This window comes from Phacochoerus africanus, chromosome 11 (assembly GCF_016906955.1).
Source record: "Phacochoerus africanus isolate WHEZ1 chromosome 11, ROS_Pafr_v1, whole genome shotgun sequence".
NCBI classification, from domain to species: Eukaryota; Metazoa; Chordata; class Mammalia; order Artiodactyla; family Suidae; genus Phacochoerus; species Phacochoerus africanus.
In genome coordinates this window covers 127,639,820-127,928,177 of record NC_062554.1, presented here as the reverse complement: position 1 = coordinate 127,928,177, position 288,358 = coordinate 127,639,820, and the positions used below count along the sequence as shown (strand labels likewise).

Below are 288,358 nucleotides of genomic sequence, written 5' to 3'. Positions count from 1 at the left end.
CTTTGTGCATTAATAACTAAAGCACCCGACACTTAACTATATGGCAGGCACGGATCAATTTTATACACACACACACACACACACAGACATATATAAAACTTATTTAAGCCTTCCCCAAACAGCTATTACTATATAAAGAGTTTTTACTGTTAGTAGCCCAATTTTACAGATGTAGAAATTGAGGTCCAGAGAGATGAAATGACTTATCCTAGTAAGTGGCAGATCTTCTATGGATAGAATGTCTGATAGGTCTGCAAGGCAGCAGGGTACAACCCAGGAAAAGGGAATCTAAGCAAATTCCTTTTCCTTCTATAGAGCAAGTTCACCCAGACACCAAAATAAATCATGAAAACATAGGAAAAAACAGATGTCATGATCCAAACACTAGGCTAGGGAAACTAATATGGAATTATTTTATAATGCGTGTGAAACATATGGAACAAGTTACAAAATGGGATCATTATGGTGTTCTTTACTTCTCTTTCTTTCTTTCTTTCTTTTTTTCTTTCTTTCTTTCTTTCTTTTCTTCTTCCTTCCTTCCTTCCTTCCTTCCTTCCTTCCTTCCTTCCTTCCTTCCTTCCTTCCTTTCTTTCAAGTATGATTGGCTTCAGGAACCAGGGTATAGTATAGAAGAAAGGAAAATGCAGGAAGGAGAGAAATTCTCCTGTCCTCTGCAGTAGCAGAGACAGGGCTACTATGATAGTTTCCTTATCATTATATACCTTTAAAAAATGTCCTTTCCCGGTGAGAAGTAACTCACGATATCCTTATGGGAATGGAAACAACCCAGCAAGCTCTAAATGGTTTTTGTGCAGAAAGGATAGGCTCACAGGTGGGGATCACTTGCTGGCAATTATTTGCAAGTCATTCACAGCAAATGTCCTTGATACGAGCCGCACTAATTTGGAATAATGCTTCAAGGGTTCTGTGGAGGTTTATCATCAGAAAAAAGACTTGCCATTGACCACGTGTAAGCAACTTTTCAGGGAATAACATTAACACATTTCTTCGAATATAATCTCTACACAGTTTATAGAAGCACAATCTCGCCTTGCTTTGAGCAGAATAGTGAAATTGCATTGCATTTTGTGAATGTTGGCCATAATTATGTAAAATCTTTGGGAAATACATTAAGGATGAGTGTATGTGAGAGGGCTTTCATATTTGCCGTCTCTATTTTAAAACGACTCGTGTAATGTTTGGGTAGTGAGGTAGTTTTGAATTCCAGACCCTCAGACGACAGCTTCTGATTGCCCTCTGCCCTTCCCAAACCTTGCCTGCAGTGTGGACTCCACCTGGACCTGGAAACTACAGGCTCTCTCCTGTGCTCCTAAGCTGTCCACCCAGGCAGCTCCATCTACACATTTAGACTGGAAAACATAAAAATAAATAAGAAGGTAAGCGTATACATCCTCAGGTTCTGAGTGGAAATTTATATCCTGATCTGACTTCATTTAAGATGTGTTGAAATAAAGTTAGACTTTTTTTTTTTTTTAAACTCCCCTTTTACATGAATGTCTGGGGTTCTTTGAAGTCCCAGAGGGGACCGACAGTTCGATTTAGTTGTTTTTATGAGACCTTGTAAGCGCTTATCTTCCTGTACCATTTTGTTCTGGGCACTCTCGAGAGTAGAAACTCAGCTCTTGTTGGCTTTTGGTGTCTGTGGGGAATGAGCCCTGTCCTATATCACTAAAAGGTTCAGTGGAAATAAAGAGGTGTTTAATTTTATTTATTTATTTATTTTGTCTTTTGTCTTTTTAGGGCCACACCCATGGCATGTGGAGCTTCCCAGGCTAGGGGTCTAATTGGAGCTGTTGCCGCCTACGCCGGAGCCACAGCAACGCGGGATCCAAGCCGCGTCTACGACCTACAGCACAGTTCACGGCAACACCAGATCCTTAACCCCCTGAGCAAGGCCAGGGATTGAACCCGCAACCTCATGGTTCCTAGTTGGATTCCTTTCTGTTGTGCCATAATGAGAACTCCAAAGAGGTGTTTTAAAGTAATGATTTCAAACGGTGGTGGGGCATTGGCCCAAAGGGTCACTTTCCAATATAAAATATAAACTAATTTGGTATGGCTCAACAGGAAAATAAGAGTCGGGGAATGCTGAGATCAGGCTTCTTTGATATTTCCTCAGTTGAGCATATAGGCTTGAGAGAAGACGCTGGATTTATAATTGTGTTTCCACTAGGCAATATCACAATAATCTACAGTCTAACGTTACAAGAGGGCTGAGGCAGTGGTCAAGGCAAACTCGTTAAGTTGCTCTGCAGTCAATCAGCTCTGTGACCTTGGGTAAATCACTTCACTCTTCTGGTCTTAGGTTTCGGGTTTCCTCTGTAATTATTTTCTTCCACGTACAAGGAGAAATTAGTAAATTTACAGATAGAATTTCCTTCCTTCCTTCATCGAACACTTCCATTGATCATCTACTTTCGTGCCAGACTAATTGCTGGGTGCCCATGTGTTAGGGCCAAACAAAACTGTACTTGGTTGATGTGGTCTTAGAGTTTTACATTCTAGTGGGAAGAGATATACATTATCTAAAAGTCATAAAACGAAAAAATATAAATGTAATAACTTTAAAGGGGAAAAATGCTTTGAGTCATGTAAGCATTTACAAAGGGGCTTTGAGGGAGTTCCTGTTGTGGCACAGTGGAAACGAATCCAACCAGTATCCATGAGGATGTGGGGTCAATCTTTGGCTTCGCTCAGTGGGTTTGGAATCCAGTGTTGCCGTGAGCTATAGCGTACATCACAGACGTGGCTTGGATCCCACGTTGCTGTGACTGTGGTGTAGGCTGGCCGCTGTAGCTCTGATTCAGCCCCTAGCCTGGGAAATTCCATGTGCCACAGGTACGGCTCTAAAAAGCAAAAAAGTAAAAAAATAAAAAATAAAAAAAATTTCAAAAGGGGGCTTTGAGCTCATCTGCCATGAGTATTACATTTTGTGCAAGTGATCATGTAGGACAAAAAAAGCTGTTTATGACAAGACTTTTTTCCCTCAAAAATAGTTATATTGAGCCACTCGGAGAAAATTTTATATCCTTATTTCATGATATAGAGAAAAAATTTAGTAGTTTCTATAAGAATTCCATGTAGGTAGAAATCCAATTTTGTAGAGAAAAGCCAAGCTTCTAAGAATGAAGTATGGATGGACCTCTGCTGTGTGAGCGAGAAAATGCGGTGCATTTGTGAGCAAGCTGAAAGATGTAGGATAAGGAGAGGGAGTTGATGGAGCGCAGGAGCAAGATGACAGACATGAGGCAGTGTGAGGTGTGCCCCTTTCAGGATCCCCTAAGCCTTAAAGCTACTCGGCTCACATAGTGCTTCAGTGGAAATTGATGTAGGGGTTGGGGTTTTGCAACTCTAGGTTGTGGGCCAAGAGACAGAGATGCTTAACGATGAAAACTGCCAGGAATCTGCAGAAGGCAAGGCTGGGGGTCCTTGGGCTCTCAAAAGGTATGGCACTGATTTTAAGATTAAGTTAAGATTTCTGTGAAACACGTGGGTCCCGAAAACACCAGACTACTACTACATGTTAAATTATATGTTATATTAAATAGAAGCATGCCAAAGAGAAAATTGGCTTTGATTTTTAGCTACTAAAATGTATCTGATATCTCTAGTGACTATTCCAATTGTCTGAGCCTCATCTCCATGTGGGCTTCAATTCACTCATGACATCCTCTGTGATGTGCAAATTTCTTTCTATAGCTACGGGTGGAAACCTGCTCTCTTATCAAGAATTCGCTTGTCCCTAGAAGTTAAGGGCTTAACACCTCTGAGATCATCCTTTATGGAGGGTGGTAACAGATAAATTAATCCCAAGTTGACCCTCAGGTGGATAGTTCTAAGATGTGTTAATATACTTTTTATAACCCCCCTTCAAGATCAAGCCCCAGTTGACCGTAGAAATAACTTCAAAAATTAGCTTTTCCCTCTTCCTTACCTCTTCCCATTCCCTCTCTCCTGCTTCTTGGAATTGCTCCTCGACTGGACTACCTGGATACAGGTCCTCATCTCAGGATCTGCTTTTGAGGGGAACCTAAAAGATGACAAATTGTAAAAATCTGTGCATATTTAAAAAGAAGCTGTAGAGCTGCAGCTATATAACTTTCCATTCCTGGATTGGTTTACTTCTTTGGAATTCACAAAGTTATATTATTATTGCATTTCAGTCTTGAATTTCTTCTGAAAGTAAGAATTATTATTATTATTCCCATTGTACAGATGGAGAAATTAGAGCTCAAAAGGAAGAAGTGAAAAGTGATTTGTTCAACCAATGTCACGTGGATATTGCCCACATGAAGCTAAAATTGGTTATTCTTCAGTCAATACAAACTTCATGGAACTCCTACCGTGCGTCGGGCCCCGGGCTAGCTATAGGATCTTGTTGTTCCTCTTTCGCCTGGGCCTTCTCTCCAGATCTCTGTAAGGTCTCTTTTCTCCTTAGGCTGCTCTAGGCTGGATCCGAAAGAGAGGGGCCCTCTAGGCTCCAATGCCTCCAGCCTCTGGAAGGATACTCAGGTCAGGATGCTCAGATTGCCTTCTTCTTGGAGTTGGCCTTTTGCCCCAGGGGGCCAGAGACCCTATCCCTTCATCCCCCACCTCAGAGGTTCCTTTACCTCCTTTTTTAAAAAATTTATTTCATTTTTTTGTCTTTTTAGGGCCGTACCCAGAGGCACCTGGGGTACAGCCACAGCAATGCCAGGTCCGAACTGCATCTGCAGCCTACTCCGAAGCTCACAGCAATGCTGGATCCTTAACCCACTGAGCAAAGCCAGGGATCAAACCTGCATCCTCATGGATGCTAGTCAGATTTATTTCCACTGAGCCATGTCGGGAACTCCCCTTCCCCTACTTTATTTCACTCCTCACCCTGGGGCTCTTCCACCCAAATGGCCCAGGACCAACAATTCTGTTTCGATGGTGTTTCTTCCCTGACCTCTCTGCTTGGTTAAGTGCTGAAAGGCTGTGATTAAAATTATTTTGCCGGATTTATTTCAAGGCTGTGCAGGCTGCGGTTGCCCCTCTGTGTTTATAAGAGTGTTGATTCTTACATAAGCTGCGAGTGAATATTAAATTATTCTTTTCCCACAGGCAACAATGAATCAAGTACAAATGGTTTGATTTCTGAAAAAATCCATAAAGCTGACTTAAGTAAATGATACTGATCTGGATTAATAATACTGGACTATCAACCCACAGATTAATATGATGCCTTGATTTAGAATTGAGCAGTAAAAAGTATAAAAACAAAGTCTTTTAAAACATCTATATTGTTTTGCTAACTATATTATGAAAGAATACTGCAAATGGCACTAGAAGTTTGCCTTATTTTTGACCAAACATGACGTAAAATAGCCCACGTATAAAAACCTGTCATGTGGACATATATCTTAAAATATGCCTCTGATATTAGCAGAGCAATTAAAACAGAGCTTTGGTTTCAGGCTCCATGATATTTAAGAGAAAAAATACTTAAACTAAAAAATACTTTAAGCTTCATCTTGGCTCAGTGGAAATGAATCTGATTAGCATCCATGAGGACACAGGTTTGATCCCTGGCTTCACGCAGTGAGTTAAGGATCTGGCATTGCCTTGAGCTGTGGTGTAGCTAAGATTCTGAGTTGCTGTGGCTGCGGTGTAGGCTGGCAGCTACACCATACACCACAGTGCCTGTGGGTATGGTCCTCAAAAGAAAATAAAAAAGTAAGCTAAAAATTTTCAAGGTACTCATCCCATTTATATAATTTTGAGAGTCCGAAACCCCACTTTCCTAAATGATTAGTGTTCTTACTGATTGTTTTCCAAAATTTATGATGCTATTTTACAAAGTTTATGTTTATTACTTTGTGTAAAGCTTTTTTTTTTCCACTAGCAAAGAACAAAAGAAAACCATAAAAAGCAAACTAAAACTCTGGGGTTTATTATTAGGCCAGTATCCTTATAGAGAGAAAACTATTGTGTACTAAAGTGTTATAACTATATCCAATCACTTGCGATGGAACATATGGAAGATAATATGAGAAAAGGAATGTATCTATATGTATAGCTGAGTCACTTTGCTGTACAGCAGACATTGATAGAACATTATAAATCAACTATAACAAAAATTTTTGAAAAGTATGTCGATTCTTTATATTAATATCTTGTGTCAAAATATCACCATATACCACTTAAGGACTTTATGTGGTATAGAATTTAATGTAGAATAGTAAAGGGAAATAAATGATTGCAGATGTAATATATCATATATATAGTTATATATATCTATATTTCTATATAAAACTATATATATAATTATATACCCACATATACGTACACCATTGTCTTACCCCAGACTACCTTGAAAACTAGTCTTGACACAAGGCTGTGGTGCTAATGCTTTATTGGAAAGAGGATCCCAGGGTAACTAGAGTGAGAGAAAAGGCAAGAGTGGCAGAAAACAATGGGAAGCAAATGAAAGATGATGTGTTACTGTGCTGACAATTGCTTCACAAAGAGTCACAAAGAGATGTAGCCATTCCATCAGCTGTGTACCTGCTGGCCATGTGTGATCTTGTCTGGACAGACGGCATGACAAAACCTTATGTCTAAACAGCTCATATTGGGAAAGAAGTGAGGAGACATTTATCTACCAGCTCTCTTCCATCCTCTAGTTCCTATCAATCACAGTTTGCCTCCTGAGTGTTGATCCATTTACACTTAGAAAGTTCTATCACCTAGTCCCTTCAGCAGCTTTGGGAAAGCCATGTGATAGGTGTTTCTAGGAATGGTGGGAAGAACCAGGGACTCCAGACATGTGGCTTGTTTGGCCTCAGGTATAAAACCATTCACCCACAAGTATATCTCAAGGTCAGCTGCTGAGACAGAGGAAATGTCTGAGGGCCTGGGAGACTGAGGTCAAGAGAGTATATGTAAGAGCCTAAGATGTGACAATACAACATCAGTCAATCCATCCATCAATCAATATCCGGATGTAGCAAAAGTACCAACATAATAGCTAATTCTCATATCTCTGCATTAAAGGAGGTAGAAGAAGTATACATAAGCTCGTATAGAGTAGGATATAAAAATATGCTGAACTTTGGAGTGGGTGTTTGTATTTCCTGAGTTCCAAGTAAGAGTCTGAAAACAGAGTAATGAAGATGTGTTTGAGAGACCTGGTTTAGGAAGCTAAAGAAAACCATCTTTACCTGCCCCCCCCCACCTTTTGACTTTGGGTTATCCATGTGCAATTAAACTGTGTTTGTCTGGAAATAGATAGGAAAGTCTTCCAAACAATGCCAAGAATCAGATGCCTCGTTAGAGCTGTCTTCCCAGAGCAAACGAAAGAGTTAGATCTGTGGATTTCAAAGGGCTTCCCTCCAGGCTGCCTATAGAGTAAACAAGAAGAGGTAAGAAGCCAGAAATGCAGGTGGAGAAGTTGAATCAATAAACTTGAAATTCAGAAAACTGCAGTGTGAGTAACTGTCTTTCAGATAAACAAGGTTGAGAAGTATAAGTGCTTAATATAAATACGTTTTCTGGATGCTATAGGAAGAGATCTAATAGGAAAACATGCATTCTAGAAATCAACAATGTGAGGGATCAAAATAAAATTATTAAGGCCAATATCCTTCTAAAGAAAGCTATTATATACTAAAGTGTCATGAGGGAGTTGATTTTAAAAGTAAGGGGCAATTAACTTTGGGATGGAATACTGAAATGACTCGAGTTCCATATAAAGGATAAAGAATGGAAGAAAGCAAACCCTTGAAACGCATACATTTTCAGGAGATAAAATATCTTGAGGAACCTTTTAACTCTGTGATACTCTAGAAAGAGCCAATAGTTTCTGGGTTATATATTCTAGTGGCAAATCGCTTCTTATAATTTGTTAATGTAGGCCCTAAATATATACATTTGGAGAGCGTGTTGAAGATCTAGAGCGTGCTCTACGGAAATGAAACCTCTACGTCTGAAGATGCGGAATAGTGGCTTGTGGGATAAATCATGCCTACAGATTTTTTCAGGGTATTTTCAAAATCAGGAAGTATTACAAACAATTTTAATATGTGGCCATGCTAGGTGCTCAGTCCTTCACAGAAAATATTGGCTGGCAGTGAGGAGAAAGTATACCCTTGATCAGTATCTCTCCTGTTAACCTCATTTTCACCACTCTATTCTATTGAATCAAATCCGTTGATTCCTGTAGACAATTGCATTTTTTTTGTCTTTTTGCCTTTTCTAGGGCTGCTCCTGTAGCATATGGAGGTTCCCAGGCTAGGGGTCTAATTGGAGCTGTTGCTGCTGGCCTGCGGCACAGCCACAGCAACATGGGATCCAAGCTGCGTCTGTGACCTACACCACAGCTCATGGCAACGCCGGATCCTTGACCCACTGAGCAAGGCCAGGGATCAAACCTGCAACCTCATGGTTCCTAGTCGGATTCATTAACCACTGCGCCACGACAGGAACTCCCAACAGTTGCATTTGTGACTGCATTCCTCTTCACACAACCACCTTCAAGAAAATTACTCCATATTTAATTTTCTGAGGAACTTCCATACTGTTTTCCATAGTGGTTCAGAAATCCCACTCTTGGGCATCTGTCCAGACAAAACTATAATTCAAAAAGACACATGCACCCCTATGTTAATTGCAGCACTATTCACAATAGCCAAGACATGGGAACAAGGTAAATATCCATCAATAGATGAATAGATTAAGAAGATGTAGTACAAATATACAATGGAATGCTTCTCATCCATAAAAAAGAAAGAAAGAATGCCATTTGCAGCAACGCGGATGCAAGTAGAGATTCTCATTCTAAGTTAAGTCAGAAGAGAAAGGCAAATACCATGTGATATCACTTATAAGTGGAATCTAAAATATAGCACAGATGAACCTACTTACAAGAGGGAAATAGACACGTAGACATAAAGAGCAGACTTGTGGTTGCCAAGGGGGAGGTAGGAGGGAGTGGCGTGGACTGGGAGTTTAGGATTGGTAGATGCCAATTATTACATTTAGAGTGGATAAGCAATGGGGTCTTCTCATACAGCACAGGGAACAAAACCAGTCTCTTGGGATAGAGCATGATGGAAGACAACATAAGAAAAGGAATGTCGGAGTTCCTGGTGTGGCTCAGCAGAAACAAACCTGACTAGTATCCATGAGGATGTGGGTTTGATCCCTGGCCTTGCTTAGTGGGTTAAGGATCCAGCATTGCCATGAGCTGTGGCGTAGCTTGCAGATGCGGCTTGGATCCCACATTGTGGTGACTGTGGCATAGGCCAGCAGCTGCATCTCTGATTCAACCCCTAGCCTGGGAACTTCTATATGCCATGGGTGCAGCCCCAAGGAGGAGGAGAAGGGGGAGGAGAAGAAGAAGAAGTAAAGGAATCGTATAGTGCATATATATGTCTATAACTCTGTCACTTTGCTGTAGAAGCAGAAATTGGCACAACGTTGTAAATCAACTATACTTTACAAAAAAAAAAGAAAAGAGAATTAGTTCAGAGAGATGTCATCCAAGTATTCATGTTATAAACTTGTTGTTAGGGAGTGCTAACTTTGGATGCAGCATGGTTGGTGGCTTTGTTTGGCTCACGTGCTCCTCATGGGTGTCTCTGGCCAAACCTCCAAGTTCGCCTCTGTCACAGGTGCCGTGTTTGTGTGTTGCCTGTGCTTTCTTGGGACACTTTTCACCCACTTCAGCTTGGGATTTTGCTTCCATCTTCTGGTACTGAAAGCCAGTTCTAGTTTCACAGGTTGAGGTATCTTGATGTTGTTGTAGGTTTATCCACATGACTGAATATGACTGGTTTCTTATTTCAATATTCTTGCGGTAGATAGACTGTACAAATGGCCCCAACTGTCCATGCCCCTCTATATCTATATCCCTTGGCAGCAAATCCCCCATACCCCTAAACATACACACTGACCCTTGCCTTAGCCTTGTGTCTTGCTTTGGCCAATGTGGTCCAAGTTGACCCAAACAGTCATTAAAAGGCATCTGTGCATTTGCACTTCCTCTCTTGCCTTTGCTTGCCTTGAAAACATATTTAAGCTGGCCAGAGAGCATTCTTGAGCCAACCTACTGAAAGAATGTGAAAGATAGGTACAAGTGAAGATAAAAGGAGAAGTGCTCAGTTGTCCGAGCTGAGTCTTATATTAACCTGCAGAAAGTTGACCCTCAAACATGTTAGAGAGCCCAGCCAGTATCCCATCACACCTACCTACATGCAACTGATGCTCAGATAAGACCAGAATTGTCATGCTGACCTATTAAATACTCAGCAATAATGAATGCCTATTAGTTTAAGCCATTGAGTTTTGGAGTAAGTGCATTATGAAGCAATGACTGACAGAAACCATGTCCCAATTAGTGAGATTTTGGTTGCATTTACCATATAGTTTTCTCCTGAGAAATGAACCTATGGGAGGAGCTTTGGCAGTCACACACTGCCAGGAAAATAGTCTTAGAATATTTTTAAGTTTCTCAGAAGCAAAAGAATAGAAAATAATTGAAGGGTTACTTTGAGGTAGGTTGTTTCCATTTGGAAGAGTATAAACATATCTAAAAATTGAACATCTTCTGGGGACATTCAAACCCAGTGTTTGTGTTGCAAATGGCATTCCAAACCCATTTCCACATAGGTAAGGAGATCTTGCGCTGGCATGCAGAAACTATTTCCCAACTAAACCATTGCATTCACTGTTACTTTGAGGTCTCTATGCAGAAATGTGATTGGAAATAAGTGCATTAGGGACCTCAGAAGGTTTGGCAGTGCATTTTAGATGCTAAGCCACACAAGTTAGGAATCTGGGATGGAAATCTCCTAAGAATAACCATTCTCATGAAATTTCCAATCTCTCTCTTTTTTTTTTTTTTTGGCAGAATTTTAAATTCTGTGGAAATGGCTCACGTTGCAAGACTTTAGTGTGGTGCTGGTCAGCACCAGGAAGAAGAGTGGCCCAGGAAAGGAAAACCACACCAATGTGGCTGCATGTTTTCACGCCTTTGAAAAGGTTTGGGTTTGGCTCAAACCAAGAAACAGCACTTGGGGTTTTTATTTTGTGCCAACTCCTTCAAATACCATTCACCTGACTCATGGAGCTTTGAACATCAGGAGGAAACAAGCCCTCAACCACCATTAATACCTCCTTATCTTTCAACCCCTTACTAACTACCATTTGTCATTCCCAGCATGACTTTCATTCCAGCAGCTTCCACCTTCTCCATCCTCCAGGTCACCCTTCAGCTTTCTCACATACAAATATGAGGGGTCAGCAAATGCTCATGGGTTAGGACTTTTTCATCAACTGGTCTAGTTCTAGGATGCTAATTTAAAGGGAGCTTAATGTCTAGACTTTAGAATCATTTACAGCACTGAATTACTTGACCTCTAGTAATATGGTAATATCTGGATTTGAAATGCAGAAACTCTTTCCCACGAAGTTAAAACAGGATAAGGATAATCTGATTTAGTTTATTTTTCAAGTTGCCCGTGGTTGGGTACTTCATCAGATTATAGCATCAGATGGTACTAATGCAGCCAAGGTCAGGGGTTCACATCTCTGTCTGGTCCAATTAGCATTATTATTTTTCCCATTCCTCTTCCGTCCCCCTCCGTCTCAGCCAAGCCTCCCACAAATTAGTGCAACTGTACAAAGGAATGTCCAGGAGAGAGCGTAGATTCAGTGAAACCTCACTCTTATTTCTGGAAAAACCACTAACAGTTTGTGTGCTATTGCTGCGTATGTGTACATGTAATAAGTTTGCACATGGCGAGGGTTGTTCTGATATGTGCAGCCATAAATATAAGTGTCTGTCTATCAAACCTCTCTCATATGATTTGAAAGTATGCATTGTTTTAGTCAGATGGAAGGATTATGTTACTTGAATACTTGTGTTTAATGTACATTATCACATTTATTATCATATCAAAACCAGATGGTTAAAATTTGGGCTAGAAATTCCATAATACGGATTGTATTACCTCAGGGTCACCCTACCACCTAATGCTCACTGCTCAGCTGTATTTTGTTATGGCTCTAATAGAGCAATAATGTGTTTCTACAAGTCTTAGTCTGGTATTAGATGACATGTGGGCTAATTTTGGTGAGTTGAGCAGACTGGTAGGGGGTTATACAAACCAGAGCAAAATTTGCTTTCCCAACAATAAGAAAATATGTGAAGAATTATTGCTGATAGTCAAAGTATCTTTCTCTCTCACTCACTTACTCACTCTCTCTGACTTTTGCTCATCCTCTCTCTCCTTACCTCCTCTTTTCTCTCACTTACTCCCTCTTTCATTCTTTATTTTGGCTCCTTTATTTAAAATTTGTTGTCATTTTTACTGTCTCCAAAATGCCCCTCAAACTCTCTCCAGAAACAGAATCTACCTCTAATTACTAATGTTCTTATCTCAGCAAAAGCTATTTGAAACTTTCCTCTTATTTGCCTTTCTTACATTGCTCCTGTACTGATAAAATTAAAACAAGCAAGCTCAGAAAAGTAATAGCATTCTTGATTTTTAAAATTATAATCAATGCTATTTAGATAAGGTTTGCAAAAAAAGAAATAAGAGCCTATGTGGAACCAAGCCAACGATTCATCTGTTTGCATTAATAGGTTCCAGCAATGGTACTACAGGCACGGAAAGCCTGTTCGCCACTGCACTTAGCAAGCACATGAGCTTAAAAATAAACTTTGACAATGTAGATCTCTTTGTCCTTTCAGGAATGGAAAACATTATGTACTTCAAAGCATACTAAGCCCGATTTTAAAATATAGTTGGGATATTGTTACTGTGGCAATTGGGAGTGTCTTTGGGCTGCACACAGTACATGGATGCTTCGGGTGCAGTAGTACTTGAGCCACAAACTAGTGAGAATAAATGACGCTGGCAATTTTGATCTGCTCATTCACAAAGAAGAGGCTTCTGTGTTTTAAGTTCTCTGGAACAACTGGGATATAGTTCCTCCTTTCGATCAGGGAATTTCTTCTTGAACCAAACTCTGCAAACACAGAGTGTTTGAGTGGCACATTTCACTTGCATACAGCAGCATTTGTTCATTTTTGGGTGCTTTTGGACAGGAAATTGATCTACAGGGTAACGTTCACACAGAAAAAGGAAACAGTATGGGACGATGGCTTGTTAGTACAAGTGACTCTGTTTGGGAAATTACGGACAAGAAATCTTGGAGGAAGAACAGCGTTAAAGATCAAAAGCATGATGACTCCTGATGAAAACATCCCCAAATGATGAACCCACGAGCAAAAAGGAACTTCTACTGTAAGTGTGTTAGCAATGTCTTATTATTTTTGAAATTTCTAGAGTATGTGGAGGAGATTTCCAAGCACGTATTAAATGTAGGGAGTCTTCATTACAGACAAGTCTATAATTAAACTCATTGGGTGGTTCTAACAGAGGGTTAGTTACTGGAATTTTTTCCATGACCTTGCAACACAGATAAATTGCATGTTAACGTGGGCATGTTTTATGCAATAGGCATGTTATATCAGGCATTTGTTGTGTGACGTACTACTTCTGGCAATGCAAAATTGATCAACATTAAGTACAAATTCCATTACATTTGGATTCTAGTCATTTAAACGATGTTTACTTTGGTCTCATGTTATGGTTAATCTTGTAATCAAATTTTTCATAAGTAGCTTGATACACATTATCTGTAATTTACTTAGATATTAGCTCTTTCCTTCATGAATCTAATTTGTAGAGTAGGAAAGCGGCAGCTTAGAATATTGGAAATGGAGAAGAAAAGGTATGATAGTTTAAAACTTGGGAGCTAATGCCTTTTTAAATTTTTATATTTCCATAACTTATTTGATAAGTAATTTTGTTTGAAAATTGTTTAGATGCCTCTGTGTTAGACTTCTGACTCCATAAGAATATTGTTATGGTCTTGGAAAATGTGAATCAATTTATCCGAGCATAACTCCATGTAAATATTAAATATAGCTAAGTCCATCTTTAGTGCCTGGCACAGAGTCCATACTTAGATGATAGTTTTTGAATAGTTTCATATGCTGCTGTTGGATAATAGAACAGGTATTCATTTTGTATAGTAATCATTTTCATATCAGGATTTTACTTTATGAATTGATCCATGAATGTGATTGAACTGTTTAACCAAGAACTGTATAATAATAGGGTTACATTGCTTTGCTATTTTTGATAAGGGATTTCTTTAAAAATCAAATTTCTAAATTTCTAATTGATTTCTATTCTTGGTTATTTTTCTTTTGAAGGACAAAAAAGGTTGTCCAACTTAATTGTTTATCTGAAGGGATATCAGCACGTTTTGGAGCAATTCATTATATAAAATATCAGCTTATTTCCAATTGGTGTGTAATTTTCAGGTGCTGGGGTTTAAGGCATTGAGACTTGGAATTAACAATTTTGGAGCCCCCTCTGCTGAGGGTTGGTGGGTAGGTCAAGACACTGATCAAGTCCTCACATGGGGGAGATCTTTTTTTTTTTAGGTGTAAAGGGTCATGAAAATAACCTAAGAGCTGAGTGGATGAAGAGATTCTTGGAGTCAAACCAAGTGTTTTTCTGGAGTGACGGAAGAGAAGTAAAACACAGAGAAAGGCAGTGAGTGGGAGAGAGCTGGAGAGATAAGGGAAACTCATTACAGATGCCATCTCTAGCTCATACATGCGATCACTGTTCTAGTACTCTGTTTTTTTTCTAGATCATTTGCTGTAGATACTTGTTAAACTAAACACATGTCCTTCTATTACTACAAGCAGGAAACAAGAATGCTGTACACATGATTTTATTGCATCTTATTAGACGTGATGGTGGGATCTTCTGGGCAGGAGATGATGGAAGCTATAACTAAGCAACAATTATCAACAGTGCTAAAGACTTCTGCATAATCGTATATAACATTTGGATAAGCTCAAATTATCCCATTAACGTGTTCAGTTCAGTCTCTTACTTGGAGGTGTATTTTACAAGTGATATATCCAGGCAGATCTATCAGAATGTAACTATAATTATAGTAAGATATTCTATAGGAATCACTTGGAAGTTCTTTTAAGAATTAGAAGATTGGGTGATATTATCTACCTGAACACCTTTTCAGGCTAAAACCACCTAGATTTGTTATGCAGAATTCTGAGACCTCAATCAAGAAATGATGTAACTTTAGATAATTCTCAGGTCTTCCTTTTCAAGGAAAGATATGGCATTTGGTTATAATCTGAAACCTGTGTGTGGTAGAGTGATTTTGAGGATTATCTTCAAAAGGAAATAATAGGCTTAGAAGCCCCTCCCCCTCCCCAGGATCGGGATGTTGTTATTTATGGCAAATGGTAACTTGAATTTTAATGGCACATTATAATTTTTTCCTAGTTAGTTGTTTGACCTGAGAAAGCTCTCTTGCCAGGACTGTCCAAAGATGTGCTGTATCAGGAGAAATCAACCACTGGTAGATGGAGAGGTTCAGTGTGGAAGGAAAGCAAGTAGTTTGAATCAGACCAATGTATATTGAAATTCCAGATTCCTCACTAATAAACTGCGTGACTGTGAGCAGATTACTTAAGCTCTAAGCATCTGGTTTCCTGTGTATAAAATGAGGTTAATAATTATTCCCTTTTAGAATTATTATAAAGGTTAAATGAAATAGTTTATGTCAACTGCTTGCCCTGTAAGATAGTTAAACTCCATGAACTTTAGAGATCTTTTTAATTTTGTCATTCTGGTAATTCTAGATGTTTAACATAACCTAAATTTCTTGCTTGTGCTAAATGCTATCCAAAGGTGGAAGTCAGTAGAAATATCTCTTCTCCACCTGACAGGCTCTACATACAAGGAAATTGTAAAGCAAAGCTGTTAACAAGTGCAGTGCAAGAATAAGGCAATTGGAAAGAGTGACTTGAAAATTATGCAGTCTTATGTTTGTGTGTGGTGTTTTAGATGTGTTAGGTAGTCTAAATCAATTTGACTGGCTGTTCTACAGTCTTCAGTGCCCGAAGAGAGTAGAAATGCTAAGTTGGTCTTTGTTAATTAATTTCCCCTTTCATCCTGTGTCTAATCATCTTAGGAAACCCACCATAGCCAGCAAAGTCATTCTCAGCAGAAATGGTTTTGGAGAGTGTAAGGACTGAAATTGTTAATCTTCAGAATCGTTCCTATGACATCTTTTTTTTTTAATGATTTTTATTGTTTCCATTTCAGTTGGTTTACAGTGTTCTGTCAATTTCCTACTGTACAGCAAAGGACCCAGTCATGCATAGGTACATACATTCTTTTCCTCACATTATCCTCCATCATGATCCATCATAAGTGAGTAGATATAGTTCCCAGGGATAGGCATCAGGACTCTGACATCTTTCTACGGTGCCTGTAAAAGCCAAAGTTTTAAGTGGATGGTATATTTTCATGAGTTAATTTATTGTGCTCATTTGTTACAACGGCAAGTGCAAAGCACCTGGCAGAACCACCATTGTTATACTACTGCTTAAACTAGCTTAGCTACTGTTTACACATCACAGACATGAAAGAACAATTTAGCTATTAGATTTCCTGTCTGGAAAGTTACTTTCTACTTGGGAGAGTGTTAGCCGCAGCTATTAAAGAAAATATTGTCTTGCATCTCCCTAGTGCCATTTTCTTTTAAAATGTTTCTACATGTATAATTTCATGTTTTCCTCACTTTTAAAGTAGAGAGGGCTGCTACATGTACTTTATTTACTGTATAATATGAATAATAAAACAGAGATTAGGCAGAATTGTCCAAGGAGAAGGCTAAATATAAAGTGAGATTTTGCATCTAGTATAATTTGTCTAATGGTTTTATGACTATCTCTGATTTTTATCCAGAAATATATGATTCATCTGCTTCTCTCATGCCTTAATAGGAACCTTAAACTTGAGCTCTAATTAACACCTTGTTTTATGCCTCTACAGAGGTCCAGGCAATCAGACATACAAAAAGAGATACTGCACCTAGGTTCAGCCCCAGTTAGGTGTGCAGAAAACCTGCATCCCAGATTTCCTGTCTCCTCTGCTACCCATATATCCAAAACACTTCTACAAAGTAGAAGTGCTTATGTTTGATCATTAAGTTTTTTATTTTACAGAGGAGTTAAGGCCACAGTCGTGCTCTTGGCCACCTTCCTTGTCTAAAATGCCATAAATCTGGACAATTTTGTTTTATGTAATTTATGTGATTTTATTTGTCTTATATTTATATTGTTATTTATTTATATTATTTATATATATGACATATACACGCATTTATAACCAATTAGGAAAGTGATAACATCACGTAAAACTCTGCTCCATAGCTCCTTGAAGGCTGATAAACCTCTTCTTGTAGGCATAAATTGTGAGACTGAGGGCAGGGTTATATCTGTTGATTTGTGTCTAGTATCAGAAGTCTTCCTTGGTATGACTGAAGATGTTAGCCTGCGAGAACCACAATTTACAGGTGCAAGAGAAAACCAGCCAACTGTATATCAGCAGGGGCCAAATATCTCACACAAATTATCCATTAGGCAACTTAAGTGTGTTGATTTTTTTTAATCACCAACTCTGTGTGCAATATTCTCTTAGCTAAGTTCTTAATTTTCTTTTCATTTGAAAGGTTAACGTTGCCTCTTGTTCTGTATGATACTTTCCTCAGTTGATGGCATTTCATGAAAATTTCCGTTCCCACAAGCAATGTTTGAGAAGTCTAGTTACTCTGCCTCCTTGTCAGCACTTGGCATCATCAGTCAGTTTCACTGTTTGGTTGTTTTTACTTCCTCTCCATTCTAATAGGTGGATCATGGCATCTCATTACGGTTTTAAGATGGTGAGCATCTTTTCACGTGCTTATTTATGATCTGAATGTCTTGTTGGGTGAAATGTCTGTTCAAATCTTTTGTTCATTTTTTTATTTGGATATTTGTTTTCTTATTGTTGGTGTTGAGAGTTCCTTTAAAATTATCAATTAGATTCATACCTAATTACTTCATTTGTTGAAGCTATTCTAGATGACACTTTAAAAATTCTGTGTCTAATTTTTGTTGCTGGTATATAAAAGTATGTTAGATTGTTTTTATGTATTGACGTTTATCTTGTGAGTTTTCTAAGCTCATTTCCTAGTTCTAAGAGCTTTATATGGAAGTTATTTAGATTTTTCATGTAGGTCACATAGCCTATGAATAGAGACAGTTTTATTTCATTCTTTCCAGTACATGTGCCTTTTAGTTCCTTTCCTCACCCTATTGTGTTGGCTAAGGCTTTCAGTACTATTTTCAATAGGAGTGGTGAGAACAAACATCTTCGATTTGTTCCTGATCTTAGGTGGAAAAGACTGACTCTTCACCATTTGATAGGGTGTTTGTAAATACCCCTTTATCAGATTAAGAAAGTTTTCTTCAATTATAATTACTACAGTGTGTGATATAATTCGCTAAGAGGTTTTATTATGGCCGAATTTTAATTTTTTCAAATCCTCATTCTGCATCTATTGATGTGGTCATGTGGGTCAAACAAAAAGGTTTTTTTTAAATGTAGTCTGTAATCATATTGTTGGTTATATTAATTTTTTTGAGATTATCCTATATGTAACCTGAATTAAAGAAATGACTAATTATGATATATTCTAATTTTATCATCTCCTGTGACCTTGAAAAGCAGGATTTTTAAGAGGGAAAAAATGAGATGCAGAAGATATGGAAGAAGTATAAACTTTTTAGTATTGAACTTGAATTGGAAATATCAGTATTAACTCATAAGGTACTTAATATACATACATATGTACTGTACATAGGATATATATATATATGCAATTGAGAACATATGTAATAGGGTAGGTATGTAATATGATTGGTATCATGTAGATGTAAATCTAAATATATTACCCAACTATGTCCACTGGAAAGGCCTAGAAAAAATCGCTAAGCTCTCAGTAACAATGAGAATCTTAAGTACAAAAGTTGTGGTCTTAACATATCATTTTCCCAACAAAAGAAGCCAAGAGACCTTTGAGAAATGTGTGGTGGGTCCAAGTACAGGTCAGGATATGTAGAAGAGGAACATGAACGTAGATATTTTATCACATCCTGTAATGAAGATGCTCTCAAGGCTGATAGATCTGTACCTTGGTTCACGAATGTGGAACCAATTTTCAAAGGCTACTATTAGCTAAAAATGAGACAGTTTGAACAGGATAATAATTCCAATGGGAAAAAAAAATAATTGCAATGAACTGAAATCCACCTAATGTTTAAATCCATGAGTTCATAATGATAAGAAAAAAATTACCTGGGAATTCAGGGAATGCCTTTTCAAAGTGACAGCTGAAATCGAAAGATAAGTAGGGAGGAGTTCCCGTTGTGGCTCAGTGGAAACGAATCTGACTAGCATCCATGAGGACACAGCTTTGATCCCTGGCCTCACTCAACAGGTTAAGGATATGGCGTTGACGTGAGCTATGGTGTGGGTCATAGACACAGCTCGGATCTTGTGTTGCTGTGGCTGTGGTGTAGGCTGGCGAACTACAGCTCTGATTAGACCCCTAGCCTGGGAACCTACATATGCTGCAGGTGTGGCCCTAAAAAGACAAAAAAAAAAAAAAGTAAGGTAAGTAGGAAACAGCTGGTGAAGACAGTGGAAAGAATATATGTGTACAGCCAAAGAATGTGTAGCAGGAAGACAATGAATGAAAGTGGGAGGTTCAAAAGGAGATCGAAGGGGTTAAAAATGAGATTGGCAGGGCCAAGCATTCAGGGCCATGTAGTCATGCTAAGGATTTGGTCTTTCATTTTAAAAGCAATAGAGACTTCTTGAAAAGTTTTATGTAGGGAAGGGACTTTTTCAGATTTGTGGTTTTAAAAGATTGGGCTCTCTGGGCTCTGGTCAACTCTGTATTATGAAGACATCTTTCTTTATAACCTCTCTTTGACAAAGAGAATTCCCGCTGTATTATCCATCTGTGCATAACTGATCTTGTCAGTTCAGTGACTCTTTAATGAATCTCCTTTTAATATCTGCCCCCGGCCAAAGTTTCAATGAAGAATCAAGAGAAAAATTAAATGGAGATAGAAATAAATACACACACACACACACACACACACACAAATATACACAGAGAGAGAGAGAGAAAGAGGATGTGTGTTACGGGCCGCCGCAAGTAAGAGATGAAGGTGGCTGGGTCTGGCAAACACCTGTGGAGTGCACTGCTCTTTCAACATGAAAAAGAAAAAAGAAAAGGCAGTCTAAGAAATGCCTGTTACTCTTTGGAATAATTCTGTAATCTTCTATGTCCTAAGTATTTGATAGTACAAGCCCTTTTATCCTTATTCCACCATTATCAGTAACTGGTTTTCTCCAACAGAGCCTGGACTGCATGTAATAATTTTTATGATAGAGGAGTTCCCGTCATGGCGCAGTGGTTAACGAATCCGACTAGGAACCATGAGGTTGCGGGTTTGATCCCTGTCCTTGCTCAGTGGGTTAACGATCCGGCGTTGCCGTGAGCTGTGGTGTAGGTTGCAGAGGCGGCTCGGATCCCGCGTTGCTGTGGCTCTGGCGTAGGCTGGTGGCTACAGCTCCGATTCAACCCCTAGCCTGGGAACCTCCATAAGCCGCGGGAGCGGCCCAAGAAATAGCAAAAAGACAAAAAAAAAAATTATGATAGAAAAGAAACAAACTCACAGATACAGAGAACAAACGAGTGGTTACCAGTGGGGAGAGGAAATGGAGGAGGGGCGATATACAGGTAAAGAATTAAGAGGTACCAACTGTTACATACAAACTATTACGTAAAAACAAGCTACAAGGATGTATTGTACAATACAGGGAATGTAGCCAATATTGTATAACTATAAATGGAATATAACTTTTAAAATTATGAATCACTATATTATATACCTGCAACTTATATAATATTCTCCATTATACTTCAATTTAAAAGAAAAATCAAAATATCAGGAAGACCTTTTCTGTCTGATAAAGTGATATCACTTTGCTTCTTCTGAACAAATAAAATTACTGAACAGATAAAATTGCTTACTTTTACAGTTTGTTTTTTACCTTTTCTGAAATAACCTATAGACTTTTTAAAAAGCAGGTCACAATGAGAGACTTTGCATTTCTTAACTGAGTTCGCATAAGAAAAAAAAACCCTATTTTTATGTAAAAAGAGCTCTTTCTCCCCCTTGAGAAACGCCCAAGAGCCGGCTCGGATAAGTCGTCCAGTATGACAATGTCAGTTGTTAATGGCTAGTACCTGTTAGTTGTCATATCTGTTCTAATTGGTCAGTGTTGATGCATTAATGTTTATTAAATATCAAAAACTGTTTTTGAATATTAAAATGTTTAAAATTGTCATTTGGAACACATCGCAATTAATTCACCTTCTATATGGTTGAAATTAGAGGTTGAGGATAGGCAACATTCAGACATACCACATGCACTCTTTTTAGGGGCCAGGGAAGGAAGATCATTAAAGAGATTTATTTCGTGGTGTTTTAGGTCATCTTGTCTTGCATTGTCAGTTTTCCAGAGTGCTTGGTTATTTTGCCTCTCATGGAGGACACGCCAGCTGGTTTGCCTCTGTTATGCTCTCCTTCCTTTCTTTGAAACGACATTATTGTTTTGCTTGTAAAAAGGAGACTACACTTTTTGACCATGTTTTATTAAGAAAAAAAAGCTAGAGGATTTAGTTCAACATGATTCATCATAAATCCGTTAGTCAAAGTTCACAGTTTGACTGTCTTTTCCTCCCTTGTTGAATGAATGTGCACTTTCTATCATCTGCGCTCATTCTTTGGTAGTTCATTAGGTGTCATTCCGAAGGGTGATGTTTGGACATTTTCAGTAGGGGCATTCTTTAAGGATGATTTTGGGCTATGAACCCCATTGATACTATTTGGGACTTATTTATTGAATCAGTGTTTTGAGCTTGGAAGTATTATTAATAATCAAAGATAAGGTCTGACTACAAAGACTTCTAGGCTACCTTTCTTGAATGTCTTGTAAATTGGCTAAAACCCGGTGACAACACCTATTTTCTTGTGGGGCTCGTATATCATCTCAGAAGCCAATTTCAAAAGGAGGTTTCCAAAAATATTTTCAAAACCAATACCTTTAGATCTCAATAGTTTCCCAGTGTGATTATTTCAGGACAGTAATCATCTGGATGTGTGAATTCCAAAAATTTCCCTCTATACTTTATTCTTTGTTCCCACCACATATACGCAGGCAAATAACTGGGATTAAAGAACCTCCAACTAAAATGTCATACATAAAATATCACCTCTTAATTTCATTTTATAAGTCTCCCGGTCTAGCTAACTCTAATCTTCCTGTATAATCAAACACATTTCAGTAATGATGAGAAGTTTTACTCCTTTCAATAGTTTTAAATGATCCAAGTTAAAAAAAAATTGCAGAGTATATACTTTTCATTGATAGATGATGGTTGGATATTGGATATTAAGAACATTCTTTAACTTTATAGTAATTGTCATCTATCTTTGGACAGTGAGAAAATTTTGCTTGTGGTAGTCATGTGACATACTTACAATTCTCAGCCTGTAAATAAACCTCAATGTTTAAGAAATATGCTTTGCTTTTTCTATAAAGTGAACTTAACTTTTATTTCAAGTTCCCTATTTTGCTTGGTAGAACTTTCATCTTAGATCCATGTGGGGTTTCTTCCATTGTTTCAGTCAATTTGGGATCTTCTCAGATTCTAGATTTGTGTCTAGGTTTGGGCGCTTTTAGAGATCCAAGTCCTTCGCATGGATATTTTGACATTTGCCTTGGTAACACTGGCTGTGCCATATCTGATTGGAGTCCTCAAAAATTGTATCCTTCTTGTCCTAAACATCAGGACTCAACAAGCCCCTCTCAGAGGACATGAGAGTTGCGTGGCTTGTTCCCTTGTTCTGTTCTGTGTCCACAGGGGCTCTTCGATGGCATCTCGGTCCCATTTTGGCTGGACACCTTGTGCAGCCTTGCTGCTCAGATGCTATCACGCCAAGCAGGGCACAGTGCATTTTAAAGAATTAGCAATGTCTTACTGAGATCTGCCTAGCAAGTTCCAGGCCACAGGCTCCTCTGGGATTCCCCACACCTGTCTGAGGTGGTGCATTCTCTCCCTGCCTGACTTGGCCTAGGTCAGGGGAGGGTACAGGGTCCTTTCTCAAGGATTCTGGAGCATCTAATCTGTCTTCCTGTCTCTGATTTTTATCTCCTTTTCCCAACCCAGATTATCTTTATGTTCCCTGAAGTAGAAAAGAAAAAAACTTAACATTCATACACCATGATTTTTCCAACTTTAATGTATATATAAAGCATTTGGCTTTTGAAACTCAGAAATCAGTGATTTGTTTCTTTATTCTTTCCTTCCAAGAGGATGTAAGTCTAGAATTGCTCTTATCAATGAGGGTAGATTTGCATGAGTAAAAAAGGATTTACTGGGACTGAAGAGAGAGAGCCAATTATATAATATCCAAGTATGCATAGTATAGTTGTTTACATATGACTTTCCACAGCCTATACATTTTTTCACTAAAGGAAGTGATGCTAAAATGTGAGACTTCTATTTTAATGGAGTTATTGCTACTATGAAACAGCTGTGTAAATCCCTTTCAAATGACCAGTCTTGTGTTTTAGAAACTTTCTCTAAGGCTTAGTTTATTTTTTGTTGTTGCTTTTTTTTTTTTTTCTTGTACAGTTAAATTACAAAAGAAATTTATTCTTGGAAATACATGGGCTCTTTGGGCTCTGGCCAACTCTCTATTATGAAGACGTCTTTCTTTGTACCTCTCTTTGACAAAGAGAATTCCTGCTGTATTATCCAGCTGTGCATAACTGATCTTGTCAGTTCAGTGACTTTTTAATGAATCTCCTTTTAATATCTGCCCCCGGTCATAAGTATGTCACTTCAGTATTATTTTATAGCTTGAATTGAGTTACACTGAAGCATTTTGAGAATGGAAAGACATGGCAGTATTTTACTTTAAATAACTCCATAACAATTATGGTCAAGAGTTGAGTGCCCTAGTTAGTGAGCCTGGGCATGTTGCAAACAGATTTATCATCTAAGGATACATATAACAGCTAAAGTCTATCGATCAGCAGATGTCTTTAGTAAGCACCAGATTCCTAGATTTGTTTTGACATTGACCTTGACTAACAATGGGAATGGTGTGAAACAATTATACATTAAAAAAATAATTTTTAGTTTATAAGATGCTCTTTCCCAGGTGAGAAAACTTGGGTGAGGGATGTTGCTCAAAGCCAGCTTGATCTATTATAGTGATTATGCACGATCCCAGGTAGCTGGCCCTCAGTTTTACATTATGCTCTGTTTTGTTTCCCATCACTACATCCTCCTAGCTTTGATGTCTTGTTATTACGACACAGAAGAGAAGGGACAAATCTGCATACCCAGCACTGGGGACTTTCCCTGCCACTGCAAGGAAGTCCACCTGGGGGCAGAAAGCAAAGCTGTTGCAGAAGTAAAGAATCCAGCAGGAGAAAGGAAGTGTGTCCCCTTTTGTGGATGGGTACATTTATTTTGCTCCTGGCAAATAGCGGTGGCATGAAGTACCTGAGGCAGATGTAGCAACAGGATGAGGAAAGTGCGTCTCCCAGACACAGCCCTGCCCTGACACCCTGTGGACCCATAAGCCACATGGACTAAAGCACTCTCTGGTTGGGACCAGTCTTTGATAGAGGACTTTCAGGGTGGAGCCAAGGCTGGGGCCGTGTCAGGTGTCCACACAGCATCCATGGCATCTTCTCACAGTCAGTTCACAATGTTAAGAAGCCCAGTGTTGCAGGTGCCTAGTCCACTTGCCCAGAGAGTATCCTGGCATTTGAGACTGCATAAACCTATGCATTCTTCCAGGTTTATTGATACTGCCTTCATGCAAAAACACCTGGGCTAGGACAGGTTCTGTAGCAATAGACGTTTTGAAGACGACTTGCAGTTTTCTGCCCTAAAATTTTTCTCACACTATTCCTATGACTTCTCAAAATCTTACCTATACACTAAATACCACCTCTTTCATAAAGCTTTTCATTTCAGTGAAATTCCCACTGAACAAATGTTACTTAAATGTTAGAGAGGCCTAAATGAGAAAAAAAAAAAAAGAAAGAAACCTTCAGTGATTCATGAATGGTTTTCACTGTATAGGAAACCATCTGGCTGATTATCAGATATGTATTAGTGATATATGAAAGTACAGCTAATTGCTCCACCATTGTTTTTATAGCCATCCCCTCACCAGAGCTAATAAATTAACAGCCTACAGATTAGACTCCTACAGCATCGTTCTTGCTCAAACATACATATCTACAGAAATTTATCTTTTTACTGAAATAAAATTATATATACTCATTACATTGCAGGTGTGTATTTAGCTTAATAATATGTCCTGCACATAAATTGGTTACAAGCCAGTGTGTCTAGTGGGGAAGAGCCAAGGCTTCAGGGTCACACTACCTGGGTCCAAACCCAAGCCCAGGGGCTCAATAATCGTGTAACTTTGGAAACATTATTTAACCTCTTAGTTTTCTCATTTGTTAAATGAAAAAAATTATTTGAACCTCACAGGGTGGCTGCGAAGTTTAAATAAGTTACTGCACAGAAAGTGCTTAGAAAAGCAGACTCAATGCATATAGTTACACGTTCCCTGTATAGGTCAGAAAATAGGCATATCTCTGCAAATATAATTTTATGGAAACAAGCTTATCATAATGCTTTCATTTCAGTATAACGTTTCCTTTTTCTTTCTCCTTTTAGCCCCTACTCTCTTTCTTCTTCCCCGCATATTTGCCTCTCCTGCTCAAACCACTTGAAGTCATATAAACATCAGCAAGTGTAAACTCCCTTAACTAGTGTAGTCTCACATGAATTCTTCTGTAAATTCCCTGACAGTTATTGAAACAGATATCACATATATACATATGTACATGTGCACATATGTACACATATGTGTATATGTTTTTGTTATTGTTGGCTCTGCAAAAGTGAGACTGTATTATATAGATTTTTTTTTTTGCCTCTTACTTTTCTCACACACTAGTTACTTTTGGAACCCCCTCCAGGTTAGCAGATATGATCAATAATATTATGTTCTGTGGACTCCCTAAATTTTCTGAATTATGTGAATAATATTTTGTTCTATGGATCACCACAATTTACCTCTTTGTGTACATATTTTTGCCACTACAGAGTAGTGTAATAAACATCTGGGCTCACATATCTTATTTACTAGGGGTTATATTGCTATGGGATATATACCCAGGAGAGAGATTGCTGGGTCAAAAAGTTTATGTACTTTGAATTTTAATAAATCTTGCCAGATTGCTTTCTAAAGAAGCTGTACCCATTTGCACTGCTGCCAGCAGGGTAGAAAATACTTTTTTCCACATGTTCCCACTGACAATATCATCACTACTTAAAATATTTGCCTGTCCCATAGGTTAAAGTAATGCCTTATTGTTAATTCGGTTTCAATTTCCTATTAGTGAATTAAAAAATATATTTATGTTTATTTATCGGCCATTTGGGTTTGCTCATCTGTAAATTCCTAATTTATATCTGTTGCTCATTTTCCTCTTAGGCTGTTGCCTGTTTCTTGTCAATTTGTAAAGCTCTTGATATAATTATAGCTGTTAAACTCTTATCTGTCATCTACATTGCAAACATGTTTTCTATTCTTTGTTTACTGTCTTTATTTATAGTATTTTCTGCTACACAATTCTTTCTTTGCTTCTGTGTCTTCCCAAGAAGTCCTAATAAAATATTAAAATTGTGGTTATATCTTACACCTTAATGTACCTTTTTTTTTTTTTTTAATAAATGACATGAGATAAGATTAGTCTAATTAGTTTTTTCAGGATGGATACCCAGTTTTGGGAGAAATTTTGTTCAACAGGTTATTTTTTCTACCCCAAGTTGAACTACACCCTTATCAAATATTAAGATTAGTATGATTCAGGGAATTCCCACTGTGGCTCAGCAGGTTAAGGACCTGACGTTTCTGTGAGGATGCGGGTTCGATCCCTGGCCTTGCTTAGTGGGTTAAGGATCCAGTGTTGCCTTGGCTTGGCATTCACCTCAGCTACAGCTCCAATTTGATCCCTGGCCCAGAAACTTCCATATACCCTGGGTGTGGCTGTAAAAAGAAAAAAAAAAAAAGATTAATATAATTCACAGATTTCATAGGTTCCATGAGTCAATTGTTTATATTGTTGTTTCAAAGGGAATATTTTCTCCTTTTTCTTTTTCTAAGGACATATGCTACTAGAGAAGAGGAAAAAATCTATTGATTTCAGTATTTACCTGGTATATGGTCATTCCATAAATTCTCTTATCGATGCTCCTAGCTTTTCATTTTTTAAAATTCTCTTGGATTTTTAAGTATATGATCATATCCTCAGCAAAATAGAGAGTTTTAATCTCTTCATTCTCAATATGTATACCAACTGTTTACATTTCTATCTCATTGTTTTCATTAGAATTTCAAGACTAAAATTGAATAAATGTAGTGATAACATCTCTGCTTGATTCCTGAGTTTTACTGGATTCTTCCTATTATTTTGACATTGTGGATACTTTTGACTCTTGGTTTTAGTAGGTATTTCAGTGATTCCCTTTTCCTGTCTTACCTAAAGATTATTACTGTGATTAGTTGTTAAATATTATCAAATATCACTTCAACATGACATTTGAAAATAATTCAAATATGGTCATATGAGTTGTTTCCCTTCAATTTTATTAAACACTAAATTATGATGATAGGTTTTCTAATTCAAAGCTTTTCCAGTACAACTAGTATAAATCCTACTCATTTTGAGGTTTTTGTTGATATATAGCTGTATTTGTTGAAATTTTATTTTGACTATTTACAGTTACTTTCCTAAGTGGAAGTGATCTATTTCAATGAAGCTTTGATATGTAATTTATGCTAACTTTATATAAAATTGGGACACTGCCCATATTTTCTGTGGTTTGGAATAATATAAATTATATTCTATGAGGAGTTCCCATTGTGGCCCAGTGCAGTGGGTTAAAGGATCTGGCGTTTAGGTTGCAGCTGCAGCTCAGATTCAGTCCCTGGCCCAGGAACTTCCATATGCCACATATACACTCAGTGCAGGCATTAAAAAAAGAGAGAGAGAAATTTGCCAATGAAGATTTCCTTCCTTTTCTTTGCTTAATGTTAATAACTTTTATATTTTACTAAAAATAATCCCTTCACCCTGGCTTTTCAAATTAATTGCTATATATTAGTGTGCAATATGTCTTATAAATTCTTTCAATTCCTTCTGCATTTGTGGTTGTCTCATGTCTCATTCCTAAGAAAAGTAATTTAAAATTTTTCTCTTTTTTCCCTAACCAAGCTTGCTACAGGTTACACAATTTAATGTGTTTTTTTTAAGCATCTTTTAGAATTATGTCTTCACTTTATTTTTTCTTAATGTCTGTACCTTTTATTTCAGCATCATCTTAATTCCCTTTTCCTACTTTCTCTTGGTCTGTTTTGTCATTGTCATCCTAATTCTTAGCAGATAAACGAAGTTATTTTAGTTCTTCCTTAACAGCAGAGACATTTCAACTATTCATTTTCCTTTGGGTAAAACTTTCCCTCTTTCCCATAAAGTTTTTGCATTTTTCAAGATTATGGTATATCAGCTTTGAACTGTAATAAGTGTACAGTCCAAAGGCTTTTGACAAATGCATTCACCATGTTACACTCATATGAAGATACACAGTTGAACCCTGAACAATGTGGTTTTGAACTGTGCGGGTCCACTTAAACACAAATTTTTAAAAATACATATGTAGTAGGCCCTCCATATCAATGGATGTGGAACCCGTGGATACAGAGGGCCGACTATGGTCCTTGAGCATCTGTGGATTTAATATCCAGAAGATGACTTTAGAGCATTTCCATTACCCGGAAAGCTCAATCATGTCCTTTTGCAGTACATTCCTTCCAACACCTCGGCAACCACTGGTCTGATTTCTGTCACTATAACCTGGTCTTGCTGTTGTGGAACTTCATAGAAATTGAATAATTTAATAATTCGTTTTAATGTCTGATGTATTTCATTAGAATAATGTTTTAAAATTCATCCCTATTTTTCCATATACCATTATTCAATACTTTTCATTGCTGAGTAGCAATCCACTGTATAGAGACAGACTATCATTTGTTTACATTCCTCCCTGCTGATGCGTATTTGTATTCTTTCCATTTTCTTTACTAGTATGCATGAAGCTGCTATGAATATTTTGTACACGTCTTTTTCTGGCCCTGTTTATTTATTTTTCTTGATTAAATACCAGGCATGGAATTGCTGGGTCCTGTCGTAAGTTTATACTTTATAAGTAACGACCAGTTTTTTGAAGGTTTTTTTTAAAAGTCATTTTACAATATTGCTAGAATGTGTGAAAGTTCTGGTTGTTTTGGATGCTTGCAAATATTTTGTGCTGTCAGTCTCTGTAATTCAAGCCACTCCAGTGTTTGTGAAATGGTATCTCACTGTGGTTTTAATTTGCAGTTCCTTGCTGACCAATGAGGTTGAAAAAAAATTAAGCACTTTTTATTTGCTTCATTCTATCTCTTCTTCTATGAGGTAGTGGTTGGAGTCCTTCTGCCAATTTGGGGGAAAGTGTGTTTTTTTGTTTTTTTAAACTTTAATTTGGAGTAATTTTGATTTACGTAAACGTTGCAAAGATACCATAGAATTCCGCAGTAGCCTGGTCCCTTCCCCCAGCATTCCTGAATGTTGACATCTTACATCACCACGGTTTATTCGTCAAAACTCAAAAGTTAACTTCAGGAGTTCGCATTGGGGCGCAGTGGTTAGCGAATCCGACTAGGAACCATGATGTTTGGGGTTTGATCCCTGGCCTCGCTCAGCAGGTTAAGAATCCAGCGTTTTTTTTGACTTATTTTTGTTAATGTGGTGTATGATGCTGATTGATTTGCGTATGTTGAACCATCCTTGTGAACCTGGGATGAACCCAACCTGGTCATTGTGTATAATTCTTTTGATATGTTGTTGGATTCGGTTGGCTAAGATTTTGTTGAGAATTTTTGCATCTATATTCATCAATGATATTGGGCGATGGTTTTCTTTTTTGGTGGTATCTCTGTCTGGTTTTGGAATGAGGGTGATGGTGGCATCATAGAATGTCTTTGGGAGTATTCCTTCTTCTTCAACCTTTTGAAAGAGTTTAAGGAGGATGGGCACCAATTCCTCTTCATATGTTTGATAGAATTCACCTGTGAAGCCATCTGGTCCTGGACTTTTATTTGTAGGGAGTGATTTTATGACCTCTTCAATTTCATTTCTAGTGATTGGTCTGTTCAGTTGGTCTGTTTCTACTTGATTCAGTTTTGGCAGGCTGTAAGATTCTAGAAAATTGTCCATTTCTTCCAGATTGTCAAACTTGTTGCCGTAGAGTTGTTCATAGTATTCTCTTACGGTTTTTTGTATTTCTGCTGTATCCGTTGTGATTTCTCCTTTTTCATTTATAATTTTGGTGATTTGGGTTCTTTCTCTCCTCTTTTTCGTGAGTCTGGCCAGGGGTTTGTCCATTTTGTTCACCTTTTCAACGAACCAGCTCTTGGTTTTATTAATTTTCTCTATTGTTTTTTGAGTCTCTATTTTATTGATTTCTTCTTTGATCTTTATAATTTCCTTCCTTCTGCTGACTTTAGAACTTTTTTGTTCTTCTTTGTCTAATTCATTTAGGTGGAGGGTTAAGTTGTCCATTTGGGATCTTTCTTCTTTTTTGAGAAAGGCCTGTATTGCTATAAATTTCCCTCCGAGCACTGCTTTCACAGCATCCCATAGATTTTGAGTGGTTGTGTCTTCATTATCATTTGTTTCAAGGTAGTTTTTAATTTCCTTCTTGATTTCCTCATTGACCCATTGGTTTTTTAGTAGCATGTTGTTTAGTCTCCATGCAGTAGGTTTTTTCTCTTTCCTTTTCCCATGGTTGATTTCTAATTTCATGGCATTGTGGTCAGAGAAGATACTTGAGATAATTTCTATGCTCCTAAATTTATTGACATTAGCTTTGTGTCCCAGTATGTGGTCGATTCTTGAGAATGTTCCATGAGCATTTGAGAAGAATGTGTATTCTGCTTTTTTTGGATGTAGTGTCCTGAAGATATCAATTAAGTCTATCTTTTCTAGTCAAAAATCACATGATCATCTCAATAGACGCAGAAAAAGCATTTGACAAAGTCCAACATCCATTCATGATCAAAAGTCTCACCAAAGTGGGTATAGAGGGAACATTCCTGAATATAATCAAAGCCATTTATGATAAACCCACAGCAAATATAATCCTCAATGGGGAAAAACTGAAAGCCTTCTCACTCAAATCTGGAACAAGACAGGGATGCCCACTCTCACCACTGCTCTTCAACATAGTTTTGGAAGTCCTAGCCACAGCAATTAGACAAACCAAAGAAATAAAAGGCATCCATATAGGAAGAGAAGAGATAAAACTGTCACTGTATGCAGATGACATGATACTATACATAGAAAACCCTAAGGACTCAACCCCAAAACTCCTTGAACTGATTAATAAATTCAGCAAAGTAGCAGGATATAAGATTAACATTCACAAGTCAGTTGCATTTCTGTATACCAGCAATGAAATATTAGAAAAGGAATACAAAAATACAATACCTTTTAAGATTGTACCTCACAATATCAAATACCTCGGAATACACCTGACCAAGGAGGTAAAGGACCTATATGCCGAGAACTATAAAACTTTAATCAAAGAAATCAAAGAAGATGTAAAGAAATGGAAAGATATTCCATGTTCCTGGATTGGGAAAATCAATATTGTAAAAATGGCCATACTACCCAAAGCAATCTACAGATTCAATGCAATCCCTATCAAATTACCCAGGACATTTTTCACAGAACTAGAACAAACAATCCAAACATTTATATGGAACCACAAAAGACCCAGAATCGCCAAAGCAATCCTGAGAAACAAAAACCAAGCAGGAGGCATAACTCTCCCAGACTTCGAGAAATACTACAAAGCCACAGTCATCAAAACAGTGTGGTACTGATATCAAAACAGACAGACAGACCAATGGAACAGAAGAGAGAATCTGGAAATAAACCCTGACACCTATGGTCAATTAATCTTTGACAAGGGAGGCAAGAACATAAAATGGGAAAAAGAAGCATTGCTGGGAAACCTGGACAGCTGCATGCAAAGCAATGAAACTAGAACACACCCTCACACCATGCACAAAAATAAACTCCAAATGGCTGAAAGACTTAAATATACGACAGGACACCATCAGACTCCTAGGAGAGAACATAGGCAAAACACTCTCTGACATCAACATCATGAATATTGTCTCAGGTCAGTCTCCCAAAGCGATAGAAATTAGAGCCAAAATAAACCCATGGGACCTCATCAAACTGAAAAGCTTTTGCACAGCAAAGGAAACCCAAAAGAAAACAAAAAGACAACTTTCAGAATGGGAGAAAATAGTTTTCAAATGATGCAACTGACAAGGGCTTAATCTCTAGAATATATAAACAACTTATACAACCCAACAGCAAAAAAGCCAATCAATCAATGGAAAAATGGGCAAAAGACCTGAATAGACATTTCTCCAAAGAAGATATACAGATGGCCAACAAACACATGAAAAAATGCTCAACATCGCTGGTTATAAGAGAAATGCAAATCAAAACTACCATGAGATATCACCTCACACCAGTCAGAATGGCCATCATTAATAAATCCACAAATAACAAGTGTTGGAGGGGCTGTGGAGAAAAGGGAACCCTCCTGCACTGTTGGTGGGAATGGAAACTGGTACACCCACTATGGAGAACAGTTTGGAGATACCTTAGAAATCTATACATAGAACTTCCATATGACCCTGCAATCCCACTCTTGGGCATCTATCCGGACAAAACTCTACTTAAAAGAGACACGTGCACCCGCATGTTCATTGCAGCACTATTCACAATATCCAGGACATAGAAACAACCCAAATGTCCATCGACAGATGATTGGATTCGGAAGAGGTGATATATATACACAATGGAATACTACTCAGCCATAAAAAAGAATGACATCATGCCATTTGCAGCAACATGGATGGAGCTAGAGAATCTCATATTGAGTGAAATGAGCCTGAAAGACAAAGACAAATACCATATGATATCACTTATAACTGGAATCTAATATCCAGCACAAATGAACATCTCCTTAGAAAAGAAAATCATGGACTTGGAGAAAAGACTTGTGGCTGCCTGATGGGAGGGGGAGGGGGTGGGAGGGATCGGGAGCTTGGGCTTATCAGACACAACTTAGAATAGATTTACAAGGAGATCCTGCTGAATAGCATTGAGAACTATGTCTAGATACTCATGTTGCAACAGAAGAAAGGGTGGGGGGAAAAATGTAATTGTAATGTATACATGTAAGGATAACCTGACCCCCTTGCTGTATAGTGGGAACATAAATAAAAAAAAAAAAAAAAAAAAAGAATCCAGCGTTGCCCTGAGCTGTGCTATAGATCGCAGATGTGGCTCGGAACCTATGGAACCTACGTTGCTGTGGCTGAGTCAAAGGCCAGAAGCAACAGCACGGATTAGACCCCTAGCCTGGGAACCTCCATATGCTGTGGGAGCGGCCGTAGAAAAGGCAAAAAGGCAAAAAGACAAAAAGACCAAAAAAAAAAAAAGGTTAACATCAATACAACCCTGTTAGCCACACTGCAGACTTTATTCAAAGTAATCAGTTGCCACAATTTTTTTTGTTTTGTTTTTTTGTTTTTTGTTTTTTGCTGTTTCTAGGGTCGCACGAGTGGCATATGGAGGTTCTAGGGCTGCAATCAGAGCTGTTGCCACTGGCCTTTGCCAGAGCCACAGCAACTCGGTATTCGAGCCTCGTCTGCGACCTACACCACGGCTCATGGCAACGCGGGGTCCTCAACCCACTGAGTGAGGCCACAACCTCATGGTTCCCAGTCGGATTCAACCACTGAGCCATGACGGGAACTCCCAGTTGCCACAATTAACAAACCTATATCCATACGTTATTATTGTGAAAGGCCATACTTTATTCAGGTTTCTCTAGTTTTGTCCCACTGTATTTTTCTGTTCCGGAACTAAATCCAGAAGACCACATTGCGTTTAGTTGTCGTATCTCTCTAGTTGCCTTTGCTGTGTGGCAGGTTTTCAATCATTTTTTTCTGTCTTTGTTTTTCATGACCTTGATGATTCAAAAGGTGCTGCTGGTCATGTATTTTGTAGGATGTTCCTGAGTTGGAGCTCAACTGATGTTTGCTCAGGTTGAAACTAGAGTTGTGGGTTTTTGGCAAAGGATATCATCGGATGAAGCTCCCTTCTCATCACGTCGTGTCTAATGATACATGATCTCCATGTGGTTTACTGGTGACGTTAATGTCGATCACTTGGTCACGTTAGTCTGTCAAGTTTCCCCTGTAAGTTTCCTGCTTTCCTTTTCCAAACTCTGTTTTTCAGAATCCATTCCCCAAGTCTGTCTCACACTCAACAGGAGGGGAAATGAAATGCTACCTCCTGGAAGAGGAAGTATCAATGTACATTATTTGAAATTTTCTTAAAGAAAGAGTTGTTGCTTCTCCCCCATTTATTATTGACTTAATCATTTATTCATATCTGTATGGATTTATAAATATTTGATTTCTTTGGATTATAATATAATCTGCTGTTGTTATTGTATTTGCTCAAGTTATTCCAGCTTCGGCCACTGAAAACTCTGTTAAACTGACTCCTGCTTTGTTTGAATATGCAACATTCTTTTTCTTTCTTTTTTTCTTTCTCTCCTTGTTAGCGTTTTTCTTTTAGCACTTTCTTATTTTCGGGCAAAAATGCTCCAGGCTTATCTTGTATTTTCCCTGAACCAGCCTAAATCCAGCCTTCTCTCCAAGGAACCCTGGCTCCTTTTATGGGACAGGGGTATTAGAAAGCATGATTTGAACAAATATGTATCCATATATTTATACCCACCTATTAGTATATACTTTAAAATATATGTGAATTCAGGAGTGCCCATCATGGTGCAGCAGAAACAAATCCGACTAGTATCTGTAAGGATGCAGGTTCGACCCCTGGCCTCGTTCAGTGGGTTAAGGATCTGGCGTTGCCATGAACTATGATTTAGGTTGCAGATGTGGCTCAGATCCTGCATTGCTGTGACTGTGGTGTAGGCCAGCAGCTATAGCTCTGATTCAAAATCCTAGCCTGGAAACTTCCATATGCCACAGGTGTGGCCCTAAAAAGCACAAAAATTAAAAATTCAAAAAGTAAAATATACGTTCATATTGACATTGATTATTCTAATCTAACTTCACAAGGTTCATTCTAATCCCCACCTCCACCCCTCTCACTTGCTTATTTGTAACTTCTTTCTTGGACAGTGGAAAACTAGATCCTGTTATCACAACTTATTTGCTTGTTTGTTCAACTATAATATACATGTAGTTTCAGAATTACTAATCTACAGCCCTGTGGGAAAAAAATTTGCCAACCACAGTTAGTATTTGCTTACAAATAATTTTGTTTTTGTATTTACAATATCTAGTAAACACACCGTTTTTCAAAGTTACTTAGGTCAACCATTTTTTTCACATCCCCTTTAGGGATGTTATGTCATATATATTTAATACACTTAGACTCATTTGTCATAGTCTGCATTCTGTCCTGTCATCTCTTGACATCTGGTTGAGTTTTTAATATTTGCATATGGTAAAGTTACTTTTTGTATTATACGGTTCAGTGGGGATTTGACCGATGCATAGCGTCATGGATCCATCACCCAATACCATGCAAAACAGTTCCGTCATCCTAAAATTCCTTTATGTAGTGTCAGTGTCAATTTCTTCTCAATTTCCCGACTCCTGGAAACCACTATCTGTTTTCCATTCCTACAGTTTTACTTTCTTTATGTCATGTAATTGAAAACTTACCTGTGTAGCCTTTTGGTCTGGCTTCTTTTCCTTAGCAAAATACTCCTAAGCTTCACTCGTATCATCGTATGGATTGCCTGAGTAGTAATTCATTACAGAGATATACCAGTTTGTTTATCCATTATGACGTCTTGGCGGTTTCCAGGTTTTGATGGTAACAAATAAAGCTGCTATAGACATTGGCGTATAGGTTTTTGTCTGAACCTAAATTTTCTACTCACTGATATAAATACTTAGGAGCAGCACTGATTTCTAAAGGGCAGATGAGACTGAGATAAAGCAAAAAGCTTAACTCTTAGGAATAGGTGAGGTACTGGAGGGGTGTTATAGGGAAGGAACATTGGAAGACCAACTTCTTGACAGACTTTTCCTCAGAGAAAGAACGATTTGTGATCAAAACTGCTTACTATTATAAGATGTTTTAATTTTTGCCAGATTGAGGATATAAAATGCTATTTCACTACCAAAAAATACCTCTATAAGAAAATGTTAAACTACTTTTTAAAGTGGCTGTGCATTCTGCTTCCCATAAGCAGTGGGTAAGTTTCCATTGCTCTGCATCTTCATCAGCATTTGGTGTTGTCAGCTTTTTGACTGTTTTACAGAACTTTGTATATTCTAGATGCTAGTCCTTTGTCAGATACATGCATAGCAAATATTTTTCCTAGTTCAATTCCTGTCTCTTCATTTTCTTAGCAATGTCTTTTGATAGTGAATTTTCAATTTTCATGAATTCCAGTTTATTAGAATTTTTATGGTTAGTGCTTTCTGGCAACTATGTAAGAAAGCTTTGCCTACTTCAAGTTTGTGAATACTCGCCTATGTTTTATTCCAGAGATTTTATAATTTTAACTTTTACTTTTGGTCTGTAATCCATCTGAAATTACTTTTTTGTGTATGGTAAGATAAGCGTCATGATGAGGTTCCTTTGTTTCCCATGTGGATTTCAGTTGTTCCAGGACCATTTGTTGAAATGATATTCCTTTCTTCAATTGAAATACTTTGGGGCCTTTGCTGAAAACCAGTTGTCTTCATAAGTATGGATCTATATCTAGACTTTCTATTCTGTTCCATTGATCTGTTTTGCTGTATCTACATCGATATCACATTATCTTAATAAAAATAGCTTTATGGAAAATCTTTCAACATTAGTGTAAGTCCTACAGTTTTGTTCTTCTTCAACATTGTTTTAACTATCTTGTAGTTTCAGATTTTTAGACTCAGTTTATCAGTTTCTTCAAAATACCTGTTTAGGTTTTCAGTTGCTTTGTCTTGAATCTGTGGATATTTTGAGGGAGAATTGGCATCTTTGCAAAATAGAATCTTTGAACATACTATACCTGTTCGTTTACTTAAATTGTCTTTATTTTTTTTAAACAGTATTTTGTAATATTTATTGTATAGACCTTGAGACTCTTCCATTAAATTTATCCATTAGTATTTCATGTTTTTGATGTTTTGGTATATGGTATCATTTCCTTAATTTCATTTTCCAGTTGTTTGTGGCTAATATACAAGAGTTCCACTGACTTTGTGTAGTAACCATATACCCTGCAAACTTAGTAAATTCATTTATTTGTTCTCATGTTTGCTTTGTAAATGTTTAAGATTTACTAAATGGAAAATAATATCGTCTGTGAAGAGAGGTTATTTTACTTTGTCCTTTCCATTTCTTTTCTTTTCTTTTCTTTTGTCTTTTTGCTATTTCTTGGGCCGCTCCCGTGGCATATGGAGGTTCCCAGGCTAGGGGTCGAATTGGAGCTGTAGCCACCGGCCTACGCCAGAGCCACAGCAACGCGGGATCCGAGCCGCGTCTGCAACCTACACCACAGCTCATGGCAATGCCGGATCGTCAACCCACTGAGCAAGGGCAGGGATCAAACCTGCAACCTCATGGTTCCTAGTCGGATTCATTAACCACTGCGCCATGACGGGAACTCCTGTCCTTTCCATTTCTTATATTTTTTTATTCTTTTTCTTGCCTGTTGCACTTGATAGAACACCAGTTTGATACTGAGTAGATGTCGTGAGAATGTATATCCTTACTTTGTTCTTGATCTTCTGAGGGCAAAACATTCAATATTTCATCATTAAATATGCTAGCAACTGTAGAATTTATGTGGGTTTTTTTTTTTTTTTGTAGCCAGCTTTTATGAGGTTGAGAAGGTTATCTTTTATTCTCAAGTTGCTGAGAACTTTTTCTTTTTATGATGAATGGTTGTAGAATTTTGTTAAATGGTTTTTCTCTATTTACTCTAAGAATCATATTTTAATTTTCTCTTTTACTATTTTAATGTAGTGAATTATGCTGACATTTTCAAATAGTAAGCCAATCTCATGTTGCTAAGATAAACTCCAGTTGCTTGTGATGAATTGATTTTTTTATATAAATCTAGATTTGATTTACCAATTTTAAGTATTTCCAGGGCCAAGTTCCTGAGGAATATTGGTTTATAGTTCTCTCTTTTTTTGTAATAACATTGCCAAATGTTCATATCACTTGTGATTATTGACCTTGTAAAATGTTATAAAGTATTCCATTCTCCACTATATTTGGAAAGAATTGTTTCTTCTTTAAATGTTTGGGTCAATTCACCAATGAAGTTACCCAAACCTAGAGTTTTCTTTGTAGGCATGTTTTAAATTATGAGTTCAGTTATTTAACAGTTAATATTTAATATTTAGATGTTAATGTTATGATAGTCTATTATTTTCTTAAGTCAGTTTTGATAATTTGTATCATTCAGGGTATCTGTCAGTTTCATCTGAGTTATCAAATTTATTGGGCATCATATTTTTTTTTTAATATGCCCTATTTCCTTTTTAAGGTTTGTAGAATCTGTAGTGATCTCTTTCATTGAAGATATTGGGCGATCGTGTTTTTCTTTTTTCTTTCCTTTTCTTTTTTTTTGAGATACGCACGTTGGCAGGAGATAGCTGTGCATGTACTATAGCCAACAGTTAGGTTGTCAGTCCTCTTTCAAGACATGAGAGGAAAGCTTCTAGCCCTCCATTCTCCTTGTTCTTCTAACCTCAAAGTTAGAGGAAACCCAATCCACCTGTATCGCTTCTGTAAATCTTAAAGATCCAGGGATCCGCCTCATTTAGTTCCTTGTCCTTGGGGCCCATCAGTGATGTCCTCTGAGTCAGGCCCCCGATTGAAGAAGATTTACAACTCATGCCCTCTAAGTATGTTTTGCATGCTGGTACCAATGCCTGCTGGCCCTTTAGGAAATGTGTGCTAGCTTAAGAGTTGAAAGTGGGTGGGGTTGGTATGTGTGAAGGTGAGAACCCCTTCCGTTTCAGGGTCCACATTTTATTCTTTAAATTTGTTTGTGAACCTTGTCTAGAAGGCTCTATCTGCATATTCACACACATTTCTAGTACTATAGACAAGCTCCAGAAACATTTCGCATTTTTATCTCCCTGTATCTCATTTTGTACCCAAAGAATTTGCAAAAGGATATAGAAACCAAATCAATTAATCATACTCCTAGAATAGGGAACTCTTTTCCTTTTTCCTCAATAAATTTTAAAGACATATATTTATTCAAAAATTGTAATCAAGGGGCAGGGTTACCTAACATTTTCTTAACTTGACCCTTCTTTAACATCGCTAAAACCATTGAGAAATGTTCTATTCTACGCACTTCTGCTTTCCGAATGCCACTTTTTTGCTTCTGTTTCTCTTCTCTCTCTCTTCAGTTATAAGGGCATTTATATGAAAATGGTATCTTAAGATAGCTTATCAATATGTTATGATTATTTTCACCTGCAGCAGAGAACACTCTCACATCTTTTATTGTTGCCATGGAAGCAATTATGCTATCAAAGAAGAGAATGAAGTTTCAGTTAGGGTAGAGGTTAAGTTGGACAATGTTGAAAAAAATGAAAAGGTGCCTGTTTGGCCCCAAAGGAAAACGAAGTATAAATTCAATAGTAATTAGTCATTTTGTTTTAGGATAACCTGTTAAGAATGTAAAATCAAATTTGGTGCCACCTCTGTACATTTCGTCCATATAGTAAAGCTAAAGATTGCCATTCTGTGTCTTGATTGGTCTTTAATCTTTGTCAACTGCATTGGGTCACACACAAAGTTATTCTAACTTGGGAGTTCCCATCGTGGCACAGTGGTTAACGAATCCGACTAGGAAACATGAGGTTGCGGGTTCGGTCCCTGCCCTTTCTCAGTGGGTTAACGATCCGGCGTTGCCATGAGCTGTGGTGTAGGTTGCAGATGCGGCTCAGATCCAGTGTTGCTGTGGCTCTGGTGTAGGCCGGTGGCTATGGCTCCGATTCAACCCCTAGCCTGGAAACCTCCATATGCCGCGGGAGTGGCCCAAGAAATAGCAAAAAAAAAAAAAAAAAAAAAAAGACAAAGTTATTCTAACTTGAATATACTTCTGTTTTAACAAGCTAACCCATAACTTAGACAGTGATTTCTCCAAAAGGCAGAAACAATTCCATCTGTTCATAAAACTTCTCATACAAAAACAAAATTAATCTTGAAAAATGAAGAGTGGTTTCATTAGCTGTTTGTCACAGAAGCCACTGAGTTATACAATAATATTCTTAGAGTCTCTATTGGGAGGCTCTGTTTTCTAGTTTTCCAATAAAGCTCATCATAAATACTTGTTATGTTTCCATTATTTTCCAAACTAAAAAAATATGGTCAAAGAAAGTAGTATTGGATATTGAAGAGAAGTAACCTGAAGGTAAGTTATTTTGAAAATTGATGGAGACAGTCAATTTAAATGGAAAGGTAAATTACAAAATTTAACTTGAAGTTGAGGCATAGTAGGGAAATTTTATGACCTCGAGATATTTTAGGAGTTCCTATTGTGGCTTAGTGGTAACAATCCCAATTCATCTTCATGAGGACGCAGGTTTGATCTCTGTCCTTGCTCAGTGGGTTAAGGATCCTTGGTGGCTGTGGCTGTGGTGTAGGCTGGCAGCTGTAGCTCTGATTTGACCCCCAGCCTCCAAACTTCCATATGCCTCACCTGCTGAAAATATTCTCTTTCTATAAGTATTTTTTCTCCTTTTAGGCTATGGATAATTCACTGCTTGGATTCTTTCCATTGCTTTCTAATAATTTTTAATTTATCCTCTGGAGAGCTCAGCTACTCTGAGCCTTTTGAGACTGGGGTATTTTGGACCCAGTGTCAAGAGGAGGAATGAGTGAAGGCTTTTTCTGTTGTTGTTTATTTCCTCACAGAAGAGTTGATTTTCTATAGCACATTGCAATTAACTTGGGACTGAGCAGTCTGCTGTGCCACTTTGCAGAGCATTACTGCGCGTCATTCTTTGGGCAGTTTTAGAAATGGGGAAGGAGAAGCATGGTGTAAATGAAGGCACTCTGAGGAGTGCTCAGTCTATTCCAATTCCTGTGTTAAATACTTTATATTACAGTCAGGTAGTGGTCCCAGGCTTGGGAGCCAGATAGTCTGGGGTTGAATCTGAACTCCCCACTTACTGCTATGGGGTGTTGGGCAAGTTATTCAGCCTATCTCTGCCTTTGCTCTTAACCATTAGGAAAATAGTCCTCTGTCCGCCTGTAAGGCTTGTTGCAAGGCACATAATCAGGGCTACATATTTGCAGTTATCTTTAATTTTTAAATCTGTAACGTACTATTATCACTTCCATTTTACAGGTGACACAGCAGGTGGTTAGAGAGGTTACACAGTTTGCCCTGAGTCACACTCTTAGTTCAATGGCAAGATCGGAATCTGAACCTAGGCCTGTTTGCCTTTAAAGACATTATTATCATCATACCAGATACGACTCTGCTTCTAAGTAACTGCATGATACTGGAAAACCTTTCAACCCCAGTTAACCCTTCAAAGCCTCCCTCTACGCAACTGTATGACTAATGGGACTCCTGAGGCTTAATGTAAACAAAAAGACTGACCCCCTTAGTGGGGGTTTCTGCTTATGAAGCGGAGAAGTCATTATCCCTAGAAGTGAACTGCCCTTATGTAGTAGGAAGATGTTTGGGGTTTCAGATCCAGTGTGGCTACTTGCTAGCTGTGAGGTCTTAGGCAGACAAACCCGTTTTCTCATGTCTAACTGGGATTCAGCCACTATCAATTCTCAGTGCCTGCCACTACTACACTCGGTGGGAATAATATCCACCAGACAAGTCAAACTCTAAAGGCTGTTGGAAGATCAAATAAAAAATTTGAAGAGTTCCCGTTGTGGCTCAGCAGAAACGAATCTGACTAGTTGGTATCTGTGAGGATGCAGGTTCCATCCCTGGCCTCGCTCAGTGCGTTAAGGATCTGGCGTTGCTGTGAGCTGTGGTGTAGGTTGCAGACTCGGCTTGGATCTGGCAGTGACTGTGATGTAGGACAGCGGCTATAGTGCCTTTTTGACCTCTAGCCTGGGAACCTCCATATGCCATGAATGTAGCCCTAAAAAGACCAAAAAACAAACAAAAAACCGCAAAGCTGCTGATAGCACAGCATTTGTGCTCTGCGGGCAGCAAGGAGCTGTGTTCTGCATGGACCATTCTGCAGTCGCTTTTCACTCAAGAGTCAGGTAAGCGAAGCAGGTCTGAACAAAGCAGGGACCTCTGGCCCAGGACTTTGCACGCTTATGTTTCACTTCTCTTTTCATCTACCATCTCATTTCTCACTGGACCAGGAAAAACCATTAGAGGTTCAGCGGTCAATGTTTTAGGAACCAATTACTCAGAAAATTATGCCCCATTCCCTTTTTCTATTTTATTATATATTTTTGGAGTGGCTCTCCTACTTCTCAGGGATTTATTTTGAGGAAGTTATTTTTCTCACTAACCCTCAGTTTTTTTGTTTTTGTTTTTTTGAATCTGTGAACTGAGTAAAACAAAAACTCTTTCCAAAAGTTAAATATTATAGTGCTTTTAAAGTGCTTGACAGTGCCTGGCTCACAGTGTGTGCTAACTAGTTAGTGAGCTGCTGAGAAGAGCCCTGGAGATATGCGATGAGATAAAACTTGAGTGTATAAGTCTTGTTTCTTGTAACTCTGATCCAAAGTGATAAAAAAAGGCCAACTTGTTTTTGTTTTTGTTTTTTTTTCCTAAAATACAATTTGGAATATTTCTGTAGTTCATATTGTCTCTGCCTAAAATTAATCTGAATAATCAAGCAAATCATTATAGTTAAATTTTGATATTATTATTTTGCTGAAAATGTTGGGTTTTAAACTCAGGCCTTTTTTTTTTCAAAACTGTGATGACTTCTTAAGTTCAGATATGCCTGGGAAGATGCAGGATGTCTACCACCGATGATTTTCAGATGAATCAAGGAGTTTACAAATCTATTCTGTGGTGTGTGTAACTTCATCAGGAAGGCTACAGCCTGTTAAACATGGTTTTGTCTAGAATTATCAAATTTGAGCCTTTTCAAACACATGCTAAAATGGTCTTTTTCCTGAAGGCATTCAGTTTCACAAACACTGTTTGTGAAGAAAGTCGTAGAGAGGATATAAGAACAAAGGAACAAGTACTGAATAAATCATTTAATTGTATTTGTGGACATGCCTTACCCAAAGAGGATATTTTATGGCAGGCACTGTTTTAGGAAAAAAGAAAAAATGGATAGGAAAAGAATTTTGAGAAGTTCTTGTAGAAGCTAAAGTTTTATAAGATGGGTCAGTGATGGAGTAAAAAGGGCCTAATGATTTATGAAAACAAAAAAGAGCACATTTGTGTCCACTTTAACCTTGAGAAAGGAGAGATGCTAAACTTAGAGTTGCCTTTTATTTCTTACTTTACCAAATCCTCTTGGTTGATTTTACCCTACTTATTCTATCATGAATTTATGATGGGTCTTGCCATTTCCTATATGGAGTCACCTCCACAAAAATTTTCCCAAAACAGGAGTCCCCATCATGGCTCAGTGGTTAACGAACCCGACTAGTGTCCATGAGGACAAGGGTTTGATCCTTGGCCTCCCTCAGTGGGTTAAGGATCTGGCGTTGCGGTGAGCTGTAGTGTAGGTTGCAGATGCACTTGGATCCCGTGTTGCTGTTGCTGTGGCTGTGACATCGGCCATCAGCTGCAGTTTGGTTTCAACCCCTAGCCTGGGAACCTCCATATGCTACAGGTGTGGCCCTAAAAAGACAAAAGACAAAAAAAAAAAAAATCCCACAACGAATGCTGACTTCTCACCTCAAATATTTACTTTTCCTGAATTCACAATGGCTCCCACTTAACCAATGGACAAAATACAAACTCAACTTTCCATTCTAGGTTTTCTTCTTGAATCTAATATATTCCCTTTTATTATATCATAAATACTTACTGTGCATCCAGTGCGTTTCGCATGCTCTCCTAGGTACCCATGATCATGCAGTAAACCAGTGTGTGCCCTTATAGGGCTGACAAAATCCATATTGGAATTCCTCCTTAAAATGTTAAGTCACTTCATAGCCATTAAGTTGGCCATTATAAACAAACCAACAAACAAAGACAATAAGTTTTGGAGAGGTTGTGGACAATTTGGTATCTTTGTGCACTGTTAGTGGGAATGCAAATGTGGTAGCTGTTGTGAGAAACAGCACAGCATTTCCTCGAAAAGTTAAACTTAGAAAAAAACCTACATGAGCCAGCAATTCCACTTTTGGGCATATATTCCAAAGAATTGAAAACAGGGATTTGAGTAGATATGTGTATTCCACGTTCGTAGCAGCATTATTCACAATAGCTAAAAGGAAAGCAACCCAAGTGCCCATGTGTGGGTTAATGATAAACAAAATAGATGTACACACACACACACACACACACACACACACAATGGAATATTATTCAGCATTAAAAAGGAGGGAAATTATGACACATGCTACGACATGGATGAATCTTGAAGGCATTATGCTAAGTAAAAAAACCACCTACAAAAGACAAATGCTCTCTGAGTCTAATTATACGAGGTAGTAGAATAGTCCCATTCAGCGAGACATAAAGGGAGAGTGGTTTCCAGAGGCTAGGAAAGAAGGGACTGGAGAGTATATGTCTGTATAAAATAGATGATCAACAAGGACCTACTGAATAGCACAGAAAAATCTACTCAATCGTTTGTAATAATCTGTATGGGAAAAAAGAATGGATATATGTATCACTGATTCACTTTGCTATACACCTGAGACTAATACAACATTTTAAGTCAACTATACTCCAATAAAAATTTTAAAAAGTTGAAAAGTTAAGTGTACAGAGTTTCGGTTTGGGAAGATAAAAATGTTCTGGAGATGAATGGTGGTGATGGCTGCACAACAATGGGAATGTATTTAATACCACTAAACTATACAGTTTACAAATTGTTAAAACAGTAAATATTGTGCCTATTTTACCACAATAAAAATAAAATAAATATTGGGTAATAACTACCAAGTCACATACTCCCCTAAAATTGAGTTAGTGAGGTGGAGGGCAAACTCAAGAAATCCATAGGTGATGCCAAAAAAATTATCATGATGAAAAAGATGAGAGAAAAGAGAAATACAAGAATTCCCAAAAATATGTAGGGAAGGATAAACAAAGATAATAAGAAGTAATAGAAGAAAATTTTACTAAATTAAGGAAGGCTACCAGTTTGCAAAATGTACAGGCTCTTTAAGTACAGGAAATATTTAATACAGAAAAACACATGTTTTGGTGCAGTTTTTCCCATAGTATATTCAGGAAAATACTTATCCTATATAATAATCTGGGTGGAAAGAAAGGGTGACTGCATATTAATACAATTTATAACTAGCATATATATTATCCTTCTCTTAGATATGTGTAAAACTTAGCAGCCCTGGGAATTTCTATGGTTGAAAAAAACTGTTAGTTTTTATGTAATCCAGCATTTTCCTAATTATTTGAACAAAACATCAATTCATATCATAAAACACACTTTAGAAAGGTCAGTATAATTGAAAGTACATAGGATTTTTTAGTTGGAAGACCTGGGTTTGAATTTTTCTGTTTCAATTTTCTCAATTATGAAGTGAGCATAATACTTCATAAAGTTGAACACTAGAAGTTATGGTTGCTTAGCAGAGTAACCTATTAGTCAATCTAATGAATTGATTAACTAGATACCACACCTATTGGCATACATATATAGTAAAAGGTAGTATTCTGAAAGAGTAGGACTGACTGCAAAAGGACACAAGTTGATGAGGAGATATGAATATTGGGCCATAATTGGGGATCTTGATTGACCAGAGTGGTGATGTTCAAAAACTAGTTACCTGGGAGTTAGTTATCTAGTGTGTGTGTGTGTGTGTGTGTGTGTGTGTGTGTGTGTGTGTGTGTGTGTGTGTTGATGGTGAGTTGGCAAGAGGTTGTTAGCAGATGAACAGTTAAAAACAAATTTGAGATTACCTAAACTATTACATAGTAACAACTCCTTCCAATAAAATAAACCTTAGTGATCTCATATAAAACCCAATACTGCCTAGCAGAATAATTTGTCTGGGTCTTTATACCATTGCTTATGTCCCTGTATGAGCTGCTGGAAGGATATAACCTCTTTCCGAATATGACAATTTTCCTCTGCAAACTAAAATTCAAAGAGAACTGTAATCTTGCTTGTTGCTGTTCATCAAAGGATGACCTTGTGAGTAATACTTGAGATAAGAAATTTTAAGGATTATGCAAATCTTGGGTTTTTCCCAAGTGCATATAAAATAACTCAAATATGCATATAACCTTTGCTTAATTTGAGAGACTGTATTTGAAATTCTGTCCTTGAGTTAGTATCTGAAAGTCTGTTCTTCAATCTATGTATATTTTGACCTCGAATAATTTTTTTAATTAAAAAGTGCCCTTGAATAGTTATCCAAAGTAATCTACATGTTATGTTCCCAGTAGGTTTTCCTGGGCTCTCACCTATAAATAAATTTCCCATTCTGTTGTCTGTCATTTCGTCATGCTAGCAAATGCATGACTTCTATAAGAATGCTGAAGTGTGTTTCATGACTACGTCCCTTGATGCTAATAACGGTACAGTCAGTTTGTAGTAATTACCTTGTTAAAGGATTCACCATGGGCATCACACAAAAGTCCATTATATTGTAAAAATAGCTCCAGAATGTAACAAGTAGAATTCTATAGCTTTCCCTGTGATGGATTACACATTTTAGTAGAAGTAATCATGGGAAAATCTAGTATGCAAGAATTGGTTATAATACAGGAGTGATTCACAGATATTTAGATCTTAAGCTGCATACTCAGACTTGCACATTCTCGTTCATAGCCAGGAAAATAGAGCCTAATAGAACTGTCCCTCGGGGTGAATAGAAATCTCTGTTAGCAAATGGTTCTGATTTGGAAAATATGGCCTCAGAAATATAACAGCTCTAAGTTTTGTAGAGATGGCCCTTGGTATTAAAGAAAAGAATATATCTAAGAAAAAACTTAAAGGATTAAGTATATACATACTCATGCATTTTAATTTTTAGTGCTCTATCAGTTTAATATTTTCCAGGTGTTGTGAATATGGTTGGGAACTGTATTTGACTAAGGTCAAATTTGATGTACAAGAATATGGAATTTAGGAAGAATTCATTTTCTGATATAGAATACGTATTCTGATGCTTGCGTTTTCAACTTTGAAAGGTCACAGGCAAATAACTACATTTAGCACAGTTAGAAGAACGCTGTCCCTAGAGTAAACAGATTCAGCTTGTGCTGAATTATTACTGTATTCATAGTGTTGCCAGAATTCGGCTCTCTGCCTGCCAGTGCTGAATTGAAACGTGGAGATAGAGTTTGGGGTAAAGGAGAAAAAAAAATAGCCTATCGCTTTGCCAGGCAAGAGAGAGTCACAGCAGACTCATGCCTTAAAGACTGTGCCCCTTATTAGAAAGAATTGCAAGGAGTTTTATAGTAAAAAGTATAGTAAAAAGGTTTTCAGATAGGAACCCGGATTGGGACAAACATCCATTCTTCTTTTGGGGGAATCTTAGACATCAAAGCTGGAGTCAGGAGATCTCCCCCTGATCTTAGTGGCGGTCTTCTGGGTTATTGTGTAGAATAACAGTACTTGCGGAAAGGGCATATTGATCAGAGATTAGAACAAACTAGGAACGTTCTTGAAAAACATCACGTGCTAATTATCTTTAACCCACAGGCAGTTATGCTCAGGGTGCCTAATCTTTAGCCAAAGGGCAATTGTGTTTAAGGTAATTTTAGCTAATGGACAATTAAGTCAGGGAGAAGGACAAGGAAGGACTCTAGGCTGTTCAATTTTAAAGTATTCATTTCTAAAAGAAGCATAAGGAATAAAACTTTTCTCTTAGGTGTATAAGATGTCCCTCTTATTATGTGTATTCCTTGAGAGGGAACCAGGACCCTGCCCCAAGGCTGTGCTGCTCTTGCTTGGCTGGTCCTCCCTTCCCTGATCAGCAGCTGTCTGGAGCTGTCCCTAAGGAACTCAGGGAAGGCCATGGTGGCAGAACGAGGCCCGTTTCCTAAAAACAAGAAATGGGGGACACAGAAGGGCTCATGTGCCCAGGAGCCCCGTAGGGCCGTGTCTGGTTTCAGTAGTCTCTGGTCAGTTTTCTTGGGCTTTTTAAACCTGTACTCTTTCATATAAAATTTTTTTATGTCCTCCTCTTATATTATAGAAAATTTTAAAATATATACATTACGGGACTTAAATATTAAGATAATGGTAAAACATTTTACATCAAAAGATGTATTTCTTGACTTTACCATGTGATATGAATTTAAGACTTGACTTTGCTTGCTTGTTACAAGCTTTTCTATCCAGTTGAAGTGTGAGTAGAGTTTAGATCAATTTCAGTGTTAAGTTTTTGGGAAAAGAGAAACTAATTTCTCTACAGTGATTTTCTACTAATTGTCTAAGGTGATCAAATTGCATTTGATTTTAAAACTTCTTAGAGCCTGGAACAGGTTGAAAATAAATAAGAATATGGTTCCTTGTAACCTTCAAAATGGGAAATTTCGGGAGTTCCTAGTGTCCATGAAGATACAGGTTCAATCCCTGGCCCCCCTCAGTGGGTTAAGGATCCATCATTGCCGTGAGCTGTGGTGTAGGTCACAGACGCGGCTTGGACCCCGAGTTGCTATGGCTGTGGCATAGGCTGGCAGCTGTAGCTCCAATTTGACTCCTAGTCTGGGAACTTCTATATGCCATGGGTGTGGCCCTAAAAGGCAAAAAGGAAAAAAAAAAAAAAAAGGAAATTTCAGCATCATGACAGGAAAATATTGTCTGGATTCAATTTACAGAAAAGTTAAACAGTATTTTCCTTGAAAAGATTTTTCACAGACTATGGACAGATATATGAGCCCCAATTCCCACTGTGATAGTTGATTGGACACCGTTCATAAAAATAATACCATATTGAACTGTTACCACATGCCCATTGTGCTAAGCATTTTGCATTGATTTTGAAAGATACAGGACTTTTGCTTCTTTGGATTTTATAATTTGTCAAAACAACAGAATGAAGTAGTCAGGATTATTACCTTCATTTTAGAGATGTGGCTGAGCAGGGTAGAGGACCTGGACTTGGAGAGTAAATAGCTGCCCAAGGTCACACCCCCAGCAAATGGTAGAACCTAGATTTGAATGTAGAGCTCTTTGATTCCTTGGCTCCTGATCTTGATCATAACTTCACAATATACAAGATCAATACTCTTAAGCAATGGTGTGGTCTTTGCTCACTCTATTCATTGAAATATCTCGGGAAAATATCTCTGGCAAATTGGCCAAGATCTTTTGAAAACTGTTGTTTCCATTTTGGAGCAGACTTTCTCCCTTGCTTTAACAATGCAGAAAGGAAAGCTTTTATGTCACAGATCCAATCAAGCACATTTTCTTTAACAATCTCTACACAGAGGTAAATATCAAGATAATCTTTATCTATATTGGCAGGGGAATTTTGTGAACAGTGGTTGATCTGTATCAAGGAAAATAAATATGCTGATGTTTCATACACTGTGCGGATTTTAGAGGCCAATGTTTGTAGGTGAAAATGCAGAGAAATCCCCACATTGAATTTTCTTCATTTGAATTTTACAGGGAATATTGGTCAAAAATCCAGAATTTCTGGAGGAAAGTCCATGAACGTTCCAATAATATTTTTTTCCAATTCAGTTTATTCGCTTTAAATCATTTGACAAACCTTCAAAGATAGTGCCAGGCTTTCACAGTGATCTCCCTGGCTTGAGAAAATAGTACTTCTTCATCCACACCAGGAATGAGGAAATAGCTGAGCATAAAGATTCTTCAGCAAACACATCACTGCTACTTGCAAGAAGTGAAACTTTTTTCTTGTGTATGAATTTGGTATCGACTCCAAGGCATCCGTTTTGCCCTTAACCGAGAGTAGAAGTAGTTAGCATTCTGGAAAGTCTTTTGTTTCCTCTCCAAGCAAAGTGTGGAGATCCGCATTCACTCTGTGTGTGTTTTTAATGGTCAGTGATTAAAAGGGAACTTTTTATGAAATTTCAGGAGACTTTGTGGTTTCCAATATATTCCTCACACTGGCTGTATGTATGGCAGAGAATCATGCTTTGTAACAAAACAGTAACAAATAAAACACAATCCCTTCCATTCTTGGTTTTTAAAAAGGCTTGCATGATTTTCAATTCAAATTCTTCTCAAGGCAAATGGGTCCTGCTGTTTTAGAAGAATGATATCCAGAGTAAATTGTGTTGTCCCCTTGGCAAGGGTTGTGACTCACCATTAAGCACTCAACCAAAGGGACAGATGAGACTGCAATCCACCTCCCTGGTTCACTAGACCCCCTGCCCTGCCTGGCCAAGCTGTGTCATCCAGGAAGAATTCCTCCAAGCCTGGAGATGCAGTCAAGTTTTATGTGTATCAATAGTTTACACCTTCTTACTGCTGAGTAGTATTCCCTGATGTACCAGAGTTTGTTTAACCATTATCCTATTAAAAGCATCTGAGTTGCTTCCACTGTTTGGCTATTATGGTTTAGATTTTTTTTTTTTTTTTAGTTACAGTTGCTTTACAATGTGGTGTTACTTTCAGATGTACAGCAAAGTGATTCAGTTACACACACACACACATATTCTTTTTCAAATTCTTTTCACTTATAGGTTATTACAAAATATTGAGTATAGTTCCCTATGCTATACAGTAGCTCCTTGTTAGTTATTTAATTTATATATAGTAGTATGTATCTGTTAACCCCAAACTCCTAATTTATCCCTCGCTGCTCCTTTCCCTTTTGGTAACCATAAGTTTGTTTCCTATGTCTGTAGGTCTATTTTTGCTTTGTACAAGATTCATTTGTATCTTTTTTTTTTTTTTTAGATTCCTCATGTAGGTGGTATCCTATGATATTTGTCTTTGTCCGGCTCACCTCACTTAGTATAATAATCTCTAGGTCCATCCATGTTGCTCCAGATGGCATTATTTCATTCTTTTTGATGGCTGAGTAATTCTCCATTGTATATATGTGTACTACATCTTCTTTATCCTTTCATCTATTGATGGACATTTAGGTTGCTTCCATGCCTTGGATATTGTGAATATGCTGCAATAAACACTGAAGTGCATGTATCTTTTAAAACTATGGTTTCCTCTGGATATATGTGTGGGACTGGGATTGCAGGATCATACAGTAACTCTAATTTTAGTTTTTAAAGGAACCTCCGTATGGTTTTCCATAGTGGCTACACTGATTTATATTCCCACCAACAATGTAAGAGGGTCCCCTTATCCACACCCTCTCTGGCATTTATCATTTGTAGACCTTTTGATAATGGCCATTCTGACCAGTATGAGGTGATACCTCATTGTAGTTTTGATTTGCATTTCTCTAATAATTAGTGATAACTGAACATCTTTCCATGTGTGTTTGGCTGTTATGAATAAAGCTACTAGGAATACTATATGTAGATTTTTGTGTTCACATAAAATTTTCATTTCTCTGATACCAAAGAGCACAATTGCTCTGTCAATGATAATTACATGTTTTGTTTTATAAGAAACTGCTGAACCATTGTCTCAGAGTGGCTGTAGCATTTTATATTCCATCAGCAATATATGAGTGATCCAGTTTCTCAGCATCCTTGCCAGCATTTGAGGTTGTGACTCAGTTTTATTTTAGCTGTCCTGGTGGGGGTATAGTGATTTCTCAGTGTGTTCTTGTGTATTAATTTGCATTCTTCTAATAGTCTACAATAGTAATCATATTTCACGTGTTTATTTGCCATTTACCTCCTCTTCGGTGAAAGGTCTCTTCATGTCTTATGCCCATTTTCAAATTGGATTGTTTTAAACTGTTTGTCTAAGAGAATTTTATATATCTAGATAACAGTCTATTTGTAGGTATTTGGTATTTTGGTATGTAAAAAAATACAAACTGTAGTTTGTCTTTTCGTCCTTTCAACAGAATCTTTGTAGAACAAATGTTCTTAATTTTGATGGGGTCTAAGTTACCAATTTTTATTTTTATGGATTATGTCTTTGATGTCTAGTCTAAGAACTTTGTGCATATCCTAGGTACCAAAGAGCCGATATTTTTCTAAAAGCTGTATAGCTTTATGTTTTACTTTGAAGTCCATTTTAATTTTGAGTTAGTTTTTGAATACGGTGTGATATTTAGGTTTAGGTTTTTGTTTGTTTGTTTGTTTGTTTGTTTTGCCTGTGGAAGCAGCATTTGATGAAAAGGTTATCCTGCTTCCCTTAAATTATTTTTACATCTTTGCAAAAAATCAGTGGGGCATATCTGTGTTAGTCTGTTTCTGGTTTATATCTTCTGTTCACTGAATCTCTGTGTTTGTTCCTCAGTTAATACCACACTGTCTTTATGACTATAGCTTTATACTACACCTTAATATCAGAGTGATTCCTTCCACTTTATTCTTACTTCTCAAGGTTGTTTTAGCTGTTCTAGAGCCTGTGCCTTTCCATATAAATTCTGGAATAAACTTGTCTATGGCTATATAAGCCTTGCAGAGATTTTTATAGGAATTTTATTAAGCCTGTAGCTCAATTTGGGGGAGAACTGACATTTTTACTGTGTTGAATATTCCAATTCATGAACTTTCATTTTTTTTGTCCTCTTTGATTTCTCTCATTAGCATTTTGTAATTTTCAGCATATAGATCCTTCACGTATTTTTTGTGTAAATCTAAGCATTTCATTTGCTTTGGAGCCAGAATAAGAGGTGCTGTATTTTGATTTGTTTCTACATGTTAATATATAGAAATATGACTGATTTTTATATGTTGGGATAATATTTTTTAAAAGTTGTTCATAGTTCAAAGATCTATTGTAGTATTATGTTATAATTTTTCATTAGGTAATTCACTCAATAGATTTTTGCTGGGAGCTTTCTGTGTGCCAAGAACTGTTCTAAGTGATGAGGATAGAACACTAAAAAGAGTAGATAAATTTTCTGTACCATGGGACTTAGATTCTAACTGGGGAGTAGGAGGGGAGAGAGAGAAAAAGAGGGCAAGAGTGAGAAAGAGAGAGAGAGAGAGAGAGGGAAACGAAAGTGAATGCATCATGTTCAAGATGTTGATAAGTTTTATTATGAAAAATAGCACAATGATATAGGGACCGCATAATTTGTCTTCTGAGCTAGAACACCTTTGAGGGTGACAGATGGCACTGACCGAGTGTCATACATAAGCAAGAGGTGTAAACTTGGATTTTCCCAGCAAACTGCAGTATATGGACATTTTACTTAGAGTCACGGAGAGTGGTCACTGGGATTGGGCATTGTTATTGCTGACGCCTTCCAGGCAAAATCCAGCACGAGCACATCTGTAGTTGAATACAGTTGAGTTTATTAACACATAGCAATGAGGGAGATTTCGCACCTTGGGGACCTGCAGAATGTCTCAGCACGAGGTTGGTAAGAGGGGCTTATTATGGGATTTGCAGGTGTGCCAGGTGATTTGGGAGAACTTTCAAGGAAGTGAGGTTTTGCTCTTGACTGAGTATTGTCAGAAAGTCAAAGCAATTCTGTGATTTGCTTGATAATCATAATTTTATATGTGAGGTGGAGGGATCAAAGAGGAGCTGTGGCTGAAACTGATAAAAATGGCGCAGCCACTCATTAGCAGGAGCAAGGAGGAATATTTGACAGCCTCTTCCCCCACCCGCTCTTTGCCTCTCCCTCTCTCCCCTCACACACAATTACAGAGTGATCCATCACATTACAGAGTAGCATTATCTACTGTTGATGCTCTGTAACATTGTTGATAATTTAAAAGAAGAATACATTTGCCTGGCTGTTAGAACTAGGACAGCTCCAAGCTGGTAGTAAACAAGGTGTCTTTTTCTTTCCTACAATTTTATATAATATAGTCAGGACCAGCCCTTCTAACAAGAAGACACTTGACCAGGAACCTAGCAGATGTGTGAGACAGTCCTGGCAGGTCTGGGGCACAGCACTCAGGCTGGAGAGCAGCTGACGCAAAGGCTCTGAAGTGGGCATGTGCTGGGCATGTTTGGGAACAGGAGGGCCAGCATGTGGCTAAAGTTTTAAGAAGGAAATGTTAGGAAATTGTGTCGGGAAGATAGTCGTGGCCTAGATCATGCAGGGTCTTGCAGGTAAGTAATTGGAAGAGCTCTTGCTTTAACTCTGAATGAGGTAAGAAACCTTTGGATGGCTTTAGTAGATTTAATAACATAAAAAAGCCTATGTTATTTTAAATATGTAAATTGAAAATTAATATAAATGAGAAGTAATGTAATTCCAAATAAAGATGATAGATGCGATAATAAAAAAAAAGGGAATATAGGGTAATGGCATTAAGGATGCAGTAGAGAAGGAAGTTATTTACATAGGAGGGCCCTAGAACAACTCACTGGGAAATGATATTTGAACAAACCCTGGAATACTATGGAAGAGTCTGCATTCCAAAGAGAGTATATCCATGTCCTGATGTGAGAAAACCTGGCAGGTTTGAAACATGGCATAAAAGCAAATGAAACTAGAGAACCATGAATAAGGGAGAGTGCTGAGAGGTGATATGCTGAGCAGTTCCCAGTGTAGGGAGAAGCCGTTGGGAGGTTTTAAGAAGACAAATGATGTAATCTGACTGAAGTTTTAAACAGATCACACTGAGTATGGAGCAGAAAATGGCCTGGAAGGGTTGCAGTGAAAAGCTATTGTAAGAAGGTATCAGGAATCGATTAATCAATTGGCAAATGTCCAGCTGAGTGGGGAGAGCCTAGATCTGGGTCAGGTGGTAGATTTAGATTCAAGATAAATTTTGGAACTTCAGCTTTCAAAACTTGCTTTTAGGTTCAGTGGTTCCCAACTGGGAATGATTTCCCCCCAGGGGATATATGAAAATATCTGGGAATCTTTTTGGTTTCGATGACTGGAGAGGTGCTACTAATAAGCAGAGGCCAAGGATGCTGCTACACGTCCCACCCTGACCAGGACGCCACTCCCACAACAAGAAGGATTCAACCCGAAATCTCCATGGTGCCAAGATATCCTGAATTAGATGTTGTGGCAGAGGAATCAGTGATGATTCCTGGGTTTGTGGCATTGGCCGTGAATGATGTTCATTAGTCATTACTTCTGTGATGACAAAGAAGGCAGGAGGAACAGTTTTGTGTCGTGACTGTCATGGAGAATTAAGTCGTGTGCTATAGATGAGGCTACATGTAGGTATTTCCCTGAGTTTTTGTCATGATTCTAGATTCCTCTCTTTTCTGTATATGGTAGTTAGGTTAAAGTTGGCTGGATTGATGCGGGAAATGAATGTGAGCTTCATCCCCAGAGGGATGTGAGCTTCTCAGGTTTTTCATTTGCAGGGTTTTTTGGTGTTTGCATTTCTAGGTTCAGCCATTTGATGATGAACTTGAGGCTCCCACCTATAAAATGGGGGCATGGAGAACAAATTTGTGGACACCTGGAAAACTAACCTCCTCTCAGGCAAGATGCTACCTGTCTCCTGAAATTCTCATGGCATGATAGTGATAATGACTCTTGTCTTTCCCAGGTATTCTGGATAATAGGTAGGAAGGTATCAGAAATCGATTAATCAGTTGGCAAATGTTTGAGGCCCTGGCATATAAGGACAAGTGGAAAGTGTGTTGAATGAGCAGTGAATGCACAAATGAAGCAGCAAGCAGGCAGGGAGAGATAAAATGGACAAGATGAGTTATAATAGCTTGTGGAAGCTGTTAAATGCACTTTTTTGAACAGAAAATTCACCTGAAGAAGTGATGTTTCCATGCTCGAACTCAAATCACAGTTGCAACTAGGAAATTCTAGGAAACCAAAAACAGAAAAATAAATGAATACTTTGGAATTCCCATCGTGGCTCAGCGGAAACGATTTTGACTAGTATCCATAAGGATGCAAGTTTAATCCCTGGCCTTGCTCAGTGGGTTAAGGATCCAGCCTTCTGTGAGCTGTGGTGTGGGTTGAAGATGTGGCTTGGATCCTGCATTGCTGTGCTGTGGCATAGGCTGGTAGCTACAGCTCCAATTCGACCTCTACCCTGGTGCAGCCCTAAAAAAAACAAAAGCAAAAACTCTCTTCTTCATTGTGTTTCTAGCTTACAAAGGTAGAAAGAAAGTATTAGGTATTTGCGAACTAAGTACTACTACCCTGGCTATTGTGCTTTAATTCCTTTTTTATTGCTACTTTTCAAAGCTGTCTTTCCTTAGAAAATAAAAATGGCTCTCCACCTTAAATAGACAATAGCAGAGATACCATAAAATCTATAATTTTTGAGCTGCAGCTGTGTATTTTGAGCTTTTCAATTTCTGTTAATATTAGTTCCAGATTGAAGAACTCTTTAGTGAAATTTCCCTTAATTCAGAGTTGTCATCGTCACTGTCCTTGGTGTAGGAGAATTGGACAGTTAAGCTGTTAAAGGGGATTGTGAGTCTTTCTCCTCCAAGTCAGAAAAGCTTATACACATACAGCTCCTTATTTTTAGCTCTGACTGCCAGAGCCCCCAGGCCAATTTGAGAAAGTTTTGAGAGGTCTCAAAAGTGGCTTTGTTTTCAGCACCATCCCTCTACCAGAAAACAGCAATTCATCACATGAATATAAAATGTGCTATATTCTTTTCTGTGTAACTTAGCTTCCCCAGGAATGTACCAAATGCCCATTGGAGATGGTTGGTTTTCCCATAGGCTGCATTGCACACCCAGTGTTCTGAGATTTGCAGCGGCCAAGAAGGCACCAACCATGAGTTATTGTGCATGAGGAAAAGCCTGCAGGTTTTGTGTCAAGGTCACTAGCATGTCTTTCTATAAATAGCAAGCGATAATGCACACCGCAAAAATATAGGAAGACAAAGAAACTATTGCCTGGGGACATTTTTTGAGTTATAAGAGAAGACTATGGGGCCTTTAGCCATGCAAACCAATCAAGCTTTGTTCAGAAAGATGATTGTGTATATGTACTTTAAACCATTTTTCATTTTTTCTAGTCTGTTCTTCCCACTAGATCTGTTTTCACTTGTCTTTACCAAATACTATGAGTGTTCATAAAACCATATCTTGAAAGCACTAATTTGAATTTTGAGCACACGATTTAAGTAGAAGAGCACTCTTTTAAATAATGAACATAGAATTGAAACTTCATGGTAATTGGATTGATGAACTGCATATTTCAGCCTATTATATGAATGTCGTAATTTATCATTAAATCTGAAATACATTACAAGCCTGCAAGTTTGACCTTGAATAATTAGGTCACCTCACGTTAAGGAATGTCCATGGCTCTCTGGCTCTTCAAGAATGGTACCATCATTCCCGAGTAAACAGCAGAGCGAGGCTTAAGATTTATCAGTGTCTGGGTGTCTTTATACCACCTTCAGACATGTGTTTTATATTTCCCAATCACAGTCTGTGATTAAAACCCTACGTCTTCAGAATATCTCCCACTTTCAGAGAGAATAAGACTCATAGCATTTCCACGGTGGTGAAAAAGGACTAACAGGTGAATATTGGACTGCTCACTGGATTTCCAGATACAAAAAGGCATCCCTAAAGAACTGCTCCCATCCTTGCAGGCCTATTCTCAGGAGCTGGGGAGGGGCAGCAGAAGGAAGGGACGTGTGCTTCCAGTTACTGTCTGAAGAGCTTTGATTTTATTACGAGGAGGTGAAACTGGCCCCTAGAATGCCCTCTGCTACAGTGGATTCCCATGGAAATCTAAATCAGTGACCATACAGTGCATGGTCCTTGAAGGATTCCTGTCTAGTCGCACAGCAAATTCCTGGAAATTTCTGTTTTATATGCAGTGGTGCACGAGTTACAAATCCTAAAACATACATTTAAAGCCTAAGGCCACCTCAAACACTCTGTGTTTAATTTCTTAAAATGTGTCATATTACCTGAAGGAGTGGGTTTAAAAATACTAAAACAAACATGGAAAGCTGGAAGCTTAAGGATATCTAGAAAGGTTGTTTCATAGAAACTATATTTATTACTATATTTATCCAAAGTGCTAAGGATGAAGTGCTGACATAATGACCCTTGGAAAGTTTTTTTTTTATTTTTTATATTAAAGTATAGTTGATTTACAATGTTGTGCCAATTTCTGCTGTACAGCAAAGTGGTTCGTCACACACATACACACACACACACAATTTTTTTGGTATTATTTTCCATCATGATTGATCCCAGGAGATGGGATGTAGTTCCCTTTGTTATACAGTAGGACCTTGTTTATCCATTCTAAATTCAGTAGTTTTCTCCCAAAAGTTTATTTAGAGAAAGAGAAGCAGGTGACGACGATACCATAGTTCGCAAATGTTTTAGTGCATAAAACATTTGGAAACAAGGAGCATCCACATTATGACTGTAAAGCAGAATGTGCCTTAAATGCTCATTCAGGCTGTGGAGACAAGAGAACCAGATCCAACTCCTGCCCCTTACCCTCCCAGAGACTCAGAAGTGGAACAGGAACAATATTAGCAGTTGTCTAATTTGTTTGTCGGAAGGACTAAATGTAAACAGCTTATCCCTTGTCCAGCCCAGAGTGGGTGATGACCAAGTTCATTATTTGTCTGCACTGCTCCTTTTTCGATTTCTGCACTGCTGCTCATTTCCTAACCTGCTCTTGGCCAGCTCTCTGCATTTGGCTGTTGGGTTAGTCCATGGTCAGATGAGGTCTGTGCTTGGGGCAAGAGCAAACCAGAGGTACAAATATTTTTTGGAGTGAATCTGAGCTTGTGTGTTTAAGCATAGAAATATCACAGATTTGTGACCATTCTTTCCCTTACTCTTTGGCTCAGTATTCTCATTTTGAATTACACAGGGTGGGTGACATGAGAGATGAAAAATGATCTTTTAAGTGATGATAACCCTGGCTGAGTGTGTGACAGAGATCCTGCAAGTGCAAAGGGAGTGGACTGGAGGTCAGGGCAGAGAGTAGTCTCCACGGGATGACATGGCTCCGGGTGCGACAGCCGAGGCAGGACCCGCAGAGGTGACCAGGGACAAAGATGGTTCCTGTCTTGTTCTCTCTTTCTATGTTAGGGCCAGTGATTTTGTGGAATAGAAGCCTCATGGAACTGCTTTTAGGTCTTGGCTCTGCTACCAAAGTTCCTTTAGCCCTGCTAGCCCATGACTTCTATTTTCTATTTGTCATGATACCAAATTTCAGATTAGTGACAGCCAGGAAGGACAGAGAGACTAGGCAGGAGCAGTCTGACTAGAGTGGACAGAGGAAGCAGGAGAGGAGACAGAAGAAGGGGAGACACACAGGCCAGGAGAAGGCTAGGGGGTGACAACAGGAATGGCATAAAGAGATGCAGAGAGGGGCAGGAGAGGAGAGGCAGTGAGTTCAAAGGAAGGAAAGAGAAGCCATGGAGCAAGAGAACACAGGCTGAGGACACAGAGGCGGCAGACCTGCTGTCATACTTGGCTCTTCCTGGCAACCTAACCTTGGGCAAGCTGCTCTGTCTCGCCAAGCCCAGGGCAACTTTCAAGGATGCTGTCACATGTCCCCCAGGGAGGGTTCAAGAAGTCAGTCAGACCATAAATGTGTACTGGTTTGATTCTAATAAATAACATTGGCAATGATGGTGAAGTGATGCCATCTCACCTCGCCATCATTGACCATCATGGTGACGGCGATGCCCTGATGGTGATGACGATGGAGGGCAAAGTTAACAAAGTTTAGGAAGCAAGAGAAATAAACAGATGCAGAAGAAGGCTGGGGACTGGGAGTTGAATATGAGAATAAAAAGGAGAACATGAACGTGAAAGACACTGATGCCAGGTGGACTCTGCTGAAGCTTTGCCCCAGCCCTCCTCCAGGGATACCATCCCTTTCTCTTCCCCATGGCCCTGCCCCTCCAGCAGGTGAGTGCCTGTTATTTACCTGCTCACTGGCTGCCACAGGTACTCACTCCTCACATTTGTGATATTTGCTGCCTTCTTTCCCTTCCAGGAGGGACAGAATTGCATCTTAGAAGCTGAAATTTAACTAAAGGCAGAACCCAGAACCATTAGTTATGCACATTGGGAAAGACTGTATGCTCCCTCCGACTCTATATATCTTTTCGGAAAATGCCAAGAGCAAAGAAATTATTCTTGATTCCTCTTTCTCTCATTCTCAGTAAGTCCTGTGAATTTTATCTCCAAAACATGTACTGAATTCCCACACTTGATACCACTTTAGCCATCATTAATGGCTCAATCAATAGATTTTCTATAATAAGCTTTGTTTCCACTTTTGCCTCCCTCAGTCTTTCTCCGAAGATAAAATCATCCCCCCCCCAATTAAATCCATCCAGTGGCCTCTCTTTGCGCATGTGTAGCATCCCAACCCTTTCTCCTTGTCTATGGAGCCCGACATAATCGCCTCCCTGGACCTTTACAACGTCTGTTCCACTTTTCTTGCCATTTACCCTCAAGCCACACGGAAGATGTTTTTCTCCCTGTTTCTTGAACTTGCCACATTTTGATTTTTCCCCCTTTAGGGCCTTTCAAATGGCTGTGTCTTTTCTTTCTTATCTTCATATGCCAGACTCCTTCTTGTCATCCCGATTTTAGCTCAAAAGTCACTCTCCGGAGCAGCTTTAGATTGCCACATAAAAGTGCCATTCTCACTTCTCTTTTTCTGGTGCGTGTGTATGTGTGTGTGCATATGTGTGTGTGTGTGTGTGTGTGTCCCCTTTTCCCTGGAATTTCAGCTCCAAGAGTAAAGAGGTCATGTCTGTCTTGTTTACAGAATCTTTCCTGGTGCCAAGAGTTATGTCTAGTATATAATAAGAACTCAGTACGTAATCTGTTAAATTAATGATTCAGCCTCTGAATACAGAAGCCTTGCCAGTATTTGAAATTCTTTACAGGTAATCAGCTTTCCCATCAAGCTATTAACCCAGAAAGCCTTAACATCCTTCTTCTAACTTGATAAATTCATGATGAGTAAAATTTACTCAGTACTGATAAAAAAAATGATATGAAATACTATTTAGAAAAAAATTAAGGTGATTTTATTTTATGTTTTAATTTCAGCGTACAAACAACTCAAGGCAATCTACCTGCCTTGGCATGAAGTAAGGATTAAGATTGTTAAGGAAAGGAAAAATATATCATTTGTTTTATGACTTTCAAAACAGACTCTTGCCACAGATCAGTGGCTTTAAAAGCCCAAGAATGTTGAAAGACAAAGGATTTTCTGAATGTCTGTATCTCCTATTTAACAGTCCCAAATGCCAGGCCTGGGCAAACTAAATCAGAATTTTATTTATTTATTTATTTATTTATTTATTTATTTATTTATTTATTTATTATTTATTTTGCTTTTTAGGGCTGCACCCACAACATATGGAGGTTCCCAGGCTAGCGGTTGAAAAGGAGCTACAGCTGCCGGCCTACTGTGTCTTCAACCTACACCACGGCTCACGGCAACGCCAGATCCTTAACCAACTGAGTGAGGCCAGGGATCGAACCTGCAACCTCATGGTTCCTAATCGGATTTGTTTCCGCTGCGCCATGACAGGAACTCCCCAGAATTTTATTTCTAGGAAGTCTGTGATAGACAAAAGATGAAGTAAAAGAAAAGTCCATCAAATATAGCCCTAGAGAAAGGGGAAGAAAGATGGAAAGAAGATAAGGGAGGTCGGAAGTCAGAAGGGCATCCTTCTCTCCCCTTTTGGGCTGAACCTCAGGGCTGCAGGGTGTGTGTTGCAGAAGCCTAGGGAGCACCCGTGGCGAGACATTCTCTGGCCCCTGTTCCCTTTTTGTGATGAGCTCCTCACACACAGAAGTGCGGAGGCAACATGGAGAGGCGGGCTTGGGACCCCGCACAGCTGACAGGACAAACCAGCATGGCCAGCATGCCTTGGGACTCTGCAGTCTAGATCCTTAGAGGTTGCAGGAGACAGCCTGGCTTCACTTTCCCTGTGGCTTGGGTTCTGAGGTCAGAGCCAGCAGGCCCTCCCAGGGCCTGGAGACTTGGCAAAGACTCCCGGGGTTGCCGTGCCAGCCAGCAAGAGCTGAGGTGAGGCTGAGTAAGCAGGCATCACCTGGGCCCCAACTGACAGAGAGAACAGAAACTCTAGGTGTCCCGACCAGGGGAGTCAAGAGATGATTGATAGCAGCAGAATGCTCTGGAAGAGACAGGCCTAATGATACGTCAGGGGGCTAATTTACGAAAGAATAGCACAATGTTCTCAGGGGCCTCCTAACTCTCAACACCAAGAGAAGATGTAAACAACTTCCTGAGCCCCAGACACCACGTCTGAACGAAGCTAGAGGATCAGCGTCCGAAGGACAGAGCGAATGTTCCCGAAGGAGCAGAAATACCTAGGTGTCTGGTGTAAACTGCTGGCTCAGATGGACTTTGAAACTGACTTGAACTCAAATTCTTCCTTCTTCCCTCCCTTCTTTCCTCCCTCCCTTCCTTTTTCCAATCATGCCACAGAGCAGGTAAGGGACTTGAGGAAGATCAGAACTGTTTTGGACAAAATTATGAATCTACGTTTTTCTTTACATACCTGAGTGTTGTGTAAGTTGCTTTTGTAACTCAGTCTACCATATGCTGAACTGAAACGCATTCATCATTCTGATGCCCTAGCTGTTCGCTGAATACAAATTACCTTCTCTAGAGACAGGAGACTAATAATACTCGCACAGAATCTGAATTCTTAAGTTTATCACTACTCGTGTGAATATAAAAATATGAAAGAATAAATTTAGAAAGACATGGCGATTTAAGCTAAATATTAAGAATCTATGGTTGTGCAACTAGAAGATGATATATATGTGTGTATGTATATATAACTTTACAAAATTCTAAATAAATTTTCTGATTACAGAAGACATGACTATAAGGAAAATTTGGATCATGCAACCATAATTTTTAAAATTTATTTTTATTGTTATTTCTCCCAACACACTTCCCCCCCCCCCCACTGGGGACCCAGGTACACATACATGTATACATAATTTTTTCTCTCATTGTCGTGCTGTGTTGTAAGTATCTAGACATAGCTCTTAGTGCTACACAGCAGTATCTCATGGTAAATCCGTTCCAAAGGCAATAGTTTGCATCCGTTAATGCCAGGCTCCCAATCCCTCCCACTGGCTTCCCCTTCCCCTGGGCAACCACAAGTCTGTTCTCCAAGTCCATGATTTTCTTTTCTGTGGAAAGGTTTATTTGTGCCTTATATTAGATTCCAGATGTGAGGATATCATATGGTATTTGTCTTTCTCTTTCTGACTTATTTCACTCAGTATAAGAGTCTCTAGTTCCATTCATGTTGCTGCAAATGGCATTATTTCATTCTTTTTATGGCTGAGTAGTATTCCATTGTGTATATATACCACATCTTGCTAATCCAATGGTCGGTTGATGGACAGTTGGGTTGTTTCCATGTCTTAGCTATTGTGAACTGAGCTGCAGTGAACATGCGGGTACATGTGTCTTTTTCAAGGAAAGTTTTGTCTGGATATATGCCCAAGAGTGGGATGGCTGGGTCATATGGTAGTTCTAAATATAGACTTTTAAGGTACCTCCATACCGTTCTCCATAGTGGTTATACCAGCTTACATTCACACCAACAATGCAGGAGGGTTCCCTTTTCCCAGCACCCCCTCCAGCACTTGTTATTTGTGGACTTATTAATTAGTGCCATTCTGACTGGTGTGAGGTGATATCTCATGGTAGTTTTGATTTGCATTTCTCTAATAATCAGGGATGTTGAACATTTTTTCTGCGTTTTTTGTGGTTCCATATAAATTTTTGGATTGTTTGTTGTAGTTCTGTGAAAAATGTCATGGTAATTCGATAGGGATTGCATTGAATCTGTACATTGCTTTGGATAGTATGGCCATTTTTACAATATTAATTTTTCCAACACAGGAGTATGGAATATCTTTCCATTTCTTTACATCTTCTTTAATTTCCTTGATTAAAGTTTTATAGTTCTCGGCATATAAGTCCTTTCCTTCCTTGGTCAGGTGTATTCCCAGGTATTTGATTTTTTGGGGTGCAATTTAAAAGGTATTGTATTTTTGTATTCATGTTCTAATATTTCATTGATAGTATACAGAAATGCGACTGATTTCTGAATGTTAATCTTATATCCTGCTACTTTGCTGAATTTGTAGATCAGCTCAAGCAGTTTTTGGGTTGAGTCCTTAGGGTTTTCTATGTATAGTATCATGTCATCTGCATACAACCATATATTAATAGAAATAAATCTAGTACAAAATTGGTAACGTTGTAAATTCTGTTTTTACCTTCTTTTTAAAAATTGACATTATATCTGCCCTTTGTTTGTTTTTGCTTTTTTTAGGGCTACGCCTGTGGTGTAGGGAAGTTCCCAGGTTAGGAGCCACTGCCTCAGCAATGCAGGATCCGAATCACGTCTGGGACCTTTATACCACAGCTCATGGCAATACTGGATGCTTAACCCACTGAGCAAGGACAGGGTTCAAACCTGCATTCTCATGGATACTAGTCAGGTTTGTAACCCACCGAGCCACAAAGGGAATTCCATAGTTGCTGATTATATATCATGCTATGTACCATGCTCAATTTCTAAGCCCTTTAAATATTCATTTAATCACATTGAGAATATTTTCCCATGCCATTAAAATATCTTCAAAAAGTTTTTAATGTGTTTGTAATATTAAAATGCATATATTAACATTTATTAGACTCTAATGATGAGTGATAATCTTATTAGAACATTCCTTCTGTTTGAAGTAATTCTTTTTATATGTAAAACTGTGTATACTGCCCAATCATTACCAATATGGTAACATGTTAACTAACTTGTATGAGAGTGAAAGTTTACTATTAACTGATTCATCTGTCATCTGTTACCACCTTCAGACCAATATGGCCTTTGCTCATTCTCAAAATATTTTGAAGCATCTGTTTTAAATGTTCATGTTAAATGAATGAGATTTGACATACTTTACATTTTTGAGATTAGTTATAAATGTGAGTCTCTTCAGTATTTTTATAGTTCGTTTTTTAAATTAAGTTTTAATGTCCCTTTTAAGAAAAAAAATCCCTCCAGAGAACAAATATTTCTCTTTTTTGGTTTAGTTTTTTGTTTTGTTTTGCTTTTTTCTCAGAGAACAAGTTTTGTAATTGTATTATGGACAGGGGATTTTTGTGATTTCAAAATATTTTATGCAGCTTAAAAATTTATGATAGTCTGTCAAATATGCAAATAGCTTTGTGGATTAAAAGTTAATTAATTCACTGGTGCTAACTCTTGAGGCCTTCAAAGAATATTTTAAAAGTTAGTTTGTATAACTAAATGGATTTTAAAGGAAAGTGAGTTTCTTTAAAAAATATTCCGGAAGTACTCTTTCTCTAATAAAAAATAGTTGGCCTTGTAATTAGTTTTAAGTAGTTAACTAACAGTGGCTCAGGCTATTTCTTTGGGAACATATTATTTATGAAATAGTCAAGGGGTAGTTGAGATAAAGAAGGGTTTATTAGTATTTGTTTTATTTTTAAAAGAAAATAATCTTAAAGTTATGGAGCTTTAATTAAACACCGACTTTAAACTCTAAAAATTATTAATAAATTATTAAGCAGTTTGAAGTAATTTTACAATATAATAGATGCTAACAATTTTCAACACAACATTATGATTTTAATAGTAATATTATCTCTTTCTGTTCTAGCCAATGTATGGCTTTCATTAAATACTACACAGTTCTCTGACTGAATTAATTGTCTAAGCCTGTTCAAAAGGCCAGAAATTACCCTCGGGGAATCAAAACATTATGCTGGAAACCAAAGACACAGATAAGAGTGTGAACTTCAATTTAAAGGGAAGAGAGGAGTCTTGGGCAATAAACAAAGACACTCTATATTGGCTTTAATAGCTACAACCGTTTTTCGAACTACCACTTCAGATCAGTTTGAGATAAAACAAGATACATGATAAGCTCGTGAGCCAAACTCACTGAATTTTGTGGCTAGTGCCATGGCAATTCTATAACATTAGTTATTTACATGTGGGTGGAACACAGTGGGAAAATGAATATGGTATCAAGTTCTAAAAAGGCTTAACTCTAAGAAGGAAGGTAGGACAGATACTGAATCTGTAAGAACCCTAAGCCTGAAATACAAAATAAAATCTTTAAACCAGTACTGGTGATCATTAGATGTGGGATGGGCTGAAGTTTAATTCAACACTATTTTTTTTTTTTCATCCTTGTGATACAAGCATATTTATTTATTTATTTATTTTAATTTTTTTTTTGTCTTTTGTCTTTGTTGTTGTTGTTGTTGTTGTTGCTATTTCTTGGGCCGCTCCCGAGGCATATGGAGGTTCCCAGGCTAGGGGTTGAATCGGAGCTGTAGCCACCGGCCTACGCCAGAGCCACAGCAACGCGGGATCCGAGCCGCGTCTGCAACCTACACCACAGCTCACGGCAACGCCAGATCGTTAACCCACTGAGCAAGGGCAGGGACCGAACCCGCAACCTCATGGTTCCTAGTCGGATTCGTTAACCACTGCGCCATGACGGGAACTCCTAATTCAACACTATTAAGTGATAGCTGGTTGGGCGGTTGTGCACATTAGATCACAGAAGGCTCACTTAAACCAAAGACCTGCTATGAAAATCTTCTAGTATTTTAGAAAGTAAATATTGCTGATCCCAAACTCATACACATTCTCAAACATTTATTAAGGGATTTCCCACTGTGGCACAGTGGGTTAATAATCCAGCTTGTCTCTGTGGAGCCACCGGTTGGACCCCCGACCTAGCATAGTTGGCTAAGGATCCAGCATTGCTGCAGTTGGGGCATAGGTTGCATCTACAGCTTGGATTTGATCCCTGGCCTGAAACTTCCATATGCCACTGGGATGGAGGAAAAAGAAAAAATAAAAAAAAAAGAGAGAAAAAAAAGAAAAATAAATTGTTAAAACATCTATATGTTGGGTCATAGTCCAAAATTTGGGGCTCTAGGAAGTGAAAGATATAGGCCCTGATTTCAAAGAAGAATGAACACACCAGAAAACCAGTGAGTGCAATATAGTGAAATAGAAATTGTAAAAGGATGAATTTAGTGCTGGAAGAAGAATTCTGAAAGGTTCCTGGGAGAGAAGAAAAGAGAGAGAGGGTAATGCTTGATCTTGAAGGAATTCCGAAGGATCACTGGAAGTTAGCCCGGTGGATTTGGGTCAAGAAGCAGGAGATCTTATGCAAAGAGAGAGAGCAGCCTTGGAGCGCTTGCCCTGTTTGGGGGAAAATAGCAGTAAAAAACTGGGAACTAGAGTCCTAACGTGTGGTAGCAAGAGAAAACTTGGACCTGAAGAAATGTGCAATTGAAGAGCCTTCCATGTCTTGCCAGTAGCTTGCATTGTCTTCTGAAGGCTGTGAGAAGCCACTGGAAGGTTTGGCTTGGATTCTGACTGCAGCCGGTTGCCAGGGTTTGGGATGGGGTGGAGCGAATGGGGAGATGTTGGTCAAAGAGTACAAAGCTTCAGTTATTCCGGTTGAATAAGTTCTGGAGAATCCAATGAAACCCTTGGTGACAAGAGTTAACGTTACTGTATACTCGAAAGTTGTCGGAGAAGATAGATCTTCAGTTAAGAGGTCACACACACACAGAGGTAACTCTGTAGAGGTGAAAGTTATTTAACTTAATTGGGATGAGCTTTACACAATGTATGCGTGTGTATACATCTCTCTAAACATCCAAGTTGTACACCTCAAATAGATGCAATTTCTAAGTGTTAAAGATGTCTCCATAAAGTTGTTAAAATAAATAAATACTACTCCAAAAAAAAAAAAGAAAGAAAGAAAGAAAAGAAAGCGGTAGGGTGGAGGAAGGGCACGAACTCAGAGCCTAGTGCAGTCATCCAGGTGAAAACTGGTGAGGTGGCGGGTCCGTCTTTCTTAGCCCCTCTCCATCTGCATCTCCAGGCATGCCCGCCTTTTGGCTCTTCTACTCAACATAGGCGCTTGAAAGATACTTTTCCTGCTTCTTCAGAGAGTAACTGTGCTCATACTAATAACTAATGTCTCTTGAGCTCCTACCATGTGCCAGACTATTCTCCACCCGTTACGGGTCCCAAATGATACTTCTCAGAACAATCCTGTGAGGAAAGTGCTATCATTATCTCCGCTTTAAGGGGAAAAAAAGGAACAAGGCAATCACAAAGGAAATAAGTGACAGAAACTTGATTCAGAATCTATTTTTGACCAATTTGGTCTCATTACTGTCTTCAATAACATTTTTTTTTTGGGGGGTAATTTCTCTCCTTTGTTCTAACTACTTCTCTCAGTTTTATTTTGATTGCGTTTTGGCTCAGTGAGCTTTCAGTCACCCAACGCAATCGTGTTCCAGTTTCTACACCTAGACTCGACCTGGCAGGACCCTGGGTTGACCCCTCATCTGGGGGTCACCCACCTCCAGGTAAGACTTGACAGCATAAGCCGCAGAATGAAGAAGAAAGGCTATAAATTACTCAAGAGTTAGAATCTGTGGGATTTGTGGGCTACATGCATGTATTGGGTTAAGAAGAAAACAGGTACAAAGCTGTTCCACCATAATTATTGGTTGTCAATATTTAGTGTTTACACTATTAAGATTAAAATATTAACAACAAGATCCTACTGTATAATGCAGGAAACTATATTCCATATCTTAGGATAATCTATAAGGAAAAAGAATTTGAAAAAGAACATATATATGTATAACTGAATCCCTTTGCTGTACACCAGGAACTAACCTACCAACTATACTTCAATAAAATAAACAAAACATATTATACGGTGTGACCCATATAGGGAAGTGTGAATGTATTTCCTCTCTCATACTACCTGTGTTTTTCTCTGGAATTAATAATTATCTTATTTTTTATTTGTTGAGTTGCTCATGCACCTATCATTATCTTGTTCCTCCAGTCTCTGATAGAAGCATAAGTCTTCTCTCAGTGCATCACCCATGGGGAAATCTGTCAAGTTCAGTTTGGACTTGCGGACATCTCGCCAGCTTTCCTTACATCTGCTCCAAATCCGACCATCTGCTTGCTCTTTAAGGTGGTCTGATTTCTGAAGTCCCTGGGCTTCCCTTAACCCCCTTTCTATGAATTGCTTTTGCCTCACTTCTAGATCTTGTGCTCCATGTCTTTGAATTTCTCCCTCTATTTCTTAGATTTGTTGGAGCATATCACCCCACAGCTGCTGAGAAAGAGTTCCTGGAGCCTGGGCAGGGTCCACATTCTGCGCCACATGTCAGTTGTGGACGTGCATTCTGATGTCAGTCTCCGGTCCTGATTGTTTTTAAGTGTTTTGAATAGCATGTCAGCCTGGGAGGTAAATATTTTGAGAATTTGCATGTCTGAAAATAACTGTATTCTATACCGCGTAGGATTAGTTTGGTGGGTAAAGGATTCTCATTTGGACATCACTTCTACTCAAAAATTTGCAGTTATTGCTAATTTTTTTTCAAATTCTGGTGTATTCATATGTCCAAAGTCATTCTAAATCCTGACGTGTACTAAGTAATCTATTCTTTCTCTTTTGAAGTTTTATGGATCTTTTTGAAAAAGAAATCTCCACTGCTCTAGCATTTGCCAGCTTTTTCATCCACTGAACTGTACACTGTGAGCTATTTCAGTTTGGTGAATTTGGTCTTCAGTTCTGGAATTTTTTTCTTGTATTATTTCTTTGACGATTTTCTCTGTTGAAATTTGAGCTATTCTCTGGGAGTTCCCGTCGTGGCTCAGTAGTTAATGAATCCGACTAGGAACCATGAGGCTGTGGGTTCAATCCCTGACCTTGCTCAGTTGGGTTAAGGATCTAGTGTTGACGTGAGCTGTGGTGTGGGTCACAGCCAAGGCTCAGATTCTGCGTTGCTGTGGCTCTGGCATAGGCCAGCAGCTACAGCTCCCATTAGACCCTAGCCTGGGAACCTCCATATGCCACAGGTGTGGCCCCAGAAAAAACAGACAAATAGACAAAAAAAAAAAAAAGAAAAAGAAAGAAAGAAAAAAAGAAAGAAAGAAAGAAATTTGATCTATTTTCTTTTTTTGGAACTACTATATTATTTTAACACTATAGCTCCTGAATCAATCCTCTATCTTATATTTTCTTTCCTTTTTTTCTATTCTTTTTTTTTTTCTGTTATACTTGCTAGGAATAGCCTCAAATATATCTGCTTAAACGTCTCTGCAATTTTTAATTTCTGCTACCAAAATTTTGATTTCCAAGAGTTTCTTTTTGTTTTCTGAATGTCCTTTTAAAAATAACCCACGGTTTCATGGATGCAGTATCTTACCTTTTTTGATAATTAATTTTATTGAATTTTTGCCTTAAAAGATAAGTTTATCCCCCCCCAGCTTTATTGAGGTATAGTGGACAAAGAAAAATTATATATATTTAAGGTGTACAGTATGATGATTTTATGTAGGTGTATATTAAAAATGATGACCACATTCAAGTTAATTAACATACCACCTTACCTAGTTACTTCTTAGCTCTTGGAAAAGTATTTATGGTGTTTCCGAAATGTTCTTTTAGTCTCTGGATTGTCTCTGTTTGCCTGAGATCTTTTTAATTGATTTGCTCTTTTTTGTGTTAAAGGATTTCCTCTTCTGTTTCATGATTCCTAGTGGTCCATTTGTAATTGTGAGAACTAATAGCAATGTGTGTGGGGTGGGGAGGTCTTATGACCTGGTGAGTTTCTGAGTGGTAGCCTTACTATAGAGATGAGGCAGACAGTGAGCTAAAGGCCTTCCTTCTTGGGCCTCTCAGCTTCTCTGTAGAGGAATTACCTAATCCTTGGCCTAGGGAAGTGACTTAAACCTGCTGTCAGCATTCTGGGAGCCAAGTAATGGAAAGGAACATTTCTTCAAACTATCTGAAAAATAGCACTGACTCTTTAATTTGTTCTGTATTTCCTCTCAATCTTTTGGGATTAGTGAGACTTATCTTCATGAACAATTAGTAAACATTTGGACCAAGGCTATAACGCTATGACTGTCACCATATACTTTAAAATTTGTAAAACTCTAAAAATCATATTTGCAGATGATTAAATTATTTTATTAACTTGCCATAATGACTGAAAAATTTTACTGTTAAACACTGTGAAAAAAGCTTCCTTTATAGACGCCTGTGTTGTCTGAAAGAAGTACCTGTCATCAATTAATATACCATGTTAGCTAGTCATCTCTTAATCATGATTCTGAAAAAAATGGCATGCAGAGCAGGTCTCTCAATTGGGAAGAGAACAGAGGAAACATGTAATGCCTGATATACTAGTCTTCATGTCCCTCGTGGAGTATCCTAACAGAGGGTCCATATCGTTTAAGAACCTGGGGGATAGGGTGCCAGGTGGCAGTGGAGAAAGAACACAAACAGAGCCACTGGAAACATCCTCCCTAAATAATGTTTTCAAAGGAAAAATGAAATTAGTAGCCAGTTGGATTTGCAAAGGTGAGAACTTGAAAGTAATCAGAGTGGCAAGAGCTCTATAGGCTGTATCTACGGAGATCTTATCGATGCAGTCCATTGAGCAGAGTATAAAGTCAGAAAAGTAACATCATGTGGGGGTGACACTGAGAAAAAAAATCGGTGGTATCTATCAGGTTATTAAGCTTTTTTTTTTTTTTTTTGGTAATCTGAGTAAGCTCTATAGAGTCACAGGGGCTTGTGCAAAGAGAAGTAGAGAAATGAGATTCTACATTAATCATTCAAATTAAAGTACCAGCTGTACCTGAAATAACTGAACTAGCCTAACAGTTGAGACAAAAGTGTGTCACCTTTGCATTGTTGAATACTCGTGTGTGTATTTAATATGGATCCAACCAAAGGAAGTAAAAAATTAATTTCAGATAGTTCAGAAAATTCAGAAACATAGGATGTTAGGCTGTCACTGAGGTGATGAGGCTGAAGAATCCAGTGTCTAAAACAGTGTTTGCTTCCTTGGGTGATTCCAGCAGGCTTGGACTTGCTTCGTATTTTCTAGGGAGCTCACTGCTCAAACCCTGACTGCTCCATAAAGGGATGCAGGTAACTGGGAAAGCCGTGGCTTGCTCTAGGTGCAGCTGGAACCTGTGTCAGGGAAGAAGAGGACAAAACTACTGCTAGGTCTGGACTTCTAGGAGCTGGGAAACAGAAACCATAGGGTTTTTCTGAAACATCCAGGCCAAGCTTCATTGTGGGCAGGGTTGTTTAATATTCAAGAATTCAGGCTGAAGTCCATCTCTGGTAATTGTTTTACTTATACTTAAATTCTTTTGCAGTTTCAAATAGAAAAGATCTATCTTCCTCTTTCTGCTGATGCTTCCCTCCCTCATGCCCTCTTTATTTCTTGTGTTTGTGGGTTGTCCAGTATTGTGGTGTAGTGTTTAAATATTAGCTGTGTTTTATAAAATGGATTAGGTTATTATTTGATTTGAGGAAGCATTGGAAAGGAAAGATGATAAATTTGCAGGTATTGCAATATACCACTTACTTAAAGTCATTTTAAATTGAGGAATTAGACATTAAATTATAAAGGCTTTGCATTTCTACCCATAGAGGTTTATCTAAGTGTTTTAAGCAAGTTTTTTTTTTTTAATTTTGTATAAGCACAACTTTGAAAATGGAACAAGATTTTCAGAGGTACTCTAATTTGAAGGAGCACTCAGACAAATCTTCATACAAAGCCAGGGGCTGTCATCAATTTTATCTGTCTTGAAATTTTGGATTTTATGCATATGTATCTTCAAGTACACATACCTGTGAACTCTACGTTGCAAAGAAACTTATGTTTCTTTAATTTTTTCCCCCAAAGACTTGTTGTTGGTTCTTAGCTTTAGCCAGACTTTTAGAGAAATGAAAAGAATGAAAAATAAGTAATGAACTTAAGCATTAAAATCATCAATTGAGATATATGAAATACATTTATTGGAACCATTTAGAACCTCAAAACTAAAATGTTCCCCTTCGTATTAGTCATCTGGTTATTGAATAGATGTAAATTATTTCTTAGTATTTCAGTTTCACATTAAATGAGAATTAGGTACCCAGGAGCCAAATGATAAAAGGGCCTTTTTTTAGGAAAGTGGTCTTAGGAAATTGTGCATGTAATTAACTAACAGGACGGCTTCTAAGCCACTGCTTTGCTCTCACAAGTACTATATGTCCTTATTTGATGGGAAAATTTGGACATCTTGTACTAGCAACCCATGTTCTGAGTTTATAGCCACGTCTGGCTATTAACAAGCTATATGTCTTTGGAAGAAAAGTTGAGATGAAAGGAAAGAAAGATGTCTCTTCTGAAATTTCAAAAGAGAAATTCCCACCTCTTTTCTTGCCAGTGCTCTAAACTGGGTGTGAATTTGGTGACAGCTGGACAGTTCTTGGCATGGATCTTTGAGTCATTGTGAACGGTTCATGTCTAGCCTATCATTTCTAATCTCTGGCTCTTAATTCAGGATTTTTGGCTTTGATACAGTCGTTGGTAGAGAAGGCTGGCCAAGGTAGTCTCAGGGTGAAAACGTATGGAAAAGACTCTTTCCCTTATATTCATAGGACTTTCATGGTTATAATCTAAGGCCAAATGTTAAATTTTAGATGAGAAAGATTTTTACCTTAAATCTGAGCAGGGAAAATAGATCACTCTGAAAAAGCTTTGAAGTTTTAAATGAAAAAAAAAGAAAGAAAGAAAAGCCAGTTGAAAAGACTACATATACTCTGATACCATTTATGCAAATTTTAAAATAGTTGGTATTTTTAGGGCTATATAGGTACATAGGAAAGATATATTTATAGTCGCAAGAAGGATGAGCACCACCTCCGGGAGGGTGGTTATTCTGGGAGAGGGGGAAGGAAGACAGGAATGGGGTGGGTGGGGGTGAATTGGGACTGCAGCTGTAATCTGTTTTTCCTCAAACAAGGAGAAAAATGTATCTGAAGCATATATGGTAAAATGCTAGTCCATTTAAAATCCAGGTTTAATGCTATTTTCAGTTCTTTTGGAACATTTAATAATTTTAAATTTGCAAAATATATAAATAAAAAAGCCTCTGAGATTGCTAAAATAGTTGAGTTCATTTGAACACGTCTTTAGTGAGACGCTCCTATGCATTAGGCATAGGGAGGGTGACATCAGGGCGACACAGTTCCTACCCTAAGGAACTTACTGGCAAAGGCGAAAGAGCGACATAAATACCCACCATAAAAAAAATGTGTGGTGACCAGCATCGTGTTATACGTCATGGTTTCTAAGTAGAAAGATTGACCTTGGGATGATGGCTTTACTAGACAAATGTTGAGGGAATCTAGACAAGGCTAGCAACAAAAAATCATTGTGAATTGAATTTAAAAATAACGTATTTTCATATTTAATGTTTCAAATGGATGGCTAACAAAGTATACTCAAAGAGGGGTCCTCCAATGTAACTGGCACATGCTCCCATGTAACTTACTTAAATAAATATTTGCTACGGATCTTAGCAGATGTTTCCTTTGCGGTCCTATGTAGATCTATCTTGATGATTCATTTTGGGTTGCTTTCATGGAAATTTTGTCTTCCCAGCTAGATAAATCTCTACAGAGAGGGCTGTCTGGTTTTTATATTTTTATCCCCCAATCCCTAGAGCTTTAAGTATAGTCCTATATAAACAGTAACAATTGTTCAGTTGTTACTGAATGCCTACTACATGCTATAGGATCACGGTAAAAGGGTACTTAAGAATTCAGGGTCAAGGGTAGCAGGAAAGACACGTGGAGTTAAAATCTACATTGCCTGAAATATGCAGATGTGGTACATGAGGAATGTAATGTCACGTATGAAGATGGCGCAAACAACCTCCATCACTTCATAATTTAATGAAACACTGTAGTTAATTACCAAGAAGGTTGGCAAGGCATTTAGAATCTGAACAGTGCACTACTGGCTCCCCTTCTTGGGAAAATATTCATAGAAAACAATGAAGGTTTTTTCTACCCAACTTTCATGCAAAGAAAAACCGCGACAAAACTCAGCATTCTACCGTTAGGATAGATATAAAAACAGAAAAGAAAAGACAGTTTATTCTATTCATAGCTGTGCTTGGTGGCTAACAGATTTTCATCAAAAATTGTTAAAAATAGAACAGTAAATATTTGACACCTCGATTTCAATTAAAATGAGCGTAATGTGATACTAGGGTGAGAAGAATAAGGGCGATCCCTGACAAATCAGCAGAGAGAACAGGTACAACATCTGAGTCACAGGAATAAATACACATTATACCTGTTGGCTCAACAGAAATCTCTGTTCCTGGGGCCCTTATTGTTTTGATATGTTATTTGTATACATTGCTCCCCTTAGCAACCAACAATTTGGGGTTCTGGAAGTTTTACCTGAACCAGAAACCTGTTTGTGGAAAAGAAGAGTTTTATCTGTGTCTAGAAAACAACGCTGATAACAATGAAAGGGTAAAAAAATCAAGCAAACCCAGAAGCATTTAAGCAACCACGGTTGCTAAGGAGATAGTGAAGTCAACACAATGGAAAGGGCCAGTTTCAGAGAGCAACAGTCCAAAATGCTGAGCCTCAGCCACAGAGAGATCTGAGTATGTGTGGCAACCCCGCATCTGTGATGATGAGAAGAGACTTTTAGGTTGGTTTCTGGGCTTCCAGTGTAGCTTCGTGAACTCCCCTACTGTCTCCCTCCCCGTCCCAACTGGATCTCACTTATCCACCTTTGCTGGCTACATCCTGGTAAAGACTTCTCCCCCATCAGGTGGAATGGGAAAGCTTCCTGCTCTAGGAAGAACTGCATGAGTTGCAGAGTCTTCTCTCTGGAATAGAAGGGCTGGAATTTGATGCCATCTTTTACAGCTATCTTTTTTCTTCCTGACTCTCAATTGCTCATTTGGTTCCTAAAAGCCAGCCAGCTTCTGGGTGTTGGTTGACCAAGCCCCAGAAAATTAATGACGTCTTCCTTTTTGTCTCACCTCAGATCCATCTTCTTTCCCTCTCTCCATAATTTAGTGCTCTCGGTTGGAATAATAGTATTAATAGTGGCCACCGTTACACTCTATTTAGGGCACTGTCCTCAATACTTTTCAAGTGTTAACCCTTTTAGGTCTCATGAACAAGTTGAAGTTGATTACTTTTCACCTTTATTTCACCGATGAAAAAATAAGGCACAGCTAATAAGTGGCTGGGCCTGGACTTGAATCTAGACAGCTCACAGTCCTCAGCAGTGGACCATACTGACTTCCATGTGAATCAGTGTGATAATAGAATTTTATGGGATAATAAAGGGCATGGAAGAAATACAGTGACTTTCAATATACTGAAAATACCTTGATGTGAATTAAATGCTTTTTGATTATAAATGTCACAGCTGCCATCAAATCCTTCTTTGAAGGTCCTAAGAGCTGGCGATTTTGAATTTGTTGGCTTAGTGATGGTTTTTCATCCACAATGATTCAAAAAAACATTTGAAAACCTACTACGTGTTCTAAGAAACCCAAAAGAATTCAGATGAGATACTAGTCTTCGAGAGCTTTTAGCCTAGTGGAGGAAGGAAGACTTAGGGACAAATATCCACACAGGAGTAAAAAGTGCTGTGGATTTATTTCTTGATTCCTAGGTAATTGTGATCAAATTTATCAGAGATAAAAGCAAAGGAGGAGGTTTCATAGGGGAGAATGGTCAGGATATATGATCAGGGAACTGTTGTGGCCAAATTAAATTAATTGTCTAATTATATTTTTTATAATATAATTATTATAAAAGACCAGATTTCACAGGAACTTGAGGCATCATCATATCTTGTTCTTCCTCAAATTATAGTTAGAGATTATGTAGTATTGAAGTTTCTATGCTGGTTCCAATTGTTTTCCCCATGGGTGCTTTGACAGTTCATAAATATATTTGCATAATTGGCTCTGTTAGTCCTGGTGTGAGGCTGATGAGTCTTGTGACTCTCAAGGTTGGAAAAAGCTTATGGAGATTGTGAAAACCCTGATTTAACATTGTGCCCTCAATTATTACCTAATCGTGCACGTTAATTATCTCATGGAGGGGTTTGTGGTGGTGGTGGATGAGAAGGTCTGTATTTTGAGCGGCTGCTTGGGAAAGGTTGAAGGGCTCCCTGTAATATCTAGCTTTAAAACATTTCAGATGTGATTTCCAAGCTGAGAGCTAAATCAACATAAGAGCATTCTACAATAACTAACCTGTATCTGTTGGACTCCAGTGGCAAGCTGTTGCAGGGCTAGGGCCAGATCCCCATCTGAAACATCTGGCAGTGTGGCAGAACTAAGCAGGTCTTAAGCTGACACTTGAGAGAAAAGTATAATTAAGGCAATTCCATAACAAGTGAGTCTCACCATCTCAGAGGAAAGGAAAGAACAGCATTTGAGATGCATTCTTTCAAAGGAGGAAGATAAACTTGAGTTTCCACAGGAGGTGTAAGTTATCTTATTGTATGTGCAGTGCAATGCATGTTTTGGCACAGAATTTTGGGTGAGTGAGGGGTGGCTTCTTCTGTAATATAGCATGGCACCTGGAGCTCCAGAAAAGAGGCATTTATGTGATAGAAAAGGGAGGATTAAGTATCAGTGAAACAGGGTAGTGGGGCCAGAATATGGTGCAGCTATCTAGGCCAACTCGGGCAAGTGTGGGGTTGGATGCTCTTTATTTAAAATTTTGACTTTGAAAACAAACTTATGGTTACCCAAGGCGACAGGCAGGGGGAATGGATGGACTGGGGGTTTGGGACTGTTATATATGCACTGTGGTATATGGAATGACTGGCCAACGAGGTCCTACTGTATAACACAGAAGAACTCTACCCAATAGTCTATGATAATCCATATGGGAAAAGAACTGGAAAAATAATGGATTTATGTATGAGTATAAATGAATCACTTTGTTGTACAGCAGAAATGATTACAACACCGTAAATCAACTCTACGTCAGTAAAACTTTAGAAAATGAAAAAAATAAAATTTAGAACTTTTGTTCATCATGTAATTTTTATATTAATATTGATTGTTTAAAATATTGTATTAAGGGGTTCCCATTGTGGCTCAGTGGAAACAAATCTGACTAGCATCCATGAAGACGAAGGTCCAATCCCTGGCCTTGCTCAGTGGGTTAAGGATCCTGCATTGCTGTGAGCTGTGGTGTAGGTCACAGACACAGTTAAGTCGGGTTCTTAACTGACAGTGGGAACTCAGATATGACCTCACAGGGTATCTTATGTTATCTTAACCCAGAATCTGAAATCAGAGGGCCTCAGGACCATGTGCAGCCTACAAATATATTTTTTTGTCAGGTGCATGGATCTCAAGTTGCTGAGGCTGTGGCTTAGGCTGGAGGCTACAGCTACGATTTGACCCCTAGCCTGGGAACTTCCATATGCTGTGGGTGCAGCCCCAAAAAGACCAAAAAAAATTGTATTAAAATATTATTTATTAGAGTTCTCAGCAGGTTAAGAACCCGACATAGTGTCCGTGAGGATGCAGGTTCAATCCCTGGCCTTGGTCAGTGGGTTAAGGATGTGGCACTGCTGCGGGCTATGGCACAGATCGCAGAATAGGCTCCGACCTGGCGTTGCTGTGGCTGTGGTGTAGGCCTGCAGCTGAGGCTCTGATCAGACCCCTAGCCTTGGAACTTGTATATGCTGCAGGTACGGCTATAAAAAGAAAAAAAATTTATCTTTTCCAAGCTGAAAAACACACACCCATGGCATGTGGAAGTTCCCGGGCCAGGGATTGAATCCGCACCACAGCAGTGACCCAAGCCACTGCAATGACAACACCACATCCTTAACCTCCTTTGCTGCAGGAGAGCTCCCTACAGATATGGTTTATTTGCCACTGTTTCTTTTTTTAAAAATTGATTTGGTGGCCCCCATTTTGAAATTGAAAGACTTCTAACACAATTTGGATATATGACTTCTCTTGAAAAATTGGAAGGTCTAACACACTGGATCTTATGCTTTTTCATGGCATGTAATCAACTAAAGATAACTGGACCATCTCCTCCAGTTCACTGGTTCACTAGACCCACTTCATGCATGTATGTTATTGCCTGATGCTGCAGGCATTGGGATTCTTCTTCTTCTTTTTTTTCCTTTGCTTTTTAGGGCTGCATTCCTGGCATGTGGAAGTTCCCAGGGTAGGGTCAAATCGGAGCTGTAGCTGCTGGCCACAGCCACAGCAATGCAAGATCCGAGCCTCGTCTGGGACCTAGACCACAGCTGATAGCAACGCTGGATCCCCCACCCACTAAGCAAGGCCAGGGATCAAACCCGCATCCTCATGGATACTAGTTGGATTCATTTCCTCTGGCCAACAACAGGCATTGGGATTGTCAGCCCTAATTAAGTACTGGATTTCTTTCAATACTGCCTCTTAAAGATGGGCTTTCATTCATTTAATCAATATTGATTTTTGTGCCTACAATATGTAGATATTGTGCCGAGGATGAAGATGACAAGGTCCTTTCTCTCCTGGAACTTGGCAAAGGTCCTGGGGACAGTGGTGGTGGTGACAGTCTTCTGGCCTTGTTCACTTTGTAGAATTTGGAGAGATCTCACAACTATCTTAACAAATTTTAATTCTACCCAAAGCTGCTTTCTTCTTTGTTTTAGGACTTTCTTACAGATAAACATGCCTTGGGTGATGCATAGATTTTTAATCTCAATTCTTCCATAAACTTGGTAGATGGCCTTGAGCAAGCCTTGGAAGTGCTCATTAATCATGGATATAAAAAACGTGTAAGGGTCAACTAGATTCTAGTTGTGGTGAAATTAAGGTCTTTGGTTATTGAACACATTAAGAAATATCTTTGGGAGACTCCAAATCCTCACATTCACTATTTTCTTGTTTATTGCCTTTATATCTTGTGACTTCATTTTAGAAGAGAAATTGAATTGGTTTGTTCTTCACACACAAAAAATTGATTTGTTCTTCACTGTTGTCAGAATTTGTGGTCTCAGGTGCAGGCAAAACACTGGATTGGCAAATTTTCACAACAAATACAGGTTTTAAATAAAGCCCTGAATGTGCTGGAAATTCATTAGGTAATGAAAGCCATCAAGAAAAATTTTGAAATCTAGTTCTCTCTGGATATATGGCTGATTTTAATAAAAAGCACCCCATTTTATATAATTGGTTTGGCTAATATTGGCAGACTTAAAAAATTATCTAATGAATACATTGTTAGTCTAGATATCTAATACAAAACATTTATTTCCTGATGATAGTTTATGATACTCAGCTTTGAAAGGAGAAAGAAAAGCTGGAGTAAAATCTCCTCTTTGTAACTAAGTCAATTCTAATGTCTGCTGAATTTAATCTACTATAACAGAGTACCATTTTATAATTATTTCTTTACAATACCCTTAATTAATACCTTATTCCCTGTTGAGCAAAACTATATATGAATATTAGCTGATTTTAAATAATAACACTTCCGTGTACACTGATTAAAGAATTGATGCTTTTATGCCAGAAGATGGGTGTTTTGACTTGCACAGATTTTCAACCCTGAAAAGAAATCACATAGCTAAGAATGCCATTATTAAAGAGATTCTTGTTTACATTTAAAAATCTTATCTTTTTTCATATTTTTGTATATGTGTTCATTTTAAAGTAAGTGAATATATAAAGCCATTAAAAAGATATTGCTGAGTGTTACATATTTTAGAATGACTTTTATTTTCACAAAATAAACCTCTTGATTTTGATTAATTTTGCAAAGCTTTAAGGAAAAAATGCCATTAACCGCCCCCCCCCCATTTTTCAGGGCGAGGTACTTTAATATGAAACCCTCTCAGTAACTCAGTGATGTTTTACAAATAGACAGGGACATGTTCTTACTACTGTCATCCTTTCCTTAGTTTAACTCCACGATTACAAAAATTTGGCGTGTCTTCTTTGCTACTGCATATCCCCGAAATGCCAGAAAAATGCCTTTCTGATACCCAGAAGGTACTTAACAAATACTAGTTGAATGAGGGAATAAATATATTTCTTGTACTGTACATGGCCAAAAACACATTGGTGGTGTTGCAAATGGACAGAATTTTTGAACTGCGTACTTTCCAGAGAGAGAGTGAATGGTGACACGTACCAAGGCCTGCCATGAATTGTCAACCATGTTGGCAGAGGACCTGAGCTGTCATCTAGTCCAATTTCTTACCACAGCAGAAACTGCCTCTGTGAGCTATCAGAGCAGAGTGAACCCAAATCCTGCTTTTCCTCCAGGATTCTCAAACTGTGCTTCTTCAACTAGCAGCATCAGCATCACCTGGGAACCTGTAATTTATGCCACTTCTCAGGTCTCACCCCAGATATAATGCACCGGAAACTGTGGGCCAGGCTCAGCCCTCAGGTCCTATGACCACTCCAGGTGATTCTGCTGCACCCTCAAGTTGAGACCTACTGCTGTAGACAAGGCTTATATGAGCACTGCTAGCACCTACCTCTTCGCTTTCTTTGCTCTTCTTCCAATGATGCCAATGTCCCTCTGATGAACACATTCTAACTTTAGGTTTATGAATGCTTCAAAATGAATACATTTTGGCTTTTGAGGAATTGCCTTCTTAAAGTAATTTGCATAACTCAAATCTGACAGACATGTTATAAGCTTACTTGGAATTTAACTCTCAGAGGGTGTTATTACCTATTGCTGGTAATAGCAAATTACCACAACTTAGCACCTGAAAACAAGAAACATTTATGATCTCACAGTTTTTTTTTTTAATTTTTAAATGTTTTAAATTGAAGTATAGTTGATTCACAATGTCGTGTTAAGTTTCAGGTGTACAACAAAGTGATTCACTTATACACACACATACTCTTTCATATTCTTTTCCATTATAGGTCATTACAAGGTATTGACTACTGTTCCCTGTGCTATACAGTAGGTCTTTGTTGTTTATTTTATGGATAGTAGTGTGCATCTGTCTGCTAATCCCAAACTCTTGATGTATCCCTCTCCCATTGCCCCTTTGGTAACCATCTATTTGTTTTCTACGTCTGTGCGTCTATTTCTGTTTTGTAAACAATTTCATTTATATACTTTTAAAAAATTCCACATGTAAGTGATATCATGTGGTATTTGTCTTTCTCTTTCTGGCTTACGTCACTTAGTATGACAATCTCTAGGTTCATCCATGTTGCTGCAAATGGCATTATTTCATTCTTTTCTTTGGCTGAGTAGTATTCTTTTCCAGATATGTGGCCAGAAGTGGGATTGTTGGATCACATGGTAACTCTAGTTTTTGATTTTTTGAGGAACCCTAAAAGGGGCTGCACCAGCTTACATTCCCACCAACCGTGCAGGCAATTTTCTTTTTCTCCACACCTTCTCTGGCATTTGTTATTGGTAGACTTTTTCTTTGGCTGTAGCCACAGCCAATGATTCTGGGGCCAGGGATCAAACCTGAGCCACCAGACAATTCTGACTTGTAGACTTTTTGACGATGGCCATTCTGACCTCATTGTCGTTGTGACTTGCATTTCTCTAATAATTAGCAATATTAAGCATCTTTTCATGTGTCTATGGGCCATCTGTATATCTTTGGAAAAAATGCCTACTTAGGTCTTTTGCCCATTGATTAGGTTGGCTGTTTGCTTGTTGATGTTAAGCTGTATTAGCTGCTTGTATATTTTAGAAATTAGGCCATCGTGGGTCACATCATTTGCAAATATCTGCTCCCTTTCTGTAGGTTGTTTTTGTTTGTTTGTTTGTTTTTGGTTTTGCCCATGGTTTCCTTTGCTGTGCAAAAGCTTTTAATTTTATGTTTGTTTAGCACCATCCATCTGTAGAACTTAAGCTTAACGAAGGCAGCAACCTTGCTATATCCTCAGAGCTCCGGTTCGGCACCTAGTAACCATTCAAGAAGTATTTGACATGTGATTCATCCTTCTTCATCTTAGACCTGCACAGTTGTGTTATTCAGAGGATTAATTAAATGGCAAGATGTATTTATAGAGTTGGAATTTGTTGGTGGTCCTGCTCAGCCAGGGCCCCCTTGTTTCACTGGGTTAGGTCAAGCACAGGAGACAACAAAATTCTTTTGAGGACCTACAACATTAAACCACATATATGTTTTAATTCTCACATCAGTCTTTTGAGTTCAGGGTAGTGTCTCTATTATGTAGATGAGAAAACCGATGGTCAGAGAGGTAAAGGGACACCCTCACGCTCACATGGTTCACAAATGGTAGTTATGATAGCCATAGAAATCACTTTGACTTCAAAATTCCAGGTCTGATTGGAATTGTGGAAAAGACACTGGCGTTCTCCTTTTTTTGGTTTTGTTTGTTTGTTTTAACGATGAATAGGCCAATGTCATAAAGGAAAATCAAGATAAAAATGAAATCCTATGGGATTTTATGCTGCTCGTTGGAGCATGACAGCAACTCTAAAAGCACCAGAATGAGAGGAATATACAATTTGGGGTGTGGAAAATCTTTTTATTAACTCTTTCAGGTTTTCCTACCCATTAAAATAAAGTCAACGGGTTTTAGGTCGTCTGGCTCCAGCAACAAGAAAGAAATAGAATCTATCTAGTCTCTCTATGACACTTTTGGTGGCACTTATATTCTTGAGAAATGTGGACATAAAATTAAACAGACTAAGCCACCCCATTTCCTTGTTTCTTCAGTTGCAATGATACACAAATTAGTCTATTCGCTTTTTGCCTCTTATGTCAAACACAGTGCGTAAGCACAAGAAGGCTCCTAAAGGGGCAGGAATTGGAGTTCCCATTGTGGTTCAGTGAGTTAAGAACCCGACATCGTGTCTGTGAGGGTGTGGATCCAATCCCTGGCCTCCCTCAGTGGGTTAAGGATGTGGTATTGCAGGAAGCTGTGGTGTAGATTGCAGATGTGGCTCAGATCTGACACTGCTGTGGCTGTGGTATAGGCCGGCAGCTGCAGCTCCAATTTGGATCTGACCCCCAGCCTGGGAACTTCCATATGCTGCAGGTGCAGCTATAAAAGAAAAAAAGGGCGGGGTGGGGGTGGGGGTGTAGGAGTTTCACTGAGGGGGCCGTGAGGGGCTGCATTGGAAAGAAGGGCTAGAGTCAGTACAGGGACTAGTTTCTCAGTTTTTTTGAATTATTTGTGAGGATGAGGCTAGTTTGTGCAGTGATTCCTGCTAATGTTACAGCTTGGAATTTCGTTTGTTGTTTTAAAATCTTAATTTAATGTCCCTGTTAAGTAAATCCATGACCTCTACCCCCGCCCTCTACATAGATGTGTGCCTAATGTGAGGATAATGCGAGGGGACCACGGAGGACCAGTGCTACACATGACTTGATCTAGAAAAGGAGAGAAAATGGCAATTTGGCATTTGGGACTGGTAGTGTGTCTTACGACCCATAAGTATGGGAAAGAGAAGCACGACACAGGCATATTTATGGGCCCAGCACCCTTCCGCTGTGCCACTCTGCTGCCTCTACACAAGCATATTTAAACGATGAGTTAAGGCCCTACTTCAGTAAGCATTTGCCAGTTGGACAAAGGACCAGTGCTTCGAAAGTGTGGTTAAATTTGCAAAAGACCCAGATGGAACCAAAAAAGAGTCATCAAGTTGCATCACGTTTTTAAACAAAAGGAAAAAAGGGAAGAAAAAAAAAGTGTTTGGGATCATTTTACCTGGAGAACAGAAAGCTTACGAATTCACAAAAAGGGGTGAATTCATCTCATTTTTTATTTAGGATACTTAGTTCCAAATACTTAGAAGGAGGCCAGGCAAAGGTAAATGATGTCCGCAATGACACTTTCACTGAGACGTTTCCTAACACCTGTTTCGCACTGGTCACTGGTTACCGTGGATTCGGGGGGGAGAACAGAGAGTTTCTGCCCTGAGTTATGGTCTAGTTTAAGGAAGCACAGCACAGTGTGACAAAATGGAAGCATAAATTGTCCTGGGAAGCAAATAGTGAGATAAATTACCAGGGTTCGGGAGAAACTTCTGGACAGCTGGGGACCTGGGGGATAATCCCTGAGATGTTTGGGTTGACGTGTCAACGTGGCTAGGCTATAGCACCCAGTTATTTAACTAAACACTCATCAAGGTGTTGCTGCGAAGGTATTTTGTAGATGTGGTTAATATCTACCATCAAGTGACTTTAAGATTTACCCTTGATGATGTGCAGTCCGTGTCTTATGAGTTGAGGTCTTATGAGCAAAAAGTGAGATTTCCCAGAAAAGAAGAAATTCAAGACGGAAGCAACAACTCTTGCCTGAGTTTCCAGAGCTACCGTGGGGATGTCAGATGGACTTGCCAGCCCCCACAATCATGTGAGCCAATTCCTTAAAATAAAATTTATGCACACATACCTTTTTTGTTCTGTTTCTCTAGAGAAGCTGTTGATGCAGTGTCTCAGTCATGTAAATTTGGAGAAAGGAATGGGCAAGGTGTGTGAGGGAAGATGACAGTATACTGGGAAGCCAGGAATGAAAAAGAGAAGCCAGACCAGGAAGCACATTACATATGACCCAGAGAGTCTGAAAGGGTTTTAAGTCAGTGAGAGGATCGGATTCACATTTTAGAAAGGACATCCGATTATATTATTACTGAGAGCAGAAGTCGAGAAAAACATGCCTCAGTTCCAGCAGGAAGGAATTCCTAATAAGGAAAACATTTTTAATAGGAGGAAAAAAAGGAGAAACCTGAATCTCTTCCGGAAATAAAAGATGATAATAATTCGGCATTTAAAATCATGGCCGGCCACAGCCTTGCAAAAGGTTTACAACGTTCTTGACAATCAAGTCTTTCTGCTCTACCTTACCTCATTCATATCTATAGATTTCGCTAGGAAATTCTCCCGGTAACTGGGGAAATACTCCAGTCTGGCCGAGCAGCGGTTCTGGAAGATAAACTCTCACCCAACGGTGGAGTGGGAGGGTGCAGGTCAGCAAGGGATTCCCGCTGCAAAAGTGGGAAGGAGGAAGGCGTTTACAAACCGGCTGAAGTTCCACTACATCACGTGTGCGGTGAGCAGACTCGCTGATTTTAACAGCTGCAGTCTGTCCTCTGAGCGCGTTCTCCCCCTTCTCTGCGGGTTCGGTTCCCGCACCCGGGTCGCCTTGAGTTCAGCTGCCCCCGCGCGGCGGTTTAGGAGTCTGGCGGGGTCTGGTACCTGCCGAGAGGGGCTCTTGATGCTGAGGTGTCCGAAGTCTCCCACCCCGCTGCTTTACTGACCACATTCACAACCTTCGTCCCCTGCAAAAGGGGTCTTGCCCTGAAAGCTAATCGATTTTTCTTCCATTCCCTCTGCAGCCCTAAATGCTTTCACTCAGGCTCCAGGTGCCTTCAGCAGTCCTTCAATTGATCAGAGCTCGCTGCTCAGGCGGAGCACCCTTGGAGATGGGGTGGAGATTGTTAGGGGCTTGATAACCTTTCCCCATGCGCTGACTGGAAGCAGTTAACATCCTCATTAGGGCCCCTACTCCAGGGTCTCAGGGTGTCCTTCTCTGTATAAGCCTGGGCGAGGGGGGAGGGAAGAGAGGATGCCCAGGTGTTGGGGGTCTGGGGACCTGCTCCCCAAAGCTCAGTTGCCCAGCGCGCACCCGGAACTGGAAGGAGATGGGTTGGAGCCAGGTGTGCCAGATAGTGTGAGCGAGGATCTAGGGAGGGGGCAGTGTTAGCGGGAAGGGCTGAGAGGGAAAGAGGCAGCAGGTGAACCCATAGGGCTGTGCCCATAGGAGGGTGGCGGGGGCGGCTAGAGGGCGTCTTTGGAAGAGGCAGGGGAGACGCAGGCAAGGGTTGGGCTCGGAGAGGGTGGGAAGAGTTGAGCCCGGGCGGTGCGACAAAAGGGGTGGTGGTGTGGGGGGAAGGCTAGAGGGAGGGAGTTCCGAAAGGAGGGAAAGGAGCTGGCGAGGGGCGAGCCTGGAAGGGAGGGCAGCGGTGGGCGGGCGAGCTGCCGGCCGAGACCGTGCCACCTCCGCCCCCGGGGCACCGAGGGCTCAGCCGGGGAGACGCACAAAGAAATGCGAAGAGGGGCTGAGCAAGGCTCGCGCACAAAGACGCCGGGGCGCACGGCCGCTCGGGCTGCACCCACCGCCCCCGCGCCGCGCGGCGCCGGGGCCGGGCCAGCGCGGGGCCCGGGGCGGAGCGCGCGGCCGCGGCTGCGGGCCGGCGCGGGACCCGGGTCGCCCGCGCTCTCCGGGTGACCCGGGCCCGGCGGCAGGCGTGCGCGGGGGCGACGGCGCCCCAGCCCAACTTGGCCTGGGCCTCGCCCTCTGCCCGGCCCGCCGGTGTCCCCTCCTTCCCGCGATTCCGTTTCTTCTCACGCTCCCCCCACCCTCCCTCCCCGCGTCCAGCCCCGCTCTCCCCACCTTGTAAAACAAAGCCGGGGAAAATGCCTGCCCGTGCAGCTCGGAGCGCGCAGCCCGTCTCTGAATAAGAAGTGAGTACAATGGCCTGTTTGTAAAAGCTTCAAGTCAGTCTTTTTTTTTTTTTTTTTTTTTTTTTAAACATTTTGAATGCTGCATGCCTCATGCTTCCCAGCACCTCGCGGGAGAGACCCGGCTATACAGCAGGAGGTGAGACCCCTGGGTGCCCCCCCACCCCACCTCCCGCCGCGCGCTTTCCGCCCTGGCGAGTCCGTGGAGGGCTGCAGATGCCCCGCTGGCAGCTAGCGGACGTTTTCCACCGTCTTTTCCTTCCAAGATGTTGGGTCATAATCTCTGATTCTGTGCTGCCTGCTTCCCCGCTAGCACCTGGGGGTTTGCATCTGCCTTCAGGGTAGGTTTGGGACACTTGAGGGAGTTTCCGAAGGAGGAAGAGGAGGGTCAGCTCTTGGGGGTAGACGACAGGCAGGACGCATGGTGACCCTGGCCACACTTGTTGCCCGTTGCGGGGTGGGATAGGCAGTGGTGCTGAAAAAAGCTCTTTTCTCCTGGTGTTGAGTCGTCAGGAGTGGCTGAGAGCTAGAGACATACCTGGGTGAAGATGGGAGACCAAGATCTAGAGGAGGCTGTGATGTGCTGGGAGCGGAGAAGGGAGGTAGTGATGGTGCCGAGAGCCAGTAGAAGGGGCGAATCTTTGATTCCTTGTTCTAAAGAGCTTCTCTTTATGAACATGCATCAAAAAGACAAGACGGAAATCCAGAGGGTTCCCCATATTTGAGAGGAAAGGCTGTTGTTTTTTATTTTGGTCTTTCATCAGTTTTTGCCCATTCTGTCTGCCAAATGTGCATTATATATATTTGTTCTAATTAAAAAATAAGGCAAGAGCTTAAAAGAATTAAACTCCATCAGGAAATGTGCTGGCATAACACACATACAAAATCTTAAAAAAAATCTGTCCCCTTCCCCCCCAAAGCATGTAATGACAATATCTTAGTTTGGCATTGCAGTTTAGGATTGGGATTTGGGAGCATTGAGGTAAGCAGTCTTGATGTTTTCCAGTTCTATAGACTAGAAACCACTGATGTGAAAACAGAAAGATGAGAGCCCAGAGAACTGAGGAGGGAAGGCTTGGAAAGCTTCCTTCAGAGATACAGCGTGGAGCTTCTGTGTGATTTTCTGTTATTTTTATGCTGAAGATGGCTTACTTTTAAGACCTTTATTTTTCCCTCAGATTCATTAAGCAGCTTGGAGGTGGGGTGGAGTGGCTAGACAGCAGGGGACAGTGATTTTAGCTGCAGTCAGCATTTCTATTAAAATGTTTTTAAAAACAAAAATTGTATTGGGGAAATAACAACAAATAAATAAACAAAAATGAAAAACATTAAACACCTATCCAGTGCTAATTTGGGGGGAAGTTGTCTTTATGAATATCACATGTTAAAGGTGTCTGCTCATGTGTGGCTTTCTTTGGAGCAGGTGACTGTATCAGGAGGCCAGCGTGTACATACCTGTATATAGCAGGTTGAGCCACTGGAAATTGCTGAAATGGGCTGTCCAGTCTCCACTTGGAGCCAGGGGTACAGTTACCTCATCAGAATTGATTTCATTGCTTCAAAGTCAGAACCATTCAGTTGTGCTGATTGAGGAGACCCCCTGTTACCTGCCCTCATTAGACAACCCTTCTTATGTCTGTTGCTTCAGTTCCCATAGCTTTGTTTGCAAAGCTGCTTTCAAGTAGGCAACAGAAGATTTATTTTATCAACTCCAGCTGGGCTAGTTCTACAGCTAACTCATAGGGATGGTCAAGCTGGTAGGGTGCATAGCTATGAAAAAATTGACATCTTCAGCCCCTTCTTATTTTTAAGTAATTTCAAGTTCCTGTAGGGTATTGGGGTGCAAATTTCATACGGATTTCTTATATACTTACCTAAAAGTGCCTTTTAAAATTTAGGTTTTCATTTAATTAAACCTGTATTATATACACTAGAATAATTTTATTTATATCTCTAACAATTGTGAATGTTAAATTGATTATTCTGGTTGACTTAGTGATTTTTTTAAGTCCCCCTTTTTCAGCCATTCTATTACCCCTGTTGATTCAATGTTGCCTTTCCGATCAAATATCATATAGCAGATGGCTTATTTTCCCTTTAGCAAGTGGAACTCTAGTGCCTCTTAAATTTTCTAAAGAAAAATCCATTAATGATATTTTTGAACAGCTGAGATGAATAATAAATGGATTTGGAGTCACCTCAGAGTATATGGGAATTTATAAGAGAACACATAAATCCACTGTAATGGAGCAATTAGCTTTGTACAGAGCTTGTAGGGTCTAAGGTGTGAGATAAGGTTTTTAATTTTTTTCTTGACAATGTTCACTATTAAAATGGAAAGAACTTGTCATCTCTTGGCTGCACCTAGGATTGTGTCAACATGAGTAGTAGTATATTTTTTTAAGATGTCAGAGATTGAATAACAAAATACGGAGAATGCATAATCTCCAACGCACTTTGGAGGGCACCAGAAAAGAAAGGACTGAGCTAGTGAGTGGTGTATTTTCCATCATGTTTTACCAGAAACTTACTAATATTTTAATTTGAGCAACCATGTTTAGATCGCAAATTCACTTAAAATACAGTTTCTTTATTATAATGAATTTTTAAATAAAATTAGATAACGTTCTTTCCATCGATTGCTTGTGATACATACAGAGTGTTACGTTCTTGAGAACAAGAATGATCCATTAGCCTTCTTTATGACTATTCAAATATCTAGTTTAGTACCATCAACTCTTAGAAGTTTTGTAAATGGGTTGACTAGCACGTTGGACAGATATAAATTTTAAAACTAATTAGGAAGACCTTAGGCACTCTTTGATTTGTTTAAGTGTCTTGGTCTGCCTCCCATCTGAAACCCCAATAGCAGCAGGGAGCTAGGACCCAGCCCCTTTTCCTGGAACCTGTATATATGGCCCTGGACATGATCTAGTGGGAGCACTTCTGGTTTAGGCTCCAAAGCTTCCATCAGGAGAGCAAGCAGAGTTCAGTCCACCTTTGCCACCCCCTTAAAGCAGCCAAGCGAGCCCCCCTACCCTGCAACCTCTTCCAACCTAACCTTCTTTCTCTCTTGTTGTCCAGTGGCGGCACCTGACTTGCTGGATCCTAAGTCTGCTGCTCAGAACTCCAAACCGAGGCTCTCGTTTTCCACGAAACCCACCGTGCTTGCCTCCCGGGTGGAGAGTGACGCGACCATTAATGTTATGAAATGGAAGACGGTCTCTACGATTTTCCTGGTGGTTGTCCTCTATCTGATCATCGGAGCCACTGTGTTCAAAGCGTTGGAGCAGCCTCATGAGATTTCCCAGAGGACCACCATTGTGATCCAGAAGCAGACATTCATCTCCCAACACTCCTGTGTCAACTCCACCGAGCTGGACGAGCTCATCCAGGTAAGGGCGCCCGGGAGTTCTTATTCCGTTTCCTCTGAGGGGAAAGACGAGGAAGAATAAGAGGGACACCTCTGATCAGTGCCCCCTGATGTGCCTTTGGTGGTCCTCTTCCACGTTCCTCCTGAGCAGAGACCTCTGAGCCGGTTTCTTTTTCTCTTTATTGCGCTCCCTCCCTCGTTTCTTCCTTTCGTCACCCTTTCTCCTTCATTTCTCTCTCTTATGCTGTTCTTCCTCTTCTGCACTTGCGTTTCTCTGTTTCTGTCCTGCCACCACCCTGCTTTCTTTTCCTTTGCCTTGTCTTCAAAACTGCCAGGGGATGCCTGTGAACCTGGGGTTACCCTGATGGAGGTCCTTCTCTTGGTTAGAGGACCGTTGCTGACTGAGAAACTTGGCTGTGGCAAAGGAGGGAAAGAGATAAGGCAGAAAAAGTGTGGCAATTTTGGCAGTGGCCATGATAAGATAGAAAAGATGTTTGTGGTGTGACCCTCTTAAAATGAGTACCCCTCACCGTTAACAAACTGTAGCTCTCTTCTTTAACCTAGCCAAAGTATAACTCTGATAAATACTTTTCTTAGGTGTCTAAGGAGAAGTGATTAATCATTGCTTCTCTAAAATGCAACTAAAAGCAATTTGCCACTACACAGAAAAAATGGAGGTTTTGAATGAAAACTAAATGAGTTTTAATTTACTCTATAATAGCAGAACAGAATCTTTATGGAAAAACAGGTTTTGTTTTTTGTTTTTTTTTCCTTAAGGTTAATACTAAAATGCTTAAAAAATTTTAGTTAGGCTCCTTGGAGATGGCTGTGTTTTTGTTGTAGATTTCTTTGGTTTTTATTCATTGGTCCAGCCAAGAATCTTGGCCAAGAAAAATGCCCTAGAATTTTCTTTCAAAGAGAAATCTGATTGCTGAAGACATTTTAATTGTGCACATACTCATTTTCCTTTAGAGTCTACTTTTCTTACCTGTTAAGTCAAATGGGATTGAAAATCATCTGTGAGTCATCAACTGAGCAAATAGTCAATTCAGGGAAGAACTTACTGATTTTTATCCAGTTTCTTGTCTAAGACCTTTTCTTTATTTCCTCCTGCCACAGATCGCCAAGTGCAACTTTGGTCCTCCATAGCCCTCTCTACTCATAGAATGCACATACAGGTTCCCATTCAAGTTTTATTGAAAGCTGTCAAAGCTAGTCTTCTGCAGTCCTCATTTAGCACCTACCACATTCAGACACTTCTGCATCCCACTTTAATTGGGCTTAATTTTGAAAAACCTTCTCCGTTACTTAGAGACCGACTTCTCTATTGGTAGTAGATGATGGCATCATTTTCACTATTGACAGTTAACCTACCCACTGATATTATTGGTCCAGCCGCTCCATTGCCTGTTCTTGTGTAAGGTCACTTTGATTTCACTCTCAATTTGTGTGTATCATTCTTAGAGGTACTAAGAAAATCTTTAAGGAATTCTCACTTCCCTTGGGTTTTAGATGAAGAGCTCTAGATTATTTTGGCAGAGGGAGCATAGAGTAGTAGAAAAAGCCTAAACTTTGGGATCAGGTTGTTTTAAGCTCCATATGAGTATTTTAGTGCAGGTGTCATCTTGAACATGTAATCTTCCTCTCTAAGTCTTCAAGGACCTATCCAGAATGAGGAAAGACTACCTATCAAATAAGATTGCTCTGAGGAGTAAAGAGATAATCCATATAAGGTATTTAGGTGCTCAAGAAGTGTTAGGTGAGTTTTTGTTATTTTTCCCTTCCAGTTTATCTCCTTATTGGGCGAACGTATCTGATTCAGGTGAATCGCATTTTTACCTTCTCAAGTGAGGTTGTTTGTCTTGGACAGAAAAAAAAAAAAAAGGCTACATTGTTTTTGGAATGAACACAAACAGAACTCAATATATGACCTAATTTTTTTCTTTCTTCTCTACACAGGCAATTCATTTTAGCTTTATTAATATTTGTTGCTGATTGAGTATTTTTGCTTCTTAAAAATTCTTAAGGAGTTTAGTGCTTATTCAGTGTTTTTAAATACAGAGGTTGCCTATTATTTATTGTCATATCACTTACTCTTACAATTTTATCCTAAGAGAAAATTTTCTCTGGATATAATTTCTTCTGATAAAAGAAGTGTCTATAATGGCAGTCTCCAAGAATCAAGTTCAGTGTCCAAATAGGGAAGAAGGCAAATGAACCAGGAATATATTTCCAAGTGTTTTCCCCATGTTTGTTTTTTCTTTCTGTCCTCCCTTAAAGTCTCATGAGTAGGTATGTTAGGCGGTAATAGTACAGCATTAATGATTAGGAAGGTAAGACAGAGAAAGTCTCATGTCTTACCCCAGCTAGTATTATTAGAATGAGAGTTCAGGTCTTCAGAATCTTGGTCTGGCTTTATTCCTAAGAGTCTCCATTCTTTCAGGACTTTGAGTGCTGAGAGGGAAACATTGGGAGAAGTTAGAAGTTCAGTCGTGGTGTTGGTGCAGAAGGAATTCTGGGTTCCTTTTGTGAGGAGCGGTGGAGGAGGAGGGAGTGGGTAGTCAGACAGGAAGGCCAATGTCAGGTACAGTTAATCTAATCTGGCCTCAAGTTATTGATTACACCTGTGGGTCAGTGATGGCACTCTCTTTCCCTGCTGTGTGCATCACAGGGTAGCCTTGCCTTGGGGGAGATAGGGAAATGGAGCATGAAGGCACCTGAGAGCAACCTCCCCTCCTGATGTGGCGCCTCAGTATGTGCATTTCATCTAAGTGCTGTTTCTGACAAAGGCCCTCTAAGGCAAGATTGGGGTGGGGGCAGAGATATCAAGACAAAGAAATCTTTTTTGGGCTGAAATATTTTGAAAACTTTGATTTTCAACTTCCATTACATGTAAGTTAGTGTACTGGCAGTAAAATACTATATGGAAACACTCTTAAGTTTCAAGAGTCATGAATACGACTAACAATAACCAGAATTTAATGAGCACTTACTATGTACAAGGCACTGTTTTAACCCTTTACCTATATTATCTAATTTAATTCTCTTAACCCTACTAAGTGCCTTATTATCTATACGTAGCTTCTGTGGAAACTGAATCAGAGGGAGCTAATTTTCCAAGAGCTAATTCTCCAAAAGGTAGAGGGCACTGTTCTTCAAACCTAAACGGACAGACTCTAGAGCTTATGTTTTTGGCTCCTATATTTATTGCTGATAAAAAATTAATAAACATTACAGTTTGCCCTTAGCAACCACAAGTCTATGGAGTGGGATGGACTGGGAATATAGGGTTAATAGATGCAAACTATTGCATTTGGAAAGGATAAGCAATGAGATCCTGCTGTATAGCACTAGGAACTATGTCTAGTCACCTGTGATGGAGCATGATGGAGGATAATGTGAGAAAAAGAATGTGTATATATATATATATATATATATATATATATATATATATATATATATGTATGTATGTGACTGAGTCACTTTGCTGTACAGTAGAAAATTGACAGAACACTGTAAACCAACTATAAGAGAAAAAAATAAAAATCATTATAAAAAACATTAAAGTTTGCTGTAAAGTTTCTTATTCTACATATTTGAGTATAATGAATATCAAGTTACAGCCCTCCATGCATGATGATTTATATCATGCAATGTATCTTTCTCCATACACATGGAGAATATATAACCTGAACTTTAAAATTCTCCTGTTTGAATGTTGTGAACCAGTAGAGGCATGGTTGTATTAGATATATGTGGTTTTAATCTAGTTATTTCCATGGTTGCGGAATCAATTCTAAGATTAAAAAATAGGGCAAAAAAATCTATGATTTATGCATTGATAATAAAAGCATCTCATGTGAGATTTGACTTTTATCATTTAAGTTCTACCCCCCGGCGAGATAGGTAGGGAAGCTATTCTGCTTTTTTTTTTTTTTTTAAATAAATTTCATTGGAGTATAGTAGAAAGTTGTATTCGTTTCAGGTGTACAGGAAAGTGAGTCAATTATACATATACATATATATCTGTTCCTTTTCAAATTCTTTCCCCGTACAGGTTATTACACAGTGTTGAGTAGATTGCACTGTGCTATGCCATAGGTCCTAGTTACTTATCTATTTTATATGTAGTAGTGTGTATATGTCAGTCCCACCCCCCTAATTTCTTCCTCCTTCTCCACATTTCCCCTTTGGTAACCGTAAGTTTGGTTTCAAAATATCCGAGTCTGTTTCTTTCTATTAGTTCTTTTGGGAGTTCCCATTGTGGCTCAGCAGTAAGGAACCCGACTAGTGTCCATGAGGATGCAGATTCAATCCATGGCCTCGCTCACTGGGTTAAGGATCTGGCGTTGCTGTGAGCTGGGGTTTAGGTTGCAAATACAGCTTGGATGGGGGTGGCTGTGGCTGTGGCTGCCACTTGCAGCTCCAATTTGACCCCTAGCCTGGGAACTTCCATGTGCCGTGGGTACGGCCCTAAAGAAGACCAAAATTAAAGTTCTTTTGTATCACTATTGTCAGATTCCACATATTAGGGTCCTCATGTGATACTTGTATTTCTCTTACTTCACTTAGTATGGTAATTTCTAGATCCATCCATGTTGCTACAAATGGCATTATTTCATACTTTTTATGGCTGAGTGATATTCCATTGTGTATATATATGTACCACATCTTCTTTATCCTTTCCTCTGTTGATGGACATTTAGGTTGCTTCTATGTCTTGGCCATTGTAAACAGTCCTGCAGTATACATTGGAGTGCATGTATCTTTTCAAATTATGGTTTTCTCTGGGTATATGCTTAGGAGTGGGATTGCTAGATCATATGGTAGTTCTGTTTTTAGTTTTCTAAAGGAAACTCCATACACTTTTCCTTAGTGGTTGCCCCAGTTTACATTCCCAGCAAAGGTGTAGGAAGGTCTCCTTTTCTCCACATCCTCTCCAGCATTTATTGTTTGAAGATTTTATTTATTTATTTATTTTATTTTATTTTTTTGCTTTTTAGGGCCGCACCTGTGGCATGTGGAGGTTCTCAGGCTAGGCGGTCAAATCAGAGCTATAGCTGCCCTCCTATACCACAGCTCATGGAAACACCAGATCCTTAACCCTCTGAGCAAGGCCAGGGATCCAACCAGAAACCTCATGGTTCCTAGTCGGATTCATTTCTGCTGCACCACAACGGGAACTCCTAAAGATTTTTTTGATGATGGCCATTCTGACTGGTGCGAGGCGATACCTCATTGTAGTTTTGATTTGCATTTCTCTAATAATCGGCGATGTTTAACGTCTTTTCATGTGCCTATTGGCCATCTGTATGTCTTTGGAGAAATGTCTAGATCTTCTGCCAATTTCTTGATTGGGTTGTTTGTTTTTTTGATATTGAACTGCGTGAGTTGTTGGTATATTTTGGAGATTAATTCCTTGTCAGTTGCTTCATTTGCAAATATTTTCTCCCATTCTGTGGGTTGTCTTTTCATTTTGTTTATGGTGTCCTTTGCTGTGCAAAAGATTTTAAGTTTAACTAAGTCCCATTTGTTTATTTTTGTTTTTATTTTCTTTAGGAGGTGGCTCAAGAAAGACATTGCTGAGATTTATGTCAGAGTGTCATGCTTATGTTTTCCTCGAAGAGTTTTTTAGTAACCAGTATTATATTTAGGTCTTTAATCTATTTTGAGTTTATTTTTGTGCGTGGTATTAGATAATTTTCTAATTTCATTCTTTTACATGTGGCTGTCCAGTTTTCCCAGCTCCATTGAAGAGTGTGTCTTCAGTGTATATTCTTGCCTCTTTTGTCTTACACTAATTGGTCATAGGTACATAGGTTTATTTCTGGGTTTTCTATGCTATTCCACTGATCTGTATTTCTGTTTTTTGAATGAAGAAACTGATACATGTGACAAGGTCATGTGGCAACCTGTGGTCTAGATCAATGGAGTCTTCCTGCTGAGGGACTTATATTCTCTGAACTCTTCCCTCTTTTCAGTTTTCTTATATTGCTTCATTCAGTGGCATTTATTGAGCACTTTCAGTGTATTGACCTTTATGCTGGTTATTGAGCCAAGTAAAAAGATGGGAAAAACATGGTTTCTCTTAGGTCACTCCCTGCTTTAGAGTCCAGTAGAGGAAACTGCTATACACTAAGATATAACAGAAGTACTTACAGGTTAGAGCAGGACTACTGAAGAAGAAATTAACAATCTAATGAGAGTTGGGAAGCCACAGAAGAAGAGGTGAAAGGGAAACTGGATTTGAAGTGTGGAATCAGAGCTCTCTGGTGGAAGAGTGGGGATCAGCAGATGTTCTAGGCAGAGAGCACGGTGTAACTGAATTAGCTGGTGGAAGGGCAGGGGTGCTAGCGAGTCTTATGGAGTGGAGAAGGTCTGTGGTTCCACACGGTGGAGGTGGGCTTTATCCTAGGCCTGTCTCCTCCTCCTGGAGTAGATGTGCCATTGAGGGTGGTTGGCTGTGTACTAAGAGATGTCTTCTTAGAATGTCCATGAACTAGACTTTAGAAACAAAAAACATTGTTTTATATTAATTCTATAATCATTCATTCCTTCAAAAATGTGTATTGATTTCCTGCTATGTGCATTGTTCCAGGCGCTGAAATACAGTGGAGAATAAGGAGGTGAAAATTCTGCCCTTGGGGAGCTTACGTTCTACTGGAGAAGATAGTATGTTAGCTAGTTTAAGTCTCCAGAGAAAAGGTAAAATAGTGAAGGGGGCAGGAAATGTTGGATGGTTTGGGGACTTAATTTTAGATGAGGTCCCTGAAGAAGCTTTACTGATAAGATGACTTCTAAGTAAAGAGAGTGAGGGAACTAGCCCGGGGGCTGTCTGGAGAATAACACTCAGGCGGAGGGCTTGGCATAGCTGGAAGAGCATTCCTGGCATGTAGAGGAACCACAGGTAGGGAGTGGTAGAGGATGACGTCAGACAGGCAATGAGGGCCAAGTCCTGCAGGGCCTTGTACATTTTTTTATTTTATTTTATTTTATTTTATTTTATTATTTTATTTTATTTTATTTTATTTATTTTATTTTATTTTATTTATTTCATTTCATTTCATTTCATTTCATTTTTAAAGGCTGCATCTGTGGCATATGGAGCTTCCCAGGCTAGGGGGTCTAATTGGAGCTATAGCTTCTGGCCTACACCGCCGTCACAGCAACACCAGATCTGAGCCGTGTCTGTGACCTACACCACAGCTCATGGTGATGCCGGATCCTTAACCCACTTAGCGAGGCCAGGGATCGAACCCACAATCTCATGGTTCCTGGTTGGATTCTTTTCTGCTGCGCCACAACGGGAACTCCCCCTTGTATGTTATAATCAGGAGTTTGGCTTTTAGGAACAGGCGAGTGTCCTCTTCTGGCTTATGTTTCACTGGGACCACTCTGGCTGCTGAGCTGAGAATAGACTGCAGGTGGCCATGGTCAGAAACAGAGGGAGCAGCGGTAAGGCGGTAGTAATAATCCTGGTGAGCATTTAGGGGAGCTTGGATTAAGTTGCTAGCAGTGACGTTTGTAAGATATGGTCAGATTCTGGATCTATTTTGGAAGGAGAGCCAGTGAGACGTCCTGATGGACAAGATGGGCCGGGGACAAAGGTGAAGCATCAAACCCAACATCTTTGTCCAAAGGAAATAAAGGATCCACTTCTCAGTTTCCTGGGATGGGGAAGAGTGCAGGAAGAGCTAGTGTGAGGGATGATGTTGGGAGCTTTGTTTGGGGCATTGCAGGCTTCAGTTATTGAAGAAGAGTCATAGGACCCCAGGTAACAGTGCTTACGGATCTATAGTATAAGGTGGGGAAATGGTGCCGTATAACAACAGCGCTTAAATAAGGATCTGCCCCCAGGCGAGGTTTGCATTGCAGCACAGGGGCTAGAGAGGCCAGGAGCCAGCTGCCCTTGTTCTTCCTCTGTAAGGCCTTGCCAGGCCATACTTCTCTTCTGGATCAAGAACCACCAGTGTGTGCATAGAACCCTGTGGGACCAGGGAGCCCCAAAAGGGGTCTGAGGTGGCGTTTCTGATCTCCTGCTGGTCACATAGGCATTTTCTTGACCGTAACCAGCCTCAGTGGTAGAGCCTTCGGGAGTCTCTCTAAGACCAGGTGCAAATCATCCAGCACGCTGTTATCAATAAATAATGCCAACAAGCTGGTGCTAAGCCCCCTGAAGCTCCTCAGGCCATGGTTTTGAAACAACTCATGGTCAGCACATCTCATGGATGGCTTTACCAGGGGACAGTGTTGCCCAGTCACTTGAGTATAACAGCCCAGGCCAATTCCAGGCCAGCACAGCCAAGTTGGATTTGAGATGCCTATGGGGACAACCCAGGGGAGATGTTGAGTAGGATGCTGTGAGTTTGGCCTTTGGGGGAGGGGTCATGCTAAAGACAGACATTTGGAAGACATCATTGTACAGAAAGCATTTAAAATCAAGACGTTGGATGAAGTCAGCTGGAAAATGGGTGCAGGTGGAGATGAGCAGAGATTCTAAAATGATCCTAGGAGCACTTTAACATGCTCAGGAATAGATCCCAAACCTACATGAATGATTGACCTGCAACCTGAGATTTCAAAGAAGTTTCTTCCATTTTAGGGAACCGTATGAACCTATGCCCCCAGATCTCTTAAGCTTTCAGTTTTCGTTCCCTTTGGGGACTGTTGAAAAGGAAGATTTTAAAAAGTATGTCTCCAAGCAGGAGAGCCACTGAGGGTGTTCGAATGGGGGAGCCCGATTATGGCTTGGATTACTGCTCTCTTAATGGCAAATGGGATGGTTCGGCATATGAAGGATGTGCTTAGCTGATCGTATGTGGTAGTGAATGATGCTACATGGTTATACGTGTAATCCTCTGGTGGCCATGGTTTTAGTTTCTATAAGCACCCAGGTCTATTCAATATTTGCCTTAGTTTTGGGAAGGATGTGTTCACCTTTGATCCTTTTATTTATGGACACGATGTCATGTTGTTCAGAAAGCATCTAAAAGGGTTGTCTTATCAGTGATTTTACTCTTCTTGCTCAACTTTTTGGAGCTAAATTTAGACTTTAGGAACAAAATTCTAACAGAAGAAATGGCCTGAAATTGTTTAAACATCCCATAAATACTTTACATGCTTTGGGTTAATCTCTAGAAAAAGGTCTTTTAGGCAGCACAATGTATAACATTCCAGTAGCTCGGATTATTTTTCCATATTATCCAGGAGCCACTTAAAGGACTGGCCTCTGAAGATGAGGATGATTCAGGAACGCTGTTTTCAGAGTATCCAGAGGAAACTCACTGTCAAGGGTGACGTAGAAGTCTTAAAGAGAACTGGCTCAGCATCCAGTTCTCCTAGGACTCTCCTGTGTACTACTTTCTTAGGGGATTAACTTATATTTGCCGCCTGTCCTTGCCCGTATTTTCATGCTATCTTGACTTTAATAAGAGTAATGAATAATTAATTAATAATAATTAATAAATATGTAATTAATGAGTAAAAGAATTAAAAGAGATGCTTTTTTATATATAAGTACATCAGGTAACAATTGACATGTTTTATTCACTGTTTTCTGCTTATACTTAGCTTTTTATTATCAACATAAAAGTAGTTTGTCAGAAAATGATTTTATCTACTAAGGATATATGAAGATTAATGAGTTAATATTGGTACACACAATTAGTAGAATGCTATGTAAGTGTTATATATATCAATAAAATATCACCCAAACTGATGTGATTAAGAGGATATGTTATTTTAAAATACTGGCTAAGCCAATATTTGGTAGCTGGAATGGCTACTTGAGAATGAGAGAGGGTATTCTGCAGATACATTCACTACATTGAAAAGTCGTTTTGGCTGACAGTTTATTTGGTCTGAACTAAAAATATGACGTAAATATAAAACTTAGTCAAATAGTATTAGAATGAAGTTTAACTAGTATAGACCTGCCCATAGCAGTTATGATGATGGCCCTGAAATTCTTAGAGTTAGTTGCACATACCATGTTTGCCTTGTATCATATATTTATACACCTTTTTTTTTTTTGCACGTTAAGGTACACTATGGTATTAATTCACACATCGCCTGATGTGTATGTTTTAATTCCCATTTGTAAAATGAAGAAACTGAGGTACAGATTAAGTGCCTTGCAGTTCAGGAAGAAACAGAAATAGTACGTTGACGCGATTCTTCCTTGTGACTCCATCTCCAGATCTGTTCTCTTAGATGTTTACACGGGAATGTGTGTCCCACAGTGGCTGGTCGTAGTAACTCCCCAGGAAGTCTTTAGTCCAAAGCTGTGTCTCTTCAAAGGTAGTTTTATAAATAGTCTCATTTGTTTGGTCAGGAAACAGACACTATTCTTCACCATCCTCCTTTTGTAGATGAGGAAACTGAGGCACAGAATGCTGAACCCCAGGTCGCTCAGCCCTTTTCTTTTTTTTTTTTTTTTTTGGCTGTGAATGTGGCACAGCGAGCATGAGAATTGCAGAGCTGTCATTCAGGTGACTCTGAAGCATGTTTCCACTGTACCTAAAGGCTTCTTTTGAAGCACCATTTTCTTGTGTTTTCTCACCCTGGGCTCTCCCTTTTTGTCACCTTATAAACTAAATCAGATTTCTGACTTGCGTGCCTAGGACACACTGTCTTCATTTTAAGTTGCTGCTACATCTGTGCGCTCCATGCTGTACTAGCAAAAATGAGCAGCTGAAGATGCCGCAGGTCTGTAAATGCGTAGGCAAAATATATCCCCATGGAAAATGAGAGTGCAATTAAAAGGCCACACATGAGCAACTAAATATTATACTGAAACATGTGTGGTTGGGTGCTAATCATGTTGAAGCATGAGCGGGTGAGGTAACTCAGGGAAGATGATTTAGAGCTGGAAGAGTTGCCTGGAAGGAAGACCTGGACGGGGTGCAGAGAGGAGAAGCAGAGGGAAATAGTTGCTGGAATGCACCAAGTTAACATGCTACCTGTAGGATCACAGCACTCCTACCCCTTTCTTGGTTTCTATCATTAAGGGTATTAATGTTAGAAACTAAGATGATACAAAATCCAGATGATACAAGAAGGTGTCAAAAAGAAAGTGACATCTGCAATTCTCCCTCCTAGAGTTGGCCAAGACCTCTCTTGAGGCATATACACCAATGGACCAGACTGAGGAGTGTGTGTTTGTGAATACTGGAAAATACACACGTGTCCACCCAGACTTGTACACACATGGGATCATGAATGCATGCCATTTTGCCATCTTCATTTTCTGCTCACTGTTGTGTTGTATAGGGGATGATTCTGGAATATTCCAGGTCTTTGCGTTAGATATTGTTTGAAGGGTTTTGACATAGAGGACCTGACACAGAGGGCTACCACTCCCCAGGCCTCTGGGCCAGGGGGTAGGGTGACCTCACACGGACAGTTTCTGGTAGAGCAGGTCTAAGGATCTTTACAACGTGGGCCGTTTTGAATTCACATGTGTTTTATAGGCGACGCAGACAGAAACCAGTGTAGCACATTTTTAAGAAAGTGGAGCACAAATCCAGTGAGGGCCTTCAAACAGAAAGCCTCTCTGTCAGATTTATGATGTTTTCAAGATATAAATCCTTGATTTCACAGTGTTCAGGGCTGCCTAAAGTGGAGCATATGAGAGTCATTCTAGGACAGGCTCTTTCCTTGTCTTAACGCTTCTTCAAAGTTTCATCAACAAAGCTAGGGCTTTGCTTTATGTTCTTTTGAAGGTGTAGCCTGGCTCTTTAGAGGAATTAAGACAGAATAAAGTGAATTTTAATGTATGTAAATTTTCAAAGCAAAAATATTTAAACCATGAACCAAACAGCAAGAGCTAAAAAAGACAGGATAGAAAACTCAATGTCTGAGTAGCCTTTTTCTTGGAGCCCTGCTTCCATCTGAAAAGCAAGCAGAGTATTAATGGCTCGTTGGAGAGGGAAGGGGCTTTCACCTGAGAGTGTGTTTATAAAGACTACACCTGTAGTTACTAAGAATAGTTCTCTGAGCCTGTGAATAATTGTGAAATTTAGTCCATTGCATATTTATGGATGGACTAAAAATAGGATCATAGTAAGAGAAAGGCTTTGGAGAGGCATCTGGGGAGGGTTCCAGACAGGGCTGGCTGTGAAGTGAAGATGCCTAGATTGAGTGCTGTGGTTTTCTTAGGTTATGACATAACAGAGTGGTCCTCTGTCTCTCGCCCTTCCCCTCCTCTCTCCTCTCCCTTGTCCTTCTCTTCCTTCCTTTTGTTTTTCTTTTTCGAATTTTTAAACAGCTGTTTTGTTATGGGCCACCTCTCCTTCTTTGTGGTGATGTTTTAACAAGAAAAGCATTTTGGAGGCAGCATCTCAAATGACATGATTTTCCTGCCCTTTGCTACCGTTTTTCAGTCTGTATCCTATAGCTTCAGGTACAGACTTAAGGCCAAGCCTGCATGTGGTTGTTTTTATTTCTGACAATTTCCCCGAATCAGTGCCTCTGATATTTGGTTGGATTCGTGAAGATGATCGTGTAAGTCTTGGAGGTGGAGTTTAGAATCAGAGGTCAGGTGAAACAGAGTTAAATTCCCTTAGGATCCTCTGGTCCAGTTGGCTCATGCTCTTAACTAGTAACGTACAGAGGAAATTGATGTCTTGCCTGAGGAGTTCATGGCTGGAGTATTGAAGCATGTAGAAGAGTAGACCCTGTGGCATTACGAAAGAGGAGAACGACGTTTTCATTCCAGGAAGTAAATGATGGCACCTTTCAGCCATTCAGCTGGGATCCTCTGCTCTGAACTCATAGGTATGGCCCCATCCACTCCTGTTTTGTTATTAAGTATTCATGTGAGTTAGGTAATACCCTTTGTAGTGAGGGAATGTGATGATGTCTTCAATCTTTTTCAGCGGTTTCCCTTCCCTCTATCTTTGTGAACATTTGAATATCTTGGCTGAATCAAGAATAGTAGTTCATCTAGCTTAGGAGGTCTTACTCTTAACCATGGTACCAAGGAACGTTCTAAAACAGTGCCATAGTTTCCCTGTATAAAACCAGCTTGAAAAGGGGCAACCGTACCCTGTTCATCATGACATTATGAAAAATCTGTCATGCATCTCATATTCATAAGCTTAATTTATCTCCACTGTTTGAGTTTAACCACATTTCAGCCTGTACCTTCTCTTGAGATAAGTGTCTTTACATTCTATTCAATAAAGTTTTTTCTTTTCATTTGCTCTTTTACAAAATTAAACTTTGTAACTCTTAAGCCAGTGGTTTGGTGACTTTTGCAAACAAAGTCCTGGAATTCCCTTCTAAAGATAGGGATGCTGTCTTTTTCTCCTTATCCCCTACCACATCTAGAATTCATTTTCACTCAATGCTGTATGCTTTTGTAATCCATGAAAATGTGTGCCTTGAGCTTTTGCCTTTCTGGTAGGCTTGTCTTTTAAATTTTTTTTTTTTTAAATCACTTATGGCATCTCCTTGATTATTTTACTTCTCCTTGTTTGAACTGCTTTCTGCTCTGTTAACATTTTGATGAGTGTCAATTACAGCTGCGGGCAGTATTCCAGAAGAGGAGGAATCGTATTGTAGCATGAGTGACTTTTAAATATTTTTCTTTTCTTTCTTTTTCTTCTGTATTATTTCTGTTACCTCCGCGGCAATGCCTTCTGTTCTGTGTGTTGACATTGTTGAATGATGTCCTCAGGCAGAGAATTGCAGTGACTCTTCAGGGTCTTCTGGGTTACTGAAAACTATTTGAAAAGGTAGCCGAGGTGATGCTCTTCCAGATCCGTTGGTTTTCACTTGACACAGGTGAACCTCCGTTTCCATTTGTGTGCCTCTTCACCCAGAGTTGTGAGATATTTGTTAAAATTTAATCAAATATGAGGCACGCACAGTCTTAAAAATTATGGTAGTATTTCCACACTTTGATATTTCCTTTTTTAGTGTAAAATTAAAACATTGCAGAAGAGATACCTAGATTTACATTTATTCCTTCAAATATATATTTATGACATCTATATTTTTAAACTTCTTTTAAACTTTTAAACTTTCTTTTAGACCTGTAACCAAACATATCCATTTTACAAAGAACATTTTTTCTCAGTCTTTAGTGAATAATCTTCTTTTTATGACTGCTTGTATTTTGCTAATTAATTTTTCTCTCTGTCCTACGTCCTCCCTTAAAATAGCTGTTTGATTTGGTGAAACATGTTTTCTTGGTGCAGAACTCCTTTGTTTTTCCCGTGATTAGTTAAGTTGCATATGTGTTCAGAAATATTCTTCCTGTGCTTTCACTCTGTTTTGCTATTATTTTTTTTTTCCAGAAAACTTGTTTGCTTTTAATTCATTGTTCTGTGTGAGAGAGGCTCCCATTAGGCTATAACGAGTCCCCAGTCTATAGTAAGTCTAGGTGAAAGTGCCAGTATTTGCAGACGGCCAAGTTTGAAAGTATGTATTCTTTTTAGGAGCACCTAAGGAATCCAACTTTCCCAGATGCTTGTAGAAGTAAAATGTGTTCTCTGGTGATGTTGCAATGAAAGGACCTTGGGAGATAAGGAGAGCAGTGGATGTCAGGACCGGGAGGGGAGGAGAGTGTCCAAAGACGTCATCACATGACCACGTGGGTTGCAGTGATGCATGTTTCAGGACAAAGAATCTGTAATTCTTAAATGTTCCATTTTTAGGATCCCAACATAATTTCTTGGCTGCTATAGAGTTCCTTTTCTGCAATGATGCATCTGTTTCTCTTTTGCTAAAACTCACTTAGAGGAACACCGGGAGTCATTACAAACTCACAATTGAGAAAACGGGGCATGTCCTTTTCGGGCAAATGAAAAGATTCTCCTTTCCTATGACTCTTATTCATATACTACAGAGGGTGATTTAAACACTTTTAAGTGACAGATACAATAAAAGGAACTCCTCTTTCCCGGGACGTCCAGCACAAGGGTGATGCTGATGGTACCAGGAAAGCAGATTCTGAGAGTTATGAGTGAAGGAACACTGGTGTGTGTCCATTTTAGACGTCGTGGTGTTAACCTCAAGAGCAAAAGTGTACCTCACTTCTCCTTCATATCTGAAGAGGAATTTTTAGGGAGATTTTGGGTTAACCCAAGAGTCACCACACCGTGGGTCCGTGGTACTGTGTGTGTTTTCCAAGAGGGTGACCGTGCAGTCTGGATTCACTAACAGATTTCTAAGTCAGGCAAGCCCAAATGGACTAGAAAGGAGAGGCATAGTTATTCAATGAGTTCAGAGTTGTTATATTTTATTTTGCAGAGGTTATAAAGAGAAGGTCTTATCTTCCCTAAACTAGGCATAGAGATGCATACACATTATATTCTTTAACGTGCAGCATACTTTCATATAGCAGCATCTCAGAAGATCAGAACCCAGTGGTTTCTTGAGCAAGGAAGAAGTTAGTGAGTATGGCAGAAGTTTTCTTAGCTTTGACTTTAAAGCTTGCTCTGGTGACAGTGCTGTTTTCCGGTAAAATAGAATTTACAATGTTAATTATGTATTAGTCCACAAAGGAATTTAAAGGTTGCTGCGTGTGATTCTGAAGTTCTTGCTGCACAAGGGAGGGGTTGGTGAGGGTTTCTCTGAACACCTGTTTTACTCTTGCTTCTCAGAAGGTGAGGCAGGCTGCTGCTGTTTTCCATTTGTCCCAGTTTGTGCAGAAATCATCACGTGCATAACAGAAATAGAGATACTTATTTCCAGTTTTTATGAAGTAAAATTTTATAAGACAAAACTCCATTTTGATAAGTCAGAGTAACTTATCAGACATACAAGAAAAAAATAATTGATTTGCAACATAGTTTTTTATTGTTGTTGTAGGGTTTTTTGGTGCTTTTTAGGACCACACCCCAGCAGCATATGGAAGTTCTCAGGCTAGGGGTCGAAATCACAGCTACAGCTGCCAGTCTATACCACAGCCACAGCAACAGGGGATCCAAGCTGCGTCTGCGACCCACACCACAGCTCACGGCAATGCCGGATCCTTAACCCACTGAGCAAGGCGAGGAATCGAACCTGCATCCTTGTGGATACTAGTGGGATTCGTTTCCACTGCGCCACAATGGAAATTCCCTGCAACATAGTTTTGTGAATATGAATTTTTTGGAAATTTGTATGTACCCTGAACATCCTGAGTTCTCTTTTGTAATCCTTACTCAGAAACTTTTGCATTCATCTATCATGTTCAGATAGCATAACAGCTTTTATAGAGACTTTTACGTGTGGGGTGAAATAAAGGTCTCATCTAAAGTAGTTAAAATGCGTATTCCTTTGTTTATTCATTCTGCATGTAATGTTTTTTATTTTTTCAATTAAAAAAATTTTTTGGCTGAGTCCACAGCATGCAGAAATTCTGGGGTCAGGAGTGGAACCTGTGCCACAGCTGTGACCTGAGCCACTGAAGTGACAATGCTGGATCCTTAACCCACTGTTCCACCAGGGAACTCCTGCAATACTTTTAAAAGGGTTTGTTTTAAGCAAGGGGCATTATCAACATAAAACCATACCTGCTCTCATGAAGCTGCTAGGCTAGTGGGGAGTGACTAAAAATAAACAAAGAAGCACCTGAACAAGGTAATTTCAGGAAGTGCAAGTGTTCTGAAGGCTAAATAATGACCCAGTGAGGTGGAATGATGGCAGCAAGGCTTCTCTAGAAGGGCTATGTTCAAACACGTTTTCTCAGAGATGGTGACATTGGGATGAGATTTGAATGAGAGAGAGTCTTTCAAGTAAAGATCTTGGGAGGAAGCATTCCGAGAAGAGAAGGCCATAGGTGCAAAGGTGAGAGCATTCTTGGTGTGTCCTAGGACCTATGCCAATACCAGTGTGGTCGGGCCATCATTTGTGATATGAGGGAAGCAAGCCAAAGCCTTATTGGCCTTGATAAGTGGTCTAGGTTTTGTGGGCAATGGAAATCAACAAATAGAAAATTTAGGAAATGACATAATTATATCATAATTGTGCTGAGTCCCTAATATGGCGACTTGTTAGGGGCATGAGATCAAATCAAGTACGAAAGATTTGTTGAAGAAATTTTAAGGAATGTTGATTTTGTGAAGAATTTTAAAGAGGAACAAAGGGGTCAAACAGGGTGTGGGTTAGTAGGAGGGAAGAGGAGGACGTGATCAGGGGTGCTGATCCTGCGAGGTCTGTACATTTACTGAAGGGGCAGAGGTCTGAGGGTTCTGAAGCTGATACTAGATATCCACTTTAAAGTGTCTCAGATTGACTGAGAGGAAGATAATAGTAATGCCCATAGGTAATTGCTAGTTGATTTGCATGGGTTCTGGGTAGCAGAAGCCTATTATTATACTTTTATTTTCTCAAAATACATTCTACTATCTGTTCTCGGACTTTACTGCCTTTAAAAATTATTTTGTATTTGAAACCTTCTATAGTATTGATATTTCTAAGCAGTTACAGCTTACATGCTCCCTAAATAATTGTGTAATTACTTTTTCCTTGATAAATATTGATTTCCTTTTCTCTCTCTCTCTCTGGTAAACAAGTTCCAAAGCTTTACACAAATCTTCATTTTTGGAAGATTTTTAATCAGCTGATGACATTTGGCTCTTGATTCGAGCAGGCCTGAAACATCTATTTCATGAGGCTAGTTTTAAATACTTTGGTCTAATTAACATTGTAAATAATGTTATTTTATAATAATGATATCATTCTTGAGGCGTAGTTTTCTTGGACAGCTATACTATGATGAAGAATAATGCAAAAAGTATTTTTTGATTGGACCAGATTCCTGCTTTCGTCTCCATTACTCAGTATCTCACATCCTTATTATTTGTTGATCCATAGAGAGCTTGTGTGTATGTTTGTTAACTGCTGAGCCACGACAGGAACTCCGTGTATATGTTTATGTGTTTGTGTCTGTGTTTTATCTCCTGTAATTCTTTCCTTATGCAGCATTAGATTGCTTCAGAGAACCTTCTTGGTAGGGACTTAATGAGATTCCTTTCTTGAGGGAAAAGAAAACAGTACGTTAATCTCATATATAAACCTAACTGGGATATGTGTCTGAGTCTCAAAGAAAATGCAAAAAGCAAACAAAAGCGGTAACTATATAAAGTCAGAGGATTTCTGAAAAGTGTCAGTAGAATTTTATCACAGTGTATTTTAAATTAATTACATACAACGTTGAATTTGGAACTTGGACTCTACATTGCCTAGTCAAACTCTGTCACTTAAGAGCTAACAAAACAAACAATTCAATAATTGTCCTAAGAACCTGCTACCAGTTGGTGACAGAACAGTACTGGATGCATGAGTTCTAGCTCCTAAACTTCTCCCTCCACCTCCCAGTTTCTCCTTTTCCTTTTTCTTTCTCTTGTAAATATCAGAATCTTGGAACTCCCATTGTGGCCTAGTGGTAATAAATCCTGCTAGTATCCATGAGGTTGTGGGTTCGATCCCTGGCCCCACTCAGTGGGTTAAAGATCCAGTGTTCCTGTGAGCTGCAGTGTAGGTCGCAGACCTGGCTCAGATCTGGTGTTACTGTGGCTGAAGCGTAAGACAGCAGCTGTAGCTCTGATTAGACCCCTGGCCTGGACACTTCCATATGCCTTGGGTGCGGCCTGAAAAAAAAAAAAAAGAAGAAAAAAGTATGTTAACATCTTTGACTCAGAACTACTGTTCTAACATTTTTTATTTTGTTGAAGTAAATAACCAGATATTTTATTCTTTGCTCTCCAGAGCTGTAGTCTGTATATAGTCTGTGTACTCATGTAGATATGATTCATTATTTTGCATCTATCCATTGCTTGCTGCCTCTTATGCTAAATGAAGGAATGAATGAGTGAATGAATGAAAACCATCTCAGAATTTTAGGATTGGGGGAATCCTCCTGAATCTTGACAAAAAATTGAAGTGGACAGTATCCTTTTGAAGGTTCTAGCCAGCAAAATTGCCAGGTAAAGTTATAAAAGGATTTTTTTAAAGGATTAATCCTTTTAATTAAAGGATGATACTTGAAAATGAACCAGGAAAGAAAAGCAAGACAACTTAAGATATTTAAAAAAATTTTATCTGATAAATGAATGAAAATTCAATGAATGTTTACATGTTAAGTGAATATTTATTGAATGCTTATTATGTATCTGGAACCGTATGAGACTATGTTTTTTTTTCCTCTCAAATTTGTATTTTATAATACATATTGTTTTATGTCTTGATAATCTCATGTAGCAATATATTATGAATGTATACATGTATCTTTAAATATAGGTTCATGGAATCCTTTTTAATGGCTCTATAGTATGCCATTTTGTGAATATATTGAAGTCTTTCAAAACTACTCTCCTATGTCAGGAACATAATCTTTTGTCATTTTTTATTTTGATAAAAAATACATAGCATGAGATCTACCCTATCACCGAACATCTGTGTGAAGTACAGTATTGTTAACTATAAACTCAAGGGTGTACAGCAGACCTCTTGAACTTTTTCATGTTGTATAACCTAGGCTCTGTATCCACTGAAAAGCAACTGTAGTTTCCCCCTCCTCCAAACCCTGGCAACCACCATTCTACTTTCTGCTTCTGTGAGTTTGACCACTTTCAATACCATGTATAACTGCAATCATGAAGTATTTGTTTTTCTGTGACTGGCTTATTTCACTTACTGTAATTCCCTCAAGATTCATCCAAATTGTAGCATGTTGCAAAGATGAGCTTCTTTTTTAAGGCTGAATAATACTCCCTTATATGTATAGATACATTTTACATGTCCATTCAGCCATTGATTAACATTTAGAATGTTTTCGCTTCTTAACTATTGTTAACTGTACTACAATGATCCTAGGAATGCAGATATTCTTTTGGTTAAATATTCAGAAATAAGGTAGCTGGATCATAAGCTAGTTCACTTTTAATTTTTGAGGACCATCCATACTGGTCACCTTAGAGGCTGTTTTATATTCCCACTAAAAGTACTCAAGGGTTCCAATTTTTCTATATCACTGGCAACACTTGTCACTTTTTGTTCATTTTGTTTTTATAATGGCTATCCTAATAGATGTGAGGTGATGTCTCATTCCGGTTTTGATTTTCATTTCCATGCTGATTAGTGATGGTAAGCATTTTTTTCATATACCTCTTGGCCATTTGTATTATATCCTTTGGATAAATTCAAGTCCTTTCCTCATTTAAATTGTTTAAATTTTTTTTCTGCTGTTAAGTTGTAGGAGTTCTTTATGTATTTTTAATATTAAGCCCTTATAAATATTTTCTCTCATTTAGTAGGTTGCCTTTCTACTCTGTTGATTGTTTCCTTTTCTGTGCAGAAGTGTTCTGATTTGATGAAGTCTCATTTGTCTATTTTTGTTTTGTTGCCAATGCTTTTGACAACATTTACAAGACATCATTGTCAAGACCAATTTTATGAAGCTTGTCTCCTATGTTTTCTTCTAAAAGTTTTATAGTTTCCGGTGTTATATTTAAATCTTTAATCCATTTCAAGTTGATTTTTGTGTATGATGTAAGATAAGGGTTCACTTTTATTCCTCTGCATGTGAATATCTGGTTTTTCCATCACCATTTGTTGAAGAGACTATATTTTCCCTATTGTGTTCTTGACACTCTTGTTGGAGATCACTGGACTGTGTATGCATAGGTTTATTTCTGGGCTCCTTGTTCCATTGTCTACATATATATATATATACGCCAGTGCCATACTCTTTTGATTAATGTAGCTTTGAAATTAGGCAGTGTAGGCCCCAGCTTTGTTCTTTCTTAAGATTGTTGGCTCTATAGGGTCCTTTTAGTTCCATGTGCATTTAGAATTGTTTTTTTTATTTCTGCAAAAAACAAAACAAAACAAAAAAAACAAAAACACATTCACAGTTTGATAGTTTCAAATGTCTATACTACACATTTTGGGTAGTATGGACATTTGAACATATTAAGTCTTCCAATCCAGGAATATAGGGATGTCTTTCCATTTATTTCTGTTTTCTTTAATTTTACTCAGCACGTTTTGTAATTTCTATTACACAGGTCATTTGCCTTCTTGGTTAAGTTTTGCCTAAGTATTTCTTTTGATGCTATTATAAACGAGAATGATTTCTTAATATTTTGATTGTTTGCTGTTAGTATAGAAACACAGCTGATTCTTCTGTTGATTTTGTATCCTGCCACTTTGCAAAATTTGTTTCTTAAAACTAACGGGATTTTTTGGTGTGTGTAATCTTTAGAGTTTTCTGCCTTTGAGATCATGTAATCTGAACAGATATACTTTTACTTCTTTCTTTCCAATTTGGATGCCTTGTATTTCTTTTTCTTGCTTTATTGCCATAGTTAGGACTTCTGGTACTCTGTTGAAAAGAAGTGGTGAGAGTGAGTATCCTTGCCTGTTTCCTGACCTTAGAGAAAAAATTTTAGTTTTTCATTATCAAATATGATACTAGTAGCAGGCTTTTCATATATGGCTTTTATGATGTTGAAATGATTTTTTTTATTTTTAGTTTGCTGGCAAATTTTTATCATATAAGCGTGTTGAATTTTGTCAAATGGTTTTTCTTTATCTATTGAGATGAATATGTGATTTGTATCCTTGTTTTTTATCAGTTGAATCTGTTGTTCTGCTAATTGTTGATATTAATCATCATAAACAATTTTGTCATTGTTCTGTTAATGTTATCATATTGATTAATTTTGTTTATTGATCCATCCTTGCATCCCAGGGGTAAGTCCCACTTGGTCATGGTGTATGATCCTTTTAATGTGCTATTAAATTACATTTGCTAGTATTTTGTTGATAATTTTTGCATCTATATTCATAACAGTTTTTGGCTTATAAATTTCGTCAGTTGCAGTTTCTTTTTCTGTCTTTGGTTAACAAGGTAATGCTGACTCTGTAAAATGAATTTGGAAATGTGCTTTTCAATTTTTTTTTGTCTTTTTGCCTTTTCTAGGGCCGCTCCTGCGGCATATGGAGATTCCCAGGCTAGGGGTCTAATCGGAGCTGCAGCCACTGGCCTATGCCAGAGCCACTGCAACAAGGGATCCAAGCCATGTCTGCAACCTACACCACAGCTCACGGAAATGCTGGATCCTTAACCCACTGAGCAAGGCCAGGGATTGAATCCACAACCTCATGGTTCCTACTCGGATTCATTAACCACTGTGCCACAATGGGAACTTGCTTTTCAATTTTTTAGAAGCATTTGAAGAGGATTAGTATTAACTCTTCTTCTTTTTATTTATTTACTTTTTTGGCTGCAGTCATGGCGTGTGGAAGTTCCTGGGCCAGGGATCAAACCTGAGCCATAGCAGCAACCCAAGCTACTGCAATGATAATGCCAGATCCTAACCCACTGCACCATAAGAGAGCTCTGGTGTTAATTCTTCTTTAATTGTTTGGTAGCATTCATCAGTGAATCCTTTGGTCCTGGGTTTTTCTTTGTTGGGAGGTTTTTGATTGCCAATTCAGTCTCCTTACTAGTTTATGTAGGTTCAGATATTCTGGAGGGTGTTATTGGTATGTGATTCATTCTTTGTATATTGTTTGTAGGAATTAATTCATTTTTTGGGGGTTACCCAATTTGTTGGGTGTTATTGTTCCTTTTTGTTTCTGAGGCATTGGTTGTAATGTCTTCTCTTTTCATTTCTGATTTTATTTGTTTGACACTTTTGTCTTTGTTGATCAGTTAAGTGAGCTAAAGGTTTGCCAGTTTTGTCTATCTTTTCAAAATGCCAACTCTTATTTTTGATGATTTTTTTCTGTTTATTTTCTGTTTTGTTCACTTCTTCTCTAATCTTCATTTTTTCCTTCCTTATGCTAACCTTGAGTTTAGTTTGGTCTTTGTTTTTGAGTTCCTTGAGGTGCAAAGTTAGATTCCTCATTTCAAAGCATTCTTTTTAAATGAAAGTCTTTACCATTATTTATTGGCTTTCTCTTAGTAGTGCTTTGCTGCAACCCCTGTGCTTTGTTGTGTGTGTTTTCATCTTTATTTGGTTCAAGATATTTTCTGATTTCCTTTTTGATCTTTTTATTGACTCATTCCTTGTTCAGGAGAGTGTTGCTTAATTTCCATATATTTGTGAATTTTCCAGTATCCTTTCTACTGTTGATTTCTAGTTTCATTCCATTTTGATTGGAAAAGATAACTTGGTATGATTTCAATCTTCTTAAAAATTGTTAAAGCCTTTTATGTAACCTAATGTGTGATCTTTCCTAGAGAAGGTTCTGTAGGCATTTGAGAAAAATATGTACTCTGCTCCTATTGAGTGGCATGCTTTATATATGTCTGTTATGTCTATTTGGTTTATAGTGTTGTTTGTGTCATCTATATCTGTGTTGATCTTCTTTCTGGAGGCTCATTCCATTATTTAAAGTAGGGCATTGAAATCTCCTACTATAATTGTGGTTGCTTTTTATTTCTCCCTTCAGTTATCTCAGTGTTTGTTTCATGTATTTGGATGCTCTGATGTTAGATGCGTATGTATTCATAATTGCTATATATCCCTGGTAAATTGATCCTGTTATCATTATATAATACTGTTTTATGTCTCTTATGACAGCTTTTTACTTAAAGTCTATTTTGTCTGATATAAGTATGTCCACTCTATACTCTCTTGGTTACCATTTGCGTGGAAAATTTTTTCTATTCTTTCATTTTTGGTCCATGTATCATCTTAAATCTAAAACATTTTCTTGTTTGTAGCATATTTTTGAGTTCTTTAAAAAAAAATTCAGTCACTCTATGTCTTTTGACTGGAGAACTTAATCTATTTACCTTTAAGGCCGTTACTCTTAGGAGGGAACTACTATTTGTTGATTGTTTTCTGTTTATCTTCTAGCTGTTTTGGGGATACTCTTTCCTCTTTTGCTGTCTTCTTTGTTTTTGCTGATTTTTTAAATGATAGGTTTTGATTTCTTTCTCTATTTCTTTTGAATGTCTTCTATAGGTATTTCCTTTGTACTTTCCTTGGTACTTGTATAAAACACCTTATAGTTATAACAGTCTGTTTCATGCTGATAACAACTTAATCTCAATTGTATACCAATATTCTACTCTTTTACTTCTCCACACACTTTAAACCTTATATATTAATGTCACAAATGACGTCTTATTTATTTTGTATGCATTATATGTTTTGTAATTTATAGTTAGTTTTCATACCCTTATATTATAACTTCTGTATCAGAGTTTAAATCAGAGTAATTTATACACTGCCTTCAGAATTCAGCAATATATTTGTTTATGTTTACTGTTAACAGGGAGTTCATATTTTGGTGTGCTTCCTTATTGCACTCTACCATCCTTTCATTTCCACTTGAAATACTCTCTCAACATTTCCTGTAAGGCAGTATGAGTGGTAATGGACTGCATCAACTTTTATCTAGAAGTTTTATTTATCTTTCATTTTTAAGGACAGTTTTACCAGATATAGTGTACCTGAGTAGCAGTTTTTTCTTTCAGCACTTTGAACATATTAACCCATTCTTTTCTGCCCTGCAGGTTTTCTGCTGAGAAACCTACTTTTAGTCTTACATGGGCTCCCTTATATGTGATCAGTTGCCTTTTTCCTGCTGCTTTTAAAATTCTGTCTTTGACTTTTGACAATTTGGTTATGTATGTCTTATTGGAGACTTCTTTGGATTCATCCTTTTGGGATTCTTTTGGGCTTCTTGAATCTGTATGTTTATTTTCTCCCCCAGATTTGAGACTTTAGGCCATTATTTATTCAAATAAACTCTACTTCTTTCTTTCCTCTACTTCTGGGTCTTTGGATGTGTATTGGTCTGCTTGATGGTTGTTCCAAAAATCCCTTAAGCTCTCTTTTCTCTTTTTCATTCTTTCTCTTTTTGTTCCTCTAACTGGATAATTTCAAATGTCTTGTCTTTGAGTTCCCTGATTCTTTCTTCTGTTTGATCATACTTGCCATTGAAACTTCTAGTGACTTTTTTGAGTTCAGTTATTGTATTCTTCAGCTCCCATTTGATTCTTTTTAATATTTTCTGTCTTTTTGTGAACATTTGCATTTTGTTTGTGCATTGTTTTCCTGAGCTCTTTGGTCATATTTATGATAGTTATTTTGTATTCCTTGAAGTAATTCATGTACCTTTGTTTCATTAATGTTTGTTTCTAGAGATTTATGTTGTTCCTTTGATTGAGCCATGCTTACACACCTTTAAACCTTATATATTAATGTCACAAAATGACGTCTTATTTTGTTGTATGCATTATATGTTTTGTAATTTATAGTTAGTTTTCATACCCTTATATTATAACTTCTGTATCAGAGTTTAAATCAGAGTAATTTATACACTGCCTTCAGAATTCAGCAATATATTGTTTCATGTTTACTGTTAACAGGGAGTTCATATTTGGGGTGCTTCCTTATTGCACTCTACCATCCTTCATTTCCACTTGAAATACTCTCTCAACATTTCCTGTAAGGCAGTATGAGTGGTAATGGACTGCATCAACTTTTATCTAGAAGTTTTATTTATCTTTCATTTTTAAGGACAGTTTTACCAGATATAGTGTACCTGAGAGTAGCATTTTTTCTTCAGCACTTTGAACATATTAACCCATTCTTTTCTGCCCTGCAGGTTTCTGCTGAGAAACCTACTTTTAGTCTTACATGGGCTCCCTTATATGTGATCAGTTGCCTTTTTCCTGCTGCTTTTAAAATTCGTCTTTGACTTTTGACAATTTGGTTATGTATGTCTTATTGGAGACTTCTTTGGATTCATCCTTTTGGATTCTTTGGGCTTCTTGAATCTGTATGTTTATTTTCTCCCCCAGATTTGAGACTTTAGGCCATTATTATTCAAATAAACTCTACTTCTTTCTTCCTCTACTTCTGGGTCTTTGGATGTGTATTGGTCTGCTTGATGGTTGTTCCAAAATCCCTTAAGCTCTCTTTTCTCTTTTTCATTCTTTCTCTTTTTGTTCCTCTAACTGGATAATTTCAAATGTCTTGTCTTTGAGTTCCCTGATTCTTTCTTCTGTTTGATCATACTTGCCATTGAAACTTCTAGTGACTTTTTTGAGTTCAGTTATTGTATTCTTCAGCTCCCATTTGATTCTTTTTAATATTTTCTGTCTTTTTGTGAACATTTGCATTTTGTTTGTGCATTGTTTTCCTGAGCTCTTTGGTCATATTTATGATAGTTATTTTGTATTCCTTGAAGTAATTCATGTACCTTTGTTTCATTAATGTTTGTTTCTAGAGATTTATGTTGTTCCTTTGATTGAGCCATGCTTCTTGGTTGTTTTGTGTGTGTGTGTTGGGGAGGGATAGTTTTATATTGAGATTTATTCACTTGAAAAAACAGCCACTTCTTTAAGTCTTGACAGACTGATTATGTACAGGGAAAGACTTTCACCAGTTTGCCTAGCATGAGATTCTTTGGGACTTTCAAACCTTTTCTGTGGATGCATCTTCTCTAGACTTGTGTGTATAAATGTCCAATTATATGAATTTACCTTTTTTCAGGAGCTTGTGGTCTCTTGTAGCACTGCAGGTTTTCTAGGGCTACTGCAGGTGTCCCAGGTCTTTTTTATTCTCAGCGGTCCCAATGTTTCTAGTGTGTGCTGTATCCCAACAGTGCTTTGAGTGGACGAGATAGAAACCAGTCCTTTGGATAGCCCCCCAGAAAGCCAGAATTTTGGACACATTCTCCACTCTTCTCTGTCTGCCTGAAGGAGAGATTGTTAAGCTGTTAACAGCTTTTGTTTCCTATAATATGGGTCCTCTGAAGTAGAAACAAGCTACCCAGCTTATTTGGTTCTTAGTGTCCCTCAAGGACTTTCAAACCTTTTCTAGAGTATGCTCTGTCCTGTAAGTGCTCTTAAGATAGGCAAGACAGAAACCATCCCCTTGGATGGTACCACCAAACCCAGAACATTAGATGCATGTTCTAATTTCTTTCCTTTCCAAGGAGAAGCTATGGCAGTTTTTTTTTTTTCCCCAGTTGCACCACACTGAACTGGGGGGAGGACTAAGGGAAATGAGTGCTATGAATTTTTCTATCTGCTTCAATATGTTTGGTTTCTTAACTGATTTCTGTATTTCTCGCCAAATTGGCCTGTGCATTGTTGAATTAGCATCTCTGTGAGGGTAGGGGGAGGCCTAGGGATTCCTATTTGACCATCTTGCTGATATCACCCCACTTGAATCTGTGGGCTTTAGAGCCATGAACAATCAAAGTAAGGTTATTATAATTATGGAAACAATAAATAAGTAAACTAATAAACATATAAGGTAATTGCAAAGAATTTTAAGTGTTTAGAAAAATACAGTTTGTGTGCCAAAGAGTCACTGCCTGTGCTAATTAAATTGGCACATCAGGGAATTCAAATCTTTTAGCACAGATCTGAAAGGTAATAAATAGCTATACATAGGCATATGAATAACTGGGAGAAAGCATTCTGGGTAGAGAGGAGGGCAAAAGCAAAGGTTCAGAAGTGGACATATCCTTGGCAGAAAGACCACATGGTTAGAAGGGATAAATGAAGGGGGAATTTATATGAAAAAAGGCTAAAGGAGTAACAGAAGCTCAGATCCTATAGAGCCTTGAATATCAGTGTAAGGGATTTTGGATTTTACTCAGAGTGAGTTGCAGGACCATGAAAGGACTTTGAGCAGAGCAGAGACATAATCTGACTTATCACCAAAGGGATTACTGTGTTTGCCCAGTGAGGGGTAGAATGTAGGTGGGTGAAGTTGGGAAGCAACTACAAGAGACTGGCAAAGAAATACTGGTGGCCTGGATGAGGACATAAGCAGAAAATGTGATGAGATGTGGTCAAATTGGGATATTTTGAGAAAAAAGCTAACCGAATTTGATGTGAGGTGTCAGAGAATGATTCATATGTTTTCAGCCTGAAGAACTGGAAAATAAAGTTGCTAACTGTTGAGATGGGAGAAACTCAGGTGGAACAGTTTCAGGAAAGAGCTTAGGAGTTCACTTTGGCATTTGATTGGTTTGTGCTGTTCTTGAGATACTCAAGCAGGGAACAGTCCAGGATGAATAATATCTTTGGGAGTTATCAGCATAGTGATGATATTTAAAAGCTTACATTTAAATGAAATCACCCAGATGGGTGGATGGATAGAGAGCAGAACCATGGGCTCAGAGGTGAGGCAGCAGTCAGGGAAATTGGAGGAACATTAGAACATGGTGTTCTGTGAGCCAAGTGAAGATATATTGCTAGGCAGGAGATATTAGCTGTGTCAAATGCTACTGCAAAAATCTTACTGTCTTTATCATGACTGGTTATTACTCTATAGTCTATCAGCTCCTGAGAGTGATTTAATGTGGACCTAGAAATTAGTAAGCACAACATATGCCACAAATAATTTTTGAGAAGCTAGCATTATACTAGATATATAGGCTATACGTGACACAAAGATACAGACAAGGCCTGGGGTACATTAGACACATGTGGACAGGTACATAAGAGGTTCACCCAGCTTCAGACTTATGAATAGATTCTTTTACATATGTGTATACATATGTATATGTATTAATTTATGGATGTATTTACTATTTGGAATTTTCAAAGTATTATCACATGGAATTAATATTATGAGTGATAACTATGTCCAAAGGTAGGCAACCAAAGCTGGAACATAGTTGAGCTGTAACATAGCTAAACTGTAACACCAAGTCTTGTGGACTCATTTTCCAGGTTACTTTATTATGGTTTTTACTTACTTTGAACTAGTGATCCATTTAGCCTCTCTACACTTCAGCCTTTGTGGAAGATAAATTATTGATATCTGGTTCCTGTCAAATAATACCACATTGATAGTGGTCACAGAGTTATTTTTATCAGATGGTGAAGCACTCAGATCTTACACTGTTGGTTCCACATAGTTAACTTAAGGAGAGGCGGCTGTCTAGAAGATACAATAGAAGCACAGCAGGTAATCAAAAATGAAAAAGTGAGTGAGGCTCAGGCGTGTTCAATCAAAAATGAAAAAGTGAGTGAGGCTCAGGCGTGTTCCGTCATCTCCTTATGCCAGCACTCTGGCTCCACCATGCCACCTCTGGATCCTCAAAAGATTACCTGTTTCTTTACTGTGACTTTTCATTCCTCTTTATGCCCAGTTTAAACATAGTCTATCCTGCTCATTCCACCAGCACAGACACATACTTGGTTTGAGGGAGTTTAGGAGGTAGGGCAGGAGAAGTGAAAGTGACTAAGGATACCTGGCCCAACTTGGTACCTCTCCAGGTATCAGACTCACCCTCCTCTAATGACTGCCTTCGTGATAGCACCTTCATATTCTGAGCCTCTGAACAGAGGATACCCTCCAGTTTAATGCTTATCATGTGGATTTGGGACATTTTCCTTTTCATAGATTGTCGCAGTCAAACCCTCTTGGAATTGGTGTCCTTGTGTGAATGAAGCACCACATATGGGAGTGACTAATGTAGAGAACTTGAGGACAGATGCCAGGCTTGTTTTCAGTGCTGATGGTTGTGGTGTGACACTCCTAAGTCGGGCTGAGAAGTGCCTGAGGGAAGGGTTTAATTGCATTTTTGTGCAGTAACTACTGGACAGGTGTCAAAGGGTAGCTTAGTCATTCCAGTTGATGTGAAAAAGTGAGGAAATTCTATCTGGCTCCTATTTCTCAACAAAGTAGATTTCAACCAATTCAGATTTGCTATAACTGGTGAGCGTATGGGTGTGCAATTGAGAAAGATGGGAACACTTGGAGAAAAGCTAAAAAGCTAAGACAGGATGAGTATGAATCACTACATTTGGGGAAGTTATTCATATATTATTTTGGCTGTCTCGATTTTGTGACATTTAAGAGCCAAGATATATAAACATATTAAGCAGTTTTGCAAGACTTCCTTTTCTCTGCATAATGTTAGCAAGTCATTAGTAAATTTACTCTACAGCATATTAAGACGTTTTACCTGGAAACCAAAAGCACAGAAATTTCTTGTAGGCTTATTAAATGGCAATGAGTCAATTCAGTTGAAGTGAGAAATAACATAAATTTTATTGGGCCTGAGGAGTTACCATCGTAGCTCACAGGTAACAAGCCTGACTAGTATCCATGAGGACGTGGGTTCAATCCCTGAAAGATAGATAGATAGATAGATAGACAGATAGATAGATAGATAGATAGATAAATAAATAAATAAATAAATAAATGTTATGGGGCCTGAGACAGAGGAACTGCTTATCAGAATATTATTGGAATATTTTAGTGCTGTGATATATTGCTTTTATTCATTACTAATTTGGGGTGTGGGAAGTTTGGCTTATTCTAACACAGGTTGGGTTAACTGGTTACCTTGTTGATTGTGCCTGTGTGTGCAGAGCCTCAGATTTTCAATCCTTGGATCTTTGAGTTGCATATTCAGGAAGGGCAGGAAAAAATTTTCATTTGTTTTTAAAATCTATATTTTTAGAAAATGATTGCCTTTCTGTGGAAATTTGAATAGTTTCCCTAACTACTTCCTCTGTGATTACTTTTATATAGGTATAAAGTACTTTTTTGTTTTAACTTGTATCTGTTATGGAAATAACGCTTCAGCATACTGGAAAAATCAAATGAGTAGAGATCACTGACATTCTGTTGAAAAAGCCAACAATCTCCAAATTTGGGAATTCCATGGATGCATGTAATTGACAAAGCAAAAGTCCCTTTGTTCCATTTTAGGTTGTTTTTTCGTCATCAGTTTAGAACTTGAATAAATTGAATAAGCTGGTTAGTGTGGTGTACCTTGGGCAAAACTGGTATCAAAATATTGCCCAGATTCTGTGTCTCCTTGATCTCACTCAGGTTTCTGCCTACTCAAGTCCTATTTTAAGGATAATTTCTTTCAAAAGAAGTTCCTAGATAGAGTGACGAAAGCTTTTGTATTAAATTCCTGTCTTCTTCTAGAACTGTCTCTTCTTTGTTGTCTAAACAGCCTTTGTCTTTGTCTCTTCTGCCTGCCCTTTTCTGACTTCTTGCTCTATCTACTTCTCCCTTCATATTCTCATTTTTTTATAATGCTGAGATGACACAGAAGGGGGGCAGATAGAAATTAATATTTTGATAGACTATTAATACATCCTGTAATAACATGGAGTATAGGATAACTCATGGAAGGATGCACAGCTGGGGAAATGCAGCTTTTAGTTGCCTTGCTTCACATGTATATTTTTGGCCCTTCAGAGTTGCAAGGATTTTGAACATGTTTCATCCTTTCTACACCACAGTGTCTTTTCGCACGGTGTTTCCAGTTTGGTCCTTGTCTGATGTATAAATCATTTCAATAATAACCTTACAAATGATCACTTGAACTTGGTTCTGTTAGACACATTCATTTCTGATAGAGAAATGGTATATAAACTATTTTACATACTGTTTACATATCATACACATAGTGAGAGAGTGATGACTCCAAAATGCCTTGAAAAATGGTTATGCTATATGAAAATAGTTGAAAGCAGATTTAATTATTATAACTATTAAAACCAAATTATTATAACTATTGAAACCAAAATATAGGCATGTTGCAAAAAACTGTTTTAGGGACTGTGGGTATTTTTTTTTAATTCTTATTTTTCCATATGTTCAATAATGTGTACATTACTTTTATGATTAAAAAAAAAAACACTTCCAGAGTGGATAAAACAGGGAAGACAGCTTTTAAACCCAGCAGCACGCCTCTTGCTTTAGCCTCTGGCAGTAACATCCATCTCCAGTTCTCTGTTGTTTCCTACTTGGGATTTTAAGCTTTTGTTTCTACTAATAGGAAATAAATTTACACTTTCAAAAGAGCAAGAAAAAAGCTGTACACCTCATTAGTCTCTTTAAAAATAGCTTTGACATGCAATATCATAAACCCTAAATAGAAGGAAAGACATGGGAAGGTAAGCAAGGTGTTATTCTAGAGATGCCTTCTAAAATCTGGTATGTGGAAATTGCTTCCTGTGGATAATACTGTAATACATTATCAGAATTAATTTTTTTTTTTTTTTTACGGAAGAATGCTTCTTTATAAGAAGTTTCTAATTAAAGTGTGGTTAAGCTAAGATCATGCATTATTTGAAAACACATTCTAAGGACTTTGAAAGCCTTTTTAAGAAAACAGGAAATGTGTTTTGATTCAGATTGTTTGCAACAAAAACAATAGATTAAAAACATTACTGCATATTATCTTTATCACTGAAAAGATATACTCTGGGGAAACCTTGAAAACTTCCTTTTTTACCAGACTAAATATAGAATGTGTTCTGTGTTCTGTATAAAATATGCAAATGTACTACTCGTATATTTCTCCACATGATATCAGAAATTTATCTTTTGAAAAGAAAGACTATTGATACTAGTTATGAAAATCTAACCCTCATCAGTATTTGGAAGAGTTCGTTTAATTGTGGAATATAATTTTGAGTTGTTTTTTTTTTAATTATGTAGGTGTTTCTAATTTTCCTAGATGAAAAAAAAGTACCACCTCCATATAAATACAGATTTAAAAAAATAAGTTACATAATGTGTCTATAGTTCATTTATCAACTTGGAGGCTAGAATGTAGAGTAATATGAAATATTTGGTATCAAATGATGAATATACAAATATACTTCTATAGAATGTCATCATCTTGAATAGTAGATAATATTCCTTGATTTATGAGATATGTGCAAAAGTTGGACATAACTTGAATTTCCAACAAGGATGCAATGGTGAGTCCCTCTTTTCTCAGAATGGCATTCCCAGCCATATAGGATTTAGTTAAACTAGCAAGTGTCTATCCTTCATAGTAGGACTTATAAGCAAGACTATAATAGACTAATTTGCTATCAATTGTTTCCTTCTTATGGGGATTAGCTTTAATGCTACCGTAATAAATATTACACTCAATAAAATTTAGCATGTTATTACACACTATGAATGAAAACATAAATACCATTCTTTTGTATGCTAATATGGAATTGTCATTTTATAGTCCCCAAAGTGCTTGGGTACTGGCAATTGTAAATGATTCAACCAGTATTATCATTAGCTGAGCACTGCTACTAGAATGTTTTTGTGGAGCAATATGCTAATACACATGGTTTTTGGTAAGCTGTTTACCTTCCTGTTGGATTGTCAACAGTCACAGTTGGCACTCTGATAGAAATATCCTCTCATGCAAGGAAACCAGTGGCATTACTTTAGTTTCCAGAATACCTTGAAAGGAGACAAAGGAGAAGAAGGTGGGTTTGGTTTCTGGGGATTTTTTTGTTTGTTTGTTTTTGCCTTTTAGGGTCGCACCCATGGCATATGAAAGTTCCCAGACTGGGGGTCAAATAGGAGCTATAGCTGCCAGCCCACACCACAGTCACAGCAATGTGGGATCCCAGTTGCACCTGTGACCTACACCACAGCTCACGGCAGTGGAGGATCCCCAGCCAACTGAGTGAGGCCAGGGATCTAACCTACATCCTTGTGGATACTAGTCGGATTTGTTTCCGCTGCGCCATGAAGGGAACTCCTGGTTTCTGGGTATTTTTTCCAGTGAGATGCCTTTGTGTATTTGTAGTAATGCCCTATAATGTTTCTTCTTGGCTGAGCCTAATTTGATATATATAATGGCTTGAGAAGCGGCCCTGGTGATTAAGACTACAACATGTCACTGACATTAGAAAAGAAGCTTCTTGTACAAAAGATGTCTATAAGTAACATTTAAGACAGATACATATGGCTATAAAGATTTTTGTAAAAGCCGTTAGGAAATGGATAAACCAGTGGGACCCCTCACTGATTCAAAAATGCTAATTGAGGTTGCCTAGGAACTCCCAGGGCTGTCTGTGAATTTTCAGACTTTGAAGTCCATCTTGAGATACTTACTCTCTGGTTTGATTAGCAGGACTTTTCAAAGCAGTTCAATCATCTGGAATTAGGTAATCAGGGTGTTGACACATAACCAGAGGTTCAGAATGAGATGCATGAGGATCCTGCAGCCTTTTACAACAGTACTCATACGGTGCTGCATATTATTGATGGATGATGATTGTTTTGGGGGTGTTAGAATAAATAGCAGTGATACCTACACAATGTCTTCTCACAAAGTCATTTGTCAATGGAAGCATTATTATTTTGCTTTCCTTATTATGTACTCTTCAATCTTTCAAAATAGTCTTGTTTACATGGTTGAAATGGTCAGATGTAGTGTTGTGAATACGTGATTTGACTTCTTTCCCAAAGACCAGTCTCCACTCAGGATGAAATCCGTTCCCTTGTAAGGAAATAGTGACCAAAAAATATACATAACTGTGTCGTACAGAAATTTGTCAAGAAAATTCTTGTTACTCTTTGAGGAACTGTTTAATTATACAGATGTCAGTATAATTATAATTGACTTGAGCTACTGTATCCATTTATTGGAAATAATGTCCCTTTTCAAAGGATAAAAAGAGATCAATCTTAAATATCCAGTTAAAGATGTCACTGAATCAGTTACATGTGTATCATTGATGTAACCCAATTAGATGCCATTGCCTTACACCTGAAGTTTAGAAGTCTTATATCCTTAAGTTTTTTTTTTTAATATTACATTCTAAGCAATGTTTCTCAATCTTAACTGTACATTGGTAGAAACTGGGGAGCTTTAAAAAAATTGACACTTGGGTCTCATTTTCAAAGGTTCTGATTTAATTGATTGGGGTGAAGTATAGGCAGTGGTTAAAATTGTCAAATCCTATACTTAGAGGATTATAGGTATGATGGGATATTTTAATGAAATCTTGATTGTGCTGTTAACAGAGGAGGAATTTGTGGAAGGCTTTCAGAATAGTCTCTATTGTTCTGGTGAATGTGAGCATCTGAGCAAAGGGAAAAAAGTGAAATCAAAACACGTATTTTAAAATCCACAAGATAATCTTCTCTGAAGACAATATATTCTTCAGGCCTTCTCTGGGATTGCTTGCTTTCTGACATCTTTTCCTTCGGTGGAAAAATAGCTGGTCAAGTACTTTATAACATGTGAAAAAGTTGTTCTTAGCATTCAACAGGAACATTTTCATGATTGTCAGTGATTGCTTTGTGTTCCAAGGCTATATTAGTCTCTTACAATTACAAATAAGTGTATCTTATCAATATTTGGTATTAAGGCTGAATATAGGCCAGATAACATGGAGACATAAACTTATTACAATTCAAGAATGCACAAATTCAGGAGTTTCTGTTGTGGCTCAGCGGTAATGAACCCAGCTAGTGTCCATGACAATGTGAGTTCAGTCCCTGGCCTGGTTCAGTGGATTAAGGATGTGGCATTGCTATGAGTTGTGGTATAGGTTGCAGATTTGGCTCGGATCTGGTGTTGCTCTGGTTGTGGCATAGTGGCATAGGCTGGCATCTGCAGCTCTGATTTGACCCTCTAGGAATGTCCATGTGCCACAGATATGGCCCTAAAAAAGTAAAAAAAAAAAAAAGCACAAATGCACATTAGAACTTGGAGAACTTTGATTCTAAAGCCATCACTGTCATGGAAACTAAATGTTTTTGTAATTACTTTTATGAGTAATTACTTTATCATTTCTATGAGTATAAGCCTCTCAGAACTCTTAAGTTCCTGTTCTTTACTAGAACCGTGTTCAACTACCTTTCTTTAATGCACATTCTCTGATTGCATATAAACTGAAGAGCAAAATTGAGTGTGAATCCAATGAAGATTATTTTATACTATTTCTCTTGTAAGTTTTATGTTTGGAAGTCCTTCCTTAGTTAATACTTAGTAATCATATGTTAGAATTAAATGCATGGTAGCTCGCATTCCCTTTGCCATAACCTCAGAACTCATTCATAAATCGTCAGCATGACTGGATTGTCCACAGAAGTTGCCATTCGTGGAAAAGTGTGTTTTTGTTATAGATGTGATTGTTGCTTTCGTTGCCTAATATGGCACCTACAGAAACAGTTTTCATGGAGACATTTATTAAGTGATCTGATGGCCTGAATTGATGTTGAAATTGCAGAGACTCTTAGATCTATGTCAGTGCACTTGCCAGAGGCATCCAATTTCCTGTGGGTGTTGACCCAGGGACTGCATACAAAAATTATAAAATAAGTTTACAAGAGCATTCCGGAGAAAGGACCTCATGGTAGACTCATTCTCATAGTGATTTGACAAATCTGGGTTCCATCTCAAGCCTCTGTTGTAATAATCACAGCTCTGTCATAACTATTTACAACCCACACGTTGCCAGACATCAGTGTCTCTGAGTCTACATATGCTTCTTTTGCATTTAAATAATTTGTGGAATTTATCCAAATGTCTGGGTAATACTGTACCTCGTCATTGACAAGCAAAAGAATGGGCTAAAACACTGATGGAATCTATATGGAGTCAATTATTGGAGGAATTAGCTTGCTTCTAGTGAATAAAATAATTTACTTAATTGAGTGGAATGTAAAAGACACACCTTATCTTTTCTTATCCACATCATCCATCTTTTCACTTCTCTCTTGTTTCCTCATTGCCTAACACCATAAACAATTGATAGTTTTTGAATAAATGTGTTGAAGTGTCTCTAAAGTATAAAAATACACTCTTTGTTAAAGTACAGTTGACATACAATATTTTGTTAGTTTCAGGTATACAATGTAATGATTCAACATTTAAATACATTACATAATAATCATTGTGATAAATCTAGTAACCATCTTACTGTACAAAATTATTATAGTATTATTGACTATATTCTTTTTGCTGTATATTACACCCCTGCGACTTATTTTATAAGGACGTTTGTACTAATTCTCTTTTTTTTGTCTTTTTTTGTCTTTTTTTTTTTGTTGTTGTTGTTGTTGCTATTTCTTGGGCTGCTCCCACGGCATATGGAGGTTCCCAGGCTAGGGGTCAAATCGGAGCTGTAGCCACCAGCCTACGCCAGAGCCACAGCAAAGCGGGATCCGAGCCGCGTCTGCAACCTACACCACAGCTCACAGCAACGCCGGATCGTTAACCCACTGAGCAAGGGCAGGGACCGAACCCGCAACCTCATGATTCCTAGTTGGGAATCATGGCGTTAACCATGGCGTTAACCGTGGCGTTAACCACTGCGCCACGACGGGAACTCCACTAATTCTCTTTATTTATTTCACCCAGCCCCCTATCTTTTCTTCTCTGACAACCAGCAGTTTGTTCTAGGTATCTATGAATTTGTTTATATTTTGTTTTTGTTTTGTTTGTAACTTCATAAAGAAGGTGAAATCACATAGTGTTTGTCTCTTTACGTTCAATTTATTTCACTTAACATAATACTCTCTAGGTCCATTCTTGTTGCGCAAATAGCAAGATTTCTTTCTATTTTTTTAACCTCTAAGTAATATTCCATTGTATATGTATGTGTCCATTCATTTATTGATGGACCCTTAGATTACTTCTATATCTTGGCTGCTGTAAATAGTGTTGCATTGAACATAAGGGTACATATATCTTTTTGAATGAACGTTTTCATGTTCTTTGGATAAATGCCAAGAGGTGAAATTGCTGGACTATATGCTAGTTCTGTTTTTAATTTTTTGAGGAATCTCCATACTGTTTTCCAGATTGGGTACAGAAACACATAATCTGTTTTATATTTAGCCAGACATTTAAGAGATTTACAAAATTATAGAACAAAGCCTCTCTTCTCATGAAATTTTTGTCTTTGAAAACATAATTATTTTTCATTAAAGTATGTAAATTCGTGTTATTGTAATTGGCCTTGTTATGTTTACATGAATTAATCGAAACATTTTGAAAGTAGAAATTCAAACAAAAAAAAATCAATAGTTATAGCTCACATATTCCAGTGCTCCTTGATGTCTTCAGTGATTTTTGAGACTGTTAAGTGGTTTTGATATAAAAAATTTAAGATATGCTTGTGCAGAGAATTGGCAGTATTTGTGTATACAAAAGCAATAACCAGTTATAATTTAAAATAGAAAAAAGCAAAATATCTAAAAATAACCTTACAGGTCTATGTACCCCCAAATGCTCTATTTCAGGATATTAAAACATTAAAATATTCAACAGATGGAAATTCATACCATGATCTTTTATGGAAAGTTTCATGATTGTAATAGTGTTCATTTTCCTTAATTTATAGATTTTGCATTTATCCAAACAGCAGAAATATGTTAAACCCATGGAAATGAAAATTCCTATAAAATTTAACTAAAAGATTCTAAAGTTTATGAGAAAATATGTTAGTAACTGCAAAAAACATTTTTCAAAGAAGGATAATCAGGGAAACCTGCCTTTATCTGATATTATATTTATAGTAGAGAATCAAATAAAGAGAATCAGTTTTCAGAACTAGCTTCATTGTGTGCTGTGCATATATGTATGCCTGTGTATATTTGTGTGCATTTAATATGTGATAAAGGAAACATCGCTGTTTAACTTCGCCCACAATAAAGGATATGTAAATGTGAGCAATTCTTAGCAGTTCAGTAAAGATAACGTATTAATATTAGAGGTAATAGTATCGCTAAGCATTTATAAATTGTTGGGGGGCAGGTATAAATTGTAACAACCTTCACAGATAGCTGCTTGCTACTATATGTGAACTTCTTTAAAATATTCATAATCTTCAATGTGGCATATTTATTTCCAGCAATCTGTTCTACAGAAGTACGCAGAAATGAAAAAATATTTATACACAAATATGTTCATAGCAGCACTTTTTATAATAAGACAAATTTTAAAACAGCATATATGTCTACATATTGGGCAATGAATAAGTAAATATGGGAATGACAAGGAAAAACTGTATATTGAATAGTAGTAGGTAAAAATAGAGAATACATTTCATGTAGTTCATAAATCCAACTGTGTAAAATATATAGCAAAATGCCAGGAGTAGGTATCTTAATACATCAACAGTGATTGGATTCTGGAATTAAGAATCATTTTTATTATCCTTTTTATGACTTTCTATATTTTCCTAAATTTTTAAACAATGAGCATATATCATATTTAAAGTAAATAAAGGTATTACAGTTCAGTTAATTCTTGTGGTTTTAATTTATAGGTTAAGACAGGTCAAACAACTGAGATTTCAGATTGCAGGTCAGCTCTGGACTCTACATGCTCTTTTCCATCTGACAGTCACTTCCCTGGGTGGCACCCCCGTTTTCACAGTATAATTTTTGTCCATTTGCCAATAAACAATGTAACTTTAAACAAGTCACTTTACCTCTCTTGGCCTTTAATTTCCTTGCCCATCAGATGAAGTTCCTTCCAATTTTAAAATCTGGAGATCAAGTAGGAAAGATTTAAAAACTATACCTCCAACGGAAATATCTTCTGCAACCATCTGTGTCTCTCTTTTACTACCCATTTTCTCCTCTTATTCTCATCTGTGTTTGTGCTTCTGGAACACCCTCTCCCCTCCCCAACATCTGATGTTTGAGAAGGGATTATAATAGCATCTTTCTGTCTCCTGGTGCTACTCAGGGCAGCATCTAGATTTTAGTGTTCCTATTGCTGACTTCCAACCACAGATTTCTGGTGATACTCATTGTAGCAGAATTTATAACAATCTGTAGAGATTCTGAGTCTCTAGATATAAGTGGACTGACTTCAACTTGATAGTGAAGCGCTATTGCCTCTTCTTTCCTCTTTTACCCAGCTTTGTTGGACCTTACTGATGTTGTAATCTCTACTGTTATGCTGTTAATCTCTACTGTTACCATGCAAAATGACTAGCACTTTGGAACTTGATTTTTCAGTAACAGTATTGTATATTGCTTAAATTGTAGTTTGCAGTCTGATATTTTAACTTTATGGTGCTTCCTAAACATTATTGCTATACTTAGTTGGTAACTCAAATACGTCACTAAGTAGTCAAGATATGGAAACAACCTAAATTTTCATCCACAGATGAATGAATAGATAAAATGTGGTATACACATAAAATGGAATATTCAACCTTAAAAAGAAGGAAATCCTGCCATGTGCAACAATATGGATGAACCAGAGGACATTACACTAAGTGAAATAAGCCAGTTATAGAAGGACAAATATTGTATGATTCCATTCATACAAGGTATCCAAAACTAGTCAAACTCATAGAAACAGAAAGTAGAGTGGCAGTTGCCAGGGGTCAGGGCCCGGAAGTTGGGGGGAGTGGGGAGTTGCTGTTCAAAAGTATAGTTTCAATTATGCAAGGTGAATAAGTTCCAGAGATCTGCTATACAACTTGGCACCTATAGTTAACAGTACTCAATTACACACTTAAAAATTTGTCAGGAGGGTTGATCCTCATGTTCAGTGTTCTTCCCACAATAATGAAAAAATGAGAAGAAAAAAAGTTCACTAAATGTGGTACTGGATGATGATATGAATACATATAACACTATGATAAGCATTATGCAAATCTATTCTCTTGATATAAAATATAATTTTCTTATAATTTAATGTATTGAATTCTTTAGTGTAAAGTTTTAATCTTTATGGAAAACTTTAAATGGAAAAGCAAACCTTAGAATTGATGCTCTCTGTCTAATTGGTCATCTGGGTTGGAATATATGCTGTTTGATGCCTCCGTGTGATTCATGTGTACTGATAAATTTCTTTTTAAACTTGCAGCAAATAGTGGCAGCAATAAATGCAGGGATTATACCTTTAGGAAACACCTCCAATCAAATCAGTCACTGGGATTTGGGAAGTTCCTTCTTCTTTGCTGGCACTGTTATTACAACCATAGGTAGGAGACAACTTACTTTGTTTTTTAATTTTGCTACAGCTTATGAGCTAAAATTCATTTGTTTGAAATTTTTTTTACATTTGGTCAAAATGGTCTACTTAAGGTAGAAAACTAGATCTTAGTAAATTGATTTTGAAAAGAGAGTTTAAAGCTTTGAACAAAGGAATGATGGAAATGTATTAGTTGTTTCAGAATACTGAGTTAAATTTAAAATACATATGAAACGCAGGGACAGTTCAGTTGGATTATTTGACTGATGGATAAGAACATCAAGAAATGGCTTGAAATGATGATTTGTGGAGGGGGGAAAGTAGGTTAAAAATTTCCTGCATTTTTGATTCTTTAGCGCAGAAAGAATCAATTGGAGTGCAATTTTGACATTCTTTTCATGAAGTTCTTATTGGACATTACCTTTTTCAATTTTTCAGTTCAACTCTATGTATCCACAGATTGTTCCTGTTCTTTTATAAATTTTTTTTTTGGGGGTATAGTCGATTTACAATGTTAAGTCATTTTTTTTGCTGTGCAGCACGGTGACCCAGTCCTGCCTATATATACATTCTGTTCCTGTTTTTATATGCCTGTTTATTATGATTACTTCAGGGGTTTTTAAAAATGCATTATATTTTTCCAATAACCCAAGGTATAAAAAATTGACCCTGAAATATGAGGATTACAAAAGGAATGAAAATTTAAGCCCTTGCCTGTTCTCCTTTTAACTGTGTCATTTGTCAGAATGTTAAAAAGGGTCACGTGGAACATGGCCTCTTTTTCGGGATTGGCTGTGTACACTCAGCACCTTCCAGGCAGCAGAATGGGTAGAAGCAGATCACTTCTCTCCTGTTAGTCATTCAATGCCCAGGAAACATCCAGAGGATATAAATGCAGATCCCACACGAGGCGCCATGCTTCCACGTGGGAACTAGGAAGGGTTACAGCTGTCCTGTTTCATGGAAGGAGGTGGGTTTAAAGCATAATGTTCAAGAAAGAAATGAACTCATCCCCATTATGAAGGAATTTAAAAGGGAATATATAGGCAAAGGGAATTCTTCCCTTCCTTTGCTCGTGATGAGATTTCCTCTCATGGGACTCATCTCTGATTTGGGGGTGTGCCTTAAAATTCTAAAAGTTTTAGTTTTATTCTTTGATGTTATTTTATATATATATATATTACATATATATATATTTTATTACTCAAATGAATTTTCTTTGATGTTATTGATACATTATGATGTACATAAGATTTTCAAGTCCTAAAAAAGAGAAGTATTGGCAACTTACGGATGAACTCTTGCTTAAAATTTTCCTTTTAGAAAAATTTGTAATGTCCTGCCATTATAGGAATCCACTGTAATGCCTCTGTATACTGGATGACTTGCCAATGAAATAAATACCGTAGCATGTTGATTTTTGCCTTTGTTAAGAGGTCCGAGAACCATGTTTACTCTTACATTTCCATCAGCTAGGTCAAAAGTTGTGTGGCTGTGAAAATCTGGAAGAATGGCAACCTTGATTTCTAACCATAATAACAGGTTAACTTTGGAGCTTAGACATCTTGGACATTTCTACCATGGAAATAACTGTTTATTGTGTAAACTACTTAGAGTCTGGAAGGAAAAAAAAAGCTCACAGACCGAATGAGAATGGTTTGCTTCTGCCCAATGAAAACTCAAAAGTCCACGTTATAACTCATCATGACCACCACTAAATTATTCTGCAAGAGACTTAGTCATTATACAGATTTACTGTTGCAGCCTATGTTTATAAACAGTCTCATTTTTTTGAATCCCAAATTCAGTAAGTTTTGCAGACATATACTTCAAGTCATGAAAAAAATAAACCATTATTACCAGCCTTACCCCAAATTATAGCTATTAAGCACAGTAGCTGATTATTTAGGTAGCTGCCTGACAGCCCAAGTCTCCTACTGTTCTATCTAAGGCTTTAGTCTTAAGTGGATTAAGTCATTCTAGGTCACTTACCTTTAGTCCATGGTCCCTACTCCTAGGTCGAGGCCATCTCCTCTGCCCTTGGACTAGATCACTGTCTAGGGAAAGGTAAAAATTTTGGCCTCCTCCATAAGTGTCCATTTGACATCCAAATCATTATTTAATAAAATTAAAAGTATAATTATTCATATAGCTAATGATAATAATTGTGTTATCTTTGGAGTGGTTTTTAGAAATCTTAGAAACTGTAACCTCCAGGAGTTCCCATTAGGGCTCAGAGGGTTAAGAACCCAGTACAGTGTCTGTGAGGATATGGGTTTAATCCCTGGCCTTGCTCAGTGGGTTAAGGATCCAGCATTGCCTCAAGCTGGGGTGTAGGTCACAGATGCAGCTTAGATCCCATGTTGCTATGGCTTTGGCATAGGCTGGCAGCTGCAGCTCCAATTCGACCCCTTGCCTGAGAACTTCCATATGCCACAGGTGTGGCTGTAAAAAGAAAAAAAATTGTAACCTCTAGCACTAAGCTGCACTGCATTAGTTCTTTTAAAAATTCAAACTTGAGACAGTCTGGGTGCATAAATTGCAGCGACTTTAATAGGGTGCCTGATACAGGCAACCCTTCATGGAGCTGCATTGCCTGAAGTTGTCCCAGTGTTAATAGTTTATCTAAGAAGCCAAGGGGTCATTTACTGTTCCTTAGAGATATGCTAAAGAGAAATGCAGTTATCCAAAACAGAATATTCAAGTTTAAGGCTGAATTTTAGAGAATCTCTTCATATATCTATACTCTATTTCCAAAATCATACCCTCCCAGACCCTTCACAAATTCCATTTCATATTTGCACAGATCAAAATCGATTCTTGACTATTCGTCTCTCATCCCTTACTTCCAGTTCCTCAGTCAATCCTGTTGGCTCGGCCTTTCAAGTAGATCTAGGATTTAACTACTGCTCACCGTTCAAACTACAGCCATTTTGGTTCAAGCCAGCATCCTTTCAATGCCAGCATCCATGGATAAAGAAACCTTCTGCTCAGAAATATTCTTAGTTTCCAACTCAGAGCAAAAACTATACTCCATTGCTTATCTTTCCTAGTAAGATGCAAGTTCTGTGAGGTTAGGGATTTTTATGTGTTTGTGTCTTTTCTGTACCCTGATGCCTGACATATAGTGCGTGCTTAATAGTTACTTTTGGAATTAATAAATGGGGATTCTAAATGACATGAACTGCAGCTTGTTGGAAATTACATAATGCTAAATTGATACTTAATTACACTAAGTTCTTAGTTCTTTCAGTAGCTTTCATTACTAGCTTTTTTGATCTGTTCATTTACTTATTCAAAAAGTATTAGAACATGATCACTCTGCTACTGTAAAGATAAAAGATAAATTACTGGAGCCTAAGTGGCACACAGACTAGTCAGGGAGCCCAAAGGGCGAATAGTCATTTACTACATAATGTGCCAGGAGCTATGGGTTATTGGAATGTAGGGGGTGACATTGTGCATAGATATTGGGGTAGGTGAGGGGGTAAAAAGGGGGCAAGGAATACTTCTCTTTCCTTAGGAAATGTTGTCATAGATGAGACTGGAAAAAAAATTAGGGATTTCCCAGGTGAATAAAGATGGAGAGGAAGCATTCCAGGAGCCCACATGGGAAAGATGAGGGGTAAGAGAGAGTGTGGTCTGTTTGGGAATTACAGGGCATCTAGAATTGTTGCTAGAAGTTGAAAAGATTAGTTCTTAGGACCATGTAAATCATTACGTCCACAAAGTAGCTCCTGTTGGATCAGTTCTACTTTGCTGCTGCCGAGAGGGTAAAGGTAAGAAGAACGCAGTCCTTGTTTGCAATCTAATTTGAGATAAAACTTGCAATTATGAAATAATGGAATAATAACAGAACTAAGTCTAGCATAATCAAATATATGAAACAATGATTTCGGTGCTATAAGAATTGAGAAAAAATGGAAAGAACATGTGGGCTAGAACTGGGAGGAAAGGCTTAATTAGAGAAGTTGGATTTGATTTATGCTTTGAAGAAAATGTTTTGTTTTAGATTGATGGAGGGTAGAAAACCTCCCAGTTTGTGACATGGGTAAACAAAAATACAAAGAGGGAATGATCCTGATTTATTTTGAGGATAGGAAAGTCAGTATTTGAGTAGATCAGAGGAATTATTTAAAGGGTAGTGGGAAATACTGTTGACCAATTCAGATGGGACGAGTACAGTTGAATACAATTTGATTTTTGAGAATTTTGGACCTACCATACTAAGACAGAACATAGGTTTTCCTGGAAAGTGAAGTGAGAGGTTAAAAGTGACATTAGAAGACGCATCCATCAGGAAGAGGCCACAGCTGTGTGAACAGTTAGGCGGTCATTCCGTGATGACCTCCAGAAGGGAGAGTATTGATTCGGAGGATTTGAGTTGGTGTTGAAAGGTGAGAGTAGGACACACTACTGAAATAGTTAGAGGTGAGAATCAACAGGCCTTTGTAACTAATACAATGGAGAGAGAGGTATCAAAATGGTGAATCGTGAAATGAAGTGAATGAATATTTAGACATCAGGCTGGTAATTATTTCTGTTAAGAGAAGGTTTTCAGATGGCCAAGATTTTAGACAGGGTGCTGTATATATATTTTGGCATGCCCACAAACGTCAAGGTACCTTGGCCAGGGATCAAACCTGCCCCATAGCAGTGACAATGCCAGGTTCGTAGCCCACTGAGCCAGAGAGGAGCTTCCTAGGCATGGTGTTATATTAGGAATCTTCATACTAGTAGTTTTTCCCTCTCAATTTTCATTTGTTGGTTTATTCTTTAATCCGGACAGACTAGAAAGACAAGGTGGACAGGCCTCCCTCCTGGAGTTCACGTTGGGTTAAGGGCACCAGCAGTCAGGCAGTGCACATAAAACAAGACCGTCATCGATAGCAATAAATGTCCCACAAGAAAGTCCGTGTGCCTGACAGAGTGGAGAGTGGAGCCAGAGCAGGGAGTGACAGGTGTTCTCAAGCAGACTGATTCAAGAGCTCTCGGAGCAGGTGACATTTAAGCTGAATGCTGAAGGATGACAAGAAATCAGCCCGGTAAAGAAGAGGGCAAAGATGGGTTCAGGCAGAGGGCACAGCATGGCAAAAGTAGAGGCGAGGTTATTAACAAGATGAATAGGAGCCAGAGCATGTAGGACTTGGTAGGTTGTGACAGTATTCTCAAGTCAGTGGGAAGCCACTGGAAGATTTAAGCCGAAAGGAGGTCTGATGGGACTCAGGCTGCCATTCAGAGAGCATAGGTGGAAGCAGGAAGGCCAGTGAGAAGGTTTTAGCATTAATCCGTGGAGAAATGTTGAAATAAGGAGGTGACAGTGAGGAGGATGAAGTGGACAGATACGTGATTTTAAAGGGAGATTGTGGCTAGAGATGTATTTCTCTGAGAATGGTGCTGTAGGAGGCTTAGTGTTTTAAGTTATTTTTTTGGCCATCCCCTCAGCACATGGAAGTTCCCAGGCCCGGGATCAAACCCACGCCAGAGCAGTGACCCAAGCCAGATGGGTCACACTGGTGTGTCTACAGTGACACACCAGATCCTTAACCTGCTGCACCACAAGGGAACTCCAAATTTTAAGTTATTTTAAAGCTAGTAAGAAATCGCTTAAACTCTAGGAAAGTCTGTTGGCAAAAATGATGTAATGGAAAATCCTATTCTATTTTGATGTCAATTTAAAGATTAGAATAAGATGTTTTAAAGATTGGAATAAGATGTAGGATGATTTTATTACCCGAAGGTATTAATAAAAATGGCTTTGGGTAATAAAATTTTCCTCAGTGGAAAGTAAGTTAGAATGCCAGGGCCAGGATTTGCCCAAGCTTATCGCTGAATCATCATGACCTCTGAGTGTCAGAATGCAAATAACAAGATACCACTATGGTCTTCAGCAGCTTTAAACTCCCAAGCATCATGTTAAGTCTTGTAGAAAACATTTCCTTGGAGTAACATTTCTTGTATTTACAAAGGACTCTTGTTTTCTATCCCTTGAATTATAGAGATTGGATTCAGGTATATAGTTTCTGTGTTCAGTTTTTCGTTATTTTGAACCAGCCACCAGGACTTTGAGTTTGCTTTGACCTAGACTGAATTATTGAATTGCTGAAACTGTTATGACAGTGGTCCCAGATTTTTTTCCAGACTTTACGTCACCTGTTTAGCATAATGCTTAGTTGATTAGAAAAAAATGAAAAATATGAAAGAATTGGAGCAGTTTTGAAAAAGAGTTCCAGATAAAAAGAGGTCAGTCTTGGAAGTGCTCAGAGTATATTGAAAACTTGAAAGCTTTATGCGTATCTTTAGCATGGGGTGGAGGGTCGTTCTGTTGGACATGGTAGAAAATATAACTTGAAAGGTGAGGGAAAAGTTGTAAGAGTATCTTCTGTTCAATCTTGGAATCTCATGAAACCACTTTCTGAACTTGGAAATGAATAGACTTGAAGCAGGGGTGTAGAATTTGACAGTCTGCATTTTCCCAGGGGATGTCGTCATTGCAGCTTTGGGGTTGGGTGCTATCTTATTATTTTTGTACACTCATGATTCTGTGGCATTTCACTAGTTTCTTGGCTGTTCTATGAGAACTACAAAGTGGATTTTGGAACCCCATTTTAAAAGGAAAACTGAGCTTTTTTCAGGCAACTTAACAGGCAAATAATCCTGCAGCGTGACTTAACAGCTCTGACTCTACAATCTTGTTGCATTTTACTTTAGGACAGCTTGTTAAAGTGTATAGTTATCTTCCTCAAATCTGTAATTTGGTGCTGTGCAGTTGAAATATGGAAGTTGAAATTAAGAAGCTTTGAGTTCTTGATGTTCTCTTTCTCTTCCCATCCACTAAAATGAATAAAAATAAAACTTGTCTCAGGATATTGCTGTATATTCTTTCCATTCAAAATCTTCACTTAGGTTTATTTTCTAATTTTATTTTATTTATTATTATTATTTTTTTTAAATTGTCATTTCCCCAATATAATTTTTTTTTCCAAATGCATTTACTTCTCAGAGACTATGCCCTCTGAACAATAGTTAAGTTGGCAAAGTGCCCAATTAGATTAGCTAGGTAGTAAAGCTGAATTATTGCATAAATAGTATTGTGGACTCCAAACCAATAATAAAATAGATCAGTCATCTTTTCTTCTCGTTGCATGTGTATGTTAATCAGCCACAAAGAGGTTGAATTCGGAGCATCTAGTACTCAGAATCTTATGCTAGTTGGAAGGGGATTTGTGAGAATTGCAGATGTAGTCATCCCAGGAGTGAGGCAGAGTTTTCTTTTGTTTGCTTTTTATTTATTTATTTTTTGTTTGTAGTAGGAGAACACAGAGCAAGAAAGCATAGATGTAAAAGAAACTGGAAATGCCCATGAGAGAAGGGCTAGCTGTAGCATCAGCCTAGAAGTCATCCATATCTTGGGTGTATTCAAGACAGGAATTGCTTGTATTCTGTACAAAATATGCTTTTATGTATTTCTGCATATTTTTGGAAAATTTGCCATAACACATTTTTAATCTTCTAGAAAGCAATCACTGTCAAGTGGTGCGATCATGAAATTACATGAAAAATTGGAAGCTAAGAATTGTCACGAAGTTCGTGCCCTGAATGAATATAGAATCCATTTTTAATCTTGTCTTCCCCTCTCCCAACCACTGAAAGACAGCATGTTTGTCATAGATTGTAGTTTTCACAGAGGATCTGATTGACCACACATGCTAGATAAACAAGCGTTGCTCTGCATGTGATTAAAACTAGAGTGGATGATGATCAAAAAATATTTTTTATAATTGTCTTAAGCATTGTATTTGATAGGGAAGGAATTTAATACATTTGTCTGGGCCTGTCTACTTTCAACTAGTAATTATGTTGCATATTTGTTGTCTTTCCAATCCTTTAAAAAAAAAAAACCTAGACTCATGCAATCTTACACTTGAAAAATAGGCCTTGTTATGTGTCTATGTGGTACTACAAATATTGCATGATATTTACAAAAGCATTACCTGTGCCAAATGAGGTTCATGTGAAGTATTGTGATTTATGTATACCTAAGGTACAATGCAGATAATGACTAATTTTAAATGGAAAGGAACTCCATGCAGCCCCTTCTTGGATCTAATGTAACTCTGGGGAAAATATGGATAATATGAACTTGTTTTTAAAAGAGATGATACAGAAATTAATTATTCAATTCATTTTGTAATGATGTATGGGTCATGAAATAAAATAGTAGTTTCACTACACAGAAGATTTTAGTTATGAAATTTTTAACTACTTAAAGGTCTCCACATTCACATGGAAAAACACTTGCGTATTGTTCATTAGATAATAGGAACTTTTGAAAGTTGTAGGCCATCAAAAATGTCCATTAATTACTAATCTTAAACTCCTTCCCCTTCTAACTTTATTTTTAAAGCAAAAACAGTAAACATGTGGGTAAATTTGGTTAGTGTGTTATACCTCTCTTGTCTAAGCTTAAGTTTCCCTTATTGAAGATGAGAGCAAAGGAAGAAATTCCCAAAGGTAAGCAGCAAGAGAAGGAAAATGAAAAGGTATGGGATAAATCTTAACCAGCCTAAGTAACGTCTTTTCAGAGTGCAGGTTCTAATAGGTAATGTCCGTGTTATCTGTAGATGACTCAATGGAAACTCTGTTTTAATTTCATTTGATGCATAAAAAAAACCAGATGTAGACATGACCTCCTAAGAAGTATTATACTACATGTAAGTAATGTGTCGTGCATATTCACGCAGACACTTAACCGAGTTTTACTTATATTGTACAGCTTAGAACAAAAATATTTCTCCCTGTTTTTTAAAAGCAGTGATGTAGGAGAATGAGCGTCCGATTTCACTTCAAAAATTTAAGTTTAGGTTTTTTGGGTTTGCTACTAGCTAGGGTTGTATTTTTGAGCAAATCACAGTTCTTCTGTTATCCTTAATTTTCTTAATTGTTAAATGGGGCTAATGTTTCTCACAGTGAGCATTGTGAGTGTTAAAGTTATTTATAAAAACATTTTGTACACTGAATGACAATGTACTAATTTGGAGTAAGCTAATTTTCTTATTAGAGTAATTTTTATTATTTTATTATTAAAATAAGCCAATATTGTCTTTTGCATATTTATTTATATTACTAACGTTAGCAAAGAAAGAAAATACATTGTTTTGTAAAGCTTTAATCCGTACATTTTAATTGTTATATTTGCCTTCGCATAATTTATTAAAATTCCTCAAACCACTTATTCTCACAATGCTAAATGTTTGATTTGACTAGTTTCTTCATCTAATTAATTTTTATTTTGCTCTAATGAAATGAGTTGCTTTTAATGATATATAGATAATCTAAAATGTAATCATCAGAAAAATATATAATGAAATAAGGTATACTGTTAGCTGAGTATAATAAAAATTGATATTTGTGTAAATCTTTTTCTTTTTAAAATTTTATTGGAATATAGTTGATTTAGCAATGTTGTGTTAATTTCAGGCATACAGCAAAGGAAATTGATTATACTTATACATATATCCATTCCTTTTCAGATTATTTTCCCATATAGGTTACCACACAGTACAGAGTAAATTTCTCTGTGCTATATAGTAGGTCCCCATTACCTGCCTATTCTATATATAGTAGTGTATACACATCAGTCCCAACCCCCTAATTCATCCCTCCCTGCCAAGTTTTCCCTTTGGTAAACATAAGCCTGGTTTCAAAATCTTTGAGTCTGTTTCTTTTGTAAGTTCTATTGTATCATTTTTATTAGATTCCGCATATTAGTGATCTCATATAATGTTTGTCTTTGTCTGTCTGACTTCACTTAGTATGATAATTTCTAGGTCCATCCATGTTGTAGCAAATGGCATTATTTCATGCTTTTTTATGGCTGAGTAGTATTCCATTAAGTATATGTACCACATCTTCTTTATCCAATCCTCTGTTGATAGACATTTTGGTTTCTTTCATGTCTTGGCTATTGTAAATAATGTTGCAGTGAACATTGAGGATGCACATATCTTTTCAAATTATGGTTTTCTCCAGATAGATGCTCAGGAGTGGAATTGCTGGATCCATATGGTAGTTCTATATTTAGCTTTTTAAGGAACTCCATACTGTTCTCCATAGTGGTTGCACCAGCTTACATTCCCACCAACAGTGTAGGAGAGTTGCCTTTTCTCCACACCCTCTCTAGCATTTGTTGTTTGCACAGCAAAGGAAACCATTAACAAAATGAAAAGACAATCCACAGAATGGAAAGAAAAATCTTTGCAAAGAAAGCGATTTATCTCCAAAATATACAAACATCTTGTACAGCCTGACATCAAAAAAAAAAAAAAAAAAAGAAACCCAATTAAAAACTGGTGAGAAGATCTGAAAAGACATTTCTTCAAAGAAGACAATGGCCAAAAAGCACATGAAAAGATGTTCAGCATCACTAATTATTAGAGAAATGCAAATCAAAACCACAGTGAGGTATCCCCTCACACCAGTCAGACTGGCCATCATCAAGAAGCCTATAAATCTTTTTCTGTGTGATTTTTAAAAAATCCATGCCTCTATATTTGTTAGGGAATACTAAGTTGTTTTCTATTGTAAATAATCCTCACATCTTGGTGGCTTTACAATATAAAAGTTTATTCCTTGTTCACATTGTATGTCCAGTGTAGGTCAATCGAAGGACTCTGCCCATTGTTCTTGCTCAGAGACTTTGGTGACACTCCCCCCTTCATGTCCTTCAGAGATCACCTTAGCGTAAGGAGAGCTCAGGAAATTGAACATTGGCCAGTCAAGCTTCATATATTTGCATATATTGTTTTTACTCATGTAACATTGGCCAGACCAACTACAAGAGTATAGGTGGAGAAATGTATCTACCGTGTGCTCAGAGAAACCAGGATATTTTGTGACAGCCCTCATAACTACCATAAATAAATATATTAATTAGATACCTTCTTGAATGTTATTTGATATTCAAACTGTTATTCAACAATGTAGTAAGATATATTTTATATTTTAATTTGCTTTTTCAAATTATGTCTCCTTAATTTCATCACTGCCATAGGATTTTCATTTTTCACATCTAATACTGTGCTGTTGAAGGAGATTGTGTTCCAGAATTATCTCCCTATACAGTGGTATCATCAGTGAAGCTATCTCAAAATGAAAATAAAAATCACTATGTAAAATTCTAGCTTTTGCTTCTTGGCAGGGATTTTGCTCTCCTGGAGATTTATATAGAGATTCCGTTAGCGTTTAGAGTATAGTCATCCCTTGGTGTCCAAGAAGAGGTGGATTCCAGGACCCACACGGATAGCCAAATCCACGGATACCCACATTTCCTATATAAAATGGCATAGTGTTTGTATATAACCTACATACATCCCCACATGTACTATAAGTCATCTCTACATTAATTATAACACATAACCCAATGTAAAAGCTATATAAATAGTTGTAAATACAGGTTTAATGCTATGTAAGTAGTTGGCAGCATGTGGAAAATTCAGGTTTTGCTTTTTGTAACTTTCTGAATTTTTTTTGAATATTTTCGTTCTGTGGTTGGTTGAATCTGCAGATACAGAGCCCACAGATATGGACTGCCAACAGTGTTTTAGTAATGATCACTTCAGGTGAAAATCATGATGATACAAAACAGTCAAACCATTTAGGAAAGTAAATTAAAAGACTGACTACTTTTTATGTGTCTGTGCATCACATTTTATTTTTCTATTGATGATTTTAATTTTTTTCCATTATAGGTAATTTACAGTGTTCTGTCAGTTTTCTACTGTACAGAAAGGTGATGCAGTCACACATACATGTATACATTCTTTTTTCTCACATTATCATGCTGCATCATAAGTGACCAGACATAGTTCCCAGTGCTATACAGCAGGATCTCATTGCTTATCCATTCCAAAGGCAACAGTTGCATCTATTAACCTCAGACTCCCAATCCACCCCCTCCCTCCCCCTCCCTCTTGGCAACCACAAGTCTGTTCTCCATGTCCATGATTTTCTTTTCTGTGGAAAGGTTCATTTGTGCCATATATTAGATTCCAGATAAAAGTGATATCGTATGATACTTGTCTTTCTCTTTCTGACTTATTTCACTCAGTATGAGAGTCTCTAGTTCCATCAATGTTGCTGCAAAGGGCATTATTTTGTTCTTTTTATGGCTGAGTAGTATTCCATTGAGTATATATACCACATCTTGCTAATCCAATGGTCGGTTGATGGACAGTTGGGTTTTTTCCATGTCTTGGCTATTGTGAATAGAGCTGCAGTGAACATGCGGGTGCATGTGTCTTTTTCAAGGAAAGTTTTGTCTGGATATATGCCCAAGAGTGGGATGGCTGGGTCATATGGTAGTTCCATGTATAGTTTTCTAAGGTACCTCCATACTGTTCTCCATAGTGGTTGTACTAGCTTATATTCCCACCAACAGTGCAGGAGGGTTCCCTTTTCTCCACACCCCATCCAGCACTTGTTATTTGTGGACTTATTAATGATAGCCATTTTTACTGGTACGAGGTGATATCTCATGGTAGTTTTGATTTGCATTTCTCTAATAATCAGGGACGTTGAACATTTTTTCATGTGTTTGTTGGCCATCTGTATATCTTCCTTGGAGAACGGTCTATTCAGGTCTTTTGCCCATTTTTCTGTTGGGTTGTTGGCTTTTTTGCTGTTGAGTTGTATAAGTTTCTTGTATATTAGAGATTAAGCCCTTGTCAGTTGCATCATTTGAAACTGTTTTCTCCCATTCTGTAAGTTGTCTTTTTGTTTTCTTTTTGGTTTCCTTTGCTGTGCAAAAGCTTGTCAGTTTGATCAGGTCCCATTGGTTTATTTTTGCTTTTATTTCTGTTACCTTAAGTGACTAACCTGAGAAAACATTTGTAAGGTTGATGTCAGAGAATGTTCTGCCTATGTTCTCTTCCAGGAGTTTGATGGTGTCTTGTCTTACATTTAAGTCTTTAAGCCATTTGAGTTTATTTTTGTGTATGGTGTGAGGGTTTGTTCCAGCTTCATTGATTTACAGGCAGCTGTCCAGTTTTCCAAGCACCCCTTGCTGAAAAGACTGTCTTTTTCCCATTTTATGTTCTCGCCTCCTTTGTCAAAGATTAACTGACTGTAGGTTTCTGGCTTTATTTCTGCGTTTTCTATTCTGTTCCATTGGTCTAAATGTCTATTTTGGTACCAGTACCACACTGTCTTGATGACTGGCTTTGTAATATTGCCTGAAGTCTGGGAGAGTTATGCCTCCTGCTTGGTTTTTGTTCCTCAGGATTGCTTTGGCAATTCTGGGTCTTTTGTAGTTCCCTATAAATTTTTGGATTGTTTGTTCTAGTTCTATGAAAAATGTCATGGGTAATTTGATAGGGATTGCATTGAATAGATGCAGAAAAAGCATTTGGCAAAGTCCAACATCCATTCATGATAAAAACTCTTACCAAAGTGGATACAGAGGGAACATGCCTTATCACAATCAAAGCCATTTATGACAAACTCACAGAAAATATAATACTCAATGGATAAAAGCTGAAAGCCTTTCCACTAAAATATGGAACAAGACAAGGATGTCCATTCTCACCACTGTTATTCAACATAGTACTGGAAATCCTGGCCACAGCAATCAGAGAAACAAAAGAAATAAAAGAAATCCAAATAGGGAGAGAGAGGTAAAACTGTCACTGTATCCAGATGACATGATAGTATATAAGGAAAACCCTAAGTACTCAACCTGAAAACTAATTGAACTGATCAACAAATTCAGCAAAGTAGCAGGATACAAGATTAACATTCAGAAATCAGTTGTATTTCTGTATACTAACAATAAAATGTCAGTAAAGGAATACAAAAATACAATACCTTTTAAAATTGAACCCCAAAAAATCAAATACCTGGGAATGCTCCTGACCAAGGAGGTAAAGTTTTATTGAAGTAGAAAGTTGATTTACAATGTGATAATTTCTACTGTACAACAAAATGCTTAATGTTTGTAACAATTCCTAATTAAGTATTATACAGTTAAAATTGATCATTTTGGAGTTCCTGCTATGGCTCAGCAGAAACAAATCTGACTAGGATCCATGAGGACACAGATTCGATCCCTGGCCTTGCTCAGTGGGTTGAGCTGTGGTGTAGGTTACAGACCCGACTCGGATCTGATGTTGATGTGGCTGTGGTGTAGACCAGTGGCTACAGCTCTGATTCGACCCCTAGCCTGGGAACCTCAGTATGCTGTGGTTATGGCCCTAAAAACAAAAGATTGATCATTTTAAAAGAATATGCTGCATTTTCTCCAGTTTTCCTCACTGTCCAATAAATATTGAAATGAGCTTCGTGACTCAATTTCTATGAACCTCTGGAAGGATAAGCTTCAAGGATTTATAATCCATTTTCTGGACAGAGGGCCCATAATGTGTATCAGATTCTCACAGTGGTCCAAAATTCTCAAGAGGGTTTAAAGCCATTGGCTTAAATAATTTCTATTTTAAGTTTTAGACTGATAGAAAATAACATTTCATAGCACTTCAAAAATTGAGAAAAAATACCATATTAGAAACATCATAGCAATATGTTCATGTAGATGCTGGCAGACAAAATAACTGCCTAGAGAACTGAGTATAGTGCTCAGAAAGAAATCATGTGAAAATACATTTCTAAAAATAAGGGAATCTTATTCTATTGCTGAGCTCTGAGTGATATTATAGTGTCAAATATTTTCAGTTCTTCCAAACTCCTTCAGATTCTGAATTGTTTTCTGTGAACATGATGATAAATGTTTTATTTTTAAAAGCTAGAGTACTACCAATCCCCATCCATGGCACTCTGGGTTTAAAAAAATTCAGACATTGGGAAAAATTAAATTTAGGTGCCAGAAAGAGGAGTCAGTATAGTCTTCTGGGGATAAATTAGGGGGTGGAAATTGGAGATTTATGATAATAGAAAGGAAGTTGTGATGATAAAGACATGCTTAATATGGATAATTATAGAAAGAAAACAATAACATAGACCTGACTATAAGTCATGTTTCATAAATTCTTTGTCTTATTATAGTGTTCCCTGGTTGGCTTTTATAAATCTTTGCTGAATGTCTGAAGATGTGCCTTACTAATTGTCTTTCAAAATTTATAGAAACTCTATAAAAGATATATAAATAAAGGCAACTCAAGATAGGAATTTTGCTTATGTCAGTGCAGAAGAGAAATCATTTTCTTTTACGTGACATTGTACAATCAGATAGCGAGGAGTTAATGGTATGCTCATTCAAGATCAAATGCCGTATACTTTTAATAAAATTCTTAATAAGCACATGTACATGATTAAACAAACGAGAGAAACAAGCAGTATAAAAAATGGACTGACAGCTAAGTCTTCCTTCTGCAGCTCACCCTCCGTCTCTCATCCTTTACAATCAACTACTGTTATCATTTCTTATCATTCTAGAAATCAGTTACGTGTGTGCGTGTATATGTGTGTGTGTGCAAATGTGTGTAATTAATATATAAATGGTCCTTTATTATACAAGTGAAAACGTCCCCATATCTTGTTATCTTCATGTATAATAGATCTTGAAAATTTTTTCTTACTACTTCCTGAAGATTTGCTGTGTTGTTTTAGCAGCTGCCAAGTATTCCCTTTCAAGGCTATGTCATGATTTTTTTAATCCAGTTTAATATCAGTTCTCCTATTTAAAAATTGCATTCTTTTACCTTGCTTTACACTCTTTCCTTTGGTCTAGTGGTTGGCAGACTTCAGCTGTTTGTCAGTACAAACAGTGCTGCATTGGAGATTTAAATGTTGTATAACAGTATATGTGATTTCATGTTTTAGTTTGTTCAGTATCACTTTTAAACAATTCTTTTCCTGTGCTACAGTTTAAGAAATCATGATTGGGATTCTGTTTTATTTATCAAATTGTATGTATAAGTTGGTCTTTTCTCCTATATGGTAACATGTGATTAATGGAAAAAATGCAGAAACATATATATGAATTTTAAAGATAAAGTCATTACTTAATCTACTTGTCTTTTATAATGGCTACCAGTTATACTGTGCTGCTTTACTTTTGTAAAGGAAAAAAAAGTTTTATTTTCATATTCTTCAGGCAACACGATCCAGTTATCTAAATTGTTTTGTTATCTCATGTAAGATTCAGAATGGGTCAAACTGATAAAAAGAATGCAGCATGCTATATAAATGCTTTGTTTTTGTGAGGATTTATCTTATAGCCATTTTATATAATCCTAACATGACTTTTCAGTAAAGGTATGTGAAATAAACATTTACATATTTTCCAATAGCTTTCTCACATGAAAAATAATTTGGTTGTGGATAAAATTCTGGGATCATAACTTTTTCCCATCACAACAGTGTATTTCTTATTTTCTGTTGGCATTCACTATAACATAGGAGAATGGTTATGCCTGATTTTCCTTCCTTGATTGGCAACCTATTTTCTTCTTTTCCTTAACTGCCTTTGAAAAATTTTCTTTAATCTCATTCTCATTTCATTTATTTTGTTAGTTTTTTAAAGAAAGGAAACCTTTGTTTAATTATACTTTTGATTATTCTATTGTAATAATTCTGTTTTTCCACCTTTAGCTATACAGAGAATTTTTGTGTTATTATCAGTTCTTTCTATCATTTGCATCTAATATTCATTCTACCTTTATTGTTTCTGTCATTCTGAAAAATCTTTTGGATTTCATAAGTTGCAACATTGATTAGAATTTCTGCTATTTTATTTCTGCTCCTTATTGTGAATACAGATTTTAATTTTGCAGCTGCACACCTAGTCTCCCTTCAATATTGAATTGTTCTTTCCATCTCTTTATCTTTAGGTCCCAAGGTAAAATTATCTTTAGATCCCAGTGAATTCATTTGTTCTTGGTTTTAGGTTCCAAATTAGTAGATATGATGTGATATTCTCTCTTATATCCCGGGTACTGCAGAGCACCGTTTTCAGATACATGTTCTTCCTAATCATTCATTCATTCCTTTGGCAAATATTTATTGAGCAACTATTGAGTACTGTCTATATTGCTGGGATATATCAAACAAATAGACCAAAACCTAGTGGGAGACTTAGTAGGAAAGTAAATTGTATTGCATGTTACATGTTAATTACATGTATTTGGGGAAGAAATAGACCAGGAAAACAAGCTGGGAGTGCAAGGCACAACTTTAAAGGAGTCTAAAAGATGATAGATATTTCTTTATATTATTTGTTTTCACCTAAGATTTGTGTTTTAAACTGGGAACACAGAGGCGAAGGGGGAGCCTCCACAATTCTTTCTACTTAATTCGATGTGGGCGGCCTGAGTTGCAGGGTAATGTAAGGATAGTTAGTCACCAGTGAATACATTTCAGTCCACTTCCTTGTACTGATTGGAAAATCCTCGCATGTTTTCCATCTGTAAGCTCTGAATTGTTATGGAAACAAGGAAATCGTGTATTTGTAGCTATTGTTCTGAGCCGTCTTTGGGAATGTCTTACTGATTTCTTACTAAAATCTTGCATTCCAGGATTAGGTTTTCTAATAGACTGAATTTAGGGTAAAGGACTTAATCGAAAGTAGTCTTCATAGATGTGAAAAGAGAAAAGTGTACTACGAGTCCACATTCAAGGCACAACCAGGCCTTCTCATAATTATCTTTTGTGTGTGTGTTTGTGTGTCCTTCAAGCTCAAATGAACGTGTGTAAGAAATTAAGAAGTAAGGATGCAAGGCAATATAGAACGTGATGCTAGACTTCTCCCCCGTTTTTGCAGCTAGGAATCCTTCCTTTAAATTAAACCTTATGAATGTCAATTATAAATAAAGCAGATAAGTGGAACGTTCTGTGCGTGTGTGTGTCTATATGTGGTGGGGCAGGGGTAGTGGGCTGTAAGCAAGAGCAGGCAGCCTGTTTCCATGGTTGGGCAAGACCTGAAGGTCAGATTGATTGGTCTATTTTTAAAGACTGGCTGTGCTACTTTCCATTGCTCTTGTGTGTTTCACTTAACATTTCTAAGCTTTATTGTAAGTATTCTTTTCCAGAATGTTACTTTGTGAATTAACTGTAGGAGTTCCCTTCTTGGCTCAGTGGAAACAGATGTAACTAGTATCCATGAGGACACAGGTTCCATCCTCAGCTTCACTCAGTGAGTTAAGGATCCAGTGTTGCCGTGAGCTGTGGTGTAGGTCACAGATGCAGCTTGGATCTGTCATTGCTGTGGCTGTGGTGTAAGCCAATGACTACAGCTCTGATTTGACCCTAACCTGGGAACCTCTGTATGCTGTGGGTGGGACCCTAAAAAGACCAAAAAAAAAAAAAGAGAGAGAAAGAATTAATTGTAAATATATATATTTACAATTAATGCACAGGATACCACAGTCCCTGGCTCAGGTAGGACAGAACCAGTAACAAGATTAAGAGCATGGGACAGTTATTGTGTAGGTTATTTGTGCTTTTGATGGTTCTTTGCTTTACAGAAAGGTAGTGATGTAGAGACATTGAGAAATCAAGAAAATTGTGACAGTAGAATGAAAGATTTGTTTTTGTATGGTCCCTTATGTGATAGCATAATAATAGTAAATAGATGTAACGTTCAGTATGTTCCAGTACTGTTTTAAGTACTTTATATACATATTCAAAAATTTTCATACTTAACCACAACTCTATGAGGTAGGTAGTTGCTGTCATTATTCTCATTTTTGGATAAGCAAATGGAGGCATTGGGAGATGGATAATGTACCTGAGTCATGCAGCAAATACATGGCATTAGTGGGGTTTTAGACCCACAGAGCTTGGCTCCAGTGTCAGCATTCATAACCTCTGACCTGTGTTGCATTGTATGTTGAGAAAAGTAGGGTGTATGTGTTTTACCATACATTTTGAGTGAAGCGGTGATCTCTCTTCATCTGTCTCCTAATGATTAAGGACTTAGTTCTAAGACTCTGCTTTTCTGGGTGAAGGGGCAATGCCATTGTTCCCTTTGGAAATTTTACAAGGAATTTGCAGAAAATCAGCTCGAAAAGCACTGGGCTCTGATAAATCCTCCCACACTTTTTACCCTTCATTGTTGAATTAAGCAAAGTTTATCTGCCTTTACCATGTGTGAGGGAACCTTGTATGATATTTAGGCTAATATGGCCTTACTCTCTTGATGTTGAAGATATAAAGTTTTTAAACCTGAAAACATATATCTTTAATTTTCTTTTTCAGTATATATTTTTTTAAAAAGTAAGATACATAACTAAATTAGTTCAAAGATATTTAATTTGTCAAAAGCAAAGAATACCTGGGAATCTCATCTTATATCAGAGGTGAGTCTTAAAGATGTTGGATGTTAAATTTAAATTGAGTTAAATCAGTGCCCCTTCATGGTTTGGGTAATGTATTCTTTCATCTAAATGACCCAACATCAACTGTTGCCATGTACGTTCAGTATCTGGATAATTACACGTCTTTCAGGTAAGTTGGCTATCAGATTCTCTCTCTTTTCCTTATTGACACCGACAGTAATTTATATGAGTTTTGAATTATTGCCCCAAGATAGTTTCAAGTTAAATTGTCTTAAATAGAGACGCTCGGTGCTTAAAAACTTTGCATTTTGTCTCTTCAACCTCTGCTACCTAATTACCACAAATACTGCAGTTTTCTTGGTTTCAGCTTTCCAGATTGTATAATGATGGGGTTAGAATTCTGTTGGCCATTTCAGTTCTTAGCCTTTTATGATTTTGTTTAATCATCAGGTGCCTTGTCTCAATTTGTGGTAGTTTCTGTTGCGACTATAGAACAGTATAATAGACCATCTCAAACAAGATACTGTCTAGCAGTCCTCTGGGGAGGCAGTGCATCTGAACTAAGAGGCTTTGCTCTGATGCAGTTATGATGGCAATAAGCAGTGAATTGCAGAAACATAGAACACTTTATCGATTATTTGGTATCAAACAGTTGTTTTTGTTCCGTGGGATAGTCTGGACAGTGAGGAGCATGGAAAAAGAATGTTGGCTCATGTTGTGCTTATTCTAAACATGGGTCAGTGGAAACAGTAGAGTCAGCATGAGCCTAACCATCCTTCTTATCACCATTATATTCATCAGCAGTGGGTACTTACTCAGAACATCAAAGGTGGTACCTGAGCCATGCTTTATGGCCAAAAAAGTGACATGAGCTGCCTGATACTCATGGGCTGCTTGACATATGCCGAGTACCATACCATATCCTTTGTGTGTATTGTATCACATAATCCTTATTGCATTTTTACAAGTGGGAAAACTGAGGCACAGAGTATGTTTTGTGGTTGGTTGCTTTGGTTTTATTTTCAACAACTTTCTTGGAGACAGAGTGGCAAAGCTAGGATTCAAACCCAGATATGTGGGCTCTAGAGCCTGCAGTTTTAATCACTATGCTCTTGTGCCCTCTGTATCCTTAAAGGTAAGTTTGAGTGAGTCTGTCTGAGATTGAGGAAGATTATTGCATATCAAAGATAGTGTAGCTTTCTTGGCAAATTGGATTATTAATGTCTTTCAAGATCTAACTTTCTAAAATGAAAAAACCCCATAAAATTTGCATTTATTATGTCTATTGTATTCCTTTTAGAGATATTCTTTATCATTTTACTATTTATACTGTTGAAGAAAAACATTTTTCAGTGACAGAGGAATGGTAAGGCACACCTGTTTGAGGGCCATTTATGATAGATGTAGGAACCACTGCAATGGAGTTTTGTAGTAGGGGAGAAAGATTGGGTTCAACTTTGAGTACAGCAAGGCAAAGTAGGCATTTATAGCCAAGTGGTAGGGTGGGATCAGTGGATAGAATATTACTAAACGGGAACACAAGGGTTGATTTTACCCAAATTGACCTAATAGGATTCTTCCTAAAAGCCTGTCAGAGGTGATCAGATATTACCTGGGTAATGGTAGAGGATAAGGAAATTGATCAGATATTGAGAGTGATCAGATATTGAGGGTGGAGGATTCTGGGTAAATTGACTTAGCAGTACTCTTGCTAGAACTGGAATTCCACAAGGAGGGACACAGGAGCCCAAGGTTTTAGTCAAAGAAAGATCTCAGAAGAGCCTGACCAAAGTTTGGTCAAAGAGGGACTCTTTTCCAGTAGATAGTATGGTTTTATTTATTGCTTTTGTGGTTTATTATTTGATGCCTCTTATGATCAGGAATATTACATCAAATTATACTTAAGTTCTTATAGGAAAGCTCCTTTAACAGTAACCTTTAAAGTGTGATTTCTAGAAAATGCATTACCATAGCTCAGATTCCTCATTAAAATCTCTCTCAGTATGTGGGAAACATTGTTATTCAAATTTCTTGCTAAGAAATAGTTCCCCACTTCCTTGATGCTGTTAGATCATTTTTCTCCCCTCTTGGGATAAGAGGAGAACCAGATATAATAAGAGGGAGTTAAATAGCCCATGCATTTGCTGCCAGTTAGAGAAATACCATTTTACTACACCTTTGCCAGATCTCTGTGTATTGGCTCGAGCTTCAGATGAAAAGGCTGGCCAACATTTAGTGGTCTTGTTTTATCAAAAGGGTACATCTTTAAACACTTAGACTCCAATCCAGAACAGCTGGATGCTCTCGCTGTGAGAGCATACATGGGCACTGAGAAGGGCTGTGGGATGAGCTCTTTTCCCTTTCCCTTTCCCTGTTCACTTTAGGCTGTCCTCACTGGGGAGGGGTGTGGGTGGAGGGGGTGCTCTCTTACTCCTGCCCATCCTCCCCCACCCAGGTGGCCTTTCCCTCCTCCCACATGTGTGCAGAGGTGAAAGGATAGGATGATGTCCCAGTGTATCCAAGAAGAAGCTGGGGAAGTTAGGAAACAATAGGATTATTATTGTTGTTCTTTGGCACAATGCATTTGCAAGGAATTCCCTTTCAACTTTTAGCTGCAGTTGTAGATTTTATAAGTGTATTTCCTTCGCAAAAATTATTTGGTAGACGCTCATTCAAAAAGCAACTTAAGACATAGGTAACTTCCTGTAGATTTGCCAATATTCCACTGTGATGTAGGATTTTATGATGTCAGTGGCAGCTAAAGATAGCAAGGGAGCCATCTTGTGAGATACTGTTTGAACTGCAGGCCCCTGGCTCCTGGGCCAAGAGGAAGTCTGGTGTTAACGTTGAAACCGAAATTCCCAACAGCCCTGTTTGGTTTAAGTGCTTTCATTGACGCATTTGTTTTGATGCACTGTACGTGCTTTCCCTGTCTGGTCTGACCGGGTATAACAGTAGATACCCACAGAACAGTATGTCCAGGGATGGATTCACATTCAGTGGTTATACACCTGAGAAATCCTGGAAGTGTGAGGAATGGTTCTTGGTAGCCTTGATCTCAAATACTTGCTTTAAGCAATTGAGTTAATAGTTAAAGCTCAGCCTTGCTGCTTAGTAAGCGTTGACCCTTGAACACATTACCTCGGGTTCCACATCCAGAGTGAGGGTAGTTGTACTTCCTCTCATAGGGCTGTGAACGTTGAATGCTAGGAAGCAAGGAGCACTGTTCTTGTCGTGTCGTGAGAGTGTGTTCAATAAATAATAGTGTTGGCCACTATTTTTATTACTGGTAATGACTGTTATATTAGTACTATTCTTTTATTATTGGTAACAAAAATATAGTAATAAAGTAATGCCGTAACTGATCTAAAAGGGATACTTTTTTTTTTTGGTCTTTTTTGCCTTATCTAGGGCCGCTTCCAAGGCACATGGAGATTCCCAGGCTAGGGGTCCAATTGGAGCTGTAGCCACCAGCCTACACCAGAGTCGTGTCTGTGTCTGCAACCTACATCACAGCTCACGGCAACGCTGGATCCTTAACCCACTGAGTAAGGCCAGGGATTGAACCCACAGCCTCATGGTTCCTAGTTGGATTCATTGATCACTGAGCCACAATGGGAGCTCCTAAAAGGGATATTTTAATCAAGGTCATTCTATGTGCAAAGGGGCAGAGGCAGATTCACCTTAAGGCTCATGAGGGTTAAGCTTCAGGACTCCTTACTTGCCTGGATTTGTTCCCTAATTTTGTATTCTTTTCTCCTGAAGCGCCCCCCCCCCCATGTTATATAACTTCAGATCTATAAACTCCACCTCTGTCACAGGGGTATAAATCAGAATCACTTCTGTAGATATTTTAAAATATATATGCACATTGCCCTCCCCTCCCAGTGAACAACAAGAATTTAGGTGTTCTGGCATGGAAATTTAGTCACTTATGATGGAGCATGACAATGTGAGAAAAAAGAATGTATACATACATGTATGTGTAACTGGATCACCATGCTGTACAGTAGGAAAAAAACATGTATTGGGGAAATAAAATTTTTAAAAAATCTAAAAAAAAATTCTAAATAAAATAAAATTTCCTATGTGATTCTGGGTGCATCCTTGGTGTAAAGCCAGTGATCTGGAAGAATAATATACAACTTTGAGAGTGAAAGTTCTGAAGTGAAGACAACTTTTTATCAAGACATTGTTATCTCTTAATTATTTTTCTGGAACCACATTTTTTATTCAGTATTTGGCTAGTTTCTTTGCTTCTACGGCAGACCTGTGGGTTTGACTACAAAGACCAGGGGTGATTATCACTTCACTTTCTTTTCTGAACAGCTTCCTTTTTCTTAGGTTGCTAAAGGATCTCACCCTGAATTTACCTTGTTCTTTTTCCTCACCGACCGCCAACATTTTATTCTTACACTTTACAATATTATTTTTTTCTACATCTAAAATAATTTAAATTGTTTTGTATTAAAATAATATTTTAATTGTTACTTTTTAGGTGTTATTTTTTAAATACAGTTTGTACCAACAGACCAAGAACTTTGCTTTTTCATGTCAGTCCTGAAGGCAATTAAAAGAAGTGAACAAATTAGTACAGTATAACTTTAGATATGAGCATGTCTATTTAATTAAACTATATTAATAAAACCCATAAATAGTTCATTTTAATTAAATACATTTCCTTAAACATCAGCTGTGAGCAAAGGAGTCCTCATTGCATATTTAGGAAAGAAAAAAAATGACTAAAATAGTGTCTCTGCTCCCAAGAAGAGAGATTAAAAAGCATGTGTAACCAATGTCAAGAATTCATGTTAGAATCATACATAATCCCTCCAGAGGAAATAGAAAGTGCTCGGTGTTTTGTAGGAAGGCAAAATCACAGCTGTTTGAAAGGGTAAGGAATGACTATGTGTTGGAAGTGGTGTGTCAGGGGACAGAAAGGACAGAGAAGATTTCGAATGACAATTGAAGGACCACATTTGTACCAGTTAGAAGGAGCAAACACCATTTAAAATGTAAGGAGTCACAAAAGTCTAGCTTATTTTTTTTCAGTGAGGAATGATGACTCTGGTGTTACCAGAAGAGAGAACAATTGCATCACAGGGAGTTTTGGGAAATAGGAGTGGTGATTTGTAAGCAAAGCCCTTGGCACCCCTCAGGATTTTACAAGCTTGGGAGTATAAAGACTGAAACAATGCTTAGGGAGAATGAACTATAATGAGATGGGTTTGGGTGAGAAAAGACCACAGTCAGGCTGTTTTGATGCCCTAAGGCACGGGCATGGGAACCATTAAGAAGCAGAGAAGGAAAAGGAAGGGTTGTGGTGGAGAGGGATCTGCCTCGTTGCCAACAGAGCACTGTGGCTTTGGAATCTGGGCTTGAGAAAGACTCGAGGGCACTGGTCCTCTGGTGATTGATTTAAACCTGGCAGGTGGTGGTGAGGCCATGAGTGTTGGGTCAGGGCCTCATCCGGATGGCAGAATTCAGGAGCCTCTTCAGCACACCTGATGCGGCGATGTGACATTCACTAAGAACAAAATATTGAATTTCTGGAGGGAGGGAGATGAAACTTGCTAATATGATTGTTTTTAAAGGAAAAGTACTCATCAGAAGTCAATACAATATGTTTTCTTTGGAGAATTGTCTGTTTAGAGCCTCTGCCCATTTTTTGAAATGAACTGCAAAAGGTGTTTATAAATTTTGGAGATTAATCCCTTGTCAGTCGCTTCATTTACAAATATTTTCTCCCATTCTGTGGGTTGTCTTTTTGTTTTGTTTAGGATTTCTTTTGCTGTACAGAAACTTTTAAGTTTAATTAAGTTTCATTTGTTTATTTTTGTTTTTATTGTAATTACTCTAGGAGGTGGATCTGAGAAGATGTTGCTGTGGTTTTTGTCAGAGAGTGTTTGGTCTGTGTTTTCCTCTAAGAGTTTTATAGTATCTGGTCTTATATTTAGGTCTTTAATCCATTTTGAGTTTATTTTTGTGTATGGTGTTAGGAGGTGTTCTAATTTCATTCTTTTCCATGTAGATGTCCAGTTTTCCCAGCACCACTTATTGAAGGGGCTGTCTTTTCTCCATTGTATATTTTTGCCTCCTTTGTCATTAGTTGACTGTAGGTGTGTGGGTTTTATTCTGGGCTTTCTATCCTGTTCCACTATCTATATTTCTGTCTTTGTGCCAGTACCATACAGTCTTGATGACTGTAGCTTTGTAGTATAGTCTTAAGTCAGGGAGCCTGATTCCCCCAGCTCCATTTCCATTTTTTGTTTGTCTTTTCTAGGGCCGCCCCTAAGGCATGTGGAGGTTCCCAGGCCAGGGGTCTAATTGGAGCTGTAGCTGCCAGACTACACCACAGCCACAGCAACGCAGAATCTGAGCTGTGTCTGCAACCTATACCACAGCTTATGGCAATGCTGGATCCTTAACCCACTGAGCAAGGCCAGTGATTGAATCTGCAACCTCATGGTTCTTAGTTGGATTCCTTAACCACTGAGCCATGATCGGAACTCCCCATTTTTCTTTCCCATGACGGCTTTGGCTATTCTGGGTCTTTTGTTCTTCCAAACAAACTTTAAAATGTTTTGTTCTAGCGCTGTGAAAAATGTCCTTGGTAACTTGGTAGGGATTGCATTGAATCTGTAGATTGCCTTGGGTAGTATAGGTATTTTGACCATATTGATTCTTCCAATCCAAGAGCGTGGTATGTTTTTCCATCTGTTTGTGTCATCTTTGATTTCTTTCATCAGCATCTTATAGTTTTCAGAGTACAGATCTTTTGACTCTTTAGATAGGTTCAAAAATGGGCAGAAGATCTAAACAGACAATTCTCAAAAGAAGACATACAGTTGACCAAAACACATATGAAAAGATGTTCAACATCACTAATTATTACAGAAATGCAAATCAAAACCACTATGAGGTACCACTTTACAGTGGCCAGAATGGCCATCATCAAAAAGTCTATAGGAGTTCCCGTCATGGCTCAGTGGTTAACGAATCCGACTAGGAACCATGAGGTTGCAGGTTCCATCCCTGGCCTTGCTCAGTGGGTTAGGGATCTGGCGTTGCCGTGAGCTGTGGTGTAGGTTGCAGACGTGGCTCGGATGCCTGTGTTGCTGTGGCTCTGGCGTAGGCCGGTGGCTGCAGCTCTGATTCGACCCCTAGCCTGAGAACCTCCATATGCTGTGGGAGCGGCCCAAGAAATGGCAAAAAGACCCCCCCAAAAATCTACAAACAATAAGTGCTGGAGAGGGTGTGGAGAAAAGGGAATCCTATTAAACTGTTGGTGGGAATGTAAATTGGTGCAACCACTGTGGAAAACGGTTTGGAGGTTCCTCAGAAAACTAAAAATGGAATTACCATTTGATCCAGAAATCCCACTCCTGGACATCTATCCAGAGAAAACCATGACCCAAAAAGATACATGTACTCTAATGTTCATTGCAGCACTATATACAATAGCCAAGACATGTAAACAACCTAAATGCCCATCAACAGAGGAATGGATCAATAAGATGTGGTGCATATATACAATGGAATATTACTCAGCCTTTAAAAGGAAAGAAATAACAGCGTTTGCAGCAACATGGATGGACCTAGAAATTATCATGCTGGAGTTCCCGTTGTGGCACAGTGGTTAACGAATCTGACTAGGAACCATGAGGTGGCAGGTTTGATCCCTGGCTTTGCTCAGTGGGTTAACGATCCGGCATTGCCGTGAGCTGTGGTGTAGGTTGCAGACGCGGCTCGGATCCTACGTTGCTGTGGCTCTGGCATAGGCTGGCAACTGCAGCTCTGATTCGACCCCTAGCCTGGGAACCTCCACATGCTGTGGTAGCGGCCCTAGATAAAGCAAAACAAAACAAAACAAAACAAAAAAAGAAATTATCATGCTAAGAGAAGTCAGCTAGACAGTGAGAAACCAACATCAAATGCTATCACATGTGGAATTTTAAAAAACGGCACAATGAACTTCTTTGCAGAACAGATACTGTGACTCACAGACTTTGAAAAACTTATGGTTTCCAAATGAGACAGGTTGGAGGTTGGGGGGATGCACTGGGAGTTTGGGTTGGAAATGCTACAAAATTTGGTCATAATGATTGTTGTACAACTATAAATGTAATTGAGTAATAAAAATGCTATGAAAAAGAAGTCAATACAATAAATAGAAACCTCAAATAAGAACCTTTGTGCAGAAGAGATTTCAAAGGATAACAAGATAATTAGTAGAGGGTTGTAGACTTTTATGAGCCTCTTTCTGTAGCCCCACCATTTCAGGAGAGCCACACTGAACCACCTGTTAGGGTACATTTTAGGTTCAAGCTCTGAAGCTGAATCTGATACTGTTGAAAACCTCAATACTTAGGATGAGGAGCTGCCTGAATGGAATGGAGATAGGGCTACTGTGGGGGGCAGAGAGTAGGAAGGGAGCTTCAGGAAGAGTATATTTATTTAGGTATCCAGTGGAAATGCACGAGGGCTACAGTGGGGACTAAGATCTGGTCCCTCATGGACTTTCTAATCATAGAACTGATGATCACAACCTAGTCAGCGAAGTCTTAGGATAAAGGCAACTTGTATAGAGGCGGAGGACCAAGCCCAGTCTTGTGGGTATGTGGTGAGGGCTCCAGGAAGGCTTCTTGAAGAAACTGATTTCTACTTAGGTAGTGGTGAAATCCTGGGAGTCAGACAGGTGAAGAGAGTGCTCATTTCAGGCAAAGGAAGAAACATAATCATAGGGGGTTATATAAGGAAGTAGTTCAGTTTGGTTCATTTAATTTGCGTCTTTCATCCATATGGTTTTTTATGTTCATACAGGGTGATTTTTTTCCTTCAAAATACTGCTTGAGGTTAATAGATGCAGACTATTACTGTCTTTGAAATGGATTAGCAATGAGACCCTGCTGTGTAGCACTGGGAACTATGTCTTGTCACTTATGACGGAGCATGATAATGTGAGAAAAAAGAATGTGTGCGTGTATATGTAACTGGGTCACCATGCTGTACAGTAGAAATTGATAGAACCCTGTAAACCAGCTATAATGGAAAAAAATAAAAATCATCATGTAAACAATAAAAAAAATACTAACCAATTTCCTCAACACTATTAATTACATAATTATTCAATTTCCAACTTATTCATTATGTTTTTTTAGAAGAATGTGCTATTTCTGACCTTTTTCTGTTCTTTTCTGTTTTGTTACCTCCCATTCTACATTAATCCAAGCTGTTCTCTAAAGCTCTTCCATATGTCTTGGTGAGATTACTTTTAGGTATTTCGTATTTCTCTTAATATTGAAAATAAGGTAGTTTTCCATTTCACTTAGCACATTTGAGATTGTGCTAAAAATAGTATAATGCTGTTGGTTTCTGCATATTTATCATGCATTCAGCTATTTTGTTGAGCTTTTCTCTATTCGACAGTTTTCAATATTCCTCTGTATTTACTAGGTATTTATTTTCCCCACAACTATTCATTTTATAGTAATTATCCCTTTTATATGTTTGCTGCTATTACACCTGCTTGAGCTTTCAGTGTAATAAAAAAAAAATAATAGTTGTAAAATGGATATGTTCCCCCCTCATTTTAAGGAAATTCCTCTTGTCTTTTGCTGTTAAGTATGATATTAAATGTTTTGAGATAGATATTCTTTGTCCTGATAAGAGAGCAATTTTTATTTCTTGCTTTTAATGAACTATATGAAATGGTACAGATGATTAATCAGATTGTTTTTTAATAACTATAGTAAGTCTTATTATCATGTACAGCAAGTCTTCCCACCTCATTTTTTCCCCAGATATTCTTAGCTATTATTGGTCCTTTACTTTCTTTTCTTTTTTTTATATAATTCTATCTAGTTGCACTGGAAACTCTTTCAAAATATTTTTGCAATTGCATTATACTGAAAATAAGTTTAGACCTGTATATCTCTTCATTTCTTCATGTCTTTTATGTCATTCACTTTGTAACTTTTCTTATTTAGAAAATAAGTATATATTAATTATTAGATATATTTATTGATACTGTTACTGAGCTCTTTTGATTTTGTATTGCCTTTGCTGTGTAGTTTTTCTGAGTTTAGGGATGTTGTGTTGTGGCTAATAAAAGACCAGACGCTGGACCTAAATACCTACTTTTGAATCCTAGCTCCTCCACTTTATTAGCTGTGTAATCCTGGGAAAATTGTTTCATCTCGCTGTGCTTCGGTTTACCTACCTTATTATGGTTATTGTGGGAATTAAATGAATTCGTATGTTAATTGATTATAAGCATGCCTGGCACATAATAAGAGCATAGAGATATTTATTCTTGTTTTCTTGACTTTGAATCCAGTGAACCTGTTCTTGGCTTTATTGCATAGACAAACACAAGGTGCAAAAAAACAGTAATAGCTTCAACTCTTCCGTTCACCTTTTATACCTTCCCCCCTCTAATTCTAGAGCATTGACCCATGGTACTATATAGTAGAGAAGTCATGATGAAGTATTTGTCATGTTGCTGATCTTAAAGCCAATGCTTGGAAGCTTCACCTTAAGTATATGTTGGCTATTAGTTTTTGTTTGTTTGTTTGTTTTTTTATAAAAACCAGGTTAAGAAAATTTCCTTCCTTTTCTAGTTTGCTAAAAGTTTTGTTGTCAATGAGTGATAAATTTATCAATTGCTTTTGTAAATCTTTATGCCTACAAGGTCTTACAGGTTGCACTAGACCCTATAATCAGACCCTGGCAGATCCTACTGCTCTCCCCTGTCATTCAAGCCTCACCGGCCTCCTCAGTCTCCCTCACAGGTGCCAGGCCCACTTCTGCCTCAGCTCCTTTGTACTGGCTGGTTCCTCTTTTCCAGATATTTCCATGGCTCATTCCCTTTATCCTTTCAAATCTTTGCTCAACTGTCACCTTCTCAGTGGGGCCAACTCTGATCACCTCATGTAAAATTAAAATATACATGGTGTATTTTTATACCACGTAATGATTTCTAACAATTATATTTTATTCTGTTTATTTTCTTTACTGTCTGTCACACTTTCCAAAACTAATTAGGTCCATTGAAAGACATTTTCTGGAGTTTCCATCATGGCGCAGCAGACATAAATCCGACTAGGAAGCATGAGGTTGTGGGTTTGATTCCTGGCCTCGCTCATTGGGTTAAGGATCTGGTGTTGCCATGAACTGTGGTGTAGCTTGCAGATGTGGCTCAGATCCTGCACTGCTGTGATTGTGGCATAGGCCGGCGACTATAGCTCCGATTAGACCTCTAGCCTGGGAACCTCCATATGCCGCAGTGCGGCCCTAGAAAAGACAAAAAAAAAAACTTTCTTCTTTTGTTCACTTGTATTTATAATGGTGAACACATTGTAGTCAATAAATATTGCTTGAATACATTGAACAAGTGCATCCGTTGAGCTAGTCATATTGTTTTCCCTTCCAACCTGCCAGTGTGGTATGTTGCATTAGCTGTTTTTCTGATGTCGAGTGAAGGTAGATTTGTCCCTTTCTTATAATTTAGTCAGCTTTTGCTTACTAGTTTACAAAGTTATATAAACTTTGGTACAATACGAAATCATGACTACTGTAACATCCTTACAGTATATAATCTTGTACTGTAAGGATTATTTTTCACTCTCGTTATTCCTAGAAATATGTTTAGCCTTAAAATCTATTTGATTGATATTAGTATTACTCTGCTGATTTTCTTTGAATAAGAATTTTCTAAAAGATCTTTTTTTCATCTTTAAAAATATGATCTATGCTATTTTAATAAACTAATAACACCTGCCCTTGTCTTTAATCTCTTTACATAAACAGCGATTGTTGATATATTTAGGTTTTCTTCTATTCATATTATTTTATGTCATCCTCTTCCTTTGTTTCTCTTTTGCACATTTTCCTAGGCTTTTGTTGGATTGATAGTGGTTATTATTATTCCCTAACACATTTTTAGCTGATACGTATAATTCTTTGTGTTAGCCAAACAACACTTAATGTACTTATGGAACCTCCCCATTTTCCTGTCCATCGTGTCACTGTTGTCCATTGTTTACTTTGTGTTTACATGTGTTTCTCTGAATGTATGTTTTTCAAACAGTCGATTAAATTTTTTTGATTTTTTTCAATTTTGTTTGCCCACTTCTGTTGCTCTTATGCTCTGTTTTCCTACTAGACACTCTTTTCTTTTTTCTTCTGAAGTATGTGCTTTCTCAAGCAGACCTACATAGTTATTTTAGTAAGAGTTCCCTGGGTGATAAGGTTTTGGGGATTTTGTACATCAGAAAATTGCTAAAATCAGGTCACTCACTCTTTTTTGATGGTTTAGCTAAGTATAAAATTTCAGAGTAGTGGTTATGTTTCATCAGCACTTTGATGATATTGCTCAGTGACTATTGTTTTTCCAACTCTTACGGCACATGTTTTATTCCTTTGTAAGCAGTCTTTTCCCTCCTTCTATACGATAGCTTTTTAGATTGTATCTTAATTTCTGTTTTTTGGTTTCTCTCTTATGTGTCTATGTGTGGATTTGTATTTATTTACCATATTCAACACTAAAAGTGAACTTTCAGTATGAATGCACACATCTTCAAGTCTTGAAAATTCTCAGCTAACAGTATTGTTTCCCTGCTAATTGTTGCATTTTTCTTCTGAAACTTATATGATGATAATCCTCCATGTCTGTCTCTGAGAGACCTCCTTCATATTTCTATTTTAAATCTCCTTTCTTTTCTGAGCTGGCTTCTCTGGGAATTATTCAACATTATCTTCAAAGTCATTAATTATGTCTTAACCTGTATCCATCTATTTCATCTGTTTTTATCATTTAAAAACTAGTTAACGTGTTTCATCTCCAAGATTTCTTGTATATCCCCTTTTTTATCTGTCCACTTATATCTTTTTACCCGTTTTACATAATTTTACTGAAGTTATGGTCTTCTCTCTGGATATTCAGTTATACTTCTTTCAAATTTAAGCTCAGAAATTCTCCTTTGGGTAAATTCCTGCTTTAGTTGTTTTTTAGTTTCGTGGACTTTTGTTTAGAGGGTTATATTGTGTAGTTTATACTTGACTCTTTTTCATTCTCCTTTTATCATCACTCTTCATTTATCTGTGGGTCCTTGAAGGATATCCTGGTGCACTACCCTAACATTTGATGGCTCAGTACAGTGTTTCTGCAAGGCTCTTTTTGGGGTTTCCCCCACTGTCTATGCTTCAGTGCTGCCTAGTGACAGTACTGTGGCCTCTGAGTAGATTCAGTATTTAAATAACCTAGCTTAGCCACCTCTTACCTATCATGTTTTTATATTGCTATGCTTCCTATTGTTTCATTCATTTATTTGACACATGGTTTTGTTAAGACTATATATGGCATCTTCTTAATTTGGAAGTAACCTTTGCCTTGCATCAGTCCTCCTTTTAATATGTATTAACTGTTATTGTTAATTTTATTCCAGGTGAATTTTACGATCATTTCATTAAGTTCTAGAATTTCTAAAACTATGGTATTTTAATTGTCGAGATAGTAAAAAATTTATTGATTACTGGGGGAGAAATAAAGCTTTTTTATGAGTTCTCACATAGAAGCATTGTATTTCTCTGTGTGTTTTTTTTTTTTTTCCTTTTACCCCTTTTCTGAAGTATTGTGATTTTTTTTCAGGTTTATGTGTCAATAGGTCAAGAATATTTACTGATTGTCAATTATGCACTAGTTAATAAGCCAGTAAAGTTTTGGAATTATGGGTTGAAGAGTATATGTATAAGTTAATAGTAAATCAGTCTCTGTACACCAGATGTGAGCTGCGTCTGCGACCTACACGACAGCTCACAGCAACGCCAGATCCTTAACCCACCGGATCCTTAGTCCAGGGATCGAACCCGAAACCTCATGGTTCCTAGTCGCCTTCATTAGCCACTGAGCCACGACGGGAACTCCCTAGTGCCTGCTAATTTCAGAAGAGTAAATATTCCTGCAGACGTTGATTTCAAGCTACTCATGTGAAGTCAGCTGACTTGCAAAATTCCTGAGAATTTATCCATTGACCTCTCAAGACAGCTTCAGGATCTCATTGGAACCCCCTCCCAGGTCCTGTCCTCTGTTTTCCGCCCCACCTCCTCCAAGGGCAGGCTCCACCAATCTTCAGTCCTGTCTGTTTCCTTGAGCTACTTGGAAGCTCCACTGACTGCCCCTCATTTTAACTTTCTCGCCAAGCATATGTGATGCTGTAAACTGACAGCTCCTCTCCTCAGGCAAAGCGTTCTAAGCGCGAACAGCATAATTTAGGAATTAGAAGAGAACAGAGCTTCATCTTGTTTCTAAAAAAATAGTTTCTTTTCCATTTTTCTCCCTACCAAAACTATCTGTTTTACCCTGAGGCAGTGAGGATGCTACTGACAAACCAGGGAAAGGGTCGGACGTCCAGACGACCATGAAGATTAATATTTTAGAAGCTTAGCCCATTGGGTTCCTTAGAGTCAATGGGTACTTTCCATAAGTGCATTGATAGTATCAAGTCCTTTGACCAGAGTCTAGTCATTGGCTAAACCCTGGGGTAAGTCTGTGGAGAGAGTCTACTTTCATTTTACTCAGGGAAGAAAGTAGGAGCAACATCCCCTGAAGAGCCACGTGCTCCTCTCACCCAGGGGTATGTGTGGGGCGCGGCTGGCACGCCCTTTATGTCAGAAAACTGCTAGGTCACTTTGTGTGTGTGCACTGGCTGGCCTGTGGGCTGGGGTCGGGGGGGCTGCCATCCTGAGTCACAGATTTGGCCGGGGAGAGCTCACTGTGAGGGTGTTGAGAGAAATATTTGGAAAGTGAAGCAGAAGAAATTCAGAGAAGAAACCTATCAGGATCCTTTGATCCTACTCCCCTCCCTTCTGCTCCTTTTGTCATAGAGATAATAAAGATGAAGTACAAAGATGCCACAAGGAACTGGTCTCTGTTTTTTGATCAGTGAAATGTAGATTGGCTTTCCTTAGATAAGAAATTCTTTGGATTTGGGGCCATCTCATGGGTAATGTAAATGGGTTTCCTAGGGAATCCTTCTGTCTGCTTTTCTGAAGATGTTCCAGTGGTTTCCAGGCCAAATCTGAGTCAGCGATGGATGAAAAGTTGGAGCTCTTGTTTCTTAGGCCCTTTTAACGTGCGAGGAACAAATCAGATTGAGCCCTTTGACCTCTAGACTTTTATTTTTTAAACAGTAGAGCTTATTATAGCGATACCACAGTCAGAATAGAAAAAAATAGTTGTGTCGTTTCTTTTTCATCCTTGACCCTTTCTGGATGTAGGTTACTTCTTGTGGATAGACCACCGTGGAGAACATTTGCTCTCTTGTGCAAAAAATGAGGAAATGGGCCGGTCTAGGAAAACTCAGAGCCTGCCCTGCTTCAGGCCACATGGTTACTCATCTGAAGAGACAATAAACAACAGTGTTGGGAGTTCCCGTCGTGGCGCAGTGGTTAACGAATCCGACTAGGAACCATGAGGTTGCAGGTTCGGTCCCTGCCCTTGCTCAGTGGGTTAAGGATCCGGCGTTGCCGTGAGCTGTGGAGTAGATTGCAGACGTGGCTCGGATCCTGCATTGCTGTGGCTCTGGCGTGGGCCAGGGGCTATAGCTCCGATTCGACCCCTAGCCTGGGAACCTCCATATGCTGCGGGAGCGGCCCAAGAAATAGCAAAAAGACAAAAAAAAAAAAAAGAACAGTGTTGGATCTGAGTGGGGCTCTCTGGAATAATCAGAGAACCCAGGTCAAAACAGTCCACGCTGCTGATTTAGCAAGGCTCTCGTTCTTGTCATTCTGCTTGTTGATGGTAAAAGAGAGGACGGGGTTGAGATGGTTGAGTTCCATCTTGAATAGTGTACGGAAGTCGTGCACTGTCCCAAGTAGTCCAGTCTAAACCTTCTATTTAACCTTCGGGGTGGCCTTTTTCTTCTTCACATTATTTTGAAACAAGACTTCCGGGGCTTTTTCGCACTTGCCCTTGTGGCATCTTTGTACATATTGCTCTGTTCAGCCTTCCAAGTCACAGTAGATAGGAGCAGATGGAAGAAGGTGAAGGAGTTAAATGCGTAGATGGCTTAGATCAGAGCCTGTGGTCCCATCAGCTTTCCCTGGTCTTGGAGTGCTGTGCGTGGCAGGCTCTTCATGCTGACTCGAAGCTTCCTTTCACTCAGGACTCTCTGCCCTCCTCATCCTCTGAGTAAGCATGTATGCACTTCTGGGTGTTTTGCAGCCCATGGCATTTTCTGAAGGCTTATCAGCAAGACAGTGGGTGGGCAAAACCTTTACTCACTCTTCTGATTCCTTCTCCCCCAAACGGGGATCCCCTAGAGAAAGAAGAGAGGAGCTCTGGGCTTTCTTCTTTTACTTAGAATGGAAGAGCGCATGAATATATTTTTAAAGAGTATCCTTGTTATAGACGTAACACACTTTTGAGGTGTTTTAAGTGATTATTATCTCATTTACTGCCCAGTTGTTTCTTCTGCCTTCATGTTTTCTTCTCTAGCACTATTTACATATATGTTTGTTTTTTCCAGATTCTGTAGTCAGCGAAAGTTTGAAGAACAGAATGCTTACATACTCTCAAACTGTTTCCCCGTATTAATTAACATATAAATCACAAAGGAAAAAATAGTAACCTTTCAGTGGGGAAATCCAGTGGTCAGACCTTAACCCAACATCATGATTATAGGACAAACCAAAATCATGTGCCTCTGGATGTGATGCCCTGAGAAGGACACAATATCATTTTAGTGCTATTCCTGCCCCAACTATGCGTAATTTGAACCTATTTGTGAGGAAGTACCAGACATACTAATATGGAGCAGTGTTTCATAGAATAACTGGCTTGTATTGCTTAAAAAACATCAAAGTCCTGAGAGAAAAAAAAAAAAAGTTTTGTAGGAACTATTCCACAAGATTAAAGGAGAATAAATTAAATGCACTGCATAATCTGGGATTGGATCCTGGTGCAAGAAAACAAAGGCTAGAAAGGACATTAATAGGAAAATTGGCAAAATTTGCATATAGACTATGGAGTAGACATTAGTACTGCATCACTCCAAAATGTCAGACACTGCAGGGGATTACCTGGCCTTGACCTATTCTGCATAGCCTCTGACTTGGTTGTGGCTCGTGACCCTAGTTTGAGCACATTTTGTATAGCTTGCCCCTAGGTCTGGTGTTCTCAGCCTGAAGCATCAGAGTAGATTCGTTTCCTTTTCTATGTTCTAATCATTCAGATGGTTTCCTTCCTACCACTGTCAGGCTCTCTTTTTTCCTTCAGCAGAAATACCCCCATCCTTCCAAACAGTATATGGGAAAAGTTGCCTTTCTCTAAGCATGCTATTTTGCGAATGCCCCTTTCAAAGAATGACATTGACACTTAGACTGAACATTTCAGAAGAAAATGAGGAACCTCGTGTAATTACTGATCTGGCTGTTAAGCAGTTTACATACTGAAAAGGCCAAATGCATTGATCCAGTAATCTTTGCCTCTACCAGTATTATTAGTAGTTGTAATTATAGTAATTGTCATTTTAGTGCCTGACATATGTATAACATATAGTGTAACAGAATTTACCAAGCACCTTTCATATAACACTTAGGTCTTAAAACCCAATGAAGTAGATATTAATAACAATATACCTTTTTACCAGAAATAACTTGCCCAAGGTCCGTTCTACAGGCTTTTTACACTGATGTCTCTCTCCCAATCAGTTAATTTTAGACATTAAAGGAAAACGTTTTTAAAAACCATGATGTTGGCATATCTTACTCTAAACCTGTGGACATTTTAATTGATGATCAGCATTTAACGTCTTAGAAGACACTGGCAAATTCACATACCTCATTCTCTGTGTTTGCCTTACAAAGCTGTTTGATATAAGCATGAATTTACCTCACATCCCCATAAAGTTTCATATAAAAATAATATAAAAACATATAAAAATAATGGGGAAAAGTCCATCATGTGCTTGAAGGCAAGGCAGGTGTCAGGGAGCCACAGTAAGAGCATACTTGAGGGGATGGTATGAAACATACAGATGCAGATGGGCAATGAAATGTTTTCAGTCGAGGCGCCCCCATCCCCCATAGAAGCAACACAGGATTCCAAAACGAATATTTTTCAAAGGGGACTTCATAAAGACACTAAATAAAAGGCAGAACTGAACCCATGAGCAGTAATCTGTAAAGTAACCAGGGTTCTGTGGAACTACTCATCCTGGTAGCTGTCTCGAGCCTTTGCTTCCAGAATATAGCTGTGAGTACAAGCTTTTCAAACAGGTATGTTACAGATGTTCCCCCGTCAGTGGACCTGAGAAGCAGTGAGGCAGCCATGAACTGGAGGCTGCCATGAGAAATTAGGAGACCCGGTTCTCAAGTTCTGTGAGGGGCACACCTGCATGGAGGCCCAACTTGGCACCAGTCGCCCTCTTTCTGGCCAGCACTACTTCATCCATGTTCCTTTGGTGAAAATCTCGCTTGCATGACCTGCTCAACCATGATTCTCACTGAGGGTGAGAAATACGTTTCAGCCACAAGTCCTAACCAATCTCCTATTACACTGTGTTTACAAGTATGAAAATATGACCAGGAATCCTCAAACTCTCAAAGAAAGTCATCTAACTAAAGGAAGCCTAGGATTTCTCTCAAGGAATTGAGTTAATATACAGTACCACGTTGAAAAACAGAGAAATGGATATAATTATTATTTTCATAGCTTAAGAAGAGGTTCATGAAAAAAAGATAAAGTTCTGGAAAATGAGCTACATTTGGGGGGAAGATGCCAATAAAAACCCGTAATAGGTGAATTGACTAGCAATGAGTACCAAATCAAGTGAGTAGGAAGAAGAGAAGGATGGAAATATTATGGGAAGAAAACTGGGCTAAAAAGACCAAATATTTGCCCATCCCCTCCTCCCCCAAGGAGGGTGTTATGAGGGAACCATATTAAGAACAGATATGTGTGTGATTGGGTCGCTTTGTTGTACAATAGAACTTGAAGAAACTTCGTAAATCAACTATACTTTAATAAAAAGTTTTTTTTTTTTTTAAAAGAAGGGATATGGGAGATGATAGGAATCTGTTTGATAATATATGCCTTTTCATTTCCAACAGAACATTCGTATTATTTTCAAACAACAGTGAAACAAATAGAAAAATTGGCCATCATAAAGCCACAGAGAGAATCCCAGTAGATTCTAATAAGTAAAAATCATAAGGTGATACTCTTTATCTGTAAGAGTCATAAAACAAGAAAGTAGCAACCAAGAGCCAATCCCAAAATACCTACCCAAATAGCTTAAGAGAAAACTATCATGCATGTTCTCACTATTTACATGAGACAGAACCTGCAGGCTGGCTTGGCCATGAGCTGCTGAGCTTCACTCTCTGCGTTAACCCACCTGACGGTGCTCTGAAGAGGCAAGCCAGCCAGGACCACCATGATTCAGGAGGCTCAGAGGATGTGGGTTTCAGTCTCAGCTTCAGTAATTAGATCTCTGCTGCTACTCTCAGGCTGGGAAGTAATGTTGAAATATCCCCAATGAAAGGAAAACCACGTGGGTAAAATGAATTGATGTCACCTTTTAACATTTTGAGCTCATATATTGTAACAAAGAGTATTTTGTGACAGGTGATGACATGACATTCCTCTCTTTTCCTTTTAAAACAAATTAAGTCATATCCTATGGTAAACCATAGTGGAAAGATATGAAAAAGAAGGTATGTGTGTATATAGGTGTATGTATGAATATGTATGTATAAAACTGAGTCACTTTGCTGTACAGTAGAAATTAACTCATTGTAAATCAACTAGACGTCAATAAAATACGTTTTTTAAAAATAAAAAGCCGATCCACATTTTTCAGTGAAAGAGGGAATTAAAGCTAAAATTCTAGGTTAATTTAATACGAAGGACAGTTGAGAGGATTCCGTATCAAAAGAAGTACTCTGTGTATGTCTAGAAGACACCCATTCTTTACCGCAAACATCTTCGTAGACATGTTTCTGATATTAAGGAAAAAAAGGGGAAATAGAATTGAGCTGATTTAATCACAAGCGGAGGCATCCTTACAGAAAATTGGAGAGCCTTCAGAATCCTCAGGATTTTTTAAAAGTTTGGGTAATTTAAAAATCCTCAGGATTTTTTAAAAGTTTGGGTCATTTAAAGTTTTTTTTTATTGCTTTTTGGCAAATATTTGAATGAAAACAAAAATTTAAAATTGTTATTAAACTTTAAACTTTAAATAACTTAAGCATATTTGAATACTCTTAAATGAAGGCAGTACACTCTTAATAAATGGCAATGAAAACTGGAGTTCCTGTTGCGGCTCAGCGGAAACGAATCTGACGCTGGAACCATGAGGTTGTGCGTTTGATCCCTGGCCTCGCTCGGTGCGTTAAGGCTTCCGGCATTGCCTTGAGCTGTGGTGTAGGTTGCAGACGCGGCTGGGATCCCACATTGCTGTGGCCGCAGCAAGGGCTCTGATTAGACCCCTAGCCTGGGAAGCTCCATGTGCCGTGGGTGTGGCTGTAAAAGGACAAAAAACAAACCAAAAAATGGCAATGAAAGCTTTGTAGTCAATGGGATTATCAGTATAGAGGGATAGAAGTGAACTTAATGAAAAGGTTGACGTTACTCCACGTGTTACTCCCTGCTTTTCATCATCTAGTTTAATTGGAACATTAACTATATTTTGGAGATTGTTAAAATGCTTGTTTGTGAGACATTTTACATTAAAAGTTTATGTGGTCTAAAGGGAGTCTTAGTTGAAGTTAGAATTGATATCTTACAACATTTGGGAATGTCTGAATCAAATTTGAGGTCATGTGTTGTAATCTATTACTCATTTATAAACCACTAAATTCTTTTTTTTTTTTTTTTTTTTTTTAGGGTTTGGAAACATCTCACCACGCACAGAAGGGGGAAAAATATTCTGTATCATCTATGCCTTACTGGGAATCCCCCTCTTTGGTTTTCTGTTGGCTGGAGTTGGAGATCAACTAGGGACCATATTTGGAAAAGGAATTGCAAAAGTGGAAGATACATTTATTGTGAGTATAAGAGTCTTTTAATTATATATGCTAACTGTTTAATTTTGTAAAATGTGACAGCTTTTCCATTCACCTCAGGCACAGTTAGACATTCACTTATTGGGTGTTCTAGAACAATGTATATGTACCTCTATTTGTAAGTAACTTGCTGTATATTTTTGTTGTTGTTGTTGTTTTGCTATTTCTTGGGCCGCTCCCACGGCATATGGAGGTTCCCAGGCTAGGGGTCGAATCGGAGCTGTAGCCACCGGCATACGCCAGAGCCGCAGCAACTCGGGATCCAAGCCGCGTCTGCAACCTACACCACAGCTCACGGCAATGCCAGATCGTTAACCCACTGAGCAAGGCCAGGGACCGAACCTGCAACCTCATGGTTCCTAGTTGGATTCGTTAACCACTGCGCCACGACAGGAACTCCTGTATATTTTTATACTTCTCTGAATGAATACGTTAATGAATGGGAAAAAGCAAAATATTCAGAAAGAAAAAGTACAAATTTGGCAGTCCAGGATTCGAATTCCATACGTATTGTCTCCTAGTTATATTTACTTAAGCTAGTTATTTTGTCTTTAAATATCTGTTTTGGCATTTATGCGATGTAAATGATGGTGGCGTTGATGAGGTGGAAATGAAGAGGTAGGGATATTATTATAAGTGAAGACTTAACACAGCTAGTAAACAACCGACATTTTATTTAAAAATGACTTTGGTGCCTTGTTCGTTGCTGGTAGCATTATAGACTTTATATAGCCCCTTTTGTGAAGGAGAGAATAATATATAGCAAACCAAAAAAAGCGGATCGTAGAACTCAATTCAGTAATGTCATTGGTAGAAGTTTATCAAAGGGGTGTAATTCAGTAGAACTAAATGTAATATACAGGAAAGTGTTCATGGCTTTGTTACATTCAATAGAAATAAATACAATGGGAGTTCCCGTCGTGGCACAGCAGAAATGAGTCCAACTAGGAACCATGAGGTTGTGGGTTCGATCGCTGGTCTCGCTCAGTGGGTTAAGGATCTGCCATTGCTGTGAGCTGGGGTGTAGGTTCCAGACGTAGCTTGGACCCCCCATTGCTGTGGCTCTGGTGTAGGCTGGCAGCTGTAGCTCTGATTTGACCCCTATCCTGGGAACCTCTATATGCTGCAGGTGTAGCCCTAAAAAGCCAAAAAAAAAAAAAGAAAGAAAATGAAAATGCTCTTATTAAAATTTTGAAAACCGGTCATAATAATATCATCATGATTACAGGCTTCTATTCTTGAAAAAATATAAAGAAAATAATTGCATGAGAGGGTAAGATCATAGATGATTTGTTACAACTACCACTACTATTACATTTTATTATTCAAAATCTTTTATTCTCTTCACAAAAATTTCAATGAAATATCTTACATTTAACCTTATTGATGACATAAGACTACTGAATATTAGTTTTTCAATTTAAATGATAATTCCAGTTTTAGCACTAGATGTTTCATAATAAGTTCAAGGTTCACTCACATATTTTTACTGTAAGAGTGAAATGGGCATGGTTCTCTCAAAACGGTTATTCTCTTTTTGGTATTAATGCTTTTCTTCTATTGATATTAAAAGTATCTTATAGTAAATGAAAGTACATTAGTGGCATGAACTTGGTGATGCTGGATTGGTCTTCGTTCATTCATTCAGCAGGTGTGGGGTTCCTACTGGATGCTGGAGCATGTTTTCCTGCTGCATCTACATCACTGCATGAAACTAATCCCATGCACAGGGAATAATACATCGCCGTGTTCAAGATTCAGCAATTAGTACTAAGCTCTGTTCTGAGAACTTTCCAAACACGAGTTCATTTAACTCTCACACATGTGATAAGGCTGATGGAGTAGAGAAATTTTTGTGTCCCCTTTCCATGCTATGGTTTCATAGATCTGTATCGCTGGAAAATTTTCAAGCTCCAAAATTCAGTCTTTTTTTTATGATGGGAATTTGACCTATAATTTTTGTACTAGATAGGGCAAATCTGGTTGGAGATGAAAATACATGGAGATGTGGGTAACCTCAAAAGGAGATGTGGAGATACATGGCTTATGTAGAAACTTCATTTTGTTGTGTTGTGGAGATTCTTGATAAGGAAAGGAGGTGAGAAACATGGGTGTCTGAGGCACCTGTGGGCAGGGGTGTTGAAGACTTATCCTTGCCTACATATCATGTCTGGTGTATGTAGTTGTCGTTTAAGGCCGTAGAACAGAGAAACTGTTCCATCCAGTTCATATCGGAATCAACTGTAGACCTGCGCCTTTAGTATTTCACCGATCAATTAAAAAATGATAGGAAAACATGGTAGGAATGGGAGGGGAAGGTCTTCATGAAATTAACAATTTTATCAATTATCAATGACATATTTAATTCATAGTTTGGTTTTCTCCCTTTTCATATATTTCTAGATTGTTTGACATGCAATGAGTTGTATGCTTATAGAATAGAAATATTTCAAAAGTAGTTCGAGTAAAGGCATGATGTAAATCTGAAAATTTATTCTCGGCGCATGTAACTGAGTACTTTACCGGTTGTAAATCTATGTAAGAGTAAAGTAGCATCATTATTAGCATTGATTATTTTCAGCTATTCATATCGTAGCCAATATTTGTAAGTAAAGACAGTTGAGAATTAATTATAAAAGGAAACAAAATACCATCCTTATCTGTTAATTTGCTGATAATAGTGTGTATAAATTAACTTTGGGAGTTCCCATTGTGGCTCAGCGAGTTAGGAACACAACATAGTGTCCCTGAGGATGTGGGTTCGATCCCTGGCCTTGCTTAGTGGGTTAAGTATCCAGCGTTGTCACAAGCTGCAGTGTAGGTCACAGATGCAGCTCAGATCACTGTGGCACAGGCTGGGAGCTGCAGCTCTAAGAAGTTCCTAGCCTGGGAACTTCTATATGCTGCACCTGTGACCATAAAAAGAAAGAAAAAGTTATCTTTGCAGGTACATTGATAATCTCAATCAAATTCTCTTTCTCTCTCCCTCCGTCCCCATCCCTAGAAGTGGAATGTTAGTCAGACCAAGATTCGCATCATCTCAACAATTATATTTATCCTGTTTGGTTGTGTGCTCTTTGTTGCTCTGCCTGCAATCATCTTCAAGCACATAGAAGGCTGGAGTGCCCTGGATGCCATTTATTTCGTGGTTATCACATTAACGACCATTGGCTTTGGTGACTACGTTGCAGGTATGTTTTTGCTGGCACTGCCACTGCTGTTCTAACCCTTGTCCTTTTGTTAGACTTTTCTCATGGGTTTGCTGCACAACGCAGTGACTGCCTTGGTTTCCCACGGCTGTTATTACAAAGTACCACAGACTGGGTGGCTTTAAAGAAAGAAATGCATTCTCTCGTAGAAGTTCAAAACCAAAGTGCTAGCAGGGACAGGATCTCCTGAGACTGGTAGAATCCCTCCTTGCCTCCTCCCGGCTTATGGAGGAGAACATTGGTCCTGGCTGGAACTCAGCGTGCAGCTGCTTCACACCCACCTCTGGTTTCATCATCACATGGCTTTCTCCCTGTGTCCCTGTCACTGTGTCTCGATGCCCCTCCTCTTATAAAGACAAGTCATATTAAATTGAAAGCCACCTCTGCTTCAGTATGAATTCATCGTAACTAACTACACCTGCAAGGGCCTTATTTCCGAGTAAGACCATGTACCAAGGTGTCAGGGTTGGGACTTCAACACATTAGATACAGTTTCATCCATAACAGTGACAGAGCCCTGACAAAGGTCATTCCATGGCAGTAAAGATAAGGCAAAAGGGTGTGGGTGAATATTTGTTTTTCATTCATTAAACAAATGTAAATTGCTGGTTGCTCAGAATTTTATAGTCCCAGCCTATTTTCAGAAACCAATTATCTGCCTCTCATTTATTATTTTTTTAATGGTATAAGAATTCAAGTTTTAATTATCTTTTCCCTTTTTTTCACTAGGCCTTTTCATGTCCTAGTTTTTTTCCCCCAGTTTTATTTCGAAAAAAATTGACACGCATCATAAGATAAGTTTAAGGTGTGCAGCAGGATGGTTTGACTTAACGTAGATCCTGAAAGCAAATTACCACAACAGGTTCAGCTAATGTCTGTGTTTCTCATGCAGTCTGCCTTGGTCTCTGGGGTGCAGGGGCTGCTCCAGCCTCACTCCTATGTTCTAGGATCTCTCCATGGTATCGTATTCTTGAATAGTTACTAGTTGTTCTCATGAGGGGAAACCACAGTCAAGAACAACCTATAGCACCGTCTTGCTGACGTCATTCTCTTATGTTTGAGTTTTAAAAACACCTGCAAACTTCAGAAGGGGTTCTTAGCTACTGAAAACCTTCTTTTCTCTAATACTTTTATCTCCTTTACTTTTCAGTTCTAATGTCAGTGTTTTTGACCTTTTAAATATTTTATCCACATATGTAAATCTATGGTTTTCAATATTTTTTCCTTTTATATATGTACCATTTCAGTTGCTGTTTGTTTTAGTATTGTATCTCTTAGGTTTTGCGTTCCTGTCATTTCAATTCTCTCTTTTCTGGTTATGTTATCCAATTACTATTACTGTTCTAACTCCAATATTAAATAAACTATAGTAATAATGGTGAAAGTAATGTAGTAACGTTCTCTCATGGATCATTTTGACCAGTTCCTGAAAATCTAAACCATTATTTTTTTTTAAAGTCAGTTTAGGTATTAGAAAAACATGCTAATAAAAATTATAGTAGGAATATGCTATTAAACTTCCCAGAATAAACTCATTGGTCTAATTCAGTTGCAGGAGAATTTTATACTTTCTGGTTGTTTACTGTTCTTTCTTGACGCAAATTTCTTACTTAAATATTATCAGGAAAGAAAGTATGTTGTGTAGTTTTATAAAACTCTCAGAGAAAGCATCTATTTTTGTTATTTTTTAATTATAATTTAATCTAGCAAAGTCCTTTCTGGGGCATGTATAATATGCTTGAAGATGGGGATACTTTTCCGAGCAAAGTCTTGCTTTTGATCAAAAATACTATGTATACATCTCTGTGCTGCGTGGAGCCCTGGGAAAGGAGGGGGCAACACTGCTGGAGATCTTTTAGTTTTCTAATGAGCAAAGAGAAGAATTTCAGATATTTGTAGCTCAGTATAACACAACAAGTGTCTATCCTAAAATGCCCATTTTTCTACCTTTCTTTGATGATGTAGATAAAATTTGCTGAAATAGAAGTGAAAAGTGCTGTAATGTAGCAGAAAGTGAGACGCAGTGATGATAAAATTTGTATTTGTGGCTTGTTAGGCTGTTGTACCACTTTGTAAATGTAGTAAACAAGGTCTTGCAGTAACTGCAGAATGTACAGGTATTAAGTGGCGAGTCTGCCATTTTCAGGGCAACAGCCTTGTATCACACATGTTGTTATATTCTGTTCAGTTTTTAATTTTTATGGTGATACGTAGGTATGTTTGTTTATTAATGTATTTATTTTTCAGCTTTACTGAGATACAATTGACAAACAAAATTGTAAGATCTTTAAAGTACACGTCATAGTGTTTTTTTGTTTTTTGTTTTTTTTTTTTTAATGGCCGCACCCCCAGTGTATGGAAATTCTCAGGCAAGGGATTAAATCTGAGCTGCAGCTGCGACCTATGCCACAGCTGTGTCAATGCCAGATCCTTTAATGAACTGCGCCAGGCTGGGGATCCAGCCTGTGCCTCTGGAGCAACCTGTGCTGCTAGAGTCAGATTCTTAACCCTCTGTGCCACAGTAGGAACTCCCATGGCGTTTTCATATGCATATACATTGTGAAAGGGTCAAACTAATTAAAACCATCACCTCACTTTGTTTAGTGAGAACATTTAAGTTCTTTTGTCGTAGCAAACTTCCATGATATAATCCAGTGCACATGCTACTTTAAACACGTCAGTCCAGTGTGTGTCCATCATACTCTGAGAACCTCTAAAAAAAAAAACCCCAAAAATTATAAATAAAAAAATGTGGGTGGAGTCCTAAAATAGCATTATACTTGTGACCACAGTATAAATTGGCTTAGAGAAAAAACCGAACAAATATTTTCACATTATGGTTTTGTAGAAGATGAAAAAAATTTTTTTTAATTTACCCTAGGAGAACAACACTCTGAAACTGGCTAGAATGTGCGAGTCTGTTATTAGCCACTCTCAACTGCCTGAGGAGTGCAGTTCAGTGAAATACATCTTTTTGTGTATCGGTGGGAACCCTGAGTGCAGAGTCATGGTCCCAGTGTTTTAGGGGAACAAAGGAACAAAATTGTGTTTATTACTACTAGGATATTGTTTTATTGTATCCCCCCCCTTTTTTTTGGCTTGTTAGGGCAGGACCCAAGGCACATGGAAGTTCCCAGGCTAGGGGTCCAATCACATGTATAGCTGCTGGCCTACGCCACAGCCACGGCAATGTGGGATCCAAGCCGTGTCTACAACCTACACCACAGCTCACGGCAACACTGGTTCTCTGACCTACTGAGTGAGGCCAGGGATGGAACCCGCATCCTCATGGATACTAATCGGATTTGTTTCTGCTGCGCCACAACAGGAACTCCCTAAACCTAGTGTTTTAAGTTTATTTTGCAGAGGAAATTATGAAAAAATGGTAGAAATATACTTTGCTAATAACGTGCAAAGGAATTTGAAATGCTGATAAAGATGGACACTACTTTTGCTGACTCATCTCTGGCTCCTTAATTTATGTACCTTGTAGCTGTTTTGGCTCTTGTGAAACTCTACCCTATTCCTTATACTATAGTCTTCACATGCTGGATCCTTGTGCCCAAGGAGCATTTTTGGAATGAAAATGTGGACCAGAGGGCAGATACGGCAAAGGCTGGCTAGGAAATCCATGCCCTTTGCAAGAGTCTTTAGAAAAACAAAAACTATGAGTTTCTTTAAAAGGGATCTTGGGGAGTTCCCGTCATGGCGCAGTGGTTAACAAATCCGACTAGGAACCATGAGGTTGCGGGTTCAGTCCCTGCCCTTGCTCAGTGGGTTAATGATCCGGTGTTGCCGTGAGCTGTGGTGTAGGTTGCAGACACGGCTCGGATCCTGCGTTGCTGTGGCTCTGGCGTAGGCCGGTGGCCTCAGCTCCGATTCAGCCCCTAGCCTGGGAACCTCCATATGCCACTGGAGCAGCCCGAGAAATGGCAAAAAGACAAAAAAAAAAAGGGATCTTGGAAAATAATTGCCTCTTACAGTTCAGTAGAGTACATAAAAATAGTCTTTCCTTGTGGGTGCCTTGTCACAATAAAGTAAAATTAGCTACTGAGTTAAGGCAACTACCCCATGTGAGAAATGTCAGTTGTTTACTTTGTAGCACCTTCCCTCTTGCTATTAGATATCACTCCAGTGAGTATTCTTACTTAATTTTGATATTTCTGCCAGGAAAAAGCAAGAGCCATTGGCTATAAATCCCAAAAGAAAACAGAGATGTACTTTCTGTAATAGACACTCACTGATGCCCTTCTCAAGCCTGCAAACCCCTCTCTGAATAGGATTAGAGTTCAATTACATGATTGTAGTGAATGTTTTGGAAGACAATTAAAAGAATATACTCCACAAACCATGGTGTTATTAAAGGAAAAGGAGTCAATTTGGGAAAATAATATATAAATGTTTAGGATACAGGTTGTAAACACAGTGTAATGATTAGAAGCATCTCCAAAGCAACAAGTCATGATGTGGTGGTTTCAACCAGAACCCTGTTCATCCTTGGGGGGTGAACAAGGAAGTCCATGCAGGTAGACCTGCTGCCATGGGAAGAAAACAGGACAACTCCTGTTGCTTTGTGGTTTTAAACTGCATTCTTACTTTCTATTTGTATATGTTGTAGTGTTTGTGATAAAATATATTAGAGCCTAATAGATTTTGAATGCATAGATAAATCTAAATTTACATTTGCATGCACAGATCATTTTCACTCTTTGCGATATTGGGTCAAAAGCATTTAAAAACCACTACTAGAGATGAATATATATAAGGGTTCAGGTTTCTCTGTGTATGTGACTGAACATAAGAATTCAGTATTTAGTAATTTTTCTGCAGGAAGAGCTCTCCCGGCATATTTTAATTTAATATTTATATGTTTTAATTTTATATTTATATGTTTTACGGGCTGGTTGGCTACCTCAGTGATTCCTGTCTACTCCTTCTTGATCATCCTTTTGGTTATTTTATCATTGCTCAATATTCTAGAACCAAAAAGGACCTGGGAGCCACAGGGCCATTCCACACTTTTATTTTACGTGTGAATGTACAGACCCCTGATTGCTAAATGCAGTTCACACAGAGCAATCCTTCCTAAAAGGTGAGAAGAGAGAAAGTTAATTGTTCAGCAAAGTGTCATATGCTTGATTTTAGCCACGCCTGGAATAACTTAGAGACAAATCTGTAGAGGTTAGTTAAAGTTAATGACAAAAATTATATGTGACAATTTACTCTTGGTTTCCTGTGTTTTGTTTCTTAACTTTCATGATTTTGTTTTTGATTTGATGAGAAATCTGAATAGTGAAATTGTTAAATCATGCTTGCCTTATAAACTGAGAGCTAGATCTGTCCTTCTTTATTAAGCTCTAAGATGTTATTAATTATATGGAAATGTGTGAAAGCTTGGGTTCTACTTATTTATGCTTGCTTCTAAAACTCGTTTTCTAAATCCATGGTTAAAAAAAAAATTTCTCTGGGCTCGGGAGGTGGGAAGAGTAGGTAAAGGGGATTAAGAAGCACAAGCCTCTAGTTATAAATAAGTCATGGAGATGCAATGTACAGAATAGGGAGTGGAGTCATTAATATTGTAATAACTTTAAACGGTGGCAGATGGTAAGTAGACATTGCGGTGCTCATCTGGTGATGTATGTAAATGTCAAATCCCTGTGTTGTACACCTAAAGCTGATAGAACTTCTGTCAATTGTATGTCAGTAAAAAATTAGTTAATGGTGGTTTAAAAGTGGAAGAAGTCAAGTAATTACCTAATTTAACACAATTTAACATTATTTTTCAAAACTCAGTGTCCTCTTTAATATGTACTGTGAGGATTAAAGTGAGTCATGTAAGCTAAGAAGTTCATTACTTGTTTAGGAATTGCCCAAAGAAGTCCTTAAAAACACCCCCTTTTGTGAACCAGGTTAGTGGTTAGTTCATAAGATATGCCATGGTTGAGTGAAAACCAGATGCTCACATGTAGTTTTGAATGCTTAGTGGGTTAATCAGGCTTGATGCTTGATATTTTATGAGCCTCTGTATGGAAAATATGGTTGGGAGTTCTAACAGGTAAAATACTCCACTGGTGTATTTACTTTTAGTAAACTTTTACAGACATTAACAATCGTGGAATCGTTTTTCGACACATTTTTTGAGTTGGAAAAAATATTTGTATATCTCATATTAAGAATTAAGTTTTCTTAGAAATATGTTTTCAAAGTCTTTATTGGAAATGCAGTTTTTAGTAACCAAACTATTGTACTTTCTTACAACCAGAACCACGACTCGTTTAGCGGAGTGTTCAAAACTTGCTAAATAGAAGGCAGTTTTGTCATGAAAACATAATTCTCCATAGGAAAAACATATCAAGTTTTTTGGTTCAAAACAGTTTGTCCTAATAGAAAACCTCTAGAAGACGGTTCCTGATGTTGCTAAAGTTTTGCATCTATGTCAGAGGCCAGGTATTAAAATTGCTATTATTGAGCTGATCATTGAGCACAAATTTGCCAGCAGTTTAACAGATAACAAGGAAGGTACATGATGGAAAGAGAGGTCCACCAAAGAATAGTGAGCACTACCACCACCACAGTGACTCAGAAAAACACATGTATGTGTAGCTGGGTCACCGTGCTGTACGGTAGGAAAAAAAAATGTATTGGGGAAATAACAATAAAAAGAATTTTAAAAAAGGCTTTATGTGACTCTTAAGGAGATGTCTTATCTTTATCACTCATTTGTCCATTCATTCTGATGTTTAGTGAGCATGTGTTATATATTAGATACTGTGCTTGGCACGTGGTAATGATTGCTCTAGTTCCTACTCCTGTGGGACAGAGTGTTTGGAATTCAGGAGTAACAAATTAAATAGGGAGTCATCTTCTCTTGATGGCTCTGTGTGTTAATACGGGAAAATTCTGCAAGGGGTCCAGTCACCCCCTGATTCAGCTAGTGACTTTCGGAGAACTCATGAGAGAATTGATAGCTACCTGGGAGATTCATCAGTGGGATTTGACCCAGGCAGTTCAGACGTCCAAAGGACTATGGGCAAACCAAGAAGTTACTTAACTTCTAGGATTCAGAAGGAATATACAGAAGAATTATAGAAGCCTATAGAGAAAAAAAATGAAAGGAAACAGTCAGTGATTGTCAGTTAAGTGTTAGACAAGTAGTACATTGTACTGTTTAATGAAAAAGACTCCAAATTACTCTATATTGACACTTAAACATAATTTCTAGGGGTACTAATTATGTACACTATGTACATTATGTAGGTTTCCATCCTTGTAAAAGATAAGACAATGTGCTGATTTTTTTTTTCTTTATGACCATGAGACTGCTATTCTCCTAATGTCACTTTTCCTAATCTTAGACCAGGTACCTATCAAGAAATACACAACTTCTTGAATGCTGACATTGAAAATCCGAGAATACTAGAGAGATTTAGTTACATTTTTTGGCCTTGTGGGTTTTGTGTTTTATTTTGTTTTAACTTCATAGCATAAGGGAAGTTTGGTTTAATGGGTGAGCTGTTGTTTAATACTGAAGCCATATTTCCATTTTAAAAAAGAAAACTGAATTTACAATGTTATCAAAAGAGCCTCTTAGTTCTTAAAGCATTTAAAAAAAAACACTTTATTCAGTTAAATTGTTTTACTGTAAAAAATAAAAATGTGCTAAAGCTGAAAATGTTTTTTCCTCTTCGTGTTGAGGTAGAATAGCTTTGCTTTGATTAATAAAGAGGAAGTCAAACAAACTAAAAACATTGAAATCAGTAGTTAATTAGTATTTACTATCTAATCTAAAGGAGGAGAAGGCATTTTATACTCAAGCACTAGAGAGCAGAATAGGGCCAGCTTTTGAAAACTGTTGAAATGAAGATAGAAGCAAGGTAGGGAAGGTCCTGATAAAACAGTGCTTATCTTCAGACTCACCTGGTTTCTAGGTAAGAACCTTGAGGGGAAGAGGAACACCTTATTTGACTAGCTACGTGTCTACCAGGCAGTGTGCACACACACACACACACAGAGATGGTGAATATACGATGGAAAAGATAGTAGCTGAGATTATAGGTGACATAGACAGCCTGGGTCAATGAAAAGAGCCTGTGATGGGAAGCCATGCAGGCCCGGGTTTGGATTCAAGCTCTTCTGCCCCCTTTCCCGTGTGACCTGACAGCTGTTGCTTTACCTACTAAGAGTAGGGCTTCTCTGTAGTAAAACAGGAATACTTAGAATTTCGGGGAACTAATTCAAGTGTTTTACCCCTGAGTTCTAAACAGACTGTAGGAATGATGGTAATTGGAAATATCAGCTTAATTACTGAGCAGCTGGAGATGGGGCTTACATCTATGGCCAAATGGTCTTACTAATAGTCTTGTCCTGAATCAATGGAGATAGGAGGAGTGGGATACAGCTTCCCACTACACCTACCCCCCTCAGGGCTTTAGGATGGAATGATTTCATTTTGGTAGGCCTTCTTAAAGTCTTAGCTTTCACTCCTCTCTCTTAATCAGAGTTTGAATATTTTGTAAGGCAGCTGCAATGAGCGTAAAGCCTGGGTTTCGTAGGACTACCAGGCCGAAGCAAAAGAACTTCCCCAGATCTATGCTGTTCCCTCAAACCAACAACTCTTTGGGACCAGGTGGGAAAGGGATTGTTGCCAGCAAATGTTTAGGAAACCCATCTGAGGAGAGAATGGGTTTCTAGGATAATGCCAGAATGAATCTTTCCTGGGCTAGATGAGCTTTGCCTCAGCTGATTTCCTTATTTATGTGTCAAGAAGTCCAGAGAAAAATGGCTCCATCTAAAACATCATATGAGAGTCAGAAAGAGACTTATTTTAACTACTTTGAAAAGTTTATAAGATTCCCAGAACCTTGGTGCCTCCCCCCCTCTTTGCTATTTTGGTTGCCATCTGCCTGCTCTCCTGTAATGATTAGCCAGAAGGCTCTTAAAGTGGAAAGAACTTGTGTGCTTATTTTCAGTGGCAACAAAGAAAACAGCAGTGAGGTGCCAAGTCGGTGAGGAACCCAGCAGGGGAGAGTGGGCTGTAGCATCCCACAGGCCACATCTCAGAAGTCTGGGAAAGAAAAAAAAATGATGGAGTGATGGAGTGGAGATGGGGGTAGAGGGTACAAAGGGAAAAAAATCGAGGGCAGAGAAGTTAGCCTAGGTCCTTAACAACCAAGAGACCCATGTACAGATTTCTTGAATGTTCTAGACGAAAATTTGTCCTTGAGGCAATATACTTAAAAAACTTTTTTAATTTAAAAATAAAACTAACAATTTTTAAGCAAATTATCTTTACATACAGATATCTGAATTGGGGTAAGATTCTTGAATCAAGTGAATTGAATAATGTGAAAATTAGTTCTTAAAATCTTAGGTATCAGAAGGTGAAAAGGATTTGCAGGCATCCAATATATACCAGCTTTTCCTGGATCATTTGACTGCCAGTATTTCATCTTAGGAGTGGCAACTGGGGATGGGAAAACATCCCCCATCGCACCCTACTACCCCAGGCTTAGAATCCACTAAAACTCGTGGGATGAACATTTTACCCAAATATAGACCTTTGGTGATTAAGTTAATTTACTCTTTTCAAACTGTGACATCCTGTTTATAAGAAGGAAGACTTATAATAAGTCATCTTGAGCATGAACTAACTTCTAAAATCAACATTTTGCTGAACTTATGTATTAAGGGAGTCGCAACTATTTGGATGAAGATTTTCTGGTTTTGAAAGAGAAAGTACTTGGGGAAAAAATGTCATTTTGGTTTCACTGAAATGGAAACATTTAAAAAGTGGAATTTGCTAGTGAGCCTATCATGTAACTAATTTCCACACACATTTCTCAAGTCACTTCGGTAAATCTGTAATGCTGCATTCCCTGTGGGCCAAATCTTAACCATCATAAGATGCATTTAGCCTCTGTCATCCTTCCCAGAAATGATATTTTTAAAAATTCTGCATAGGTAAAATTTTTACAGTATTTGGAAGATATATTATTGACATTGTAAACTGAATCTTGAAAATTATTATTTGCCCCCAAAGAAAGTGGAACTTGCATCTATTTGTATTGTTCGCCTGGTAGAAAAATGTTCTCTGTTCACTTTGACCCTTAAATATTTGAAAATGTCCTGTGGGCAACTCAAATCTAATTGAGGAAGAGTAGTGTTACATTCAACATTTTGTATTTGACTCTCAATATATACTTGCTATGTATTAGCCATTCTTCTTAATGTATGGGTTGAATGTTTGTGAATTTAGAGTATCCGTAACCCCTGTTTAGGTATCCCCAAGTCTCTGAGCTCTTCTGCCCTGTTAAGCGTTAGATCTGTATTTAAGGAGCCTACTGACTGTCTCACTTGTTGGTACCTTAAGCACCTGAAATTTGTTAAGTCCCAGTTTGAATTACTTCTCTTTTTATGGGTTGCTCTTCCTTCCCTTTTTTTTCTTATTCAGTTGCTGGAACCATCTCCCACTGAGGGTTTCTGGTCATCCTGAAGCCCTTTTTTTCACTTGTCATGCCAGCTATTGGTCATCAGTCCCTGAAGATTCTGCCTCTAAAATGTCTCTTCTTTCCATTCCAGCCTAACTAAGGCACAGTAATCTCTTAGCTAATTCAGAACAAAATTTCTCATGGGGCTTGCCTGTCAATCCGTCCTTTCCTATTGCTAGATCTTTCTGTGTACACAGTCAAGCACGAATCTGCCTGTAAACTTGTGCCTCCTCCCCGCTGCTTTAGCAACAAGTCTTAACAACGTGGCACAACTTACGTTTTCTAGAGTCCTCTATTCTACCTGTCTGGTCCCTTGACCCCTTCCAAATGTTGCTTTAGCCATTACTAAAGGTCCTTTGACTATCCCACCTTTTTACACTGAACCTTTCTCCGTTTTGATCCTCATGATTTAAGACTCACTTTCTGTCTTCTTTGCCCTTTTGGAGGTGAACATCATTTATTCTCTGTCCTCTCATAGTACTTTTTATTCTTCGTTGCTGTCACTTGATATACCCCATTATGGTTCATTATTTGTGTGAGGCTTTCTCAGGTTAAATTATGAATTTCTCAAGAGAGAGATTTGCTTCTCTCTTGCGGAAAAAAAAATCGCTGTTTCAGTGTTTGAAGCTTAATAAGCACCCCAATAATATGTGCTGAAGTTGGGAGGTACTGAAATATATTAAAATCCTCATAGGTGTAGTTACTGTACCAAATGAATGGAAAAGTAACAAAGATGAAAGCAGATGAGCTTTCCCAATTTTTTTTGAGAGCTAAGGATTTAAATTTATGACATACCTGGGAGGCCCTCTGAAAAGTTAGAGAATAATGACTGGTACCTGTAAATTACTATTTGTTCAAATTAGATCCATCAAGATATTACCTCTGGCATTTGCTGTCAACCTGTTGTATTGATGATTTTAAAATAAGAACTGCTTTTTTCCAGGTTGACTTTAATTTGATAGGGTTGCATGGTTTGATTGGTTAGCATGAATTGAGGGACCATGAAATTAAGATACTAAGATTTAAGTGCATACCAAAAATGCCATCTCTGTCTCCTACTTATTGCAGTAGAGATGGAAAGAGAAACTAATATACATGGAATAATTAAGTGCTAGACTAGTTGAGATTGATTGTAATAAACAGAAATGAAACATGGGACAAGGAAAAATTGTTATTACTCGGGGAACTAATGAAAAGTCTTAAGAATTTATTTACCTCTGAAACAAATATAATGTTGTAAAATAGCTATACTTTGATAAGAAAAAGAACTTTTTTAACTGGTTCTTGAAAAATAGATAAGGATTGCATGAATGCAAAACTGGAATTCTAAATGAAGAAAATAACGTGGATCAACTGACAAGATTTCTGTATTTTGAAAGCCCAAATTTAGTTCATAATTTTAGCAGGTGTCTATGTTGTTTACTTTTATGAATATGAAGGTGTTTTGTTCTACTGTGTTTTTCTCTCACAGGTGGATCAGATATTGAATATCTAGACTTCTATAAGCCTGTTGTGTGGTTCTGGATCCTTGTAGGCCTTGCTTACTTTGCTGCTGTCCTGAGTATGATTGGAGACTGGCTCCGAGTGATATCAAAAAAGACTAAAGAAGAGGTAAGTATTAATAAATGTGCAAAAACTCTCTTACTAAGCTAATTCAGTAAAGGTTATTTTTCATGTTTTTAGCATTTATATTTTTAAATACTTAAACATTGCTTTCAAATGTTAATGTGTATCTTTGGTGTGAATTTGCTGTATGAGACTCTCATATGAATTATAATCTATTCACTTCACAAAAAATGACGAAACATCTCTATGTGCCAGATGATATCCTGGTGCTGAGGGGGATGTATAAATAAGAAAGATGCAGTTAATACATTTTCTTCATTATTTATTTAAATTTTTTATTTCGTGTTTATTAGAGTACAGTTGATTTACAGTGTTGTGTCAGTGTATGACTGGATCTTCATTATTTCTTTTCCTTTTATTTCTCTATTTCTTCAAGGACACAGAGGAAATTTTACTCCATAGATACAGTAGAAAATATTTGCGTCAGGATATCACTAGCATGAAAAAGTGAACAGATTATATAATATTGAATTTTTATTGTATTTGTTTTCTTTTTTCTTATGTCTGTATAAGTGTATACACATGCACATGTGTATACACACACATAGTCCCCAAAGCTGTGTGTGTTAGGGCCAGTTTCCCTGTGTAATGATTTCAGCTGTTAAAAAAATTTTTTTTTTCTATTTTGTACAACTCTATATACAGAAGTGACCATTAGAATTTTGTGTCCTGAAATTTTGGAAAGTTTGAAATTTATTTTTTTTGTTTTTATTATTTATTTATTTATTATTTCTAAATGAATTTGTTACATCTATAGTTGCACAATGATCATACAATCCAATTTTTTTGGATTTCCATCCCAAAACCCCAACACATCCCCCCACCTCCCGGAAAATTTGAAATTTAAATCTTAATTTTGAAATTTTTAGTAGTTTGGAAATTGCATTTTGATTTTATATTGAAGGATTTAGAAGTACTGTTGTTTGAGTGTGACAGAGTAGTGTTTTGTTATGAATCCTATATTTTTTGCTTCTGGGTCTTAGCCAACTGTACTCATTTTTTTTCAGAGCTTAAAAAATCAGTAGGACCTGCAGTTATAATCCCCACTACTTTCCTGTATTAGCCATCTATTTCGTTATCAGGTGTTCATAGGCCAGGAGACACCAGTGTCAAAATCTTTGATTGATACAATAAGCATGATTCTCTAAACATACACCCAAAGAAACAAAATAAGACAGGAAATGATGAAATATATTTACCTCTACACACACTTTGTTTGAAACTCATAAAGCCATGTCACTTCTTGTTGACACCCAAGGTGCCTATGGTAATGAGAAGGAGTGTAAGTTACTCAAATCTCTCCTCATAGATACCATATTTCTCAACTGGTAATGCGTACATTCAGTCTATGCGCATTAGTCTGTATCTTAGTTACACTGCGAAAACAAAAACATTATTGTAGGCAAATCAGCAAGACACCCTGATTCACCTCGGTCTTAGGCTCATTTTGTGTGTGTGTGTGTGTGAGAGAGAGAGAGAGAGAGAGAAAGTGAATGATGGTTGTTTTAAATATGCTTTTAAGGATCTTAAGATACTGAGAGAAAAAAAGGATATTGTAACTAGGAAATATTTTGGATAACATAGCTCAAAAGAGAACTTATGTGTCTAGCCATAAACTGGCTTTCAAATGCATTTTAAAAACAATTTATTTTAATAAAAGAAAATTTTAAACTGTATTTAAATACAGTAAAATGTTAATTTTTAATAAATATTTTTTAATAAAATAAAATTGAACAGACCATATCGCCTATGGCTAGATAGTTTTTAAAAAGTATTGTTTCCTGGAGATATATATATGTGTGTGTGTCTGTATGTATACACATACATATATACAATAAAATGCTATGTATTATATACATACATGCATATATCCATACTGGTATTATTATGGATCACGGTTGAAAAGTTTGAAAGCCACCAAGGCACAGGGGACAGTATTATCTTTATGCCATTGGTATAATATATTTGATTAAAGTTTGAAAACCTGTAGGAGTTCCCCTCGTGGCTCAGCGGAAACAAATCCAACTAGGAACCATGAGTTTGCAGGTTCAGTCCCTGGCCTCGCTCAGTGGGTTAAGGATCCAGTGTTGCCATGAGCTGTGGTGTAGGTCGCAGACACAGCTTGGATCTGATGTTGCTGTGGCTGTGGCGTAGGCCAACAGCTGTAGCTCCCATTGGACTTCTAGCCTGGGAATCTGCATATGCCACTAGTGAGGCCCTAAAAAGCAAAATAAATAAAATAGAATAAAAACCTGTATTGTTAAAAACCTGTGCTTTTTGTGATAGGATTAGCTGGTACAATGCACGACAAGCACATTTCTCCAGAGTAAAGATACAGTCATCTGTATTACTCTGCTTGGGCTGTCATAATAAAATACCAGAGACTGGGTAGTTTAAATGACAGTAATTTATTTTCTCACAGTTCGGGAAGCTGGCAGTCTCTGATGAAGGTGCTGGTTTCTGGTGGGGTCTCTCTTCTTAGCCGTAGGTGGCATCTTCTTGCCGTGCCTTCTCAGGGCCTTTGCTCTGCGCACGTGCCCAGAGAAAGAGGAGTTCTGGAGGCTCTTCCTCTTCTTACAGGGACTCCAGTCCTGTTGGATTAGGCTCCACCCTTATGACTTCACTTAACCTTAATTACATCCTTAAAGGCTCTCTTTCCAAATATAGTCATACTGAGGGCTAGGGCTTCAACATACATGTTTTTTGAGCACTTGATTCAGGCTATAAGACAATCTTTGCAAAAAAATTTAAATTTCTGCATTAACTGTCTTATTTAATATGAAAAGCAAGTTCGTTTGCCTAGTTACGAGCGATCTTTGTGATTCTCAGCCAGAAGGATGAGATGTATCATTGTGTTTTCAACACTGCAAAGCAGAAAGCTATTTTCTCTTCTTACCATGAGCCTTTTGGCTTCTACCTAGCCTTTTGAGTGACATATACTTTCTGGTGACTGTGTCTGTGGAAAACTCGTGTGAGTAAGGGCCGTGAGCAAGTTTACGTGAACCCTCTGGAGCTGCAGCTGCTCCAGAAGGTTGAGCCAGTTGCGGTGGAACTGTCACTTTGAGCAGATGTGTGTTTTCTAATTAATAATGCAATTTAGGGAAATGACAAAATCGGGTCACACATTCAACAGAGAATGTGAACAAAAAAGGGGACTGATTTATAATTGTAAAGAAAGGGAAAGGCAATTTAAAATTTATCTGTACATTGTCAGGGCCAAAATTTTTATAAATGAAATGCTTCTAAAATTTCTACTGCAGTGGAAAAACAGATGATACAATAATTTAAGTCTTCAAATAACTCGTGAAAGGACTTAAGTAAAAACCAGCTAAAGACATTCTAGTTGTCATTTTTACACACATCAACCATGCTGGGTAACAGTTTTTCCCTATATATTCCTTATTTTCTGGACGCAAATCATTACAAATACTTCACCTTTTAAAAACCGCCTAAATGTTCAGAAGCAAGAAGGATATTTATAGTTTTTAACTTCATAAGTTACTAAATATTTTTGATAACTTGAATCCTCACCCTTAAAAACCTAACTAGTATGGAATATAAAAAATACAAAATAATATATGGTATCAAATATCCAAGTGAGGATACAAAAACACAAGATTTCCCCAAATGAAAAGGTTTTGGCTAATAGGAAGTATCAGTCTTATATTGTTTTTCAAAAGCAAATCTTTTTAAATCATACTGCTTAAGTATAAACATAGAGCTGTAATCATATGTGGCATAATTTCTGTCTTTTATGTTAAAATATATTCCATTTCCAGTGAAGGCTAATTTTAATGAAAATATTATGTTTAGAAGTAAGGAAAAAGTTTTTGATGAACATGTTGAAATAAAACATGTTGGTGTAGCTAATCCATCTGAAATATTTGAAAGGAAATGGTTAGTTGGAACAACACTGCATAGCTTCAGAAGTGTCCCATGTAATTATAGTTGATCTGCATTCCTCAAGGAAAAGAATAATGACCTCAGTAATTTTTCCATGGAGGCATGAGTTTCTGTACAAGTGTTTATTTGTTTCATTATTTTTAAAGCTCTGATGGAGAGTAGCATATATTGAACAGTAAGAATTAGTGTGACTAATTATCTTTTTCTCTGAAGCCATGTACCATCTTTGGAGGGAATAATGTTTCCATGTAGAAAATAAAGATTATTTATGTATTCTAAATAATGCAGTAATTCTGATATCTGAGACAAAATAAAAATAAGATGTGGCCACAAAATTCAGAAGGTAAATTCCTAAGCAAGCAGAGAATAGTTCATTCTTATTATGTGTAGGCATAACTCATTTGGCTGCTGTTGATGTGCCATAAGTTTAAAAGACCTGTGATTTCTGTGTAGTTCTTGAATTGATGTACATGTACCACCATGTTTGGGCTGTTCCTGTCCATATCTCAGACAGACACCACTACAGCCCCTACCCAGCCTGCCAGTGTTCTCAGGCCACATGGCACTACCACTGGCCACCAAAGCAGCCTAGGAAAAAGGTGGGTACAAGGAATTCAAATATCTTGGGTGTTTTATGGACTTGAAATCTAATTTTTGTACTAAATTTTCCTTAAATCTGGGCATTCCCATCAGGGCTTAGTGGGTTAAGAACCCAGTTAGCATCCATGAGAATGCAGAGTCGATCCCTGACCTTGCTCAGTGGATTAAAGATCTGGCGTTGCCGCAAGCTGTGGCATAGGTCACAGATGCAGCTTGGCTCCTGCTTTGCTGTGGCTGAGATGTAGGCCGGCAGCTGAAGCCCCAATTCAACCCCTAGCCTGGGAACTTCCATATGCCATGGCTGTGGTCCTAAAAAGACCAAAAAAAATTTTTTTCCCTTAAATCTACCCAGATTACTGATACCTTAATTCTTCTCTTGACTTAGAGCTACATATTTTATGGTGTCCTGATGAGTGGACTGAGGTTGAATCCCTTTGTATTTTTCCTTTTATTAGACTGAAAACAAGTAGCTCCATTGTTAAAAAATAAAAACATGAAGCAAGATTTCTTTTTTTCTGTTTTGGATTGAACCATCACTATAAATCGTAACTCCCTTTTGCTTCAGGTATTTCACAGAATGTCATCTGGTAGTGGAAATTCAGAGTAATTTTTTTCCTATTCATTGGTACATAATAGAAAAATAACTTAATAGTTTTTGCCTCAAAGCATTTGATAAGTAATTTCATTTTCTTTAGCTAGAAAGTACATTATGGGGATTTAATGCATCAAGATATAATGTTATCTCTCTCTTTTGACTGCTTTGATAATGTCATCTGTTCTGAGAATTTGTGGTAGGAATAGTGACCACTATGAACTTTGCTTTCAAAATTGTTTTTGGACTTTCTTCATCAGACTGAAGTATTGTGCTCGCCTGTGTTCAGAGCTAAAATCAATCACATTTTACAAAAATCCAACCTATTTTTGCTGAAAACACAAGCAAGTGTGTTTTCAAAGATAGCTCAACACAAATAATTTGTTTTTATTTCCTCTGTTTAGGGATTTGTAAAAGAATAGTAGTCTGTGGTCAGTTGGAGCTGAAAATAGATGGAACACTCTGAAGTTTCATCATGGATTTTTTTTTTTTTTTTTTTTTTGTCTTTTTAAGGCTGCACCCATGGCATATGGAAGTTCCTAAGCTATCGGGTTGAATCAGAGCTGCAGCTGCTGGTTTACACCACAGCCACAGCAACACCAGATCTGACCTATACCACAGCTCATGGCAACGCCAGATCCTTGACGCATTGAGCAGGGCCAGGGATTGAACCCACATCCTCATGGATACTAGTTGGGTTTGTTATCAGTGAGCCACAATGGGAACTCCTAATCATGAATTATTTAATCATCTTTTGCAACAAAGTATGGTGACTTGTTTAGTGTTTAGTGAATGGCACCCTGATTTTAGTAAGAGAATTTAGTTCTTCCTGACTCAAATTTGATTTGAACCAAAAGAATGATTTCCAGTTAATGATATGTGTATATGTGTACACAGATACACAAAATCTCCTGTTTCCAAACAAGAAAGAATCCCTGTCCTTTCTCCAGTAAAAGTGTTAGTCATCACTTTCATTTATTATATGTGCTATTTGTATATGTTATTTATTATACCAATGAATAGTGCTATTCATTTATTTTGTTATTTATTATACAAATAGTTTCATTTTTCTCTCTAGTCAGACAAATGGTGGGATTGCACTTTTTCCTTCCTTTGTGATTGGTGAGCCATTGGAATAGTTCTGGCCAACAGTCATGGGGAGACTGGGAAGAAGATTTAATTGCACCTGTGTGCCCCTCAAGTGCTTATTTGCCTCTGGCACAGTGACCATAAGAATCAGCCTGGGTCCCTGAGTAACCACAGTGAGCAGAGCCTGCTGCTGACAGAATGAATGTCATGGCATTCAGCATGATTAAGAAATGAAACTTTGTTGCTTTAAGCCACTAATATTAAGGGACTCTTTGTTCTAGATTATAACCTCCCCTTTCCTTATTAATCCAGTTAAACAGTAAAATGCAGTTGCTGTAATTCAAGGAAAGAGTTCAATAATAATAATAATTTAGAACATTTAAATTTTCTGTGCCATACTTATATTTGGTGAGTTTTGTACTAGTTTCCAAATCTCCGATTAGATTAATTATCTGCATTTATGTTATTTAAGATATCGTATCTTTACCTTCAGCTTCACTACTAGCTTTATTAAAATAGAAGTATCAGGGTAAAAGCTGAAGTAAAACAGAGCAACCTGCTTTCTTTTGTTCCATTTCTAAAAGTTCTGTTGAAGTATAGTTGATTTACAATGTTGTCATCATTTCTGTTGTACAACACAGTGATTCAGTTATACATGTACACACATCCATTCTTTTTCAGATTCTGTTCTGTGATAGAGTATCACAGAATATGGGGTAGAATGCCCTGTGCTATATATAGCAGGTCCCTGTTGGCCACTATTCAGTATATCACAGTGTGCATATGCTAATCCCAACCCCCCCAGTCCCTCCCTCTCTCTCCTCCACATGTCCCCTTTGATAACCATAGTTTGTTTTCAAAGTCTGTGAATCTGTTTCTGTTCTGCAAATAAGTTCATTTGTATCCTCTCATAAGATTCCACACATAAGTGATACCATAGGATGTTCCTTTTTCACTAACTTCACTTAGTATCATAATCTCTAGCCCCATCCGTGTTGCTCCAAATGTCATTATCTCATTCTTTTTATGGCTGAGTAATGTTCCATTGTATATATGTACCATATCTTCTTTATCGAGCATATATATGGGTCTTGTTTTTGTATCCATTCAGCCAGTCTGTGTCTTTTGGTTGGAGTATTTATTCCATTTACATTTAAGGTAATTATTGATATGTATGTTCTCATTGCCATTTTGTGAATTGTTTTTGGATTTGTTTTTCTTGGTCTTTTTTCTTCCCTTTTGTTTTCTTCTCTTTTGGCTTGATAACTATCTTTAGTGTCACCCATGGCATATGGAGGTTCCCAGGCTCGGGGTTAAATCAGAGCTACAGCTGCTAGCCTACACCACAGCCACAGAAATGCAGGACCTGAGCCACTTCTGTCAACTACACCACAGCTCATGGCAATGCCAGATTCTTAACCCACTGAGTGAGGCCAGGGCTCAATCCTGTCACCTCATGGTTACTAGTTGGATTCATTTCTGCTGCACCACAACAGGAACTCCTGGCATTGTGTTCGGATTGCTTTTTATTATTTGTGAATCTATTGTAGATTTTTGGTTTGAAGTTACTACAAGGTTTTGCTATAGGAGTCTGTATACATACAAGATTGTTTTGTTTCTGGTCTCTTTATTGTAAATAAGTTTCCGGGATCCTGCATTTGTACACTGCTCTTCTCACAATTGCTGGTTTGGGTATTATATTTGTATGTGGATGATTTCCTACCTTCACTGTAGTTTGCCTTTATCAGGTGAGCCTTCTCATTGTAATTTTGTGGACTTTCCTTTTGTGCCTGGAGAACTTCCTTTAGTATTTGTTGTAAAGCTGCTCTCGGGGTGCTAAATTCTCTTGGTTTTTGCTTGTCTGTAAAGCTTTTGATGTCTCCTTTAAATCTGAATGATACTGGATATCTTAGTCTTAAGCGACTCCATACTTGAGGACTTCTCCCTCAGGTAAGGTTTTTCCTAGTTAACAGTGGATACGTACTTAGATTTCCGTGATAAACTAGCCAACCAACTAAACAAACATGCTCACCAAAACAGTCACATTTACAGTGAAGGGGGTCCCACTACAAGGATAAACTCTAGCTTATGATCCCTGAAATGTCTTGTTTTTTTTTAACCTTTAGAATTAAAATAACAGAACAAAACCTTCTTTACATATTACAGCTGTTTATCACTACTACACGTGGTTGATCACAACCGCCCTGGTTTTACTAGTTTCATAATATCTCCATGTCAACAAGCACTTAATTATCTTTTGAGCAAAACATTTGTATGAAATATTGCTCTAATGCTAGGTAGAAAATCAGTCATGTTGGGAAATCTCAGTAAACAAAGGAATTTATTTCCAACACTGGAAGCTATGTGTATAAATATGACTATTTTTCATGGTCTTTCTCATAATTGCCAAGACTTGCAATATGTCAGTAGCCGCTTAAGTTTTCTGATGCTTATATGTGAAAAGTTAAAATATTTTTAGTGAGGGTATGTTATACCATCCAGTGTTTTACATGTACTTATATACATGCCTTGTATATACTTATATATTCATTTTTATATAAAATATATGGATATTATATATGGATATATATACATACACACACTATATATTCATCTTTATTCCAATTTATGTCATTTCTACCACACTGTTGAGAGCCTATTGGACAGGTTTAGCCTAAATATTAGTTCACTTTAAGGACTACTGTTTTATATTCAGTATACATTTCCAAATGAGCAATAGAGTCTGCAAGGACAGGTATAAGCAGGACAGGATAAAAATTGTTTTCCTATTTTGAAGCCACATAGACAGCAACATGCAAATCCTGTCATAAATATGGGTTGATAAAAAAGCAGTATAGTCTGAGTTTGAGGATAGGAAAAATAAGGGTTTTACTGGATAGTGCTTCTGATATGCAAGTTGGGTACTGTTATGCCACCCACAAAAGGTGCCCAGCACAAGTGGCTTTGCTCCAACAAGTACCCACTGACTGGTTTGTTCAGACAGGTTTTGGTATGTCAGTAATTTTATAGGTATTGGGAATGGAGGCATAAAAATATGACAGTATCTACCCTTAAGGAGAAATTTATAGGTAAATGAGGGTATATAATTACTAATAATTACTACAGGATAAGTACTATGGTAGAGATATCAAGACGGTACTTTGTGTGCAGTGGTGTGTAGAAATAGAATTACTAAATCTGATTGGGTGAATTGGGAAAAATTGCATAAAGAAGGGGACATCCCTGACCTGTCTTTCTTTTCCACTTTCATTCAGTCCCATCGGACTGATCTGAGGACGTATCCAGAATTGAACTCCTTCTCGTTCTCTCATCATCTTTTCCTGCTCCATCATTGGCTCACACCTTGATTTATTCCCAAAGCCTCCTAACTAGTCTCCTGGCTTCTACCTTTGCTCTGTGTAAAGTCTAAATCAACCGAGATGCCAGAATAACCCTTTGAAACAAGCCGTATTACACTTCTCTGCTTCGAAGTTTCCTAGCATCTCCCCGTTGTTCTCAGAGGAGAAGTTAAAGCCTATAAAGCAGCGTAAAGGTTCTGTATAGTCCGCATCATCCTGGCCTCTTCTCTCACTTTTCCACCCCGTAGTAGGCATGCCCCTGTCCTAGTGCCTTTGTACCGACGGTTCCCTGCATCAGAAATACTCTTTTCCAGGATATCTGTCCGGCTAGTTTACATCCTAATGTAATCTAGTCTTTAAGAAAAAAACCCGGAGTTCTCATCATGGTTCAGTGGTTAACAAATCCGACTTGGAACCAAGAGGTTGTGGGTTCGGTCCCTGGCCTTGCTCAGTGGGTTAAGGATTCGGCATTGCCGTGAGCTGTGGTGTAGGTTGCAGGCGTGGCTTGGATCCCATGTTGCTGTGGTTCTGGTGTAGGCTAGCGGCAACAGCTCCGATTCGACCCCTAGCCTGGGAACCTCCATATGCCACAGGAGCAGCCCTAGAAAAGGCAAAAAGGCAAAAAAAGAAAAAAAAAACCCAAAAGAGCCTTCAATTTTTTGTCTTTTGTCTTTTTTAGGGCCACACTTGTGGCATATGGAGGTTCCCAGGTTAGGGGTCGAATCAGAGCTACAGCTTCTGGCCTACACCACAGCCACAGCAATGCCAGATCAGAGCCACGTCTGGGACCTACACCACAGCTCATGGCAACGCCAAATCTTTAACCCACTGAGCAAGCCTTCAGTTTTTAATAATGAAAACAATTTGCTGTGCCAAAAACAACTTTAAGGGAGAAAAATTTTCACTACAAAAATAAACTTATCAAAATTATAAATAGTATATCTTTTTGCTGCTTCAGTTTAAAGTGTTCCCCCTGGAGTTGCCGTTGTGGCTCAGTCGGTTAAGAACTTGACATAGTATCTGTGAGAATGCGGGTTTGATCCCTGGCCTCACCCCCTGGGCAGCGCTGCAGCATAGGTCGCAGATGGAGCTTGGATCCATGGTTGCTGTGGCTGTGGTGTAGGCCAGTAGTTGCAGCTTCAATTCAAGCCCTGCCTGGGAACTTCCATATGCCACAGGTATGGCCCTAAAAAGAAAAAAAAAAATGCAGTACTACTTTTCCATTCAATATCTTTTCTCTCCCATTGTGTTTGAAGACATGGAGTATTACAGCAGCGCTTGATAGTTTAGCATAAGAATATGCACAATGATTTTTTAAAAGCTCTTTGGCCTCAGTGGCTTTTCTCCTTTTACCCACTAAAAGTGCTGGCGTGGTGACCGGCGTGGAAGGGAACGTCTTTATCACCTGCCGTTTTGTCAGAGGGGCCACCTTTGACCATCCTATTTGAAGGGGAGGCTCCTCTCTCGCCACCTCTCTTGATTCGCCTTGCTCTGCTCTAGTTTTTCATCATAGTTACCAACTTTAACATTCTGTGTGATTTATTCCTTGATTATACATCATCGCTTATTGCCTATTTCTGTTTTCAGAAGGTATTGCCCATAAGGGAATGAGGTTTTGCTATCTTCATGAAAATCGGGTAAAATAGTGCTTGATGGATAACAGGCACTCAGTAAATGCTTGGTGAGTTGAACAAATGGAAAAGTGTAGAGATGAAATGATGCAGAATTCAGAGAAAGGGGTAGAACTCAGAATTCCAAAAAATTTAGATAGGTCTAAAATAACATAGGGGGTTTGGGGGTTTCTTTCTGATGCTTATTTTTGGTATTAATATGTCGTGTACTTCTTCAGTGATAAAAGAGGAAGGGGTTGGTTTTTCCTCGCGTCAAGTCAGAGAGATTATTTTTTTTCCTTTTTTTTTTTTTCCTTTTTTAATAGCCACACCTGCAACATATGGATGTTCCTGAACTAGGGGTCAAGTTGGAGCTGCAGCTGCAGGCCTGCACCACAGCCAGGGCAACACCAGATCCGAGCTGCATCTGTAACCTATGCTGCAGGTTGTGGCAATACCGGATCCTTAACCCAGTGAGTGAGGCCAGGGATCTAACCTGCATCCTCAGGAGACTACGTCAGGTTCTTAACCTGCTGAACCACAACAGGAACTCCCAGAGAGATGATGTTAATTTTGTTCATTTTTTTAAAGTTTTTTAATTGAACCCAAGTATACTTACTTTGGTGGGTTTTATTCATTCTATTATTGCTTATAGAAACAAAATAAATTACAGTTACTATCTGAGAGACAATTTCATTATTAACTAGCTTGACATATAAGTTGGCTAGAATTTACCTTAGGTTAAAACAATTCATGTTTCAATAATAAAAATAACCTTGAGTCGTTACTCTAAGTGGTAGTACAGAGTTTGATACTATCAAGCTAGAAGCTCTTGCTATAGCAAAAATGTCGGGAAGTTTTCATTTTTGTGTCTGATATGATGATTCTTTGGCAGTCTTAATGTTTTTGTTGTTTTATTTTAAAATAACTGGTTCTTATTATTCCTTGCTGCTATGTTAAAGAGTATCTCCTGGGAGTTCCCGTCGTGGCGCAGTGGTTAACGAATCCGACTAGGAACCATGAGGTTGCGGGTTCGGTCCCTGGCCTTGCTCAGTGGGTTAATGATCCGGCGTTGCCGTGAGCTGTGGTGTAGGTTACAGACGCGGCTCGGATCCCGCGTTGCTGTGGCTCTGGCGTAGGCCAGTGGCTACAGCTCCGATTCGACCCCTAGCCTGGGAACCTCCATATGCTGCAGGAGCGGCCCAAAGAAATAGCAAAAAGACAAAAAAAAAAAAAAAAAGAGTATCTCCTACACCCCATGTGAAATACCACTTAGAAGATTCTATTTTAAGCATTAAGAACATTTTCCAGAAAGTTTTAATGCTGTTCAACTTTATAGGATCTGTAAAATGGCAACTTTTCTGATTTGAAGGGCAATTGATTTGATCTGAAAAGCAAAATGTATACGTGAGAGAAGAAAAATGCAGGCAGGCAGGAAGACTTGTCTATAACTGACCTGTCTCTAAAGAACAATATGCAATAATATAATAATATTGAGTAAGAAGGGGGGGTTGGAGAAATTGTTTTCTGAAATTAAATCAACATGGAATTCTAAATGAGTCTGTATGTTCTAAGATTTCCAATTAGAAAATATAGTTACCTCTAACGTGTAATGCTGAATAATCTGCTTTAAAAAAAATAGCAATCTCTTGCCCAGAAATGCTGGTTTCAAAGTGGTTGTAAATTTTAGAGAGCACAGGTTTTCCTCTCCCTCTGGAACTTAGCAGGAATATTTCTTACTGGAAATGGTGTGTCTGAGATGCAGTTGCATCAACTTTGGAATTCTGAATGGACTCGTTCAGGAAAGAAGTAGTGTTGCTTCTCCTCCCTGCAACCAGTTTACACACTGAAGATACTCAGAACACCAGTACCATTTCTGGCACTTAAATGCTAAATTGAATATTCTGTGTTTGTGCTGCCTTAGTGAGTGTATGTACAATAAAGTCTCTCCGGTTTCATAATTTGAGAGGGAAGCGTTTGGCTGGAAGAAATGTGTTCCTTTTAATGTCATGCAGTTTAAAGCATATCAGAAATGACAATGCTTTTTATAGTCTTATACCCAAAATAGACAGAGGGTTTGTTTTCCGACATTTGACCAGTGGGAAAGCTCACAAGCTTCATGGAGTTCTTTCCGTGCAGTGGACGGTGATGCCGTCATTACTGTTCATTGAAGGAGGCCTAATGAAACAGGACCAGGTTAGAGCAGTTTTCTTATTTTAGCTGAGGAGATTGAACATTACAAAGAAGTCCCCCTCAATTCTGCAAGCATCGTAAGCTATGGAATTGTTAAATAGTAATGCCCTGAAGCTGAATGTCATTAAAAAGTACTTCTTTAAAATAAACAGAGGAAGCGTTAGAAATAAAATTTGAAGTTGCCTCTAGAGTCCCTATCTTGCCAAATAAACCTTAAGTTCTAATAAAAGTGTATTTTCTATAACTTGAAAGCATGTAACTCAAAAAATGTTATTGCAGTATTCTTGGAAAGTATCAATATTCTAGAATTTAATACTTGATAAATAGTCTATGTTCAACCCATTTCTCCTATTGCCTATTTGAGTCTTTGCATCCATCTTTAATTTGACACTTCCCACTGAGCCAGAAGCAACTATAAATTTATATGTACCATCACCTCTTTGAACCCGTTTACTATTACAGATGTCTTATATTTGTCCACATTTGGCATCCATGAATAGCATGATATTCTTGTACTTAAAAGCTCTCAGATAGCTGGGTGTTTTCTCTCACAAAGAAATCAGATGTATGACTTATATCCCCTGTTGGACAATCTGGCAACTTAAATAGTTTTTGTTTGTTTGTTTATTTGTTTGTTTTTTGACTAGGGGAAAAAGGAATTGGTTAACTTTCTCTTCTTTTCCCTTTCCCTGGGAGTTCCTACCTTGCATTATTCAAAACACACAAACAACCAACTTTTATATCTGCTGGAAAAGCAGAAAGGCTAGCAAGAGGGGAAATTGGGAAAAGTTGAAGCCTTTGAGAGCTTTGTTTATGAGCCCTAAAGATGTTAAAATTAGATCCAGGCAAAATTAGATCTCACTCCACCCTCTCTATTGGTTTAATGTGAAAGATAATGAATCTGGGCTTATTTAGTATCAAATCAAGCACAACAGGTAACTCTGGCACCGTACCTGGAGAGGCACTTGGATTTGCCCTTGCTTCTCCCTGCCTTTTCTCACGTTCCTGAGTATTCATTCCTTGCCCCTTTAGGATTTGCTGTAATACAGGCTTCATAAAATAACCAGACCAGCGTATAATCGAAACCCGCTATAACACAGCCCTCTGTCAAATAGAGTCAAGCAAAAATAGGTCAAGTTGTGTTCTCCAAAGCATGAAGTGATGTCGTAAGTGCTGTACGGGAAAGCCAGCCTGCCAGAGGAGATCAGCAGTGGAGACGAAGAGGTTCCGTTTCATTCTCTCCTTTGCTGGAGTTCTTTACCATCTATATGGTATGAGTAGATGCTTTGGACAGCTCCGACTGCCACAGGCAAGGGGGGTGTGCGTCCATTGTGCTGCCTTTCCAGATATACTTAGAAGCCTTTGTTTAAGGGAGATGGATGAATAGCTCTTTGGTTTTTTTTTTTTTTTTTTTCCTCCCCTCCACAATGGATGCATCCTATGTTTTATCCTTACCTTCTGTGGTGATGTTTTTCCCTAAATTCTAAATGCATAAGCCGTCAGGGGGCACAGCTGGGGAAAGGCCTCATGGCATTTCTGTATGTACATCACCCAGGGAGAGCCCCCACATGCTTCTGGGGCAGGAGATTCACTTTGTCTTGCTGTCACATCCTCAATACTTCCTTTGCCCCTTCTTTAATTTTCTGTCTTTTCTTTCCATTTCTTAGGCAGCCTCAGCACTGTCTGGCCAGATCAATAGAAATACAGTGATGTGCTTATAAGACGGGGTCTGTTCCCACACCATCATCAGCCTTTCCATCGGGCTGTCTTGACAGTGCTATAGTGGGTTTGGTTAAAGCAGCTGTCAGCACTGGGTTCATGTTCAGCACTGCATTTTTAGACCTTCCCTGCTACTTTTTCTTGTTGAAACGAAGTAGGGAAAGTTTCTGGTTTGGCATTATTTTCCAAAAATACATGACCATTTTTACTTTTTTTCTGAAGGTTTTTTAAATGCATTCCTAAGTGAATAAAAGCATGATTCTTTGTGATCCAGTTTAAAGACGGTGATGGAATGGCATTTTATGGAGCAGTGCTGTCCAGTTGGTATGGCACTGGGAACTATATCTAGTCACTTAAGATGGAACATGATAATGTGAGAAAAAGGAATGTATACATGTATGTGTGACTGGGTCACCTGGCTGTACAGTAGAAAATTGACAGAACACTGTAAACCAGACATAATGAAAAAAATAAAAATCATTATTTAAAAAAATATAGAATACAAAATGCAAATGCAAGCCATATACATCACTCTCATTAAAAAAGTAAAAAGAACAGATGAAAGTAATTTTAATAATACATTTTATTTAACCTAATATTAATCAACTATAATGGAAAAAATAAAAATCTTAAAAAAGTAACCTAATATATTCAACTACTCATTTTGATATGTAAATGTTGAAAAATATAAACTTCATGAGTGAAGTGTTTCACATTTTTATAGTAGAACTTCAGAATCTGGTGTGTATTTTACACTTACAGTGCACCTCACATCCGACTGGCCACGTTTAAAGTGTCCAGGAGCCAGCGTGACTGTGGCCGCTGACACATCATCCACTAAAATGAGAATGTAGGCTATAGCCTATGTTAGAAAGTACAGACTTCTAAGAATCTCTGGCAATAACCTGTTTTGACACAAAGCTGCTTCTTCTATGCTAATGATGTAGATTATGTTTTTCTTCCCAAAAGTTTTATTGTCCCTAGTTGATATCACTTCAAGGCGTTAGAAGAGAGCAAAAGGCAAGTTGCAAAGGCAGTGACATAAATGGTCACTTCACCTTACTTAACTTTTGTGCTTATTTGAAGCAGTTCTTGGAGGAAATCTTTGAGCTTTATCTTAGGGTTACTACTGGTCCCTCTGCATTTCATCTACTGGGTCAAGGTGAACAGCTATCCGTGGATCATCAATTAATTCAGAGGACTTCTTTTTATTTTAAATTACTCAGTGAATTTTGTTACATTTATAGTTGTACAACGATCACCACAACCCAGTTTTATAGCAGTTCCATCCCAAAGAGGATTTCCTTAAATGTCGACCATTCATACCCATGCAGTTGTACATGGGAGAGTTTACTTTGTAAAAGCAATTTTCCGGAAGTAATTTCCCCTTTGAGAAAGAAGTGGGAAAGATGATTTTACCGGATCTAACTGCTTAGACCATATTGAATATTTTCTTCACATTCTTTTATGCAATGTTGAAATATGATAAAGCTGGAGTTCCTGGTGTGGCTCAGCAGATTAAAGACCCAATGTTGTCTCTCTGAGGATGTGAGTTTGATCCCTGGCCTCACTCAGTGGGTTAAGGATGTGGTTTTTCCACAAGCTGTGGTATAGGTCACAGATGCAGCTCATATCTGGTGTGGCCATGGCTGTGGTGTAAGCCTGCAGCTAAAGCTCCCGTTCGACCTCTAACCTGGGAACTTCCATATGTCACAGGTGTGGCCCTAAAAAGAAAAAAAAAAGTATGGTAAAGCCATTTTTAAACTGATAGAGCATGTATTCAGAGATAAATGCACCAACCTCTGAAGATAATAGCAACAAAGAATAACAAAATGAAGACTTGTTCCTTTCTCACTTCTTTGTTACTCTTGATATTCTTTTTCACACTCTGAAACCCTCCGGCTGCTCATCTGTAAATTACACTGACATTGATTTGGGTAACATGTCTGATCAGACTGCTGGTTTATCCCTGGAAGTAATTGAGTAACTTTTTTTAAAACTTTCATTGAAAAAAAAAAAAAAAAGAGTACATTACTAGAAGTGCCCAGAAGAGAATTTCCAGTATGTTTAAATTTTATGATTGCAAACTGGATTTGATCACTTTAAATTTTAAAACAATCAGCTTTACTTTACTAATTTAACTGGCTTTTTGAGCATTGATAGATGTGATTTAAATAATTCGATTTAGGATAAATAGTTGAAAGAGAAAGCAGTTAATTTTGTTCAGAGAGTTCAGTTTTTACAAAGCTCTATGGGACAGCCACTGTTTCAGGTGGTGAGATTGGTGCTGGAGATTCCTCAGAAAACTAAAAATAGAACTACCATTTGATCCAGCAATCCCACTCCTGTGCATCCATGCAGAGAAAACCATGACTTGGAAAAACACATATACTCCAGTGTTCATTGCAGCACTATATACAATAGCCAAGACATGGAAACAACCTAAATGTCCATTGACAGAGGAGTAGATAAAGAAGAGGTGGTACATTTACACAATGGAATATTACTCAGCCATTAAAAGGAAAGAAATAATGGCATTTACGGTAACATGGATGGACCTAGAAATTATCATGTCAAGTGAAGTCAGTCAGACAGACACCAACATCAAATGCTATCAGTTAATGTGGAATCTAAAAAAGGACACAATGAACTTCTTTGCAGAACAGATACTGACTCACAGACTTTGAAAAACTTATGGTTTCCAAATGAGACAGGTTGCAGGGTGGGGGGATGCACTAAAGGTTTGGGATAGAAATGCTGTAAAATTTGGTTGTGATGATTGTTGTACACCTATAAATATACTAAAATTCATTAAATAATTAAAAAAATGTATCAGCTAAAATCTACCATATACATTCAGGACTTGAGATAAAAATAAATCATCCAAATGTCCTTTATGGTTCAGTCTTTAAAGAAAAAAAAAAAAGATGACAGAGTTAGATGTAGTCTCAGGCCTCAGAGACAAATGTCTGACAGGAAACATAATAGACGCAAAGCAGTAGCCATGAGACAATATTTGACTATCAGAGTGTGTACACAAATATTGTTTGATGGAACTTGGGGCGCTGGGAGAATATAGAGGGGATGCTTCCTGGGGGCTAGCTAGAGCAGTGAGGGAAGAGCCAAGAGGGACCAATGGACTAAGACACTAATGGATAGAATGCCTACAAAGCTCAGTACAGGCACCGTATAGTGTCTTGGTGGTAAGAGTCAAAGAGCTAGAGAGATTGGAGTTAAGGTGAGAGATTAGGTCCAGGATGGGGGCATGTGAGCCAGTGTGTGGTTACAGTGCAGTGGATGCTGGAGGCAGAGGTTGGTGGGGCTGTTGTGGTCAGTGCACCATTCACATGGAGGTAGAAGTCCCCCCAGGATGGTGGCAGGAGCGAGCATGCAGGGCAAACTTGATAACCAACCACCTGTTTATCATCTCTGATTTAACATGACCCGCATGGGATTGTGATATCCCCACCCTCAAAATACTCTCTCCTCCTCTCGTGTTCCAGTTCTCAGTAAATAGCACTTAACGTGTATGCATTTGCTCAGGCCAAAATTTGAGTCACTCTTTTTTTTACCGTGTTATGTCAGTTTTGGCTGTACATCAAAGTGACTGAGTCATACATATATATACATTCTTTTTATCATATCATCTCCCATCATGGTCTGTCCCAGGAGACTGGATATAGTTCCCTGTGCTATAAAGCAGAACCTCGTTGCCCATCCATTCTAAATGTAATAGTTTGCATCAACTAACCCCAAACTCGAGTCCATCCTATTTCCCCATCTCCCACTTGGCAACTGCAAATCCTTTCGTCCTATCTGTGAGTCTTTTCAGTCACTCTTGAAGCTTCCTATTTCCTCACCTCCATGGCGGTGATAATGTCACCAAAACACATTCAAACGCTTTCTGGCACCCCCTGTCTCCATATACCACCACTTGCGCTGTGTGTCTCTTAGTCTCAAAATTAATATATTAGTCTGCCTGACCCACTACAATTAGCATCCTAACCCGATGTCTTCCTTCCCTCCTCACCTCCCACCAATCCATTTCCTTTCGTTAATGGCCTCTAAAATGTTCCCTGTGAGTCATTATGAGAAAAAATATTTTGAGCATGTGCCTCGACTGTATACATAGTAATTAATAGGTTACATATGCACCTTACTGTGTTTCTGTACCAATATATTAGATATACATTTCAAACATATGCCAAGAGAGAAACGTTAAAAGATGAAAAAGTAGTTTTGAATGTGCTTATTGATAAAACAAAAACTTACTTGCTCTCACTAAAATTATTAATAATGGGAACACTATGATATCTATGTTCCATTACTTTCTCAGATCTGGATTTAACACTCCATATTGTGGTAATTCTCAATTCTACTTTGTAGTGCAGTTTATTTTGATGCTCGACTTGATGGCTGTCATATCAGAAAAAGGTAAAACGTGGATAACAGATACATGAAAGAAGTACCTGTTTATATTTTGTCTTTTCAACATGGTACTCAATTTTAAGTGTCATTCACTAGTTGCGAAAATGATTTTCTTGAGCTAGAGAATATCCCCCTTCACTGACGCCAAATCATTTTTTTTTTTTGTCTTTTTGCCATTTCTTGGGCCGCTCCTGCGGCATATGGAGGTTCCCAGGCTAGGGGCTGAATCGGAGCTGCAGCCACCGGCCTACGCCAGAGCCACAGCAACGCGGGATCCGAGCCGCGTCTGCAACCTACACCACAGCTCACGGCAACGCCGGATCGTTAACCCACTGAGCAAGGCCAGGGACCGAACCCGAAACCTCATGGTTCCTAGTCGGATTCGTTAACCACTGCGCCACGATGGGAACTCCGTTGTTGTTTTTTGTTTGTTTGTTTGTTTTTTTGTCCAAATCATTGTTTTTAAGACCAGTCCATGTTCAATATCCATTGACCCTTTGGGGAGGAGAATTTTCTACATTTTGTAATATCCTTCTTCCAAGTGTGCTAAGTATTAAGACACATGATTTTATAAGTGGAACCCCATTTGGGGGGAATGCATATAACAAGGATAGTATCTCCAAACACCCATTTTAAAAATTCTCCTTTCACTGTACACATTAGAAATTGTTTTGAGTGGCAGTTGTTGTCTTAGAGATCTTATATCCCTTAAAGGGGTAGACTAAATGGGTTTGTTTATTTCAAAAAATAGCTGCCAAGCAGCCTGCTACAGAAAACCTTTTTCATGATGAAGCATGTCATCAAATTTTAAGAAAGAAAGAAGTGCATAGATGATCTTTAAGTATTACACCAAGAAGCATATGCCACTGGTGTGTTGGTGTCTAAGAATCTTATGGCCGCACCCTACCTTATTACTTACCTTTACAAAAATTCTACAATTTAAAGATCTTGGTTTTATAAAAGCAGCCACATTGCTGATATCCAATAGCCTGTAAATTCTAATGCACCAGAATATGCTGACAACAATGGGACAAGGGAGCCCCTGTCACCCTGCTCATGGTGAAGACTCTGTTCTTCCCTCAGTGTTCCTTCATGAAACAGGGGCCAGGTGAAGGCACTGGTGTCATTCATACAGTAAATATTAGTATCAGTTTAATACAAATAAATGAAAGTCAAATTCCTGTTCTTCTCTCTGCATCTCTAGGAATTTTCGGTCAACACATGTGGTGCATGCAGAGACATTAAAACTCACATCTGATAATGTTATTTTCTGCTTCACATTCTGCAGTTGCCTCCCACTGGTTTGAGAATAAAGTTCAAAATCTTTTAATTACCTTGATTTCTGCATTCATGCACAATTGGGGCCCTGCCTATCTCTCAAGTTCATCTGTGCATTTTCTAGACTCATGACACATGGGTCCTCTGATGGCTCCAAGCTTCTTTTCTCACAGGTCCCTTCCCTTCCCACGCTCTGTGCCCTGGCCTTGAGTGTTGTCCACACCCATCACCTTGCTGGCCACAGAGGTCATTCAGACCTTGGATCTAATGTCACATCTCTTCATACAGCCCAACTGACCCCTCTGATCTCACTTATTCCCCCTTATGTATGCTCATCGTGTATCTTACTTTGGCTTAACTGCACTGAGCCATGATTTGTAATTACGTATATGTTCGTGAAGTCATTCGTCTCACCCAGGAAGCACCAGGAGGGCACGAGCTTTTCCCCCAGCCCATTCCAATGGTCCTTTATATCGTGACACTCCTTGTTTGAAATGTACGGCACCTCCCTCAGTACTCTCTGCCATCTACTCACCTCTCTGTGACACCACAAAATTCATTTGGCTCCTAGGACATGTATTCGCCAAAGATGTCTAAGTGCCTGCAGTGTGCCTATATTTTTCTAGGCAGTTGAGATAAAAACAGTAGGCAGCATGAAACCTACAAAACGTATTGCTTTGAATGGTCTTCCACTTGTGGAAAGGAAGACTGCACTTAGAAACATCAGCGCTAAATTTACTTAATATAGCAGAGGTTCATAACCTTTACTGGGTCACATCCTCTTTGCATTTGTTAAGAGCTCTGATCCCCTTTCTCAGTGAAGAAGGCACAGATCCTAAGAGTGGACATAGAGCGTGTGTGAGGAGGATAACATAGCCTCTGAAGCTCATGGTTGGTGACACTTCCTAAATCGATCATGTTCTAGGGCACCAAAATATTTACATTCTCGTCTTAAAACTCTGGGACAGAGAGAGACAAAAAGGTGAAATGGAGAATAAAGAAGCGAGCCACAACTTCTGTCTCTGGAACAGGGGAAGGGAATGGCTTGTAGGAGATAAGCTTTCCTCCTTGCTGCCTGATACCATGGTTACATAACACTGGCTCAGAACAGTGGTCTTCACACTTGGTGTCTGTGAACTCCCTGAAGGTATTTTGAAATGTGAGGTCTGTCCAAGCATATTTTTTAAGTTAAAATCTAAAATTCTTCATTTTAGGTTAAATAATTGCAAAGGATAGAATGAGCAGTGAACTTAAATACTGACCTTTCACTACAACTGTTCTCTCTCTCTTTAAACGTGCCAGTGAAATATAAACATCACAGTGATTGATACTCACCATAAATCTAAATAACACGTGAAAAAAAGACTCTTCTCATTGCATCATCTTATACGGTCCCCAATTTTGATTTGTCCTATTACTTGTGATGTTAATCAGATTACATAAAGTAGTAACTGGCAGGTTTCTCCCCTATAAAGCTACTACTCTGTTTGCTCTGAAATTCATATGTATATTGTAGGGAGGTACTTTGAAATTTCACATTTGTCTCTTTCATCATCATATTCTTGATTATTTTTTACTTATTATCAGCACAGACTCATGGATTTCTGTTCTCATCAGTGAGTTACAATCTGTGACAAACGTCTAACACCCAAGTTGTCCCTGCCTTGGCTAGTGGGAGCCCCTTCTGTATCTTCTGTGTCTTTTGGCATATCCCCATCTTTGAGAAATTCTTTACTTTCTGGCACAGTAAGATGTTCTGGGATCCATTTATACTTCCTTTGCCCTGGCCCTGGAGCCATTCACTGTCCAGAGAGCCATGGTTTCTTTTAGTGGATAATCCTATTTAGAAAGAAAGATGTGGGTGCTCATTGCTAATGGGATTGTCAGTACTCCTTGTCACTCCGAGTAGCCAGAGCTGAGGATTATATTATATAGCCATGTGTACACATATTTAAATCTATATTTATTTTACCTCAGTCTACATATTTGAAAACTGTGAGGGTGTTAACTGGATTCATCGTGGTGATCATTTTCCAATATAAACAAATATCAAATCATTGCCTTATATAACTGAAGCCAGTGTAATGTTATGTCAGTTACTCCTCAGTTTAAAAACATAGGCGTTCCAATCATGGCTCAGCGGATATGAACCCGATTAGGATCCATGAGGATGTGGGTTTGATCCCTGGCCTCACTCAGTGGGTTAAGAACCCGGTGTTGCCATGAGCTGTAGCATAGGTCGCAGACGTGGCTCGGATCCCACGTTGCTGTTGCTGTGGCTGTGGCATAGGATGGCAGCTGTAGCTCTGATTCGATCCCTAGCCTGGGTACCTCCATATGCTAAACCTGCAACCCTAAAAAGCAAAAATAAATAAATAAATAAATGTAAATAAAAAATAATAATTACAAGAAAAAATCATGAGTTCTGACTGATATTTCCAGTTCCCAATCTAAGAGTTCATTCTAATGTTCTGCTTTTTTACATTTGTAATTGCTTTTTCTTTCAGTGACATACTTAATTCTTGTTATTCTCGATATGCTGCTTGATAAGTCTTCTTGTTTGTAGCCTTGAATTGCTGCTGCTGCCCCATCCCCAACCCTCCAAGGATGCCCTCAGCCTCCTGCTTGGTCTCTAGCACTATACACGGGCCTTCCTCACGGGGTCTCCCTCCTTGTCCTTCTCAGTCTCCGACACCCCACACTGGGCTGCCACTCAAAACCATTTTTAGTGCACACGTCTTGTATTCCCATAGGAACATACAGTGCTCTTTTATTAGACGTAAACTACTATTAAATCCAGGTTTCCTAATGAATTTTGAAACATCATTATGTGTTTTGATTTCATTAAATACACAATGAATATATTTTGTGGAGAATGCTTTTAAGGTTTCAGCCTATCCCTTCATTCAGTTATAATTTTTTTTTTTTTTTTTTGGCCATACCCCTGACATGTGGAAGTTCCTGGGCCAGGGGTCAAACCCACACCACAGCAGCGGCCAGAACTGTAGCAGTGACAATGCTGGATCCTTAACCCACTGCACCACCTGAGAACTCCATTTATTATTTTTGAATTCCTATTTTTCACACAGCTATACATTTTTAGGGACTTCAACAACAAACAGGTAATGGTCACTCCATTCCCGTCATAGAGTTTCCACTTTGGACTGACAAGCAAATATCTAATTAAAGTTGTTCAGTCATGTAAAAGTGTGCAGAATTTTTTAAAAAGTATATAAATTAACTTGTTTCATGAGATTTAATGTCTCCATTTTTACAACACAACAAAATGTTGGATTTTAAAGTAACCTCAGTACCAGACCAGAGGCAGAATTTCAAAGGGCGTTCAATGACACAAAAACAGTATGTCCCTACAGTGATGAAAATTAAGAAGCTGAACCTCTTAGCATCCCTTAAAAATTCACAAGAGGTGTGAATATTTGATTTTGCAACCTCATCTCAACATTAATGCAGTTAATATTTTACATTATTCTTTTCCAATTTTAGATGAAAGATACTTGAAATCATAGTATTAATATTAGCATCTTTCTTGACATTGTCTTTATTTAAAAGTATTATACTTAATCTTTACCCAGCTATGTTAATATGCGTGGTATTAAGAAGTGGAGACATTGCTACCTAAAAAAAGTAGTTTAGATTAAGGAGACCTTATGAATATTACATACACTTTCCTGAAAACCAGACAAAAACATCATGTACTGTTCTGTCAAGATAATATGACACTTTGTAATCCTTTTAGATTTTTTTTTTAACCTGGTTGGTAAAGAGAATAATTTGAATTGTTCTTTTAATAGTACAGTTCAACAATACAACGAAATGGCAATGCTTCAGAGAATGAATTAATGATAATTGTCAGGAATTATAGTCTAGGCAACCCTGAAATTGGAATGCAAAGTAGGCTTCAAATTATTTTTACAAATTTAACCAGAGGGATGATTTCAGCTCATCTACCTGCTTTTAATATTTAACTTTCCTCAGGTCATTAAGGTAGATAAACATCTGAGTACTGAGAAGAGTAAATTAAAATCCCACTGTCAAAAGGACAGGAAAAAGCATTGGTCAAAGAATAGAAAACCACTTGAGTTTTATTCTTGGTGAAGAAGATTACTTAATGGCCATTAAATCCTAAATGTTCAGCATTGCTATTGATTCTTTTGAGGCCATTCTTAGGAAAAGGTTTCTCTATCCACGTTACTCTGTCCACATCATAAACAATGATTTGCATGTAGGTAGAATATTTTTTAAAGAATTGTTGAGGCTCTTCCAAGTATTATCAAATACTTGAGTCGGCTGTTGGTAATTGTCAAAACCTTACAAAAACCATACAGTGTTTCAGATAAAAATTCTGCATGCATTTAAGTTCCATGAAAGGGACTGGCTTAGCCTATAATGAGTGATTATTATGCATAGTTACATAGTATACAAGAGAAGAAAAAGCAAAACCAATTAAAATATGGGTAAGGCAGGGTAATATATGTAGGGAAAATGACTAGAAAAGATTGTAGCAGTGCGAAAAAAAAAAAAAAAAGGCCTTGTACATGAAGCGAAAATGGGAGGGAAGTGATTCAAAGAAAATGATTGGTAGGAGAAGCTTTGAGAGAAGAAGACTTCAAATTGTTATCTTACCACGGAGGACTGGCAGAGCTGCTGTTGCCAGATTTCCAAATCATACCTCAAATTTCCACCCTGAAGAAGCTGAGATATTTATCTTTGGAAATGGACAATTTAGAACACTAGCAAATTTTGATTATCACTCATCCATTAATGAACAAACCCTCAAACTCTATAAAGAGTATAGTAGAAATTCAAACCTAATCAGTAGTTAGGGAAAGTGGGACAGTTAGGATGCTGGGTATAAAGGTGAAGTAGAAGATACAGAGTTTTCCATTTTAATGGAAATGTACAGAAGTCTAAAGACTTGCTCAGACGGACAATGTTTTGGGGAGCTCTAAGGTAATAGTGAACTAGAGAGTTATGGTAAATAATTTTGGTTAGAATTATTATAAATTTGACGTATTTCACATGTTCATCTAGATAAACTAAACAACAGTCTTAAGATGAAATAATGTTGAGTTTCCTTGGTGGCCTATCAGTTAAGGATCCAGCATTGTCACTGCTGTGGCTGGGGTTCAATCCCTGACGCAGGAACTTGTGCATGCTGCAGGGGCAGCCAAAAAAAATCATGTTCAACCTCTTGGTGATTGTTGAATTTTGTTTGTTTTTGTTTTTTTAAAATGTGGGCAATATGTATTCTACATTCCATGAGATTTGAGCCAAAAAATTTAAATTCTATGTCATCACATACTTTACTGTTATCTGAATGTCATCACATACTTGAATTTTTTTAGAAGGGTGTCATTTTCTTATTTAATTTTTTATTAAAGTTGATTACAGTTTATTTGCAATGTTCCTTCAATTTCTGCTGTACAGAAAAGTGACCCATCTACCCAAACCCCCTCTTTTTTTCCCCATTTTCCGTCAGGTTCTTTCTTACCCAAGAGACTGGGTATAGTTTCCTGTGCTGTTCAGTAGAATCCCATCACCCATCCATTCTAAATGTAACAGTCTACTTCTTCCAACCCCCAACTCCCTGTCAGCACCCCTCTCTCCCCCCTCCCCCCTTGGCAAACACAAGTTTGCCATCCATGACCTGTTTCTGTTTTGTAGATAGGTCACTTGTGTCATATTTTAGATTCCAGATATAAGTGATATCATATGTTATTTGCCTTTGTCTGATTTACTTCACTTAACATGAGAGTCTTTAGTTCCATCCATGTTGCTGCAAATGGCATTATTTTGTCCTTTTTATGGCTGAATAGTATTCCACTGAGTATATGTACCACATCTTCTTAATCCATTCATCTGTTGATGGACATTTAGGTTGCTTTCATGTCTTAGCTATTGTGAAGAGTCCTGCAATGAACATAGGAGTGCATGGGTCTTCTTCAGTGAAAGTTTTGTCCAGATCTGTGCCCAGCAGTGGGATTTCTGGATCATATGGTAGTTCTATATTTAATTTGCTGAGGTACTTTTCTAGAATTTTATAGAAAACAGGACTCCTTGGACAGTGCGGCTTGAAATTCTAGAGCCTCTTTCATGTTAGCTAATATTTAACCTTGATATGATATTTTAGGTAACCCTAGCTGGTGGGGAGACAGTGGCCTTTGCCATTTGGAGAGCATGATTTTAGGTGACATACCTGCTGGAGTCTCTTCTCTTATCAAAAGTCAAAGTAAGATTTAGATGCCCTGTCACAGAAGCACAGCTCAGAAACAGATCAGATGGGAAAAGAAAGTATAAGGAAGTACTGCTCCTCACCAATCAGCTCTACTCTCTTGGAAAAACATGATGCTGACATTTTTTGGAGTTGTTTGGAGGAAAATTATCTTAGAATTGCGGTTGATAAAGACCAAGCATTGAAAAGACCTGCAATTTAAAATATTACTTTCAAACTGAGACACTGAAAATTCTCTTGAGTTTGTGTCGTACTTTTCTGTTACCAAGAAATGACTGCTCCAGTGAAGGTTGTCCAGAGGTGGGGACAAAGGTGCTTTCAGAAGTGAAATTGTTAACACATAGGAAAAACAGGGCAGGGGCTTCTCCTTTATCATTCCCAGATGTATATATAAAAAATATACTTTAGTAAACAGGTTAGAGCTATGACGCAGAAATAGTGACTCAAACATTCTCAGTTTCACTTTTCTTTATAACATTAAAAAGGAAGACCCCTCAAGGTCTTTCCTTTTTTATTTTTTTACTTTGATTTTGATAAGAGAGACTCCTAGTGGCAATTGTAGTCCAATTCTGATTATGTGTTTCGAAAATAAATAGCAGTCTCTAGAGATCTCTGCCCTCAGACTGTTTCTTCAGGGCTGGATATGCTGAAGATGCAGAGGTGATGTTATAACATTAGGATGGGAAGCGTTAATAGGAAAAAACGATTCAAAATTTCTGTACCTCCAAAAGTCAGCACAAAGGTCAAGGCCTAGTACGTGTGGATATTCAGCAGGTGATTGTGGAAAATAGACAGTTTAATTTTTATGTATTTTCTACTTTTAAGAGCCTGGCCTACATTTGCCCAGTATCTTGTAAACTTGTGTTGAAAGACAGTTTTGTTTTCTTTATCACTTTGCTGAACACCATCAGAAGAGTAGAGCTCAGGGAAGTCGCATAAACATCTACTCCTTTAGTGAGATTTATTCATCTCATTGTTCTGCTATTCTGAATACGGTTCAGAGAGTATCTTCTTTCAGACCTACTGTTTCCTTTGGTAGAGATTCTTGCCCAGAGTAAATCTCTATGAACTATTGGCTTTTATCAAAGGATATGAACATTTTAGTGATTATTAGAATTGCTTTCTCTTCAAGCTGTACCAAAACAGACTGGTACAGAATTTATGCAAATACCAGCTTCCTATGAAAGCCCCTGAGGGTGTTTGTGCAGAAAGAGGGCTGTCAATCAATGCTAATTGATTTCTCACTCGTCAGTCAGAAAGTATGTAGGAATCTAGATTATTCAAATGACCATGTTTGGTACTTTTGTGAAAAGAAATAAATAGGATGCATAGTCACTGTCGTTATGCTTACCATCGGATTGGGAAGACCAAACTTATTTTATTAAATTACTCAAAGCACTGTCTAAGATTCTGCAGTGTAGGGGATGGGGGTGGGGAGGAAGGGTAAGCTTGATAAGAAATAGGGCAGTGATCCTTACCCACAAGGAATCTGCCGTGCAGTTGGTTAAGTGGAGTCATTAGAGTGGTAAAACTCTTTAGGGTTACAAACGAGCTTCCCGTAAACTTCATAAATTGAAAATTTCTAGAATAGTGAACTTTTCTCTTTCTTAGGCCATCATCCTGTTGATCTTATCTGGTTAAGGAAAATTGCCTGAAATCTGGGTTTGGAACCACTATTGGGGAGAAAAATACTAGGCCTCTGTAATCATGAGATTTTCCTGCCTTGAAATGGTATTAAATGCTTAATAAGTATTCCCAGTTGGTGATGAAGATGCTCATGAATCTTCTACAGTGAAAGGGTTAAACCTTCTTTGACTTTTTTTTTATTAACGTATAGTTTATTTACAATGTTTTGTCAACTTCTTCCATACAGCAAAGTGACTTAGTATATATATATATATATATATTCTTTTTTTAATATCATTTTCCCTTCCAATCTCTCTCCCAGGAGATTGGGTATGGTTCCCTGTGTCATACAGTAAGACCTTGTTGTTTATCTATTCTAAATGTAATAGTTTGCATCTACTAACCCCAAACTCTCAGTCTGCCCCACTCCCTTCCTGTCCCCCTTGGCAAACACAAGTCCATTCTCCATGTCTATGAGTCTGTTTCTGGTTTGTAGATAGGTTCATATATGCCATATTTCAGATTCCATATATCAGTGATATTATATTGTATTTGTCTTTCTCTTTCTGACTGGCTTTGTTTAGCATGAGAATCCTAGTTGCATACAGGTTGCTGCAAATGGCATCATTTCATTCTTTCTTATGGCTAAGTAGTATTCCACTGAGTATATGTATCACATCTTAATCCAGTCATCTTTCGATGGACATTTAGGTTGTTTCCATGTCTTAGCTATTGTGAATAGTGCTATAATGAACACAGAGGTACATGTTTCTTTTTGAATTATAGTTTTTTCTGGATATATGCTCAGGAGTGGGATTGCTGGATCATATGGTAGTTCTATATTTACTTTTCTGAGGATATCCATACTGTTCTCCATGGTGGCTGCACCAGTTTACATTCCGACCAAAATGTAAAAGGGTTCCCTTTTCTCTACACCCTCTCTAGGATTTGTTATCTGTAGACTTATTTATGATGGCCTTTCTGACTGGTGTGAGGTGGTACCTCACTGTAGTTTTGATTTGCATTTCTCTAATAAGTAGTGATGTTGAGCATCTTTTCATGTGCCTATGGCTGTCTGTGTGTCTTCTTTGGAGAAAACTCTGTTTAGGTTGATTGAGTTGTTTTTATGTTGTTTAGTTGTGTAAGTTGTTTGTATATTTTGGAGATTAAGCCCTTGCCGGGTCGCATTGTTTGCAGAGATTTTCTCCCATTGTGTGCATTGTCTTTTTGTGTTTGTTTGTTTGTTTTGTTTTTATGGTTTCCTTTACTAGGCAAAAGCTTTTGAGTTTAGGTCCTATTGGTTTATTTTTATTTTTACTGTCATTATTCTAAGAGATTGATCAAACAAGATACTGCCTCATTTTATGTTAGTGTTCTGCCTGTGTTTTCCTCTAGGAGTTTTTTAGCATAAACCTTCTTTGACTTTGAGAAGGTCACATCCCTTAGGAAAGGTGAAGCCCAGGTTCTGGGATAGCCTTCTTAGGTACTGTCAGATACCTTTGTGATTCATGCAAGGTATGAGAACAATGGAAAAGGTTAGGTCTGGTAAGGAGAAGGGAAAGGAGAGGAAGTTTGATTTAAGGGAGCTATAGGACAGGCATGATATTCTTCACTATGACAGTGAGACATTAGTAGCATCATAGGCTTCTTAGAATGCTGGGAAGGCTATGCAAAGAATAAAAAATTTGAGGAAATGTACTTTGAACTTATACTAGGAATAGAACTTGTTATCTCCCTCCTGAGAGAAGCAGGGTTATCCCATCAGTCCACTAGGAAGCAGACTCATTTTACTGGAGTATGTCTAAAACATGATTGAGATGTCTGCCATTCATTCATTTGTCTAATAAACACTTACTGAATTTCCACTATGTACACTCTTCTAAGTTCTGTGAATACAGACTAGAACATGGTAGACAAACCTTCTCTATTACCAAAGAGCAGGATATCATTTAAACTAGTCGTCGTAATAAGTAGGAAAGTACAGGTGGATGTAGATACAGGTGTCACGTGATCTTGAGGTTGCCTAGGAGATCAGGGGATGGCCCCATAAGGATGTATAATTTAGGCTGAATAGGAAATATCCCAGAGGACTGGGAATCAGTATTATAGACAGAATAACCAGTAATGAAGGAAGGAAGGAAAAGAAAGAGTGGCATGTTTGGGGAAGTAAAAGGAATGTTCAGGATGCCCCCGCCCCCCCCTCCCCCGGAGTAAACTTTGAGACAGTTGGGGATTAAACTGAGGCTGAAAGAGTAGGTATATGAGTTACTTTAAAGAGGTTGGACTAAGTGAAATGGGAATCAATCAAATGGATTTATTCAGGGGAAAAATACTTGATTGATTTGTGTTTATTAAGAGAAACTCTGGCTATGTGAAGAATGTATTTAAAGGAAATAGACTTAAATTAGCAAGACTGGTTAAGAAGCTGCTTAAATAATATAGATGAGTCTGAACAGTGGACTGGACTAAAGATTTAGCACTGGGTATGGAGAGAGGTGAGCAGAATTGAGAGAAAAAGAGGTAAATCAGAAAGACTTAGGGTTGATTTGATGTGAGACTGAGTGAGAGGAAGAGTAAAGGATGATATTGAAGTTCAACTGAGTAAACTTTGGAGTTAGTGGTGCTATTCCCTGTGATGAGAAATTAGGTAAGAACAGGTTTAAGAAGTTAAAAGGATTTCATTTGGTGATAAGCTGAGTTTGAGATGCCTGGGAGTCATCCAAAGTGAAAATGTTTCGTAAGTGATTCATTAGACAGATACAGAATTCAGTAAAGGGATTTGACTAGAAACATGCATTTTAGAGTCATCAGTAAATAAATGGTAATGAATGATTGGAAGCATATGGTCAGCCAGGGAAAATGAGAAAAGAAGCCCAAGGAACAAAAGTAGTTAGGAGGGTGAAAGTGATCCCATGAGTTCGCTTGAGAAGAATTAATCCGAACTTTTTTTTTTTTTTTTTTTAAAGCACCAAAAAATGTGCTGATTTGGAAACTAACAGCAGAGACTGATTGGGAGGGAGGGATAGTTAGCAATGCCCTTTGCAGCTGTGAAGATCAGGCAAGAGAAGGACAGAATGGTGCCCTGAATTTAATAACAAGAATGAGAGCCTTTCCAGGAGAGTTTAGAGGGTGAGCGAGTGTAACACTCCATTTTTTCCTTTTAAGTCAGAACACCTGGGCTGTGAAAGTTAAGAGTACATGGAATACAAGGGAAGACCCGTTCTTTGAGTCAAGTGCATGAGCTGTAGGAACATTCCTGGTGATCCTTTAGGAACTGTTTTGGCTCACATTGGGGCCTCAGCTTTGTTATTACTAAGTGCTGTAGATTTGCTTAATTTTAGGGAAGTGACATGCTATTTGAATAAGCTGTTGAAAGATTTTTTTTCTAAAAGTCTGATGAGTTCCCCTTATGGCCCAGCAGAAATGAATCCGACTAGGATCTGAGGATGCGGGTTCGATCCCTGGCCCTGCTCAGTGGATTAAGGATCCACAGCTATGAGCTGTGGTGGAGGTCGCAGATGCAGGTGGGATCCTGCATCGCTGTGGTTGTGGTGTAGGTCAGCAGCTGCAGATTCAACCCCTAGTCTGGGAACCTCCGTATGCCATGAGTGCTGCCCTAAGAAGCAAAAAAAAAAAAAAGAAAATCTGATGAAACCTGTTTTAATGCATAAAGATTCATCTTAATTATCCAGAACACCACAAATATTAATGTTTCAACCCAGAAAAAAATTACTTCTATAAATGTGCTGTTTCTCAGGACCTTATTTTTTAATATCTTTGAAAATAAAAAGGCACCTTCACAGTTTGTACAATTTTATCACCATTTAAAAGATATGTCAGGGACTTTAGGGTTAGTAGACGCAAACTATTACATTAGAATGGATAAGCAATGAGGTCCTACTGTATAGCACAGGGAACTGTATCGAGTCTGTTGGCACAGACCATGATGGAAGATAATGTAAGAAAGATAAGGTAACTATATGTAGGACTGGGTCATTTTGCCGTATAGCAGAAATTGGCACAACATTGTTAATCGATTATACTTTAATGAAAAAAGATATGTCTTTCAGGACACTGTGCTATTTGATGAATAATGCATACATGGGTATAGACAATTCTTTAAAGTCAGGTTTTTTGTTTGTTTGGTTTTTGGTTTTTTGCTTGTTTTTTTGTCTTTTTGCCATTTCTTGAACCGCTCCAGCGGCACATGGAGGTTCCCAGGCTAGGGGTCGAATCTCAGCTGTAGCTGCTGGCCTACGCCACAGCCACGGTAACGAGGGATCCGAGCCTTGTCTGCAACCTACACCACAGCTCACAGCAATGCCGGATCCTTAACCCACTGAGCCACAACGGGAACTCCCTAAGGTCAGGTACTTTTTTTTTTAGGGAATGGAAATAAATTATTTTGATGGCCTTGGTTTGGTTTTTGAGGGGTTCTCTTATTTTTCTCCCCCCCACCTTTTTTCAAGATTTGAGTTTGGCTATGTTCCTTAAGTCTAGTTTCATGAGGAATAGCAGAAAAATAGCAGGACACATGAGAGAGGGAATAGATAGCATTATTAATTTAGATAAGTAGCCCTACTGCATAAATGTTCTGAGTAAATGTTCATTCTTTCCAGTATCTTTAGGAAATTATGGCAATGTATTCTTGCTATAATATAACCTGCTACAGGGAGATTTCTACATAATGTGAATTTGCCTTTCACTCCTTCCAAAGATGTTTAGTCATTAGAATTAATATGATTTTACTGGTGAGGCAAAATAATATGTTGGCGTTAGATCTCCAAGTTTGAATTCTGGCTCTACCGTATATTCATTGTGTGTGCTAAGTTTTTTAACCTCTCTAGCCTGAGTTTCTTATGTGAAATAATAGAATCTTCCACTAGAGTTGTTGTAATGATTAAGACTTTTAAAAGAGTAATGTCTAGCACATAGTAGGCACTATGTATAACTATATATACATACAAAATTTTACACAGTCCCATGACATAAGCCTAGGTTAATGAGTCTTTGTTATGAGTTATACTTGTTGATTTATACAATGAATTCATTTTTATACTTGTTAATTTTTACAACGAATTCATTATTATATTTTACAGTATTATCTCAGTTGTAACAGTGAGTGTAAGGTAAATATAAACACTCTCTTGCCTTGGCCTTCATCTGACTGATGCAATACCATGCAGTGGTATCTGGCCAGGATGATTGTTGAGCTGTATTTTTTATGTTACACCTTCAACATTCTCAGAGCACTTCATTGTTTTAAAGATCTCCAGAACGCTCGGTGTAGGCAATCTGTAGCACTTCTGGTCAGAATTTCAGAGACCTTAGGCCATGCTGCCCTTGAGTGCTTAGAACCTGTGAATTATATTCCAAGGAGAAGTGTCCTATTTTTTCAATTCTGTATCACATTCTGTATCTGGTATTCTCCTTTAAACTCTTTAAGTGCCCTTGGCAACCATTTCATCATCACCAGCTGCATCATCAAAATTACTAATTGCGTAGCCCTTCATATTTTAAGAATACCCACACGCACGTGCACGCACCCTGGCACATATATGCACATACACACTACTTGTTTCTCCTGTGAAATAGATTATTGTGACCTTATTTTATAGATAAGCAGTCTGAAACTCAAAAAAGGTTAAGCTGCCTGACAGGTGGCACACAGAGCTGAAGCTGAAGGTCCTTCCCACCTCCTGCTAACCCCTCTACCCCTGTTTTCTGACATTTTCAGCTGCAGCCCTTAGGACCTTCAGGGATTGCCTTTCCACCCTTGGGAACTCCATGGGGGAGGGGGGAACATGTCCCCAAAGTGGTATTCTGCCAGCCTCCACCAGAGATCGAGGGCAATTAAAGAAATTAAAGTAGTTATGGACTCAGACAAGTGTCAGCTTTCCTTGCATTTAGCCTCATCCTAATTTGCAGGAATCACTAATTTGTAGGCACATCTGGCTTTACAGGAAGCTGTGTGTGTCATTAGTGCGATCTGAGAGATTCTGGTGACTGTGGCACCTGCTTCTCAAGGAAAGTCAGCTCAAGTCTGAGGAAGGTTCTCATTTTCCATCTAGTTTATCATGGCCAGTTAAACTTCAAATAGAAATACAGAGATGACTAAAATGTTTAGGGAATTTTCTATGCAGGTACCATAATCTGGTGCTTTTTGCTATGAAAAGACAGAGGTTAAGAGTCTACATGTACAGAAAATGGAAATGCTGGGAGCCCTGAGTCTGAAAACAGTAGGGCTTAGATAGAAATTTAACAGTGTCCTCAAAATCTGAAACTATACAGATCTTTTGATGCAATTTCACCACTTATAGTAATACGTGAGCAAATTAGCAAAGATAGAGGTACAAAAATATTCACTGACTACTCAGCAAACAAACCCATATTCATCAATAGCAGCATGCCATATCCATCATCTTGTGGAACGCTAGGCAGCTGATATAAACTATGAGGTAGTGTAGTGGGTACTTCTAATAGGAAAAATAATGACTAAAATCAGTGGAGTGGGAAAAAAGCTGTTCGCAAAACAAAGTAGTTAATAGAGACCTTTTTTTTTTCTTGCAAAAATATTGTTGATAGCCAAAACAGAGGAGGAAGTCAGGTTCGTATACAGAGAAGCAAAACAAGTGGCAGTGTGTGTGCTACACTGTGGCTCGTTGTTATCACTGAGATGTGAGATTATAGAAAACATGAATTTTTGGTGATACGTTCATTCATTAACAGGTATTTATTAGAAGCCAGCTATATCCCCTGTACTGCTCTAGGTGCTGAGGATGCACATAGAACTTACTTCCTAGTTGGAGGACATAAAAATTAGCAAATAAATACATTTACACTTGAATTTTGGATAAGCAGAGTATATTGTTGTTAACAATAAGAAGATATATTTAAGTATAGTTGATTTACAAGGTTGTGTTTCTAGTGTACTACAGAGTGATTCAGTTATACATACCTACATACATGTTCTTTATCAGATGCTTTTCCTCTATAGCTTATTACAAGATACTGATTATAGCTGCCAGTGATATACAGAAGGCCGTTGTTGATTATCTGTTTTATATATAGCAGTGTGTGTATGTTAATCCAAAACTCCTCATTTATCCCTCTCCCTCAGTTTTCCCCTTTGGTTACTATAAGTTTGTTTTCTTTGTGGGTTCTATTTCTGTTTTGTATATAAGTTCATTGTATCTTTATTAAATGAGGTTGCACCTATAAAATATATCATATGATATTTGTCTTTGTCCATCTGGCTTCCTTCATTAACTATGATAATCTCTTAAATCCAACCATGTTGCTGAAAATGGCAACACTATTTCATTCTTTTATGGCTGAGTCGTATTTCATTATACACATATACAAACACACACCACACCTAGTAAGATTTTTTTAAGATAAAAAGATGAGGATATGACCATTACCAAAAGGGGAGGCAGATCCTGTGGAGATAGTGGCCTCTCTGCTCATGGAGGTAAAAGGTTGATAACCAAAACAAAGCCAATGAAATAGACCCAATTTTAGGTCCATCAGTTCAGACAGTGCCTCCAGACTTGAGGCATGCATTTAGAAGCTTATTTAAATGGATATCTTTCAAGAAAGGGATTATTTCTGGTTAAATGCTTACATATGAGAGGAAATTGAATATAGTAGTTAATTCTTTTACTTTTCATAGATGCTTTCTTGTTCTTTTTATAATATTAACCCCACTACTAGGAAAAGCTCATCATAGAAAAACAGTATATTAGTATTTGTTCTTTATACATTTAGAAAATTATGAATTCTCAAACAGGCTAATTCCTTTTTAATAAAATAATTCGTAATGTGGGAATAAAGGTCAGAGTTTTTCATCACTAGTTATTGTTTTATTTTAGATAGCAAATTTCACACTGCTCCGTGTGAAACAGTTTACACTATAGTATAAACTAGGAGAATTTAATAGCATGGTGGACAATGATAACTGTTTTGTGCAAGACCATATTAGGTTTTCTTTTTGAATTTGTGCACAATCGTTAAGCATGCTACAATGTTAAGCCTTTAAAATTAAATTGAAACTGGTAGAGAAATAGCTGAATCTCTTTTTATGTTAAAAATATTTCTTTTCAGGTGGTGTTTACTCATTAATTAAATGCAATTCATCAAGTTTCTTCTGAGTGCTTCTCTAGTCCAGATACTAGATTTTTTAGATACACCAATGATACAGTATAGACTTTGAACTCTTAGTCTAAACAGATAAGACATCCAGGTAAACAGAAAAAGAATATAAACATTTGGAGGTTTTTTTATAAGTGTATTTGGAGTGATTCAACATTTCTTACCACTGATCAATACTACCTCTACTTTTTTAACCAGAGAGTGCCCCCAAAGCAGAATTAAACATTCCGTTATCACATTTAGAACTAAGTACGGTGGATCACAGTCCCTTATGGGAATAGTAAGAATCTTCAGGTTGAATTGCTGTAAATTTAGCACTTCTTTCCCTGCAAGTTCCCTCAGTGATTAGGGAATGCTTGATCTAGCCAATTACATGTGCCACAAAGTTCTCATTTTTCCAATTTGCTTTTTTCAGGACCAGACCTGGAAAACAAGCAGTTATTTCATATTAGGATAAATAGGAAATAAAAGACCTTTTCCACATAAAAAGAAGATAATCTAATGTGTGCATGGATGTGATTAAGGATAAAGGAGGAAGAGTTATATTCCATGTGCTACCTTCCAGGGATATTTTTAACAGTTACCATTTTGTTTGTGTGTGTATGCGTGCACACACACACACACACACCCACCCACTCTTATATCTATGGCTATCCAAGTGTATGTGTGTACATAATGTTGAAGTGTGTATATATATATATATATACACACACACACAGGTGCTCTCTTATAATTCACATGGAAAGTTATACTGAAAGTACAAATATTTAGAACCAGACTAAGTCTAGTCAGGCTGCTGTAGCAAAATACCTCAGACTGGGATCATTTTACTGCCCGCAGGACTGGAGGTTCAGGGCCATAGTGCCAGCATGATTGGGTAAGGACTGTCTTCCTGGTTCATAGCCCAAAGCATCTTGCTGTGTCCTCATGTGCTGGAAGGAGTTTGGGATCTCTCTGAATGCTCTTGTTTTTTGTTTTTTTGTTTGTTTGTTTTTTCCTCAAGTTGCCTACATAGTTTTGTATATTTTTTGGTTTGAAGTTTTATTGAAGTGTAGTTGATGTACAGTTAATTTCTGCTGCTCAACAAAGTGATTCAGTTATACATGTACATACATCCATTCTCTTTCAGACTCTTTTCCCACATAGATTATCACAGAATATTGGGTTGAATGCTCTGTGCTATAAGCAGGTCCCCATTGGCCAATCATCCCACATACCTTAGTGTTCATGTGCCAGTCCCCTGTCCACTCCTCCCCTCCGCAACCTGTCCCTTTTAGCAACCATAAGTTTTTCCAAAGTCTGTGAGTTGTTTCTAAAAAAAGGATACAAATGAACTTATTTGCAGAGCAGAAACATAGTATAGGTGATATCATATGATGTTGGTCTTTGACTAACTTAGTATGATAGTTTCATGTTGCTGCAAATGCCCTAGTTTCATTCTTTTTTATGCCTCAGTAATATTTCACTATATATATATATATATATATATATATATATAGAGAGAGAGAGAGAGAGAGAGAGAGAGAGAGAGAGAGTGTATATATATAACACATACATACCACATCTTTATCCATTCCTCTATTGATGGACATTTAAGTTGCTTCCATGTCTTGGCTATTGTAAATAGTGCTGCAATGACCATTGGGGTGCAAGTATTTTTTCAAATTATGGTTTTCTCTGGGATAGATGCCCAGGAATGGGATTTCTGGATTGTAGGGTAGTTTTATTTTCAGTTTTTTGCTGAACCTCCATGCTGTTTTCCATAGTGGTTGCACCAATGTACATTCCCACCAACAGTGTAAGAGGGTTCCCTTTTCTCCATGCCCTCTCCAGCATTTATTGTTTGTAGAATTTTTGATGATGGCAGTTCTGGCTGGTGCAAGGTGGTACCTCATAGTAGCTTTGATTTGCATTTCTCTAATAATTAGTGATGTTCAGCATCTTTTCATGTGTTTTTTGGCCATCTGTATGTCTTCTTTGGAGAAATGTCTCTATCTTCCGCCCTTTTTTGACTCGGTTGTTTTGTTTTTGTTTTTGCTTTTCTTTTTTTAGTGTTAAACTGCAGGAGGTATTTATATATTTGGAGATTAATCCCTTGTCAGTTGCTTCATTTGCAATTACTTTCTCCCATTCTTTGTGTTGTTTTTTTCATTGGTTTAGGATTTCCTTTCCTGTTACACTGATCTATATTTCTATTTTTGTGGCAGTACCATACTGTTCTGATAACTATCTTTGTAGTAGAGTCTGAAGCCAGAGGAGCCTGATTCCTCCAGCTCTGTTTTTTTTTTTTTTTCTCAGAATGATTTTGGCTATTCTGGGTTTTCTGTGTTTCTATGCAAAATACCTTTGGTAATTTGATAGGGATTGTGTTGAATCTGTAGATTGCCTTGGGCCATATGGTCATTTGGACAATACTGATTCTTCCAATCTAAGAACATGGTACGTCTTTCCATCTGTTTATGTGTCATCTTTTGATTTCTTTCCTCGGCATCTTCGTTTTCAGAGTACAGGTCTTTTGTCCACTTAGGTAGGTTTATTCCTAGGTATTTTATTCTTTTTGGTGCAGTGACACATGGGATTGTACCCCTAATTTCTCTTTCTGATCTTTCATTGTTAGTACATAAAAATGCAATCAATTTCTGTGTATTAATTTTATATAGCCTGCAACTTTACCAAATTCATTGATGAACTCTATAGCAGTTTTCTGGCAGCATCTTCAGGATTTATGAGGGACAGTATCATGTCACAGTGAGAGTTTTACTAGCTTCACTTCTTCCTTCCCAATTTGGATTCGTTTTATGTCTTTTTCTTCGCCGATCGCCATGGCTAGGACTTCCAAGACTATGTTGAATAGCAGTGGCAAGAATGGACATCCTTGTCTTATACCTGATCTTAGGGGGAATTCCTTCAGCTTTCCACCATTGTGAATGATGTGGGTTCTGTGGGCTTGTCATATATGGCCTTTACTATGTTGAGGTAGGGTCCCTCTGTGCCCACTTTCTGGAGGGTTTTTACCAGACATGGGTGTTAGATTTTTGTCAAAAGCTTTTCCTGCATCTATTGAGAGGATCACATGGTTTTTCTTCTTCAGTTTGTTAATGTGGTGCATCACACTGATTGATTTGTGGATATTGAAAAAATTCTTGAATCCCTGGGAGAAATCCCACTTGATCATGGCGTATGATCCTTTTAATGCATTGCTGGATTCAGTTTGCTCGTATTTTGCATCTATGTTCATCAGTGATATTGGCCTGTAGTTTTCCTTTCTTGGGTATGTGGTATCTTTGTCTTGGTTTGGTATCGGGGTGATGGTGGCCTCATAGGATGAGTTTGGGAGTGTTCTCCCTCTGCAATTTATTGGAATAGTTTCAGAAGGATAGGTGTTAGCTCTTCCCTAAATGTTTGATAGGATTCACCTGTGAAGCCATCTGGTCCTGGACTTTTGTTTGTCGGAAGGTTTTGAATCAGTTTCAATTTCAGTACTTGGGGGATTGGTCTATTCGTCTTTGCTATTTCATCTTGGTTTAGTCTTGGAAGATTGTACTTTTCTAAGAATATGTCCATTTCTTCTACGTTTGTCCATTTTATTGGCATATAGTTGCTTGTAGTAGTCTCTTATGACCCTTTGTACTTCTGTAATGTCCATTGTAACTTCTCCTTTTCATTTCTAAATTTATTGATTTGAGTCCTCTCTTCTTGTGATGAGGGTGTAATGAGTCAGGCTAAGAGTTTATCAATTCTGTTAAACTTTCTGTTAAATCAATTTTGTTAAATCTTTTCAAAGAACCAACTTTTAGTGTTTGTGATTTTCCTCCCCCCCCATGGTTTTCTTTGTTTCTATTTCGTTTCTATGTCATTTATTTCTGCTCTGATCTTTATGATTTCTATCCTTCTACTAACATCAGGTCTTGTCTGTTACTCTCTATCTATTTGCTTGAGGCGTGAAGTTAGGTTGTTTTATTTGAGCTTGTTCTTGTTTCCTGAGGCAGGCTTGTGTTGCTATAAGCTTTGCTCTTAGAACTGTTTTTGCTGCATCCCATATGTTTTGGATTGTTGGGTCTTTGTTGTCATTTGCTTCTAGCTATTTTTTAATTTCCTCTTTAATTTCCACGGGCTGTTCCGTAATTGGTTGTTCAATAGCATATTGTTTATAGTCTTGATGTGTTTGTCTTTTTTTCTTGTTGATTTCCAGTCATATAGCATTGCGGTTGGAAAAGATACTTGATATGATTTCATTTTTTTTAATTTAATGAGGCTTGATTTGTGGCTCAGAATGTGATCCATTCTATAGTATGTTCCATGTGCACTTGAGAAGAATGTATATTCTGCTGCTTTTGGATGGAAAAAAAGAGAGAGAGAGAAAGAAAAGGAATCAGGATGGGGCTAGCACTTGTGAGAGGGAGCTGTGAACAAGGAATGGAACTCACACCCTGGGAAGCCACCTAACCTACAGGGGGATCACCTGAGATGGAGGGACCTCAAAGTCATGGAGAAAAGTACAGCAGCTGAGCTGAGAAGGGCAAGCCGAGTGAGCTGCACACACCTTCTGTATTACCACCCCAGACTCCACAGACTAAGATGCACGGGTTGGGGCTGGGCACTGAGACTCAGGCTCCAGAGGTCAGTTCTGGGGAGAGGACTGGGGTTCACTGTGTGGAGACAGTGTGAGGGGCTAGGGACAGTTTCCCATGGCTGGGGAGCTGAGCACCACAGCCAAGGGAACATGGGAGAAGGTCTGAGCCCACAGGAGAAGCAAGTGGCCCTTGTTGGGGAGGGCAAGATGAGGAGCAGTGGACAGCCATGAGAATATCTTTCCCTGCACATGTGCAGACTCTCAGAGGGCGGGGCACCTCTGGCACAGGCTGTGGGTTGCAAGGCACCTCTTGTGCGGCTTACAAATGTCTGGGTACCTCTTGGGTGCACTACGGGCAGCAGGTTGCTAAGAGCAATGTGGTGCCCCTTGCATGGTCTACAGGTGGCAGGGGCAAACCAAAGCAGTCATCTCAGATACCAGAGGTGGGAGTGGCCCACCACCTCTAAGGGTCTGTGAATAGGCACCACCTGTGGCACCAGGCACCTCAGAGGTTGGCAAGTAAGAGGGCACTGCAACCAAGCACCACTCATTGTTAATCTCACTGCCCTGCGGAACACTCATGCTCTGCTGCTGCCACTGCTGAATGCTCCAGGCACACCTACACCTGATCAGAGTTGCTTACCAGGGCCCTGCCACTAGGACAGCATGATTCACCTTCCTGTGGGTTCTTGCTGTTACCAAAGTCCCAACAACCAGGCAACTAGCTGCTAACCATGCCCGTTGCCTCCATCTCCCTGGAAGTAGGCACAGCACTTTGGATGTATAAAGCACTCACGAATTACCTAGGGATGCTCATACATATAAATACACCTCCAAGACTACAGTAGTTGGTTTCCCTAAACTCACAGAGTAAGAAAAATGTAAACAAAATGAAGACACTCAGGAACCATTCCTAGTTAAAAGAACAGGAGAATTCACCTGAAGGAGCAAATAATGAAATTCACCTCTGCATTCTAGCAGACACTAAGTTCAAAAAGGAGATAGTGAAAATACTGGCAGAGTTAAGAGTGAATATGAAGGAATTGTGAATCGATATGAACAGTAATGAAGATTCCTTTGAAAAGGAGCTAGAAAATATAAGGAGGAGCCATGAAAAATTAGAAAATTCATCTGCAGAGATGCAAACTGAGTTCAAGTCACTGAAGAGCAGAAAGGATAATGCAGAGGAATGAATTAGTGACTTGGAAGATAAAATTAAAATCACACAATCAGGACAGCAGACAGAAAACCAATTTAAAAAAAATCAAAGCAATATAAGAGATAAATGGGATAATATAAAGCAGTCCAATTTACGCATAATAGAAATTCCAGAAGAAGAGAAAGAAAAGTGGATTGAAGATATGAAATTTGAAGAAATTATGGCTGAAAACTTTCCAAATAGGAAACTTAGACTTAATTGACATTTTCGGGACATTACATCCAAAAAAGAAAAAAGAAATCATATATACATTCTACTCAAGTGCACATGGAACATCCTCAAAGACTGACTATATGCTAGCATACAAAACTAACTTCAACAAATTTAAGAGTATAGAAAATGTTTCAGGTATCTTCTCTGACCACCATGGCATGAAACTAAAAATCAACAACAGGAAAAGAAGTGAGAAAAAACTAACTACATGGAGACTAAACAACATGCTACTGAACAACCAAAGGGACAAATCAAGGGTAATCAAAATGGTAATTAAACTAATTTTGTAAAAATGGCCATACTACCCAAAGCAATCTACTGATTAAGGGCAATCCCTATCCAATTACCCATGGCCTTTTTCACAGAACTAGAACAAACAATCCGAAAATTTAAATGGAACCACAAAAGACCCAGAATTGTCAAAGCAATTCTGAGGAACAAAATCCAAGCGGGAGGCATAACTCTCCCAGACTTCAAGCAATATTAGAAAGCCACAGTCATCAAGACAGTGTGGTACTGGTACCAAAACAGACATACAGACCAATGGAACAGAAGAGAGAACCCAGAAATAAACCCAGATACCTGGGGTCAATGAATCTTTGACAAAGGAGGCAAGAACATAAAATGGGAAAAAGCAGTCTTTTCAGCAAGTATTGCTGGGATACCTGGACAGCTGCATGCAAAGCAATGAAACTAGAACATACCGTCACACCATGCACCAAAAATAAATATAAGAAAAGACACCATCAAACTCTTGGAAGAGAACATACGCCAAAAATTCTCTGACATCAGCCTTACAAGTGTTTTTTCAGGTCAGTCTCCCGAAGTAACAGAAATAAAATCAAAAATAAACCAATGGGACCTGATCAAACTGACAAGCTTTTGCACAGCAAAGGAAACCAAAAAGAAAACAAAAAGACAACTTACAGAATGGGAGAAAATAGTTTCAAATGATGCAACCGACAAGGGCCTAATCTCTAAAATATACAAACAATTTCACAACTCAACAGCAAAAAAGCCAACAACCCAATTGAAAAATGGGCAAAATACCTGAAGAGACTGTTCTCCAAGGAAGATATACAGATGGCCAACAAGCACATGAAAAAATGCTCAACATCCCTGATTATTAGAGAAACGCAAATCAAAACTACCATGAGATACCACCTCACACCAGTCAGTATGGCCATCATTAATAAGTCCACAAATAACAATTGATGGAGGGGGTGTGGAGAAAGGGAACCCTCCTGCATTGTTGGTGGGAATGTAAGCTGGTACAACCACTATGGAGAACAGTATGGAGGTACATTAGAAAACTATACATAGAACTACCATTTAACCCAGAATTCCACTCTTGTGCATATATCCAGATACAACTTTCCTTAAAAAAGACACATGCACCAGCATGTTCATTGTAGCACTTTTCACAATAGCCAAGACATGGACATTTGGGTTGTTTCCATTGATAGATGATGATGGATTAGGAAAAGTGGTGTGTATATATATATACACACACATACACACACACAATGGAATACTGCTCAACCATAAAAAGAACAAAAAAATGCCACTTTTCAGCAACATGGCTGAAACTACAGATTCTCATACTGAGTGAAGTAAGTCAAAGAGAAAGACAAATACCATATGATATCACTTCTATCTGCAATCTAATATATGGCACAAATGAACCTTTTCACAGAAAAGAAAATCATGGACTTGGAGAATAGACTTGTGGTTGCCAAGGGGGAGGGGGAGGGAGTACGATGGATTGGGAACTTGGGGTTAATAGATGCAGACTATTGCCTTCGGAATGGATTAGCAATGAGATCCTGCTGTGTAGCACTGGGAACTATGTCTAGTTACTTATGATGGAGCATGATAACGCATGATAATGTGCGAAATAAGAATGTATACATCTATGTGTAACTGAGTCACCATGATGTACAGTAAGAAAAACAATGTATTGGGGATATATATATACACACACACATATATATTTAAATACCTCAAGACAAATGATAATGAAAACACTACCATTCAGAAGCTATGGGATGCTACAAAAGCAGTGCTTAGAGGGAAGTTCATAGCAATACATGCCTTCCTGAGAAAAGAAGACAAATCTCAAATGGACAACTTACCCCACCACCTAAAAGAATTAGAAAAAGAAGAACAAACAAACCTTAAGACAGCAGAAGGAAGGTAATCATAACGATCAGAGAGGAAATTAAAAAAAATACAGATTCAAAAAACAATAGAAAAAAAAAATCAATAAAACCAAGAGCTGGTTCTTTGAAAGGGTAAATAAAATTGATAGACCTCTGGCCAGACTCACCAAGAAGAGGAGGGAAAGAACTCAAAAAAAAAAAAAGTGAAAAGGAGAAACCTCAATGGATGCTGCAGAAATAAAAATAATAAATAAAACATAGAAGAATATTATGAACAATTATATGCCAACAAATTTGACAACCTATAAGAAATCTGACAACTTTCTGAAGACTTACAGCCTGCCTAAATCAAGAAGAAATAGACCAATTGAACAGACTGATCACTAGAAATGAAATTGAATATGTAATAAAAACACTCCCTGCAAACAAAAGTTCAGGACCAGATGGCTTCCAAATTCTCCCAAATTCTACCAAACATACAAAGAAGAACTTATAACCATCCTTCTTAAACTGTTCCAAAAGGTTGAAGAAGAAGGAACACTCCCAAAGACATTCTATGAAGCCACCCACCATCACCCTAATACCAAAACTAGACAAAGATACTATGAAAAAAGAAAACTAGGGGCCAATATATTTGATGAATATAGATGCAAAAATTCTCAAAAATATTTTAGCTGAGTCCAACAACATATTAAAAAGATCACACTGGAGTTCCTGTCGTGGCGCAGTGGTTAATGAATCCAACTAGGAACCATGAGGTTGCAGGTTCAGTCCCTGCCCTTGCTCAGTGGGTTAACGATCCGGTGTTGCTGTGAGCTGTGGTGTAGGTTGCAGATGTGGCTTGGATCCCGCGTTGCTGTGGCTCTGGCGTAGGCCCGCGGCTACAGCTCTGATTCGTCCCCTAGCTGGGGAACCTCCATATGCCGTGGGAGCGGCCCAAAGAAATAGCAAAAAGATGAAAAAAAAAGCCATTTATAACAAACCCACAGCAAATATATTACTCAATGGAGAGAAACTGAAAGTCTTCCAGCTAAAATCTGGAACAAAACCAGGAAGCCAACTCTCACCACTTTTATTTAACATAGTAGGGGAAAGACCTAGCCACAGCAAACTGACAAACAAAAGAAATAAAATGTATCCAAAGTGGAAGAAAAGAGGTAAAATTCTCTGCAGAGGCCATGATACTATATATAGAAAACCCTAAGGATTCTACACAAAAACTCTTCATCCATGAATTCAGCAAGTAGCAGGATACAAGATTAACATTCTGAAATCAGTGGCATTTCTATATACTAACAATGAAATATTAGAAAAGGAATATGAAAATACAATACCTTTTGAAATCACACCCCCAAAAGGTAAATACCTAGGCATAAACCTGATTAAGGAGGTGAAAAACTCATATGCTGAGAACTCTAATACATTAATCAAGGAAATTAAAGAGGATTCAAAGAAATGGAAAGATATTCCATGCTCCTTAGAAGAATTAATATAGTAAAAATGGCCATACTACCCAAAGCAATCTACAGATTCAGTATAATCCCTATCAAATTACTCATGATATTTTTCACAGAACAAACAATCCAGCAACCTATATGGAACCACGAAAGACCCAGAATTGCCAAAGCAATTTTAGGAACAAAAGCCAAGCAGGAGGGATAACTCCCAGACCTCAGACAGTTTACAAGATATAGTAATGAAGACAGTGTGGTATTGGTTTCAAAGCAGACATACAGACTAATGGAACAGAGTAGAGAACCAGGATATAAACCCAGACAACTATGGCCAATTAATCTTCAACAAAGGAGGCAAGAACATAAAATGGGAAAAAGACAGTCTTTTCAGCAAATGGTGCTGGCAAAACTGGACAACTACATGTAAATCAATGAAACTAGAACACACTCTCATACTGTGCACAAAAATAAAACCTAAAATGGCTTGAGGACTTAAACATAAGACAAGACACCATCAAACTCCTAGAAGAGTACATAGGCAAAACATTCTTCAACCATACAAATGTTTTCTTAGGTCAGTCTCCCAAGGCAATAGAAATAAAAACAAAAATAAACCAATGGGACCTAATCAAACTTACAGACTTTTTTATAGCAAAGGAAACCATAGGAAAAAAAAAAGATGTCCTACAGATGTGAGAAAATAGTTTCAAATGATGCAACTGACAAGGGCTTAATTGCTAAAATACACAAACAACTTTACAACTCAACAGCAAAAAAAAAAACCTAATTTAAAAATTGGCAAAAGACCTGAATAGACATTTCTGCAAAGAAGATATACAGATGGGTAACAGGCACATGAAAAGATGTTCAAAATCACTATTAGAGAAATGCAAATCAAAACTACAGTGAGATACCACCTCATACCTATCAGAATGGCCATCATTAATAAGTCCACAAATAACAAACGCTGGAGAGGGTGTGGAGAAAAGTGTGCCCTCCTACACTATTGATGGGAATGTAAATTGGTACAACCTCTATGGAAAACAGTATGGAGGTACCTCAGGAAACTAAATATAGAACTACCATAGGATCCAGCAATCCCACTGCTGGGCATATATCTGGACAAAACTTTTATTGAAAAAAACACATGCACCCCTATGTTCATTGCAGCACTATTCACAATAGCCAAGACATGGAAACAACCTAAATGTCCACTGATGGATGGATTAGGAAGATGTGATATATATATACAATGGAATACTACTAAGCCATAAAAAAGAACAAAATAATGCTACTTGCAGCAACATGGATGGACCTAGAGACTCTCATACTAAGTGATGTACATCAGAAAGAGAATGACAAATACAATATATCACTTATATGTAGAATCTAAACTTGAACCTATCTAAGAAAAGAAACAAACTCGTGGACTTAGAGAACAGATTAGTGGTTGCCAAGAGGGAGGGAGTGGGATGGATTGGGAGTTTGGGGTTAGTAGATGCCAACTATTGCATTTAGAATGGATAAGCAGGGAGATCTGCTGCATAGCACAGCAAACTATATCTAGTCACTTGTGATGAAACATGATGGAGAATAATTTGAGACAAAGAATGTGTTATATATGTGTGTGACTGGTTCAGTTTGCTGTACAGCAGAAATTGACAGAACATTATAAATCAATTGTAATAGAAAAAATAAAAATCTTACAAATAGAGACAAGGACATAGATGAATATAAATTTTGAAAACAATTAGGTCTATATACTTCAGCAGCTAGGATGGTCAGCTCTAAAGTACTTCATCTGAAAAGAAACATTTATTTCCTGTCATTTACTTAATGATAAATTGTGTTGTTCATGAAATGAGAACTGTGAGAGGGAACAAACATAAAATTCCATATACTGAGTAAGGTAGGTGAAATAAAACATGGTAGTAGCATGGAAGTGAAAAAAAAAAATCAAAGGCGTCATAAAACTGAAAATTTATCTGCTTTGGTATCCTTTACCTACATCCTCCCTTCCCCTCTTTCTTCCTTCCCATTTTTTTCCCTCTTTTCTTTGTTCCTCTTCTCTATAGCTAAAGATTTTGCCTACCTTTTACTACTGATTTCAGATATATTTCTAGAAGTGAAATTATTGGTTCAAAAAAAAAAAAAAAAAGGACATTGGAGGCAAAGGCCTCAGGAATAATATCAGTGTGAACTCCTCTAGAGGTGGGAATTTTGCAAAAATTTTCTACCAACCATCAGGTCTGAGAAGCCCCAGGCCAAACACAAACTGGGTGGGAACACAGTCCCATTCATCAGCCAACAGGCTGCCTCAAGACCCCCCCCCCACCCCAGGCATACAGCCACTAATCTCACCTAGAGACAAAGCCCCACCCACCAGAGGGAAAAGAATCAGCTCTATCCACCAGTGGGCAGGCACCAGTCCCTTGTATCAGAAAGCCTACAGGAGGCCCGCGTACCAACTTCAGCCAGAAAGGGGGCAGGGGGCAGACATCAAAAGCAAGAGAGGCTACAACTCTATTGGTTGCAAAAAGGAGATCACACCAAAAATCTATACAAAATGAAAAGGCAGAGAATTATTACTCAGATAAGGGAGCAAAAAAAAAAAAAAAAAACCCAGAAGAAAAGCTTAGAGATCTGGAGATTACCAGTCTCTATGAAAAAGACTGACAATTGTCAAGATGATTCAAATCTTGGAAATAAACTGGAGGCAAAGATTGATAAATTATAAGAAACTTTGAGCAAAGTAATACACAAGACTTATGAATTAACTAGCAGAGATGCAAAATACAGTAGCTGAAATAAAAAAAAATTCCTTAAAAGCAGCCAATAGCAGAATACAGGAGGCAGAAGAAAGAAAAAGTGAGGTGGAGGACAGACTAGTGAAAATCACTGATGTGGAACAGAAAAAGAGAAAAAGATTAAACAAGAATGAAGACCATCTAAGAGAACTCTGGGACTATGTTAAATGCACCAACATCCATATTATAGATGTTTCAGAAGGAGGAGAGAGAGAGAAAGTGCAAAGAAAATATTTGAAGACCTAATAGCTGAAAACATCCCTAACATGGGAAAGGAATCACTCACTCAAATCCAGGAAGCACAACAAGTGCCATATAAAATAAACCCAAGGAGGAACACCGTGAGACACGTTAATCAAACTGACCAAAATTAAAGAAAGTATCGTAGCAGTTAGGGAAAGTAAATAACATACAAGGGGACCCAAATAAGGTTATTGGCAGATTTTTCAGCAGAAACTCTTCAGCCCCGAAGGGAGTGCCATGATAAAGTGATCAAAGGAAGAAACCTCCAACCAGGAATACTCTACCCAGCAAGGCTCTCATTCAGATTTGAAGGCAAAATCAGAAGCTTTACAGACAAGCAAAAACTAACAGAATTCATCACCACTAAACCACCTTTACAGCAAATACTAAAGTAACTTCTCTAGGTGGCAAAGAAAAGGCATAACTAGAAACAAAAATATTACAAATGAGAAGGATCACCAGTAAAGGCATACATATAGTTAAGGTAGGAAATCATCCAGACACAAATATGCTACCAAATCAGAAACTGTGGAAGAGGAGGGTACAAATGTAGGACACTGGAGATGCATTTGCAATTAAGAGATCAACAACTTAAAACAATCTTGTATATCTGTAGACTCCTCTATCAAAACTTCATGGTAACTGCAAACCAAAAATCTACAATAGATACACAAATAAAAACCTATCCAAATACAACACTACTGATAGTCATCAAATCACAAGAGAAGAGAAAAAGAAGGGAAGAAAAAAGACCAACAAAAACAAATCCAAAACAGCTAATAAAATGGCAGTAAGAACATACATATCAATAATTACCTTAAATGTAAATGGACTAACTGCTCCAACCAAAAGACATAGACTGGCTGAATAGATATAAAAACCAGACCCATATATATGCTGTCTTCAAGAGACCCACTTTAGTTCTAGGGACACATATAAACTGAAAGTGAGAGGATGGAATAAGATATTCCAAGCAAACAAATCAAAAGAAAGCTGGAGTAGCAATATTCATATCAGACAAAATAGACCTTAAAGTAAAGAATATTTATGAGACAAAGCATGACATTATATAATGACCAAGCATGACATTATATAATGACCAAAGGATCAATCCAAGAAGCAGATATAACAGTTGTAAATATATATACCCCCAACATAGGATCACCTCAATATATATGGCAACTGTTAACAGCCTTAAAAGGAGAAATTGACAACAACAAAATAATAGTGGGAGACTTTTAACACCCCACTTACAGCAATGGACAGATCATCCACACAGAAAAACAAGGAAACACGGGCCTTAAATGATGCATTATACCAGGTGGACCTAATAGTTATTTATAGAATATCCTTATAGAATATTCCATCCAAAAGCAGCAGAATACATGTTGTTCTCAAGTGCGCAACACTTTCTCTAGGATCAATCACATTCATGGCCACAAACCAAGCCTCAGTGAATTTAAGGAATTTGCTATCATATCAAGCATCTTTTCCAACCACAATGCTATATGACTGGAAACCAACAAGAAAAAAACTGCAAAAAACAGAAACAGGTGGCAACTAAGCAACATGCTACTAAACAACCAAAGGATCACTGAAGAAATCAAAGAGGAAATTAAAAAATAGCTAGAAGCAAATGACAACAAAGACCCAACAATCCAAAACATATGGGATGCAGCAAAAGCAGTTCTAAGAGCAAAGCTTATAGCAACACAAGCCTGCCTCAGGAAACAAGAACAAGCTCAAATAAAACAACCTAACTTCACGCCTCAAGCAAATAGATAGATAGTAACAGACAAGACCTGATGTTAGTAGAAGGATAGATCAGAGCAGAAATAAATGACATAGAAATGAAATAGAAACAAAGAAAACCATGGGGGGGGGGAGGAAAATCACAGAAACTAAAAGTTGGTTCTTTGAAAAGATTTAACAAAATTGATTTAACAGAAAGTTTAACAGAATTGATAAACTCTTAGCCTGACTCATTACACCCTCATCACAAGAAGAGAGGACTCAAATCAATAAATTTAGAAATGAAAAGGAGAAGTTACAATGGACATTACAGAAGTACAAAGGGTCATAAGAGACTACTACAAGCAACTATATGCCAATAAAATGGACAAACCTAGAAGAAATGGACATATTCTTAGAAAAGTACAATCTTCCAAGACTAAACCAAGATGAAATAGCAAAGACGAATAGACCAATCCCCCAAGTACTGAAATTGAAACTGATTCAAAACCTTCCGACAAACAAAAGTCCAGGACCAGATGGCTTCACAGGTGAATCCTATCAAACATTTAGGGAAGAGCTAACACCTATCCTTCTGAAACTATTCCAATAAATTGCAGAGGGAGAACACTCCCAAACTCATCCTATGAGGCCACCATCACCCCGATACCAAACCAAGACAAAGATACCACATACCCAAGAAAGGAAAACTACAGGCCAATATCACTGATGAACATAGATGCAAAATACGAGCAAACTGAATCCAGCAATGCATTAAAAGGATCATACGCCATGATCAAGTGGGATTTCTCCCAGGGATTCAAGAATTTTTTCAATATCCACAAATCAATCAGTGTGATGCACCACATTAACAAACTGAAGAAGAAAAACCATGTGATCCTCTCAATAGATGCAGGAAAAGCTTTTGACAAAAATCTAACACCCATGTCTGGTAAAAACCCTCCAGAAAGTGGGCACAGAGGGACCCTACCTCAACATAGTAAAGGCCATATATGACAAGCCCACAGAACCCACATCATTCACAATGGTGGAAAGCTGAAGGAATTCCCCCTAAGATCAGGTATAAGACAAGGATGTCCATTCTTGCCACTGCTATTCAACATAGTCTTGGAAGTCCTAGCCATGGCGATCGGCGAAGAAAAAGACATAAAACGAATCCAAATTGGGAAGGAAGAAGTGAAGCTAGTAAAACTCTCACTGTGACATGATACTGTCCCTCATAAATCCTGAAGATGCTGCCAGAAAACTGCTATAGAGTTCATCAGTGAATTTGGTAAAGTTGCAGGCTATATAAAATTAATACACAGAAATTGATTGCATTTTTATGTACTAACAATGAAAGATCAGAAAGAGAAATTAGGGGTACAATCCCATGTGTCACTGCACCAAAAAGAATGAAATACCTAGGAATAAACCTACCTGAAGGGACAAAAGACCTGTACTCTGAAAACGAAGATGCCGAGGAAAGAAATCAAAAGATGACACATAAACAGATGGAAAGACGTACCATGTTCTTAGATTGGAAGAATCAGTATTGTCCAAATGACTATACTGCCCAAGGCAATCTACAGATTCTGTGCAATCTCTGTAAAATTACCAAGGACATTTTTCACAGAACTAGAACAAAATATTTCAGTGCTTGTTTGGAAGTACAAAAGACCCAAAATAGCCAAACCATCCTGAAGAAAAAAAAAAAAAAGAGCTGGAATAGTCACGCTCCTTGACTTCATACTATAGTACAAAGGTACAGTCATCAGAACCGTATGGTATTGGCACAAAAACATGAATATATATCAGGGGGACAGGATAGAAAGCCCAGAATTAAGCCCACCCACCTACAGTCAAGTAATCTATGACAAAAGAGGCAAGAATATACAATGGAGAAAAGACAGTCCCTTCAATAAGTGGTGCTGGTAGAACTGGATAGCTACATGTAAAAGAATGAATTAGAACATTTCCTAACACCATACACAAAAATAAACTGAAATGATTAAAGACCTAAATACAAGACTGGATATTGTAAAACTCTTAGAGGAAAACATAGGCTGAACACCCTCTGACTTAAACCACAGTAGTATCTTCTCAGATCCACCCCCCAGAGTAATGACAATAAAAACAAAAATAAACAAATGAGACCTAATTAAATGTAAATGTTTTTGCACAGCAATGGAAATCCTAAACAAAATGAAAAAACAGAATGGGAGATAATATTTGCAAATGAAGCAACTGAGAAGGGATTAATCTCCAAAATATATAAACACTTCCTGAAGCTCAATACCAAAAATACAACCCCATCAAAAAATGGGCAGAATATCTAAATAGACAGTTCTCCAAAGAAGACATACAGATGGCCAAAAAAAAAAAAAAAAAATTAGGCATTCAACATCACTATTAGAGAAATCCAAATCAAAACTACAATGACGTACCACCTTACACAAGCCAGAATGACCATCATCACATGTTTGCAAACAATAAATGCTGGAGAGGGTGTGGAGAAAAGGAAACCCTCTTACACTGTTGGTGGGAATGTACATTGGTACAACCACTGTGGAAAACAGTATGGCGACTCCTCAAACTAAAAATAAAATTACCATATGATCCAGCAATCCCACTCCTGGCCATCTATCCAGAGAAAACCATGGCTAGAAAAGATGCAGGTACTCCAGTGTTTTCTGCAGAACTTTATACAATAGCTAAAACATGGAAGCAACCCAAATGTCCATCAACAGAGGACTGGATAAAGAAGACGTGGTACATATACACAATGGAATATTACTCAGCCATAAGAAGGAATGAAGTAATGGCATTTGCAGCAACATGGATGGCTCTGGAAATTATCATACTAAGTGAAGTTATACAGTGAGACTTCATATGCTATCACTTGTATGTGGAATCTAAAAAAAGGGTATGATAAACTTCTTTGCAGAACAGGAATTCACAGACTTTGAAAAACTTGTGGTTTCCGAAGGAGACAGGTTGCTGGGTGGAGGAGTGGGATGGGGGTTTGGGATGGAAATGCTGTAAAATTTGGTTGGGATGATCATTGTACAACTATTAATGTAATAAAATCCACTGAGTTTCTCCTTTTATAAAAGAGATGAGAATAATACACAGAAAAAATAGGAAAATAGAGTGCTCATTCAATGTTCTCAGAGGTGCTTGCTTCTATACTTGGTATAGGAAAAGCTCTGATCAAGTCTTTCAGTGATTATTTTTAAACCTCAAAATTTACCAGAAATAAGAGATCTCTATGTCTGTATTTTTCCAGTGGTCAGAGTCATTAACCCTGGTAATGATACCATACCCAGCAAAAGTGAACACTCTAGTCCAGGTGTATCCACTCTGCCCTACTTCTTGGAGCCTCTCTGACATGAAGAAATACAATTCCAAAGCCCTCAAAGAGAATACTTGGCCTCCATTATTTTTCTGTCTTCGAAACCTTTACTGCAAAAATAATATTGCCCTGTTACAAATGTTGCCCCATCTACATTTCCATCCTCCATTTTCCTATTTTCCTGATAATTGTCAATATGAAGACATTAAGTAATCAGATACTACCACATGTAGTAAAACGTCACATCTGCTGTAGATATTTTAAAAAATTAAAATAGGAAAAAAAAAAAAAACCAAAACCCTGACGGTTGGAATCATCTTGGAAAGCTTAAAATATCCTGTCTCTCTAGATTAGGATGTGATACCAGGACACCACTGACACCACTCTTAAGAGCAACTAAACCTTTAAAAATTAACCTTTAAAAATAATAAGGATAGTGGATCAAGAAGATGTGGTACATATACACAATGGAATATTACTCAGCCATTAAAATGAATGAAATACCAGCATTTTTAGCAACATGGATGGACCTAGAAACTATCATGCTAAGTGAAGTCAGCCATACAGTGAGACACCAACATCAAATGCTTTCACTGACATGCAGCATCTGAAAAGAGTACAGACTGAACTTCTTTGCAGAACAGATGCTGACTCACATTGAAAAATTTATGGTCTCCAGAGGAGACAGTTTGGGGGGTGGGGGGATGTGCTTGGGTTATAGGATAGAAATCCTGTGAAACTGGGTTGTTATGATCATTATACAACTATAGATGTGATATTCATTTGAGTAATAAAAAAATAAATATATAAAAAAATAACGAGGATAAAGGTAAATTGAGCCTTCTGTTTCCATTTATCTGAAGACTAAGCAGCTATAATTTAATGGTTTGTATAACTGTAATAAAGAATGGGTTGAGAGTTCCCATCGTGGCTCAGTGGTTAACAAATCTGACTAGGAACCATGAGGTTGCATGTTCGATCCCTGCCCTTGCTCAGTGGGTTAACGATCCAGTGTTGCCATGAGCTGTGGTGTAGGTTGCAGACGCAGCTCGGACCCCCCATTGCTGTGGCTCTGGTGTAGGCCAGCAGCTACAGCTCCGATTTGACCCCTAGCCTGGGTCGCGGGAGCGGCCCTAGAAGAGGCAAAAAGACAAAAAAAAAAAAAGAAAAGAAAAAAAAAAGAATGGGTTGATTTAGTATCACTTAAACAGCATGCAAAATTTGATTATGTGTGCAATACGTAATCAGCAATTTAAATTCCAATTTTAAAGTGGTCAGAGAAAACATTAAGCACATGCTTTGGACTGGACAATATTTTTACTTTAACCTTCCAGCAAAGTCCACCATGATAACCACCTGGGCTCTTGCAACTGGGAAAGTACCTTAGCCCAGCCATCCTGTTAGATGTGTATGGTGAAGACGCCTGTTGTACAGCTGGGGAAATGGCAGCTCAGACAGGTGAACTTCACTAAGTCCACAACCAGTCGCCGAGAAACCATTTCTTGGACTTAATCCTTCTCCAAACGGGCCTCACAGTAAACTTGCCTGTCCCTGTCTATTTGCTTTCCCTGGAAGGAGAGACAAAACGTTGTATTGCTTATTTAGTAAATAGAGGATTCCTAATGACCAGTATGGGGTTGGATTCAAAGTTCTTGCACACACCAGTTCTGGTCTCTAAAATCTGTGTTTACATCCTGAGCAAATAGCATTGCTGCTATTCAACCAACCAGGTCACCTGGTTCACATTCCCGACTCTTTTACTCTGTCTTGCTGCTTCTCCTCTTATTGCCTTTTCTGCATTCAAATACTTCTAACAATTACAGAGAAAAAAAACCTCAGGAGTTTTTTTTTTTAATTTAAGATTGCCTTTTTATAGCATCAGAAGTTTCAATGACAGTATTCATCTTCAAAAGCAAGTACATCTAGTACCTCTAATATAATGGGGTCTAATAGAGTTTAAGTTCATAGATTCATTTTTAGAGTCATATCTATATAAAATGGAATCTTGTTCTTCCCAACGTGCCTAATTACCTCAGTTCTCAGACCTCTAATATTATAAAAGGCTACAGTCTTCTTTTTAAAAGCCCCCAATAAAATGATCAGAAGATAAAGCACACAGAACATTGACTGTCCTGTTGGTGTCTCTCTGTCTCTTCTCTGCGTGCATGTTCCAGGTGGGAGAGTTCAGAGCCCATGCTGCTGAGTGGACAGCCAACGTCACGGCCGAATTCAAGGAAACCAGGAGGCGGCTGAGCGTGGAGATTTATGACAAGTTCCAGCGCGCCACCTCCATTAAGCGGAAGCTCTCCGCAGAACTGGCTGGAAACCACAACCAGGAGCTGACTCCTTGTAGGAGGACCCTGTCAGTGAACCACTTAGCCACCGAGAGGGATGTCTTGCCTCCTTTACTGAAAACTGAAAGTATCTATTTGAACGGATTGACGCCACACTGTGCAGGCGAGGAAATTGCTGTTATTGAGAACATTAAATAGCCCTCTCTTTGAAAAGCCTTAGGCATAGGCATAGGTGAGGACTTCTATATGCTCTTTATGACTGTTGCTGGTAGCATTTTTTTAAATTGTGCATGAGCTCCAAAGGGGAAAAAAAAAAAATAGACACACCCATCATGGTCACCTACCACCGAGAGAATCTGGAATTCTGAGCCAGCACTATCTTTGATGATGCTTGTTGAATGGTCCACTTTCTTTGATGAGTGGAATGAAACAAGCAATGTCTCATGCCTTTTTGCGCCCAGACTGTTTTCTTCCCCCTTTTCCTAATGTGCCATAAGGCCTCAGAATGAATTCTAATTGTCTCTGGTAATAATGTAGCTTTGAGGGATCAGTCCTTAACTTTTCAGGGTCTACCTTACTGAGCCTAGATATGGACCATTTATGGATGACAACATTTCTCTTTGTAAATGGCAAGAAATTCTTATGCAGCCTTTTACCTAAGAAATTTTCTGTCAGTGCCTTATCTTACAAAGAAATAGAACCTCTCTAGCTAATGTGTGGTTTCTCCTTCCCTGCCCCACCCCTAGGCTCAACTCCGCAGTCCTTTACCCCACAGCTCCCATTTGAATACCATACCATGCTGGAAACAATATGTAAAATGACTGAAGTGATGATGATGCCTGGAGAAGGAATAAAGGCCAAGTTAGATGGACATTGAAGCAACACTCAGAAACCCTAGTGTTAAAGGCACTGCAGAGAAATGAGGTGCAAAGATGGCCCCTCTGAATATATTTAACTGACTCCAATACCAATGGTACAAATACACAGTATAATCATTACCAAGCCAGTAAAATTGGCTGCTCAACAATCCTTTTATCCTGGCAGATTTGGAATTTATCATTTATTCATAACTATACATCTTTTAAAGGTGGGAGAAGAAAAAAAATATATCAATGATCTGATAGAAGAAAACTGTTAAAAGGGATATTATTGAGGGTGAATTTAGACAATTGGTATGAATTGCCAATATGATGAAAAGATAGCCAAACAGTGTGTTACACGCATTTGCTAATAAACGTTATACTGCCAGCCTCTATTTGCTTTTTGATGTATGAAAGGCTTATGTGATTCTTTTTCCTTGAGTAATTTTTGCCAGATGAGAGGAGGTGACATAGTTGGACACAATCCTAGCCTTCTGTGGGTGCACCTCGGGAGTTGTGACTGAGTGTGAGAGCAGAAGCTGAAATTGGGATCACTGTGATTTTGCACATGGAAAAATGCAGATTGCAGGCATAATTCATCTCTGACATTAGAGAAAAAGCTATTATAGCACAATTTAAATCTTGGGAGTTTTTTTTTTTTTTAAAGATAGAAAAGGCCGCTGATCCTTTTTTGTTTGTTTAATTTTATATCCTGCAATGTTTTCAAGATTCAGAAGAAATTCAGTAAAGGCACCTAGTAGATTGCTACTCTTTCTTTTATTTTCATACACAGATCTACTGTACATTGTAAATATAATTTTTTAAATGCAGAAAGAAAAGGATTTCCCTAAGGATAATTGCAAAAATTACTTTTACTCTTAGGGGGTGGGAGGTGTCTGAATAAATGGCATTCAGATAAGGGTCTTAAAAAAATAAACCCAGGATCTTAAAAAAAATTAATAGATGCTTATTTTCCAAATTTTAAATTTAAGCTAGAAATGTAAATATTCAGTTAACTTGTTGAAGGTACTTTTATAAACTTAAAAAATTCTAACCAAAATTTTAGAAAGTCAGGCTCTTTTAGAAGGAAAGCTACACCCATTTCTTCAATAACTATTCTGAAAGTTCGTATGGTGGAATGCACCATGTATAAACTGTGAATTGTATTGACAAATAAAGTTTGTAATTAAAGTCAGCATTTTCTGAGTCTCCTGCTTGCTGCTGAGGATTTAGATCTGATTCTGGCCATGCAGAACTCCAGGATGTCACTTTTCATGCTGATTTTTTGAGGCACCTTTGTTCACAGTATTCAAGAAATATTTTCAATACAGTATTACTACCCTTGTCAAATATGTGCACATGTTCCACCTGTTGGCTGTTAATCCAAAGTAAAAATCCTGAAATTTCACTCTTGAAATATGATATTTTAAGTAGCATCTAAATTCAAGATTGTTTCTATTAAATTCTATCAATATCTTATTTTATCATTGTTAGACCTTGTCTTGACACTAAAGTAATTGGAATGCTGAACACAGGTGCCTGAATGTTTTTGTAAGAAAAGAGTCAAACATCCTGGAAGTTTTGAAGCTGAAAGAAGATTTTTGCAACTCATCCTCTAGAAGCTCATACCCCACATATTTGTCAGTATCTTACTTACATGTATTTATTCATTCCCAAGCACTTTGATGTTCTGTAAATATCCTAAAACTGGACCTAAAACAGGTCCCCAACATGATCCTTAGGATTAGAGAAAATTTAAGGAAGCCTGTGCACATTATTATCACTTATGTTTTTTCAAGTTTCAATATTTTGTTTACTTCTGTGGCGAGAACACTGATAAAGATTTTGGCATCATCTATGAGTTTCTTTTTTTCAATGGACCAGTTTAAGAATGAGTCGTTTTGTCCTGAAGGATATTTAAGGAAAAAAAAAAATACCAAACCTAGAAAGGATCAGGAACTCCCTGATCTGGAATCTGAGACATGGATTCTCGATGAGGCTCTCGATCCGCCTTAAAACTAGTCAAGGTGTAAGTGATTATTTGGGGCATTCTTGTAATTTATTACATCAGTCTATGGACTTTGCTGCCATAGTTCATGTCACACAGACTTTGCATTTCCAATCTTACTTCACTCTTGCGATAACAGGCAAAAAAAATTTTTTTTTTAATTTTAAAAAGTTAAGCAAGATTTGAATAATTTGTGTTTTGGCCTTTAAAAAAAATGAGAGCAGGGTGTAGGGCTTAGTTTCATTCTCAAATTCTAAGGAACATGTGTCATATAAGAAGCACTAAATCATCACTTGTGTAGAACATCTGTAGAATTCTTTGATTCAGAAGGCCAGAAGTTCAAACAAAGAAAAACTTTACATGGAACACCAGGAAAAAAAAAAGTTACAGGCATTTTGAAGACTTGAGAAAGCTATTTATGCCTAAGAACTGGAGGCCTAGATCCACTTATTTGTTTTCCTTTTTTTTTTTTTTTTTTTAAAAAAGTGTTTGCTGTTGTAGTAAAATCATAACTTATTTGTGGTTTGCGTTCCTTATCAAAGTGTGAGTAAATGTGCTTTGTATAAAGTAAAAGTCTATTTGAATACTCGTAATTCCATTAAAATTAATATATGATTTTTGCTTCAGCATGCGTTTACTTAAATGTCCTTTTTTTCCAAAGAATCTTGCTGGTCTTGTACATGCTTAGGTGTTGGTTCTGAGTGGGCATGGAAGTAGCATGGTTCCTTGGGTAGAACGTTTGGGAGTAACAATGTGGTTTTCTTAATAGAGGGAAAACTTCATAAGCTCCATGTGCTTCCCTGATCCGGTCCCGCCACAAAGGTTTAGGCAGCTTCTGTCTCACACATGATCCTTCCCCACTCAGGTCTTGACTTTGCCTTCCTAAAACACAGGATTAGTTCCCATGACCAGGACTTTTGACTCTACTCTTTTGTTTGACACATTATTGGTTCACTAAGCCCAGCTTTTAAGTGCCAGCATTTACCATTTCTAATATTCACAAAAACCACTTGTTATTTTCTTCGGATTAGCATTATAAAGTATGTTTACTGTGATATGCTTGTCTCAATTCACAACTAGGTTTTTTATGTCATTCTTTCTCAAAGAACTTCTGTACATTCACCAAAAGCTCAATTCCTGGACTTTATTCTTTTTTCTTTTGCCCTTTCAGACTCGGCTTTCTCTCTGAGCTCCATATTCATCTAGCTGACTCTGATTGGCTATCTCCACTTCTCAAAGGCACTGCAACATAACTCTATCTTCCCCTGCTCAGACCTGGCCCTCTTTAGGTGTCACCTGTTTTTGCAAATGGCATCACCATCCATTTGTCTGAGCAAGTCATCTTTGCTGTCCTTTTCTCTCCTTCAACTCCATACGCACCTATCACCTAGTCATATTGACTTACATCCTGAATGTGTCTTGAATTTGTACACACTCATCACTTTACTCCAAGCCACCACCACAGCTCCTCCTCTACTAACTGCTTTGGTTTCATTTCCTGCTTTAGTCACTGATAGAAGAATCCTCTTTTTAATATGCAAATATGATTGTGTTACTCTCTAGTTTAAATCCACTAACTGTCCTTCGGTTTTTTAGGAGTAACACCAGAATCCCTCATATCATTCTTATTTTGGTGCATCTCATGCCACCCTCTCCAGACTCACACTCTATCACCCTCCACACCTCTCTGTAATCCCAGCCCCAGTGAATCTATCTTTTTTCATTAAGTTATGCCTGGAATGCTTGCTCTCCTTTTCCCCTCGACTTTTTTCCACTTAACAAACCCCCACTCATTCTTCATAATCCAGCTTATGTATCACTTTCTCTGATAAGCCTTCCCTGATTATTAATTCAAGGATCTTTAATATATTCTATAAAACCCTGTCTTTCCCCGTTTATAATTAGCTAATTGTCACTATTCTTTGATTATTATCTGTCTTTCCCACTAGAACCCAAGTCATTTGTTTTTGCTTACCGAAGTAATTTATTTCCAAACTAGCAAAGTACATACTGTAGGCTCAAAAATACATGATGAACAAAAGAATAAGACAAAAACTGGCATTTATCTATGGTAACCGTCTTAAAACATCCTTGTGTGTAAGTATCCCACATTTTCTCAGCTCTGCAAACATTTACCTGTCCTTTTCTACTGGCTTAGTAGTAAATGGGATACAAATAGCATTCATTTCTCCTATCAACTGACAAGCTGGTACTGGTTGTTCTTTGTATATACAAAAATCAAAACTGATTCTTCAGCTAGAGAGACTTGCAGCTTTTTTGTCATTATGCACTCTTACTCCTTATAAACAAGGGTTTCATCATTTTCATTTTCAAATTTTTGGCTCTTAATAGATAATATCAAAGCTTTTCAATTATAATTTCATACTGAAAATTTGCTTAGAAATTAATTGTAAAGCATATTTTCTAATACTAGTAAATGGATGTTTTTTATTAGTAGAAAGCTAAATGCACATTTATTATCCTTGCCAAATAAAATTCAGCTTTTTCATGCTTAAACAAATTTATTAGCAGTCTGGGAAGAAATCCATTATTGGGTAGATTTTGAACTGTATCCAATTGAGGATATTAGTCACTTACATGGTATAATTTTGAAATCAACTCATAGAATAAACATTAGTTTTCATTCTATTGATGCCTGACTCTTGTAGATGGTATCTGTTTCTACACTATATAATTAAGAAAGAGCAATACGTAGACAATTTTTATCATACTATCTACCTTTTTTTTTCTTTTTTTGGCCACACCTGCAGCATATGGAAGTTCTCAGGCTAGGGATTGAATAAGAGCTACAGCTCCCAGCCTATGCCAAAGCCACAGCAATGCCAGATCTGACCTGTTATCTGCGGCCTACACTGGAGCTTGCAGCGGTGCCAGATCCTTAACCCACTGAGTGAGGACAGATCAAACCCACATCCTCATGGATACTATGTTGGGTCCTTAACCTACTTAGTTTAAAAAAAATTGTAGACTTTTAAATATTACTGACTTTAGGCTGTATGTTTCTGGAGTTTTACTAGAAATTCTAAATGAGCATCAGCAAGTGGCAATGTCTGGTCCAGAGTCAAATTTTATCATTGGCAGATATTTCAGAGTTAGACAGCTATAGCATCAAGATATGGTCAAGACTTGTTAAGAGTTTGTGCATGCACTGAGAAAATTTGATATTGCAAAAGTCTAGATATATACAAACAGATTAGCCAAGTATATGAATCTCTTCAGTGATTAATTTGTATGTGCAAACAAAATATTACTCTGTTCAAGGTTTACCAAGTCAACCTTTTTCAAGAGCTTTTAATGTACCAGTCACTGGAAATACTAAGCCCAATACATGTCTGCTCTCTGGGAGATGGCAGGCCATGGACACCAGCACAGACGGAGGGAATCAATTGTCTTGGTGCTGAGGAGCCCTAAACAAAAAGCTCTTGCCTGGCTGTGGTTCTGGTAGGCTGGGGCAGAAGGCAAGAATGGCTAGCTTCGGAAAGGTACTGAGTCAGAGTGGAAGTGCCTCACTTGAGGCCCCATTAAGGAGGCCTCTGAATAGAGGCGCCCGAGTCTGAGTCCTTGACTGTAACTCTCTCTAGACAACCACAATGTGCCGCCTGTGGGACAGGCAATTTCCCAAATGCCACACGCCAGACAAAACCTTGAGTCGCCTATGCTTGGGGATGAAAAAAATCACACATAGTATCTTGGGTTGGAGCCAGGCTCCTCAGAAAAAACCATGATGCCTTTCAGAGAATTTCTCATTTGGCAGTGGGAAAGCCATTTCCAACTTTAAAGGGGGAGTGGTATGCACAGATCTGTACTTTCAGAACAATCACTCTGGCAAAGTGTGGAACAGATGCTGAGGGATGAGATGAGATCGATGGCAGGGTGTCAAAGGGTCCTGCAGTGGTTCCTGAGAGAGAGATTCGGGCCTGAACCACACGAGGGGGCACTGGGCAGGAGCTGGTGCCTTCAGCTAGGATCAGAAATGTGGGGCTAGGAGAAAAGGGGAGACGCTTTTGAATTGAAGGCACTTGCTGTGTCACCAAAGTGAAAACCTTCATGGGTAGTTTGAATACGCAAATGAGTTCAGGTCAGGGATCCTAGGAAGAGAAACGAATCTGGGAATCACTGATATTAGAAGTCTGCACGTTGAAAGTGAGACTTAAAAGAAGGCAAGACTATAAAATGAGAAAGACAGTCTTTTTCAGCAAGTGCTGGGAAAACTGGACAGCTACATGTAAATCAATGAAACTACAACACACCCTCATACCATACACAAAAATAAAGCCAAAATGGCTTAAAAACTTAAACAGAAAACAAGACACTAATCAAACTCCTAAAAAACATAGGCAAAACATTCTCTGACATCAACCTTACAAATGTTTTCTTAGGTCAGTCTCCCAAGACAACAGAAATAAAATAAAAAATAAACCAGTAGGAACTAATCAAACTAACAAGCTTTTGCACAACAATAAAAAAAAAAAAAGACAGCCTACGGAATGGGAGAAAACCGTTTCAGATGATGCAACTCACAAGGACTTAATTGCTAAAATATACAAACAATTTATACAACGCAACAACAAAAAACCCACAACCCAATTGAAAAATGGGCAAAAGACCTGAATAGACATTTCTCCAAAGAATTTAGACAGATGGCCAACAGGAACATGAAAAAAATGCTCAACGTCACTAATTATTAGAGAAATGCAAATCAAAACTACTATGAGGTACCACATCACACCTGTCAGAATGGCCATAATTAACAAGTTAATAAATGCTGAAGAGGGTGTGGAGAAAAGGGAACTCTCCTACACTCTTGGTGGAAATGTAAATTGATACAAACTTCTATGGAAAACAGTATGGAGGTACCTCATAAAATTAAATACAGAACTACAATATGATCCAGCAATCCCACTCCTAGGCATATATCCAGACAAAACTTTCATTCAAAAAGCTACATGCACCCCTATGTTCATTGCAGCACTATTCACAATAGCCAAGACGTGGAAACAACCTAAATGTCCATTGATAGATAAATGTATTAAGATGATGTGGTATGTATACACAATGGAATACTACTAAGCCATAAAAAAGAACAAAATAATGCCATTTGCAGCAACATGGATGGGAGACTCTCACACTAAGTGAAATAAGTCAGAAAGAGAAAGACAAATACCACATGCTATCACTTAATATGTGGAACCTAATATATATAACCATATGCTATCACTTATATGTGGAACCTAATATATGGCACAAACGAACCTTTCCACAGAAAAAACCTCATGGACTTGAAGAACAGACTTGTGGTTGCCAAGGGGTAGAAGGAGGGAGTGGGACAGACTGGGAGTTTGGTGTTAGTAGATGCAAACTATTGCATTTGGAGTGGATAAGCAATGAGATCCTGCTGTATAGCAAAGGAACTATATCTAGTCACTTGTGATGGAACATGATGGAGGATAATGTGAGAAAAAGAATGTGTATATATATGCGTGTGTGTGTGTGTGTGTGTGTGTGTGTGTGTGAGACTGGGTCACTTTGCTGTACAGTAGAAAACTGACCATAAACCAACTATACTGGAAAAAATAAAAATCATTAAAAAACAAACAAACAAAAGAATATGAGACATAGAAGTCAGCATAATTCATATTAAGTAAAATTCCCTTCAAATGACACACAAGCTAGGTATATTTCAGTGCAAGTCAAAACCCCTCAAGTGAGTTAAATAAGAAGATCTTAGTACATTTTCAACCTAAATATCAATCAAGCACTACTTGAACTACTGGGTACATTTTCTTAATGGTAAACAGTTTTCATCAGCAAAGCATACATACATGTGTGTACTTTATATTAAACCCTTCCTACATTACTTCAATTTGTTCAGTTAATTTTAACACGTGTTCCCAGGATATCTTCTCTTCTTGGAAAGGGAAAACATAACTAAGTCTTACATTAAAATAGCAAAACATGGAGTTTCGGTTGTGGTGCAGCAGAAACGAAACTGACTAGCATCCATGAGGACACAGGTTCGATCCCTGGCCTTGCTCAGTGGGTTAAGAATCTGGCATTGCTGTAAGCTGGGGTGTAGGTCGAAGACGTGGCTCGGATCCTGTGTTGCTATGGTTGTGGTGTAGGCTGGCAGCTACAGCTCCATTTCAGTCCCTAGCCTGGAAACCTCCATGTGCCACAGGTAGAGCTCTAAAAACCAAAAATAAATAAATAATAAATAAATAAAATAGCTAAGCACAAATGAAAATACACATGAGAACTCTAGTGGAAACTTTTGGTGTTACTGGGTCATTAGCTCCATCCCCAGCTGCTCTGAGTGTTGGATGCTAACAGTTCACAGCCACTCCCTTTTCTGAAAGGCAATTAGAAGCCACCTCACTGGGACGTTACCCAGCTCCAGCCCCATCCCAGTGTGGAAGGACCCACAGGCAATAATTGACATGGGAATAAAAGAATGCTGCAACTCATACTCCAGAACTCTGTGAGGCCAGGCTAAGGCTAAACCCCAGCTGAGATCACATCCTTGCTCAATTAGCACCTTCCTCAATTCTCTTCCGTATTCCTCACTCCCTTTCTCCTGAATCTAAGTCTCCAAATATCACATGCACCAAAATCTCTGCCCAGGCTCTTTTTTGAAGACAACTATAGATACTACATATATTGGAGTAGAAAGTAAAACTTATGTTTACCAAAGGAGAAACGTGGGGGAGGGAGAATAATTAGGGGGTTGCAATTGATATTTATATACTACTGTATATAAAATAGATGAGTAACAAGGAACTACTGGATAACAGGGAAATTTACTCAATACTGTGTAATAACCTACATGGGGAAAGAATCTGAAAAGGAATGGATGTATATAACTGAGACTTTGCTGTATGCTAGAAATTAACACAACTATGTAATTCGACCATATTCCAATAAAATAAAATAACAAAGTCAAGTTAGGATGGGGAGAAATAAAACATTTTGGGGGAATCTGGGGTTTATATACACAAACTATTGCCTTCAGAATGCATAAGCAATGAGATCCTGCTGTATAGCACTGGGAACTATATCTAGTCACTTATGATGGAGGACAATGTGAGAAAAACAGTGTATATATGTATGTGTGACTGGGTCACTTTGCTGTACAGTAGAAAACTGACAGAACACTGTAAATCGACTATAATGGAAAAAAAAATAGAAATCATTTAAAGAAATACAGAGGTGATACTGAGAACTTATTTGACTTCTATTTTCTAGGCAGCCACACTGAAAAGAGAAAACGTTTTTCAAAATAAGCAAATGACTTGGTTCTTATTGTCCACAATGAGAAAGTGTATCCACATCTCATGAAAACAAGGCCTTCCTAGGGCTGAGTTCTAAAAACAGACATTTTACATGGGGCTTCATGTAAGTAACAGAAATTCAGGAGAAAAAAAAGAACACGGTATTGGTACAAAAATGCTGTAATGGATTCTGACTGTTCTCGTATTGGTTCTAGGTATAAGACAGTAGCATAGTACCAATTTTAGTTTAGTGAAAGCATTTCTTCTGCATGGGTCAAAATAATAAGATTCAAGTACCTATCTTTCCTCTTTTTAGGGCCGCCCCTATGGTTTATGGACATTCCCAGGGCCCAGGCTAGGGGTCAGAATCGGAGCTGCATCTGCCAGCCTACACCACAGCCACATTACCGCAGGATCTGAGCCTCGTCTGTGACCTACACCACAGCTCACAGCAACGCCAGATCCCCAACCCACTGAACAAGGCCAGGGATTGAACCTGCATCCTCATGGATACTAGTCAGGTTCATTACCCTTGAGCCACCATGACAGGAACTCTCCAAGGACACATCTTTCTGATATCTGACTTGGTAATATTTTGAATTTCTACAGCAGTGTTTAACTAACTTCAGTGTCTCTAAGAATAATCAGAAAGTTGGACTAACGTGCAATTTTCTGAGTCCCATCACTACAGAAGCTTGTAAAGTAGGTCTAAAGGGAAGCCCAGAAAGCTGCGCTTTCATGCATACCCTGTATACCTGCTGTTCAGGATCCACACTTTGAGAAATTAATAAAAAAGACTAGTAAGTATAAATTTGTTTCCTAAATTTTTATTTATATCAGCACAGTTTTTAAGAATGGCTTGTGAAACTTCATAGATTGAATATGCAGATGATGGTAGGGAATTTCTTTGAGGACACTTAAGTCAGCCAAGTTTAACATGGCCCACGTGGAAGCTGCCCAGGAGATAATCCTCTGTGGAGGTGTGGGAGGAACAAGAAATGAGTATATTTACCATTCACGTGGGAATTTTTGAAATCTTCCTTACTGATAGTTTGTAATTAAAAAAAAAAAAAAAAAGAACTTTTCCCTTGGGAGTTCCTGTTACAGCACAGAGGAAACAAACCTGACTAGTGTCCATGAGGATGTGGGTTCTATCTCTGGCCTCACTCAGTGGGGTAGACCATCTGGCGTTGCCGTGAGCTGCGGTGTGGGTCGGCTCGGATCCCATGTTGCTGTGGCTGTGGTGTAGGCCAGCAGCTGTAGCTCCAATTCAACCCCTAACCTGGAAACTTCCATATGCCGTAGGTGCAGCCCTATACAAAAAAAGGCAAAAAATAAAATACAATGAACTTTTCCCTAGAGCTAGTTCCACGTTCAAGTTCAATCACTTTTCTTCATTCCACTTAGAACATTTTTTTTTCAAGATTCTCAAAGGGATAGGTATAAAATAGCAACATAAGACACAATCTTATCAGATACAGTGCAATGATACAGTTGTGGTATAGGCTGGAGAGATTTAAAGTTTTCCTGTAGCTTCAACGGAATTTGAGAAGTAAAACAAGCTGGGTAAACTACTCATAAAATAGTTAAATTAGTGAACTTCAACCGCATACTGTGATGAGAAAGAATAATTAAGAGCTGAGTACCACACACAACTCGGAAATATAAAACAATATGGTTTCTAATACATCAGTTTCTCAACCTCTGTGCTCTTGATATTTTGGACTGAATAATTCTTTGTTGTGGGAGCAGTTTTGTAAATTATAGCATGTTTGGCAGCATCAGTGGCCTCTACCCACACAATACCAGTAGTCTCCCCCAAACTGTAGCAAACAAAAATGTTTCCACACATTGCTATACTGTCACCGAACCAAACTTGAGTTCACTCACCCGGTTGTGGTGAAGCGAAGTGCAGCATTTATTGCAAGGCCAAGCAAAGAGTACCAGCAGCTAACGCTCAAAAGACAGCACTCCCCAAAGGCTTTCCGGAAAAGGCTTTTAAAGACTGGGTGAGGGAGAAGGCTGCAGGTGTGTGGTCAGCTTGAGGACTTCCTTCTGACTGCTTGTTGATGAGGTAATCAGAGCCAATGTCATTAACCTTCTGGTTCCAACTGGTTTGGAGTCTACCTGCTTGTGATCAGCAAGTAGTATTTGCAAACTAGCTCAAGGATATGGCTGAGAATATTACCAATAGCCTTTGAGGAGGGACTGAAAAAAGTTCTTGACTTTATTTATTGGTTAAACTATTATTATTTTGTCTTGCATGATTGTTTTCCTTTTTTTCTGCCTTTCCTCGCTTATCTGATGAAATTTGTTCCATAGAACTCTGGGACAGCTGAGGCAGCTAAAGTTTTTCTACAAATAAGAGGCAGATGATGGATAATAAAAGGTTTATCCTGGGAAGGCCCCATAGGTTTTTACTCAGTAACAATTTATCCACTTGGAAGTAAAATTACCCCTAGTTGAGAACCACTGAACTAAAGAGTTGTGTATGTTGTAGTGAGGAGTTTGGTAACATCAACCAAGAGAAAATTACATACTCCAGCAAAAAGAAATAGGTGCATAGCTAATTAAATACACGTAGCTGAGAGATATAAGCTAAAGAATGCTATGAGAAAAACTGGTTCAGACTGAAAATTTGTTCAAACCAAAGGAATGAAACCAATGAATGAGGGAAGTTAGCCAAATTGCTTGCCATTCCTTCTGAGCCAATTTGACTCAATACAAGTGCTAAACAGAGAGCCCCCTTGATTAGGTTTAGATGAAGTAGAATAAATTCTTATATTGCTTATCCATGGGTAGCCATTATAACCAAGGAAAGTGATCAGATAATATGCTTTCCATGGGCCTGCCTAAGCTAGGTCTGTATTTTGAAGGTGAGTTGCCTAGGAATAAGCCTCTCTCAAAACCCTTTTCCTCTGAAAGTCCTGTAAATCCTCTTTGAGCCCCTCCCTCACATGTTATCCGAGGAAACCTGCTTTACAAGTTCCCTTGTAAAGGTCTTGCTCTCATCTGAATCCCAGCAGCAATTTCCTTCACCAAAACCAGAATCTTTGATTTTTCAGTGTAGGAATTTAAAAATGCATTTTCTGTTCATGTGTGAATTCTCTCTCCATGACAAAGCTGAATTTTAAAGGTTTAACATTTGCAATTTGATAATTTCCTATGATCAGCTATGGAACATGACCAACACTACAATGAGAGACTAATTTTTACGAATTATTTTGGTAAGGATTCTTAGCAGAAAAATATCTGTTTAATCAGATTTTTTTTTCTTTTTGCCTTTTCTAGGGCTGCTCCCGCAGCATATGGAGGTTCCCAGGCTAGGGGTCTAATCAGAACTGCTGCTGACAGCCTACACTACAGCCACAGCAATGCAGGATCCAAGCCACGTCTGCAACCTATACCATAGCTCACAGCAACACCGGATCCTTAACCCACAGAGCAAGGCCAGGGATCCAACCCGCAACCTCATGGTTCCTAGTCAGATTCATTAACCACTGCGCCATTACAGGAACTCCTAATCAGATCTTGATAATCCTCTGCCAATTAGGTGTTATAATGCCCTCTGCACACTGAAGGAAATACGCTAAAGATCAGAGATTGGGAATAATTTGACTTCTGTGCCCTACTAGCCAAGTGCATCTAGACTTTTCCAAATTTCTCTGAATTGACTGCTCTGAAATTGTGGCTTACCTGGGTGGATCTGACCTCTCACATGTGCCTATGAAGAGTTAAGCTCTATGTTAATACTTACACTTAGTGAAATGCTTACCCAATACTTCATGAAACCAAATACTTCATGAAACCAAATACTTAGTGAAACGCTACCCTTCAGGATTCTGTGGTGGGGGGGGAGAATATTTTGTGGTCAAAAAATTGGGGGTACACTCTCTAGCCTTAAAGATCTCCAATTAACACCAATACGCTAAAGGCTTTGGGAAATCCTGTAGTGATCAATCTGTATTAGTCAATTACCTCCAAATGTAGCAACTTAAGGAATCCAATTACTGTATCACCAAGTTTCAAAAGATCGGGGGTATCCAGGAATGGGGTACCTAGGTTGTCTGGCTTACGGTCTTTTATGGGGTTGCAGTCAAGCTATTGGCCAGGGCTGCAATTACATGAAGGCTTGACTGGGGCAGGGAGAACTGGCTCACAGAGGACTCACTCACATGGCTATTGGCAGGAGGCCTCAGTTCTTTACCAAGTGCATCTCTCCACAGCACTTCTGAGTGTCCTTGTGACATGGCAGCTGGCTTATCCAAAATGAGGGCAAGCAGGAAGCCACAGTATATTTCATATTCTAGTGTTTGAAGTCATACATGGTCACCTCCACTTTTATTCTACAGATTACAAGTGAATCACTAAGTAAGCTAATATTCAAAAAAAGGGGGGGGGGATTAGGGAGTGTTTGAAGGGAGCATCAAAGAACTCGTGGACTTATTTGGACTTATTCTGAACCACCGCAGAATCAAATGGTTTAATCTTCCATTTTCTTAATTTATTTTACCACAGAAGTCTTTTAGATCATAATACCTACTAACATAGTTAATAATTCTGTGGAGTAGAACATAATCGAGGAAATGCTATTTTATACTCTCTTTTTTCACTCAAGGAAATGTAGACAAAGAAAAAATAAATCATGTACATAAATTGGTAATTCAACAAAGTATCATCATTTTTCATTTCTAATTTTGCAAATATACCTTGCACATTTTTAGAAAGAAGTTAATTAATATTACCAAATATTATACAAACATAGAAACCCTCCTTATTCCTCACATAATATGTTTAATGCTCACTCTTTGTACAGCATGTTATGGTTGCATGCGCTTTTGTTGTTTAAACAAGGTTCTGGGCCAAAGTATTTCCCCAGCTTCAATGTAGAATAACTGTTGCAGGAAGGATAAAGAGATGATTACAGCCTCTGGGAACATTCTCTGGGACTGCTGTTGAGAATTTGTAAGTATGTAAATCTTCAAAATAAAAGTAGGTTTCCATATGCATAGATCTGTTTGATACTGATACTGACACTCTTGATTAAACCAAGTAAACTTCATTCTAAGAAAACAATTTTTAGTTTTGCATAGGAATTTGAGCTTTTAGACAATGTGAGATAATAACAGTTGCAATGAGAGGCTGTCTCTAAGCTATGGCTCCCTCCTGCAGTTTGTATTGAAGGGAGATCTAGGCAAATTACTTCCATGGCCATTGTCCATTTTACACACATGTTTGAAGAGTACCTTCTTTGTAGTTCTTGTGGACCTTTCTCTCTGAGAAGAAACAGAAGAAGGAGGCTAGTAGAAAGACCCACAACACTCATTTCTGCAATTTGTCTTGGGGCTCAGTTGGTACTCACTGCCTTTGCAACCCTCTATTCATAATAAATTCCCCTCACCTTCAGCAGTTCTTATTGATTTCATGATGGTGTGACCCATACCTGTATGCCTTGAGGCATCTGAAACCCTAGGCTGAGTTGTTACTCCTGCCCATCCACAGTCACAATTGCATATGTGAACACCGAGAGACACACAAGTGAATTGTCTGGGTTCCACACACATTTATCTATGTAAAAGCTGTCCAACATTTCCTGCTGATGAAGGTCAATTACTCTTACCAAGCTGGTATTTCCTGTTCTCAGATGCTGAACTTTGGACACAAGGCATTCACGAGGAATTTGGTAGCAGCCAAAACTTGTCTTTCAATGAGATTCTTGTTGTGTACATTGTAAAGGTATGCCTTCTGTGGGGACCAGAATATGCAACACTGTAAAGCTTAGATTACAGGAAGCAGAATATTCCCACTGAATCACTGGGAATGATGGAAAGTGGGGCCACATCTTCTATCACTTGGTGTCCAGACCCATGTATTCTTCCTGGTGGGGACACAACACCATGTAGGAGTCTTGATTTAATGGTTACACTGTATTCTGAAGGATAACCACTCATCCTTAAAACTACTGTCTCTATGCTGTTGCTTTAGCTGCGTTTTCAGTAGTTGTGTGAATACTTATGAAACTAGCTTTTTTTGAATGTTGTGGTATATTGTCCACATGGATTCCATGGTCATGGTCATGAGCCCACTCTTGTCCCTGCTTCACTGTGAATTAGGTCCCTTTGTCAGATGTTACATTATGCAGTATCCATGCCTATGGATCAGACATTCTGCAAGCCCCTGGATAGTGTGCTTGCTGAGGTTTTGTAAACAGGAAAGGCAAACTCATCCCTAGAGTAGGTATCTGTTCCTGTGAGGATAAACTGCTGGCCCTTCCAAAATGGAAAGGCTCAATGTGGTCAATCTGCCACCAACCATGTAGCCAGTTGGTCTTCTTAATGACTAGTACCATACTCGGGGTTCGGTGTCAGTCTCCATTGCTGGCAGGTTAGACAGTCAACAGCAGTAGCTAGATTCGCTTTTAATAGTAGGAGACCCTGAACCACTGGAAGAATCCACATCAGACAGAAATAAGACAGTCCTAAAATTACTGTTTTCTTTAGATTTTGGCTGAAAGCAGCCCTACAAAAGCATAGCATGGAGTGAACTGTGTGGTAGCTTTAAATAATGTGTAAACTAGTTGTCAAAAAGCTATACATTGTGCAGCAGGTTTTCGTGCAGTGAGGTCTGAATGGGGCAACTCCATGGCTGCCATAGGTAGTTTAGTCCACAAACTCCATGGGAACTGGGAGAGTGGGCAAGTGGGCAAGAGGACAGGCAACAGTAAGAATATCAAATGGTTCCTTGTCCCTTGGTTTTGTCCAGATCTGTGCTGACTGATTGAATTGAATGTAGTTAATATGGTGGCCAGAATTTGTCTTCTCCTTCTTAGAAAACCCAGAACACCCCACTTTTATTTTGACCTGGTCTTAGTCCTGATCCTGTATAGACTCTTGTCTTGACATCAGTGACCAAGTGTGTTTGTGACAAAGGGAATAATTTGATGGGGATGAAGGGAGGGGGGAAAGTGAGTAAGTTTTAAAGATAAGTTGTGGCTAGATCATGGACACCTTAAGACTGTGGTCCTTGGACTCTCATTCTACTTATATATTGTTATGGAATAATAATTACGGTTCCAGTGAAAAGGAGTCATTTTACCACAGTCAAGAAATCATAACTGCACCTCACTGTGGAAATAAAAGAAATGATGTCTGTTATTTTTTAAAGAGTATTAACTATGAAAGAAAATATGCATCTTTGCTTATGGTTTTTCAAGGTGCATCTGGATGAAAATCTCTGTGTAATTATTTGTAGAGTTTCACTTCTGCTGCCAAGAATCATTTCTACAGGTAAACATATTCTACTCAATATCATTGCCCAGTTGAAAGAAAGGAACTATTTACCTTTTAGAATTTAAGAGCCTAGATTATTAGATAAGAAAAAAGTGAAACAATTAAGGATGGGCTCAGAAGCAAGAAACATTCTGGAATACGGCTATATTGCATAGAGAACTCTATCCAATATTCTATGATAATCTATGTGGGAAAAGAATCTGAAAGAAAATGGATGTGTGTATATGTATAACTGAATCACTTTTTGTTGTACAGCAGAAATTAACACAGCATTGTAAATCAACTATATTTCAATAAAACTTTAAAAAATTAAAAAAAAGCCTTTCTGTAATAGCCCAGGGTTGATGCTGACCATAAGCCAAATATACCAGGAAATTTTTCATTTATCTTTTAAACAAAAATATATGTATGATGACTCTGAAACTAGATTAGATGCAATCATGTCAAATAGGCTGGTATAATTATAGCATATCCAATTACATCTATTCAGAAGCCATATTTCTTTGGTCAATTAAAGTTACTAAGGAAGACTTTAATTAGTGCCAGCCCTCTGAGAATGAAGAACATGAAGATTAATACACCTTGGAATATTACAGGTTTCAGAAGTCTCATTTGCCTCCAAATATATTTCCACTAGTCTCCTAAAGGTATCATCTCTTGAAAACCCCATTAGAACTAAAATATAATTTCAAAAGAAACATAAATATTACTCAGTATTTAAAAATTCTTCTCACTTCTGAGATATTATCCTGAGGAAATAAATTCAGGGAGGAAAAATATCTATAAATTCAAAGATGTTTTAGAAATGCTTATTATGTAGCCAGACTCTCCAGTTTTCATTATATCACTGGAACTGATGAAGTCACACTGTTGGTAAGAACGTGAACTTCTTGGAGCTTCTTCACCTCCCCTTCTGGGGACTGCCAGGTATTTCTAGGAGCCCCTAGTAGTGTCTCCCATTTGCCCAAAACAAGTCCCCTGGTGAGCATTACTCTTGCTTTGTGTGTCCCACAGGCACTGCCATCTCCCATCCGGTATTATGACCACTGACTGTCCTTATGAAACACTCCATCTGCAATATCTGTGATGTTTTCATTGCTTAAGCTGGGCCACTGTTGGTGGCAAAATGAAAAGTATCCCTTTGCTTCATGACCTCAACAGTTTACTGAGAAAGTGAATTTTTAAAAAGTATGTTAGTTTTTACTTAAAGCCCTTTACCCCCCCCCCGCCAGATATATAAAATGAGTCCATGTGGCAGAACTGTGTATGAATTTTGAGTGGCAGCTACCATACCGAACCAAAAATCAGTATTCCTTGCTGATCCTGGCCTACTGTTGCTATGCTAAAATCATCACTTTGCATTTCTTTTCCAGGCTCCTATCTAGACAGGCTTCTATGGGCACAGAACATCAGGTAGCAAAACATGACCTATCTAAATTTCAGGTGAGGATCAAAGTTAAATCTTTGCTATATTTCTACTATTAAAAAACTGGAAATGAAATGAGTTCTCAGTAAATTATAAGAAGAAAAATTCAGTCAAGTGTGAATACTATAAATGCTAAATATTTTTTTAAAAATTACAAATATATGGAAAAACATGGAAATTATGTATAGACTTTAACGTTAAATATAACAATTTTGGGGTCTAGGATCAAGATGGCGAAGGAGTAAGACGTGGTGCTCCCCTTCTCCCACAAATACACTGAAAAACAATCTACATGTGGAACGATTCACACAGAACATCTACTAAACACTGGCAAAAGACCTTAAACCTCCCAAATGGGCAAGAAACCCTCCACATAACTGGGTAGAACAAAAGGAAAAAAAAGAGAGAGAGGGAGAAAAGGAATCAGGATGGAACTTGCACTACTGAGAGGGAGCTATTAAAGAGGAAGGAAACCAACACCCTGGGAAGCCACCTAACCAATGAGATCAGCAAGACAGAGGGTCCTTAAAGTCACCAAGAAAAGCACAGCAGCTGGACTGAGAAGAGCAAAGCAGAGTGAGAGCCACATAGACCATCTGTACCACCACCCCCAGATACCAGAGCCTGAGATGCTTTGGTGGGGGCTGGGTGCTGAGACTCAGGCACCAGAGGTCATCTAGGGAGAGGACTAGGGTTGACGGTATGGCGACAGGCTGAAGGGCTAGGGAGCCACAGCTGGAGAGCTAAATGCCACAGGCTGGGGAGCAGAATGCCAAGGCTGAGGGAACCTAGGAGGAGATCTGGGCCCATAGGAGAAGCAAGGCACCATTGCTGGGAAGGGTGAAAGGAGGAGAGGTGGACTGCCATAGGGATATCTTTCCCTGTGCATGCATGGACTCTCAGAGGGTGGGGCACTTCTGGTGCATGATACTGGTGGTGAGGCATCACTTGTTCAGGCTACAGGAGACCTGATGCCTCTTGCATGGGCTACATATGGGTGGCTGGGCACCTCTTGTGTGGGCTAAGGGCAGTGGGAGGAGAAGCGTGATGTGGCACCTGTGTGATCTACATGTGGCAGGGACAAAGCACAGCAGTCATCTCAGATATCAGAGGGAGGTATGGTCTACTACCACTAGGGGTCTGTGAAAAGGCACCACCTGCAGCCCCAGTCACCTCAGAGGTCAGTAAAGAAGAGGGCACTCCAACGGAGCACCACTCGTTGTTGCTCACACCCCTGGGAACACACCCACCCTGCTGCTGCCACTGTCAAATGCTCTAGGCACAGCCTATACATGCCTGATCACTGTCACTTTCCAGGGCCTTGCAACTAGGAGTATTCTGTGCCACCTTGCCACTGTCAACAGCCCAGCAACCAGACACTGGCTCCTAGCCTTGCCCATTACCTCCATTTCCCTGGAAACCTATTTGGCACCCTAGAAATAAAAAATTAAGAAAAATGTAAGCAAGATGAAGATGCTCAGGAACCATTCCCAGTTAAAAGAACATGAGAATTCACCTTAAGGAGCAAACAATAGAACAAGTCTAAAAAGACACCAAGTTCAAAGAGGAGATAATGAAAATACTGAAGGCATTAAGAGCAAATATGAAAGAATTAAGTGTATATGAACACTGATGCAGATTACTTTAGAAAAGAACTAGAAAATATAAGGAGGAGCCAAGAAAAATTAGAAAATTCATTTGCAGAGCATTGAAGAGCAGAATCAATAATGCAGAGGAACAAATCAGTGGCTTGGAAGATAGAATAATGGAAATCACCCAATCAGGACAGTGGACAGAAAACCACATGAAAAAACATGAAAGCAATGTAAGAGATCTATGGAATAATACAATGTGGACCAATCTACGCATAATAGGGATTCCAGAAGGAGAAGAAAAGGAAAAGGGGATTGAAAATATATTTGAAGAAATCATGGCTGAAAACTTTCCAAATCTAAAGGAAACAGACATCAAGATACAGGAAGCACAGAGGGCCCCAAATAAATTGAACCCAAACAGGCCCACACCGAGACGTATTATAATAAGAATGGCAAAAGTTAAAGATAAAGAGAGGATTCTAAAGGCAGCAAGAGAAAAACAAAGACTTAATTATAAGGGAACCCCCATAAGGCTATCAGCTGATTTCACCACAGAAACACTATAGGCAAGATATATTTAAAGTTCTGAAAGGAAAAAATTTGCAGCCAAGAATACACTATCCAGCAAGAATATCGTTTAAAATAGAAAGGGAAATAAAGAATTTCTTCAACAAACAAAAGCTAAAAGAGTACAGCAATATTAAACTCATTCTAAAAGAAATATTGAAAGGCCTTCTCTAAATTAAAAAAAAAATAAGAAAAAGGATGGAGGAAACCAAAACTAGAAAGCAATCACCTAAATAAGCCAGCATACAGATCTAAAAGTGGGAAAAACAAACAAATGAACAAACAAAAGCTACTGTAAAAGTGATGATAAACACAGAAACAGCAAAAGGACAAACATGAAGATGTTAAAAAAGGAATTCAAAAATCTGAGAATGTGGGGAAGGAAATTAAGAAAATCTAGACTCTTTTTTAAAAAAAAAATAAGGCGTTTGAGCCTATATGACTATCAGGTTAAAGCAAGCACGTAGAGGAAGGGTTAACATTTGAAAAACAGGGCAACCACAAATCAAAACCAAACATTACATTCTTAAAAACTAAGAAGAAAAGTATTCAAGCATAAAATAAAAGGAAATCATCCAACTCAAAAAATAAAGAAACAAAGGAGAAACATAGAATTACTAGAAAACAAGATTTAAAATGGCAATAAATACATACTGATCATTAATTACCTTAAATGTCAATGGACTGAATGTTCCAATCAAAAGACCGAGTGGCAGACTGGATAAAAACAAAACAAAATAAAACAAAACAAAACAACAAAAAAAAAGAGCCTATAGTATGCTGTCTACAAGAAACTCACCTTAAGGCAAAGAACACATAAAATGAAAGTGAGGGGATGGAAAAAGATATTTCATGCCAATGGAAAAGATAGGAAAGCGGGAGTTGAAATACTTACATCAGACCAAATAGACTTTAAAATGAAGGCCATAAAGAAAGACAAAGAAGGACACAATTTAATGATAAAATGATCTATTCAAGAAGAGCATATTACGATTGTCAATATATACGCTCCTAATAATACAACAAATACTAGCAGACAGAAAAGGAAAAATGGATGGGACTACAATAATAGTAGGAGACTTGAAGACTGTAACTCTCCACTCACATCAGTGTACAAATCCTCCAGACAGAAAGTCAATAAAGCAACAGAAATACTAAATGACACAATAAAAAACCTTAGACTTAACTGACATTTTTGGGACATTACATCCAAAAAATCAGACTATACATTCTTTTCAGGTGCATATGGAACATTCTCAAGGATTGACCACATGCTGGGGCACAAAACTAACCCTTAACAAATTTAGGTGTATAGAAATTATTTCAAGTATCTTCTCTGACCACAATGGAGTGACACTAGAAATCAACCACAGGAAAAGAAATGAGAAAAAACTGACTACATGGAGAATAAACAACATGCTACTAAAAAAACAATGGGTTAATGAGTAATAAAAAGGGAAATTAAAAACTACCTCAAGACAAATGATAATGAAAACACAACCAGTCAAAATATATGGGATGCCTCAAGTACAGTGCTTAGAAGGACTTAGTGATAGTGATAGAGTGATACAGGCCTTCCTCAGAAAAGAAAAAATCTCAAGTCAACAATTTAACCTACCACCTAAAACAGTTAGAAAAAGAACAAACAAAACCTAAAGTCAGCAGAAGGAAGGAAATCATAAAGATCAGAGAGGAAATCAATAAAATAGAGGTTCAAAAAACAATAGCAAAAAACAATAAAACCAAGAGCTGGTTCTTGGAAAGGGTAAATAAAATTGACAAACCTCTGGCCAGACTCACCAAGAAGAGGAGAGAAAGAACTCAAATACACAAAATAAGATGTGAAAAAGGAGAAATATGAACAGATACTGCAGAAATAAAAAAAAAAAACCCAAAAAACAAAACATAAAAGAATACTATGATCAATTATATGCCAGCAAATTTGACACCTAGAAGAAATGGACAACTTTCTAGACACTTACAGTGGGCCAAAACTGAATCAAGAAACAGATCAATTGAACAGACTGATCACTAGAAATGAAATTGAATATGTCATAAAACCACTCCCTACAAACAAAAGTCCAGGACCAGAGGGCTTCATAGGTAAATTCTACCAAACATACAAAGAGGAACTTATACCCATTCTCCAAAATGTTTAAGAAGGAACACTCCTGAAGACATTCAATGATGCCACCATTACCCTAATATCAAAACCAGACGAAGATACCACCAAAAAAGAAAATTATGGGCCAATATCTTTGATGAATATAGATGCAATAATTCTCAAAAACTTTTATCCAACCACAGTCCAACAACATATAAAAAAGATCATACACCACGACCAACTGGGGTTCATCCCAAGTCCATAAGGATGGTTCAACAAATGCAAATCAATCAACATCATACACCCCATTAACAAAGGAAAAGTCAAAAACCACATGATCATCTCAATAGATGCAGAAAATTTTTTTCACAAAATCCAACATCCATTCGTGATAAAAACTATTACCAAACTGAGTATAGAGGGAACATACTTTAACATAATAAAAGCCATTTATGACAAAACCACAGCCAATATAATTTTCAATGGAAAAAAGCTGAAAGCCTTCTCATTAAAATCTGGAACAAGACAAGGATGCCCACTTTCACCACTTTTACTCAGCACAGAAGTGGACATGCTAGCCACAGCAATCAGACAGACAGAAGAAATAAAGGTATCCAAATTGGAAGAGAAGAGGTAAAATTGTCAATCTATGCAGATGACATGATACTATATATAGAAAACCCTAAGGACTCAACTCAAAAACAACTCAAACTGATCAACAAATTAGGCAGAGTAGCAGGATATAAGATTAGCATTTAGGAATCAGTTGCATTTCTGTATACTAACAATGAAATATTAGAAAAGGACTATAAAAATACCTTTTATTTTATTTTTTATAAGCTTTTTTTTTGTCTTTTTGTCTTTTTGCCATTTCTTAGGCTGCTCCCATGGCATATGGAGTTTCCCAGGCTAGGGGTCAAATTGGAGCTGTAGCCACTGGCCTACACCAGAGCCATAGCAACATGAGATCCGAGCCACGTCTGCAACCTACACCACAGTTCACAGCAACACCGGATCCTTAACCCACAGAGCAAGGCCAGGGATCGAACCCACAACCTCACGGTTCCTAGTTGGATTTGTTAACCACTGCACCACTACAGGAACTCCAAAAAAATACAATACCTTTTAAAATTGCACCCAAAAACTACTTAGGGAAAAACCTAAGGATGTGGAAGACTTATATGCTGAGAACTATAACACATTAATCAAGGAAATTAAAGAGGATTCAAAGAAATGGAAAGATATTCCATGCTCCTAGATTGGAAGAATTAATATAGTAAAAATGGTCATACTACCCAAAGCAATCTATGGATTCAATTCAATCCCTATCAAATTACCCATGACGTTTTTCACAGAACTAGAACAAAAAATCCAAAAAATTATATAGAACCACAAAATACCCAGAATTGCCAAAACAATCTTGAGGAACAAAAACCAAGCAGGAGGCATAACTCTCTCAGACTTCAGACAATATTACAAAGCTACAGGCATCAAGACAGTATAGTACTGGTACCAAAACAGACATACAGACCAATGGAACAGAATAGAGAACCCAGAAATAAACCCAGACACCTATTAATCTTCAACAAAGGATGCAAGAATATAAATTGGGAAAAATTCTTTTTCATCAAGGCATGCTTGGAGAATTGGACAGCCACATGTAAATGAAACTAGAACACACACTCACACCATGCAAAAAAGTAAACTCAAAATGGCTTAAAGACTTGAACATAAGACAAGACACCATCAAACTCCTAGAAGAGTACATAGGCAAAACATTCTCTGATATCAACCTTACAAATGTTTTATTAGGTTAGTCTCCCAAGGCGCTAGAAATAAAAACAAAAATAAGCCAATGCGACTGATCAAACTGAGAAGCATTTGCACAGCAAAGGAAACCAAAAAGAAAACAAAAAGACACCTTACAGAATGGGAGAAAATAGTTTCAGATGATGCAACTGACAAGGGCTTAATCTCTAAAATATACAACTCAGCAACAAAAAAACCAACAGCCCAATTGAAAAATAGGCAAAAGACCTGAATAGACATTTCTCCAAAGAAAATATATGGATGGCCAACAGGCACATGAAAAAATGTTCAACAGCACTAATTATTAGAGAAATGCAAATCTAAACTACAGTGAGGTACCACCTTACACCGGTCAGAATGGCCATCATTAACAAGCCCACAAATAACAAATGCTGGAGAGGGTGTGGAGAAAAGGGAACACTCCTGCACTATTGGTAGGAATGTAAATTGGTACAACCACTATGGAAAACTGTATGAGGTACCTCAGAAAACTAAATATAGAACTACCACATGACCCAGAAATCCCACTCCTGGGCATATATCTGGACAAAACTTTCATTCAAAAAGACACATGCACTCTCTATGTTCATTGCAGCACTATTCGCAATAGCCAAGACATGGAAACAACCTAAATGTCCATCAACGGATGAATGGATTAGGAAGATGTGGTATATATACACAATGGAGTACTACTCAGCCATAAAAAAAGAACAAAATAATGCCATTTGCAGCAACATGGATGGACCTAGAGACTCTCATACTAAGTGAAGTAAATCAGAAAAAGAAAAATACCATATGGTATCACTTACATGTGGAATGTATATGATGGCACAAGTGAACCTATCTATACGAAAGAAACTCATGGACTTGGAGAAGAGACTTGTGGTTGTCAAGGGGGAGGGAGAGGGAGTGGGATGGACTGGGAGTTTGGGGTTAGTAGATGTAAGCTATTGCCTTTTGCATGGATAAGCAATGAGATCCTGCTGTATAGCATGGTGAACTATATCTAGTCACTTATGATGTAGCATGATGGAGGATAATGTGAGAAAAAGAATGTGTATGTGTATACACACACTCACATGCAAATCAAAACTATAAAAGAATATATTTATATATATATATCTGGGTCAATTTGCTGTATAGCAGAAATTGACAATAAATGTAAATCAACTTTAAAAATATAAGAAATAAAAATTTTAAAAACCACCTAGCAATCTCATTTTATATATGCAGAGATTTAGTAATAAGCATATGTGAAAAAATAAGCCATACAAAAGCATATATAGTGCCTTGTGTGTGTGTATACATGAAAAACTCTAACACGTCCCAAAATTATTGTGCGGAGCAGAGAGAAACCCACCAACACTTGAACAGTTCACTAAAGTCTAGTAAGTTCCCAAGGGAAAAGGAAGGAAGACAGAAATGATCTGAGCCGGGAAGTAATTTTGGTCCAAAGAATGGGGGTGGCCATGGTGGAACGCCACATTGGGGTGTGACCCTCGGCCAGCTGAAATCTTGACTTTTGGAAAGAGGGTGCCCAGTGCACATTAGTCCCCTTTTGATTTTGTTTTGGGCTGATGGGCTCACTTGAACTTCAATGTTTTTTTCTCCTAGAGTGTTATAATGAAGTGGCTAGGAGCCTTATTCAGGAGCTAAAGCAGACTTATATAACATAGATTTTTACGTTTGCTCTGAACTCTAAACTCTTAGAGCATCTCAATTCTTTAACTCTTCTCCCTTTAAATACATGTGTGCTCACTACAGCTGTTCAGCATATGGCAATTATGCAATTCTATTAATAAATGACATGAGCACAACCACAAAGGTATGGCTTAAGTCACAATCTGTAATAAATGCTCAGACAGGAGAGTAAAAGGCAAGTCCCTAAGCATATATCTAGTTAACTGCAACAACTCACCTTTGTTCATCAAGTTCCTGGGCTATAAGGATTTCTAAAATCTTTCTGAAATTTTAGAGAGAAGCCTAAAGCTGGTCCAAGGCTACTGATTAGAAAAGTTGGCAAGCTAAAAATAAATATAATGATTAGGTATTAGTGACCGCATCTTAAAGTGAAAGGGGATGTGCCTATCAGTATGCCCTGGAACCAGCCCCCAAAACTGAGTATACTTAGCAGTGACTCCTCAAACCATGTCTAAGAACAGAGTCAAGATTGATTACCTTTCTTGTGTGCAAGCCATTTATCACTGGGACTAAAAGATGTTTCTCCTTGAGGTGTACAAAGAGTAAAGAAAAAAATACATTAGACAATATTGGTCCATTGGTATATGTACTATGATAGACTGAAATAAGAATATCTTCTATTCCTTTCACAGAAGATATTTTCTTTACTTGGGAGTTCATACATAATTTACATAATGCATGCTAGAAGGTTGAATTACAGTACCTTGAAGACAGGTATTTTTTGTTTTATTTTACTCTGTTCATAATGCACTGTGGCTTAAGCTTTCCATATGGCTTAAACATATGGAAAGTATGTTTGTGTGTGGAGCAGGTGATGGGGGAAGAGAGGGAGGCAGGCAGGTAAAGGAAGCAGAAGAGGGAGGGGGAGGAGCTGATCTAGCAGACTTTAAAAATAAGATGGCAGGAGAAAGTTATGGCACAAGTTTCTAATTTTTCTTATATTTGAGAGGATTTGGAAGGGGTCTGCACAAGGTTAGATTGTCTTCAAATGCCTGCTGGGTTGGATCTGTCACACTCCTCAGCAGCTTGTTTTCCCACTATCCCAGGAAGCCCTACCATCTAGAGCCACAGGGCAGCAATGGCTACAGGCAATGGCTAAAGTCTCAGTGGGTTCCAGCAATATTTTTCTTATAAAAATCCCTCAGAGGAACCATCCTGGGGAGACACCCAGCTCCTTTCCCAAGCAAGATTCCTTCTCTTTTGCAGACTGCATACTACCTGATGTTGGAGGGTAGCTCTGGCTTTTCCAGACCTAGGAACTCAACATGGACCATGTGGCTTTAATGCCACATCCTTAATCCTGCCCTAGGTCAAGAAGGTACCCAGTTTTCACTCAGCCTTGAACTCTAAGTCCATACTTTCTTTTTATTCCAGGTCCATCTCATCACCAGTCACCAGCCCGTGTGCTATCAGAGTAGCCAATCATAGTAGTAGCCAGGATGTGCTAGGGAGCAGCAAAGTGTGATCTTCCTCCTGAAAACTCATCATCATCCTTGATCCAACCTCTCCCCACAGAAACACACTCTAGAAAATATACTGGAGGCAAAAATGGGTAATCCTTGAATTTCTATAAACAAACGACCTAGCTTTTTCCTCAAATTAAAAGGTTGTTGAAATTATAACTAAATTGTATAGCAGTTTCTTCTGTGCTACATTGTTGTCCAAAGTATTTTGTTCAGGTACAAGGCACATCTGTGGTAGCTCAGCAAGCTGACACCTTATACAGCTTTTGACTGCTAAGGGTTTCAGAACACTGACAAGGTGGGAGAGGCTTCTGACTTTGAAAGCATTTTGACTGCTTGAAGGATTCAAATATGATAGCATATTATCACAATTTTAGGAAACAAAATGGAGGTTAGAACATGTTCTGGCCCTCTGAATACAATAAACTAACCCCTAAGTCTTTTAATTGGCCAGAGACAATCTGTTATCTTATGTGGATCTAGTCAAAAGTAATTAAGGTTATCATTTCAGAACCAGACTCTATATATAATTCTTGAAATATTGGTCTTTGAACAATGTTTATTAAACTGAACTGAATTAAGGGCCCTTTGGAAAATGACTATTTCTTTTAATCTAGGAAGTTTGTCTAGTGATAGTCTTTGCTGAATTTGTCACATGTAATATTGGCATAGAAAGGTAGATACCTACGTTGAACTTGAGAATGATTTATGGTAGAATGGAAAGTGTCCTATTCATGGTTATAGTCCTAATCCTGCCTATATGATGGCAAACAAAGTAAGCTTCAGTTTTCTCATCTTGCAAATACAGGGCTGTGACTAAGATTAAGATTTCTGATGTTATGATGCCTTTACGGTCCAGGTGCTTGTTTTGAAAAACTCCTGAGCCATTTAGATCTATCATGATGATGAAAATTAGAAAAGGAAATGGAAAAGAACCAAAAGCAGACTAATTAAGCCATTCAGAGATGAAAAGTAGCATGGTGTGAGCCACACAGGAATTCCAAAAGAATGTCTTTTTCTCATTTTATGTTCTTGCCTCCTTTGTCAAAGATTAATTGACCATAGGTGTCTGGGTTTATTATGGCCATTTTTGCAATATTAATTTTCCGACCCATGAGCATGGAATATCTTTCCATTTCTTTACATCTTCTTTAATTTACTCGATTAATGTTTTATAGGTCTCAGCAAAACCTAAAGTCAGCAGAAGGAAGGAAATCATAGTGATCAGAGAGGAAATCAATAAAATAGAGATTTAAAAAAAAATAGAAAAAAAATCAATAAAACCAAGAGCTGGTTCTTTGAAAAGGTAAACAAAATTGACAAATGTCTGGATAGACTCACCAAGAAGAGGAGAGAAAAAACCCAAATAAACAAAATAAGAAATGAAAAAGGAGAAGTCACAATGAATACTATGAAATACAAAAAAACCATGAGAGAATACTATGAAGAATTGTACACTAACAAATTTGACAACCTAGAAGAAATGGACAAGTTTCTAGAGATTTTTAGCCTGCCAAAACTGAATCAAGAAGAAATAGATCAACTGAACACAACGATCAGTGGAAATGAAATTGAAGATGTCATAAAAACACTCCCTACAAATAAAAGCCCAGGACCAGATGGCTTCACAGGTGAATTCTACCAAACATACAAAGAGGAACTTGTATCCATCCTACTTAAAATTTTTCAAAAGGTTGAAGAATAAGGAACACTCCCAAAGACATTCTATGATGCCAACATCACCCTAATTCCAAAAACAGACAAAGATACCACCAAAAAAGAAAACTATAGGCCAGTATCTTTGATGAATATAGATGCAAAAATTCTCAACAAAATTTTAGCCAACTGAATCCAACAACATACAAAAAAGATCATACACCACGACCAGGAGGGATTCATCTCAGGTGCATAAAGATGGTTCGACATATGCAAATCAATCAACATCATACACCACATCAACAAAAGAAAAGTAAAAAACCACATGATCATCTCAATAGATGCAGAAAAAGCATCTGACAAAGTCCAAAATCCATTCATGGTAAAAACTCTTACCAAAGTGGGTATAGAGGGAACATAACATAATAAAAGCCATTTATGGCAAACTGACAGCAAATATAATACTCAATGGAGAAAAGCTGAAAGACTTCTCACTCAAATCTGGAACAAGACAGGGATTCCCACTCTCACCACTGTTATTCAACATAATATTGGAAGTCCTAGCCACAGAAATCAGACAAATGAAAGAAATAAAAGCCATCCAAATAGGAAGAGAAGAGGCAAAACTGTCACTGTATGCAGATGACATGATACCATATATAGAAAACCTCAAGGACTCAACCCAAAAACTACTTAAACTGATCAACAAATTCAGCAAAGTAGCAGGATACAAGATTAACATTCAGAAATCAGTTGCAGCTTTGGGATTAAGATGGCGGAATAGAAGAACTGGAGCTCAACTTCTCTCCTAAAAACAACAAAATTCACAACTAAAGACTGAGCACTCTTCACCAAAATGGACCAGAAACCTTAAAAAAGATACCCTACTCCAGAAGAAAAAGAGGAGGACACATCAAGAGGTAGGAGGGGCGATTTCAGGATATAAACAACCCCATACCTCCTGGCTGGAAACTAACTGGTTCACAGACTGGAAACTAACTGGTTCACAGAGACTCACCTACAGGAGTGAGAGTTCTGAGCCCCACATCAAACCCTCACATGTGGGGATCTGGCAAGGGGAGGAAGAGTCCTGGAGCATCTGGCATTGAAGGCCAGTGGGGCTTGTGTGCAGGAAGTCCACAGAACTGGGGGAAATGGAGACCCCATTCTTAAAATGTGCACACAGACTTTCACGTGCACTGGGTCCCAGGGCAAAGCAAAGTCTCCATGAGAATCTGGGTCAAACCTGACCACAGTTCATTAAGGACATCCTGGGAAAACAGGGGTGAACGTGGCTTGTTGTGAGGGAAGGACATTGAAAGCAAAGCTCTCAGGAATATTCAGCAGCCATGCCCTTCTCTGGAGGTGGCCATTTTGGGAAAATCTGGCCCCACCCATCAGTCAGCTGCTGAGAAGCCCCAGGGCAAACAATAACCCAGGTGGGATCACAGCCCCACCCCTCAGTAAACAGGCTACCTAAATACCCCTCAGGCACACAGCTGCCTCTAATCTCATCCAGAGACTAAGCCCCACCCACCAGAGGGATTAGAATCGGCTCCACCTACCAAGTGGGCAGGCATCAGTCCCTCCCATCAGGAAGCCTACAGCAAGCCCCCATACAGACTTCAGCCACAAGGGGGGCAGACATCAGAAGTAAGAGAGGCTACAACTCTATTATATATAAGAAGGTCACCACACCAAAAACTCATAAAAATTAAAAGACAGAGGACTGTAACTCAGATGAGGGAGAAAGGAAAAACCCCAGAAAAACAGCTAAGCCATGAGGAGATTCTTAGCCTCCAGGAAAAAAACCTTAGACTATTGATGCTGAAGATGATGCAAGACATTGGAAATAAACTGGAGGCAAAGATGGATAACTTACAGGAAACACTGACCAAAGAGATACAAGATATAAAACTTAAACAAGAATAGATGCAAAATAAAATAATGGAAATAAAAAATTCACTAGAAGTAGCTAACAGCAGAATACAGGAGGCAGAAGAACGAATAAGTGAGATGGAGGAGAGGTAAGTGGAAATTATGGATGCAGAACAGAAAAGAGAAAAAAGATTGAAAACAAATGAAGAGAGTCTCAGAGAACTCTTGGACAACGTTAAATGCACCAACATCCATATTATAGGGGTGCCAGAAGGAGAAGAGAGAGAGAAGGAGACAGAAAAAATATTCCAAGAGATAATAGCCGAAACTTCCCTAGCATGGGGAAGGAACCACTCACTCAAATCCAGGAAGCACAACGAGTTCCATATAAAATAAACCCAAGGAGGAACACCCCAAGACACATATTAATCAAATTGACCCAAATTAAAGACAAAGAGAAATCTTGAAAGCAGCTAGGGAAAAGAAACAAATAACATACAAGGGAACCCCAATAAGATTATCAGCAGATTTTTCAACAGAAACTCTGCAGGCCAGAAGGGAGTGGCATGATATACTTAATGTGATGAAAGGAAAAAAACCTCTAACCAAGATTATTCTACCAAGCAAGGCTCTCATTCATATTTGAAGGAGAAATCAAAACCTTCACAGATAAGGAAAATCTGAGAGAATTCAGCAACACTAAACCAGCCTTGCAACAAATACTAAAGGAACTTCTACAGGCAGAAAAGAAAAAGAGAAGAAGGAAAGGAAAAAGAGCAGCAAAAACAAATCCAAAGTAATTAATAAAATGGCAATAAGAACATACATATCAATAATTACCTTAAATGTTAATGGACTAAACACCCCAACCAAAAGACATAGACTGGCTGAATGGATACAAAAACAAGACCCATATACATGCTGTCTTCAAGAGACCCACTTCACTTCTAGGGACACATACAAATTGAATGTGAGAGGATGGAAGAAAATATTTCATGCAAACAGGGATCAAAAGAAAGCTGGAGTAGCAATACTCATATCAGACAAAATAGACCTTAAAATGAAGAACATTCTAAGGGACAAAGAAGATCATTACATAATGATCAAAGGATCAATCCAAGAAGATGATATAACAATTTTAAATATCTATGCACCCAACACAGGTACACCACAATATATAAGGCTACTGCTAACAACCTTAAAAGGAGAAATCGACAATAACACAATCATAGTGGGGGACTTTAACACCCCACTTACAGCAATGGACAGATCAACCAGACAGAAAATCAATAAGGAAACACAGGCACTGAATGACACATTAAACCAGATGGACTTAATAGACACTTATAGGACATTTCATCCAAAAGCAACAGAATACACATTCTTCTCAAGTGCACATGGAACATTCTCTAAGATTGATCATATCCTGGGCTACAAATCCAACCTCGGTAACTTTAAGAAAATTGAAATCATATCAAGCATCTTTTCCGAACACAACGCTATACAACTGGAAATCAACAACAAAAAAACTGCAAAAAAACACAAACACGTGGAGACTAAACAACATGCTACTAAACAACCAATGGATCACTGAAGAAATCAAAGAGGAAATTAAAAAATACCTGTCAGCAAATGACAATGAAGATACAACACTCCAAAACCTTATGGGATGCAGCAAAAGCCGTTCTAAGAAGAAAGTTTATAGCAATACAAGCCCACCTTAGGAAACAAGACAAAGCCCAAATAAACAAACTAACTTTACATCTAAAGCAGCTCGAGAGAGAAGAATAGACAAGACCTAAAGTTAGTAGAAGGAAAGAAATCATAAAGATCAAAGCAGAAATCAATGAAATAGAAACAAAGAAAACCATAGAAAAGATCGATGAAATGAAAAGCTGATTCTTTGAAAAGATCACAAAATTGATAAACCCCTAGCCAGACTTATCAAACAAAAAAGAGAGGACTCAAATCAATAAAATTAGAAATGAAAAAGGAGAACTAACAACGGACATCACAGAAATACAAAGGATCATGAGAGATTACTATATGCAACTATATGCCAATAAAATGGAAAACCTAGAAGAAATGGACAAATTCTTAGAAAAGTACACTCTTCCAAGACTAAACCAAGATGAAGTAGGAAAGATGAATGGACCCATCACAAGAACTGAAATTGAAACTGTGATTAAAAAACTTCCAACAAACAAAAGTCCAGGACCAGATGGCTTCACAGGCGAATTCTATCAAACATTTAGGGAAGAGCTAACACCTCTCCTTCTGAAACTATTTCAAAAAACTGCAGAGAAGGGATACTCCCAAACTCATTCTATGAGGCCACCATCACCCTGGTACCAAAACCAGACAAAGATTCCACAAAAAAAGAAAACTACAGGCCAATTTAACTGATGAACATCGATGCAAAAATCCTCAACAAAATACTAGCAAACAACATTCAACAATACATTAAAAGGATTGTACATCATGATCAAGTGGGATTTATCCCAGGGATGCAAGGGTTCTTCATATCCGCAAATCCATCAGTGTGATACACCACATTAACAAACTGAAGAGTAAAAACCATATGATCCTCTCAGTAGATGCAGAAAAAGCCTTTGACAAAATCCAACACCCATTTCTGATAGAAACCCTTCAGAAAGTGGGCACAGAGGGAACCTACCTAAACACGAAACAGGCCATATACGACATACCCACAGCAAACATCATTCTCAATGATGATAAGTGGAAAGAATTCCTGCTGAGATCAGGAATAAGACAAGGATGTCCACTCTCACTACTCTTCAACATAGTTCTGGAAGTCCTAGCCACAGCAATCAGAGAAGTAAAAGAAATAAAAGGAATCCAAATTGGAAAGGAAGAAGTAAACTATCACTATTTGCAGATGACATGATACTATACCTAGAGAATCCTAAAGATTCTACCAGAAAACTGTTAGAGCTTATCCACGAATTTGGCAAAGTCGCAGGATACAAAATCAATATACAGAAATCGACGGCATTTCTATATACTAACAATGAAAGAGCAGAAAAGGAAATTAGGGAAGCAATCCCGTTTACCATCGCATCCAAAAGAATAAAATACCTAGGAGTAACCTACCTAAAGAAACAAAAGGCCTGTACTCTGAAAACTATAGGACACTGATGAAAGAAATCAAAGATGACACAAATAGATAGAAAGATATACCATGCTCGTGGATTGGAAGAGTTAATATTATCAAAATGACTGTACTACCTAAGGCAATCTACAGATTCAATGCAATCCCTATCAAATTACCAAGGACATTTTTCACAGAACTCGAACAAAATATTTTAAAGTTTGTTTGTAAGCACAAAAGACCCAGGATAGCCAGAGACATCCGGAAAAAGAAAAATGGAGCTGGAGGCATCAGGCTCCCGGACTTCAGACTATACTACAAAGCAACAATCATCAAAACCGCACAGTACTGGCACAAAGACAGAAATATAGATCAGTGGAACAGGATAGCAAGCTCAGAATTCAACCCACACACCTACAGCCAACTCATTTATGACAAAGGAGGCAAGAATATACAATGGAGAAAGGACAGCTTGTTCAATAAGTGGTGCTGGAAAACTGGACAGCCACATGGAAAAGAATGAAATTAGAACACATCCTAACACCATACACAAAAATCAACTCCAAATGGATTAAAGACCTAGGTATAAGACCAGGCACTATCAAACTCCTAGAGGAAAACATAGGCCAAACCCTCTCTGACATAAATGACAGCAACATCTTCTCAGATCCACCTATCAGAGTATTGACAACAAAGACAAAAATAAACAAATGGGACCTAATCAGACTTCAAAATTTCTGAACAGCAAATGAAACCCTAAATAACACAAAAAGACAACCCACAGAATGGGAGAAAATCTTTACAAGTGAATTGACTGACAAGGGATTAATCTCCAAAATTTATAAACACCTTCTGCAGCTCCATACCAAAAAAACCAAACAAGCCTATCAAAAAATGGGCAGAAGATCTAAACAGACAGTTCTCCAAAGACATACAGATGGCCGAGAAACACATGAAAAGATGTTCAGCATCATTCATTATTAGAGAGATGCAAATCAAAACCACTCTGAGGTACCACCTTACACCAGGCAGAATGGCCATCATCCAAAAGTCTACAAACAATAAGTGCTGGAGAGGGTGTGGAGAAAAAAGAATACTAGTACACTGTTGGTGGGATTGTAAATTGGTGCAACCACTGTGGAAAGCAGTATGGAGATTCCTCAGAAAACTAAACATAGAACTACCATTCGATCCAGCAATCCCACTCCTGTGTATCTATCCAGAGAAAGCCACGACTTGCAAAGACACATGTACTCCAATGTTCATTGCAGCACTATTTACAATAGCCAAGACATGGAAACAACCTAAATGTCCATCGACAGAGGAGCGGATCCAGAAGATGTGGTACATATACACAATGGAATATTACTCAGCCATTAAAAGGAATGAAATACTAGCATTTTTTGCAACATGGATGGACCTAGAAACTATCATGCTAAGTAAAGTCAGCCATACAATGAGACACCAACATCAAATGCTTTCACTGACATGTGGCATCTGAAAAAAGTACAGACTGAACTTCTTTGCAGAACAGATGCTGACTCACAGACATTGAAAAACTTACGGTCTCCAGAGGAGACAGTATGGGGGTGGGGGGATGTGCCTGGGCTGTGGGATGGAAATCCTGTGAAACTGGATTGTTATGATCATTATACAACTACAGATGTGATAAATTCATTTGAGTAATAAAAAAAATTAAAAAAAGAAATCAGTTGCATTCCTGTATACTAACAATGAAATATTAGAAAAGGAATACAAAAACACAATACCTTTTAAAATTGCACCTCACAAAATCAAATACCTCGGAATACACCTGACCAAAGAGGTGAAAGACTTACATTTTGAGAACTATTAAAACATTAGTCAAGGATATTAAAGAAGATGTAAAGAAATGGAAAGATACTCCATGCTCCTGTGTTGGAAAAATTAATATTGTAAAAATGGCCATACTATCCAAAGCAATCTACAGATTCAGTGCAATCCCTATGAAATTACCATGACATTTTTCACAGAACTACAACAAACAATCCGAAAATTTATATGGAACCACAAAAGACCCAGAATTGTCAAGGCAATTCTGAGGAAAAAAAAACCAAGCAGGAGGCTTTACTATTCTAAACTTTAGGCAATATTACAAAGCCACAGTCATCAAGACAGTGTGGTACTGTTACCAAAACAGACATACAGACCAATGGAACAGAAGAGAGAACCCAGAAATAAACCCAGATACCTGTGGTCAATGAATCTTTGACAAAGGCAGCAAGAACATAAAATGGGAAAAAGCAGTCTTTTCAGCAAGTATTGCTGGGACACCTGGACAGCTGCATGCAAGTCAATCAAACTAGAACACACCCTCACACCATGAAGAAAAATAACCTTAAAATGGCTGAAAGCCTTAAATATAAGAAAAGACATCATCAAACTCTTGGAAGAGAACCTAGGCCAAAAATTCTCTGACATCATCCTTACAAATGTTTTCTCAGGTCAGTCTCCCAAAGTAACAGAAATAAAATCAAAAATAAACCAATGGTACCTGATCAAACTGACAAACTTTTGCACAGCAAAGGAAACCAAAAAGAAAACAAAAAGACAACTTACAGAATGGAAGAAAATAGTTTTAAATGATGCAGCTGACCAGGGCTTAATCTCTAAAATATGCAAACAAATTTACAACTCAACAGCAAAAAAGCCAACAACCCAATTGAAAAATGGGCAAAAGTCCAGAATAGACATTTCTCCAAGGAAGATATGCAGATGGTCAATGAGCACATGAAAAAATGCTCAACATCCCTGATTATTAGAGAAATGCAAATCAAAACTACCACGAGATACTATCTCACACCAGTCAGAATGGCTATCATTAGTAAGTCCACAACTAACAAATGAAAGAGGGGGTGTGGAGAAAAGGGAACCCTCCTACACTGTTGGTGGGAATGTAAGCTGGTACAGCCACTATGGAGAACAGTATGGAGGTACCTCAGGAAACTATACATAGAACTACCACATGACACAGCCATCCCTCTCTTGGGCATATATCTGCATAAAACTTTCCTTGAGAAAGACACATGTACCTGCATGTTCACTGCAGCTCAGTTCACAATAGCTAAGACATGGAAACAACCCAAATGTCCATCAACAGATGATTGGATTAGGAAGATGTGGTATATATACACAATGGAATACTACTCAGCCATAAAAAAGAACAAAATAATGCCATTTGCAGCAACATGGATGGAACTAGACACTCTCATACTGAGTGAAGTAAGTCAGGAAGAGAAATACAAATACTGTATGATATCACTTCTATCTGGAATCTAATATATGGCACAAATGAACCTTTCCACAGAAAAGTAAATCACAGACCTGGAGAATAGACTTATTGTTGCCAAGGGGGAGGGGGAGGGAGTGGGATGGATGGGGTGCTTGGGGTTAATAAATGCAGACTATTGCCTTTGGAATGGATTAGCAATGAGATCCTGCTGTGTAGCACTGGGAACTATGTCTGGTCACTTATGATGGAGCATGATAATGTGAGAAAAAAGAATGTATACATGTATGTATAACTGGGTCACTATGTTGTACAGTAGAAAATTGACAGAACACTGTAAACCAGATATAATGGAAAAAAATAAAAATCATTACATATTAAAAAGAAAGGAAAATTAACATGAACCCTTATCCCCCATGGAAGGAATGAGCACTGGGTTCATCCCGACAGCAGAGAAGAACTTATTTGCTTTTCCTTTCAGGCCAGCAATATCTTTCCATTTAAGGCTGTGAGAGAAAAATCCAGACCACTCTCGTCATTAATATTTGTGACAAAAGGTGTCCATGACTTTTGTTCTATTTTGAGTGGCATTTCATTCAGTGGAAATTGTAACCATGATGGGCATGTCTCAGTTGTCATTTCTCTATCGAAGACCTTTAGAAAGCATGCTGGCATGCTGCCAAGGGGGACATTTGTTCCTCTAATTTCCCATACAGTAGCTGTGTATCTGTCTCCAAGGCAATACTAACTATAGTGCCTCAGAAGCAGATTAGAAATTGAGAGTCAAGAAAGATTACAATCCCTTCTGGACCCAAGTAATCAAATGACTGTCAGAGAATAAATATGAATGAAAATAAAACCATTGAGAGATTTTAACATCTATTGAATAGAGGTGAAGTGACTAGTTAGTTTTAACTATTGAAAGATATTTTTTCCAAAGTATACATATTATAGCTACATATTGTTTAATCTCTATAGTGAAACATTTGTTTGACTTACAGTAATTATCACATGAAAGTTGCTTGAATTTTGAAATCTTACATTTCCAGCAGAGCCCAGCCTCAGCAATTACACTGAAGAGGGTTAACAGTTTTGTAGAAAATGTATTTTGATTGTCATTTTTCCTGGGTTTTAATTTGTACTCCAAATTTAAATTACACTCCCAAAATACTGAGAAATCTCACAGTGAAAGAAGTATAAGATTATAACCAAAACTTGAATTTATTTATTTATTTATTTATTTATTTATTTATTTTTTACTTTTTAGGGCCACATCCAGGGCATATGGAGGTTCCCAGGCTAGGGTTCAAATTGGACCTGCAGCTGCCAGCCTACACCACAGCCACAGAGATGCCAGATCTGAGCCATGTCTGTGACCTACACCATGGCTTAAGGCAATGCCTTAACCCTCTGAGTGAGGCCAGGGATCAAACCCGCATCCTCATGGATACTTCGGATTTGTTTCCGCTGAGCCACAGCAGGAACTGCCCAAGACTCAATTTTGTATACAGAGTGTTCATATTAAGATGGCAGGTGTATATATAATTATACTCTGACCAATTGTAAAAATTTGTGAATGGGCTGCCTGGAAAGATTGGGATATGTCAGATTTGTTTGTTTCTCTCTGTACCCAGAGAGAGTCAATAAATTTCACTGGGTACTTATATATTAGGCATCATCAGAGGCTTTATAAATATTAACATTTAATAGCCATAAGAATTCTAGAAGGTGGATTTTATTTTTCTTCTTTTACATACAAGGAAATTATGTCTCTTAGTCATACCAAGTAATTTATTTAAGATAATACATGAAATAAATGAGAGAACTGAAATCCTATCCCAAAGTGTCTTTGGACTATAAAATGTGTGCTCCTTTCACTACCTGTGTTCCAAACAGAACACAGAGTCTGAGCACTGAGGTAAGAGTCAATATTATGCAGGCTACTATACCTACTATATATATATATATATATATATATATATATATATACATAAGTGTATATTTGTATATATATTACATATCTATCTGAAATTTAGACTTTTAAGTATCACAATTTGGAAGAAGAGATGTAGGGTGATGTATTAACAAGATGCTATTTTTTAAGGTTCAGTCCTTCCCTAGTTCTTTTCTGATGCCAATTTTTTAGTTTTCTGTAATCGATCCTGTCATAGGTTGTCTTCAATTTCTCTTTACTACACTGATATATGTGACTTCAAACTCACTCTTCTGATCACCTTGGACCCAATCTATTTTTCCACACTCAAATCCTGTGACTCACTCAGAAGCTAAGAAATTTTGTGACCCAAACTAAATGTGACTTTGGGGGGAGCTAGAATTGCAATACTTCCAAGTACTCCATGTCCAGAATTGCTCCATGTCCACCACTGGCAACTGCATGGACTTCTTTGGAGGAAAGCATGTCAATTTCCATGAGTGTAATAGGAGGGCAACATCATTAGTTTGTCCTCTGGGACTGTACTTAGTGACAACTGTTGGTGGCAACTGTAGCAACACTAGTTGAAGTGTAAGTTTTAGGACAAATTACCATACTTTGTTTGGGGTAGAAGAATGTATGCAGAAGATAGGAGCTCCTTTGTACGTGACTAATTTTTCTCTTTATAAATGAGGCATTCATTTAAGGAAGAGTGTACTGCAAACACTTGAGCAGAGAAAGATTTAAGAATATATAGCCATTATCCTAGAGTCCCTCCAAAGGAGAGTAGTTTCTGAGGAACTGACTTTGTCAATGAGGGTCTCCCCATGGGGTAGGCCCCCAGTTTGGGCTCAGCAGATAATGTTAGAAATTTAGTGGTATTTGGGGCATTGTTGTTTTCCATTATTTTTTTGTTTTTGTCTTTTCTTTTTTGTCTTTTGAGGGCTGCATCCACGGCATTTGGAGGTTCCCGGGGTAGGGGTCTAATTGGAGCTGTTGCTGATAGCCTACACCACAGCCACAGCAATGCCAGATCCGAGCCATGTCTGTGACCTGCACCACAGCTCATGGCAACGCCGGATCCTTAACCCACTGAGCGAGGCCAGGAATCTAACCCACAACGTCATGGTTCCTAGTTGGATTCATTTCTGCTGTGCCATGATAGGAACTCCTGTTGTTTTGTTAATAAATCACTTCAAAAAGAAAGGAAATTGATTATATACACATGATTATAACTTAAGACCATACAAAGTTACACAATCAAAGACTCAATATTAACTATTAAACTCTGATCCCAGTGTTACATTTTTCTCTCAGTTTAATGTATTTACAGACAATCAGTCATTTTTAGCATCTTCAAGGACCTCAGAAGTCTTATGGCTATCACAGGCTCAGACATCCATGTTTCCAGACAAATTCTCTTTCCAAGTTATGTTTAACTTGAAGTCTGAATCTGGAAAGTGAGCCAAGTACTACTGGCCCCTTGTTTCATCTTTAATTTGTTTTACATTTTCTCTCTGCAAAGACATCTGGATCTTTAAGTATTATCACTAGCTAGTGGGTATTTTCTGCCCTGCCAGGTGTTCTGCAGTCAGGCTAGGGTGCCTCCTTACAGACAATGCCTGGTGTTAGGAGATCTCTAATAACTCGGTCAACCAGTTTAATATTAAGAGGTCTTGAGGAGTGTGAATTTTTAAAAATATGGCTTTAAGTCATGTATAAACAAAATTCTAATAATTGTATTTCTTCTTCTTTATTCTAAAGGTAACACCTGAAACTCTGAATCACTAGGTACAGTTAACCCTTGCTTAAGTTCCGTTGGGTCCAAGAGGGTTACTTTGGAAATATACTATTTAATCAGAAATGTCAGAATAATTAAGAATACAGTACATTAAATATATTTTAAGTGTATGATACTAACTGAATTAAGAAATATTATGGAGACTATTTTTTAATTTAATGAATGATTAAATAAATGAAAACGCTTATAAACCTTAAAATGTCAGACTTTTCTTTGGTTTTTGTGTGGAAGAAGTCAGCTACAAGACAAGTGGGTCTTTGATAATTGCTTTAATTCAATTTTACAGTAACTATCCATTATTTGGTCTGTTCTGCAATGTTCCCACCCTTCCTCTCATGACAGCATCCCAACTTTCTTTGGAGAAACACTCCTCCCCCATTCCATGTGATTGTGTTGGTACCTCCAATTAGAATATCCATCCTGCTGGCAACTGATGTGGCCATGGTACACAGTGATGGCCACAAAAACTGGCTTCCTGTTATACGTCTTCCCCAAAACTCCTTTAGGCTGGAAGAAATTTCTAGACCATGCCTGTCTTTTTTTGATATGTAATTATGAACTCTCTACTCAGTTGTAGGCTCTTCTAAAGATGGTCATGACAGCCACCACAAAAACATAGATTTCTATAGCTTTGAAGGCTCAAATAATTCCTAATACTGGACACTGAAACACTCTGCTGATGCACTGGTTTCTAACCTCATGGTTCTGTGACCATTATCTAAGTTAATCTTTTGCTTACATCCCATGCTGTGTTTCTCCCACATTTGTTGGGTTTTGGTACCAAGTGGCCTCTACCAGTGGCTTCAAAGTCTGATGCACAGCATGCTCTACACTAGCTGCACAGATCAAGGGGATCAGTTCTCAGTAGGTAGAATGTGGGGAAAAAAAAAATCTCAAAATTACCTAACTGAAACATGTTTGCCACAAACCTTCTCTTCTCCTCCAGGGAGGATTCATTCTTTTAAGAAACTGACAAATCTCTTGAACCTGGGTAAAAAACTACCCACAGAATTTATATCAGACTTTCGAAAGTTGATTAATTTCCTGAACTCACACATAACACAAGTCAAATTCTCTGTACACCATTACCAGGTCATATAACCCCTGACTGTAACTCAGCCTTTGCAGTGTGCCTCTAGCATTTAGACAACTGTCCCTTTTTTATGGCCATGTGCACAGCACACGGAAGTTCTCAGGCCAGGAACTGAATCCAAACCACAGTTGTGACCTACACCACAGCTGCAGCAACGCCAGATGCTTAACCACTGTGCTGCAGGAGGAACTTCATGTCCCATTTTATACTGAGCACATTCTCAATCCCTTGCAGCAAAAGGTAAGTAGCCAGAGTCATAATGAAAGTTAAAAGTTCCACTCTTGGTTCAACGCTCAAGTCATTGTTGCGTCTGGGATGATAGAGATATGAGGACTGGCGTCCAATTTCCACATAGTAGCTCCAAAATATAACTGGTATAAAGCTTTGTCTTCTGTCTCAGATAAATGTGGCATTCAGAGGAAATATACACTTAAATGTCCAAAACGAATGTAAAGCAATTTAAATCTTAACGTGAAAGGGCAAACAGAGATTTCGTGTCATGACACACAGCAAAACTACATACATTCGTCTACTTCCTCAAGGCCTTTTTATCTCAATATGACATGTATCACCTGCCACGCTGGCAATTCTTTCTCTCTTCCAACAATCCTAATTTATCCTGGTAACAGTTCTTCCTCTCTCTCTCTCTCTCCTTCTCTTAGCATTTTCATTTTCTCTTTGTTCCTTCCAATGGTTCCCTGCCCTTCCTAATAGAATTCAATGCAGACTTTCTAAGGTTTTATATTAGTAGAGGGGAAGCTACAAAAAAAAAAAGCAAAAAGAATTTAATGTAAGTTGTTAACTAGGAATAAAGTTGATAACTAAGAAAATGACAGAGTAAAGACAACTTTAGGATATCACAGAGGTAGCAAACACAAGAAGTCACTCTTACTCCAGCACTGACATAGAAAAGGGATGATGGTGGAATTATTAAAACGTTGAACCCTAGGGAAGGAGCTGCAAGTCGCTGAAATTCTGATGTCTGAGGAGGGGTTGCTGCTTGGCAGGTGCTAGATTTTCATGACCAGTTTTTTAGGTCTTGAGAACACTGAAAACTGTGTTCAGCTATTGCTCTTGGGAAGGAACTCATGCTAGAATAATGAAATTTTGTTGCAGTGACTCTCACAGAAAAGGCAAGCAGAGGAATAGCCTACAGGAAGAAGACAAGAAGGAGCAAA

At 38.2% G+C, this 288,358-nt stretch overlaps 1 protein-coding gene across 2 annotated transcripts; it reads left to right on the top strand.

Moving 5' to 3' along the window:
• Positions 1–87,576: 87,576 nt before the first annotated feature.
• KCNK2 (potassium two pore domain channel subfamily K member 2) lies at positions 87,577–245,833 on the top strand. 2 transcript variants are annotated; one of them, XM_047753860.1, is made up of 7 exons: positions 87,577–87,779; positions 90,861–91,171; positions 131,689–131,806; positions 171,973–172,133; positions 175,156–175,342; positions 187,319–187,458; positions 244,209–245,833. In XM_047753860.1, coding segments are annotated over exons 1-7 (1,236 nt in total). In that variant the 5' UTR covers positions 87,577–87,778; the 3' UTR covers positions 244,527–245,833. The 2 variants fall into 2 exon arrangements, with proteins under 2 accessions (XP_047609816.1, XP_047609815.1); XM_047753859.1 differs by having other exon boundaries at positions 87,577–87,915.
• Positions 245,834–288,358: the final 42,525 nt, after the last annotated feature.

What these genes read in the sequence shown, in the direction of transcription:
- KCNK2 (XM_047753859.1), top strand. Translation starts at nt 87,870, where the DNA reads ATGCTTCCCAGCACCTCGCGGGAGAGACCCGGCTATACAGCAGGAG. An exon ending in ACCCGGCTATACAGCAGGAG is followed by an intron (nt 87,916 to 90,860) that starts GTGAGACCCCTG and finishes CTTGTTGTCCAG; the next exon opens with TGGCGGCACCTGACTTGCTG. An exon ending in AGCTGGACGAGCTCATCCAG is followed by an intron (nt 91,172 to 131,688) that starts GTAAGGGCGCCC and finishes TTAAACTTGCAG; the next exon opens with CAAATAGTGGCAGCAATAAA.